Source organism: Poecile atricapillus, chromosome 2 (assembly GCF_030490865.1).
Source record: "Poecile atricapillus isolate bPoeAtr1 chromosome 2, bPoeAtr1.hap1, whole genome shotgun sequence".
In the NCBI taxonomy this organism is placed as follows: domain Eukaryota; kingdom Metazoa; phylum Chordata; class Aves; order Passeriformes; family Paridae; genus Poecile; species Poecile atricapillus.
Genome location: NC_081250.1, coordinates 93,883,005 through 94,165,422, shown reverse-complemented (window position 1 = coordinate 94,165,422; position 282,418 = coordinate 93,883,005). Strand labels below are relative to the sequence as shown.

At 41.2% G+C, this 282,418-nt stretch overlaps 2 protein-coding genes across 4 annotated transcripts; both read left to right on the top strand.

Annotated features, from left to right (window-relative positions):
- The first annotated feature begins 52,266 nt into the window (after nucleotides 1-52,266).
- On the top strand, nucleotides 52,267-244,779 carry CARMIL1 (capping protein regulator and myosin 1 linker 1). 3 transcript variants are annotated; one of them, XM_058831461.1, is made up of 38 exons: nucleotides 52,272-52,655; nucleotides 56,488-56,585; nucleotides 132,595-132,645; nucleotides 136,755-136,814; nucleotides 139,038-139,159; nucleotides 141,134-141,231; nucleotides 141,584-141,654; nucleotides 141,783-141,856; nucleotides 146,886-146,961; nucleotides 149,556-149,644; nucleotides 154,647-154,741; nucleotides 158,731-158,817; nucleotides 162,493-162,596; nucleotides 164,523-164,600; nucleotides 164,716-164,792; nucleotides 165,713-165,817; nucleotides 170,631-170,700; nucleotides 174,961-175,042; nucleotides 176,789-176,888; nucleotides 176,976-177,030; nucleotides 182,227-182,399; nucleotides 184,661-184,729; nucleotides 189,092-189,185; nucleotides 191,387-191,485; nucleotides 193,202-193,330; nucleotides 193,591-193,722; nucleotides 197,926-198,101; nucleotides 200,060-200,147; nucleotides 202,815-202,964; nucleotides 220,746-220,812; nucleotides 221,128-221,324; nucleotides 225,581-225,687; nucleotides 227,827-228,259; nucleotides 233,332-233,410; nucleotides 236,227-236,460; nucleotides 239,076-239,210; nucleotides 240,816-240,962; nucleotides 243,726-244,779. In XM_058831461.1, the coding sequence occupies exons 1-38, from the start codon at nucleotides 52,616-52,618 to the stop codon at nucleotides 243,860-243,862; spliced, it is 4,278 nt and encodes a 1,425-aa protein (XP_058687444.1). In that variant the 5' UTR covers nucleotides 52,272-52,615; the 3' UTR covers nucleotides 243,863-244,779. The 3 variants fall into 3 exon arrangements, with proteins under 3 accessions (XP_058687446.1, XP_058687445.1, XP_058687444.1); XM_058831463.1 differs by lacking the exon at nucleotides 236,227-236,460 and having other exon boundaries at nucleotides 52,267-52,655; XM_058831462.1 differs by lacking the exon at nucleotides 240,816-240,962 and having other exon boundaries at nucleotides 52,270-52,655.
- A 9,372-nt stretch (nucleotides 244,780-254,151) lies between these two features.
- SCGN (secretagogin, EF-hand calcium binding protein) lies at nucleotides 254,152-281,942 on the top strand. The gene is made up of 11 exons (XM_058831124.1): nucleotides 254,152-254,473; nucleotides 254,743-254,879; nucleotides 265,074-265,166; nucleotides 265,745-265,834; nucleotides 266,721-266,777; nucleotides 267,625-267,702; nucleotides 277,330-277,385; nucleotides 278,807-278,852; nucleotides 278,963-279,022; nucleotides 279,909-279,977; nucleotides 281,346-281,942. Exons 1-11 carry the CDS (start codon nucleotides 254,152-254,154, stop codon nucleotides 281,472-281,474), a joined length of 1,137 nt encoding a protein of 378 aa, XP_058687107.1. The 3' UTR covers nucleotides 281,475-281,942.
- Nucleotides 281,943-282,418: the final 476 nt, after the last annotated feature.

Here is a 282,418-nt window from a genome sequence, read left to right as displayed (position 1 = left end):
CTCCAAAACCGCCTGCTTTTGGTGACTGGCACTCTCTTGCTAGCTGATGCCCAGAAGGTCTCACATTTTCAAAGTAAGAAATCCCAGCCCCCATGGACTCCAGTGAAACTAGGTTGCTTAAAAACATCTGAGAAAGGTGGAAAAGGAAGGCTGCCTGTTTGAAGTAGACAGGCTGTCTTTTGGAGCAGAGCAGAGAAGAAAGGCAGCTGGTGACATATTCAGTGCAACGTTGGCTCCATCTGAGCCTTCTTTTGTCAGCCAGATTTTAAATTAATCTCAATCTGGTCTCTGAATCTTGCTGGCAAGTTTTCTGGTAAATTTAAGACTTAGGAGAGACTAAAGATGCTAGGCAGACAAATTTATGTTAGGGTTTCCAGGTGTGACCAGCATTGCCTGGAAAGTCACTTGTGAAAACAGAGGCTGCCATGGGAAACATGGGGGGGATCTCATCCAGAGCCACTCACCTCCTTGTGCAGGAGGAGCTGGCAAAGCCCCCTGGCTGAAATACAGTCAGGCCTATGCAGCTGGCTATGAACCAAATCTGGTTACTCTCACGAGCTGATATTCAGGGCTTGCACTTTGAATAAAGAGTTGAGTGAACCCAAGCCCATTGATTTTGCTGTGTTTTCCTTCCTAAAAGCAAATAATGATGGTTTTTTCCTCTTAGCATCTGAGCAATGTCATTTACACCCAAAAAGTATGCTGTTCCAGCCTGCAGGTGATGAATGGAGCAGGCAAGTTGCAGGGAGGATGTTGCTGGGGGCAGTAGGGAACTGGAGGTGGGATGGAAACTTCTCATACATGTACGAGCCTTCCCAAACATGAAACCTCCATAGAGTTTTAATCTCTGTTTCTTCATGTTTATTGAGATTTTCCCTCTGAGTGCCTTGTTAGAGTGATAGCCTAATTCTGACTCTCCTTGCACCACAAAGCTGGGGCACAGCCTAATGCCAACTCACCCAGACACCTCTTCCCAGAGCGCCCACTTGTTCTTGTGCCACACCTGGGGATTTGTGACTGATTAAAGCAAAGCAAAAGGCCTTCTCTTGAAGGTTTTAATGAAATCCCCTCTGGTCTCCAGTTGCTTCAGCATTCAGCATTGCTGTGTTTGCAGGCCCAGCCCTCTAATTGTGCCTGAATGTGGCTGTTTCCATTTTCTAGGCCAAAAGCAAACTTTTGAGGCAGGCGATAAACCTGCAATTAGGACTTCAGAGTAGATTGTGGCTTAGAAAATGCAGTAACTTGTGGAATGAATCACTGAATTTGAAGTTGCTAGATGATTTTTTTCCTTAGCGGTCAAGGTTAAGCATAAGAAGAAAGAAACTCAGCGTAGGAGGATCACAGAATATGTTAACAGCATAACAGCAACAGAAGGACTGACCCAGCCCTATGTGTTTCTGGATTTTACTTTTTTAATTGCTTTTTGAGAATGAGATCAAGCTACAAGAGCACCAATACACTGAGCTTTCAGCTCATGCTCTCCTGTTCCTTCATCTCTCACCTTCAGTCACAGTCACGTGACTCTGCCTGGCTCTAGTGAGTTCCACCAAGCGGGGGTGAGGAATCCTTGCTTGCTCAAGCCCTCTTTTCTGGAAACAGGGAAGGGAGAGCAAGGCTGTGCTGCACAGGATAGCCTCCATCTGTCAGACCTGACTGTGGGTGAGCTCTCACCCCTCAGTTGTTTGCTCCACAGCCCCATGAGCGAAGCAAAGCCACCTGAGACAGGGACACGTGGTCCTTAGTGGCTGGCTTGTGCTGGTGGAGAGGACTGCTACAAGAGCTGGTGAGCTTCTGTGATCCAGTCCCCAGCCCAGACTGCTCTTTGTTAGCTGTCCTTTCCTAACATATACATGACAGTGAAATTACATTCATTAAAAAAAACTTGCACAAGCTAGAAGCAAAAAGGTCACCAGAGCACTCCACTGCACATATTTGTCCCTTTGGGGATGGGGATGGGAAGCAAGAATAAGGGGGCTATGACAGCTGCTAGCCACAGTGCTTGCCATGCCTCTGGAAGGTGCACTTGCCATGGGTATTAGCCCAGATGGAAACCTCACCACAATATAGAATACAGCTCCTTGCAGGCTTGCAGGCTTCTCATTTAACCTGAATTTGAGGGGAACCCATTGAGCAAATCACTTTGCATAGGAGTCCTGAACATCAGGGTTCTCTTTATCTTCCAGTTCATAGCCAGTGCTCAGGAGCTGCAGGCACACCCACTGTGGGCACTGCCCACTGCCTGTGGATGGCATCACCTCCCAATCTGAGAAAAAAGGAAAGGCATCACAAAGCAGAGCTGGGCACTTCTCTTGCCTGAGCTGTGTTTAAGATGTTGCCTTCTTTGCTCTAACAGAAAGAGGTTCCCAAGAGCACATAAATATATTATAAAGCAGCAGAACACTCAATAATTAATTTTCAGCAAGGAGAGGGTTTTATTTCAACTGGAATGGCATAAAAAGCCTTTTGGATTCTCACAGTCTGTAAGTAAAAAGCTGAGGTGATTCAGTCCAAAGACTTATGCAGGAGGCTCAGACAACATGACCCAATCCCCATGCGTTGACACCCTGACTATATTTGGCAAAAATGAAATTTTATGTGCAGAAAATATAGAATACACCAAGCAGCAGATCCCTTTTCAGTCCTTTCCTCTTACTTTGCAACTAGGAATGGTCATTCCATTCCTTTCAGCCAGAGCTGCAGCATCCCAGTGGATAATACCACTCATTTCCAGCAACAGTGAGCGCACTGCTCATATGTAGTGTTGCTCCCTTTTCATATATAGTTGACTGGTAGTTGGGAAATTGAGTATTTAAAGTGTATTAAGGCAGGAATGGTTGATTTATGGTATTGCTGCTACTTTGCAAGTGTTGGGAACAGCTAAATAATTCCTTTGATTAATTACTCAAATACAAATGGAAGTTTATGAAGGATTCACTGTCTTGGTACAACTGACTCAACTCTAACTAGGGACAAATAACTCTTTTCACCAGCACTCTGTGGGGCAGAGAGCAGTGAAGCAACTCTGCTTGTGTTAGAAAGATGCCTACATGCCACAGTTAGTTTAAGAGAACCAACAAAAGACATATGAGATTTGCTGAAAATAAACAAAACCTTCATGATCAAGGGTAGTGTTACAAAGCTGGTTACTATGAGAACTTTTCTGTGTGCAAAGATACATGGGATTCTCACTGAATGACTTACAAACTACTTATACTAAATTTCACTCCTCATTTATTGTCTTTATTTGTTTCACTGCTCAAAACCCAACGTCAGATAAATGACTACCTCTACACAATGCACTAATTTTTTGACTGGGTTTTTTAGTGCTTCCTCTCTGTTAGTTTGTCTGTCATCCCTGCCAAGTCCTGCCACAGCAGTATAGCTCAGCATCAGGGTGATGGAGGAATGCACACAGCAACTCTTCGTTGCTCAGGCAGCATCTCCTTGCATCCCTCCTTCCTCGGCTCTGCCCCACCAGACCAGCTGCCAGCAGTATGTGCCACAGACAGACCCACTTGTCACCTAAGGGGCTGAGAGAGGCCCAAGAAAGCTGAAACAGCTATGTAGCCCCCAGATCACAACCTAAAAATTCCAGTAAAAACCAGCTGCATAGGCTCCTGGTGCCACTGTTGAGGCTAAAGCCAGGGAGTTTTCATGTGAGGTTGGCATTCCCTCACCAATTTATCCAGCAGGTGTGGAAATGAGGGATGGAGAAGTTATCTTTTTCTGAGCATGCTGTAATTAAAATTCAGTAATAAAAGCCTAACTATGGTGTGACTGTGGGCCAGCAGCTGGGCTAATGCCTCACAGCAAGGACTGAAGTAAGCTTGTTCCCTTTACATAGCAAATCCAGCAGCAGCACAGGGTGGGAGGTGATCCTGCAGTACCGGCTGGATCCCACTCCTGTTGTTTCTGTGTTTCAGTTAGCTTTTTTCCAGTTTGTCTTAGCCTGCTGATGCTTCTGGTAGGAAGAAGCCACCTCTATTTCATCCCAGCCTTCTGCTAATTTTTATGGCAGCTATTTTAGAACTCATTTCAGTGAGTTTCCTCAGATTTCTTGACTCTGAAATGCTATGTGTTCCTGTAATAAGGATGCCAGTCATAGCTAGAAGCATTTTTCCTACATTATTTATTCATTATTCTATGTGATGAATGTGGGATGCATTATGAATCCATGGTAGGAGATCTGGAGGTAAACTCATTTGCTTTTAGAACTATGTGATTAAAAAGAGACTCTCTGCTTGCGTAAGCAATGAAGGTATTGAATTTCTCTTATCACCAAGATGGTGAAAAACTTGGTTCCTTTAATTTCCTCCATCAAGGAAGCAATGACTGCCAGCACAAGCACATACAGTGTGATCTCTTCAAAAGATACAGAGTTGCTAGACTAGATACGTTCTCATCACTTGCAAAACGAAGAGCCAGGAAGTAGGCATTTAAAGGATAATATCAAATATTTAGGAGATAAAATCTGCACAGAGTGTAAAATGAAAGATTTAATCTGAGTCTTACCTTAAAGAGCTGGGTTTGTTTTCATGTCTACTATCTGCTGCTCAAATTCAAATGAAATGTTAGAAGATACTACATTTGCGTACAGGCAATAGAGAGTTCAAAATTTCCTGGTTCAGGATTGTTGTCACTCAGGGTTTTGCTTCTGCCTGTGACAGAAGTACAGGCCTTAACAACCACGTGAGATGGTCAGAAGCTTCATGCAGGTTTGAAAGGGGATAAATGAAGAGACACATCTTTCTGGTTTCTTTATAGTCCTACAGCTTCACCCTACCCTTCCAACAAAAACCCACAAACCCCAGCCCACTTGATTAAACAGCCTGCCCTTTCTGAAGGTGAGCATGTGGCTGGCATTCAGGAACTGCAGGGTGACAGACATGTAATAACAGGACTGGTGTTCTTTGTCAAGGAGGATATCAGTGTCTGCAGGCAGTATCAAGACTTTTGCCTGGCCATGGAATAGAGAACAAAAAAAAGAAGGTGCTGCTTGGAGCACTGCAGGACCTGCACAGTATCTCAGAACCATGGAGATGGGAGGAACAGTCAGATGGGCATGACCCAAATAGCAATGCTCTTAGGCAGAAGGCAGTTCTTTTCCAGATGGCCGATGCATTCATTCAATAGTCAGTCACAGTGGCCCTGGGAGGCACTGGAGGTATTGTGCACCAGTGGGGACAGACTGTAAATGTACTGCAGGGAGCACAGCTAGTGAGGGCCCTGCATGCCTTCGCTGTTTGCTCAGCCCTTCAGTGCTCAGCCCTGGGCTCCCCCTCTGCTCCTCACAATTCTGCCTGAGCCCCACAGCCCTGCTGTTACCTGCCCTGCGCAGAAATACACTCCCAGGGCCAAGGACTCAGTGGTAGTTGTTTTTGCCTAGAGCTTTCCTCTGCTTTGCTTGCATGGCTTCACTTCTGATTATGTTCACAATGTTCTCTTTAATGCATTGTGGCACTTTGTTTCTCAAAGTATTACTTGCACAGCTATTCTGCTGAATATCTTAGTGCTGAGGAAAGAACTGGTACAGGAAGATCCGAGAGTATAACATCCTTCATTCAGTTGTCCCTGGAGGTTAGGAAGCCTGCAAGCTTCACATCCCAAGCTGCACAGAAATACCTGCTTTTAATGGCCCGATGCACCAAAAATCCATGCAGGCTGCTGGAATTAAGGTGTCTCTTCTGCTCCCAAGCCATGGACAGGCCAAGGAACCATCAGACACAAAGCACTGCAGATCAAAACAGCAAACACTAGTCCCACTAAGAGTAATGCACCTTGCACACAGTTATCAGCAGTTTGATTTTGGGCTAGCCTCCTGGCTTTTCCTGAGGGTGAGGAAGAAGTCCTGGTCTCCCACACTCGGTTTTGCCCCAAGCCCATGCTGGCACTTGTGGACACTGTGCAGACCACAGACAGCAAACAAATCCCTCAGCCAGAGGCTTTCAACAAGGTGCCAGTGACATTCCTCAGGGCAGTCCAGCAGTGGTGACAGCTGAGACAGCCATCGTGTGAAGCTTCACACCTTACAGCAGGGAGAAGCAGGAGAGGCTGCCAAGGGTCACGGAAGGATGGTGGCTCCATCCATCTCAGCTGCTTCCAGAGTAGCTTGTGGAAAGCTACAGAATCACACCCCCGACTGCAGCATCCACAACCGCTGGGTACAAAGCAGCCTCATGGTTGCCAACAGACTGAAGGTGGGTGGAGAAACAACTTTTCCCCCTTTTTATGGCTTTCAATATGGTGGGGAGGGAAGGACAGCAGAAGGAGTTGGGATATGTGTCTCTTTTATCGCCGCAGAGTAACTGGGAATTGATGCCTGGGAATCAGCCCTATTAAAAGGAGCAAAATTTCAAACTGTATGAGAAATAAAAGTAAATTGGTATAGCTTTCTGAGCACAACTTCAACAGTGGAAGTTGTGCTCTCCTGCTAACAGATAGTGGGAGGTTTTTTTACTTTGGTGTCAGGAATTGAACTCTAAAGACAAATTTTCAATCGCGACATTTTGAAAGGATGCAAACAAAAGAAAATTCAACAAAAAAAGCCAACAAAAGAACCCCCCAAAACATCCATGGCGGGAATACAACATTTTGGTATACAGTTAATAAGCTTATGTAAAAATAGAAGACATAATTTTTCTTTTAAAAAGGTCAAGTTTAACTAACACAAATATACTATGCCGGAGAGCAAATGCAAATCCAACTAAATCACTGCTAGCCAAACACCAGCTCCTACTGGCTATGCAATCTCTTAATCTGGTTATGGTCTAAAAACATGGTTTTCAGGAAGACAATTTATAATTTGTAGAAAAATCATGGGATTATAGAACTGCAGAAGCAGAGTGAGAAAACCAACAGGTACCTCAGCTAAATCTGGATACATGTCTGCGAGATTTTTCTCTTGAAGGAGAGGATGAAGAGAAAAGGGACAAAGAAGGAAGGAGTTCGAAGAGCTGGTTGTGTAGAACCACCTAAATTAAGCCCCTGTCCAGGAAAGCCTCAGCAGATATGTAGGAGGCCTGAGAGAGATACCTCCTGACAAAACGAGATGCTGAAATCCTTAATGAAAGTTGTAGTTGACCAGAAAGTGAAAATCTCTTTCTCAGAAAAGATTCCAAATAACTTTCTGCCAGGACATTTTATACCATCTCAGTGAAGCTAAGCAATTTATCAGTAGAATCAGAAATCACCATCAGTCATAATTTCCTCTTAGTCTGAAAACTTCAGTCATGTGTGGAACTGGTAGGGCCCATCTCACCAGCAGAAGAAGCTACATAACTCTTTTGTGAATATTTGAGAGTTGAGAAAACTCAGGCACAGATGAGTAACAGGTTTACCCATAAAGGTTTGTCATCAGACAAATCCATGGCACTGAATGGAAGAGAGTTATTTCTTGCTGAAGCTACTTGGCAAAATGTCCTCTCAGGGCAGAAGCTGAGCATGGTGGTGCAATTGCCAGGAGGTCACTTCTTGACAAGTTCTTTGCCACATGTAAAACCCTTTACTTGTCCTGACAGTAAGTCAGTCTTTAAAGTGCAGGAAAAATGTTTCAAGATGACACAATAAAATAAATACAAATTACTCCAGTTTGTGCTCAGTCGTCTTATGCAAATCCCAGGGTGTGTTTTACATTGCATGCCCTCTTGTTACAGAATAAACCCTCAGCAATTTTCCTCATCAGCAGAATTTTGGCAATCCAGGAAGTGCACTAAAAGCTGAGAATCTCATTCACAGGGTACCTTAGGAGAAGAACACTTTGGCATTTTTGTTTATTTTTCTTTTAGCACAAAAGCCTGATCGTAGGAGATGCACAGCCAGGTGGTGAAAACATCATTTCGGGATGGAGTCCTGACCTGTGATGTGTGGTGTGAAGCAGCCAGATCTCCTCAGCAGGAGGTTGTGTTTCTGACTCATCCCCATTCCTTTGGCTCAGGGAGGAGATGCTCCCCTCCTGGCTCCTCCTGTATCCCACATGGCATCTATCTCCCACCTTGGCACCATACTGGGAGCCGTTCCTGGCTGCTACCCTACACTGAATGGGGACATTTGTTAGGGACAGAGGTACAAAGGAAAAGCCTAAAAGCCTAGAAAAATAAAGTGGGGTTGGAATAGACAGAATCACAAAATCACACAATGGTTAGGGTTGGAAGGTACCTCTGGAGTTCATCTACTCCAACCCCTCTGCCAAGGCAGGGTCACCTAGAGCAGGTGACACAGGAATGCATCCAGGTGGGTTTGGAATGTCTCCAAAGGAGACTCCATAACCTCCCTGGGCTGCTTATTCCAGTGCTCTGCCACCCTCAGTGTAGAGAAGCTCCTCCTCGTGTTGAGGTGAATCTTCTTGTATTTTAGTTTATGACCACTGCTTCCTATCCTGTCACTGGGCACCACTGTAAACAGTCTGGCACCATCCTCTTGGTACCTGCCTTGGAGATACTTACATGCATTAGTGAGAGCTCCTCTTCAGTCTTCTCTTTGCCAGACTAAACAGGCCCAGTCCCCACAGTCCCTCCTCATAAGAGAGATGCTCCACACCCAAATTACCTTTGTGGCCTCCACTGGACCCTCTCCGGTAGCTCCTAGTCTTTCTTGTACTGAGAAGCCCAGAACTGGCCACAGCCCTCACCAGGGCTGAGTAGACAGGGATGATCACCTCTCGACCTGCTGGCCACACTGGTCTCTATGCATCCTAGGATACCACTGTCTCTCCTGACCACAAGGACACATTGCCAACTCACAGCCTGCTTGTCACCTGCCAGGACTGCCAGGTCCTTCTCTGCTTTTTGGTAGGTCAGCCTCCAACCTGTGGTGGTACTTGGGGGTTGTTCCTCACCAGGTACAGGACTCTGCACTTTCTCTTGTTGAACCTCCTTAGAACATTTCTCTCTACCCAATTCTCCAGCCTACAGATTCTACTCCAGACCTGCAGAAGTTACTTCTTTTGCCCCAAGGTAAGAACACTCTGCACAGACATTTGCTAAATTGTTCCCTAACACCTTGGGTTATGGGGATCCTGACCTTTCTCAGCAGCCTGTCCCAGTGCTCCATGGTCTCCACCCTTAAAAATATTGTCTAAAATCTAAGCCAGCTCTGTCCTGCTGCAGTTGAAGACTAAACATCAATGCAATGTTTACTTTTATCCAATATGTTGAATTTATGCACATTTTAAAGGAAATATATTGATTAGGGATTTTTTTTCCTTATTTTTCTTGAGCAAGATATTTAGGAAGCCCTTACTTGCAATAATGTCATGCCTTCCCCTGAATTTTTTTGATAGTCACTTGTCAAAGGGACAACACAAGAGCAAAGATTCATTCAGGAAACAAAAATGTGTACTTGTCCAAATGTGTTTGTGCCAAGGGGTGGATGCAAAGTGTTGGTCAGACAGGTTAACTGCAGACTGGCTGGCTCTGAGACCAAGTAGGCAGTAGGATGATTGTCATCTGTGAGCAGCCCCCTTGATGAAATCAAGGCACAGCTGCTCCCAATCCCCCAGCCCAGTGCTGCCTGGTACCCCCACAAGCAGCTTTCTCCTATCCCCAATGCCCCTTGCTTGCTACCCCCACAAGCAGCTTTCTCCCTGTCCCCAATGCCCCTCTGTGCCCTGCCAGGGGCTCCTCCCTCATTGTCCTGTTCTGACCTCACAGCTGGGTATGCACAAAAAAAACAAAACCCAAATGAACCACACCTGATACTTGTTGCTGCCAGGAGGGGAAGTTTGGGATGCTTAAGTGTTGCTGCAGCCCCTGTGCTTGGCACTGGTCCAGCCCTGCTTGTAGCTGGCCACTCATGATAGTAAACATCTGATATCATGCTGTACATGAGCTGTAACAAGCACACAAGCTGCTGGGAGGTACAGGGCATGGCAGAGAGCAACCATGTTCGGATGAAGCAGTTTTGTGTGGGTCTTGGTGGGAAAACTCTGTTTGTACATGACAGAGGGGCAGAACACATGCTATTTTTGGTGGGAATGAATTGGTTAATTCAGCTGAGTAACATCACGAACATCAGCTGCTGCTGGTAGTTTTCATAAGAAAAGGAAATACTTTACATAAGTAAAGGCTTACTAAAACTAGTAATAAAGAAAATAGAAGACAGGGAGGTTCATGTGTAAGCCAGCCCACATTCTAGGATGTGCAGTGCCCAGATGCAAGTGCTAGGGCTCTCTAAGTAAGTGCAGAGAGATGATGCTATGTGGTATTGCTTTCGCTATTTGCTGCTTAGAAATGTCTCACTGAGAAATTCAAGGGGAGTCATAAAATAACAGTGAGTTGTTTATTTGCATGACTGTCCCAGCAGGAGAGTACTGGTTTGCATGCAATTTGAAATCCCAGGGAGCATAGGGTATAAACCAGGGAATGCTCATCCAAGATTGCAAAGTATGTTCCAGCAACCCTAGGAGTTCGCAGGGGAGAAAAACTCTCATAAATGAGTGTTTTACTTGTCTCACTAGTATCACATGGAGTTTTTGACACAGGGCTTTTCTGTGCATTATCAAGATTTTGGCTGATGTAAAATGTTTCTTAAAGCTTTTTGAAAGCCATTTTGCCATGGCAATAAGAGGTAGCATTCAAAATGACTGTTAGGACCCCTCTGCTGCTGGCTTGCTTCACAAGGGTGTGAAGCTCACTTTCTGTAGGAGATGGGATTGGTTATTCCTTACTAACACATGGTATGTATGCAGAGGTATTGTTGTCTAACTGTGTTTGAGTATTTTCTTTAGCCTCTCATTCATTCAGTGTCTGGTGGATCATGCAGTGCTCACCTTGCTATGGGATAGTGTCATCAGCACCCTGGAGAAGCAGCCATAGCTGCTCTCCAGGTAGGTAAATTAGGCACTCTGGGTTTACTCTCTGCTTTTGTCAGTGACCTTAGCACCTCATACTCCTGCCTGCTCCATGGGATGGTCAGAGTTGCCAAAGCTCTTATCCTAAAGCCAGTTTTCCATTTGTTTTTCAGTTAGTCTCTGCCTCCATCTTCCTTGGACATATCTACACAAGTACATTTTGTGCATAAAGCATCATTTTGGTGTGTGAAGTATTTCACCGATCCAAGATATACTATGGATGTTCAAAGAGTCATACTAGAAGTCCTTGAATTTAACTCAGGATGCAGAAGAAAGTCTCTGAGTGCAAATGAATCCATGGATTACAGTGCCTGAGTCTCACCAGGATGAATGTGTTTTCCATTGCCATGCAGTGTTCTGCTGTGAGAGCCTGGGTGTCCAAGAAAGAGGGCAGAACAGCAAGCAGTTAAGAAAAGGTGTTTAAAACCCAAAAATCATCAAATACGTAATCCTCCTAAAAGTACACAATGTTCTTCCCCATTAAGGAAGAAGAGCCCCAGGATCAGCATAAAGATTTGAGCTGTTACATGATGTTCTCCATCTTTGAATCAATCTGTGTGCCAGGAGCAAAGGCAGCACAGCTGTGCCGGAGCTGCTGCGGGTGTTTCCAAGCCCCGTGGCTGGCAGGCACCGAGCGGAGTCATTTTCAGCAGCACAGCTGAGGACCGAAGGCAAGTCTGTGTGAAGGTTTCGCAAACCATCGACGCCCTTGCTACGCACGGCAGGCATTTCAACAAGCAGTGAAAAGCAGCTGCTGGGGGAACTCCCTCAGGACACCCCAGCTCTACAGAGAGCTTTCAGAAATCAGGAGAGGACATTTACTACCTATTTGTGCTATTGCATCATTTAGGGACACTAGTCAAAACTCCTTCTCTTTTATACCCGTGTCAGCTTGGCTGGCTCTCTAGGCAGAACTTTGCAGCTTTCAGACAAGAAAATTCAAAGATTGTTTATTAAGATTTATACTCCAAACCAGATGAAGTTAGAGGGGTCACCTTTATGTGTAACATGTGGTATATTAAGGTTAGGGGCAGTTCAAACTGTAGCTACAAAATCTGTACCTCTCCTCAAACTGAATTTCTGGAGCAGCCCAGGTAACTTTTTGCTCAGTCTTCATTAAACAAGAGAGCTCTAGACTGCACAGCCCATGTTCACAGATCCTTTACACAGATTGTAATTGTATGTAATTTCTGACTGTGATAAAGAATCTTTAACGGTATAAATGCACTATGGAAACACAAGAGATAAGATCAAAATAACTTGAAATTGGAGCACTTGAAAACTTGGCAGAGAATCCGCATAGGAAGTTTACATGGCAGGGAAGAGTGTGATCCCCCAAACACTCAGGATTACATTTCCAAAATTACAGCAAGGATATGCAATAACAATTCCATAATATTTTGATTAGGAAGGAAGCAAATAACATACTGCAGAATGCTGCTGTCATAGCACACCCCCTTGGCAACACCCTCTTTAAAGAGAAAAAAAAAGGAAAAAAAAGGTGGGGAAAAAGGAAATCATCCCACTGCTTAAAGATAGATAGGGGTAGAAGTCAATGCTTGGAGAAGACATTTGCAGGCTTTCCATCCCTTACCACCATCTTCCTCTTTGAACCCATCAAACAGAAATCCATGTTTACAAAAATCCAGTTGCAACCAAGTAGAAAAATTCATTTCAGGTCTGCTGCAGCCAGTGACCCTTTCCTTGGGACCTAACTAGTCTAACAGGCTTTCCTCCCCTTTCATGGAAATTCTCAGTGTTCTTCGTTTCTAATCAATCTCATTAACTCGGCACACACCTTTCACTGGCTCCAGACTCTCACACAGGGATATGCAGAGAGGAGAACTCAGTTATAATGATCACTTGTGATAGTTTTGGGGTTGAGGACATTTGAGACTGAGGCTGAAGATGCAGCTGTAGCAGGAACTGTTCTGGCTTTGTGAGCTGGCTTTTTCTTGAAACTGGGGTGTTAAAATAGCACTATCAGTTCCTCTCTCATGAGAGCCCACCACATCATCTAAAATAGAAAAATGTCCCAAGGGTCACGTGTCTGCCTAGGGCACAGCAGGAAGTTGGCATGCTATTCTTTCCAGCACTGAAATATCAGCACTCTTTGCATCTGGATTTTGTTTTCATCCTGCAGAGCCTTTCTTGATGCATGTCATGACATACCTTAAACATCCCTAATGCAGGTCCACAAAATATTTCCAAATACTAGATTGGGAAATAGAAGTCATAGTTCTATTATTATTAAAAATAATAAATGCAGTTGAGACACGGATTTCATAGCAAGCAATAATTCTTCCATGACATATCCCAGTTAATTCCTTAATATGATAGTTATCTATTTCTTGTCTGTATGATGGGGGCTAATGACTTAATCACCCTTTTTCTGTCTAGCATTCCCCATTACACCATGGTTACAAGGCATGCTCTTATCTTGATATCTCTAAAGGATTAGTATTGTTAGGATAAACTCTGCAATATTACTCAACTCCCAGTACCCATGACTAGGTTTTAGTCTGATGCTTCCCACCCGAAAAAGAGCTTCTGTGCCCAAAAGCATGTGTTTTGCATTTTCAGTTATATCTGCAGGCTGAAAAGAGAAGGTCCCCTTCAGTCAAGTCTCACTGCAACTATTAATTTGATACTTCAAACTTATTAACTGGCATCATTGTTAGCTCTGAGGAGTTTTAATGTGGGAGTGAGAATATGTCCTTCTCTCCTGTGAGGAATCTTTTTTCAGATGGAGCAACTCTCTCACAGCGAGAGAAAATACTTGGAAGATGCTGAAATTACGTAGAGCTGGGTTATAGTCATGACCCCTCCATTACTGAGTTTATATAATTAGACATAATGACAAAGTTAGTACTTGGTATCTAGCATCCGGTCCTCCCACAGATTTCAGCAACACTGTGGATTCGTGGCTTTTCCAGGTTCTCCTCTCTAAGTATTCCTATTGCTAAATACTGAACATCAGAAGTTAGCAAGTAAAACCAGTCACAGATATCCAGCAGGAAGCCTTCCAATCCAAACCAAACATTTGGTCTTATTTTCAACACCTCAATACTGTCTTTTAGCTATAACTAATCTACTTGTAATTGATCACTAGATAATACACAAGTTAGCAATTACACTGTCTTTATATCATCCTCCAAAGTAAAAGAGGCTCCAAAGTTAATTTTACCAGTCCTGAATCCCTAATGATTATTGCTGCAATGCTGATGAAGTGGCAGAGGGAACAAAGGAGAAGGAATATTTTCAGAATCGCAGGAGTTGTTATAAACAGTAAGTTTAGGCACATCGAAAGGAAGTGTGAATGAAGTGGAAACCTATTGCAAAGATCTCAAAGAGTGTTGTGAAATCAGAAAATCACCTGCTTTCTTGTGCTGTCCTCTGCGCTTGTGCATAATGGAAAGGTTAAAAAAACCCCAAAGACTAAACCCAAACAAAAAAGAACAAAGGCTGTTCGACTTGCAGTGCAACTTCGGTGGAACCTGCCCTCCTCACTCCCTGGGCAGCATTGAAACTCAGATTAGCCAAAGCTCCTCAAGGGTTATAGGCACCAATACTTTCACCGATAAGCACAGCCCCACAAAGTTCATACTGACTTTCAGAGAGACTTCCAAAGATCTCACCACCTCTCAGACACAAGACCATTTTCAGTGCAGCAGCCTGGTGTCCCCAGGCAGTAGGAGGAGGCTCCTTCACAGGATAAACCCATTTATGTGGGCCTTATGGTGGTCCTGTCCACTCTGCTGTTGACACCAGCACTCATCTACTCCTGCAAAGAGCCCGTTGATAGAGCTCAATCAGGAAAACTTAAGCTACAGAACAATTTCCCTGAGCAGCTGGGTCCTCTGGGTGTGTTGTTGGACTTAAAACACACCAGCATATGCATATTGCACATGCACAAAGCAGCTGTGCTACTTTGTTATTCAACATTTACAATTGTCAGGAATGCTGGTCCCACCTAAATCCTCTTACAGCCCTGGGCTTTAATTAGCAACATGTCCAAAATACTTTGAGTGCTTCTGGAGGATAGCTACAGGTGCTTACAGACAATGCTGCATGGTGCCAGAAGCCTTGTTGTGTAAAGGGAAATGTGGCTGGGTGTTAATGAGTGTCACGGGGAATTCAGCTCACTCAAACAATCTAACAAATTAATTTCTATTGGCATCTCCATTTATAGCTTCTCTGTGTATTTAACAAAGGAACATCACTGTTAAAATGATGATAGAAAAACACAGGACTTGAATTAAACTATTGTGGTTAATGATCATGAAACCAGGAACTGAAGTAATGAGATCAAAGACAGCTTCCTCCAGATCGTGCCAACCCTTGACCACAGTAATAAGGAGGTACAAATTTCAAAAAAAGTGGAGGAGCACTAGTGTGAATAACTCCAGCTGCATATCCCAGTGCATTTATTTTCCACTTGTTCGTACAGCTCAGGCCAGTGCTAACAGAAAATCAGTGACCCTTTCCTGGAACCCAGTGCTGTTTACTGCTTGTTTTGCTTCCCTCATGCTTTTCATTCTTTTCTGCTTTCTGGAAATGGGTATTTCTAGGACATGAGCAGTCCCTGGGCAGTGGGTAGCTGCCTGGCTGCCTGCACAGGTACAGGGCCAGCACAGAGCATCCACACTGCAGCTACCAGCAGTAACCATGCTTCTGCTCTGTCGGGGAGCTTTGCTCTTGTAAAAATCACTGCTCTCAGAAAAACGTCACACAAGATGACAAATGTCTTGTTTATAGGCTGACACATTATCCGAACAAAAATATATTTATTTAGCCTATCTTGCACTTTAATTTGATGTACTGCAACATCCCAGCATGGCTTTTTTGGCTTCAGTTGATAATTGTGCTAATTTTTCCATCTAAATTAAGCTATGTAATGCTTAAGGACAAAAACAGTCTCATTATGATGTGTATTAGAGTCATGTTGTACAAACACTACAAGCAAATCCCATTGTGATGATCTTCAGCAGCCTTTCTTATAGCAAGCAAATAGGAAGGCATTGGAAACATGGCAGGAATTTTTTCTCTGCAGAATCAGGAAAGGGAGCTGGGATTGGTCCACCCAAGCACAGGAGCTTGGAGACTCATTTTTGCAAGGCTGCTGATGGCTCGTCCTCTTGTCTTCCCCAAAATGTTTCTCTAGACCCTATGTAATGGCTTGGAAAGAGTCTCGAAGAGACAAACTTGTCCCTCTGAATTAGTGGGCAGGAGGTCACATCATCTGTGAGGAGGTAGGCATGAGATTCGAGCCCAATAGGGGGTGAGCCTGCAATGAAAGTGGTCTCTGTAGGATCCAAACTTTGGTGATCCCCCTCAAGACCTACAGCTGAAAAAAGAGTCTGTGTAAGTTTTGAGAAGGACAGATACCTTTCAATTTCTTGTTTCATGTTTCATGAGATACACCCAACAGAGTGCACAAACCTTGGCAATAACTGCAGACAGAACGAGCAGGGTTTGGCTTCATCTGAGAGATCTGGATCCCCTGTCCAGCAGGCTTGAAACACAGGCTCCTGCAAAGGGGTCAACTGGGATTGTTACTAAGGAGGTCACAGCAAGTTTAACCTTTGGCAGACAGAGCAGGATGTTTTAGTCCTTTGTCCCTTTATAGCCTCATCTAAACCCAAGGATGGGAGAATTACACCACTCTCCCTCAGCTTCACAGGGTGGTTTGTTAGTTTTGGGTTCCTCCACATTCAAGGACATAAATGCCAGACAAATTGTACCTAATTCTACATAACATGGGAGTAACTGAGCATCAAATATATTACACTGAAAGTTCCAGCCCCTAGAATGTCTTCTTCTCTTCTTCCCGTCAAAGAGGGAAACATTCCTTTAGGAGACTTTAGGATTTTGTGTCTCATTTTTGATGAACCAATTGCAAGTCCACCAGTGGGGAAAATAAGCCGTCATGGCCTCTGGAGGGACTCTCAGGGACTGGAAGGAAAAGGTGGCAGGTTTATCTCACAAGTCAGGGATCACGGACTACTCAATCCTCAGATTGTTTGCTGTAGCAAAAATGTGCCACCAAAGAGCTGTGACCATCAGACTCTATACTGTGTAAGTAATTCAAGTGGATTTAGCAGCACATACAGGTTTATCATGCATGCAGTCAATTTGCATTTATTGAGCCTTATCTTGCTTCCAACTGGACACTTGCAATACCAACCTGCATATTTCTCTTCAGACATACTGTTTCTATATGACTGAATAATTGTCATGAAGTAACTAAAAAAATGGCCTTGTTTTTGGCACTTTATATGGAGAGCTTGATTAGAGAGGTCTAGCACAAACAACTCAGCATCTCTGCCCCAAAAACACTGTAATGTTTCCACACAAATGAAATCATAAATTTGACACATATTTTTGCCCTGAAGGAATAAATGCACCCCAAGTCCCATCTGCCACCACAGCAAGAGGGTTTTACGCTTCTGCTTTTCAGCAACAGCAAGAGCAAAACCTGCAAAATAAATGAAAAATCAGAGTAGAGAGCAATTTCAGGAGGAGGATTCTCCAGAGCTATGTGGAAAGGCAGCTCCCCCATTCCTCTCCAGGGGGAGGTACAGCACCCCCAGATACCCCCACTCTCATGGGTGTGCCCACCAGAGCACCCTGCCAGCCCTCAGTGCACACAGAGCACATGCACCTTGCTTATGTTACTGTCACATGCACACCCCGAGCCCATGCTGGAAAAAACTTAGGCTTACAAGAGCCTTGAAACCTGGTTTTACCACTGTTCATTTTTGCTAAAGTAAATTAAGTTTAATGAAAATACCTGGGATGCAAAATACCTTGTTTTCATCTTAATTAGCAATTATGGTTGCTAATTAAGGCAATACCAAAATAATTGTGTCATAGTACAAAGGTAATGCCCATGTTTCTCTGTGCCAGATAAACAAGATTATGACCTTCTGCCATAGTTCCAGAACAGATAATACTCTACTAATAGTTTTTGCAGGGCTTAATTTAATGCATGTATGAGAGAGAAAAACTATGTAGCTTTTGATATATGGTGAAGGCCACCATGTCATATAAAGATGGAGGGAGAGATCACAACAGTCCCTTGTCATAGAGTTGAAACACAATTAGCCAAATAAACATCTTCAAGTGATGTCACATTCTTCACTTCCTATAGGTTTTAGAATCTTCTTTGCACATTAAAATATATACACTATCTTGTATTTATATGTATTACATATAAAGTATAATCTGCAATTCTGTTGGTAGGAATTTTCTTCGCCTAGTGCCTTCACACAGACACATCTTTGACCATTTACCCAGGGAAGCACTCATTGAACAAGACTTATTTCCTGCAACCAACTAAATAGTCTTTTTAAGAAGTAAAGAAAGGCATATCCTCCACAAAAGCTAATTCATGCAGCATGACTCTTTGAATATATAGTCTAGCAATACACAAGCATTGGAAGTAGCACAAAAGATCCTTGAAAATGCTTCTAATTGATTCATTCAGCAGGGTAGCACCATGGAAATGATTGATTTTAGTCTACCAGACCTCCCTCTGGCCTTTTTAGAGCCTTTGTTGATGGGTACTTGAATGGAAAAAATTTAAATACAAATGGCAATATAACAGTAGCACCCAAATTCCCATCATTTTAATATATCAAATTGACTGCAATAGGTTTAAGATGCTACAAGGACCAAAGCTTTTTTTTCAAATGTATCTTTAAAATAGTGAGAACTTCAATGTCAGTAGTAATGACTGATTTCAAATGACTGATCTGACTCACAAATAATATGTGACTGTGTTCTTCTTAGCTAATGATGAGGTGTAACAAACCTGGTGATCATGACTATTAGAAAAGGCAGAAAAAAACACTGTGGTACATTTCTATGAGGTCATCAAAAAATTGAGGTCATCAGGTTAGTTTCCTGTATAATCATGATTTATTGCAGGGTTTGCAAACCAAACCAAGGGCAGGTACCTTACCAACACTTACTTAAACCAAAGCTGCCCTTATTTTGCCAATCAATGTAAAAAATGTAAATAAGGTGGGCTGATATTTGTGCCACTCATCTGGAGTTTGGGGACAGGTGATAGCTGCACTAAAGACATACAGTTATGAAATACCAAAATGAGAGGGACTATTTCTAAGTGTTTGAGCCTTCAGACCGAGTCAGGCAAACTCCCACTCCAGCTCCAGCTGACCTTTAGAAACCATGCAGACCTGCTGCAAAGGGAAGTGTTTTTCCTGCCCTTGCTTTGTCTGGATAATGTTTGAATGTAGTTTGTGGGTTTAGAAATAACCATGGTTTTTAGAAATAACTATTTCACTGTGCTTCCAGAGTACTCATGTGAAATACTGATATGCTGATGACACAGTGAAGGAGACCCTTCTCCATGGGAGAAGGATCACTGCTGTCTCCTACACTGAAGTAAACCTCTTCTCGATGAATTCATGTCTTTTTGGAAGCTCCCTAGCTTCCCTGCACCCCTGTCCTCAGCCCGGGATGTGGGGGTAACATGGATTGCCCGCCCATACGGATGTCTGCACAGACAGCTGAGCAGTTGAAGGCTCAGCAGGGCAAGCAGGACACTTCCCAGTCCCCCAGTTGAGAGAGAAAGCAACCTTTGTCCTTGCTGACAACCAAATCTGATGTTAAATACACATCATATGCTTGGTATGACCTGACTAAATTAGCAAGAGAAAGCATGCAAACTCATGCTCATCAAAGGTATGTAGTACCTTCCACAGATATTTGCAAAGGGGTTTTTTGTTGGTTTTTTTTTGTATCTCTTGAGGGTCTAAACCTGCTAATGTGATTTCTCTTCACAGCTTCCAATGGTGGTGGCTGGCTTTGACCAGCTCAGCTGTATTGTCAGACCCAACCTGTGCCATCAGGATCTGCAACTGTGGAAAATTTCACTAAACAAGTTACAATTGTGTTTTCAGATGTCATGGTTGGGTTTAGTAAGGCTGGCAGGGATTCAATTTTATATGCATGTGTTTCTTTCAAAATCTACTAACTTGTTTCCTGCAACCCCAGCTCTGATTGAGATACGTATTCAAAATCTCTTGCCCTTGTGACTGTAATGCAAACTGTGAAAATTATTCAGAGTGTAACCAAGCAACATCTGCCCAAGCTATGAGCTGTTTGAGGAAGTGTCAGTACTGATGTTCCCTGTCTCACAGAAAATGCATCGGGAAGAAGGGGAGAGTATTACCTCATGTGCACCTAAAAACATTTCCAAGCAAAATGACCTAAGCAGAAAGCATTTCAGTTCAGAATGAGGAGTGGCACCTGCTAGAGAAGTCCATCCTTCTCTTCTACTGACTGGCCCATCAGCTAGGAGGGAAGTACAGCATGGCTGGCTCACAGGATTGCCCTGGACTGCCAGCCAAGTATCTCCTGTGGAAATTCCTCCCTGCACATTTGCTGCCTTTCTCTGTGGCTGTCGGTCACTGTGCAGGGGGGATCCACTAGCTGGAAAAATGCTGTGATGCTTTTCTCCTTATTCTTTATCCCCTGACAATTTACAGCTTTCCAGCTGCAGGTCAGAGAGCTCTGCATCCCACCTGCATATTGCACAGAAATGGGATTTTTCTGTGATCCTTCTTTAGGTCCTTGCTGTTGAGGGCTATGGCACTACACTTCTCAATATTCAGCAGATAACCATCTTCTTGGGGCTGCAATAATTTAACTTTTTTTCCCCCAGTACATGTACATAGGAAGCACCATGAAAGTATGTGTCTCAGTCAAGCTCCCAAGTCAGTCCCTGTTAGCAGTCATGCTGGCTCATGAGATTGTATAAAGAGCAATCGGAAATGGCTTAATCAAGCTTACTACCACAAGCACAGTGTTAATGAGCAATAAATAGTTCACTCAAGAACTGTAGGCTTACCTCAGGACAGTTTTCAATACAGAGATATCATCAGCTAAAACTCAGCATCAAGAAGACAGCAGCGAGGTTGAAACTACATCCCTTCCAACCCAAACCATTCTGTGATTGAACCACATTCCATCAGGCACTGGAACAGGCTCCTCAGGGAAGTGGTCACAGCCCCAGCCTGACAGACTTACAGAAGGATTTAAACAATGCTCTCAGGCACATGGTGTGACCCCTGGCGCTGTCCTGTCAGGAGCTGGACTCAATTACCCTTATGGGTCCCTTCCAAATAAGGATATTCTATGATTCTCTAATAAAATGCGGTAGTTTCTCAATTCCAGATGAAAGATTTGATGCAATGCTTCAACGTTTCTAAAGAGCATCTGAGTATATTAAAACGCCCCCATGTGCACGTGTAGGTAAAATATTAATTAGTTAAGCTTTAAATTACACTAGATTTATCCAGCACTCTTGCACCAGAAAAGCAAAGGAAACGCAAGCAATTATAAGCAAACTGAATTTCTCTGTTCTACATTCTTCTTAGAAGTTTATTTTTTTCTGCTTCAAGGTGATTTGACATTTTTGGGTTAGATTTTAGGAACTCGGTGCGAAAGCCTGGCTTTGTACTGCCGCTCCAAACCAGAAATGATTCAATTATGCATCAGCCCATCCCTTCCCCAAAACTAAACCCTCTCAGATACTGAACTCCCTTCAGTACAGGTTTTAAATAGAAGGGGTAAGTAGGGTAAAGCTGGTTGTGGGAGTTACTTTATCTTCCATATTTTCCATAAGATGGTTCCTCTGACCTGGCCAGGTGAGTCCCTGTCTGTGTTTTCTGCTGCTGGGACAGGCCAATCTTCTTGCACTCTGGGATGATCAGGAGTGGGAAAGGGAGACACTTCTGCAATGCAGAGCTCTCCTCCCCAGCTGTGGGTCTATCTACTACTCTGCTGAGATTTGGTGAATGCAACAGAAGATGTTTTAATATAAGGGTTCAAATTTTGTCTCACATTTTATACTAAATTAAAGGGCCTAGTTTCGCTGAAGCATGTTTGTGTGAAAGCAGGTAACTGCAGTCATCACCTATTTCCTTGGAAATCTTAATATTGGTACCTGTGAATTATTGCATGTTATACAAAGTTATCAGCTACATTTTCATCACCTACCCTGCCAGGGGTCTGCTGTGGACTCACCACTAAGCTCTTAGGCTCCCCAGCTGTAATGAATAATGGCAAAAAGGTTCCACCTTTTCTGAAATGCACCAAAAAATGATTGGTGAGGGGCAACACTAAGAAAAACAAAACAAACCATGCAAATGGTTTTGAGATTGTTTTGAAAGACTTACTGATCTGAAATTCTCAATACTTTAATCATTATTCAAAATGTACCTTGAATCCCATTATGATTTTCCAGTCACAGAAGGATGGAGTCTAAGCATCGCACGAATACAGAATTAACAAAAGCTCTGGGGGAAGAGCTTTTTCACAGCCATGGGTGAATATTAGTCATACTTGCATATTCTTCCTTCCACACGTCAAAGGTCTGAGGAGACAAAGAGCTGTGCCTTGGATGGTTTTGAAATCCATAAATCTCCACTGGTCCTGAAAGGACCCCTCTGAGGAAACGTTTCTTGCCCACGCAAGAATCACAGCACTTCAATGGGCCCATGCCTTCAGGTACATAACATTGTGTTTCCAAAGAACATTTCCCTGAGGTAAGAAGAAAAGTACAGCTATCCCATATTGCATGAAATCTACTCCTTTGCAGGAGAACAATCTCCTTCTCTCTTTCCCAAAGAAAAGCATAATTTAAAATTATTACATTTTTACCAAGAATGAGTAGGATAAACAGCACGCTTTTTTTTTTTATTGCCATTTAAGTGTAGTTTAAATCCAGACTCGTCTATTAGCTTATAGATCATTTCCATTTATGAATATAAACAATATTCTAGCCTTCTTTCCCTAACACCAGTGACTCATATGTTGGGGTTTTTTTCTATAAACCAATTTCACATATCACAAAATAAGGTAAATTTTCATATTGTGAGGCAGTTCATGTACAAATTATGCTTTTGCCATTTTTCTTTTAAACATGACATTTTTTGCTCCTGGTTTCTTTATTTTCTTAGATTTTTCATGGCAATTGGTTTTTTTTCATCTGGAAACAAATTGAAATACAAAGCAGACCTTTTTCTTTCTAAATTACACAGCCAGTTTGGATCAGAAATAATAAAGGACTCTTCATAACATTACTTTAGTGGGCCTTGCTGGTGAGGAGAAAATGTGCCTAACCATGAATACTTAATGAGATTTGATTAAAGCTTGCCATCAATTCCCTGCCCTAAATGTTACAGGTTGTGAAAGTACATTAGAACCAGAGAATACAGATTCTAAGCCCCACCCTTGCACAATAAACGCTATGGCTGGATCCCAGATAGCTGGCAGCACTCCAGAATGAGTTTGTGCTGATGACAATCAGCACTGGCAATGGCTGGATCCAGACACAGACCTGGACCTGGACTCAGAACCAGAACCAGACCCACAGCAGCACCATGGGTGGCCAGTACTCATGGGGTGAGCATGTGGATAGACACCCTGTGTCTTGCCCCACAGCCCCACCTGGGGTTATGGCTCTAAACAAATCACTAAATATTTCTTCAGTGGCTTCCCCAGCTCTTGCCTTTTTACCAAATGCTTTCAGTGAAGCGGTACAGATAGGCCCAACCTGCAGAATTTCTGAGACCACTCATGGCCTTGCAGCCTCCGAGTATTGGGCTGGTAGGGCAAGACATTCTAAAGAGCCCTCAGCCACACAGGCAGCAGAATTTCCCTATTTGCTGACCTGCATCAGGGACATAAAATCCTTTTGCTTGGTGTAAACTCTTAATATTTTCTGTGCAAACCCCATCTGTTAAGGTTCAGGCAAACCCAGAGAAACCTCCTCCCCACAGATCCCCAGGGCTTTAACATGCACTGGTGGCCAGAAGCCAAGTACATTTTGGGGAATAGCAGCAAACAGCTGCTTTTCAGACTCTTCACAACACAGCTTTCAGACTTGCTTCATGCAGCATGATCCAAGCTCAGCTTCCTTGGCATGAGCAGGACTTATTAGCCTGTTTTCCTGAGGAACCATTACGCACAGTGATCATTAATATTTTTTAAACCCCTGGCCAATTTCAATCAAACCTAGCAGCCAGGCAGCAGTCTTGGAGACCCCAAGTTCCTACAAGGTTCATGAACCATATGTGTGGCTGGGACAGTAGAAATGGAAGGAAAAGCAGCCCAACCTGTATGAGACCTCAGAGAGTCCAGTGAGACTGAGATGCTGTGCATGACCCACTCCAGGAAAGCTTCACCATGTTTTTCCATCTGCATGGACACAGGAGTGTCCAGAAGAAAAGCAGATTTCAGTATTTCCAGTGTCATTTTTTTTTACAGCAGTATCATGAACTTACACTCTCTGTCCAATGTCTCTCTGTTGGAACCAGCCTTTGCTGCGAGGTGAAAACAGAGGATTAATTTTGTGAATGTCAGAAGCCTCTCAGAGGGTTTCTCTGGTGCCAGCTGCAGTTGCTTCCCCTTGGTCGAAGGGACAGCAACATCCAGCCAGGCAGTGAGGAAATGAGGAAACTATTGCTCTTCCATTTGAAAACGTGCCTTTGTTCAAAGCAGTGTTTTTGCCATGAGCACACGTGCCTGCAGGGAGCTTCCTTCAGGGACTCGGCTGTGAAATGAGGCCACAAGGGCAGGCACAGAAGGACTGCAAAGTCGCCTGGCTGTTTCTCTGAATGGCTGCCTCGACAAGGAGGTACAATGACAGCCTGTGCTCACAGAGACTTCAAAAAACAGCCAGCAGTAGCTTCCTCAGTAGATTTTTAAATTTTTTTTTAATTCTCAACTGCACATTTTTAAACAGAAGATTAGCATGTCTCCTGTAATTGCAGCAGTTTTGCTGCAGTGCCTCAGCAGGAGACAGCTAAAGAGGCCAAACTGAATCTGGACAGAAAGAATTTGCAAGGAGCAGTCCTTATTCCAGACTGGCCTCAGCACAGATCACAGAAAGCTGTGCTTCTTCACTGATCCAGACTAAAGCAACCTAATTAAAGATGCCAGAAGTTATTTCTAGTTACAAAGCAAACAAACACTTTTCTGAGTGATTAGCATTTTTCAGACTCATTAAGAAATAAAATAAAAAAATCTTTATTTTTTGTTCGGTGCTGCAGATTCCCTAAGGCAGAGGCCAGCTAAAAAGAGGGGCTCTGAGAGATGTGCAAAGATAGCACCATTGTCAACCAAAGAAACCTCCTTCAATTATTCAGAGCATCTGCTGTTCTCGAATTTCTCATTCTTAGAGCTCCAGCTAAGTAGTGCATTTGGCAGTAGTTCTTATTAACTCACAGGACAGCACAAGTAAGGGATATATATATTCACAAGATAATTAATGCTCAAAGTAAGTATTGTGGTAAGAAGTTTTCATAGACATTTGCAAACTACCTGCCAAAAACATATTCTTGAAGAATAGGGAACCTCAGATGGAAAAGGTGAATATAATCCTAAGTAGACAGAAAACAAAACTATTTCTATTTTTCTACTTCATTAACAGCCAGAAAATTGACCAAAATACTCACAAAGGTGCAAGCATTGAAAACCAGTGTGAACACAGCCCACAGTCAACTGACAACTCAGAAAATCAGTCTCTCTGACGTCTGTAACATTTTGCATCTGAAAGGCACACTGGAGCTGAATTCATGGCAAAACAATATTTAAGAAGGTAGCTGTGAGAGCTTTGTGTCTATACTGCAATAATATGAGTTAGAAAAATTCAGACTTTGTTATCTTCATGGCTAAACTAGAGTACTGAAATGACATGAGCTTGATGCAGAGTTGACAGACAGCATGCTCATTTTATCATATTAATGCTTCTGCAGTGTATTCCTAATGGCATTCCCATTCCAAGATCCCTTTTACAATATATCACCTTGATGGGAATAGAGGATGCTTCATTTGGCCGGCCAACCCAGCCCATCCTCCCAAGCCATTGCATAGCATCTCCTCAGGAGTGATTAGACACTACAGTTGACTGAACCAAAGAAATCCCCTCTGTTTCCTCAGTTGTCACAGATACATTACCCTTTGTGTGTCTCTGCAGAACTGCTGGCAGCATTTCTTTCCAAGGTGCCAGCTGAAAGGAAGCCTGAATAAATCAGCTAGAGTTGGCTGGATCTCCATGTATACGGTCTGTCAGGGAAGGCAAGCAAACTACCTCCAGTAAAACCACGGTGAAATGGTGAATAACATACCCCAGCAACTTGCAGTAAGACTATATATACATTTATATACAATGTATGTGTATGTGTGTATATATATGTATACACACACATATATACATCATTGATGTACATGGTTTCTAACCAGACAAAGGAGTGGGCAGGTTCAGTGTGTTGTCTGCACGGTGACTTTACAAACCACTGATCTGGTTATATTCCCATCAATCAAACTTTTTTGATTCCTTCAGCTGGCCAAAAAAAAGGAGCGGGTATTATTGTGCATTTTTCCTTATTCACCTTTCACCGCACAAACCATCCCGTCTTAAAACTCTCTTAGAAAAGTGAGAAGTGCTCAGCCGTGCTAGGCAGGGGCCTTTTCAAAGCACCCAGTCTCGAAGTCGATGCCCCAGTCGCAAGGCTCTGCTCAGCCGGGCCCTGGGACAGAGAGCCTGGGCCGTGCCCTCAGCAGCCGGGCCCTGGGGCAGAGAGCCTGGGCCGTGCCCTCAGCAGCCGGGCCCTGGGGCAGAGCGCCTGGGCCGTGCCCTCAGCAGCCGGGCCGTGGGGCAGAGAGCCCCGGCCGTGCCCTCAGCAGCCGGGCCCTGGGTTTGGGCCTGGCCGGGGCGGCCGAGCTCAGCCCCGCCGCGGGCTCTCGCATGGAGGGAGCTACGATGGGTGCCAGGCGCTGAGGGCAAAGCGGGTGGCAAGGGGTGCGCGGGGAGCTGGGACGCGACACTTACTGCAGAACTGTCTCCGCCTGACCCTGCAGCGCCAGAGCCGCGTCCGCACCCAGTGCAGGCACGGCGACAGGTCCATGGCTCGTCCCCGGGGCCACCGGGCACGGGCCGCTCCCCGCCGGGCGAACCTGCGGCAGCCCCCGGCCAGCCTCCGGGCCGCCGGCAGGATGCGGCGGGCGGCCACCGAGGCCCTGCCGTCCCTTTGTCGCCATGCCATGTTTTATGCATGAAGGTAATTTCATCCCGATTCTCCGCGCCTGGTGTCTACGTGAGCTCCTGCGACGTGGAGGAGGCACGGCATGGGTCCCCGGAGAGAGCGAGCTCAGGGGGAGGCAAGGAGCCAGCATCCCTCCCGGGACGGGGGAAGGTGCCCATGGCAGGAGCGCGGCCTTTCCCGGCCTCTGCGGGGTGGGCTGAAGTTTCCACGTGTAAGCCTGCAGGTGCTACGCTGCGGGAACCCTGGAGAGGTCCGAAGGTATTAGGGAGCCCTGCAGAAAGCCGTGTGCGCTCTCGTCACAAAATCATGGCCCCCGTTTGAAACCTCGGCTCCGCTACTGCTTCGTGAGGAAACAGGAGCATGTGAGAGCAATACAGCTGTAGCAAGTCCATGTCGGTGCTGCACTGGTAGGGGTGGTGAGCATTTCTCGCATTCTCATTTCACTTTTGCTATATACAGTAATTCCCAGAGTGACCCTTACAACACTGTCACTGCTGCCTGAGGCACTTTGTAACATAACTAAAAAGCTTCTTCTCCGATGAGTTCACACAACCACAGAATTTCACAGAATAATCTGAGTCAGAAGGGATCCACGAGGACCATGGAGTCCAACTCCTGGCCTTGCACAGGACCATCGCCAAGAGGAACACAATGTGCCTAAGCACTTCTTGAACTCTGTCAGCCTTCATGCTGTTACCACTTCCCTGGGGAGCCTGTTCCAGATGTGCAAGCACCATCAGGGTGAAAAATCTTTTCTTAATAGACTGCCTAAACCTACCATGACACAACTTCAGGCCATTCTCCCGCATTCTGTCACTGGTCCTGTCACAGAGAAGAGATCAGTGCCTGCCCCTCCTCTTCCCCTCATGAGGAAGTTTTGAGTGCAATGAGGTCTGTCCTCAATCCCTTCTTTAGGCTGAACACACCAAGTGACCTCAGCTGCTGCTCATATGGCTTCCCCTCAAGGACTTTCACCATCTTAATTTCCGTCCTTTGAACGCTCCCTAATAGTTTAATATTTTTTTTTTATCTTATGGCACCCCGAAATGCCCCCAGCACTGGAGGTGAGGCTGCCCCAGCTCAGATCAGAGCAGGACAATCCCCTCCCTTGCCCAGCTGGCCATGCTGTGCCTGATGTCCCCAGGACAGGGTTGGCCCTCCTGGCTGCCAGGGCACTGCTGACTCAAGATTCAACTTGCCATTGACCAGAAGCCCCAGGTCCCTTTCCACACCACTGCTTTCCAGCATCTCATTCCCCAGTCTTTTCATACATTTAGCAATTTAGGCCCTGCTCTCATACCTTTAAGCTTTACCTCAACAAGTACATTTGTAGGGTTTACTTTAAACGTTTCCTATATCACAAGAAAGAGGTTACCACACACACACTGTGCACCCTTTACCAGGCAAGAGCAAATCTAAGATGTGGGTCTGATGTACACAGGCTGTGTTGCAAATGTATAGTCTGTATCCTACCCAGAAGGATTCCTGAAGCTTTTCCCTTTCCACATGCAGCTGAGACCACTCAAGGCTTGACTGGAGGACAGCAAGCCCTGCCACATGTGCCAGTGTAACTGGAGAGTGGTGGATGGCCAGGTGTCAGGTTTCCTTGCCATTTGAATCTCACAGTAGGGTCATCCAAAGGGCCATCGTTGATTTTTTTGCTCTTGACATGGGCAGGTAAATCTTGTGGTGTCATTGTAATGATAGGTAAAACCCAGCAGATGCATTTGAGCTTCATTTTAAAGCTCTTTTGATTAATCCTGATCTGGACTAAATGTAGCATTTTGAATCCCTATTGGAATATAAAAAACTCGGTGTTACTTGCCCCTGAAGATTGCATTAAAGCCCAGGAATAGCTCATCCACACTGGGAATTCACACCAGATTTTGCATGAAAGCCCCAAGCAGCATAGAGATCTAAAACCAAACCTAGAAATCACTGTCAAATCAAGATATGAAATTCCACATGCACTCATTACATTTTGCCAAGCAACAGTCATGTCAGATTATTCATTTGGAGCTGATCAGAAATGAAAGCTATGGATGGTGCAGAAACACTGAAAAATATGAAGAATCCACACTGAGTCTTTGTCACTGTGCATTTGGAGACTGGTCAGAGTGAATTGGTCACATACTGTGGTGGGCAACACTGCTGGCATAACAGGGAGCAGCTGACCCAGGATATGTTCCCCACTGACTTGCTTCCAGTATTTCAGTGGGCAACATCACCTATTTCCATCAAGAAAGACTCATCCTATGATTCTTGGGTGTGCTGAAACCATGGCTGTACCAGAGTGAAAGGAATTCCTGGGTCACTATGCCCAGCTTCAGCTGCTTTGACAATCTCAGCATATTTCCAGGCCTTTAATAAATTATATCTCAGAATTAGGCTTTCTGTTCTCTTTTACTTGAGGAAGAAGGAAATAGGAGTGCAGGGGACTTTAGGTGGTGAAAATTCACTTCTTTATTAGAATTCAGCACAGCTGTGATCTCGGTGTCATCAGTTGCTTATGCTGATGCACATAATTTACAGGAATAAATGAGATATAACAGCAGGTATGTGTGGGCTGGAAATAGAAATTAGACCTGAAATGAGAAAGGTATGACAGCTTTGGTGTATTTTATGCTTTAACAGTGCTTATAATTGTCCTTTTAGAACCGTACAGACAAATAGAATAATGTAAGAGATGGGCTAAGTAGGATTCAATTTTGCTTGTTTAAGGAAAATACATTACAATGATGAGTATATTTGTGCTGATGATAGCTTGTTTTCTTCAGTATTTGATGTTTGTCCTCCTCCCTTTTTTTTTCTTTTTTAAACACAAACACACCTAAGCTTAGAACTAGGTATTTGTAGATGTATTTTTATCTTAGAGTAGGCAGAAATCATAATTTTTACACTTGGTTGGTTCCAATTCAGTATTATTTTTTCATAACATTCTGTGTGATTTGCGTGCCGTCCTCTGGCACCAGAGTGCAAAGGAGAGATTCAGAAAAGCTTAATTATGCACATCGTTTTTGACACCACCACCCCTTCAATTTTCCTCCTGTAAAAGAATGGTGACATGTCAGAGTCACAAGGCAGAGCACTCAGCACATGTGTCTTTCTGCATTTTCCTTTAAAACCTTGGTGGGGAAGAAGAGACATGCAGTTGCACAGAAGAAACAGGAACTGTTGAGCTGGTTCTCACCCAGTCATGGTGCTCCTGGAACTCCAAACTACAAGAAAAACCTTGGCAACAGCTAATGAAGGCATCAGCCAACAAAGGCAACATCTTTTAGTCATCACAGAGTTCCTAAGGTTAAATATAACTGCTCAGTCCATTGACCTCCTAGTGCAATGTGGTTGTCTAGCAGCTGCTGCTATTCCTCTGGAAAGACGGAGACCTCCTGCAGATCGTGACGACCACAAACTGCTGCTTCAAGCCCTGACATGTGTCTCTACTATTTTCTTCTTTAACATGCTGCTGGTAAACAAGCACAGTTCATGAAACCTTTTCCTCAGCAGAAGGGACCTGTTGTGGGGCTATATTTCCCCCAACACTCTAAAAGGCTTTGAGGTGCTCTGATTGCAATATAAGCAAGATCTTTTCAAGACAGCAAACCACAACCCTGCTAAATGTCAGAGCACTGTACTTTGGCATGTCAAATTTCTATTTTGTTGTGCATTGGTATTCAACCTTGTTTAATACTTGAAAGCAATTGATGTAGTGATGTGAGATGTCCAGAGTACACAGTGCACTCTGGGATGGAATAAGGAGCATTTCAGAGAAAGCTTCCACTTAAGCCCCTCACTCCGCGTGCTTCAGTGCAATGATTCAGTTAGTTAAATCACTGGCTAACAGGGTTTATAAATACTGCAAGGCAGAGGGGGAAAGGCAGGATTGCTGGCTCGGGATACAGCCCTGGCTGCTCAGATCCCGTACTGCAGTGCAGTGCTGTGCTCTTCTTGTGCCACCTACTGACCGGCTCCTCCTGGCTTTCAATTCGGAAACGGAACATTTTCCAGTTTATTTTTAAATGCAAGTATTTGATGTTGGATTTTGCCCAAGCAATTAATACCTGGTGAATTGTCAGTCTTCGTGCCTTGACAACATGCTCTAGCTCAGAGCTGAACCACCCTATCCTGCACTAGCTGGCCCAGTACAAGGAGGACGGGACGGGACGGGACGGGACGGGACGGGACGGGACGGGACGGGACGGGACGGGACGGGATGGGATGGGATGGGATGGGATGGGATGGGATGGGATGGGATGGGATGGGATGGGATGGGATGGGATGGGATGGGATGGGATGGGATGGGATGGGATGGGATGGGATGGGATGGGATGGGATGGGATAGTCTGTGTTATCCAGCACATCAGGTCCAACAGTGTTTTCTCTCTTGAAATATGTAATACTCTGCTGAAATCATTACCATTTCCCAGATGTTCAAAATCAGAAGCTACCTGGAGAGTTTGCCCTCAGTCCATAGGTGCTTTCTGGGACATGGCTAAACTGTGGCAAGGGCTTGACCTCTCAATCCTGTATCAGGGAGTGGTCTTGTAATTCAGTCTTCAGGTCCTCACCCATGCTCTGTGTTACTAGAAAAGCACTTTTCCTTCAGCTCTCCAACCATCTGAAATTTGGAACTACCCTACAGAATTAAGACAATTCTTTCAATTTTTTCTTTTTCATTAAAAGTCAAGGCAATGGCTAAATGGATGCGTGTGTTCACCCCGCCAGAATATTTCTGAAATGCTTAAAAGCAGAAATCATATTCTCTGTTCCTGTGTAGGTTTAGCTGTAAAGCTGCCTGTTTGCATTTATCTTGGGTAGATGGTGTTGGCCTAACACTGTGAGTTGCTCTGCCAGAGGGGGCTTAAACAATTGTAGTAGGCTCAGTACTGGTATTGCTCTGCAAATGTTTGTGATAACCACTGTCTTCCTCGCTCTGTCTTGTGGCAGCTAACCTTCTGAAGGCTTCAGGTTAAAAAGAGAGATTCCAGCCCTCATCAAGAGCTGACTGAAACCTGTAAGGAGTAGCAACATTGGTAGGACAAGGTTGGGACTGGGAATCTTGTGTGACTATGGCATCAATAAGTAATTTCTCCACAACAGTACATCAGAAGACTTTAGTATTTGCCCTGTCAGAGCAGGTGGTTGTTGTTCTAGAGCTTTTCACAATGAAAAGTGTGGTCATAATGACACTGTTTTCTACATATGATTTTAAATGACCACTTTGCTCTGGGCCCAAAGCAGCCTTGACTAGGCCAAGGCGTGATGCTGGAAAAATTGCTTCCAGCTGCAGTTTTTTCCTCCCCCTTGTGCTCTCCTCCAGCTGCACATTTCAGTGGGGCCGTGACCTCAATGTGTATTTTAAAAAATATGTGGAAAATAAGCTTTCAGTTTTCTTTGCTGCTAAATGGGCTGCCTCTTGCAACTCTTTATTAAATGGGAAGATATGGCAAGCTTATTCACCCTATTATAAAAGCATGATTTTTTCATGTTTTTTTTTCATTCATAAATTTTATATAATCTTTAAAGGGGATAACAAAGAGATCATGGATACATTTTGTATTTGGGGACACAATATTTTCTTCTAATTATTTAAAGTTCAGTATGTGATCTTAATTAATGCTTTCTTCTTGCATTTTACTTGTTGGCCTGCAGGCAATTTCTTCTAAAATTAATTGGATTAATCATTCCAGAATTCTCAACTGGATGATCACATATATACTAAATATTTTTAGAAACAATTTCAAAGATTGGAAAGCATTTAGATTTTGTTGCCAGTAAACTTGGCACACCACTGTACACAGAGAAGTTTTTTAGGTAGTTATGACACATTTCCTGTTCTGTGCTCAACTATCCTGCAGGACCTGCCACAAAGCATCAAACATGGAAGATTTAGAAATCATCTAATGCTTCCCATGTGCGTACATAGATTTGAGTCAGAAAAACTGCAGGAAGCTCACCTCTGAAAAAAAAAAGCTTTCAAAGTAGTTTGCTGGCCTAGAATAACGGCGGGAGACATGACAGTCATACCTCTCGAAATATTTATCTTAGCTTTTTCACATCAAACACTGAAAATACAGCTGCACCACTTAGGGGTCAATAAATAAATATTGTACTTCAGGCAAAATTCTGTTGTTTCCTTAATCTTTTCCTAAACTTCCTTTTTCCCCTTTCAGAGAGTTACCCAGTGCAGCTAAACCATTTATTAAACCAGGCTTTGAGGCTATCCAGCCTTTTACAGGTGTGAGAGCTAAATGAGCTGCTTAACCCTTTCAGATGGATAAACTCAGGGTCTATAGGACTGTGTTTCTGCAAAGGAGGATGCCTAAAATAGGAGTTGCTGTGAGAGTGGAGTTCAAATTGAAGCTTCCAGTGTGACTTTACTTAGTTTTCCCCCTTGAAAAGCTGCACCCAAGGAGAACACCAGAAAGTACACAGTAAATTTGTGTCTGTTGAGAACCTTTGAAACACTTTATTAGAATGCTTGTATTAGATAAGTAGGTGTCACTCTAAAGGCCTCTTAATTAAAAGTAAGTACGATTTTAAGTGATATCCATTCCTAAATTTATTGAGCCGCTTTCAGTCTTTTCCTTTGAAGCCTGCTCCCTTACTTACTCTTTTAAAGTATCATTTTTGATAGCCTTGTTAATCAACTCATCTGTTAATTTCATCTCAGATTTCCTGGGTTTAGCTGTACTCTTTATTCTTGTAACTACTTTTTCTCTTCATCCCTGATGAAGAGAATAATATTCTATTATTCTTCATTTTTCTCTTTAAAGTTACCTTTTGGAAATTATGACTCTAAACACAGCACTCCAGGAACTTCACAGGCCAGAAATTTGTCTTTCTTATTCAGAGTTATGCTTTTGCAAGCACCATGATGTATAGTCCTATATCAGAGACTATGAGGGAAGCTCACACCCTGTTTGCATTTCAGACTTCACAGCTGACTTTCTATAAGCAAATTTATTTCCTTGGATTCAGATTTCATATTTATCTAATGGTGATTATAACTATGCTTCCAGAATTTTAAATAATATTCCATAGAATAAGGAGTGGTTAATTATCTCCTATAGTTATAACATACTTGGTTACCTTAAAAGAGAGAAGGAGGTGGCACTTAGTCTTTTTAAAGATGAGTTATTATTTAGGTCCCACTATCCCTTAAGATAATTTGTCTGTTTTAATAATCCTGTCAGAATGTGCTGCTCACCTCTTGCAATGGACACGAACTAAGAATCACCACCTCTTGTGGCTAATATTATATGGAGTCCCAGTGCAGTCAGTTGCCTTCATGATTTCTGACTTTATAAATCTGATGGAGACCCTAATGGCATGACTCAAAGCCAAAGAAAAATCTAAACCTGTATTCTAACTGTGTATTCTCAAACTGAGGTTGCACAAGAGACCAGGTAGCAGACAAATGGGTTCAAACTTCTCTACAGTTTGACAAAAACTTTTACTTCCACTGGCTCATGACTCAGATGCTTTTACTAACCGACTGCCTTAGAAAAATTATGTCTAATGAAATATTTCTGGGCATTGTTTCTTCCCTGCCTTGCTCCCCTCTGAAGCAAATGACTGTATAAAAATAATCTTTTAGGCTTATTGCAGAGAATCAAAGACTTGAAGTCAGTGCACTGCTGTGAAGGCACATCAGTGGCCATCCAGAACATACAAACAAATCATCGAGTCTGAAAAATCATGTTTCAAAAGTAGTTTGCCTCAATCCCACAAGTACATTCTTTTCCGTCTGAAATTCTGAAACCTTCAGGCTTCAAAAGCTGAAACTTGAAAATTAAGTTCCAAATATTTGTAATAAAATTACAAAAAGGCATCCCATGTCTCCAGCAGAGTGATAGCACTTGCATTACAATGTAAATAAATTGTGAGTTAGGCTTGAGTTTCTCTTCAAAACAAAGGCCCTAATCACAGCTTTATTGACAGCTTTCTGGTCTGAGACTTGGTTTGACATGTCACACAACTTGCTTAGAGAATGATATAAAAATTAGGATTGGAAGGGGCTTCTGGAGGGCATTTGATGTAACTCCATGTTCAGATTGGGCTGAAATGACGTTCCTCAGGGCCCTTTCCAGCTGTGCTTTGAAAGGTTTGTGTATCTTGGAACGATATGTGATGTCCAGAAGGGCTCCTGCACAAGTTAAATGTTCATGCAAAACATACTAATCAAAACTGAGAAGTCCAGAACAGGCATTGCCCTTTGCTTAGGAGAGAGGTTTGGATGAGTCTTTCAGCTTTTAAGTTCATGAAGGTTCATTAAAAGGTGCTCTTAAAGCCCAAAAAGGATCAGAGCTCAAAAATCTGGGTTACTCTGACTTCATTTGTTGCATGGGTTAAAGTGTCTGATGTTGTCACTGTGGACAAATGGCCATTTACATCATTATAATGGTCACCCACAGAAAAGTCAGTGATTTTTTCCCCTGGGCATCTCTAGGAGATGACTGATGTACTTTGGGAGAAGTTACGCACTCTGCACAGGCAAAACAGACTGAGCTTGAGTCAGGTAACGCTTTCATTGCCAGCCTCCAGACTCACCCAGTGAACTTTTCAAGAGCAGGAAGATGATTTGCATTGTCTTCCTTATGCTCTTTCTTTTCCCTTGGGCAAAGTTTTCAGCCAATACCTGAAGAAGTTAGACCTACCCTCTCTGGCATCTCTGCTAAAAATTCACCTTTCCCATGATGAAGTACAAATCATTCTCATCTGACATCACCTAAACTCAGTGGATGAGCAGGAATATCTGTTTTTTCCTTCTTTCACTCTTGTCTTATCTTCCCAGTACACATCATCAGATTTAAACCATTTTGCCTACCTGATACTTCTTATCCACTATGTAGACACAGAGGGCATGAGGTGATGTCTAACTACCTTTGAATATTTTGTTAGTACAAACCCCCGAGTTCCTAGGAATTGGTGCAATTTAAACAATAAAAATGAATAACCACATAGGAAGAAATGCTAGGTTGGAGTGAGGGGTGTTTTAAGCCCGTTACACTCCCATTTCTTTGAGCTAAAAAGGTTTTGAGCCATGTTTTTTACTATAGGACAATTAAGAAACCAGCAATTTAAAGAGAATCTCAAAGGTTATTTGTTAAATTTTATGGTGGAAGCAGAAACAATATCGTGAAGCCAAAACTCATCCTGTCCCCAGATTATGATGGCACTCTCACACATTTCTTCTGCTCCCTAGGCCAAGGTCTGCCCTGCAAAGCCCTGACAAAGGGCAGGGCGACCAAGGCTAATAGTTTCAGCAAAGTCCACTGGGAGATCATCCTACTCCTGCTTGCAAATGGTTTTATGGAGAAATACTGTTCCTCAAATTCTGGCAAAGGGCTAGGAGTGAAGTCTCCCAGTGAGATGATCCTTGAGCTAACTTCTCCCTAAGGATAGTCTGGCAGGAGTAAAATAATTTTGTCTGGTTGCTAGGTGAGCAAAGCCTCAAAAACTATTTTCTTTCCCTGGGAGAAATTTAGTTGTTCTTAGCCATATAAAAACATAAACAAAAACCCCAAAACCCTTATTTATACTGAAATTTCTTTGTTTCCTCAAATAAATGAGAGTTAAAGAAAACTTTGCCCTATAAGCAATGGACAGATGGTTCAAAATGTTAATAGGATTATTTTTATTTTGGTGCTTTATGGCCACAAGGTGTCATTCCTTACTCACAAGAGCTAGTGGCTGGTATACAGCTCTCAAGCAGAGCAGAAGCAAAGTTTATGGCTCCTACAGGAGCAAGAGCAGTTAGGGAAAAAGAGGATGAAAAGGCAGTAAATGCAAGGACAAGCATAAAACTCAACTGCAAAATCTTCTCCTTTCACCTTGTAAGGAGATCACATTCATGCATTGTAGTATTAGATACACAGCTCTCCTGCATAGCTAATGGATTAAATCAAAACTCAATTCCATTGTTATTTTCCTGCAGTATTTCAGTTTTGGTGAGATATATTAAAAAGTTGCACTCTCCTCAATATGTTTCTATTTAATGAAGATGTGAAAAAGATCAGCAAAAAAAAACAAGAAAGCTTTAGAGACACATCCAGAAACACTTAACACTTCAGAATAACAAGTGACAGAAGAAAAAACAGTGACAAAAAAGGAAAAGTCAGGCTTTCAAAAAGCTCAGCATTTACACGTCTGTTAAACAGACAGATTTTTCAACTGTGTTTCAGTTATGAAACACCTTCTTGCCAAGTGATGCTTTATAAACAGCATTTCTGTCCTCAGAAATCCTAGCAGAGCACTAACAGTCCAGCTGAAATATAGCAGAGACATTTTTTCCTTTTTCCATAGCTAATGGACATTGAATTCCCTCTGGGTTCCCTGGGTGAACTCCGTGTGCTCTGAGTGGCGATTCAGCATTCAAGTACTGACACTGAGTGTTAGCAGGAGAGAATAGCACTGATTTGAGGAAATCAAAAAAAAGAGGAAAAATACAAATTGCATGGCACGTGTAATTTAGTGGCATTCTGAACTGTCTCTTTCAGTGCTGCTATATTTTTTTTCCCCATGAGTAAGATCTGAATGTGCATGAATTTATGTTCCATGGTGTCATATTAGGCAGGAGGAAGGCATTTTGTTCTTCCTTTAGGGATTTCTTACACATTTGGAAAAAGCTGTAAAGGGGAGAAATTTTTTTTCTGTCCAGTCCACAGCAAAATAGTCTCTTAGTGCACTCACACTCTGAAAATTGGTTAAAGTTGGTGTGTTTTCACTTGAGGAGGTATCTCCAGGCCTTAGTTAGTCGTGAGTGTTTTCCATGCACCCCTCAGCAGCACTGGCCGCCATCAGCTCTGCTGGCTCCATTGCAGTGCGTTCCCCCATGTGACGGTGCTAGAGCCACCAGAGAGCAAGCTGCCCCTTAGAGCATCAGCTGATGGCCACACAGCCACACAGGCACAGGTGGAGCCCGGAGCTTGTCAGCATGACCCTCGATTACTAGCGTCATTCCGGCTTAAGGTGGAAGAAAGCCAGCTCAGCTGCTGGAGACTTGAGTGAGCTGGCAGCTCAAGGAAACACTTTCTCTTTCAAATCAAGCCTGTTTCATGGGGAAATCATCGTTGCACAAGAAAACAGTGCAAAACACTGCTCTGTGAAAGGTCTCTAGGGAGAAGCTGCACTTCATAAGAGAATTAGCATAAACTAGGTAGGTCATCCAAGGGAATAAGAAGGAAATGATAATGTAATGCCTTGGAAAAAAAGGGAAGGAGGATGGTAGGTCTGGTGAGGTGGGAAGTTGCTTCAGGAGACATTACTTTGTGTAAGTACTACAGGGAACTGAAAAGACTTCACTGGGCAGCTTCCATCCCCTGGGGTGAGCATCTCCTGCTGTCTCACAGTTCTGCGGCTTTGGCACACTCTGCGCTCAGTGTGCTGGCATGTGTTGCATTAAATACATTGGCAGATATTGCATCTCCCCAACACTAACTGGTGTACACTGTGTGCTCGTCTCCAGGCTCGTCCCTTGTGCAGCAAGGACATCTGGCACATTTTTCCTAACACAAAAGCTAAAGTTTTATGGCTGAGCATCCTTGTTTTGGAAATAACAGTGTTGCGGGGGCCTAATTCCTTTGCTGGGAAAGGAAATGAGTCGATCGGGTGTGTGCAGCTGGGAAGAGTGAGGAGGAGTGAAGTCTTTGTGTTTTTTGCAGTTTTTTCCCTCCTTTTGCTGAATCACGGATAAATACTTAAATCCAACAATACAGGCCAGCATGGGACAAAACCTGAAGATCATCCTTAAGTGCAGGTAGAACATAAATAAGGTCTGCCAAAGGTCTTAATTTTATGTGTGTTCACCCAGAGATGATGACAACAAACATTTTGCTGTTTATTAAAGAACATCAATTTCAGATTTTGTCTGATGTAAAACTGGAAATAGATACAGTTATTCCCAAGGTAACAGTAATAAACTAAAGGTTCACAGAGCTCCTATTTTCCTGGGAAATGTGCCTACAACACTGGCCTTGGAAAGGAGCAGTCAGCCTGATTTGTGTCAGAGTGTTTGTGCTCAGCAAGGGGTGGAAGCGCCTACACCCCTCATCAGGAGCCCCTCAAAACTCCCTGGAGAGGCATGAAGCAATTGCGGCTGGCACATGGAGTAAAAGAAAACTGGATCTCCTCAACAGTTTCAAAATATTAGTGGGGTTTTTTTCTGTCGTCCACCTCTGCCCCAAAGGAACAGATTTCTCTTCCTCAAACACTGTCCTTTGGGTGTCCTGCTGTTGCAGCTGCAGATCTCAGGAGTCCTGCTGGTTTCTCTGCCAGGGCTCTGACACTCCTGAGGTGAATGCTGAATTAGCTCTTCAACTTCTATTTTCACCCAAACCCACAGCTTTCCACCTCTGCTTCCTCACAGCCCTATCTGCAAATATTGCAATGTGCATATTTTACTGCATAATCGCTGTATAGGATATTTTTAACCGCGTTGTTTCCATCTCCTCCTTATTTTGGTTTCATCTTATTCCAAGTGCTACAATTAAAAGAGGGGTAAGAAAACCCCTATATCCATATGTCTGCTTGCAGCACAAGAAGCGTCACTGCCAGCTTCATGTGTCCTTGAATTGAGCTGGTCAGCTGGGCTCTGCTCCAGTGCCTGGGGACGTTGGCAGGGTCAGCAGAGCCTCTCAGTCTCTACAGACCCCTCTGTCCGCTGCCAGGCTCATTTCAGGCCCTATCTGTAATCTGTCTGTACACCCAACAGAAACACAACCGTGCTCACTGAACAATTTAATTCAAGTTTTCTGACAAAGATTTTCAGCTTCTGTTACACTGAATGCAAATGAGTGTGTGTAACACTGACCAAGATTTCCTGTTAAGAAGCTGCCTGGGAATAAGGGAACTCACTACCCAGATAAGTTCAGCTATATGGGAGACTGAATAAAGCCATGCCATGTATACAGAAATAGATTACATCTTGTCTGGTTATACATAAACCCAGATACTTTTAACTTTCAAAAAGCCTACGGCAACATTTTGTTAAAAACTATTTTAAAGGTAGAAAAAACCATGCCAGGAGCCTCTGTGTGAATATCAAAATGAAGAGATTTTCTTAAGAGTAGGCAAAAAACAAACAAACAAACAAACAAAAAAACAAACAAAAAAAAGAAATAAAAAGAAAAAAAAGAAAAGCAAGCAAGTAACCAAAGTAATCAACCAGGCTGATGGTAGACTAGTCCTCTCTAGGAAAGAATTTTAGCTGCCTGTGTCACTTGACTCTCACAGCAAACCCTCTCTTCCCTCTGTGCCAACCGAGACAACAGCCTAGCTGTTTGAAATCAGAGAGCAATGGAATTTTCCAAAGCATGAAATCTAATGGGTTGTTACAAAACAAAAATAATTTTTGACCTCTTGCTGAAGAATGGGGGGCTAATACTTTCTATCAGCAGAGAGCTGTTAACGTGTTGAAAAGATGACGCTGATTCCTTGATGGCGGCACGAATGAATTAGAATGAGGGAAGGAAAATTGTCATCTTGTACTGAGCACCTCATAATTTTGCTGTCAGTTGAAGAGCTAAGATTACTGCCAGCAGCAGATAATACACAGTGAAAGGAACCAAAAGCATCAAGTTGCACGAAAAAAAAGAAAAGATGAGTGTGTGTGCAGTGAGGCAGGAAAGGAAGAAAGGGCAATAAAAACCTGTTCTGAACACTACATTAACCACTTAGGGGCAGACTGAAGGCTGCTAAATGGATCCTTTCTGTTGAAATGAAGATGGAAAAAAACTGAAGAAGAGCTCATCCCTGTCATTGCTTTGTTTTACTGCACATAATCATAATAATCTGATATATTTTTTTGTTTTGAGAAATGATGTTACAGAAAATGACAACCAAGTGGTAACTGGGGAAAATGCTTCCAAAAATCTCTGACAAAATTCATTATTCCACTGGGGAGATAACCCTTAATTGTTTTCAAAGATCATTTGAGCACTGGAACTTGATGAGAACTGGTGCTCCTATGCTAAAAGCAAACTTCAGGCTGATTGTGAAATAAGTTGTTCTTGTTGTACTAGTTTGTTATGTAAATTGTCCAGAGGGGAAACAAACAATACCATTTGACCTATACTGCTGACAGTTTACAAACTGTGAACATTACACAGTCATACAGTTTTCTATTTGCAATCTTTATGTCCTACCTTAAATAATGTGGTCTTGTTTCTGCTCCCCTGACTGGGAGGCATCTGTAATTGAGGTCCAAATACAGGCTGGAGATTAGAAACTGCAAATAGTTATTCATAAACTTGTGCTTTGCAGATCATTGATTACATTCTGAAGAACTATGTGGGTAATTTCTTCCTAACAGCAAATACATTCAGTTAGTGTGTGGTCTTTCCAATGGTGATTTGAGCTCAGAGAAATGGCAGAGTGGTCTTAAGCATTCACAGCAAGTTAAAAGATCATCTGTGATTTTTCTGGAGTGTCTGCTCTTTATGAGTGTGATTTCAATATCATGATATACTGATTTCTTTTTGATGTGGATCTTCTCACCTGGATTTCAGTACAGCCCTGCAAAGGGTTGAAACAGTCTGGTTTGTGTGTTAGCCCTGATGGGCAGCTCAGCCCCTCACAGCTGTTTGATCACTCCTACCATGGGCTGAGGGAGAGAATAGGAGGGGAAAAGTGAGAAAATGTATGGGTTGAGATAAACACAGTTTAATAAGTAAAAAGGGAAGGAAACTAAAAAAGAAACAAAAAAACCTCTCAGAAACAGACAAACACATGCAAGTCAATAACAGAAAAACCACTGAAGAAAGACAAATGATGCGAGAAATAGCAACTGCTGTCCTTGAGCCAACTGTGAGCATTGAGTGCCTGGCCAGACCTCAAACAACAGCAGCCCTGGTTAACTCCTCCACAGCTTTTTTTGCTGATCATTATGTTGTATGGGATGGGATGGCATATCCCTTTAGTCACAGAGGTCAGCTCTGCCCCATGTCTGTCCCCTCCAAACCTCCTGCCCAGACCACTCATTGGTGTATTGATGTGAGAAGTAAAGGCAGCTTTGACACTGTGTAAGCACTGCTCAGCAGTAGCTAACACATACCTGTGTTATTATCAAAAACCTTTTCATCAAAAGGTTTTGATTTTCATCAAAACCCTAAAAGACAACACCATATAGGCTGCTGCAAAGAAAATTAACTCTGCCACAGCCAAAACCAGTACACCCAGTCAAGTGACTATGAAATGTGGTAATAGGGTGAGCAGAAATGTCTTAAGCTGTTTTTGCTGATGGCATTCCATGGAACTTCAAGGCAGGCTTTTCATCTGCAACCTCCTCATATTTGTGGCTTATCTCAGGAATTTTACAAGTGATTTTCCTTCTACTGTTCTCAAAGTGTTCCTTTGGTCCTGCTGGCTTTAGGTCACTGCCTCTGCAGCAAAATGTCCAGTGATTTCACTGTATTGGAGAAGTTCTCTGAGCATCCTTCACCATGCAAGGGAGGAGAGACTGAGCATGCTTATGGTTAGTGTAAATTCCAGAAATAAGCTGCACCAGGAACCCCTCTCAGCCCTGGAAAGCAAACATTGCATTAAAAAGCTGCTCCTGGATTTGAGCTGCCTAGTGCCAGCTAGCAAACAACTCTCCATCACTGCATAGTGACTAAGGTGGTCCACAGACCCTTTGAAGGCTAAAGGAGCTCATTAGCACAGACACAAGCCCTGACATGCTCATCATTCTTATCACCCAGCAACACAATTATAGAATGGTTTGGGTTGGAAGAGACCTTAAAGGTCATCTAGTTCAACCCCTTGCTATGGGCAGAGATGCCACCCGCTAGACCAGGTTTCTCAAAGCCTCATCCAGTCTGCCCTTGGACACTTCCAGGCATGGGGCATCCACAGCTTCTCTGGGCAAGCTGTTCCAGTGCCTCACCACCCTCACAGTAAAGAATTTCTTCCTAATATCTGATCTAAACCTAGCCTCTTTCTGTTTAAAAACACTGCTCCTTATCCTACTACATGTCCACTACATGCCTCTGTAAAAGGTCCCTCCCTCTCTGGCTTTCCTCTGAGCTCCCTTTAGATACCAAAAGGTCACCCTGGAGCCTTCTCTTCTCCCAGCTGAACAGCCCCAACTTTCTCAGCCTGTCTTCATAGGAGAGATGCTCCAACATTCTAATCATCTCCATGGTCCTCCTCTGGACTCACTTCAACAGGTCCACACCTTTTCTGTGTTGGGGATCCCAGAGCTGGTCTCAGTTCTCCTCACCAGGCCATTCAATTTATTAATAGAAAAACAGTCTTTCTCTTCACATACATGTGGTGTGGCCATGTTTCTTCTGCTTTTTTTAAAGCTACTGATATAAATTTTACGTCTTTTTTTTTTTTTTTTTTTTTTTTTTTTTTTTCTGGTAGGCAGAACACCTAACTGGGATGTGAAGCGAAATTCTGTCATTGGTAGACTTCCTTGCAGTACTCTGAGGACCACAATAAATGGCAAGAACTGTTTCTTGCCCACTTAGCAAACCAAAACCTCTCAAAACATTTGTTTCAGTAGTGGCATTTGTGCCCAGATATCAGCCCTCTTATGAATTAAAAATATGGCTTGGAATTAATAGCCTAAAGATATCATTTTTCACGAGGACTGAAATTGCCATATGTGGAAGCAAACCTACTCAGATGAACATATGCGTGTATGCTGATGAAAGGAGGTTGTATGTATGTGGGTAAAAAATCCTATTGCACTGGATTTTTTTCAGGTCTGAAGAGTGATGATTTGAATATGAAAAATAGCACTTTTAAAAAATTATTTTCTCCAAGTCATTGATGAAGTATATCCATCCAGAAAACCTGATGTGACCTCAACTTTACTGTGTTAGTCAACTCCTATATTAATATCCTGTTATGGCCAGACCCGGAAATGGCAATCTCATTTTGCCAGTAAATTCCTATTACATTGCAATACCACATCTGATGCTGTTTTATATCAGGAACATGCAGCTAGGACATTCTTGCAGTTTGTTCACATTACTTTCCCTGCTTGCTAATTCCTCTCTATTTTATTTGTAAACCTTCCATAAGCTGTCCAGAGATGACCGGTGTTCCTTATTTTATTTTACAAAATATCTAGGACAACTCAAGGAGAGCTCTAGAAAGATCTCATCCTCATAGGGAGTTCTCATGAATATAGAGATAACTGTGGATTTGCAAGGTTGGTGCAAAGATGAGTGGAAAAAAAAAAAAAGAGTCCCCCCCCCCCCCCCCCCCCAGCACTGTACCAAGCTGAGAGATTCTCCAGTCTGTGAAAAAGACCAGCAGAATTTCAGTTTAGAACACCATTCTGCAAGTTTTGTAAATGGTTTACCAACATAAGTGTGCAGAGGTTCTCAGAATATACTGAGCAAGCTCCTCCACATGAAGAATCTTGTGCAAAGGGAGAAGTACCATACCAAATATTACTGCTACAGCACACATCAGAGTTCAGGTCTTGTGTGTGAAAGGAGACTCCTGCATGTTCTAGCTACATCCCAAACTTTTCCTAAAAGTGGCTGCAGTTCAAAAGGTTGATAGTTTGGTGTAGCTAGAAACCTTGCTTTGCACTTAAAATTCACATGTAATTGCTGCCAGTGTTCTCTTTAGTCATTATATATTCCACTTTTTCTGGTCCCAAAGCAGTATAGTCCAAGATAACTTTTCCCACACATTTCTCACCCTTTTCCCCCCTGTCTCTCAGGCTATCACAGTGTGAGCTGGAGAGTTATGTGTGTCACCATTTAGGCTTAGCATGCTCTCTTGAAGGCTCTTGACACACCATATGGTCAATGGCCTCTCCAGAATGTGCTGTTTCTAAGAATGCTTTTTGAGGTTTAAAGAACATATTTTTTGCAGCAGAGGTTGCTAGGTTGAATGGAAGGTATTGGTATTGATGGAAGGGCTATTTCTGCAGGGGAAGAAGTAAGAATAGTAAAGGCTGAGAGAGAAGTTCAAACTACTAAAAAGGAGAGAGAATCATGCTCACTTTGAAATTTAGGTCAGAATTACTTCAGATTCATTTTTATACAGGTTCATTTCACCCACTTCACTACTACAAAGGAAATTTCTTCTTCAGTAACCTCATCAGTACAAATAATGTCTGTAGAGTTTCACCACTTCGATTACAGGTACTAGTTAATATCACAGGGCTGGAAACCAATCAGGGAGTGTTGATGGGTTAAGTTGGAATCAATGGTGAGAAAAAGAGGCTTGCTAAGACATCTCACATGATCAAAGTCTCCAGTAGAGATTTCACATACCCTAAAGATGGTAGAGCTTGCCTTAGTCACAGGTGACCCAAGTAGCTGCAATCTCACATACCTTTTTTAAATGATTCAAAATGTAAAGTTTCCATTCGGTATCTTGCTCAGTGCCTTCCATATGTTGTTAAAAATGCCTTATACAGAACAGAGAAAAACAGGATACTGGGATAGACAGTTTGTTTAGGAATTATCTGCTTTTTCCCCTAGCTCAGCATCAGTTATACAGTTTCTAAATGTCTAAGTGTGATGGGATAGGTAAAGGGTTATGCTTTCATGAGTAAGCTAAGTAGCAGAAGCAAATGAGCTCTATAGCAGCAATGATCCTTGTTTTACACAAATATGCCTGCTAAAAATGTTTGAAGCAAGAGGAATATGGAAATAGATGACAAAATAATCACAGAATCATTTAGGTTGGAAAAGACCTCCAAGATCATCAAGTCCAACTGTTAATGCAGCACTGCCCAGTCCACCACTAAATTGTGTCCCTAAATGCCACAACTACATGTCTTTTAAATACCTCCAGGGAGAGTGACTCCATCACTTCCCTGGGCAGTCTATTCCAATGCTTGACAACCCTTTCAGTGAAGGAATTTTACCTAATATTCAACCTAAACCTCCCATCTGCCCAAGACAAGCTTCAGCTGTCACATCACCCACCAGTTCCTCCTCTGCTTAAAAACAATCTGCACAGCAGGTACATTCCCTAGTTGCCTCCCTTGTCAGCCGTGTCTTCCACACACTCCAGGACCCTCCTAGACTATTTTCTCATTGCTGTATTTCCAGCAGACCTCTGGTAAGTTGAAATCTGCCACAAGTACAAGGGCCAGTGATTGTGAGACTTCTTCCAGCTGCTTACAGAATATTTCATCTGCCTTTTCATCCTGATTGTATGGTCTATAACAGATTCCCACCAGGATATCTGCCTAGTTGATCTTCCCCCTGATTCTTACCCATAAACACTCGACCCTATCGTCACCAAGCTCCAGACAATCAAAACACTAATATATAGGGCTACCCCACCACCTCTCCTTCTTTGCCTATTCCTTCTGAAGAGTTTGTAGCCATCCACTGCAGCACTCCAGTTGTGCAAGTCATCCCACCATGTTTCTGTGGTGGAAATTTGTCATAGTTTTCTTGCTGCACTGTGACTTCCAGCTCCTCCTGTTTATAGCCTGTGCTGCATGCACTGGTGTAGATGTTCCTCAGCTGGGTAATTGGTCCTGCCACGTTCAAGACGAGACAAGCCCTATTTCTTACCTGACTATCTGCAGGCACCTTTGTGGTTTCTAACATATCAATGACCCTTGCATGGGTCTCCATCCTCTCTTTCCACTGAGATAGCAGACAAGGACCTTGATAGTGCTCTGTCCCTCAAACACTGGCATGCTTCTCCCAGACTTACCTCTAGGGAGCCTGTTTTTATCCCTTCCCCCCTCTGAACACTGTGGAGTAACCAGAATTTTTCTCAATAGATTTTTCCATTTTAAGATTTTCACAAAGCATCAACTGCTCTTCTTAATTCTCTTCTTAACGCTACTATCAAAGTATGCCTTATCAAAACATACATCTTTGCTGCTGCATTTACATTCACCCTATTTAAAATCAAGACAAAATGCTTTTTTTTGAGTGCAAGGTAGTGAAATACTCATAGAAGCATACAGAGGAAAGGGTTTGAAAAGACTCAGTCACAGACAACAACAGGAGACTACTGGCAAAGTCTGTAATTTCCTTTACCAAACTATGACTGATGTAGGACACACATTTTTCCCTATGAATTTTGTCTCAACTGGTGAAATTCAAGGAAGGCATACGATCATCCATCAACACAAGACATATTTATCATCATGCAATTAGCTAGGTAATTGTTTTCTGCTCTTTTCCTAACTAAAGATAATGTCAAAAGATCCCTAAGTCCTGGAATATCTAGATGTTTCCAAACATATGTGATCAATGTGAGGGGCCAAAATATCACATTTAATGTTATCACAACACATAAACAATAAACAGAAATATATATATATATAGATATATATATATATAGTAAAAATTTTAACAAACAAAAAACTGGAGAGATCCCAAAACTGGAAGTGCTTTAAATTATTTTTAGGCTGAGTGGAAATAAAGCTGGCATGGATGTGTAGATTTCAAGAACAACTGGGCTCAGAAATAATTGGAAGCATGTGTCTTAATTGCGCTTCATATACTTCCATAGAGTGGCAGAATAGCTGCCTCTTGCTCTTCAAAATGCCCATAAAAATTGCAGTGATTGAAAAGAAACACTTCCTTAAATGACACTGCTCTTGGAAATGCCTAGCTGGCTAGTACTGTGGTGCACGAGACAGTATGGCTCTGTTCTGTCTGCTTTCAATAAGGGCAGGAAACAGAATCTATGGGATTGCACAGGCATAGCTGGGAAAGAGTTCATCCCTTCAAATTTGTTAGAAATGCAACTGGCAAACCTGGGTCATTTATGCCTACAACTATTTTTTATGAGACGTTCTGTCTTTTATAGGATGTTCCAAGCTTGTATTCTAGGCTGCAAGGCAGCTTTGAAAATCAGATTGGATCACCAGTGGTTTCTCCCACCTTGATGCAGCAGGATGACTTCAGGGTGTAACTTGAATGTCAGTCTGACACCTGCTATTGGCACCTGAAATCTTTTCACTGTCTTCAGCAGGAACATTCAACTGATGAATGATCAATGTAGAATGATGATGTTGACAGCATCATTCTACTGCTTCTCAGGAAAAAAAATAAATTCTTCAGAGCTGAAGCCATTATACAAGGGCCAGAGGAGTTGCCAGGGAGGATATGCAACACCTGAGACTATAAATACCCTGACTTATGACAGTGTGCACGGCTTGGCAACAGCTCATATTGACACCTGCCTTATCGGCAGGAGATGACAGGATTTAGGCTGAGAAGAAGGACAAGGGCAGCAGACAGGCAGGGAAACAGGAATATGTTATACTGTATGCCAGTACAGCTTGTGAGGTGCCATGATAATAGAGACCTGTAAGAGGTGGAGTCAAAAGTCCACCAGAAGTTACTTCATGCAATTAATGGTTAATCTGATGCATAAAGGCTGCAGTTTTGAGTACATTTCCCCTCCACAGCCCTTTCTCTGTCAATGTCTGATCAATATCTTCTGAAGCTCTTAGTTCCTCCCTCCCTGTTCTGTTATTGTCAGTTAAACACAAGCTCTGGATGCTGCAACATCCCCTGCAGCCATCTAACTCATGATCCAGCCCACTACTCTCATCAGCATTTCTGTCATGCCAGGAACTACGACAACTTGAACAGCCTTTAGAGAAAAAGTATCTTCAACAAAACCACACACATCCCATTCTTTTGGTAGACAAATCAGTTATCCTTTGAAAGACTTTTAAAATTACTTCAAAGATCTTCTGCTCTGGCAGAAGACCATGTAGCCTCTTTCTATCTCCATGTGCCTGCTGCACGTGTGATGAGCAATGTTGCAGTGCTGCTGCACTGCTACAACCACCTTAAAGGAGATTGTGCTGAGGTGAGAGCCAGTCTCTTCTACTGTGCCTATAGTGAGAGTACCAAAGAAAAGGGTCTTAAGCTGAGAAGGGGGAGATTCAGATTAGATATTAGAACAAAAGTTTCATTGTTAAGATGGTCAGACTTCGGAATAGGCTGGCCAGGAATGTGGTGAAGCCACCATCCCTAGAGGTGTTTAAGAAGCATCTGGATCTGGTTCTGGGTGATGTGGTTTCTTGGCTTAGGGGTTTCAGTGGTAGTGCTGGGCTGACACATAAAGGTGGACTTTATGATCTTAAATGTCTCTTCCTACCCTGATGATTCTATGATTCTACTGGAGTGTGATCATAACTAGGGCACCTACATTGTGATCATTTGCACCAGTGCCCCTGAAGTGAGGTTACCAGGACTGCTTGGGAGCAGCCAGGGCATGAAGTGCACCTGAGAGTTAGGGGAATGCCACTGAAATCAGACAGGAAACCCATCTGCATCTGCTTCTGTTGTTGCAGTTTAAATTGGGCACCTCTGTTCTCCTCAGCTGTGCCAATGTGCCTCTATTGGTGGGCAAGGAGGGATAAAAGATAATTAAAATTCAGTTACTGAAATGACAAAAATCCCCTTTCTGCCCCCCTTCACTCATTCGGATTACAAGACAGTAAAGCAATGTTTCATGCTGGCACAAGATGGAAAGTGGTAAACAGCTACAAGTGGATATGGATGACTTGCTGTAGGGGGCTGAGCTTCTTCAAGCATCCTTGCCATTGGGAAAGATGCCAGTGACACCTGCATGCCTGCTGAGCTGACTGGTGGAGAGTAAGGGTCAACAGGAAAGGATGGAAATCACACCTTCTTACAAAGCCAGCGAACTCCCCATGGTGAGGCTTTGCCTGTAAACTGTGGAGGAGTCTCTGGAGACTCTGGGAGTTAGTTGTTTGGGGTCTCTGGAATGGTGGTCCAGTCCTCTCTGCACTGAGACATGGGCCCTTTGGGTTAGAAACACCCTTGTTTTGATAGGCCAGACTGACACTGTGATAGTGCCAATACCTGGGCATTACTGTGGCTGGAGGAGCAGGAGCAGCAGCCTGCCTGGGGCAATCATGTTCTGCCTCCTGACTAGGGAACAAAGAATGGGGAACTATGCATTCTGCTGATTGAATCTAGTCTTGGAAGCACTAATCCACCTGAATTTAGTTTGTATCTTCCCTACCTTGAACCAGGTTCAGTCTCCTAAGCACCAAAGCAGGAATTACACAGTAGCCTTGGCAGTGCTACTCCATTAACCCCTAGCGCTGATAATTAAAAAACACAAACCAAAACAAAAAAAAAAAAGCCCTGCCTGCTGCCGTCATTCATTCTTCTTTTTTTTCTTTACTCAACTTGGGCCCACCATATGTGTCAGCTCATGGTAGGAAACTGGGGTGGAGGAGGTGGTAGCAGTATTCCAGCAGAATACTACAGGCAGGCAGGCATGGAAGGAGTTCATCACTTTTACAGCTGATGCATACTGAGAGGCCTGTGGATGCCTGGCAGCAGCGAAAGAGGCAAGGTCCATGCTTCAAATACTGTGTCAGAAAACAAGACAGTGGTGTAGTAGCTGGCATGCTTAAGAGGACATAGATCCAAATATATATATATTTTTTGTAGAGCAGGTGAATAGTGATAGTTGAAGATAGGGAATTAAACTCAATACATAAGTGACTATATGAAATTATATGGCCTTTCTTATGTAGACTTGATGGTCTAACTTTTCCCTCCTGGGTATTAGAAAAGATATGAAATTCTCAATTTTATTTATTTTTTTTTCCTGCCAAAACAAAGAACCCAGGCCCAGTTTCATTGGTGGAAGTAAGTCTATGTATATCCAGTGAGCAAGAAATGCAGTTTTCTGCTGAGCCACAAGGAAAAATTGGCAGAAAAGGAAGGAAGAGGTCAGCAGGTATTCTATATCCATCATAAAAGGGTGCAGCTACAGTAAGGAAAAGAGACCAGAGGAGAAAAGGAATAAATATAGTGTATTTTATTGAGAGATATATATTCATATCCAGATAAGATTGATTGACTTTGCTGTATATTAAAAGCACATGGCTTACCTTATTCTTTTATTAATATAGTCACTTTCTGTTTATTTTCTTTAAAGGATGTGTTTATTCTTTACATGAAAATAGCAAACTGTAAAGACTGCAAATTGTATCCATCTCAGTAGTAACGGTATCTGTGTTGGTAAAATCAGCTGTGAGAGAATTTAGAGATCTGGTTGGTGCCAAGAGAAAACACGATACTTTTATTTGACAAGTGACATCAATTTCAAAGTGGTCATGTTTCTTCCAAAGACCGTGGTATACAGTAGCAGTGTGGAACTGTACCAGCAAAATAACTCTTACTGGATTCACATTGTTTCTCTCACTGAATGCATTTCAGATTTCTTAATTAGACATAAATGACATTGATCTCCCAGATCCACCACGCACTTGTAGAGTGCTTGAAATACGAGGTTTATGCAGTAATCCGCTCCTTTAGGATGGAGGGCGACCAATCACGGTCCTGCTGCAGTGAAAATGAGCCTTTCACTGAAGCCAGGCATCACTACCAGAACAAGCCAAAGAATTTCCAGGGCTGCCAAGCCTCTTCCTTCACTCTCACCCAATAAGCATCTTTCTGTGCTCATATTTATGAGTGCAATTAGGCAGCTTGTGTGCTGTGTTTCTATAATGTGGCTGTTAACGCATGACAAAAATCCTCAGTGGCAAAAGTGCAACAAGCAAAAATGCTGCAACGCGTGGATTTTCATTTGGTCCTGAGAAAGGAGGCATGTTTGGTTCCCTTCAACTTCCCTTCAGGCTCAGCAACACCGAGGCTCCCTGCACAAGGAGTTTGCTAAGCCGTCTCTAGCCATGGTGTTATCTCACAACAGGTGCCGAGGCAGCCGCCGTCCCCATGGAGATAAGGTGACGGAGCGACGGAGAGGGAGATGAGTGTTGGATCAAAGGTTAGCCTCTTCCAGGTCTCGAAGTGATCCAGCTTTTCTGGAGCGGGATTGGGCAATCCCATTCCCAGGTGGCAAGGACTGACCTGACGATGAAAACCACCCCCTTCGTAGCATAAGCCCGTTTGACTTAACCCAGCGGAGAACTCCCGCGGGGCAAAGGCTGCGGGTGTAGCTGGGAAGGCACGGTCTGTAGGGGAGGGCCGGGGTTGCTGCCTCCTCAGGTGGTCCCTCGCTGGCGGGGGCCGGGCCAGGCCGGTGCCGCCGCGGCGCCCGCGGTCGCCGGCAGATGGCCCCCGCCGCAGCGCCGATCGGCGGCATCGGCCGAAGGAGGGGCTGGCGTCGCCGCGCTAAATCTCCGAGCCCGCTGCCCTCCTCCTCCTCCTCCCTCGCCGCGATGGCTTCCTAAGGGCGATGCTCCCGGCCGCCAGCGCCAGCACCTCCCGCTCTGTGGCCGGGTGCTCGGTGGGCGCGGGCGGCTCCCGGCGGCTCCCGCGCGGTTCGAGGGCCGGGCCGGGCCGGGGTGCGGGCGCCAGCCCTCCCGGGGCGGGGGCAGCCGCCGCCTCCCGCCGGTGCCGGGCGGGGGAGCCGGGCGGCGCGCAGGCGGGAACGGGGGAGCCGGTGCGGGGGCCGCCGTGAGCGCGGAGCGCCGCGCCTGACGGCCGCCTGCGGGCCATCCATCCTTCCCTGGAAATGCCCCTCCTGGCCGCGCCGGCAGCCGGGGGCGGCATGTAGCGCGGGGGGAGCGGGCTCCGCGGGGGCGGGAGAAGCCCCTTCCCTCCGCCCGCGCTCGCAGCCGCACACACACCCGCGCTGCGCAGCGAGGCGCACGGCCGGCCCTCCTCCTTCCCCGCCCGCTGGGTGCATGCCCGCCTCGCCCGGCGCAGGGACGGCGCGCCGCTGAAGCAGCCCCGCCGCCGGGCACCCCCGGGCGCCGGGCAGCGCCGCCGCCATGGCCGAGGAGAGCTCCGACGTCCCCAAAGAGTTGATCGGTAAGGGACGGACGGGGCATGGCGGCGGGGATGGGGGTGCGAGGTCCCGGGGGAAGGTGCTGCGGGGGCAAGTTTGGAGGCCGCCGTGCGCGGGATGCAGCGCTGCCGGAGACGGGGGTCCGGGGGAATTCGAGGGTGGGTCTGTGGAGCCGGGGAAGCGCCGCGGGCGCTGGCCGAGAAGCCCGAGGGGCTCCGCGCGGGGCTGGAGGGACTCGGAGGAGCCGGCGGGGGGCGGCGAGGCCGCGTTGCTGCGTGCGGGGAATGGGCGGGCGGGGGCTGCGGTGGGCAGCGGGGAGGCGGCCGCGGGCAGGGACTGTGCCCTCGGGAGCCGCGGCGGGGCACGGTGTGTGTGTCCCTTCCGGAAGGGTCTGTCCGGGGTGCCGGCAGGCTACGAGCGCTGGCAGACGCGCGGTGGAGCTGCCCCGGCCCCCCGCACCGCCACCCGCCCGGGGCACGTCCTCGGAGCGCCTCTGCCTGGCAGCACGGGCTGCGGCTCCACTCGGTGCCTTTTTATTTATCCTCCCGGGTTTTACGTAGTTTAACACTCGTTTTCCTCTGTACGTAGGAGGGAGTGAGGGTATTTGTCATTAAAGTTTTATGGCCCCGTGCATTCGAGCCCTCATCCTGCATGGTATACGTTTAGGAACTCAGTCGCAGGTGATGGCGAGGACCCTGAAAATGCTGTCACCTCTTTTGGGGAGCTTCCAATAAATGGATCGTTGACGCAGCGTGTGTGTAACCGGTGTCATTTGGGGATAACAGGAATGATGCTCTAGGCCTTCAGCTACCTTGTTCAGCCCTTATTTCCTTCGGTTTTGCCTGTTGAAAAGCAATCTAAAGCTCTCACCAACATCAGAATAATTTAAATTGTTGTCTTAAGGACAGATGGAAACAGAGATTTGTCAAGCAACAAGGTGCGTGTTGTGTTGAATACAGCCCTTCAGCCCATGCCTAGGTAATTTACATTGTTGCATTTCCTTCAGTTTCGTCAGTCAGCAAGTGGTTTATTTATCAAATATTGGTAGAATCTGGATGGACATTTGCAGCTGCTGCAGATGTTTTTCTGTAGAATTAAAATAGCTCTATTTTGCAGTCCTCCAAACTATGTGGTTTGCAGAGAGACTGTAACATATAGCTTATTGCTAAGCAGTGATGAGCTGGGAAGTGTTCTAGGAGTACCTATGGTCAAAACCATGGAGTTTTTCTATTTTAAAGCGCCCAGGCATGTTTGAGGTGCTAACACACAGTATTTCTTACTCACAGTGAGTCTGCACTCCGGTGTTGTAGGTGAGGTGTGCTGTGTATTACAGGGAAGAATAAGGTGGGCATCTTCACTTGTCCCCTCCTCTGGTGGCTTTGAACAATCTTAAGAATTACTCCCTCCAGCCTTGGTGCCCTGCATGCATTCAACTTGATTTGTCAAGGGCTATTCTGGGGTGTGGGGATCTGTTAATGGAGATTGGTTTAATTTCTAGCAGTATTTTGGTGTCTGCATGTTAAAATTTAACCTTTAAATAAGCATTTTGTAATAACCATGTTTTGAGAGCAGGATGAAAGGATGTGCTTTAACACGGAGTGATTGGAGTGTGGAGATTAAACTGGGGTAGGAGTGTTTGAGCTGCAGTTTTTGTTCTGTTACTCACTTCCCGTGTGACCTTTGTCAGGTCTCGTAGGTCATAGTCTTCAAAGAAACCCTCTCTTACTGTTGGTTTGCCTGCATCCACTCCTCCCAGGTGTGGATGTCTGAAGTCTCCAGCATTAGAAATGGATGAACACTTTAAAATGTGAACCTTAATGTTATGTTTCCATCTCTCAAAGTCTGAAAATTTACTTTGTGAGTCCACTTTCCGCCCAATTGTCTTCAGTCCCATGGAGAGTATCTATGAAATCTGTATCTTGGCTCTTTGAAGTAGTGTTTCTAGCCCTTTCAGACAGATAGGTCCTTGTGAGGAGCTGACATCCTAATGATGCTTTGCACAGTTTGAGGTCCCAGGCCCCTTCTCTCACTGTGGTTTATTGGAGTAAGAGTGCTGGAGCTGAGGGCTTGCAGTCATTCCCACTTGTGCTGTGTGGGACCCGTGTGACAGCAAGGGGAAGCACGTCTCTCCAAGCAGGTGTGTCAGGAGGAAGTCCCTTGCTAGATGTAGGCACTTGGAGCTGTTTGTGGGAGAGGAGAGACCGAGAGGCACAGGCTGCAAGTGGAGGTAAAGTAGCAAAGGCAGCAGCAATACCTTCTGCATGGAGACAGGACTTGATGAAAAGACTCTGTGGTCAGCTTGCTTCTGGGTTCCCAAGCAGGGACAGAAAGACTAGAATTAGGCATTACCCATGGGAGAGGAAGCCTTGGGAGAGCAGTCCACATGGGGCTGGACTTTCCCCCGGGCTCCGCTTACCTGGCTGCTCCGGGCTCTGGCGGCCTGGCTCCGGCCCAAGCGGTTGCTCCGGGAGCCGGCCGCGCTGGCTGCCTGCCACCGGGGCTGCCGCGGCTTGGGACAGGCTTCTCGCGGGGCAAGCCGCTGCTACCGAGGAGCTTTTGTTTCCCGATAGGAAAATTAAAATTCCTGGGGAAAACATGCCGATTCTGCAGAAAGAGCTCTTTCTGGTGAAGAGTCTCTCCGACCATCCACGTTTCTGACTTGCATACCCTTCTGCCCTGCGGGCAGAACACTGTGGCCTGGGTTAAACATTCAGGCTTAATAAATGGTGTGTTGTTTGTGCTAACGTCTTCTGACTACCGGATGAAAATTGTGCAGAAAAGCGCTATACAGAGCACTATAATTAAAAGCCTTAGGAATAGCCTATTATCTTTTATTTTTGCCTTTAAACTTAAGCATGCCCCAGGGCAAAGTGTATGTGTCTGGGGAGGGTGGAGACTTGCCTTTTACAGATGCCTGTTGTTGGGTTGGAAATAGGTTAATGTGTTTAAAAGATTTCTTTCTCATTCCCTTTCCGTGGGGGCTGGGGAGTGAAACTTACGGAAGATGCCAAATTGGCTCTTCTCGATGAACTCCTCTGTTTATCTCTCAATTACATCAGTGTCAGTAGTTGTATAAGCTTTCTAGACACTGTTCCCTGTGTGTATGTTCCCTTCAGGCCAGGGTGCAAATGTTCAGGGGCAAAGCTGGTTCGTGTCCTACTTGGCAGAGACTGTGTATACATGTGTGTGCATGTACATATTAAAACATTCCAGCAACTGACGTAACTTCGGAGCTGGCACCGTGGAGTGGCTACACTGTCGCTGGGATTTGGACCAAGACCAATGTTGCCTCCATAGCATCCTCTGCATAGCTGCCAGGTGTTACTATCTGGAAGTCTGCTTAGTTTGCTTCGCTACTTCAATACATAGAGTACAAAATGTGTGAACAGTTGCTCTTCTATTGCCTGACCCACTTAGCCTCCCTGACACTAGCAAGAGGCTGAAATCTGTGCAATGCAAGGAGCTAATTTGCTTTAGTATGCTTTTCAGGTGCAAATAATAGCAGTGAGGAATTTGTTGTATTTTCCCAGAATGGAGCTAAGCAGTGCTGTGGCTTGTCTTGGGAATGCTTTTGGTATGTAAGTCGTGCTGGAAAAAAATATCAAATTGTGTTTAGAATCCTGGCATATGACATCAATAATCCTATCATAGTAGACACAAATTGTTGTGTAGATGGCATACTTAGGAAATTGTGCTTGTGCTAGGTTGTGTTTGGTACTGGTGCATGTGACTTCCATGAGTGCAAGCATTTGGACAACATAGCTTTGAGTCTTTCTGAAAACCCGACAGTGGCATCTGTTTCCTTCTTGTGTTGACACCGAAGGTATTTAATTAAGATACTTTCTTTTGTTGCAGAAAGTGTCAGGGATGTTATTGGGAGGAAAATCAAAATTTCTGTCAAGAAGAAAGTAAAGCTGGAAACCAAGGGAGATAAAGTGGATAACAAAATACTGGTAAGTACAGTAGAATGGCTCTGCTTCCATATGTGTAGGAAAAGCCAGTATCTTTTCAGAAGGCATTAATTCTCCTCTGGAAGTATTCTTTGAACTTTGTGTGTGCCATAAGATATCCATGTAATTTATTTTCTTACTTTTTCTTGCTTTCATGATAGCTTGCATAGGAAGTTGGTGTGCAACTGTGCATGTGTACACACATTGAGTTTTTTTTCAGAGTTTTGGGTACTGTGTTGTGGACTAATGATAAAGCTAGCTATTATCAGAACCTGTTCTAAAATATTTGCTGCCTTTGCTGGTTAGGTTTCCTGTTTACATCTATAAGAGTTTTATGTGCCAAGAAATGCAAAGTGAAGTGTGTGGAATTAATTGTGAGAATCTGTTTTAATTTTTTGTTTTTGTTTTAAACTTTAATTTTGAGAAGCTGTTATGCAGTGAAGAGCAACAGTAAAACTGTTGGGCTTTTTGAACTCAAATGACTGCTTGTGTTTTTTGGTATTTTCTGTTAAGTCATACATCTGCATTTAAAAAAAATGCTTAATGTGTGGGATTCTAAATTGCTCTTAAAACTGTAGGGAAGGAAAGTGTCAAATTAATCTCCTTAAGTATGCTTTCCTGTTTTCTCAAGAATAGTTTTGCTGGCCCCTCTTGATAGGAAGAAAGCTGTGGTAATGAGCTGCTACATTTGCATACTATCTTGAATACACAAAAAGACATGGAACTGTATTTCCTCACTCTTTTGATACATTTCTATCAGGAGAACTCTTAGAGTAACAAACACACAGAAGTACAATGCTGCCATAATATTTTGCAAGATATTTGAGGTTTGGTGTCTTGTGTTCATGCTGTTCCATATTTGAAAGTTTTGTTGCCAAAGCTGTTGTTACAGATAGTAGGTACATTCTCCATGAAGATGTGCTGTTTTGTCTTTCAAAACTGCAATTTTTTAATCACTTCTGAATTATCTTCTTAAAGTATGTGTTGCTATCCCTGGGCATTAAGACTGCAGATAATGGCTTACTTTTCTGTGACAGCCGCTGCTTCAGGAACTTGAAATATTTTCTGCTTAATATCTACCTGTGTTATATCTAGTTCCTCAATTTACAGTTTCTGTACTGGAAATAGATTGAATATGTGAATGTTGATTGTCTCTATTTATTTGAAAGCCATGTTTGTAGGGAAGGCTGACAGGTTTCACTGAAGTGGTTACACTTGATTGACTTTTTGACTTGCATGGAGTCATAATGATTATCAATAGTGAAATATATTGTGGAAATACTGAAATACTATTCTGAACTGATGGGACCAAGAGAATGTCAAGCTTTGAATGATCAGTGAGGTTTCTGAGGGATGTACTACTTGGAAGTAAAATACCTAAATGTGATGACTTGGGTGGTTTTTCTCTCTTTAATCTCCTAAACTCTCAGGTGGGGGGGGCGGGTCTTTCACCTTTCATGACTGAAGAGGTACTGAAAGGGAGAGAACCTTTCAGAGGTTCATTAGTTAGTGAGCACTACTTGAGTACATCAGGGGAATGATTTGCTGGATGTTGTCTGGTGTAACCATTTGTTCTTTGATGCAGAAATACAGGGGATTTTTATTGGTGGGGAAAAAAAAAAGTTTATTGTTAGAGAAATTGATTATTGATTGCTGGAGTTGGATTTTCTGTTTTCTTCTGCTCTAGAAGAAAACTACATTTTTGTGAAGCTCTACAAATCACTAAAGATGCTTTTTTTACAATGTTTGTCTGACTGTGTAGATCTTTGTCAGATTGTTTGGTTTGCTTTTTCTGTTTGTTTATTTGGGGTGTTTTTGTCATTTTTCTTTTTTGCAGATGTGCTGAATGTTGTCTGCTGTGGCAAAGGCCTGTAGAGACTGTGGTTCACTTTGGGGATGCCAAGTTCTATGAAATGCAGAATGATCTGAAAAAAATTAGACCAGAAACACCTTAAGTTTGATACCTCAAATTAACAGAGACTTTTTGGCCTTAGTATGTTGGCCCTGTCTCACTTCTTACCTGCATAGTAGAGGATGTGTACCCTTCTCTCATCAAAAGAGTGATGCTGAAAAAAAATAACCTTGCTTCAGAAATGAGTGCTTAATACTAAATGCTACAGGAAATCTATCAGCAAAATTGAGAATTTTTGTACTCTGAGCTGGAACTTCAGGGCATTCAGTAAATGACGTGTATGGCTGTGCTCTAACCGGAGCGGGTAAAGCCAAGTTGCTGGGTCATGGGTGAGCCTGTCAAACCTGGAATGCTGAATGAAGTTCTGGCAGCAAATGCAGTTCAGTAATTAAAGACTATACCCTTAAGTGAATGCACCAGAGGGCTCAAATGGGATTGTATGGGCAACCTTCATGCCAGCACTCCTTGACTCCTGAGAGTTTAGTTTTGAAACATTAATCTTCTAAGTGCTGTCTTTCGAGTTTACGCGTGGCAATGGATTGTTTTGAGATTTTGGGCATGTTGTATTAGTGGCTGGGTGTTTACAAGCAAATTAGGTGTCATGTTTTCAGTCCAGCACTTAATAGGAAGAAAATACCAGTTGCTCTCACCTAGCTAACCCCAGAACCGTTGTGAAATGTGCTCATGGCTTTAGAGGAGGTTTATCACAGAGGTTGGGCACTGAGCCCTGACACCCAAATCTGTGGTTAAATTAAATGATCTCTCATCCTTTCTTCCTAGGGAAATCCAGCAAAATTAATACCACTTTGAGAAAGGGAGATTATTTTAAAATGACTGCACTTGGCAGGTAGCTATAAAAACACTTGACCGCTGGCCCTGTTGTTCACAGTGCATTCAAGGTACAGTACTAGAATGTACTAGAGTACTAGAATGTGGAGGTCACCATCTGCTTAGATCACTCTGCTACAGGAAATTCCTCTGATAATTAAGATAGAAATTAGAATCTGAGACTACAGAAAAAACAGTGCAAAACCCCTGTTTTTGTTGATTGCAATAGGGTCCCAGTATTAAACTGGTAAATTTGGTGGATAAAGACCCTGCTTACCTTAAGATGCTTTGGGATCCCAGATCTGGGTGCCAGAGTTTGGAAATTATGTCTAGGAGTTTTGATATAAACCAGATTTTTTTTCAGTCTGCACAAGGAGTTTGATGCTTCAGTAACTTCAATCTGCAGTTATTTAGTTTTTCAGTTAGTCATAATGATGCAAAACAGTAAACATCATGAGCTGCTGAGCTGCCTCTGGTCTGCTGGCACCAAATCTCATGTGTTCAGGCAGAAAATGGGTCTCCAGCCCTGAAAAGGCAATAACCAGGTTGAACAGGCAGAAAAATCAGTCCTTAAGCAATTAGGGCTAAACCCCAGTCCCATCTGGGTGCTCTGGCAGAGTCAAGCTGCTGCTGGAGAAAGTGAGGAAACATGCAGGCACACAGGAGACCTTGAAAGGTGACAAGTTGCCCCACAGGGTGAGCAGAACAGGCATCCTGGGGCTCCCCAACGGGGCACAGGGGACACTGAGAGGAGTCCTCTCAGCAGGACTGGGGTGGCAGCTGGGAACCAGTGGTCACCAGCACTGCAGTGACCCAAGGCCAGGCCAGGCAGCTGGGTCTGTGGGGCGGCCTCGGCTGGGAAAGAGACCAAGTGCAGGTGTAGCTGTGGCATTGCTCAGGCCAGAGTTGAGTGCTAGAGCTCTGAAGCAAGGTGGGGAGCCCTGGACCTACTTTGGGGGTCCCATACCTGCGTCATGTTGGCTGCAGGCAGCCCAGCTGTGGCAGAGCCCTCGAGCAGGCTGCCCCAGCTGGCTCCAGGTGCCCTCAGCCAGAGGCAGAGTTCTCCTGCAGGAGTGGACCCAGCTGTGTTTGGCTTCAGTGTGATGCTCACAACAGTGTTCTTACTGGGTTAAAATCGATAAAGACGTCACTCTTTTCTAATCAGCGGAGGATTGCTTTGGTTTTGTGTGATTGTTTTGTTTAAACCTGGTTTCTTATGAGGACAAGGTTTAAGGCATCATGCTGAGTGCCTGTGGTGTTTTTCCTCACACTGACAACTTCTGACCTCTCCAGTTTCAGCTTAAGCTGATGGGTATGGAGAGGAATCATTTGTGATAACAAGAGGGAAGTGGGGGGAGACAGCCAGAAAAAGAAGAGAAACTTTACACCTACTCCCTCTTCTGAAGCCTCCACCTTTTGCCACCATAAGGGATCAGGCAAAATGCCCTGTCGGTGTCTGTGAGATACTTCAGTATTTTCTTCTTTTTTTTATATATTTTTTTAATTATTATTTATTTTTTTTTCATCCAGAGGCCTCAGTGATTATCAGATTATCACCTACAGGCAAATGCTGGTAGGGACTGGGCTTCTTAGCTTAGGTGTTTGTGGTGCTGCTTTTCCCTCCTCAAAATAGCCAAGATATCTGTACATAATTTTGCTGATTATTTCCTACAGCCTTTTCTTCCTCTCAGATTTACTGTAATTAGTAGAGAATATTGAAAAGTTAAAGTGTGAGCTAAAGCCAATATGTGAAATAAATGTGACCAACTCCTTATGAAATATTGATGTTTTTAGGAGTGGTTCATGACAGGCCAGAATTCAGGATTCATTTTATTTTTTGTTGTTACTATTAGAAAAAGAAAATATTCCTGCTCTAGTTGCCTTTGAGATTAGCTTTCCTTTTCAAAATAATACTATTTTAGATATAAAAAATATGGAAGTACTGCAAGTGGTCACGCTGTCTATATGTTTGGTCAGGTTTCTTTGCTTTGTTGTTGGGTTTATTTTGGTTTTGTTTTGTTTTTTTCCTAACCTTAAGGCTATAAAATAGTATGATGTGACATAGTGACCAAAAGCACTTAATTAGGAAATCCCATTGAGGATTTTTACACTTCTGCCCTCAGTCATTTACATTCTCTTTGTTAAAATATCACAGTGCTACTTCTGAAATTGAGACAGTTGCTTTGGCAGGTGGCTCTCCTTAAAATGTACTGTATGCCCAACATAAATTCACTGGGAGCAATTCATATGTCCTTGTCACTTTTTCTGGGACATATGTTTCCATGGGCTTTTAAAACAAAAAACTCCGTTGACTCCTGTCAAAGAAGTTTATATTTTTTCTGTGCACATGGCCTGAGATTTCATGTTCTGCTTCTAAAGACTCTCTTATAAAGACTGGAATGCTATCTAAAAAATAAAATCTATCTGTGTTTACTTTCAAAGGCGCAATTATGGCCATTTTGTGTGCTCTCCATGTGGTTCCTGAATGCTGCTTGAACGATGTGGCTGACTCTCGTGAAGCAACGGAGGAAAGCCTGAATGAGCTCCTGTGCCTGTTCAGCTATCAGGGAGGCAGTCTCTGGGTGGAGGCAGTAGTATTTTGCACTGCCAAAACTATTTTGGGATTAAAAGCTCTGGTGCTTGTTTTCTGTTGCTCATCTTTTGTCTTGATCCATCCATGATATTCAATTTGAATAAAGATGAATTTCATGTCCTACCTTAAAAAAAATGCACTTCTTTTAAACCACTAAGAGCATGAAGCTCATAGGGTTGTCTAAGGTTGGTTTTACATAAAATGTGTGCAATCTCACACATTATATCATGACAGCTGGTGTGTGATAATGATGTTAAATAGGGACATTCTTTAAAAATAATGGTGTTTCCTCTTCCCTGCCCAGAACATTGACTGTTATGACATATATCTTAAGTGTGTCTTTGTGAAGATGAAAGGAGGTAGGTGTTGGTACATCCCTCATGTCAGGAAATCTAAATGAAGTGAGGTAGAGTAATCAAAAAATACTTATGTGAAAATGTATTTTAATACATTTACAAGGTGCCTCTTAGGAAACAGCTGAACTGTGGCCTGTAAGATTGCTGCAAAAAACTGAGATAAGAAGAGTACTGCAGGAAATAAAAAAAAAAATTATTTATTCAGTCATGCGGTTGCATATGTTTCCAAAATAGGAAACATTTAAAAGAAATTACACATGTGCAGGTTTCACTGACATTTACATTTATGTTATTAATCCATGAGGTGTCTTTTAACTGGTGGGAAGATTTACAAACCTAGCATTCTGGAGTATTGTGTCCAGCTCTGGGACCCCCAACATAAGAAGGACATGGACCCATCTGCTGAAGTGAGTCTCCCTAGGGATTCTTCCCCTCTACTCCATGCTTGTGAGACCCCACCTGGAGTGCTGTGTCCAGCCCGGGAGCCTTCAATGTAAGGACATGGACCTTGAGTGAGTGTAGACAAGTACCATTAAGATGATCAGAGGACTGGAGCACATCTCTTAAGAAGGCAGGCTGGAAGAATGGGGATTTTGCAGCCTGGAGAAGAAAAGGCTCCAGGGAGACCCTGTTACAGTCTTCCTTAAGTGGTCTTCACTCAAAAGTGGTCTTAAAAGAAAAACAAGGTCAAATTTTTTATCAGAACCTGTTGTGATAGGAAAAGGGGGAATGTTTTTAAACTAAAAGAGGTTAGTTTAGACTCAATGTAAGGAAGAAATTTTTTATGATGAGTGTAGTGAGGCAGTGGAACAGGTTGCCTAGAGAAGTTGTGGATACCCCATCCCTGGATGTGTTCAAGGTCAGGTTGGATTTGGGGCTTTGAGCAACCTGGTCTAGTAGAAGGTGTCTCTGCTCATTGCAGGGGGTTGGAATGAGATGATCTTTAAGGTCTCTTCTGACCCAAACTGTTCTGTGGTTCAATGAATTGCTGTGATAGTGCATGCAAGTACAAAAATACAAGATGATTTCTTGCACCTTGAGTATAGTGTGCTCTTTCCGTGCTTTGGGATAACAGAAATGCTGCTTGCTTGTTCTCTCTTTCTTTAGTTTCAGGCAACTGGTACAGGCAGGGAAAAGAAAAAGGGACTCCTTTTTCAGTACCCTGAAAGCTGCTGAAGCCTGCTGTTGGCCTGGCTCATGTACTTTGCATTTGCACACCCACCTGCAGTGTTCTGGAAATGGAGGAAAAGGAGGAAATGTGAACATGATCTCACTCTTAGCAGATTCTGGTTTTCTGTACACAGCTCTAACCATTATTGGGGTAAAAAAAAGTGGTGGGAGGGAGGAATCCACTGTGGCTCTGAATTGATCATGGAATCTTTCCTCCTGTCAATTTTTTTGTAACCCCATTAGGAAGCATTTCCTTCTTAAATTGCCACACTCTTTCCACTTCTCTTGCTGAATATATAATGTACCAAAGTGGTTTGCTAATGTGCTTTTGCCTTGAGAGGGCCTGACTCCTTGCCACCATTATTTATGAAATGGATCCTTCCTAAGCAAGGATTTTCAATGAAATCTGTGCATAAAAGAGGCAGACTGATTATTACATGTAATTTCCCTAAAGCTGAAAATGAAAAAATAGAAGCTGAGCATTGGGGTCAACTTCTTGTCTCAGTCACTTTTTGCCATTGGTGGCTTTTTTCCCCAAGAAGGAGAAGATTTGGAGGGGAACAGAATGTGTTATTTGGTAGACAGATATCGGTGTGGGGTGTTTTTTGGGTTTTTTTGTGGGTTTTTTTTGTTTGTTTTTTTTTTTTTGGGGGGGGTTGCTTTTCTTTCTTTTTTTCCTCTAACAGCTTGTTTTATCTGCCTAACTTACTTTAAGGAAAGACTTACTATGCAGAGAATGTGGTTTACTGTGGTGTAAGTAGTGTGGAGGAGGACACAGTAAACTTGAAAAAGGCTGCAAGGGCTGCTAAGTGAAAAGTTAGTGCAGTGTACTGTGAAAAATGCCTCTTGTTGCACAAAGTCCCTCTCTTCAACCATTGTTGTGGTGGAAAAATGGTGAATGCCACTGATTTATTTGATTATTAAAATACTTACTTTAGCTCACCTACAGTTCTTAATTTTTTTCTCATGGTGGTGGTAATTTAATTCTGTGTAAAGTAATTACAGGTCCAGGATATAAAATTATTCTTTAAATTTAGCTGCTGCTAATGGTGCTCTGTACAGCTACCTGAGTCCCCAGGCTGATTCTGCACTTGGTCCTGTCTCATCTCTCCCCATTTCTGAAACATCAATTCTGTGTCAACTCATGAGTGATATCTTTGAGTTAGTGATAGCTTCCCTAATATGAGTATTTCAGATGTCAAACTGTTAGGATGCAAAATGTAATTATAAGAGCCAGATTCTTATAACCCTACACTTCTGAAACAGACTTAACCAGATTAATTGGCCTGCTGGATGAGGGAAGAGAGACCCTTGCTCAGGGAGTTTTGGTTGCAGAATAAGATCCAAATAGCTGTGGTATGTGAAATTTAAGGCTAGGACAACAAAACAAGTTTCTGCTATGAAGCTCAGAGTGTCACATTGTTGGTGGTGATACAAATTGAAAGGGTTGTGAGGCTATTGGAAAGGTGTTCACAGGGTAGAAACTGTTGTCAAGTGAGGAACAGCCCTTACTTGAACAGGTTACATTTCTGGATCTTCTTTGCAAAGTGACCTTTATTAAAAAAAAATTAAATCCAAGAATTGTGGTCCGGGCCTGTTGGTGTGGATGTCGCACAGCTTAGCCCCTTGGCTGACAAGTGACATTTGTGTCCCTGCGTACAGTAGAAGGCCTGTGTGACAGCAGGATGGGCCTCAAAATGTGCGTGTGGAAATGGAAAACAGAGGAGGAGATGCTGAGTCTATATTCCCCTTAAGATTTTCATCCTGCATTGCATTTTCAAGTGGTGTTTGTTTCCTGTGCTTTTTAGATTGGTCATTAACTAATCTTTTCCCCTTTCCACAGCTGAAGCAGTGGTTAGCAGTGCTTGGGAGGTAGACAGTGGTCTGTTTAGGATGTCTAGAAGCACTCTCTTAGCCAGGGCTTAGGAAGCTGAGGTCACTTGGAGCAAGCCATTTCCACTTTGTACCTCAAAGATACTTGCCAGAGCATGTCTTTATGGAGTAGCCACTTAAGGTACATGCCAATTGAACAACAGTCCTTGCCTTGTACCTAAGACTTGGTCAAACCACTGCTTTTGAAGAGCTCCGTGAAATGCTGAGCCATGTTATAGATACCTACTTCTTGGGGCCAGGGAGCAAAACCAGAGGGTGAGATAGCTACTGCAGAGCAGTTTCTACTCAGATTTGATTAGAGCAAGTGGATGGCTGTTGACCCCAATCTGAATTGGGAGACAGGGCACTGCTGTGTTTGTTCAGGGTCAGCCTTTGAGTGAAAAGGCTTCTGCCTTGCTGCCTTGAAGGCCATTAGCGAGACTGAAACTATTCACAAGACCTACTGATAAAGGGGAAGCCTTTCAGAGGCTCATCTCTTAACAAACACTAGAGGTTGACTCTTAAGAATGATACCTTTTATAGCCACGTATGTGAGCCTCTACTCCAGTGTGGAGCTGAGGAGCCTTAGGCAGGGAACAGCGAAGGTAGGTCAAAACAGATGTTTGGATTTTTAATGCAGCTGGCTTTAGATGGCAATCTCTTCTTTTGGTATTTACAATGTTGCAAGTAAACATTTGAAGAAATATCAGCTTTGCTAGGTACTGGTGCTTTGTTGAGTATGTAATTTCTGCCACCTTGGTAGGTTTATTCATATCCCAAAACGAAATTATTAATTTATTATTATAGCATGAAAAATAAATTTTACATATAACAAGCAGTTTTCTTGACTGTGCTATTCTTCACATCTTCACTTTGCAAGCAGCATAAAAGCAGAGGCTTTGGCCTTCCTCTTTTCTAATCTCAAGAAGGGGCTGAAATCCCTGCATTTTTGGTAGAGCATATTGATGTATTCTGTCTACAATTGTTTCATACACTATGGGTATCTTTATGCTCTCTTTCTTACCTTGTATCTTCCTTTTTACTGTCCTTCTTCCATATCCTCTGCTTCAAAAAGTCCCTGGAAACTTTCCCATGTGCAGACTGCTGTCAGGACTGGAGTTTGCTTTTTAGTCCAACTTTTCTCACACTAGTATGCTTAATTTTCTAACTGCCCATATTTCCCCACTTCTCTTTCCTTTCCTTACAAATTGCTCAGTATCCCTGCAAATACAGTAATAATGGACCGAACGTGATGCGGCTATGCTAGAAAATATTGTCAGCTGCCAAAAACTTACTCTGCATACACTTTTATCTTGTCTTGCTAACCAGGTTCTCTGCTTCCTTGTTCTACAGTTTAATCAAAATCTATGTTAGGTCTGTGTTATTTGTGTCATGGTGGCAGTTTGGTTCATTCTAAACATTATGGTGTTCTTTGTGTAATTTGGATTTAAGTTTTTTTCACCTTTCCCAAAGCAGCTCTCTTTGGTTAAACAAACCCAACATTAAAAAAAAAAACAACACAAAAGCAAAACAAGCGAAAACTCACCAACTAATTTGTGTTACTCAAAACCTCACCAATTAAACCCCAAACCAACTGCTAGCATCTCAACAAAGTGCTGTGCAAATTATGCTTGTCCTGAGGGTAGGCAAGGCAGTACAATGGACACAACTCACATGCATTGCTCTCCCCACATCTCTAGGTACAGGAGCAGTTGGGCTGAGAAAAGGGAGAAACTTAAAAGAACACAAGTAAAGAAATGTAGTATAACATGGCAATTTAAATGTAATTAGCTGATGTGAATGGTGCCAGAGCAGTGTAAAAGATTTGTAAAATAGCTTTAAAAAGGTTTCATCTGTGAATACAATGCTTTGTTACCCAAGTTTTATTGTTTTATCTTTATTTTGGGAAGACATCCTCTATGAGACTCGACTCTGGTGATGGAATTTAACTGCATTTTATGTAATCTGTACTATTTCCTTCACATGTGATTTCAAAGCAAGTTTTCTACCATTTATTTGCTTAGCTACGCCATGTTGGCAAACTCAGGAGAGGCTGACTGCTGATTCTCTTGGAGTTCTATGTAGGCATGTCAACTGAAGATGGGAAAAGCTGCTTATCTGGAGGAGTGTGTGTTTGGTCTTTAGCTAAATGCCAAGAAAAGTCTTCAGCACTGACCTAATACTGCAGGGACTTAGATATTTTTTTTTTTGTTTTCTTTGTTTGGCTTTTTTGGGTTTTTTGTTTGGGGTGGTTTTTTTCAAATTTAAACTGTTGCTTGTTTTTTTTTTGCCTACACTGAGTACTACTAAAAATAAAGCTAAGAGGTGCAGCTCTCAACTCTTGCAAGTTGCATATTCAAATTAGAAAGATTTTAGATGGTTGCAGGTTTAATGGTGACTCTGAAAATACATTGCCTTTTTGCCTTCTCATTGTTAAACTATGACCCTTTCCAGCTGACAAAAATTTCTGAAACTGTAAATGCTTATTGTAAGTTTTGGAAATACATCCCTCCATGTTAAGTATTTTGAAAACATTTAGCCAAAAATAGAAAACCTGAAAATACTAATTTCATGTGATATTTCCAGTGTGATGCAATCCTTTTAAATGTATTCCCTGTAACATTATTAGATTGTCCTTCTATTGTTTATATGTGTGTGAAATTGTGTGAAATTAAAATTCTGCAGGTTTTTATATGGTATTAGTTTATCACAATGTATCCTTAATGCAATTTCAGTAGGTTTTTGTTCAGCCTGAGGGCTTAAGTCTGCCCCAAATACATTATTCTTCTATTTTATTTTTTCCATCTTTCCTCAGTCTTATTTTTCTATTTTTATCTTCCATTGTTTATTTTAGAATATTCCTTATGCTGCTTTTCTGTTCAGAGTGTCTGTTTCCTTTCACCATAAAGACAATTGCAGACAATTCTTTGATATCAAGACTGGCCTTAAGGACATACTGATAATTGAAGGAAACATTGGCAAGTCAGCTTCTTGGCCTCTCCTTTCACCTCTTAAACTTAGTCTCCCACTGCTATCTGAGTTGTGGTTCCTACAATGTCCATGGAGCCTCTCTTCCTTAGCATGGAACAGTGTGAAGCTTGCATGGACGGGGCCAGGGAATGGTGCTTGACACAGAGTGTTAGGAACCAACTTTCCTCTGCCTTCCCTGGGAGCTAGAGCTGCCTGGTGCTGGTGCTCTGTGCCTCAGAGCAAAGGCGGGGTGGTGCCTGGGAGGAGGAATGCCATCATGAGTGTACTTTGGAGATGTGCTGCAAAGAAAGCTTTGCTGTGCAGTAGCTTCTCTGTTTCAAGTCCACAGTGTGGCTGTTCCTTGGGTAACTTAGTGGAGGGAAGCTGGAAGAGGTTGGACTGTACTGGGGGAGGAGGTGTCTCTGCTTGCACAATTTCTTCTGTAATGCTAGACCTCTCTCTTGCCAAGTGCAGGAATCTGCATGGCGCTGCTTGGCTCCAGAACATGATGAGAGGAAGGGATTCACTGGTTTCACTGCTTTGAGGGCACTGAAGAATTGGGAGTAAGGGAGTCTAACAGAAACACTACTTGCTTTCTCCAGTCTTTTTACCATACATGTTCTATGAAGGGCCAGCCTCAGAAATGTTTTCCCACGTCATCTTCCCATCCTTTCTTTTTTTTTTCTTCTTTATTTTATTGATAGTACTTCTGAAAAACCTCAGTTTATGCAAAAGGGAATATACAGTGTGACAGAACTACCAAAAAGAAGGGGAATAACTTTCTCCACCTCCCTGCATCACTGTTTTTGAAGTGGTAATAGCAGCTTTTCCTGGAACATAAAGAGGAAGAGCTGGCAGGGACATGGGGCTCTGTCAGAAGCCTAGCAGGATTTAAGCAAGTTTCCTTAGTTGTTCTTGTATTTTTGTGTTTTCTTCAAGTGTGCTTTCTATGGACCCAGCAAAAATACTGCACTGATCTCATTGGGCATTAGTTATTGGTAAAGTAATTAGAGAACCTTTGGGAAAACATGTTTTTCTCATATGTTAGTTTATTTATTTACTTATGCCATTGTAGTTACCTTTGAAAGAAAAGTTGTTGTGGTTTCACAACTTTTGAATAGGTTTTATTTCTATGGGAATACCCTTGTGGGAAATTTTGCAAATGGACAGAGGATTGCAGAAGTATTTTAAAACACAGTGCACAGACATTGCTCCTCACTCCCCCAAAACTGTTTCAAGCTGTACGTTAGCTTTTGGGTTCAGATCTCTGGCTTAATATCTGATGCAATAAAGTAGGCCAAAAAAATCCTTAAACATACAGAATCTAGATGCATTTTTGCAAAGTTGAGTTGTTTAGTACAGTGTGGCTCTTGCCACTTAGTATCTTGAAAGACACTGAGTAAGTCGGGTAATCGACTTCACATCCAATATGGATATTGGACGACCCTCCCTTGGGGAGCAGAGGAGTTTTCATAATTGACCTTTGGATAATCTGATGGCATTGTCTTAAGAGAAAAAACGAAAATACATGGTCAGGTGGAATTGGTCTTGCCATGTCATTTAAACTTCAGTGGTGAAAATCCATTAAACACCAATCTGTTATATTTTTGGCTTTCTGAATAATCCATCTGTTCACTTATCTTGAACTGTATCTGCTTCAGATGTGACCAAAATCTGATTTTGGTTTCTTCGCTGTAATCTCTGGTGGTGTAAGAGCGCTCTCAGGTGGCTTTTGGACCCCAGACACTTGTAAGATGAAGAGTGGATTGGGTTGCCCTGTCCAATGTTTCTTGCACAGTCCAAGGATTAGTGGATCTTTTGGTGTGTGATGAAGCCAGGTCAGTTGGACGAGGCATTAGGTTAATGCTTGGGGTGTTTTGGATGCATTGACATGAGGAAATTTAGTATCTGGGTTACAGTAGCCTCTGGCTGTAATATTTAGTTGATCTACTGTAAGAAAAATACTCCTTTTTTAATTCCCCCTGTGACTGAAAATCTGTCCTGAGCTGATTTTAGCATTACATGGAGGTAAAGATTCATAGTAGTTTGCAGTTATCACCGTGCCACAGAGTGATAAGGTTGCTTTCAAGCATCTGTAATGGAAATATTGATGTTTTTCCATTCCTGTAGGTAGAGTTAATGTGCAAAAGGAACGTTGAGCTTTTATGTGTGCATAGTAATCACCCCTCCCAGGAATGTATACCCATGCCTATAACATTGCACAAGTTGATGCTTTAGATGGGTTTGTGATGTAAAGAGCCACTTTGTTATATATTGCCGAATATATCACACATAGATTATGTAAATTTCAAATATTGTAATGTTATACTCTTATTTTAAGGTTAGCAGAGTAATTGAAATGAGGCAATAAAATCACATCTTCTGAGCCTAGCATGCTGCCTCTTTTATCAAGATGGTGTTCGGTTGCTAAATGTGTTTTTCCCCAGACAGGGAGTGCATCTGCAGATTCTGCAGGGCCCATTTGTTTCAGCCTGAGCACAGTCCTCTGTTGACACTTGCTGTGAAATACCATAGCCTGGTTCACCTTCTGTGCTGCCGAGTTCTTGTAGCTTTATCTTCTTCGTTTATTCATTATTAAATGCATGCTTTCTGCTTGACAAGTGCTATAAAATCCCTTTCACTGTGGCTGAACCCAAGAACCGCTGCTTGAGAGTCTAGAAGGGTTTTCAATTTTTTTTTTTTTTAATGCAAATAAATATATGCATTCTTACTTTCTGCTGAAGTGCTCTTCAGACCAGACTCCTTAACAGGCTGGTAGATACTCCCCATCTTTCTCTTTAAGCCACATAGTCATGGGAAGATAAATGCTTGATTTTTCCAGATTCCTACTGGAAACAGAAGCCAGACTATCTTGTGTGTTGGAAAAATGTCTCTAGAGGTCTGATAGTATATTAGTTTTACATGAAAATTAATGTTCATACTGTGTAGTTTGTGTGTCATTATTACATTCTTCTGTATTCATGTAGCTGATATGCAGCCCCCATTAAGAACAGAGAGTATAAAACTGAAAGATATGCTTTTCTAACATGGACCTCAAGAGTTCTAGATTTCTGAAGCTGTATTTTTAGATTAACTGAGTGTAGACAAGTAGTGTTGAAGGTTTTTAGGTTATTTGAAGTTTTATGATTATTTGAGAACAACAAACAAATCAGGGCTTTCGATTTCCTTCCTAAGCTGTATCTTATGTAAGCATTGTTTTGTCTTTCAGTTCTTATTAGGCATGTTCTGACTTGCTTTTATTACATTATATTTTATTTATCCTTTCTTAGATGAGCATTCCAGTATTTGGGAGCTATAGACATACCTGATACTAATCCAGGACGTCAGGTTTTCCTCCAAAGGGAGAACAACAGAGTTAAGTCAAGATTATCCTCTTGATCTTGGTTTGATAAGAAGGTAGCTTTCCAAATACAGGCTTTTTGCTTCTTTTTCTTCTCAGGAAATATAACCATTTTTAGCTCAGTTTTCACCTGTGTGCATTTAATTGCTTTAAAAATATTCAGTTTTAGACTGTAAGATTGCATTTCTGTCTGATTCAGCTCTTGAGTCAAGAGAGGTAGCCTCAAGATTTCTCCTGCAGTTGGACGTAATACCAGCAGTGACCTGGGACAGCAGTTTGGCTAACCAAGATAACGAGCAGTGGAAGAGCTGACTCTTTCCCTAGAAAAGAACAAAGAAGCAGATGGGACACTGTCTGAAGGATATTTGAAAGCAAGGCCAGGGAGAATGAGATCAGGGCCTGAGGAATTATTCAGACTGCTGAGTGAGCCTTCTTTTTGCTCTCTGTACTTGACACTGTGAACCTTGTCCTTCTCTGTGTTGCAGAAGACTTGTAAGCAAAGGCACAATTTTTTTTTTCTCAGAGCACAGGTCAATTAGGGTTTATCTAATTGGGTGAAGAGAAGCTGAGAAGAAAGCGAAGGAGGCTTTGAGGAATTTAGTCCACATGCTGTGAGTGTTTTTTATGACCATTGTAAGTAAAGAAGTCCAAGAAATTCAGCCTTCCCACACCTCAGACTTGTGGGTTTTATCTAGTCTCAACTGTGATCATCTTAGCAGTCCCACAGCTTCACTCTTACCGGGCCAAGGGACAGCTGTGTGTCTGCTCCAAGCCCTGCCACTGCTGAAATAACTGCAAGGTAGCCACAAGCATGGCTGGTGGTATGCAAGGCTCCTCAAAATGCTGCCTACCAGAAACCAGTTCTTCCTGACTCCTGGTCTCCCACTCATGTTGAAATGGTAGGACAGTTCCCTCTGGGTCATAGCATCTCCTCAGAGGAGAGATGCTGGATTCCAGGATCAGTGTGCTGCTGATGGTCATGGCCCTTGATAGATAGACCTGGAGTCAGAACTAGTTTGGTTTAGCTCCAGATGTACCACTACCCCTTTTTGCTAAGGAGTGCTGGTTCAGTGCCAAAAGTGTGGTTATCAGGTGAACACTCTTCAGTAACACTAGATCTGCTGAAATGCTTAAGTTTCCAAGGCATAGGCTCAAATTTTCCTTTCTTTATAGAGCCGCAAAAAGTGTGGAAGTTATGGGAGCACTAATTGGAACCAAGTGTGTCATCTGCAATGAATGAGTAATTGGATAAATTTGTATCCTTACCTCCTCCATGTAGTCATGTGTTTACAAAAATGCCATGGTGCTTGTTTTTAGGTGGATTTAACACCATTCCTTGAAAATCTCAGGCAGATGTGCAGAGCTCTTTCAGCATGCGCTGTTGAGAGGCTTGAGTGTTTGCCTTACTGGGTATTTAAATGTTTTTTCCACACCCAAACTTGCAGATGCTGGAAGCATTTATGTTGTGAATATTAATGTTTGTCTTCTGTGAATACTCGTGGGGCACAGCCCCACTATAATTTCTGTGGGTGCTTTTCCAGTAAACTTTGTTTCTCAAATGTTTTTGGAAGGAGTGAACACTTGTGTGAGAACAGTAACCTACATCTGCTGGTGCTTGCTGAGAACAGTGTGTGGTTGTTGGCTTAGCCTTGCCCTCCAAAAACAGTGCTTTACTGAGGTATCCACTGCTTTTGTTCTTTCTGCCTTTTGTCGTTTTTTTGAGAATGATTGTGAACAAATATATACTTGAAAATACCGCCCCACCCTTTTTTTTTTTTCTTTTTGGTGCTTCTGGTATCTGACAAGATAACATGGTATCAGAGTACACAAGGATGGCATTGACTCTGAATTGCACTGCATTTTAGATGCTGTGTTTATTGGTGAAGAGTCAAAAAATTGGGATATGGCAGCTTCTAGTCACAGAAAGCCAGAAGGAAAATCTGTTACCTCAGGGCCTATTGACAATCATGTCTGCTGCCACACTAGATTTACTGGTAATAAAAATCTGAACAGAAGCTCAAAGAAGTATATTGATAACTGAGTGAGTGTTAAGTATGATTATTTAATAGCATTAAATACTGAGGTGCAGATGTATGAAAACCTCTAAGCAGCAGCATCCAGTAATCGAGTGGAGCTGTCACCTATTACAGCCATCACATAAATCATCTCTCACGCATTCCTGCTGAGTCTGTACCTTGGGTCTTCCCCCCATGCCCCGAGAATAAGGCAAATTAAATCGTTGTTTATTTTTCCCCACCAAATTAAAAAGGTGATTATTTGCATGGAGTGAGGGGAATGGTTTAGTGACAGGAGAATAAGGTCTTGAATCCTGGACTTAAAAAGGTCAGGTTTCAGCAGCTGTCTGTTTTCATGAGAAGGCAGGCCCTTTTGGAAGAGTTCCCCTTTGCAGCTGGGAAAACACATTGAGCAAAAATACAGTCAGAGTCGGGCTTAACAAACCAGATATTTTCTAAAAAATTAGTTTTCTTCCAATATTTTCTCTGTCTTCTGATTATCTTAAGTTATTGCAGTGTAGTTTTGATGCTTTCCAGTTTGTGCTTTCCAGTGAATTCCATGTGACAAACTCTTCTGGACAAGTGTTTTCTTTGCAGGGAAAGTTAGTGTTCTTGAACACTAATAAGCTGTGGTATTCTGGGAACTTTGTGGCAGACATAGCCACTGACTTAGACAAATAAATAACAATCTTTAGTTAAAAATTTCGCTCTTACACTAGTATAGGCTACCCTTCTTTCAAAATGCTTATTTTTATGAGATTTATATATTTTGCTTGCACATTATAGCAAACTATTGCAATATATTATCAAAGGTGAAGCCTACCAGAAAGGAATTGTCTCAGAATCTCTGATTCTAGATAATATCACCTGTGAGATGTAAAGTTCTTCTCTGAAGGAAAACCTTATGCATGCAGATTTATTATATCATGAGGCATAAAAAGTAATTAACAGATTTAATAAATACATAGTATGCAAGGGCATGAGAAAATATTTATAGTATTACAGGTCTGCTAGTTTTCCAAATGACCTTGAAAATATGCCAGTGCAGCTGTTATTTTTGATGTGAAAGGATGCTGCTTAGGAAAGTGTGGGTCTGTTAGGGGGTGGGTCAGATCCTTGCAGCTAAAAATCTTGAAGATATTGACTGGTGAAATTAGTATCTGGGTCGATGGAGTTGGGTACAGATTTGAGATAGACTTTAAGAAGGTGGGCTAGGATTTGGGAACCATCCCTAATCTAAGTATTTATCTAGTTTTGATAGATGATGCTGAAAAACAGCTATCTTTGCTAAGAAACAAGCTTGTAAACAGTGTTGCAGTTTTTAAAGAACAGCTATTGCTCTTTAATAGTTAAACAGTGGATATGAGCTATATAAATTTCCAGAGAAACTGGAGGCTTTTAAACTTTTTATACCGAGTTTAATTTTGGGATTGATTCCTGTCACACAAAAGGTCTAGGATAGAGACTACGTCTCTGTGTAGTTCTGTAGAAAGAAGACACTACTTACATGGTCAGGATGGCCTTTGCTGTGGAGTGAGAACATTGAATGACCATGTCAAATGACAGCAATGAAAGACCACGCTGAGTGGTCTTCAAGTGATTAATTTCTTTACACTTCTCAGTTGTCTGGGTGTGTAGTGAATAAACTGACTGACCTTGATTCTTGATCTTGTATGAAAAGATTGTCTAGTTAGGACTTGCCACATGTAAGACAGGATCAAAGTTTGACTCACTCTGGAAACTTCCCTTATACAAAGGGGTATGTGCTATAATCCTTTCTCTAGAAGTTAACTAGTTTCCATTTAGAAAGTCATTGGTGTTTAAAACGTATTTGAAAAGTTTTCTAGTAACTTTGAGAAGTCATATACTATCAGAATTTTACTGCTAAGCTGAGTGACTTAAACCAAATTCCCTGGGCTCTGTGATAGTTTTATTTTTTCAGTGAAGGAAATGCTTCACTCAGTTTGTTTTCCTTTGTAGAGAAGTCCACTGATCCCTTGAAAACTTGATACCACTGTTGTTGTTTTCATCTCTAACGAACTATCCCCTTTCTGCTTTTAATTTTCTGAGTGCTCTGTTGCTTCAAGCAAGGCATTACACTCAGGTTTATGTTCCCTTTGTTAAAGCATCTTTCCTTTGACAAAGTATTTTATGGAAATGTGGATGGTTGTATGATTGCTAAGGAGAGACCTAATTTTTTGGCACACTTGGCTTTTGCAGCTTTTCTCTTACCTGTGTTTAAAAAAGATAACCACCACAGCTGATTCCTTTTAATGTCCCACCCTTAAGAGAGAGAGAGAGAGAGCGAGCAGCAATGACCTATGGATATTTTGAAGGAATAAACCCATAGCAATAACTTAAAACTTCCTCTCTGCCCTGGAATTTCCTTTATCATTTATTATGCTAGCTGTAGGCGAGACACCAAGCTCTTTGTAGTGGCTTTTCATATTTCACTGGAGAAGAGGAGGGGAAAAGGCTTTCCAGGTAGAGATCAGCTGCCCATTACTGTGGTCTGCTGTGCTTTCCTGAGTGAGCCGCTGTGATGAGTGGAGTGACAGCCAGTGAGTAAGCTGAGCAGACTCAGCTGCTGCAGGGCAGTTATACCTGTTAGTGCAGACAGAAGCCAGGTATCAAATCAAAGTGTGGTGTAATAGCTTGTTAGCTATAGCTAGCGGGCTTCGTGGTGCCAAGAAGGAAAAAGCAGATGGAAACGCTCAAATGCATTTCCTCCCTCCCCTTTCCTGTCTCTTGGATCTTTTATTTCAGTCAGTAATGGAAATCTGTGCTCTGAGTTTTGAATGAAGGGCTTACACTGCGCTAGTGTTAAGTACTTAATGAGCCTCATTTCTCAAAGATCTTGCAGTCTGCCTCAGTTAACCCAGCTGCTTTTTTTAGGAGTACTTGTTTTGGCAGAGGCTTTTCTATGTGTATGAAGAATGCACAAATAAACGGTTGTGCAATTTGCAATTAAAAATGAGGTTATAGGGAATGGAAGGTTTTTAAACTAGGAGATCAGAGGCTGCAGAGCCAAGGAAAACAATTGCCCAGCATCACTCTGTAAACCCCAGTCTCAACAAGATCTGTGTGTCTGCCTTGCCTGCTGAACAGAATAGAAATGTGAGTCCATGCTGGGGATGCCCTGCTGTGCTGTGAGGATCAGGCCCCAGCAAAGAGAGAAGTAACCTGAAGAGGCCCAGAACTCATTTGTGGCTTTTTTTTTTTTTTCTTTTCCCTCTCCAAGGAATAATTGCAATATGGCAAAATTCTGCAGAACATGTGCAGTGATAGTGGTTAGGATTATTGAGGTTAAAATGACTGACACTAGCAACTCGGGAAGTGTGTATTTTCAGAGAGTGTTTGAACGGATACAGAGACGTAATGTAGAGCTCATCCACAGCTGTGAAGTTGTTTCAATTCATAGACATCAGTGGGTAGCCATAAGAGTAGCTGTGCTGAGGTTTATCTTTATGCTAAACTCAGATTTCTGCATTGATTATGTTAGATTGAAGCAGGAGTAGTTTGGTCTGACGTAAATTTTATTTAGGATGGAAAGGGAAAGAGGGCTGTTGCCTGGGTAATTGCATCACATCAGCAGTTTCAGTGACAGCTTGGTATTGGCTAAAATTCCAATTATAAGTGTGGTTTTAAAGGTGGACCTGTTTTTTTCTTCTTTCTTTTGTCAGTGGGGTCTTGAACAGCTGTCTACTGGATGCAATGCTTTAAAATCCTTCACCTTTTAGAAGTACTCACTACATCAAAGCAGGCATAGCTAAAGAGGTTAAAAATGTTAGCTGGGGTTACACAAACAATTGCTTGAATTGCTGGAGTTCCAATATCTGACATATTTGTTACAGCGGGTATTTGCCTGCATGCCTGCTCTTAAGATGTGTGGAGTCCTGGGTAACCCACCTGCTCTTGTGTGGTGGTCAGCTCGTCACATGCGCTGCCAAGCTGCTGAGATGTGGTACCAACTGAGGAGTGAGCTCTGGACTAAGTTCTTCAGATGGTGTTTTAACCTTACATTTCCATCTTAAATGAGACCACATCTCCGTTCATCCCTACTCTTCTGGGCAAGACAGAAGCTGCTGCACATTTAGCAGGCTGAAAGCAATTTTATTTTAGCTAGTTAAGTAATTGAAGAACAGTTCTGGAATAGGAAGGTAAACCCCCCTCTGTGACTAGAGAAGGACCAAAGGGATCACCTAGGCTTCAGCTTAGGCTAAATGCCTAAGTCTTTTCAGATGGCTCACACTACACAAAGTTACTTTTCACCTTGCTTATTTGCACTTTGCTTTCATGTTTGTGGAGTGGAAGAGTGGCTTGGCACTGCCTTGGGTAACAACTATCCTTTTTCCTGAATGGTGCATCCCAGTGGCATGCAGGGTGCTCTTACTGTGATGGGTTTCCACAAGTGTGTGGTTCTCGGTGGTGCTGTTGATCTCTCCATCTGTGCTGCTGTGGCATGCTGTAATTGTAGCTTCTGGTTGTCTTCTGAAGCCTGTAATGGTTTATGGGGTTGCCTGCTGTGGGCTGTGGCAGTGTATTTAGCAGATGTTTTGTGGTATCTGCTAGGCACCTTTTCTACCTCCTTGTGATCTTTAAAGTGTCCAGTGCTGCTGTTCCTGTCTCAGGAAAAGGAGCTGTTGGGAGAAATCTTCAGAGGTGTAGAGCAACTGTGAATGACTGTGGATTTGGTCAAGAACAGGTTTCTTAAGTTACAGGTCTCTTGAGTTGCAAGGCTCTCCTTGACCATCTTAAGTGGAGACCTTTGATGCAATCCTGCTGCAGTAAATTTGGGAAATGAAACAAGTGCTTTAGCAGTCCCCTTCCTGTGGCCAGCATTGATGCCTCTTCTGTGGTCCAGGCATGGCTGGAGTCCCACCAAGTGCTGGAGGAAGGAGGTGTGCTTTTCCCTCTGAGATAAATGCCTCTCATCAGCTGTCTCCCAATGGCTTTGCTCTAACCGTGATACCAGAAATCTTCCCTTTCTTTCTAAAAACAGTTCTTCTAAACACCAAAGGCAAATGCTCTTAAATCAAAGATGTACAGAATAAAGTGTTGTCTAATCCATCACCAAAACCCAGCTGAACTAGGTAGCAACCGGGGAGCGTATCACAGGAGCATTGAAGACAGTTCAGGAAATAACATAAGCTTGTCTTCCTCTCCTTACACAGGAATTTCTTGTTACAGTGCTGCTAACAGGCCTCTCAAAAAGCAGCCTCTGAACTGGTGACTTGCTTTGCTCTGATTTAGTATCTTGGCAGTTTTAAAAAGTCCAGCTGTGAGTTTACTTTATTATACTAGCCAGGGGATCCTATTTTGTATTCACTGAATATTTGCTTAAACACAATATCCTGGGAAGGGTAATATTCCATGGTAAATATGATATAGCCACTGAATGCCTTATTTCATGGAGCTCTAGTCTTTCTCCCTTCCCTCGAGAACTCTTAATTATTTTTCTAGTCTCTCGATGCAGTTCTCTGTAAACATGTAGATTTATTTCCATCTTCCCTCCCTTCTTTCCTACTGCTGTTTGCTGCCCTGTGATGTCTGGTCTTAAATATTGAAAGTTTTTTGGGTAGAGCAATGTCTGTATTCAAGCAGGACAGTGGACTCTTACTTCTAAAACTGTTTGTAGATGCTGCTTGAATGGAGATAATAATGAAATGTGAACTGCTTGTGGTGCTGTTTGGCTTGTGTTACAAAAAAGGGACAAGTTTAATGACTAGCTATTAAAATGACCAAAGCTGCTCAGTAAAACCTCAAAATGTCTGGAATCCAAAGCATTTTCCCTTGTATGAACTTTTCTGGCTGATGTCATCAGCAACAAAAAATATTCCTTGAGCTTTGCTATTGCCTAAGGTGACACTAACAACCACAATGGCACAGTCTTCTGGAGAACAGGGGTAGCTGTGGATGTTTCAGATGATCAGAGTGTCTGGTAACTCGTTGTCCCTGCTCAGCCAAGTGAGCCGGGCTGTTAGGAATGTGCATGTTACCAAGGATGTTTATGCTGATCACAGTGATGGAGAAGAAGTGGAGAGAGTGTTGGTCCTGGGTTCTGCATGCAGGGTGTGAGAGGCATCTCAGCAAAGATACTTCTTTCTGTGACTGAACATGATCTACCAGGGTGCTGCATGCAGAGGCCATTCATGGAGCTGTTGATTCTCTTCAAATAGGTGCTTGTTCCTATGTTCCTTTTGTTTGCTTTTCCTTTGCACCCAAGTGCCAGATATTTTCTTTTTCAGCAATTTTACTTATGTCTCAAATATGACATCCCAGCAAACGATGTTTCTGTACCTCATCCCACTTTCCAGAGGATTTGGATTAGAGTTTCCAGATCCTGAAAAACCCCAAAATCCGTCAAAAAACCCTGAGCCCTCTAAACCCTTGCTGAAAAAAAAAGCATGCAGCGATTTGCGTGCAGGATTCTTGGGTACTTTTTCCTGGCCTCTGCCTTTACAGGACTGCAGTCCAGTGGAGAAGCTGTTGCTTATTTGCTTTCCTTTGTTTTGGAAAAATGACTTTCTGAGACTAGATTTGGAATGGCCTGTACATTCCTTCTCTTGAAGCCTCCTAGAGTGATTTGATCTTTTGATGCCGTTTTAACTGTGAGAAAAAAGCATTTGTTGTCTTTCTCAGTATTTCTTGTCTGTCTTGCATAGTTTTTAAGAGGTGCAAGCTGCAGGTCATGCTTGATGCAGTTTGGTAGAAGTGGTAGCCAGTTCCAAACTGAAGTAATGGCAAACTTTCTTTTATCCTCCAAATGTAACCATACCTGAGAAAATCAACCCCATAGGAATGATTCCTGAGGTATGTCCCCTCAATGTGAGTGCGGGTGTACCTGCCTCTGTGCTTATGGCAGGATAAGAGATAGTGGCTTTTTATTTTAACTGCTTTGATTCGGTGGATGATGTGGAAGGTAAAAATGAAACCAGGAAACTTGCTCCTTCTGTCCTTGACCACTGTTGTGTGGCCCTTGTCTCCTGCCCCTGCTCTGCAGTGGTGCTCTCTGAAGGGACAAGCTGGAGCTGCAGAGCACAGGATGATGCTGCTGGCTTCCTGTGGAAAGAGCTGCCAGGTGAGAAGCAAAACTGGAGAGAGCTTAGCTAAGCCTGCCTTGTGCTGTCACACACCAGGGCTGCAGATTAATGTGGGGGCAGGAGGCCAACCTGGCAGGCATGGGGGAAACAGAAGTGTTGCTCATCACAGCAAACTGGGAAAACAACAGGGGGGTTGCTAAAAATTCCACCAGTAACACTGAGTGTCCAGCAGCTCCATTACTGCTAGGCCTAATGTGGCCTGATCAGGTTGGGATTTATTGGTACAGGAGTGGAAATGAGAACATGGATTGAGGCTGTCACACGATACTAAGTTTACAAAAAAAACAAACTAACCAAATAAGAGAACATGTCTGGCCTCATGTCTGTTCCAGTGTCCAGTGATGTGTAGTCCCACTAATACTACTGGCCACATCCTGTTTTCTGTGATGGAAAAGTGTTGTGGCATTCCCTGGGTCAGAAAAGTTCATCTTTTAAAGCTTTTAAAGCTGGATACAAAAGTGTTGTTTTTAAACCTGACTTAGAAAAGTAGTACATGTCTCTCATTTTGTTTTAAATCTGGAATATCTCAAAGGAAGAGACCTGTCGGGAAGACAGTGCATCTGTGTCCTCAGAAAGACATATTTAGGAATAAATGAATGATGAACAAATGGTTTAATGTCCTATGTTCCATTAATTTATCAATGTTCACCCCACAGGAAGACCTTAAAATGTTTTCCTGTTTGTCACTTTACCTTTCTGAATGCTGGCTAAGTCCTGCTTTTTCTATTGACATATTATTTTTGAGAGGTAAATGCATTAAATTTACTCGGTGTACCCTAGCGGAGCAGAGAGGATCACTTTTTCTGTTAAAGTGTTTCCTGCAGAAAACAAAGAGCCACTAATTGAGCAGTGATATTAACTAGGTGTGGCAACATGTGTGGATAGAATTTTGATAGCAATTCCACATGTTTCTTGTGGCTTAAATTTTTCTTTTTAATGCAAGGGTAGAATTTTCTGTGAAAGCAAAGGGCATTCTGCAGCTAACCTGTCCAGACCTTTTAAAAACCAGCTTGTTCCATGGCTGCATTTATAAGCATACCTTCAAAGAACACCTCTGAAAACCTGCTTTATAACTGGTAACTGATGGAAAATTAGAGAAGAAATTCCATTAATTCGCATTCTTTGTGAGGATGAACAAAATGAAAGATTCTGTAGGGAAACAGAATTTTCTGAATTATTTTTACTGTGGAGGATTGTATGGAAGTAGCATGAAAGACTGTAGTGGTGATTTTGTAGCCAACATAGTGGAATCAAATCTTGCAAACCAGCACTTTTTATTGCCAGTTATTTGTTTATTGTTTCTTTGGCTTCTGAGGTATTTTAGAAAACTTGTAGATATTTTTGGCTATGTTCATATGACTGGGATAATTAAAAACCAGGTAAGAAAATTAATGTGTTTGTGATAGAAGGCTAGAGCAAAATGGGTAAGTGAAGCTATTCAATTTTTGTCAGTGAGGCTCCTTTCGTTATCAGTGTATGGATCCAAGGGCTTCTCCAAACAGTAATTAAGAGAACCCAGGTTAAGCTCCTCCTCTGAATCTCTTTGTGGAGACTGCTGTATCTTTCTGTTGATTTATTTAGCTCTTTTTGTTATTTAGCTCTGAATTAAAATAATTAGTTACTTGTCTACACCTAAGCAGTATGCATATCCTCTGCTGCTGTGCTCCTGAGGAACATGATTTGGAAGGGGTGAAGTTGGTTGGGAGGTAATAAAAAAAGGGAGTACTATGAAAGTTCAGAATTTCAGTATACACTAAGTGAGAAGAAAAAAAAAAAAAAAAGTCCTACACTGCCAAGTGCAGGGACTTTAAACTTCCCTTGGAAAGTTTTGCCTTGACAGTTCATTAGTTTTATTGCTCCAGTTTTGGCATAAACCCAGACACGTCAGTATAATGTCTGCATGGACAATGAAGACTCCATTTGTAATTGTTAGAATAAAAATCTCTCAGTGTGATTTAAATGTGCTATATTGGAAAGTGTAGTTCTCGGTCTCTGAAACTGCTCAGTGGTTCTATGTTCTCTTGCCCATCAAGTCCTCCTAGAAATTGTCTTTAGTGTATCATTCCATGTTGCTTCCTGCAGGTATCATTCTAAATATGTGCTACAGTGTATGCCCCCCTCTGGAAAATATTTTGAGGGGATATATGTGCTTGATTTTGGTCCTGGCTGCACAGTCAGTTGACAATGGTGACTTGTCAGTATATTGCTGGATGACCACATCAGGCAGGAATGCCACTGCAGGGGTGGGGGAAGGATGTTCACTAACTAACAGTTGCACAAGTATGGGGATTTCAGAACTGAAGAGAGCAGGACTAGGCCAATGCCCCCTTTTCATGTTTCCTGTATAAAGAATTGAAGTAGTAGCTTCCAAATATTGTAGAGCATATGACATTCCTTCCCCATATAATAAATGTTGTTTATCCCCCCTCCATTTTTTTCCTTCTTATTTTTTTTTATTTTTTAGTGATTAAAAAATGGAAATTGCATTGACTAGCTCAGTGGATATATAATGAAAAAAAATTAATAGCTAGGTAGGTCCTTATTTAATATTCATAGTATGGTGTCTTCTAGGAAATAAGATGAAGCTGTTGAAGCATCCAAAGAGGCACTTTTTTTTTTTACCTTGGGACTTGTGATTACATTTAATTATGTATTTTTATCCTTACAGCTAAGCATGTCATGCATCTTCAGCCTCAAACTGTATCACATGAAAGATTAGTTATTATTTCATGGCTGATGAAATCAGCAGAAGCAGATTGTCCTTGGCCGTAGAAAAGTGGTAATGCTCCCTGCTTTGTGTAGGCAGGGAAGCTGACTTAATGATGACCCATCAAGCCGTATCGTGATAAGGCGGTGTGTATCCCGAAATCTGACGTTTGCAGCTGGACTCTGACTCATGGAGCGTGCTGCAGGCTTCCTCTACTTTCCCAGGCTTTGCCCAGGAAAGCATCATACTGAGTTGCCACAGTGGATATGGTGGGGAAACATGCAGCTGAAATGTTTGTTTTTCTTGAGGTGTGGTAGCTGTTGTTTACATCTGATAAAGGCTCTCTGGAACTGAAGGGTTTTTGCAGCTTGTTGGAGCATGATGTTTTGAGGTATTTTTCTCTCCACATTTAGTTATAGGTAGGTCTTGAAACAGTGTATGCTTCTAGAGTAGGAAACTTAATAAAGATGGGGAAATAATAAAAGAGAACAACAACAAGGTGGTTTTAGAAGACGGAGGAGGTTGTCTCTAATGTCTGGGAGATAGCAGCAGGTTGTTTTCTTTTAGGCACAGTTGAAAACAGGAAGGATGATTGCAGTTATCCAAAAGGATTTTGTGTTGACAGGCACTCGGAAATCCTCTCATTGGGTTCCAGAGAGGGACAGGAGGGTACTAGGAAAGCAACCAGGTGTGCCATGTGTAGGAACAGGCAAAACAAAATTTTCCAGGAGAACACATTGTATGGTCTATGCCCATAACTATTTTATCTTCACAGGGAGAAGCAGCACAGTGCTTATTTAATTTTTTTTTTTTTTTTACCATTGAAATGTGTATTTATCTGACTTGGCTAGAGGTTGGATGATGCTCTCTGAAAGGAATATGATGCCGTTGCAACTGTTTCCTAAGGCTTTGCCTTTTCTAATTCATATGAATATCTGTTTAACCAGTCACCTTCCTGGCAGACCTTGTGTTCTGTATCTCTTGCTTTTAATAGCATTTTTCTGAGTTTACTGCAGTGAAGTAATAAAGATTTTAAGGCTTTGTTTACCACAGCTTTGCAGAAAAATTGTCCTACAAAAGCAATTCCATATGCTTGTGATTATAAAGCCAAGCTATACCAGTGAGGAATTGAATGGGTTTTCTCTGGATTTGAAGGCCAACACTGATTCTGAACACCGAACGCTTGCACATGACAGCCATCCCATGAAATGGGGGTGTTCCATGTGACGTTTCTCTTGCTCCATTTTGTAGAGTTACTGCCTTGTATTTATGGTGTGTGTGTGTGTGTGTGCATGTGGTGTTTTTGCATTACATTAGTTCGATGGGATAAAGATGTTTGTTCAAAAGTTGGTGTGGGCTGTGTTAGTACAGTGAGTCTGGGTCCCAGAGACCAGCTAGCAGCATGTTTACATTTAAGAGCAGGATGAAATAACACCCCAAATCCTATCTGCTCCTGGTTTGCCCCACCTCTCCTGGCAGTGGGGTGCAGAAGCAGTGCCCACGTCGCAGCAGCGGATGGACGGCAAGGAAGTGACGTGCACCGGTGAATAACACCACACAGCAAGAACAGGACGTTCAGATCGCTAAGGAACATGAACTTTCCTACTTTTTTTTTTTTTTTTTTTATTTTTTTAAATCTGCTATTGTTTAAAACTGACCTGCTGCTTTCTTAGCTGGTGTCATTTTCCTAGAGGAATGTAAATTCTGTGATTGTAACTTCAAAACAAAGAAACAAGTAGTAATTTCATAACGATGAGGAATCAAAACATGTTTGTTAATGTGAGAAATTTTTCCCCAACAAGGAGGCAAAATGTGTCAGTAAGGTGGACAGTGATAATGTACTCACTGTCAGGGAACTGAGCTGAAAGCAAGTCTCTGCTTATGCTTTGTTTTCATATTTCTGGCTTGGCTCCTGGTTTTCTACCTTTCACTTGCTGGCATGTTAAGCCAAGTGTATATACTCTTTGGCAGTTAGGTCCCTCTTTTCCATCACTTTGGAACATAGATGTTGGCAGTGCTCTTAGAAAAACCCTATTTCAAGGAAGGATTTCTCCATTCTTAGCTTTGTAGTGAGAAACACTACTTATTTGCTCATCAATAGATCTTGAGGGGTTTTTTTAGGAAAAAAAAAGGTGTATTTGTACAGCTTTTCACTTTGCATCTTTGCAGATGCCTCACTGTTAAATGCTTCTTTTGGAATGCATGTAAAACTCAGCATGAAAATAAACTTGTATTTGCTTTATAATGACCTCTGTCTTCACATTTAAAATGTGGCTCACACTGAGTAGTTAATTTGTAGTTAGTTTTGTCAGTATTAGGACAATTTTTATACAACGTTAAAACAACAGGACTGAAAATGATAGCATTGCTTTAGTTCCAAGATGTTTTGTCATTGGACAATAAATTTGTAAAGTGAAAGTAATGTGTTTATGAACTTTGTAGTGTCAGCTCTAAGTGATGGCATTATCCAAAGTAGTGTGAGCTACCCCTTTTTACCTTTACATGATAGGTGATTTCCCTGCCCCATTTTGCAGAGGAATCCCACCCACCCAGTGGTTGCTATATGGCTGTTGCTACTTCCTTATCAAATCGGTCAGTGCAGGGTATTGTTGGGAGGTAAACAAAGACACAAAGGTTGAATGACTTGCTCAGGAATGTGCTGGCTGGGGAGAATTCAGGCATCAGGGCCTGGCTGACAATAGAAGATGGGACTGGAAAACATCAGTTGTGCCTTGGGACTGCATAAACCATTATGAGATGAGAAAATGTGAGTGTCTATGCCTCTATGCCATAGGTGAGACTTGTGGCACAGGCATAAATGACTTGTGTGCAGTTACAAAGGAGGATATCTGAGGCAGTTCCATGTTTTGAACTGATGTCATAATCCTTGTTATCTGGAGCTCCTTATCTGGTTCCATGAAATAGGGCTTTACTTGGGGTTTTTTTGTTGTTTTGGGTTTTGTTTTTTGGGTTTTTTTTGTTTGTTTGGTTGGGGTTTTTTTTTTTCCTAGTAAGATAAAATTTCCCCTCTGTTTTCAGCTGTCAGGATACTATTTACTGGCAAGTATTGCAGGCGCAGAAACCAGTACCACAACTGCTTGCTAATGCTGGCTGTTGCAGGAAGAGAGGAGTCCTTTTAGTTACTGGAGGAAAGAAACTGTGTGTAGCAGCTGCCAGGGTCTGAGATGGGCTGGCTGAGGCCTCTCCTATTTCCATGGATCTGATGAGTGGCAAGCATCTCACCAAGGTGTCAACAGCCAGCTTGTCGCTGCTGCCAGGGTTTGGGATGCTGCTCCTTGGCTGCTCCAAGTGCCTGGGCTGGGCTGCAGCCGCCTTCCTGCAGGCTCCCTGTCTCCTCTTAGCCATGTGTTCTCGAGCACTCTGGGCTCAGCCAAAGCTCACCTTCAACCTTGCACGAGCTCTTTAGGGAAAAGCTTCCCAAGGAGGACAGCGCTTTCTCATTATTAACATAATCAAGTTGTATTTATTCAGTTGAGAGGCTGGATTGTAATAACTGCTTAGAATACTTCAGCAGAAATGCTGTCAACTCTGAAGCAATAGGAAGAGCTGATTGCCTATGGGCAACAACTATCTATGGCATAAATTATTTACAGTATGCTTAAATTGTCAGAGCTCTTGAGAGAGTGGGAGGTTAGCTGTGTCCTATGGCAGGGCTGGCTTGTTCAGCCCTGCAGGGAGAGAGGTAAAGATGAATGCAGAAAACATGATGTGTTTGAACAAAATGAGTGTGGGTGCTCACTCCTACTACACAGAGTTTCTGCTCTCCCACTGTGGTTGTTCATCCCCAGTTCACAGGTTGGTTGGTGGTTTTTGCTGGAGCAGCAGTGCTTGCTTCCCATCCTTGGCTCTGGTGATGAGCTGCTGTGAAAAGTGCTGCTTTTTCAGAGAAGACTGCTTGTCTTTGGAAAATATATGCTTTTATGTGCTTGGGTCCCAAATGTGTGCACACATGACAGCCTGGACTAAGAATACATTGAGACTGGAATTTTCTGTATGTGTATGTGCTATATGTAAAATAAAGCCTGCAATTCAAAGTAGTTAATCAGTTTGTAAAGCACTTGGTAAAGGTACAAAGCGTTGCAGTTTTGCAGAACACAAAATCAGAGTTGCTTAGTATCCTGTCCATGTGCTGTGTAACTGACTGTGGTGGAGGGCTTAGAAAATCAGTCATAGGTCTGTGAGATGGTTTGAAAATCTACAGCATTGGAGGGTTTAAAATCTGCACAGAAGATTTATATAAGCTAGCTTTAAATGGTTCCAAGATATTTGGGGAAAATACAGTGATTTTTTCACCCCGCCTCCCACCTCCATTCAACAAGTAATAGTTATAGAGCAATATTGCAGACTGATGTTTTCAAGTTGTTTTTTAGATGCTGGTATACTGTACTTTAGTGTCTGGAAAGCATAACTAAAGAGTTACATCATATATTCTGACGTGACCGGTACAGTACTTGTAACCACAACATCCCATTAATTGTTTATCTAACCTAGAGTTATTTCCTCCAGAGGAAAGCATTACATGCATAAATACTTTCCTTAAGACACAGACACATTTATAAAGAAAGAAATGCTATGGATGCATAGCCAAAAGTTGAAAGTGTATGCAAGTTACTTCAAGGTTAAGGCAGCCAAGTGCTCTCCAGGAATAGGGTTTATGTGAGAATTCTACAAAGCACCTCCTGCTTAAAGGGCTTTGGCTCTCAGAGGGTGCTGCTGCTTCTCTCTGGAGGGTCTGGAATTCTGTTACCTCTTCCCTCCTTTTTGAGAACATAACATCTTGTGGATTTAGGCAAGTGCACTCTTTGGATGCCTGTTCTGTAAAGTGTTTGAAGGTTTGATCCATAGCACAGAAGGCTCAGTATATCATAGGAGTAGGAGCAGGAGCAACGGATCCAAGGCTTTGGAGGATTATGTGACTGGTGGGTATTGCTCACCAAAACTTTAATCTCCTGTTTTGAAGCTGGAATAAAGCAACAGAACAAAAAGCTTACACTAATTACATAGTTTTTGTTTTTTTTGAGTTTTTTTTGGCATTGACAAGGTGCAAAATTATATGCAGCACTACAGTTGGGGTGTTTTTGGGCAAAAGGAAACATACACAGAGGTTAAACAAAGCTTGCTATAGAAATGACGCGATCGCAATATTACAACTTCATAGAAGAATTTGTGCTGTGATGAGTTACAATATAAATGTTTTTTATTCCTTAGGTTAATCTTTAACTTGTGTGACAAAACATTTGTCTTAGAATAATGAAATTTCTTCTGCAGCAGTAATGCCTCAGTCCAGGCAAATGGCAGTGAAGTATTGCTATAGAAGACAAGGATGTAAGAGGGAGCAATCCAAAAGCAAGGAAGAGTAGTTAATAGGACATGAAAGCCGCACATTCTTAACACAAGCTAAAACATAGGTTGGGGATGTCCTCCCAGTTCCATTCATGCACTAGCAGGCCTGATGCCTCAGTCTTCTTTTCTCTTTAGTCACAGAGAGTCTAAAGATTGACTGGAAGAAATGAGCACAACCTAGGAATCCAGCTCCAGGAGCCTGGGCTAAGAAGGGCAAAGGAGAGAAAAATGGCCTGTGCTCCAGCTGATATGGAGAAATTGGCTCTGGAGTTTCTACCAGGTTTACCATTTGAACTCCAGCCTTGTGTGTATGGTGACACCACTTCAGCAGGCTAGGGTGGCTGCCTGTGAAAGTCCCTGAACCACAGAAGTGTTTTGGGACTGAGTGGAGGAGCAGGGCAGGCACCAGCTCTTGCTGCCCCTCTGGAGCAGAGGAGACTGGGCAGCAAGGACTGTGCCTTGCAGGCAGTCTGTTCAGGCCTGCTAGTCTTGCTGCTGCTTTGTGCTTTGCACCTTCCCTGCTACCTGGGACTTGGAGATTTGCTCTGAGCTGGTCTAAATGCATTCTCTGTTGTTTAACTCAGCTCTTGTGCCTTGTCCCAGTAAACACCCTTACACAGTTCAGTGGGGAAAGGCTGGTCTCTGAGGTGGCCATCAGGCATTTTATGGGCTTCTGCAAAGTCTTTGAATACCTCTCTGAACAAACCCAAGATAAGCATTCCATAATGAGCTGAAATTCACTTAGTAACTCCTCCACTCATGTTTTCTGAAAGAGTAAAATAAACCTGGTAAAGATGTGCCATGTAAAACCCCAAACCCTTATTGCCTGTTATCTCTCCAGCAAACTCTCTGGTGCCTCTAATATTTGCTGGTACAAGCGGAAGGCTGTGAATGGCAGAGAAATGAGCTTTGAGTGGTTTGCTGTGAATGTTCCCAATCGTGAGATTTACTACTTAGAGTACTGCCATTCCTTATCTACTTTATCTTGTCTTTAGCAGTTCATTCACAAATCCGACAACAAGTTGTTAGTTTTGAGAACCAGCCTCTCTTCATTTATACATAATAAATCCACTGACACTTAGCATTCCTTAAAAATCCAAACCTAAATTCAGTGAAGTATTTCTGAGCTATGTGGGAAAGACATCTATGTTATATGCTCTACTGTCTTTTTCATAGTTTTTGCTACATTATTAGCCATTACTTTAGGTTTTTTTAAATATCACATGAATATCTTTGATAATAGAATCGTTTTCTCAAAGTTCCAATGAATTTATGCCATACAGAAGGCACAGTTATATTAGTGACTGTAAGTGTTAGTGTACCATAAAAATTTAAAATTTTAATCGGAGTAAAGTGTTTCTATAAGTCACAATTAAAGAATTTCTTGGAATTCAAAGTAGGATTCACATTAATTTGACAAAATTCAAATAAAATAGGCAGCCAGCAATAAAAGTTAAGAGAGAAGGATGTGGTCAAATTATTTGTAAGATAGAAGGAGAAGACAGTGTTCACAATGAAAAAGAAAAGTTCACAATGCCAGAGGTTTATGTCCAGAAAGGAGATAGAGGAGTCCAGTAACTTTATTTAAATAAGGGGCGAGGCCATGGGTCATTCTTCTGGCATCTCTCAGATTATTGGGGGGCACAGCTGTCTTTCTATCCTACGTTCCCTCTTCCTTTCCCCATTGGCTCAGAAGGTACTCAGAAGATACAGACTTCCTGAATCACCTACTCTATGCCCCTCTAATATGTACCCCTGCTTTTGTTATATAAGAGAAAGAAAAAACCTAGTCATAATTCTATGAAGTCTTTGGTCTTTTTCTCTAAGTTCAGGAATTTTACATGGCCTTCACTGAGCAGAAGTCTGTGTCAATTAGTAACATATTCCAGAACCGATAGTTTCTTCAGTTACTTCCTTGTCTATAAGTTCCTGGCTCTATCTACAAGCAGATTTTCATGGTCTGTTTTGTAAAGACACATTCATCTTATTCCTTTCAATATTATTCCACGTTTCATCAACTAATCATTGGCTTTAAAAATTGTTCTATAAAATGTTGATTGATGTATTAGGGGTTCAGTGAGCAATGCTGTATTAAATACTGGTGGCTTTTTGGTTCAAGGTTTGTGGTTGGGGGGTGTTTGGTTTGGGTTTTTTTATTCTTTCTGTAAATATGTGCCATTTGCTGAGAAAATAAAGTGATTTTGTTGCTTAAGTTTTCAGAGCCTTATCCAAGGCTTTTCTTGACAGACAAATTTTCTTGGAAGTGTCAGGCTTGTGCAGAGGTTGACGTCCATCTGTGTTTGGTAATTCTTATTCCTTGGCTCTGAAATAGCATTCATTCCTAATCCTTGGTTACCCTGGAATACTTTTTCCCTTTTGTAATTAACTATGCTGGTGATTTTTCTCCTACTCTTCGGGATAAAGATATAAACCTTTCTATTCTGTTTATGAAGAAACTTTATTGGATCATAAACTTTATTGGATCACTTTGACTTCACTGTGAGGAAGGAATATTTTGTAAATGGACCAATCACTTTTCTTGTATGTCAAAGAATGAGGCTCTTCTCAAACACAGTGAGTTGATTATGTCATCCAACCTTTCTTGGCAAACAGGCTCTATCACAATTTGCAGGACTGGGGCAGCAGTCATCCCTCTGTGTTTGGCACTGGTGAGGCCACACCACAAAGGCTGTTGTGAGGGGCCCAAAACTGAGCACAGGAAGGACATTGAGATGCTGGATCATGTCCAGAGACGGGGAAGGAGCCCAAGTCTGATGAGGTGCAGCTGAGGGAGCTGGGGGTGTTTATCCTGGAGAAGACAAAGCTTAGTGGGGAGCTCATCGCTCTCTAGTACTACCTGAATGGAGGTTGTGCCAAGGTGGGAGCTAGTCTCTTCTCCCAAGGGACGAGAGAAAATGACCTCAGATTGTGTCAGGGGAGGTTTGAATTGAATATTGGGAAAAATTTATTCATTGAAAAACTGGTCAGGTATTGGAACAGGCTGGCCAGGGAGGTGGTGAAGTCGCCATCCCCGGAGCTCTTTAAGAGAGGTGTGGATATGGTACATGGGTACTTGATTTAGTGGTGGACTTGGCAATGCTGGATTGACAGTTGGACTGGATGAACTTAAAGATCTTAAAGATTAAGCCAATGTAAATGATTCTATTATTATAATGCTTAATAGCTAAATGATAGTAACTTAAATTAATTTCATTGCCATCAGTAGTGAAAAAAATCCAGAAAGAATCCACAGCAATTGTGGATGTTTCCCCTTGCTCTTTCTTCTTTTGAGGTCTTTAGTCTTTCTAATGTAGTTACCCTGAACATGTTTAATCTGCAATAAAGGTTTCCTTCCAAAGTTCTTAGAGGCACACAGCTTAGAGGTGTCAATCTGCAGCAGATCCCAGGCTTGTGCTGCCTTCCAGCAGCCTCACCTTCCACCTAAAGCTGATGTGTCAGGAGGGAAATGCCTGATTTTTGAATTAGTTCTGCTACTGCACTTAGGGGCTTAGTTGAATTTGTGAATTAGTAGTTCTGTGATTTCTGTGGAGGAGGAAGGTCATATGTTGGCTGTCCAATGGGTTTATTAAAATGTTTATTTCTTGTAACTTTAGGTTACTGAGTGTGTGGCAGCAAAAGCACTGATATAAGTAAGTATTGTTTAATTATGATTATTTTCTGAATTAATTTGTTCCTTTTTTATAATAGAAGAGAAGAAGTCTTAGTCTTTGAGAGAAGTCTTTTAGTGAAGATCTGATTTATATGTTTTAATTTAGTTCAAAAATCTGAATTCAGTTGAAAAAACTTCAGTTCTGAGAAAAAAAGTATTTTTTTTCTTTCTATCCTGCTTCCTGTTATTTTTCATGTTCTTTACAGTAGCACCCAGTGTCTGCTATTTGAAAGCTGCAAGAACAGAGTGAAACAAGTAGGGCTGAGAACATTTTCGGCCTGGCAGGCTTTGGGGTGTCAGGGAGAGATGGAGAAAGTGTCAGGGGAAGGATAGGCTGTTGGGACAGCAGGCTCCTCGTTTCTGCAGCTCCTGGATGTTGCACTGGGCACAGGCATTCTTCCACTCTGGCCCCCTGTTTTCATGTTGTTTTGAAGGGAGAAATAGGTGCAAATGTAGGCTAGCAAATAGCAAAATCCTACTGCATATGCCTATACAGAATGCATAGTACAAAGCTAAGCAAACTAGGGAGCTTCTGTGAAGACCTCCAGTGTATAATTGTTGCAGTTTATTTTGGAAAGTGTATGTTTCTTACATGTTCTGTATAGCCATTTTAGACTCCTAAAGTAAGTTTTTCTTATATGTGCCATATTGTTTAATTCTTTAATTTGCGCAATCAAGTAGCCAGAGTGCTAAAAGAAGCACACCAAGTAGAATTTCAGTCAAGTTGATTTTATTATAAATGTCTCCCGTGCTTCTAGTTCCTAGCAAATTGCTCACTGTAGTAATAAGAGCAAATGACTTGCATTTGAATCCCTCAGAGTAAAGTCAGCCCTTACAAGTACATCTAAGTGACAGCTGCATTTGCTGAGGATGGCCGTACCTCCAGAAAGGCTTCGTTTTGAATCCCGAAGAAGAAATGATTGACTTTTATTTGTTCAGGTTTGGATAGCGTATCTTCTTTCCTGCCACTCATCTGACCTGGGGTGAACTGCCTGACTTTCTGTGGACATATTTTGTGGAGAGACCACAGTCTTCTGGATTAGATCTTTATTAGAGAGGTTTTATAGGGAGGACTTAATCCAAGAGGAAACCCTTGGTAACGCAGTGGAAAAAAAGATAATAAAGAAAGATACTTCTTTTTAAAGCAGGTGGTGAGTAGCAAGAATTACATAATCTCCCTGGCTGCACAGGACTGGGTGGAAATCACCTTGCCTCCCCATACTGCAGTTTCGTACACTTGGTGGCAAGCTGTTAGAGCTCATGAGCTAACCATGCTGCTAGGTTAAAAAGAATCAGGAAATATGTTGCTAAGTACATTGGGAGTTCATTGAAATACTAGTTTATTCAAATAGAAATTATTCATTAAATCAGTAATTCTTAAACTTGTTTTTCTGCTCTTTAGGTGCCTTTTTGGGGCAGGATTCCTGCTTTTTCAGGCTCAACATTCAGAGCATAAGTCTAATGTTGCATTTCTGCCAACTGTTGCAAGCTTTTCTTGGGAATGGTGGCATTGGATCAAAGTGTTCTTTCAATGACTGATGGTACACTTGCCCACATGGCCTAGGTTAACTTTTGATTTCTGGGGTTTTTTAAGCAAGCAATAGTGTTGAGGAATGATTTATGGGAGCTTGAAAACCAGGTGAACTGGCTGAATAGAAAATTGGACAGGACTTTTAAGACATTTCTTTGGTTTTCAGGCCTGCTGCCTGTTATTCCTGCCAACGGTACAATGGCCTTTAGTTGACCTCTTCAATTTCTTTGAAGGTTGTTTTTGACTGTTTTCTATGCTGATATAAGAGAAAGTTCCTGAACAAGTTTACATTGTGCTACATGTCCCTCCTTGTTTCTTTTCCTTAAACCTCAGACTAAAAGTATGTGACCACATGGGGTACAAATAACTCACAGATTTTGTAAATCGTTGGCAAGTTCAATGTATGCTAATGTTTCTTAAACAGATGCAGGTATCTCTTTGAGGGCTAAACATAGGAAGCCTGGGTGTCTAGTGAAGTACATAACTTTTATGTTAGATGGTTGTTTATATAATGCAGTATAAAACTTTTATAAGTTATCTGGGCACTGTTTCAGCAAAGTAGGTTAGCGCATGCTGAAATCCGGCTATTCAAGCAGTATCTGTATTTCAGCATAGAGTTACGTGTTCAAGGGGCTTCTCAGGCAAGAGTTAAAGAATTTACAGGGTTTTTTCCTTGATTTTTTTTTTTTTTAGTTGGAAAAATCTCTATGGCAGGAGACTTAGTTGTGGTGCATGAATTGTTTCAGATTAATTCTTGATGTCTTTACAAGTAATGTTTGCTTGGGGTAATTTTTTTCTTCATGGGCAGTTATTATCTGAACATTATAAGTTCTTAAGTCTTAGTTAATAATTGATAATGTGTCATTGAGCAAACTTTTTCCAGGGCAAGGAAGAAGGTTGGAAAGAAACCATTTGTTCTCTGAAGTGATAGAAACGTTTGGACGTGTCGTTTAGTTACTTTTGAATGGCTAATAAAGGTGTGTGAGGTGATCTGGCAGTGAGGTTCCTCCATGCCAGGAAGCATCAAACATTGCCTAAATTTTGCTTAAGTGTATTCTCCTCCATTTTGGGCTATTGATGGTGATAAAAAGCAGTATGTAATAATAGGGTGGTTTTTTGTTGTTTGTTTTCCTGACTGTTTTGGAGGATTTTGGTGGTTTTCAGAGCTGTGAATTTGCACAAAACTTCTTTGTCTCAGCAAAACTGTTTCTGAGGCATCAACCCAGAGAAAAGTGAGTGTCCTGGGGTTTCCCCAGGTGACTTCTAAAGAGACAGACTCCAGAGGACTTTGCCTGTTAGCTTTATGCTCTGGCAGGGGTCAGACAGCTTGAGGTGCCTTTTGACAAGCCTGGAAAAGAAACTCTCAGGAAAGAAAGAAATGTCCCAGCCTGGAGTATACTGATGGATATTTTATAGTTTCTTTTGAACATTTGTGTCTGGAGTAGTTTCATAGAGCCACTGAAGCTGTTGACAAACATTTAGCATCTGTGATGTCTGTCCTCATCCTGTTTGCTGAATGTCTGAGCAATAGGTCTGATGGAGCTGTGTTGCACCCTAAATGCCTGTGTGTCACATAGCTGCTTCACTAGCATGAAGTTTTTGTTTGCTGCCTGTGTGTAGCCATTGGCTTTGCACTGTTTTTTCCTGACATGTTGGTATCTCATTGTGTAAACAAGCTGTAGGAGGAAGGGAAGCTGTCACAAACCTTGGTGAGAGCTGCTGCCTTACAGAGACGTGTGCAGCAGGAATAGCAGCCTGATGGGGAAGTGCTGCAGGGTGGGAAAGGTAACTGTGGTTCCTAATGGCTTTATCCTGGCTGTAATATATGCCATGAGGCATTGGATCGCTCACCCTTCAGTAAAGCAGCTGCTCATATTCACCCATTTCTTGGCTGGCCAAGGATGAAGACTGTTAACAGCTGTTTCATATTAACCTCTTCAATTTCAAAACCAGTTGCTTTTATCCTCAGTGAGTTAGTTAAGATCTCTTGCACAGATGTATCTCCTGCATATGTTTTTTGGTGGCCAAGCCTGTAGAAGCACTATGTGAATCCTAACATGAAGAACTGCAGGCCTGTTTGTTAGCAAATATGCAAGGTACACCAGTTTCTTAGCCAGGGAATTCTTTACTTCTTGCATTTCACCAAATGGAAGACCTCCAGAATTTATTAAATAATTCCTAATAATTATTATTTGCAATTGTATTTTGAGTATTTCAGCTTCACTTATCATCTCTGTATGTGGAAATACTCTTTCTACACAGTAAGAGAGAATCCGGTCTCGCAAATTGCTTGTTGGCAATTTCTCGTAGAAACAGGGTAATAAAATATGAAGTAAATGACTTCTGGAAGAATACAGAACAGTAGCTGAATGAAGATCTGTATCAAGAACTTCTTGAGAATAAAATTTTGGCTGTGGGAGAAGTTTCTTTAAAATACTTTAGGAAAATCCCCCTCTTTTTAAAAGAAATTTAAATGGTAAATGTTTGGAGGAAGTCACATTGTCACACCAAAAACATATTTCAAAATGATCCAAGAACACATGGAGAGCTTTTTGTTCTATCTCTGTCTTACTAATGCTGAACTTTATAGGAGTAGGAGAAAAGTCATCAGAGGATAAAATGATTAATACCTATCATGGGTAATAATGAGTTATCGTTTTCATTTTGCTTCATCAAACAAGGCACTAATTACATTCTAAAAGTTTTGTGATTCTCTTATTCTCATGGTAGGTTTTTGTTTCTTGTTACACCAATTGTGTACCTCAGTTGATTACAGTAGAACAAGAACAACTAGAATAATTCCAATCATATCTTATTACTTTAAAACCCAGTGCCACTCATGCAACGGAATCCCTGTATTTTTTCAGTCTCCTTCATGAAGACTTAATTTGTTCTATGTTTACCCAGTGAAGTATGACAATGTGAAATATACAGTTCCAAAATAAAATTATATCCCCATAATCTCTTTTCATTACTCTGTACCTTTTGCTGATTTGCTATTACAGAATTCAGTAGGAAATAAATTATTTCAAATGGATATCTTGCAAAATCTCAGTGAATGGAGAAATGGGCTTCCTATAGGTTATGTAAAAATAATGACATTTGTAGTCTGTGGGTTTAAAAATATGTAGGTTCAAGACATTATGAAAATGTTAGATAGAAAAAAACAATGTACGAAAACAGAAAGTGAAAAAGGATTTTTTTTTTTTTTTTTAATTAAAAAACTTGAGTAGAGATTACTCTTAGTTTTTCTTCTAGTTCCCACTGCAGGAGAGCTTGGCTCACATGTCTGCATAAAATTAGTGATTGCCTTGTCCTAAACAGAACAAATTTTTGTCTGCTATTTTGTCTTTGCAGTAAATAAGCAATATCCTTAAAATTAAGTCATTGCTTTAGTGGGTAAAAGGGAAGACTAGGACATACAGTTTGAAAATACAATAAAAGATGGAAATTTTGAAAAGCGTGGGTGGATATTTTGAACGTTACTGAGTCCTTTGATTGGGAGTTACTTTGATGTTTGAAGTTAGCAATAGTGTCTCCAGGATGAGCAGGCTGGTTTTAAAAGGATTATCTTATGTGACAAGTACCAATGTTGAAGATGGATTCTATGCTGGATTTACACATTTGTTGACCTACTAATTCTGAGAACTCTTAAAACAAACACTAAGGAATTAGTAGGTTTTCATTTAAACTCACAAAGACTTTAGTGAAGTGGCTTTCTCAGACAGTAGCTGCACAATATGTGTTTAAAAAAGACTACCACTGACAATGGGCTAATAAACAAGGTATTTTTAATTCTAGCAGGAGAACCAAATATTAAAAAACCCAAACCAAAACTGCACAGCACTATTAAATTGTTGGAATGTAGGTCTGGCCACCCACAATCAAGTTTTAAATTCCTCAACTTAAAAAATTATTTATGATGAGCATATTAATGTACAACAAACTCAACAGCCCTTCTCTAGTGAGTGATAAATGGTAAATGCTGCAGGGTTTTTGTTGAGAAGGAGCTGAATTAGCCAAAAAAATACTTCCTCCCTCTTCTACAAGATAGGACTGCATAGATCCTGCCCTCTTAGTTTTTCAAACTGGGCAATTTTAATTTCAGCATGCATGCTGATGTTCAGCTGGTTACAAGTGTCTAATTATTGTGATTATATGCATGCAGACTTCATCAGTTTTTTTTTCCCCCAAATGTAGCTGGCAGTGCAAGATGAGCTTGGCATTTTATCTACTGTATAATTTGCTTGTTTTTATGCTTAGTGTAACAGCTTGCTGAATGAGCTGCCGTAGTGAGATGTAGATAAACAACAAGGGGAGGGTGGGCACCCAGGCTGGCAGGTTCCAAGTGGACATTACACGTATCTAAAAGACCTGTGAATCAGGCAAGGGAAGACCAAAAAAGTGAGAGCAAATTCAGAAGACATTCAGAATTCTGCTGCTTGGTCACCTGAGTCTTTGTTTTTTCCCCTCATGGGAGTGATTCCTCTGTAGGTGAATGACATCTGTTGATGAAGATGTCCTCACGGTGGCCAGGTGTGTGCTCAGCTGGTGTTTCCTTCTGGTGGTGGCTCCTCATCTGGCAGTGGCTGCTTGGAATACACAGGGGTGTCTGGGGAGGACATCCATTACCTTAAGTTATGTGCCCCACCATTTTTGGGATGGAGGCAGCCAAGGATGGTGGCATTATTCTGAGAGCAGACCTGGCTGCTGCCCTGCCACCAGGGCCACTGCAGGCTTGTTTACTGAGATGTGATTATAACCGACTCCCTGAAAATCTAAGATGACTTCAGTCAAGAAGAAGTATGTAAATAAAGGCAGAAGCACCTCAAGGGTCACCTGCTGTCAGGACATGGTGGTGGCTCCTTGCTCATGCTGCTGTTGCACTTGATGAGGGGGCTGCCCGTGTGCCTGGCCTGGCCCTCGCTGTGCGCTCTGCAGTTGCACAGCATCCCCCTCACCTTTACAGCCTGACTGTGTGTCACAGAGCATATGCTTGCCTTCAGTTCTGTGTTTGCTTCCTTGGTAGCTGCATGTGGTTGGCAGTTTACGTGGAAAAATTTATTGCAGGCTACTACCACGCTCATTTTAACAGCTTCCTTCGCCACAGATACCAGACAACAGGCTGTGACTGGATGCCAAAGGCTGATGATTTTGATTTCTAGGCTCACAGAGAGCTTATGACCAGTCCATATTCACAGATGGGGCTGTGCAACTTGAGTTAGACCAGGTGTTAGTCCTGGCCAGCATCCCAGATAGGGGTGAGGGCTCTCCACAGCCATACGTGCTGCAGCTGTGCTGGGTCTCATGTCAGGGAGCCTCCTTGCTGCTTCTCCACTGTTGGACTCCTCATCCACCTTCCCCCTGCTTTGCATGCACCAAGGTTGAAGGGTGATGCAATGAGATGACCCAATCTCAAGACTTGGCCAACTTGTTTCCAGCATGAATCACGGGACGTAAGAATTCTGTATGGATCAACTTACTCCTTGGGAAGGTGACTTTGTCACTTGGCATGGGGTCTGTGGCAGGCCAGGAGGCAACTTCCATGACCTGCACTAAATGCTTTTGTGTGCTGCTTGGGTGGCTCAGAACTGCTTGAGTGTTTCTGTGCAGGGCCATGCTCTAAAACAGCCTGCCAAGGGCTGTTACAATCAAGTGACAGGGAAGCATGTTACAAAATCAATGTGTTTTGCCTGCTTTTTTGGGCATGTCCCTTGACAGAGTACAGGAAACTGTGCTAGGACCCTTCTTTCTCTCACCTAAGAGATTTCAAATTTGTTCAGCAGCACCTCCTGAATTCTGTTTTTTCACTTGACCTCTCTCTGGGTTAGGAGATGAAAAATTTGTGATGTTTGTGGTTGTTCTTAAAGCGGTTGCTTGGTTTTGTTTGTGTTCCGATTTTATAGCTTTTGGAGCAAACTATGGTAATACATCCAAGGTCTTCTTGCAAGATTAAGACTGAAGTCTGTGTTCAGGTGGTTTTGGAGAACGAAATGAGTTCTTATACTCTGATACTAACATCAGGATGTGGGCTTTATGAAAACCACTGGATATTATGAGACTTGGCAGTAAAATGGTGAAAGGTATGTTAACATCCCTTCACAATTCTGCCTGAAGTGAGCTCATGGAAATTCTCAGTTACCTCTAAAAGGTCACTAGCTTGCAGTAGGAATCCTTGGCTTGTGGTAATACTGCAGTTTGTTCCTATTTTGTGTTTTTGAAATTTCTAGCATTGCAACAGGAAATTAGTGTTTTCTTATTTGAAATTAAAAAAAAGAAAAAAATATCCCTGACAAACCAAAATGGTATTTTGGGAAATATTCACAACTTGAGAATTCTGAAATACCATTGGGGGGTGAAATGTTGAATTTCAGTAATGGTGTTAAATTTTAAGAAAATGATTAATAGTTTAAGGTACTAAATAGAACTAAGATGTGTCTACTCTTGTCAATACAAAGATAGAGGGCAAAGCAATTGACATAGGAATGTCAATGTCATTTTTGTTTAAAATGCCTACACATCTCCACATCTTTCTGTGAAATGCTGAGCTCTTGACAAAGTGGTTTTGGTGGTGTTTGTTTGTGGTTTTTCCCATTTTTTAACTTTTTTTTTTTTCACTAAAGTAGTCATTTGAAGTATTTTTAACAGTCAGTCTCTTTCTCTCTCCTGCCCCCTCCCCTTTTCTGATTTTCTCATGTGCCATATGCTACGTGTCTTCCTGCAAGATCACTGGGGATAGATGATATCTAAATATACTTTTTCTCAGTTTTAGCAGAGTGTGGCTCTGTTCCTAATTAGGACTTGAATGCTCTTCAGGACAAACATGTTAAGAAATATGATGCCATTTGTGAAATGGCTTCTTTTATGAATATGGGAGGTGCTTCAAGCCTTCATCAGAATCAGCATTTCTCCAAACTGTCTCAGTATTTCAGCTGAATAATAGATCAGCCAAAACCATGGGATATTAAGTAATATGGTTATAAAACAAATGTTTCTGCTTTTTAATCAGATTCCATATGCACAGTATACTTATGTTCTTCTATGAGTTGTATATCCCCTGAATAAGGATTTCAAGACAGATGCATGTTTGGACTGCCTTTAAAAATCTAAAGTTGAATTAAGGAATGGAAATTTCAAACAAATATACTAAACACATCCAAACTGCCTGTTAAACTTTCTCTCATACTGATAAAAGCAGTTCTTCCAATTGTGTATGTTCTCTAACATGTGTTAATATTGACACATTGAAGGAGCCTTGTCTGGTGGAAGTGTCTGGTTTAATGGAGACCACCCCATGGGTTTGTGCTGTGTTGTCCTTTGATCTCCAGTAGGACCTGCTGCTAGTCCCTCAAAGCAGGTGAGCCAGAGCCATAAACTGAGGCAGCTGCTGGAATTGCTGGGTGCAATTGGCGAAGCACACGTACACCGCCTGAGCATTTCCTGGGTAGATAAGAACAGGACATTTGACTGTGTCCTGGCCTGGCCTGAAAAAAACATGAGTTTCCAGTGTGATCTGTTCTGTTATTTTTAATTATAATGGGGTCTAGAAATCCAAAAGCAATTTTCCACTGTGTTAAGTGTCATGGCTAGGGATTCTTGGGCAAGCCTAAACCTCTCTAGCTTGGATACTAGAAACTATAGTTCAGAAGGGAGGAGATGAAGCTTTGAACAGTAGCTTTTCATAGCAGTGTAGCTGGGCTGTTTTATCAGCTAGTTCATGTTCTGCTGTATGCTGCGGTTCATACCATCTAGGCACAACATTGCCCAAGGCACTGTCCCTTCCCAAGCTGTAAAATAGACAAAATAAGGAAGGATTATCATGATTCTCTGAAGTATGGGGACTTGTTTGGATTTACTGGCAAGGTCCTGAACAAACTGACTTGTATGGCTCCATCAGGCTCTGTTCTGTTAGATGATACAGCCTGTTTGTAGCTTGTTCCCATATCATTCAGTAGATGAAGAGCATGGGAGTAAGTAAAGGAATGCCAAAAACCATATGCCTCTTGATTGAGTTGTGTGTGTATAGTAAATTCAGGGGATGGCAAGTAACTTTCCTTTGCTCTCTTGGTTTTTGGGGTGTGCTGCAAGTCACAGACTTGGGAAAGAACAGATTTCTCTGTGAGATCCCAAACACAGCCAAAAATCGTATAAACTCTAGATTGCAATTATTGCAGCAGGCTGTAGGAACGTGCAGTATGTATCTTGTATGGCTAAATTTGTAGTATTTCTATGAATGCTGAAGCATTTCTATCTGTGTGCTGTTTGAAACACCAGGGTAATCTTTCTTTAGCAGAACTAATAAGAGATGGACTGATAAGAAATAGAAATCTGCTTCCACTTACTACATGAACTTGATTTTCTGCTTCTTTACCATCTTGCCATTTTACTTCCTGTGTTAGTGAATGTGAGCTATTTTTAGGGGATGTGAAATACTATGGATTTGTTTCATTTCATTATATTACAGTTTCTGGCAGCATTTTTTTTCTGCAACAGGGAAAACTAGAAGTGTAGTGGGTTTTTGTTTTAAATACTTGTAATGAATAAATAAATAAAAATTGCTCACTTTAAAGTGTATGTTATTTCAATGTAGATTTCTGGGCTTAGTGTTTATATAAAGTTAACAATAACTTCCAGTTTGGGAATGTTATTGTTCCTGTTACTGCAATTTACTGGAATGAATAAGATCAGATTTACTGACTCATTTTAAGGATATTTTGATTCTTTTTTTAATAAGTTGAGCAACTGTTCTGGGGTTTTTGTTGTTGTTGATTATATTCTATTACAGCTCACATCATCCTTGGCAGCTATTTCTGCCCACCTTACATACCATGCTGTTCTGGATCCGTGCATGTGCGTGGGTGTTTTTTGCTAGCCATTTTTTCAAGACTCATGTTAAATCTTTTTCCTATCAACTACCATTCTCCAGCTTCCTAATGAGATGCATTAGTGGGAATGTTCTTCTATAACTGAATTGGAATATAGATTTGTTTTTTATGTGTATCTGACTTGAATTCTGTAGATCCAGGAGGTAGTCTGTGAGAACTGAATGTGCTGCTGGACCTACCTGCATAGAGCTGGGTCTAGCTACACCTACAGACCTTCAGAGTCCCAGGTATCTAGTGAGACTGCACAAGAATTTAATAAAAATTTCACCAGGCTTCCACCAAAGACAGACAAACAGTAATAGCAAAGGCTAATCTGCGGGGAGTAAGAAATCTGGACACTGAAGTAGAATTTGGATGTGTAGAATATGTCTTTAATGAAAATCAAGATCTTACAGTGCCATTATTTAAATTCACTTTTTCTAATTCTTATTAGACCTCTCTTTTCCTCAGTGAGGTCATGGTTGCATTTCAGCTGTGTAATACATTAACTAGACTAGTGCTACATCCCCTTTATCCTCTGCCACTTTGAGGAGAAGGTGTGCTGGATGTTGCTGCCTTGAGCCGTCCCAGAACAGTCTTTGTTCTTGCAGAGGTTCTTGGTGCACTTGGGACTTGGTCTCAGCAAGGAAGCATAACACAATTTAAAACAAACAAACAAACAAAGCAACTCTCCTTCCCCTCCCCAGAAATGAAGCTCTTCTGGTATTGTCACACTGTAGGCATATTTAACTGAAAAGTTAGTGCAGGGTTAAAGTCTTCTGGCAAGTTTTGCTGTATGACCACCTGTTTGAATAAGCTCTTGTGGAAGAGGAAAGAGACACCTGCATCAGTATCTGTAAAATTATCGATCAATAAAAAAAAAAACAACTTTTCAAGAGAGGACTGGTTCATTGACCCTAGTTCCTGCTGTTACAGGCATATCACATCAACACACAGTACTCATATGTTAACCAACCTCTGTTTGTAAGGTTCTTGCCTCTGCTGTATCTCATCCCATGTCTTTGTTTCCTGGTGGTAAAGGAGCGTTCCAATTCCTGACACGTGTTGTCAGTAGGTTAACCATACTTGGTTCTAGTCCCAGATAAAATAAGGGAAAATTTAAGTAGTTCTTGTCTTTTTCAAGATTTACTGAATCAGTAAAAGAGACATTTACAGTCCCCTCATAATGCAAATATACTGAGCTTTTTCCTTTTTCTGGTGTCCTGTCACACGAGGAGTTGCCTTTCCCCTCAGCCATTTGCTGGTGAGGCCTTTAGACTTAATGCTGAGGATTTTTGTATCAGTGACTTAGGTGAAATATTGACTCATATAATAGTCTGGTCTCTAACCCTCATTTTGTCTCTCATAACAAGTTTCCTACCCACATTAAAATTACTCATTTTCACCTCCAGTGTCCTCAACAACACTGGTGCATGTTCTAGGGTACTCAGATATGTTAAAGCTAACATTTCTTTCACCTGAAGCTAATATTTCCCCCATCTAGAAAATGAGCCACAACACTGAGAAATAAAGTCATGTTGGTCTGATGTGATATTTTTCATTGGTGCTGGCAAGCTGATGTTGTGTCTTACTCTGCTTTCCTTTAGACTTCCTTTAATGGTGCCTGCCTTTGCAATGTGTTCCAATGCCCTGTGTTTCTACTGAGGTATTTTTTGTGAGCAGTAGTTACCTGGATGACTTAGCTTTGCTTGCCACTTCCTCTGCAATGTATTTTTTCAAATCTAGTTACTGTATTTACTGAATATTTTCAGATCATGTACCACCCTATATTTAATAGTTTCATTAAAGCCCTTGTGCCTAGTCCTGCAATTTCATGTGTCAGTTCTTTAAGAATTCACTGATGATGATTACTGAGGTTTCTCTAATTTTGAATGGATTAAGCTCTTTGAGTTTTGCTGCTGTTTTCATGTTCTTTGCCTTACAGGCATCTTGAATTTCCCAGGCTGTAAAATAAGAAAGTTAATTCCATTTTGAAACTGTTGAAAGTGAACTGTAGGGCATCTTGATGTTGGATGCTCTGCACAAATGTTTTGGGATGCCTGAGTGAAATGTTCATTTAATTGTTTAGAAGTAAGCATAGCAGTGCCATGGAAAATATAAAACTGTGTCTTCATTTCCCTTTTCACCCTAATGGAACATTTCTCCCTCTCCTCCCCTACATGGCTTTGTGTGCTCGTTCATGCTAAGCAGGAGTGGCAATAATTCCTCTTCCCAGTGCTCAGTGCACCATTCAGGGATGTACCATCCACCAGGTAACACTGTCAGCCACCTTGTCCTTTTGCCCGGAAGGAAAGCTGTGCTTGTGCTGCTGCTGTGCTGAACTCTTTCTATAAAAAAACCACCAAAACAGGTATCAATTTTTCTGCTATGTCTCAGGATTTTGCCAGGACAGAAGAGGCAAAGCCTCATCTGGATATTGAAATGTGGGATTTCGCAACAGATGATAAACCCCAGAAAATATTCTCTGAATGTGTGTAGTAAGGCTAGGAATGGGTTAGATGTGAATGATGAGGGGAGCCAGGCTGACTCACTCAGACAAATTTGAATTACTTGTGTAGTTTCTAGTTCACAGTATGGACAGTTAAAGTCCATTCAGATTCATAAACACCATTTTCCCAGCTAGTGAAGTGAGTGAAACCTGTTCGTTTCTGGTTCCCCTGGGGAATTACAGTGTGGGTAAGAATAGATAAGATAAAAAGGTCAAGCCAGCAGCAAAAACTGTATTTGAGGAAGAGTTGTGACTTTGCGTGGTGACAAGTTCTCTTAAAATAAAAACATTTTTAAAAACTGAACCTCAGCAGATGGCTACATAATCTGTTGTTGAGACTGTAAAGATGGAGGCTGAGGGGACTTCTGGAAGAACCTGACACACTGTGACAGAGGAGCAGTACAGTGTTTCTGCTTTCCTCAAGTCCTTCCCTGCCTTCAATCTGCCCGTCCCAAACCTTAGGGAGCAGACACAAACCCCAACAAATTCAGGCTGCTGTTTGTTAGTTAGCAGAGGGAAGCTGGAGGCCTGTAAGCAAGTACAATTTTTGGAGTTCCTGAAACATCAAATCCCTAGAAATTGTGGTTTTTTGCTCTTTTTTTCCCCCTGAATTCCTCAGGGGGGGACTAGGACTAAATCTTAAAATCTTTATAAAAAATATTTTAGAATCTTAGACTTTTAAAGATTTAAAATTATTTTTAGATTTCAGGACATAGAGTTTTAGAATCAGAATTGAGGAGGCAAGGATTGTCCTTCTGAACAGGAGAGTTTATGAAGTGAGGATGATGCTATTGCTTAAACAACTGCCTGCTTGGATTGCTGTTGGAGAGGCTTGTTGGACTCTAATGGTTTTTGTCATTGCCTAGCCAACTTCTTTTAGTCTTTCACAGAGCAGAAAAGGAAAGCCTCACTCCCATTTTGAGGAGTATTTGAAACCTACTGTTGCCTCAAGCTTTAGCTTCCTGTGCTGTGCAGTAGAGTGTCTGATAATGAAAGATGAAAGCTTTCTATTTTTGTCTTGTGAATGTAGCTCATGTTTCATGGGCCAGATTGGTTGGTTTTTGTTAGTTCCTTTTTGGTGCTGCCTTTATCGTGGGGAAGGGGGAAGGAGGGAATAGCAGCTTCACTGAGGCGCTAAATTTAGAGTGGTTAGAAGTGAGGATGTGTATCTGGGGTCTTTCCAGCTTTTCAGACTCAAGGTACCTGAGGAGGCTGAATTCTGACCAAGCACGGTTGAGTTGAAAGGACAGTTCCTGGGCACCAGAGACCCTCTTGTCCTTTACCCCAGTGAATATCACAAGTGGCAAATCTAAGCACCTTGTGAAAGCAAAGACAAGTTTTCTCTCTTTGTCATTTGAAGTGTACACTGCAGACATTGCTGTGGGTGGTGTGGTCTGATCTAGTCAAACTAGAATATGCATTAAAGAAATTACAGTTGATTCTGGGTGCTTTACTTCTGTATGCCTGGTACACTGAAGAACTTGATAGTTTTTTTTTTACATAGAAATATTCTCAGACATGAGAGACAGTGAATTTGTGGGTTTCTTTGCTATTTGTGCATAGTACGGAGAAGATGTTAAATGGGATGGGTGCAAAAAGAGGACATAGAGGAGAGTCCATGATGTTCTGTGCCTTGCATTTTGTTCACACATTTTTTGCCTAAATTTATTTTAGAAACTTGCTTATCTGAACTGTAGTTATCCAAGTGTTGTTAATGTATAAGTATAAAAGCAAAATATTATTTATGCTTTCTTTCTTTAAGACCTATAGCCTAGCTGTAGAATTACTATATTTTTCATTATAGTTGTTTATACTGTATTGTTCTCCTACCTCACTTTGCTCTCAGATTGGTATTTCCACTTTCTTTTTTAGGGTGATGGAGACCTTCAATAAAAACATTTCTGCACATGTGTTACAGAATGAAATGCCATATCTGTTCACAGTATGTTCCTGCCATAGGAATTTTTCTGTGGAGACAGAAGCCTGCATACTTGTGTGTGCAGTGTGAAGTGCTTCAGAGGAGAAGCTCTGTGCTTCAGCACCCATGCCGTAGTCCAGCTTGCAGTTCTGACTACAAGCCAAGGCCAACAAGTTCTGTTCCTCAGCTTTCCCTCTCTTTCTCCCTCAGCTGCTGACTTCCCAACCTGCAAGTGTGATCTGTGGGAGGGAATAGCAGCTTAAGCTGTTCTGGCGGAACTCAGGTTAAGTGAGTGCTACTGGATTTCTCCTCCTGAGCACTGGTGCACCTGGACAGCATTCCACACACAGCAAGGATGGCTAAGAAGCCCTGCAAAATAGTGCTGGTTTTCCTACAAGATAGTTAGGGTTGTTAGCGTTGATAGTAGGTGCTGCTTTTTGTGATGGTGTGCCCAAGCTACATCTTCAGAGTGTGAATGACTAAGATGTTCAGCACCACAGTGCTCCGTTCAAAATGAACTGGCTAACACCTTTAGCATATTGACAGTAGGTCCTACTTTTTGTGATGAAGTTATCCAAACTACCATCTTGTGGAGCCAGGTGTCAAGTTCTCTTTTGAAAAAACAACAAAAAAAAATTCATTCTGGTGCCTGACAGCAGGCAGCAGCTTCCAGGTAAATCTGCTGGTTTGCAGGTGAGTGTGAGGAGAGCTCAGCTTCTGAATGCTTTCATAGAGCATCCACAGCTCCTTGTCAGGCCCTCTGTGTGTAGTACAGAGAGAAGCACTCTGCTGCTTGGGCAGCCCTTCCTGCTGAGAGAGGTGGTGTTCTGTGGAAAAAGACATGGCTCACATGAAAGCCTCTGGGAAAGCTTCTCCTCTGGGAAGGCTTTGTTCGCCTTCTTGAGTGTACCTCACTTTCTGGAGAGCAGGAGCTGCACTAGGGCACGTGCAGCCATCAGAGGTTTCATTGCTTTGAGTAAGTGAAAAGGTTCCTCCAAGGCTAGGAAGATGAAAATAGAGCACAAATAATAGAAGGTGAGGCTTTGTAGAGGAGCTAACTTCATGTTTGTTCTACAATATGAGCTCAGTGCTTGTTTTTACCTGATCACGAAAATACAAAGGTTCCTAGGTTTTGCTGTTTCATACCTACAAGACAGCACAAAGGGTGACTTACAGTGATCTTTTTGGTCCTGTTTGCTATAATTCAAAGCACCGTATTCATGTTTATATGTCCAGAAGACATGAAAGTAAGTACATCTTCACCCCAGTCAAAATGACAGAAAGGAGTGTATTTTGGATATCTGCCTTGGGAGTATGCTTGAAGTGAGTTGCTTTGTTCTCCATGTGCTCTGAGACAGAACAGGTTGTTACACGGACCTTTGTACACTGACTCCCCACCTCTCCCAGCAGTTTAGGAAGCTCATGCTGCCTGGTCTGATACACGCTTGAACTTGCATCTTGGTAAACAGGGATAATTAAATGCAGCATTGATGGGGGCCAGAGAGGGAGAATCAAGTGTGGTTTGTGTGGAGGATGCAATTAAGGAGGCTCTCTGAGCTGCTGTGGAGGGACAGCATTTGAGGGTAACTGCGTGTGCGCAAGCACGCATGTGTGCACATTCCCAAGTAATTGTCTTCGGGAAAGGAATGGCAGAAAGCTGACCAGAGTTCTGGCTAAACAGTTGCTGAATCTGGTAAAGCTATTGCAGGTGGATGACTCACAAAAATAATGGTTTGTTTTCACAGTGTCAGTTATGTCTGCTCTGCTTCTTTAGCATGAGACAGGGAGTTGTTTTGAATAGCATTGCAGGCTGGTTTTGTTCAGCTTCGTACCTGCAGCTGTTGGTTTTCCACATGCACAGGTTTTTTCAACACTGATGGAACTAAATGTTTTTCTTCTTAAATTAAGTGTGTTCACAATTAAAAAGACAAAAAAGTCCTTGATAAGCCAGGTTCCTGGTGGTTACAGATTTGCTGGAGGAAGGCCAGTGGGGTTCTCTGACTGAACATAAGAATTGGAAAGCGTGAACACGTAAATCTAGAAATAGGAAATGCTGCTACTTGGCTACACACAGCTAGAACTGCTTTGTGAGCAGAGCCTGAGCACATAAATCAGCTGGTGACAGGTCTTTTTATGAAAAATGGTTTTGGCTTGTAATCCACTACTACTTTCCATGAGTTACAGAGCAAATTTCAATTAGTGCTTGCATTTGGTTTGGTTGGCGGCTCTTTTTTTGATGTTTGCTGGGTTAATTTGTGCTTTTCCCTTTTTCCTGTCTTCCTTCCATCTTACGTGGTCCAGCTATTTCTCTGCAGTCCTACTATTAGCTTTTTTGTGCTACTTGCTGCTCAGCCCCATAGGAAGGGGATTAGCCCCTCCACCTGCACACTGTGTTGGCAACTGAAGCCACTTCTCTGGAGCATGGCAAGGAAGGGAAATCAGTATGGGATCAGTAACGGTGTCTGTAAACTCAGAAGTCAGCAAGGTCTCATGCTGCACCAGTGTGACATTTCCATGGCTAAAAAGGGTTACCCAGAGTGGGCAAGAGCCCTTTTGGGCTCAGAAGAAAAGACATCTGTGTAAAATCACAATCTAGTTCTTCTCAATCAACACATGTTTATTAATGGTTCTGTCTTCATGACAAGTTAGGTTTGTGGAGAGAGAAATGACTGTAGGAATCAGCACAGAATTACTTTTAAGTGGTGTTACTGAAAATGCCTAGAATCATTAATGAGTTTAATGAATTTTCAGTGTAATGTGTTTATTAAAAAAAAGACATTTTTTCTTTGCTAAGAGACAATAAGAATGGACAGCAGTACCTCTAATGTTGGATAGACTCTTAATCAAAGGCAGAAAACATGTCAAGTAGAAAATAACTGCTTTGTTATTTTATTTTTTGGTTTGTTTGTTTAGCTTTTGGGGTTTTTTTTTGTGATACCCTGATCACATTTGGCATCAGAAATCTCAACTGCTGTTTAAAAGTTTCCCCATAGAACTCAGAGAAATCATGAGAGTTCAGCAAAAATGAATGTATGAAAATGTTGAAATGTGTATTTGATGTGAGAACATTGGAAGCACATCCAGAAAGGAGAGATGCTGCTGCCTGAAATACTTGTCTTTGTAGAAGGGAGGTTTTATTGCTGCCCTGTTTTTCTGAAGGTTCTCAAGGTTTTGAGATAAGTTTTGTGTTTTGTAATGCACAGTGGCAAAAAGCAGAGATGAACTATTCTGATGATAAAATTTGATAGTTCACAGAGGCACATTATTTAATATCTTTACTTAGCAAATTTAATTGTTGCTGATGAAAATTGGGAAGTTAATACTTACATGACCAAAGGCAAACAACTTTGAACAAGCCCATTCCTGAAGTTTTTGGTTTTAGCAGATACCTCAAGTCAGACAAAACTTCAAATGCATGGCTCGTGGCCGCCAGCTAGAAGTGTTTTGTTTTTCCTAAGGGTACAAAGCAATTTCTTTTATGGTTTGGGCAGTGAGTCATGGCTGAAAAGCAGTAGTGCTTCTAAGCAGTAGTCAGTAGTGCTTCTAGAGGTAAATTGGGAGACAGTGATTTTTTGGACAATGGATGGAGTTCACGCACCCTTAGCTATCTGTGGGGATGGACTCTGGTTTGATGTTGTGGATTTTCTCATAAAAGATGACTAAGCGGTTCATAAGGTTTATTTTGCTGATGTGTTTAACCTCCTCTGAAGTAATTGGTGACAAAGAGCTGTGAGTTTCCACAGCTTGATACTGGTTGCAGACAGATAAGACTATTGATGGATTTGATCTCATTGTAGGTAAGTCATGGGATTGTGCAATGAGCTGGTAAGGCCTGGTCTGGTTCAGCATGCTCTTCTGTTCCTCACTTGCAAAATGTGCACCTGCCTGGTCAGCCAGGTTGCAAGTGCTGCGTCCTACAGTTATGTGGGGTGTCCAGCCTCTCCATCAGACTAGTTCAGCATCTGTGCCATCAAGTTTGTGTCTGTGTGGTTTCTGATTTCTCGTTGCATTTAAGGTAAAATAAAAGTGCTTTGCCATCACTGCAAGCTCACCTGATAAAAACTCAGTGTCACAAAATTTTTTGCAATTGTTTTGTAAAACCCCAGGAAGGAAGGGAGGAAGGGAGGGGGTGTCAGCACATCCTGTAGTACAGTAGCTGTGGATCTGGAAGAGGAATCTAGTTCTCACCTGCTCTTCCAGGTGAAACACTTGTGCCTGCACATAGCTGGCAGCAGCAGCTATTGAGTCAAGCTGCTTGCCCTGCAGGTCTGAAGTTGTTTCTTCCTGTGTGGGAGGGAATTTTATGCTCTGGGATAAGCATTCTGGCTGCACACGTGTGACTGCCTCTCTGTGGCACCCTCAAGACAAGAGGTAAGGGGCATTTCAGCGTCTTAAGCTTCCACATGTGGGATTTCTCAGGTTGTGGTAACATCAAGATGCAAAGGCGTGGGGATTTGCACAGCTGATTTCAAGTCAGAGGTTGAAGAGTGTAGCGGATGTTTGGTGTGTCTTTGGAACTGCTCCCTCAGGGGGCACCAGACCAGGAAAAGCATGGAAGTGCAAGTATTTCACAGTTCATGGGGCAGCTGGGCAATGACAAAGTTCCCTGGTGTCTCCTTCTTCAGAGGCATGGATTTTATATTGTGAGGGGTGTGGACTGCAGCTGGCTTCCCCAGTGACTCTGCTTGTCTGCTGATAGTGTTGTAGATGGAAGGTAAATTGCTCATCATTGCAGTCTGACAGCTGCCTAGAGAGCAGAGTAGAATTAATTCCTGAACTTCTTCCTTAACTATTTCATTCACCTGGGTGGATGTTCACTACTGGATGTCTAACTCCTTTACAGGAATGAACAATAATAGAATCATCTGCCATGTTTGTTTCATATATGTTTAGCATCCTAAGATAACGCAGCATGTGTGCTGTTTATCTCTCTCAGGAAAAAAATGTAGGTCATTAAAATAAGCTGGAAATGTAGTCTTACTTTGTTTGGTAGAGGCTGTTACCTTGGACTGTGGCTTATCTCATTAACCAACCATGAAAACTGCAGTTTTGCATATTTGCTCTTCATCAGGTAGATTACCATTCATATTATTTATCTACAGTTGTTCAGGGCAACAGTGGATAGGGTATTCGTGTATTTCTGGTGTAGTTACACAGGGCTGCTCTCTGATGACTGCAGTTTCTGGAGTTGGGTCTTTAAATGCATGTGTTGATGGACAACTGCACTGTAATTAAATAAGAAAATGCCCTTTTCATTCGGCAGGGGGGTTTGCTTACCTTGTATTGTGCCATTCAGTTACCTATTGAGGTGTTTATGCTGTGAATGTGCTGCGGTAACAACAGGCTGTTAGAAAAGCTGCTAGCAAAACAATAGCCTGAAATAAAATACTTTCTGGGGGCCTTTCAAGGGTGGTTAGTAGACAGTTCCTGAGCTTTTAGCTGTTAAAAGTCTGCTCAGAGCTCCAGACAAGTTACAAAACATGTTTTGTCTGGCAGTTGCGTGGATCAGTGAGCCAAAGGGTTATGAACAGTTAAAAAAATCCTTTCTGACCGAGTTTGGGCTCTTGTTTTGGAAAAGCTGTTGAGAGAGTGTGAAGAAGGTAGGATTTTCCCCAAGTCTCTATCACAGGAGTTTGAGTCACCTAGGTGAGTCGGGTTCGGGAGATACGTATTTGTTGTTTCAAACCCATACTCCTGTATTTTGTTTTTCTACTGATAAGATTCATTAGTGGTTGGAAAAGGCATCTTGGCTACTAATTTAGTATGGCCATGACTTTGGAGTCTTACTCCAGAGTCCTGGGAGAGGGCTGGGGAACTGCAGGCACCCCAGGCTGGGACCAGGTCTGAGCAGGAGCAGGCAAGAACCCACTGATAAGCTTGGGATCTCAGAGAGGTGCTCTGGCAAGGGCTGGAGTGCAGCCCAAATGTGCAGACTCCAAACAATGACTCTGTGGCCACCTTTGCTGTGTTTAATAAAATTGTGGTGCTCTGTGAATGTATTAAAAGGAGACCCTGTAAAATGTTGTCACTTGAAACGTCTAATTTTAGGTTGTAATTTCTTAGAGCATTTTTCTGAAGATGAGACCAAATTTTTTTTTCTAGGTGTCATTTGTTTATTTAGTACCTTGAAAGAGAAGATTCTTTTATAAAGTGAAATGTTGTTGCTGTGTACGGTTCTGGGGCAGATGCTATATGTCGTCATGTTGCTCTCATTGGAAAGCAAACATAAAGATAGTTACAGCAATGTAAAATGCTGTGACTAACCTAACATACTCTATTACATACTGTTTAAGATATTATGCAGCCAAGCATGTTATCTTTCACTGAAAGATTGTTTACTACAATTTTATATTAGTAATCTCCAAGGGGTTGCTTAGTGTACATGGCAAATGGATTGCTTCTTGCAGTAATGTGGAAAAAATGGTAATAAATTCTTGACAAAGTCTCCTGCTTCTTCAGAAGCAGAAGTACTAAAGAAGTCCTGTGAAAATAAGTCTGTGTATCCTTCTTGTGTATTTTCTCCCTCCACTGTATGCTTGTATGGGGAGGAGGACCAATGGAGACAACACCCAATCTGAAAAACATGTTTATTTTGTTTTCCTCTATTTAATTGCTGATGGCATTACAAATAAGAGAACTGTCAGGTCTTATGTTTTCATGTTTTTCCCTTTCTATTTAACCAGCTGCTTAGCTGAGCTATATTTTCGTTTGTATTAGATAGAGGCTTTTTACTCTTCTGCTCCAAGTAGACACAATGTCTTCTTCCATGGTGCTGTGAAGTCGACCACGTAGGTGACCTCTGCTTTTTAATTTGATAGCAAAAAAATTTTGTGTGAGGATATTCAAGCACACATTTGTTTTCTGATTATGGTTTACTTTTTTAAAAAAGCAGCATGAGCCTTTTAGAAAACTATTTTAAGTATAAATGTTCTTGTCTTGGCTGATGCAATAGCTAAAGGGGAGCTGAAAGAGCTGTTTGGAAACCACCTGTGTATCTGTGGATAGCAGGAGTGCCAGATTTACAGACCAAAATGAGATACTTTGTGTATGTTAGGGCATATGAACAAAGCATGCGACCAAGTTAATTTCCCCAAACTGGAAGCTGATGTTACAGTGAACACATTTCTTTGCTTCAGCGTTCTTAGGTTTGCTTTTTAATTCTGTGAATTAGCATCAATACATGTGGGAGGACGTTTTCTTTGGATCCTGCATTAAATTATTCTGAAGAGGCCCTGACAGCGAGAGGAGTTGAATGTCTGTCTCCTCATCTATCCTCTTAATGGGCCTTGCACTGTGTATTTTTGCACCTATTTGAAGCAGTGATATTAGTTTTCCAATTACTGCTCGAGCTCTTTGACGGTGCCGATGAGCAGTTATGCAACATGTCTGAGTTGCTTCCTTTTTCCCAAGAGTGAGCAAGGACTGACAGAACAAGTATTGGCTTCTTTGTGCAAGTTAACTCTTAAACTGAAATTTGGAGCTCACGCTGTGGATACTTTGAACAAGTCCCTGATTAATAAAGATGAGACGTTACAGCTATTAAAGAAAGGATGGGTGCTAGCACAGTGTCAGGAGAGCTGGAGTTTGTTCTGGTTGTTCTGAAAAGTGGAGTACAAGTTCATGTAGCATTTTTGGCTTTTGTCCATGGTAGGAAGCAGTGACATTTTATTTATTTAAGGTTAATCAGCCCAAATGGTGCTGATTGTTCTAGTGTAGGGGTTAAACAAATACATAAACCCTTGTGTGGGCTTGTTACTCTGCTACTGTCTTACTGGCCTCCAGCGTTTGTTTTTCCTTCAGGGACGTCCACCATGCCTATGCTGCCCTTTCAACAGGGAGCAGCTTTGCCAGATTTATCAGCAGATGCATCTCCAAATGAGTTGTCTGTGTCTGGTAGGAGGCTGGGGGTGAACTGCCAGCAAAGAGCTGCCAGGGCTGGGTCTGTATACCGGGATCACAGGATAACTCAAAGCCATGCAGATGTGGTGCTTAATTACATTGTCCTTCCAACTATGCTCTTTCCTGCAATAATGATACCTGTCTTGTGGCTGGTCCTTTCTAAAGAAAAATTAGGCTAGGGTTCCCTTCTCTTCTCTCTTTGGGAGTTTGTCCTCTTGGGGAAAAGCAAAAGAGTGGTAATTAAAATCATGGAAGTTGTCCATCTCTTGAGGAAGGCTCTCTTTCCAATGCAAGTTGGCTAGCAAGCTCTGGCTGAGCCAGCTGTACCTGTTCTGGGAAATTTCCATTTCTGTCTGCCACCAGCCCCTTTGGCAGAGGTTGTGGCTCCCTTCTTGGTGGGTTGGTGGCACAGACGTGGCAATGACACATCAGGTGCTGGAGAACCGATCTGGTGTGTGTGCAGATGGTGGGAGCCCCTCAGCCTGGCTGGGCCACCTGAGCAGCTGGGTGGCTTTGGAAGTGCCCTGCAGTGTGATGGAACTGGGGGGGAGCGGGCTCAGCCTCTCTGGGTTAGCTGTGTTACACTGCATTAGGTGGGTTACACAGCTGCATTACAAGACTGTATTTTGGCACGTGCATGGAGGCTTTTCACTCGTAATTGATTTCCCTCACTTTCTTGCCTGTTTTGTGCAAGTGTGACCTAGAATGTGGAGTTCCAAGTCTGATGCAGTGCTCCTTGCTTAGCAAGCAGTTTTATGTATTATTTCAGGGTGTTAATTTAGTTACCTTTTTTTAAAATTAGGAGATTTTTCGTCTTGGATTAAACGATTTAAATTTTCTGCTGCTTACCAATGATATAGTGGATGTAGCTGGGTCTTGGAAGAGAGCAGTTTATATGCATAAAAGAGGAGGTAGATTCTGTTTCTAATGCTGGATCATGCTCAAATATTTCTGTGTGAATAGGTGGTTAGGAAAAAAAAGGCACCATGTATTTGTGTGACTGTTATAAAGCTTGATGTGTTCCTCTTTGGCTCCCAAATTGTGTGTAGCTATTACCACCCCCACTGCCATCTTTTTTAATTTATAACAAGGGTAAGACAGAGGTGACTGTTGAACTCTAGACTTCCTTTAGTGTGTGTATTATATAGATTTGCTGACTGTATTTTGATAACAAAATTGATTTCTGAAGGACTACCAGAAAGGTACCTGTTTTATGAATTCTGGATATAGCATTGATAATAATTTTTAGTTAGTTTGTTTGGATCTTTTAAGATTAACAGATTAAATCTTTTAAGATTTAACATTAGCTTTTAAGTCTTATCCTTTCCTTCATACTTTTCAGATGACTTCATTTGTTTGTAGTTTCAAAAGGTTTCTCTCTTCTCCAGGAATCAGCAAATTAAACACAAATCAGTATGATTTTTTTGCTTCTCTAAAACTAAAACTGCTGGTTACCTTGTATTTGTAGTCTCTCTGCATTAGTTTGTTGGAAAGGCCCAGAAAATACTTGAATCACTGCTCCATTATCATTATAAAAGCAGTACTAGCTGTACATACACAGGAGTAAATGCACTGCAAGGGATGGTATTTCAAACTAACAATCTGGAATAGAACACAGCGCTGTCTCATTTAAAGTGTGGTTCTGCAGCCATCTACACATTTGCTAATGAAAAGGGGTGGGTTTACTACGACTGAGTGAATTTAGAGAATGAAAGCATGTTCCACGGTAAAAGTGACCTGGAAAGAAATATTTTCACACAGTTTTATGTTACCACTGTTTTTCATTCATTACACATACACACATCCCCAACTAAGATGTTTTTTTGTCTTGTTTGTTGGTTTCAGAAGCTTCCTGGCTTTCACTAGGAATTATTTAGTGTCCCAGATCTGCCAATTATGAGCTTCTCAAGCTATGGGCAAAGGAGCAGAGGGACAGACCTCCAGGCAGAAACATGGTGCAAATAGCACTGAAGCAGCTGCAGACAAAAGGGCAGGCTGTGCATTTGATAAGAATTCAGTGTTCTAGAATTGCAACATAGGCATATGAAAGGTGACAAATTTAGCCCAGGGTAAACTTGCCTCTGGGAGAGAGCTCAGTCCCTAGTTGTTGTCAGGCAGTTCGAAGCTTTTAAATCAGGACTGCTTGACTTGGCACAGATTAACCCTTTTGTGAACCTCTGTCCTCGATTTTGGCACCCCCCATGCATCTGAGTTTCTCTGGTCATGTTATCTGATTGCACTTGCGGTATGGGGAAACCAGAGCTTGAAGGTAGGTATGGTGCGTTTCTCCTGGACTTCAAGCCTTTGGTGATCCAGGTGAGACCATGGATGCTGGATGTCTGGGGATAACAGACACTCTTTTAAGTTTACCTGAATTCAATAGCCAAAATCCAGCACATCTTGCATGAGGTGCATGTCAGGAAGCGTAGCATGTCCCAAGCATGTTGACTGAGCATGAACAGAGCTAGTAGAGCAGCCCAGGCTTTCCAGATGCATTCAGCTTGCTATGAGTGTAATCTGTCTTGTTTCTACATAGAACAAATCCACAGAAACATAACTGAAGAGGTTGCTCAGCCTCAGCCTAATTTTTCTTCTTACCAGTCCTCGCCCAGAATGTTGGCATGTTGCCAGCAAGTAACAACTTCAGAGAGTATAAATAAAAATCACTGTCCTTAACAATGAAGATTTTTGTGTGATACTGAAGTCTTTGGAAGGATTTTGCAGCCTGCTGGAAGCAGAAATGTGACAAAGACTAGAAATTGATTGAAGATGAAAATTATTATGTTAATCCTTAAACTGAATTACCTTGTCATTTGTCACTTCTCTAGTGTTTTTACTTTGTATTAAATCCTCTTCCTGGTTTGATTGCAGGGAAGTATCCATTTCATGTGCCCCTCCCCAGGAGTGATGCCCTCTTAGGAGAGCTGATGCTTTTCCCTGTGTGATTGTTTCTTACATCTGCATTTGGTGACCCCACATTTTTTTAGCTGTTGTTGCGCTGGCTCTCTGCAGGGCTCCTTGAAGCCTGTGGTCTATAGGCTTTGACCCCCTTGGAAAGGAGCATTATTGAGTACCAGTGTTTCCTGACAGCTGTGATTGCCTCAACATTTGTTTATAGTTATATGATTGCTACAGCCAGGGTCACATCACATATTGTGAACCCTGAGGAGCTTGTGTTTTTTCTAGTTAATTTAGCAGGCTCCAGAAACTTCATGGAATTGATTGATTTTTACCACAAGTGAGTCAATGATGTACTTTGAAAGCTGTTACATATCTTCATGTTGCTGCAGGAAGGTGAAACTGCCCCCTCTCTCCCACCCACTTTTGCATATTTGAAAGCAGAATTCCTCAGACTTTTTATTAGTAACGACAACAGGTGCGTAGCTTCTTGAAACTGCTCTGAGACATCAGATTGAGAGGAGCTGAGGTCACAGGCTTGAAGCTGATATTGTTGGAAACACTGTGGTCTTTATCATGCGAAGAGTGGGAATAGATATATTATTTTAAAACACTGGTATTTGGCATCTCTTCTTGTAAGAGTTGTATCTACTTGTTTCTGTCACCTGCATTTTTAGATTAGGGCCTTAACTACATGTCTGTGTACGTTAACAGCTTCTAGGGTAGGAGAGACCTCATTAAAAATGTTCTTTATGGTCATGATGATGTGATTGTTTGAGGCAAAAAGCCAGATTTTGCTTTTTCTGTTAAACCTATTAGGTACTGAGCACTCTTGCTTTTTTAGCTTGAGAAAAGCAGTGTCTCCTGGAGCTTCATTATTCAGCCTGGAGTAGATGTCAATGGAGCATTCCATTGTTTCCACTTCCCTTGGCTCTACTTTCGGAGATAGCTATACTTGAAGACAGAAAATCTCTTAAATTCACATCTAATTTATGAGCAAGCGGGAGGTAGTGGCCTTCTCAGAACTGGTGTGAGCTCTGCCATGCAACTGAATTTGAAAAGTCATTCCATCCACACATTGATGTGGATGCTTTCTGCTCCTTGTCTTCATTTCTTGGTCAGAAATGATAGGATTTAAGGAAGGGGAGGAGAAGGCATATGTATTTAGCCTGCAAGAACATGAGAAATGATGATCTAGACAAATTGAGTGATTACAGGACCCTGACACAGAAGACATGGAAGATATTTTTCAGAGTTGCATTTGTGGATGGGAGGTTTTGATTTTTGGTGGCTGTGCTTTACTGACGTCATTAATGTTCTCATCTGAATGATGAAGTTAATTATCTAGCAGTACAAGTGTTTGTGTGTGGGCAGGGGTCAAATCTTCCATATAACTGATAGTCTATTGGGTAAAATTTTGTGCAAACCTGCTAGCAAGAGACTGATCATTTGTTTATGGCATGTTTGGGAACTTAGCCGTGTAATTCAAAATCTTTACAGTGATTTCTTTAAAACTTCTAATTTTAGTTGTACAAAACTCCTGTGTTGATATAAGTATCAAAGCTCAACAAAAGGCGAAGAAAACAATTAGAACTTCAAGCAATGAAAGATCTTGAGAAGAGATGATAAACAAAAAGTGGGTAGAAAAATTGTGATGTCACACATTAATCAGCTATTTAGGCAGCACAACTGAATTACATTTTTCTTTCTGACTTCTGTGAGAATACCAGCAAAACTGACTGAATCCAGGTGAGTTAATTGAAGAAGTTGATTGATGTCTAACTCCAGCGATAGTTAATCAATGTTAATGTGAATTTATGCTAAGGATGATAATCACATTAGAAGCAAATTTAGCCAAACTGGTGTGTGTATATGAATGTCATACTTTATAACTGGCATAAACTTAAACTGGCACTTGCAAGCTTTGTTCTTACAAACTAAGCTTAGATGGACCATGGTGATTTAAAACCTAGCTGGAAAATTAAACCCACTCAAGCTGCTCTGTTTCCCTTGCCCTTCTGATAATGGTGGATCACTAGGAGAGATTATGAGTTGGAATAACAATTTACTGAAAATCGCAATAACCACAACAATATCAATAGCAGAGTGAGAGGGTATTTTGCACACAGAATGGTATTTTCACCAAGAAACACCCCCAGGTGGCACTTGCTGTGGTCTCCAGCAAAGGCTCAGCCCTGCTGTGGCTGTCCTGTGCGCTGGTGCCAACACAGTCCTGGTGTAGGGCGGCTCTCCAGCATGGAGGTGGCAGCACAATCCTGGCACAGGGCAGTGTGGTCCGGACCTTCTTCCCCAGAGCCGGGCAAAAACCACATGCTTCCACTTTCTGGCACCAGTGTCTTCCTGCCAAAACCACAGCCCCAGCAATAATGTCCATGCTATGGGATTAAAGCAGTGCTAGAAACTGCATCCCCCATTTTTCCTCTGTATGCAGGACACTGAATATAGCATCACTTACGAGATGTTATATGCCCTAAGTATTAGAAACCCCTCTGAAGTTAGAAGGTTACAAGAAAAGATAACAGTAGCAACTGCAAATACAATAACTAATGTTTGGTTTTGGTTTTACAGTTAAAAAAACCCCCAACACTTACAAAAAACCCATTCACCAACATAAAGAATCAAAGAAACCACAACTTCTTACAAGAAGGAAAAGAAATGGAAATAGCTTCTTGAGGTGGTTCAACATGATTGTAGCATGGGTTTTGTCTCACATTGGCTTTGAAGCTCTGATGATAACGTGTTTGGGTTAAAGTCTCTTTGTAGCAGACTACTAAAGGCCTTTGGGGCTTTGTTCTATTTAGGTACTGTCTAGCTTAAGATTTTTTTAAAAAAAAACACAAATGTGTGTGCAAACACTGTGTCAAGGGTCATAAGGGTAGAGCAATGATGAGATACAGCATGAAAAACTTCTGTGTTATGTTGCATTTCAGCTGAAGGCTTCCCTGTGGATCTCTAGGGGTAGGTGAGCAAGTAGGTTTTCAGCCATGCTATTGAACAGGTAGAGATAATAGTCGTGGAGGGTCCCATGCTTCGAAGGCATTCTGTTTTCTTAAAGCTCTATGTGTTTTCTCTCTGTTTTGATCATCAGCTGGGCTGTGTTGATGGCAAGAGCAGAATGGTGCTTGGGAAGATGGAAGCCCAGAAAAGGCATGCTGTAACCTGCATCCGTGCTGCAGTCAGGATACGTACTGACCTGTCTTAGTCAAGGGAGCTTTACACTTCCTTAAAGCAGGGTGACTTACAATAGTGTGGACTTGGGTCTAGCCTGAAGGACCTGCCAGTGGGCTGGGGAGGCTGTCAGGCTCTTGGCTCACCTGGAACACCATGTCCCTGTGCCCTGATGCTGCTGGTATCTGGGCCATATTGCTGCTAGGCTGACCTTGGTTTGTCACGGTCGCACATTCAGCTGCAGCTGCCTTGGGCTGTGCTCGACCCTGCCGGGGGTTCAGTGCTGGTGGCACTTGCAGCTTAGCCTGTGGGGACTGTGGTCTCCTCACAGTGCAAATTGTGGCCCTACACCAGCTTTTCCATGTTGGAAATTTCTTTAAAAACAAAACATTGATCTCAGTTATATGGTCTCAGTTATAGTTTTTGAATCTGTGTTCTGTCTATGGAGGATGATTCTTAGGGTGTGTAACAAGACTGATCACTTGGGATTGGAGCATGGCCTTCAGGAAGCAGGGTCTGTCAGCTCCTGAGGTTGGGGATTGTGGCACCAGCTGCCAGGGGCTGCCCAGCCTGGCCAGGGCTGCTGCAGCTCACGCTGCTCTGTGAGCTCCCTGGGCCTTGTGCACCCAAGCAAAGAGCTCTGGAGAGCAGGTTGGCTTGGCCAGTGGAAGAGCTTCACCTGTTCCAGAGCAGACTGGAGAAGGGCTTGTCTGAAGGAAGCAAAGGCTTGGCTGCCTGGAGAATGAGGAGAGAGTTGCCTGCAAACCTACCATCTGAAAAAGAGCAAAGGCCATATCATTGTCAGGGTTACTTTCCTTTTTGGCAGACTATGCTGTAGCTTCACAGAGAAAATCACGATAGCTCACACATCGAAGAGCTTGTAAATCATTACTCTAGATAAAATCATAAAGCCCAGGAGGATCTGGTTCACTCTACACTTGTGTAGCTTGCTCTGACAAGTAGAGAGTTGTAAGTTCACAACTTAGAGGTAGTAAAGTAGTGAAATAACCTTTTAAAAGCTCTCTTCCTCTCTCTAACACTTTTGTGTTCTGAAATGAGCAATAGTTAAGTAGCATCAAGCATGTGGATCAGTGCTTATAAAAGCAAAATTCACACACAAAATTGTTCTGAGAAAGTGTTTGACGTAGAAAACTTTTGCATCAGAATCTTGTGAAGGCATTCTGGGTAAGTACTATTTTTTGTTTTTCTCAAATTTTCAGAGGTATAGGTAGTTAAAAAACTACTGAAATATTTTGTATATCAAGGAGTTACTTGATACTGAATGTTGGATACCAAGTTGCAGCAGTTTTATACTTAACTCCTAATTTTGAAGAGCAGAATCATTTATTGGTTTTTGCATTCAGTGAATTGTAATTTCTTTCTTTTTAAGCGTGGTTTCTGACTTTGTTTTCCATTTGGCTGTTAGAAATTGGTGTTGTTCTCAGATAAATGGGGATGTTGATATTACATGCATTTTTCCAGGGTAATATATTCTATAAGAAGCTGCATAAGTAACACATATGCAATATTATAGTCGATATTAGTGTGATACACTCAAGAATCTTGATAAAGCCAGATATTATGAATTTTTTTTTTTTAACTGAATAGGAGCGTATTAATTTTTAATAATTAACAGCATTAGATAATTGACGTCATAAGACTTTTAAAAATCAGCAGAAAGAAAAATAGCCCTCCATCAATGGTTACTTTAGTGGGTTTTGCCCAGCTCATGGAGCCCGCACTTCTTAGGTAGACAAGATAGTGTGCATTTGGAGAGTGGGGGAGACTGCCAAGTACTTTTTTGCAGCATGTTGGAGGCAGAATTTCTTTCCTGGAATGTGGCAATTCCTGAATTTCTGACTAAGGGGAAGCCAGATGCAATCAGCTGTGCCACTGCCTGAAGCTGGCCTGGTTGCTGTATTTCCTGCCTGTTAGATACAGAGTGGGAGCAGGGAGGGGACTTAGGAAACTTTGTGCAGAGTTTCCTAAGAAAGAAACGCATCCAGCATCATGCACCACCTGCATGACATGACAAGAAAGTGGGAACAGCGTTCACACCTCACTTATTTAGCTGTCCTGGCTGTAAGAGTAAAGTGCATGACAGAGAACCTTTTGTGAGTTTTCTCCAGGAGATGGTAGTTACTCATCAGCTGAATGGGTGAGTGGGTGGTTGGCCCTGGGTAAGCCATCAAGGGATGCCTCAGTCATCTTCAGCTCCCACTACTTAAATAATAAAGTATATGGGAAAGCTCCATTCTGGGAGAAGCTTCCCTTTCACTGCCTGTTTCATGCAGGGATAGCAGTGGGCAAGGGGAAGTAAGTCCCTCTCAGCCCTGCTTTCTTGAGCAGGGACAGGGAATAGTTTGTTGCCGTTTTGCCATTTCTGGAAGGTGTTTTGAACTCTGAAAGAAAAGATTCTTTAGCAGAGGAGAAATGTGATACATTAGAAATAAAATAGCTGTTAAAGAGATCATATGAAACGTAACACATTATAACAAAATATCTGAGTTTGGGGGCTGTGAGTACAGTGGTGGCTTTTAAGGATTTTGAATGGCCAAGTAGCTGGTTTCAGCACTCAAGCACCATCCATCCCTCTCTTGAAAGATTGATGGTCTTAAGATGTCAACGTATATAAAGATTAAGTCTTGCAGTGTATCTCAGGTGATTAGGAATGAAGTGGCTGTCATAGTCTTGTTAGTTCCAGCAGATACTTCGTATTTTACAGATGATAGAGATGGAAAAGGGGGACTGGGGAAGCAGGAGGAAGAAAAGGAAATCAAGAGTGCATCTGAGGACAGCAATGAGGCTCCTGTAGTAGTGGTGTAGAGGAGAAGATCTTGCATCCCCTCTGGATCTAGCGGCAAAGAGGGTTTTGTCTTGCACTTACAACAATGGTTTCTTTGGGAAAGAACTTCCTTGGCTTGGGAGTTTTTATGATTCTCTGCCCATTGGTGTGTGTTTGTGTTTCAATTTGTGTATGCTGTGGAGAGTACACAAAAGACTTCATTCTACACATTTATTAAGCTAATTTCTTTCTCTGGCCCTCAGCTCTTGGGGCTATCCAAGGTCAGTTTTTTTTGAAACTGTGGTTTATGGCAGTGGCTATTGAGGAAAACTGTTGCACTGGGCTTATTTAATTTATTTGAATATTAAGTGTAGCTAAGTGCATTGCACTTTGATAATTGAATCTTTATTTAATTGTTAGTAGCTAAAAGCAAATAAGAATGTCTGTAGAAGAGTTTCTTATAAAGTGCTTGTGTTGTGGATCAAATTGTATTTCCTCTGAACCTGAAGTATTTGTTTTGTTTCCTGGTCTTTAAAGTTCTTCATTATGGTTGCTGTGACACACTTAGAAAGAGAGCAATCCCGTCACTAAGGATCACTGCAAAATGTTTAATCTGGCATTTCTAAGTGATGAAATTAAAGAAGATAAGAATAAAAGCACTGTAATAGCAAAATCTATTTACAGCTACTTCTGCATAGAGACAGTGTCATTTGCAGCACACCAGAATGCTTCCAGTTTTAACTGCTGTGTGTAAACACAGAAAGAAGCTGTGTAGGAAGAGGGAAGGTGTATGGATGTTCCTTATTATTAACACCACAGACAGGTAATGGGAGGGTTTTTTATAAAGGGTGCCTGTATGATCTTTTTGTGACGGAGAAAAGTAGTACAAGAATGTAAAAAATCGTTGCACAGAAAATGCTGGAGCTCAGGGTGTTTTGAATTACAAATCAGCAGGATGTTTTCAACCTGCTTTTTAACCATGTGTTGGGGGTCTAGAACATTGCAAAAGCCGAAAACTTGGGGAAGGCCCCTGCTGAGGCACATTGTAACCTGAATTTCAGCACTGAATCTGTGTAATGGCTATATACAGATAAGAGAAAAAGCAGGGGAAAAAAGTGAAATAAAGGTATATTAGCACTAATGTGCTAGTGACCTATTTTTGTGTAGGTAACAGAGAAGGAAAGCCCCAGTTGGGGTGTTACCCCTCATTGATGAGTTACAAGTGAAGGTATGTGGTTGAGCCTGCTCCCCTCCTCTGCCTCGGCTGGGATCAGCCCTGGCTGTGTCCAGTGCCATGCAGAGGACTTTGAATTGTTGGAATGCAGCTGCTGATTCCCATTTTTATGGCTCAAAGCAGACTTAAATAACATGGTAGGTGGGTCTTCTGGTATTTAGTGTTTTACAGCATTATGGCTTTTTGTTGTTGGGAATTGTGGTGTGGTGGTGAGCAGGATGACAAGGAAGCTTTGCACTGTGTTGGACATCTCTCACAATGCCATGAAACTCTGTTCCATGACTGATTGGTTGCTAGAATAAGGGGGCCCTGTATGCACAGGCAGTAGGTGGCTGCCCCTCCACAAGCAGCTCTGTGGTTAATAGCCTAAGATACAAAACTTTTGAATGTAAAATCTGTAAATCAGAGCAGTCCCAGACTGGTTTTGGTGTCCCAGTCACCACCACTGGTGACCACATTCCAAGCTACTTCAGAGACGGGGCTTAGCAGTTGGAGTGTCCGTGGGTCCTGTTGCTGCCATAGGTGAGGTCTGGCCAAAGGTGAGCATGTCTCAGTTTCTTCTGAAATCCCACCTTTACTAAAATAGCTGGGTGGTTTGCTTGCTGCAGATAGGGGTGTGCAGCAAGTGTTCATGTTTCTTTGTTCTTCACAGGTGTTAAAGACGAACAGCTTGATTCATGTGTCTTTTAGAAACAATTCACAGGGATAGGACACTGTCTGTAGGTGGGAGTGGTAGTGTTGCTAGAGCTGTTGGAACAAATTTAGTTATGTCTGGAAATTTTATCTTAATTTGCTGATAAACCTCCAAGCTATGTTGTTTCTTCTTAAAAATCAGAATTAGGACCCTTTTACTCCAAGCTCTTTCAAGCTTTACCACTTCGTCTTGCCTTTTTGTTTTAGGCAAACCCTTCAGTGTCCATGCCTTAGTTGTTACTAATTCTAAAACAAGGATACTTTTTTCTTACTTGTCTTCTAGGCAGGGTTTGTTCATTGCTGTCTCTGAAGTAGAAATTTCTCTGCAGATTTGAACAGCTTTCCAGGAGCTAAATAAGCACTTCTGTTAATGGGTCCCTTGACTCAGACTAAAAGGGAAATGTGTGTGAAGCACTCCGTTGTGCCATCTTGTGGTGTCCCCTGCCTTGTTCCCTACAGTAATGGGAAAGGTGCATCTCTTCTCTAAACACAGACAAGAATTCAAGCCTGCTCTCATAAGCAAGCCTCTCAGAGCAGGCTTAAGTTTTTGAAGTAGTGTGGTGGCAATAAGGACCAGTGGAAAGCTGTGATCTGCACAGCATTCCCGTGGCAGGCAGGCTCACTCTCTGTCCACGGCTCCAGTAAGGGAGCCTTGTTGAGGAAGCAGTGGTTAAGTTGAGGAATGATAATAGAAAAACATGCAGCAGAGCAGCCCTTCATGGGGATGGCTGAGGTGGTTACTTGTGCTGCAGAGCTTACCCCTGTCTTGGGCAGGAGAGAATTGTACTGATGCAAGCAGCTGCTCCCCTTACCGTGTTTCAGTCTTTGGCTGGCCGCACAGGCACCGGCGACTTAGGCGAGCCTGGGAATGTGTTCAACTTGGCTAAGGGTCAGCTCAGGGAGGGAGAAACTCTGTTTTTTGTGTGTGAACTGAAATGTGTGTGTGAGCCCTTTCCTAACAGTTTCCTTCTTTTTCTTCAGCAGCAAAAGACTTTAAAATGCTTTAGTATTGGTGTATAAATAAGGGGACATTTGGAATAGGAGTGAATAAGGGTCCGTCAGTAGTTTTATCATAGATGGTGCTTCAAAAGTTGAGACCACATGATCAGAGTCAAATTTAACAGCGAGGGCTGTGTGGGTGAAGGTGGTGCTGCTGCAAGCCCTCAGGTTGGGGCTGAGCTGGGCTTTTTCGCTGGTGTCAGTGCTCTGCAGAGAAACCCACCATATGCCAAGCGATGCCACCATCTCAGATGATGCTGCATACATGTTCCTGTTGTGCCTGAGCTAATCAGCCCTCCAAAAAGCCCTCTAGAATGTCAGCTGGCCTCTTTGTGCAGGGAGACTCAGTGCTTTTAGCAGGAACTGCCTCTCTCATACCCAGCTCTAATATCTCTGACATGGTGCTGAAAGGGGCCTTTTATCTAATCGAACTCCAGTTGCTTCAGGATGAAGCATTTACAACATCAGGCATGCAACCCAGGAAGTGAACGGTCGATCCTACAGGGACTGAGGGAGGCTGGATGCTCTAACATGTATTGATTCATCTGTGTTTCAACAAAACAAAAACTGTATTAGTGCTGCTGCTTTACCTCACATTATTGTGTGTACATTAGATATTGAGTCAGCAGTAGCAATGGAAAGCTTATCATAAAGAACTGATAGAGGTGGAAGCTCTAAAATGATGGTGTTTTGGATAATAATGGTAATGAATAATGAGAAAAATGGGGATGGTATAATGAAGGTGTATACAGAAAAGTGACTTCTGGATTCAAGGCATTCTCAAGATGGTGGCTGTCATAAGAATGTGATAAGAAAAAAGAACACTTTTTAAAAATGCTTCTTTCCTCAAGTAAATTATAATGGAATAGACTGAATCAATTTAGACGCTGACAAAATGGCAGATGCCAGGGGCTAAGGAAACTACGATGGAAGGAAAGGTATGGGGAGCATATGTTAAGAAGTAAAATTGCAACAGTTAATCAAAAAAAGTAACAGTTCATCAAAAAAAGTACGAAGTTTGTGGTTGTGTTTGATTTTGGGTTTTTTTAAAGTTTCTGTGTCTATCAGTTCCCAGCAAGGGAAAAATATTTGGTTAATCATCTTTCTTTTGAGATTTCAGCAGAAGGAAGTTTCAAAACATCTGTGGTAGTGAGTGGTGGGAGCATCATGCAACTTCCCAGGCCCATGATGTGCTGAAGTGGTTTCATTTTATTCATATCATGTCACATAGCCCAAGTATGCTTACTGTATTTTCCAGAACTCTTTATTCCTGAGCATTTTAAAAAGGGTAGTGGTGTTTTTTAGATTTTCATTTCCTTATGGATTTGAAACTGCTTTAAGTATAGATAAGGTAGCTTTGGTTGCTGTGGTTTGTCTGGCAAAATAGATGCAATTAGCAGGGAGCTTGTTTCTCTAGTGATCTTCCCAGGAGTGACTGCCAGGTAGGATGGCTGTGTTAACCCAGTACAGCCCTGTTAATTTAACTTACACTGCTAAAATGGGTAATAAAAGGCTAGAATTTGACAGTAAATGGCAAAATGCATCTTTATATTTGTTATATGGATATGCCTATGGAGGATCTATGTTATTTACTGAAACATATTATGTATTCTGGTAAACAGAAGATGACCTTGTAGGCCATGAGTCTTTGGAGATAATAATTTGCAGGATATGTTTTTGGTGAATGTTTCCAAATTTTGTTTCATGTACATTCTGAGCAGCGTAGGGAGCGTTACAGAATTTGGAATGATAAAAACATTAAGAAATCATCAACTTGGGTATCTGTGTGTGAGTAGGAGTCATTTAAAATTCAAATCATAATCCTATTTTATGCTTTAAAAAAGGCAAAGTAGCAAGACAGACCAAAGCCTCTGTTAACTAAATATAATTCCCTTTTATCGTCCTTTCCAGGGAGCAACAGCCAGGTTGTGTACCCTGTATAAAATTTGCCTGGATGTGCTCTCTGCCTTCACATCAGTCATTTGCAAATCTTTTGGCTTACAGGTGTGTTAAAGCATGAATTAACTCCTGAGCCACTTTCTTTACCCTGCATGTGTTTATCTTTTGATGGGATCTTTTAACTTTATTAATGATTGAGTGCTACTGGTGACCAAACAAAACGGTTATGGAGGGAGTGGGTTGTGATGCACTAAGCTGAACAAGTGAGATCATTTTGTTATCAAATGATAAGGTGGATTATACACTATGCTCAGCTGACATTCCTGACAGGTTGTGAGCCAGGGAGCTCTTTGTTCCAGGTTAACCCTGGAGTTAGGGTGTCTGCTGCTCTGAGCCTCTGGGCTTCCAAGTGACTTTGACCATGACACTTCTGTGCTCAAGGTTTACCTGGGTGCAAAATGAGTATAACAGGGGCAGAACTGTCTTGGTGAGATGCCTGAGGATTGCTTGAGAGTAAGGGTGGCTGCTTCTGCTTTTTAGTTTCTTTGTATGAGGAAATCAAACACCCCAGGAAATCTAGAATTTGCCTATTCATGAAAAACATCACTCCTGGGTGCTTCTGAAAGCCCTAGACGATTGTGCAATCACACACATTATTCTTGTCAGAGGAATGCACAGAGGCTTGGGTCTTCCTTCACAAAAATAACTTGTGTCTTAAGAGGGGGCTTGAACTGTCAGTGTGAAAACACCTCCAGTGCCTCTGCCTTTGGCGCCAGCATCACATTTCTCAAGGGAAGGACTGGAGTGGTACATGTTTTTGAGCAGACTGCAGTACATGTTCTGTTGCCCTTGCAAGCACTAACAACCATGCAGAACCCTATTGTCAGAGACATGGGCGAGCCGTACCCTAAGAGCCATTATTTGTTTATGCACTGCAGCCTTATCGAGGAAAAGGAAGTAATTGAAAACAAACCATTTGTGTTTCACAGCTCATCCAGCAAGTCTTGGGCTGAATTGGGGTACAGGCTACCCTGTTGCTAAATGTGAGCAAAAATGGTGATGTTATAATGCATATGTTGCAATAAAATTTTGGAAGTATTAGAAAAAAACAATCAGAAAGCAGTAAACTGAAGTGGATCCTTTCAAAGGTCACAATGTGTACTTGCGTATTTTAACAGCTAAATTGTGATAAATGGCAAGCCTCATCTCAGCCAATTCTGCCATTGTAAAAAAAAAACAAAAACTTTAAGAAATAATACATCTAGTCCTGTTGTTGTCAAGATGAGTCCATTAATTTTGTAGTAATAATTGACCTTCTCTTCAATTGATTTTATGTAAAAGTCAAACTCTTACTTGTTTGTGACAGTCTTAACTGTGAAAAGTGTAGAAATTTGTGTTACTGGATTAGAAACTTCAGGTGTTTTTGTTTGTTGTGTTTTGGTTTTTTTTATTTGGTTGGGTTTTTTTTGTTTTTTTTTTTTTTTTTGTACCATCTTATTGCTCAGGAGTAGTAGCCCTTTACCTGCTGAGTGGGGAGTATGATCTTACAGCAGGCCTCTTCTTTGTACATAAATGCATCTTAAGTTAAATGGGTTTTTCTTAAGCTCTGTTGGTTTTAGAAAGATCACTTCGGGAGCATTGATATGTCTGCCACAAGAATATGCACTGCCATGTGCTCTATTGGAACATTCTTTTCCAACATAATTTTGTTAGGGCCTTCTGGTTGCCTGGTTTACATTTAACTTTGTTGCTTGGACTGCTCATGTGTACTGTAGTCATGTTAAATTGACCCTTTCTAGGCTCATAAAGTAGCTCGAACCCTTATATGCCAGCAAATATTTCAAAGTAAGACGGTGACATGATTCTCCTGTAATGAGCTGTCCCACTGTGGTGACATACACAGAGCACTCATATCTCTAATGCTGTTGGCCACTACCTAGAAGGTAGATATGGGAAGCAGTTCTTCAGAAAGTTTCCCTTCCCCTGACTGTCTCCCTTGGGCATCTGTGGTGTAGTGACCAGAAGCTGCTCTGCCTGTGATACTGGAGAAGTTTCTTTGGTGTTGCCAGTGCAGGGAGGATGCCTGATCACCTGCCCCTCTTCAGACATGGGCATCTTGTGGATGAGTTCACAAGTAAGAGTGGCACTCCTGCTGGTGGTGTAGCTATTTTATGAGCATGGGGTGTGATCTTACCCAGAAGCTCCCAGGAGAGTGGTGTGCACCTACTGTGTGTGGCTGCCCTGAGGAGGTGGGTGAGGGAGGGAAGAGATTTAAGGTTTTATTACTGTGAGAGAAAGCTGCTGCTAGGCTGGGGAAACTATGGCTGAGCAGTGGAAAAACCCCTTGGGGTAGGCCCTGCCCCTTTCTCTTCATGGACTCTCTTCATTTCTCTTCTGGACTGTGGAAGAGATGCTTGGGCTAGGTGTAGCTGGGAGGGGAGCACAAGAGGCTGTCTCTCCCCTGTACGTGAGCAAGGAAATGAAGCAGCTTTGTGTGACAGGGCCAGCCTGTCATAAGGGGGCTTCAGTGAAGGGTTGAGCCTTAAGGAGGCACGAGTTATTCTGCAGCAGTATGGCTCTACACCAGTGGTAACCAGAGCACTGGGTCTTATGATATCAAGCCTGAAATAAGCTGCTAATATTCAACAGTGGTACAGTACTGGTGCTCTTAGGATTTAGCAAGATGTTACTCAGCTGAGGAGCTGAAGCTGAAATCCTGTCCCCAAAGTGTTCAAACAGTGTTCAGAGTTGGATGCTGGGTTACATTCTCAGCCTGCTTCCTCCTCTCCAAGCAAGGAAGACATTTTGTGCCAACCCCATCACTTGATCATGGATACCGAGCAGGGCTGAGTTCAGGAGGTGCTAGCTGTGTAAAGAGCTCTGTGTGCACCCTGGGATTTTGATGCAAGTGTCTTTCTTTTTATTTTTCTTTTTAATCTGGAAAAAGTTGCAGCCAAGAGCAGATAATTCTGTGGGTAAATCAACAAACAGTACTGTAGTTTTGCAAGATGAGTCATTCCTTTTGCAAAGAGTAAAATCTGTGAGTGGGATGTGCTACCAGAGATTGGAATGATATGATATAGAATCATTACATTTTGATTGGCAGTAGCTTCCAAAATATTAGTTTTGTTGTGCTTTCTCCCCAGAATCACTGGTCTCACTAGTCTAACTGCATTTTTTCCGTTGCCTTTGCTGGAGAAGAAATTCAGGTGCTATGAATGAGAAATCTTTGCATTCTTACTTTAGAAATGCCCCAAATGCATCCAAAACTCCCCCATTTGCTTACAGTCTCTTATACTGCAAATAATATCATGATAATCTTGTATAATCTTTTAAATACATCCTATGTTCCTGGTAGGGCTTCTCATCCTTGCTTCTTTTTAAAATATCACTAAGATTTATGTTATATGGTCTTGAGAGATTGGTTAAATAGATTTCTTCAGTTCACCGGTGTGTTAACTAGCTTGTAGCTGATCAGATTGCAGCAGTCTCTCCAGTGTGTTCTACTGGATCTGATCCCAGTTTTGCTTCCTTCAGTGTATGACAGCAGAGGGAATCTACACTCACTCTGCTAGAGGCTTTTCCCCTCTGGTTTCAGGATTTTCCTGGAAAATAGCCTTTTATAATATTAGATGTTTCTTACAAATTCTGTTCTTTTTTGTTTTTTCAATAGGTGTTGGCATCATGTCGGGCATTTCTTTTAACATCTCGGATTCCCACCAAGGTAAAATCACTGTTTCTGTAAATGCTCTGGGGTAACAAATGAAAGTTACAGAAACTAAGTAGCAAAAAATTAGCATATTTTAGTTATACTTGTTCATCTGTTAAAAAAAAAATAGGTAGTTGAAGAATGGTGTGTTGCATGATTTTGAGTTACAATGGTGCTTCTATTAGTATATGCCTTAAATTAATTTCTAAATACATATGTATATTTATTAATCCACACTCATTTTCAGAGGATTTTTAACTTCTAGAAATGCAGGTGGCTGAATTGTAAACTCCAACTTGTGAGACGAGCCTGATGAATTGTATAGAAGGACAGTTTATGTGCAAACAAGCTGATGGCATTATTCCCTCTAGTGTTTGTAGTGTCAATTAGGATTATGTTTGATTTGGAGGCAGAAACTGTGTTGAGTTTTATTAAATTCTGCTGTTTTCTAGTGATTTTTGCTGCTCATTTTGAAAAGCAGTTTGGCAACTTGCCTCACCAATGCCAGTGAATTATTTTTTCTGTGCCTGTGACAATTAGTAATGATTGTTGTAGAAGAGAAAGATGATTTCCACATGAATAAAAGTAACTGATGTGAAAGAACATCTCTTGTCCAGTTTGGAACCAGTGAATGGGAATTTGGCACATGTCCTGTTTTGTTGTATTTGGCATGTGTGTGCCTAAGTGTATGTGTATATATATATATATACACTGTATAGCAGAATCCATAAATGGAACTATTGATACCAAATTTTCAGTTATGGTCACTGGTAAGTGCAACCGTCCTTAGCCATAATTTGAAGATGCTGACAGGGAGGTAGGATGAACAGCAGCTTGAATTTTTGTTGATATTCATGTTCCTCACTCGATCACCCTGTCCCTGCAGCACAGATATCTCCAGCTGGTTGTCTGATGGTGTTTGAATCACTGCAGTTTTCAGCCAGGACTTTTTAAGACAGGGTTTGGTGACTGCTTGCGTGGAAAGATAGATCCAGTTGAACAGCTCAGACATCAGTGCAATGGCAATATGATAGACAGGTGGTAATCGTGATCTTGTTAAACAATAGCAAAGCCATTATAAATCATCAAAAAGCTCTTGAAGGCTGAGGCTTGGAGTACCAAGTGGTAACTCTGTTCAGCTGAGTGTTTCAGACAATTCTCAGAACTCATTAAATAGATTTGCATAGTTGAAAAACTTGGGTTTGTTTTCATTAAAATTTAAAATATGTATTCTGTACTAGTAGAAATGCAATTTTGGCGATAGCAAATAGAAGGAAGATGATGAGGAGCTGTGCTTAGGATTTATGTAAAAATTAAACTTTTTATGTCTGAACAATTATTATGATGGTTGTAAATGTATTTCTAGCAGGGTTAGTGAAACTTAGTAACTTTTCTAATGTCTGTAGTATTTTCAATAGCTGCTCAGAAGCTTTCTGAGCCTGAGAACTTCCCTGTAACTGTCAGGCAGTAACTCCTCCAAAGACAGCTGAGAATATTCAGTAAGGACACGTTATTTCTCTGAGGACATCTAACAAAACAGAGTATGCCTAGAGATGGCCGGCTCTGAGTAACTGCTGCATTCGAGTCCAAGATTTACTTTTGTTTGAGGTGCATCTACTAAACAAGGATCAAAGTTAAAAAGAATTAATGTTGGTTAACTACAGTACCAGCTCTTATCTATTATCCTTAGAGCAAAGATGTAGCAGTGGCCACCTCTAAACTTCACACTGGTCCAATCAGTTCATTCTCACTAATCGAGATGGACTGATTGGGACTGAAGGACAGTACTTAAAGCTTGCTGATTCTTGCTACGGTCTATATAAAATGTAATTGCAACATTAGTAAATGCTGGATGTGTCATCAAGCCCACAAATAAGCATATAAAATATTTGTAGGAATGTAGTTCAGATCTGTGAATGTATTTCTAGTGCAACTTTCATTAATTTTTGGTTGAAAAAATTGAAAACTGTGAAATTAGCTGTCTGGGTAACTGAAAGGTTCCTAAATGAGAGGCACACATAGTTTTTTAAGAGGATTTTAAAAACATATAATTTTGGACAATAAATGAGATTATGCCTTTTAAAACCTTGTAAAAATTATTCTTAGTTTGAGGTACATGATGTTTAGAATGTGTTTTATGTTTTTGCTGCAAAGCAAGGACTATAAATTCATATTTTTAACTAGAAAAATGAACCAAAGACAAGCTGCAGAGATAGTGCCATGTTTCCTGATATTTGTTAATTTAGTCTGCAAGAGGATTTGCAGACTAAATTCTTGAGTCTGGATCTGCGTGAACTTTTCAAATATTTTTGATTATGTATACATACATATATGTATGTATGTATTTGCACATATCTGAGCAAAAAAAGAACCTTCAAGTTGATATGTAAATAATTTTCAAAATATGGAGGATTTCAATCACAGAAACTCCACTCTAAAATTTCATTGTGATTTAGGTAAAGAAATATTTAATTAATACTGGAATAAGGAGCTTTTCCCTCTGTATGTGTAGTCCTGCTTAATCCAGTAGCTAACAATAGCTGCCATAGATTTTTTTAGTGGGTTTGGTTTTTTCCTTTTTTTTTTTCTTTCTGCCCTGAGTCAACTGCACTGGGCCATGTCATCACAGAAGACTTCCAGTCCTGGCTTAGAAATAAAGCACTGAAGAGAAGGGAATGCCTTGCACTTGGGAAAATGCAGGGTGTTGGTGTGAGCCCTGAGAAGAGGCTTGTGCTGGTTCTGTCTCTCCTGCCGCAGTTCCCTGCACTCACTGGGCTTTCTAACCAGATGTGGTGGCACCCCTGAAATTGCCTGTTTGCTGTGGTTGCTGCCCCTGTGGCACGTGAAAGCCAAAAACTGCAGAGTAAAGTTCGTTCACCAAGAAGGGCCTTTGGCAGAAGGTGAACTTTGCACAGAAAGTGGGAGGGGTGCTTTTATCTTCTGATTCTGCCAAATTGTGAGGGCAACTGAAGGGATAAAGATTCAGAAAATAGGCAACAAAGAACCCAGAGACAGTAACAACAAATGTTTCCTGGAAAGCTTTTTGGTGCTTGGAAGCTGGTACCTCTGTTCCTGACTTTCCAATGTGTTGTTCCAGCCTTTACAGGGAGGGAGTCTCGTTAGCTGTGTCTGGCTTCTGAGCACCCCAGCAGTCATTCAGGGTTGACTTTTTCACAAATACAGGAATAAAATGATATGGTGCTTGCCTGTCAGCCTAGGAGCACCCTGTGAACCTAGGATAAGATAAAGTACAGGAAACTTGATGCAGTTCAGGCAGGCTGCTCAGTGGCAATGGTTTCAATGGTAACTAAAAGGAAATGAGCTAATGTCTTGCCCTGTAGTTACAATTCAGTCCAAGAGGTTTGTTTCTTTCTTTGTATCTCAGCTGCCAAGATGATTGTCTACATAATTGTGAATTCAGATCTGAGCACAATCTCTGTAGCCCTAGATTTGTCCCTGGTGAAGAATTCCCTGCCACCTTCTGAGCTTCCATTTGGATTCAGGATGTTCTTCCCTACCTAGTCTGACTGTCATCCAAATAAACCACTCAGACAAAGCTTATGTATCACTTCCTGTCATACTTTTAGACAAGCTAAAGCAGTCCTTGGACATTTATGTTCATATCAGTATGTATCTATTTATATATGTTACTTTTATTCATATATATGTAATATGTACATGTCCCTTCAGCTTCTGTGCAGTAAAATTTTTCACATCTGTGATCAGTGTAACTAATGAAAATAATTTCAAAGCTGTAAGGATTGTAATAAATGATTAATCAGTCACAAGAGTACCCATTGGTAGGGTATTGTATTAATGATGTTTTTTATAGTAAAATTTTTTCACAAAATTGATTATAAGCTGATGTGCTTATAGCTTGCAGTAAAAGGTCTAATGTGGTATTCCTATAACCTCTAATAAACGTTTAAACCTGTAACAAACAAATGTAAGTATTTTTTTAATGAAAAATGCATCCAGGTATTAACAAATATTTAGTGCCAAGTACAGAAATGCTATCAAATATCAGTAGCCTGCTCAAGGTTTTCTTAACCTCATGGAGAAGTGTAAGTGCTCTTTAAAATAAGATGATGTTTGCACTAATGTGTTTTCTTTCCTAACTACAGTTAGAACTAACTTTCAGCTACTTGGAAATCCAAGGAGTAACTTCCAGTAAACCAGGCCAGGTGAGTGTAATCTGGATCAAAGATGCTTGTTTAGTCAGTGCTAAATTGTTCCAGTCAAGGAGGTAATGCTCTAACATGCAGATGTCCTTTTCCACTGAGCACACTGTACATTTGGATTCTTGCATTCATGCTGGTCTAACGCCTTAAAATTAGCATTAAGGATTTAAAGAGTCAGTTTTAGGAATGTTTTGTGCACTTGGAATAATGATAAGAAATAGATTGGGTTTTTTTCTAGATCAGTATGGTACAAGTTTCCATTTGTATCATAAGTGGATCTTTTTCTTAGTGATGGTAAAGCAGTGGTGACTGGTACACAATAATCACCACACAAGCTGCAGTGGCTTCTGTGGTGAATGCCTTTATGGGGAAGCCAAAAGCTACTGCTTACATTGCAGGCATAAATGCTTTGCTTTCAACTATTCTTCATGCCTTTACTATGTACAACACAAAATATATTTGACAGGAAGGTACGTGCCTGAAAACATAAATGTCAAAGAGAAGGTGCTGAAAAGAAGGATGCCTTTAGAGCGTTTTTAATTCATAAGATGAACAAGTTGACAAGGTTTGACACTTCAATTGTATCAAAGTCTTCATGTGTTTCATGTGTGTTTGGCTTTTAAAGAGCTTTTTTAAGAATAGGAGTGCCTGAGATACTTTGAACTCTGAAAAGCTCCCATTGTATTAACATGTCATCTTTTTAACCTGCCTTTTGAACCTTTCCTTTAAGGAGGGAAAAGAATAAAAAGGTCCAGGTGATTTAGGGGGGGAGACATTAACTAAATTCTAAGTTTTTGTGGCTTTCTTTTATTTAAGGTACTAAAATGCAAGGTAACTATTGCTAATTTTTCCTAGAGGCATAGACAATCAATGTTAATTCAGCATTTACACAAGATTTTCAGCAGCCTCAATTAGCAGATACTTTTCCTAAAGTATTTCTTAAGGTTTTTCATGTTACATTCATAAGTGTTTTAATTGTGTGAGGCTTATAACTGAAGGCAGAGAGAATCCTAGATTATTTCTGTGGAGCAAATGATTTTGTTGCATTTTTCCTGCAAACATCATATTATAGCTTTGATATCATAAGTGTGTAGTTTTGTCCTAGGCATCTTGCGAGAGAGCCATGAAGAGCTTCCTACTGTAAGATAAGTGAACAAATGAACATAGTAATATAAGGAAATGTTGTGCTAATATTGGTGATGATGAAAAACTGTGGTAAGCTGCCCACTCATTCATCATCAGGGAGTGGTGGCAAAAGGCTCAGAAAGGAGTTGAATTGAAGGTAAAAGGTGTGAATAGTCTCAGTGTGCTTTAGTGGTAATACAGGTAGGAAGCTCTTAGGTGACCTTAGGCATGAATTGGGAACCAAGAGAGCCCTGGGAACCAGCTTCAATTAGAAGCAATCCCCTGCATAGAGTCCCCTCTCCTACTGTCTGTCTTCACTTATTCATGCCTAATGTTACCTTCTCACTGTGTGTGCACAGCTTCTCATCGAAAAGAGATGATGACTTGGGCTGTGCTAACTATTCACACCAGAGTCAACAGAAACATTACACTGCTTCCTGTGATGCAGCCGAAAACAGCAGCAGAGCTGATGTGTCACTCATACCCTAATCTGATTTGGTTCTGAATGCTCATTATCTAAGAGAGGTGCATTGCAAAAGGCTTTATTTATCCCCCTCTCTGAAGCACATATTCCCCAGACAGCGGGACAGTTACGCTGAGTTACTGCTTCATCTGCACTGAGACAACACAGCACCACAGCATTTTCTTAAACAGCACAGAACAAAGCATTAGAGCTTTTCCAGAGGATCACAGCCATTAAAGACTTTTACTTTTTGCCGGAGGAAACAGGCACGCTGCTCATTCAATAGTTTCCTGTCAGGCTGTGCTTGCTTCTCCTGGTGTTCTGGGATGTGTTTCAAAAAGGGACAATGCTGTGAAAAGTTCTTGGTTTTCAAAATGTCAGCTGAGGTCAAGATCCTTTGAAAATTGCATTCCCGTGGGAAGCAGGGCACTGTTAGAAAAAGCAAAGTGTGAATACGGGGGTCTTGTACGTTCAAGAACAACTTTCAGAAACTTTTTACCTGGAGCGTTGCTGTGTTATGTCTTAAAGAATAACAGATCCCTATGAGCATTCAACTGGCATTCAAAATGCTTTCTTGTTTAATTCATCAACATGAATGATATGATATCCTTCTCAGCCTCTTGCACTTTTATTTGTAGTTGATTATGGAAACTGAGAAATGCAGCATCTCCATGAAGATGGCATCCTCAGAGGATGTGAACGAGGTGCTGGCACACATTGGGACCTGCCTCAGGAAGATATTCCCTGGACTTTCACCAGTGTGAGTATCCTTTAGGGCACCTCTAGTGGGAACAGATTGTATGGAAGCAGTGACAAGCCACCCCTTTTTGTCTGCTGGTCTTCCCAGCCTGATCTCAGAAATACACTGGGGATATAAAAATCATATCCATAAGCACTGAGCTTTTGTCCAGGTGTATGGCAGAACCAGGACACAGTGTAGAGCATAGGTAGACTGTGTGTGATCCTGTAGGGTCATAAGAGCCTTTGGTTTGAAGGGGGTTAAAGTTATTTGAGTTTTTATTTTACCTTGTTGCCTCTCCAGTCTCAGGTATAGCTTAGGTTCTGTCTTTTTTGTTGTAATTGGCTTTTTTTTCTGTTTTATTTTTTTCCCACCCCAGAAGTAAATCTGAATTGGGAAAGGAGGGAAACGTTCCATTTACTTTCAGTGTTTGTGAAACAATGCACATGATTGTGAGCCTTGTTCTTCAAAACTGAGCCCTGAGCAGTCTTTTCATATACTTCCCATGGTTTAACTGACTCCTTGAATTATTTGCCTCCTTTTCTGCCTTTTCTTTTCATTGCATTACTTGTGCCTTTGGTTTTCGCTCTTACCTGTGTCTCTAGATTCTATCATCTTGCAGCAATTCTCAGTAGGTTTTCTTCATTTTCTTTTCTTTCTTCTCAGTCATTGCCTCATCTTCATCACTCTACCAAGTCACACAGCTCTACTGTATTCTCTTCAGCTCCCGGTTTTCAGCATTATTAGAAAAAAATGGGCTGTGGAAAAGAGTTTTCCCAGACATGCTGATTTTTATAAGTGAACTTTAGTAACAGACACCAGATGTGAATGGTTAGGCTAAACTTACGTGTTTTATTTTGGGTGGATGTCTTGATTATTCACCTTTCCTGTAGGTGGAGTAGGAAATCAAGTTCATAAACTCTGTAGGGCAGTTTCTTTTTCTTGTTTTCATTTTTTTTTCCACTTCCAATTTTCCTCTCAGGCAGTGTTGTTAACTGCCTTAATGGAGATTGAGCTCTCCCTTCCAAGAACATGAATACAACGGAATATTTGTGAGCAGGGTTGCTATAAAACCTCAGTAATAGTGTGAGAAATGCAGACAAAAAGAATAAAGAGGGTTGCAAGACTGTTTGTTTCTTTGGTTGTTTATGAAGGCCTTGAACTCAGTATGTTTTTTCTGGTCTTTCTTGAGAACATTGCTGGAGCAGTTTGGGTAGCTGCATAGAGTGCTTGCTTCCCAGAAAAAAAAAAATCTAATTTCTTGCTCTCCTCTCAGATGGCAGAGTTTTCCAAAATGAAGGCATTAGAGTTGTGTAGATGATAGAGGGCCAGATCAGGCAAGAAAGGGGAGAAGAGGTTTCTCCAGTTATTGTTGGTTATTAAGTCTCTTCTGTTCCACCTCCCACCCTGTTAGACCCCTCATCAGTTCTGTAGTATATGAGGCAGTCTTGCCATTCAGAAAAACAGGCAATTTTATTTCTTAAAAGGCAGGAAGGTTTCTTATCTGTCTTGGGAAGGAAAGCACTACCAAATTACAAAGATTGGAGCTGGACATCAAGAGTGCAGCCTAGAGGCCACATGGAGCTGCTCCGCTCTTTGCACCATGGTGCTATTTCTGCATAAAAGCAGCGTATGTAGGGCAATGGTTTCAGGGTAACCATTAATACTGTGTCTCTTCATGATTTTGGGCATCCTGGTGTCAGATGAGGGCCACAAGTCTCCTTAGATGGAGAGATCCTGTAATACAAAAGGGTTTAGTTGCTCCAGTAGTCACAGGGTTAATCAAAAGAATGAGACAAAGAAAGAATGAATAAATGTTACTTCTCTTGTGCTGCAGAATGATTTGTGTGCTTCTTAGGTAGGAAAGTGGGTTGTATTAAAAATGGTAATTCTTCCTATATGCTCATTTAAAAATGCTTTTAAAATAAAAAGGTTTATGTGTTTAAAAATGCTTTCAAAGCCATGAATTATGTTTTTCCCCTCTTTTCCATCTAGGAGGATTATGAAAAAAGTAACTATGGAGCCTTCAGAAAGGCTGGCTAATCTCCAGGCCCTGTGGGACAGTCAGACAGTGGCAGAACTTGGACCTTGTGGTGAGAATGAATTTAAATGCTCAAATATAAAAGGACTGGAATTGCAGTGTCAGGAAGTTTAACTCTATTTCTGGCAGAAGCTTGAAAAGGTGTAATTAGTTTTAAGGTGTAATTAGTATGAAGCAGACTTCTGATTGGTAGGTGAAGGCACTATATTAAGCTTTCTTGCAACTTACCAAGTTGAAGATAGGATAGTCTCAGTTCCTTTCATAAGCACAATGAGCAGTGTTCTGAGAGTAAAAGGGAGTGAGTTTTGCAAGACTGGATCTTTAAGTATTGAAGTGTTCTTTTAGATGTACATTCGTTTGCTTGTTTGACTACGGTGTTAAATAGTCTCTCGGGTTGTTTGTAGGAGGCTTTTCGCAGATGTATGCTTGCGTTTGTGACTGGCTTGGATTCCCCTACAGAGAAGAAGTGCAGTGGGTAAGTGCTTGTCTTGTTCTGAAGCTCTTTTCAGCTATCTATGAAAGAACAGGTAAATCCACAGTGCTTGACAAAAAAAGCCCCGCTACAGTTCCATAAAGATGTTTTTGGTTATGTGTTTTTAACAGGACGTTGATACGATTTATCTGACGCAAGATACCAGAGAGTTGAATTTGCAAGACTTCAGCCACCTTGACCACAGGTAAACCACATGCTAATCATGCTAATGTTGATGAAGTGGGATGCCCCCACAGCTGTTATTGGAATGTGTAGCCCTGTGAAATGACCATCTGTAGCATTTTTAGTTTTCAGCACGAAGCTGCTGTTTTTGTACAAAAGCCCCATGGAAACCACATTTCATTCAGGAGCCTGAGAAGATAAATATATTTTCTTATTGGAAGCAATCCAAAAAGTTAGCAGATAGATACTTTTCCTGTGATGGTGGGTATAACAGCTCAAATTCAGCAGATAAAACATGCAGCTACATCTGGTGGGCAAAGCAAAAATGGAAATTATGAAGTCTTCTGCAGAATCTTTTTCTCGTGTGTACACAGTAAAGGAAATTAATTTTTGTCAGCAAGTCAGTAGAAGGTTTAAGTTGTTCAACTGAATTCCAGCCAGTTGTCTCTTCACTTATAATAGATGCTATCAAAAATATATACTTCCAGAAAGGAATTAATTGAGGGTAATTTTGCTGTGAGATGCTGAAACTTAGCTAAGTGTTGTATTTAGTTTACTGACTTTAGCTGGCTGAGAAAATTGGATTCTGAGAAAGTTGAATCTGGAGACATTACAAGTAGGAAGAAATGGGACTTAACTAAAATTCGTCATTATACAAAGGAAATTGCAAATTTAAGGAAGTGTAAATAAGATAGAGAAAGCATTTGTTTCTATGGGAGGACCCAGTGAAAGAATAAAGAACCTATCACAGATACCATGTGAGAATATCATAACAGAAGGGCTGAACCTGGAGGTAGGTAAATAAGAGTATTTTGCCACAGCATTCTTCACAGCTTTAAGCTATCTGGTATGTGAACTCACAGAATGCCCTATTCAAAGACTTAGCTCATTTTCTGTGGCACATTTTCACAGTCTGCAGTGCATCCCTTGGCAAAGTTACTGAGCAGTATCTGTGTTGACTAATTCAGAGGTAACTCAAGACTACAGGATGGCAACCGGTGTGTGACAGATGTAGCCAAAGACTCTTTCCTTGGTTAAGCCTTGCTGAAAGAGGATAAGGGGAGGAATACTATTAAGCACAAGCAAATTTGGGGCATGAACTTCGGGGCTTTAAACATTTATTGCAAGATGAAGTGGTGAGAAGACTGTGGGGCATTCTTGAGAAGGTGACCTGCAGATACCCATCCTCAATAGATATTAAATGTTTGAAAAATTTATTAGGAAAGAGTAGACGGAATTGTTTTAAATATTTAGACTATCTCTGCTGGTGCATATGAGTTTGGCTTCCAGAAAATGAAGTTTGTTGTTTTAGAAAAGCTTTTCATTAAAATACACCTTACAAAATTGATGTTGCTGAAGAAATGTATTTGTGTTGTTAAGAAAAGTCCTTATTAAGTGTTTCACGATTGTCTAAGTCCAAAGATTCAAATTTATTTCAGAGCAATTTACATGCTGTGGAATCCATCTTGTGATGAGAGCTTCTACATGTTGAGGACTGAACTGAGGAAAGTTTTGGAGTGAAATGTCAAGAAGATTAAAATTTTAAAAGAAATCCAAGCCCTTGTTATTCACTAAAAATACAAATTAGGAATTGAAATCCCAGTCAATCCAAGAATGTAATGTATGTAATGTAATGTATGTAAGCATTTTCCAATATATTTAAGACAGTGGGACTGCTATAAATTCACAGTCTGCCATTATACTTTGGATTTTGACAGACTGCTGTATATCTCATCCACCTAGTTTTTGGGATTGCCGAATCTCTAGACCGCATTTATGTTGTGTAGTAGCAAGGTAGGATAGGTACATCTGTTCTCTGAATATAGGGGCTGTGCGTTGCAAAAATAAACAATTTGTGTTTTTCCAAGTAAAACATTTCTGTTAAAGGTCAACGTAAGATGGCATGAATTATAGATTAATTTAAGTTCCCAGAGTATCACAGCATGCCTTGCTGCATGGGAAACATGACTTCCAAAGCTTTGCCTGAAGTTATGTTGTGTTGTGAACCATATAATTATATAATAATAATAATAATAAAAAGGACTCAAAGTGAAAAGAAGTTAAAAAGTTTGATACAGTATCATGATATTAATTTGTGTAGCATGTGTTTCAGCTTATTTGGACATTCAAAAAATTACAAGAAAAGTGTAATTGTTTAGATTTTTTCCTTCTGTTGAGATTTCTTGCCATCTGGAATACACTGGGGGACAGAGATGTTGAAAAAACATGAAGGCATTAGATAAACTGGAATCTTGTTGAGGCTTGGAGAGATTGTCTGCATTCCAGAAGAACAGAATCTGTTTTTTATTTTAAGATGGCACAGATTTATCTTTTATAAATATTACTTTATTCTGGGTGGTAATTTTAATCAGTATAAGCATCTCAATGAGGGAAAGTTATGATTAGGTCCTGCTTTTGGGACTGGTCCATAGCTTTCTTTCACACCACATTGGAAAATAATTCAGATTATTGTTAATACCACATTTAGACTGCAATAGAATAAAGTGAATAAAGCAATACGTAATTTTGAAAAGAAAAACTTGCTATCAAGAATATTTGGGTTAAATGAACTTTAAGAGAAGGAGTAGAGGTAATTCCTGAAGGGGACCCTTATTGGTCAGAAGTACCTTCAAAAATTGGAACAAAAAAAAAAAAAAAAAAGTCTTCCCTTAAAATCAGGTGGTAGAATCCGATAAAGCAAAGTTTCTAGACAGTAAGTGCATCTGCTTGCAGAACAGGCAGGGCTTCCATTGTCTGCAGGTGTGTTGGGAGTAGGGGGAAAAGGGGTGTGTGGAGGGGATTAGCAGTTGGTGTTTGTGAAAGTCCCAGGCAGTATCTGTGCTTGACTGGGATTTGAACAAACAGGCCTTGGATACTGCAGAAGAGTAAACTATTCAAGAAGCATTTTTGCAGCTGGACAGGAATATTTTAAAGCAAATCAGCTGAGCTGATTTGCAAGTTCTCATCTTTAAACATTTCTTGGAAGTGTCACAGCTCTGCCACTCAGACTGAGCACCCCTTGTCCTTCGGCCATTTCCCTCCTGAGCCAGAGAAGGAAAGGGGAGAAAGGCAGAGCCTCAGGCAAGTTATGTCTGCAGCCACTGTCCTGCTCAGAAGGTCCTGAGCCCTTGCCAGCCCTCTGAGCTGCCTTACCAGCTCCCTGGTAGTGTGAACCCTTGCAGCTGGTGATCCCCAGTCATTGTCCCTCTGTTCCTTGGAAGGGCCAGGCTGCTGCTGATGGCTGAACTACAAATGCTCATGATACCTCCTGCTGCTTTTGGAGGTGGTGGTCCCCAGCATGGACAACTCTGCTCCACCAGCATCAGCCTGTCCATTTTTTGCCCAGCTGTGCTGCCTGGTTACTGCTGCATGAACAAACCAAAACTTCACCTGAAAAATTGCTTTTATATTCACTCCACTTCCAAGGCAAAGGCAGTGGCAAGAGAGGCATCAAAGCTGCAAATTCATTACCACCTTGCTGATCTCGCCAGGGAACTGCAGAGGAGCAAACCTCACTGTCTGTGGGCATTCCATACTCCATGGAAAGATTCCTGCCTCCCCAGCCTAAGGGGGAAGTACCTCTGGGTTGTTATTTTTTCTCACCTAACATTTCACCTGTTAGATATTGCTTTACATGGAGATGAAGTGTGTGTGTGTGTAGGAACAAAAACAAAGTGGTGGGCAGAAATAAATCTATACACTCCATGAAGCTGCTAAGTCTGTGCTGTGCCTATAGAAACAAATTCACCACACAACGTGATGTGCCATGAGCAAGATGGAAAGATGGCTTAAATCCTCGAAGGGTACCTCACACTAGTTCCTCTGCAGGAGTGTGAAAATGGTCTATTTGCATGAGCTTCTCAGCTGGTGGGCTACAGTCTTTTGCTGCAGAATGCTGCACCTTCGATCTGTTACCTTAGTGATGCTTGTACTTCCAAATCCAGCAACTGCAGCTCCCAATATAGCCTACAGAATGCTTGTCCACGTGATGTCGCCTTGTCTCCTGGCTTCCCTGGGTGTTTAACAACCACCCTGAAGCGTCTGCGTGTTTGCAGAGGAAAACTGGAGGAGGGGGAGAATAAAAAGAAGATGGGAGAACGGTGCTGCCTGTTAATTGCAGATCTGTGCCTACCTGCACGTCCTGAATGAAGAGCTGCGGAGTGAAGGGGAGGGTTGGACTAGCCAGTACTTTTAAATTTCTCCCTAGAAAAACAGGCTTGATTGGCACTGTTTTGCTGGCTTGATAAGTTAGTTTGTGTATGTTACAGCTCTTTATTTCATTATAAAGACAAGGGCTTTCTAAGGAGCTGTTAAGCCTCTCTGTGTAGGTGTATATAAGTATTTAATATGCAGCACCAAACTGATGCAAGTGCCGCACTGCTAAATGGTGTGATAGTGCTTGATGAATGATTCTGCTCGGGGGTAGCGCACAGACGTGACATTTATCAACGTCTGCTACTGGAGAAACTTAGCAGAGGGAGAGCAGATCACGTTAAGAGGCTTGGAACGAAGAAAATGGGAATAATTTAGAATTTCATTTGTGAAATCCCTTTTACAATTAAGGAGGGTTTGTGCTGAATGTCGCATTATCCTGTTGCAGGTCTCCTGTTTCCTGGGGGAATTTAACTATAGAGATGAGACAAGGAGGTGTTCTCTAGAAGCATTCAGTCATGGAATTATATTAAATCGTCAGAGTGCCAAAAAGCTTTTTAGCGTCATGCTAAATTATAATTAGAGGTGATTAAGAAGCTTAAACATGTCACAGGCTGAAGAGAAAGTTATGCTAAAAGTAGGAATGGCAGCCCAGACAAATTCCTGATTTTAAAATTCATGCTATATATGCCAGTTGGCCAGTCAGAAATTTTTATTAAAATAGGAGGAAGACATGCAGCTGCTGCTGCTGTTTTTCAGAATACAGAGCTTTCTATAATGGGGATGGCAGGCAATTAGCATTGCAAAACTATGGGGAATGAGAGGTGGAAGAACACTTAGGAGATTGTTTTAAATGACAGTTATATGAAAAGTGTGTAAAAGTGTTTTTCTTTTTCTAGAGACTTAATACCTATAGTTGCTGCTCTGGAGTATAATCAGTGGTTTACAAAGCTGTCCTCCAAGGATCTGAAATTAGTAAGTAATAAATTGGAACAATATATCTGCTTTCTACCAGGCTGTGCTGTGTTTTAAAGGATGCTATTACATTTTCTGAAGTGAATTTTTTTAGGCAAGTACAACTGGGCAATCTATTGCCAACTTTTTTCCCCTGGAATCATATCAGGAAAATACAAACTGTTGGGTAGTCAATTAGGACAATAAAAACATTGCTGAGAGTCAAATATTGTGAAAATTTCAAATAATATAGTTTGAAAACTTCGTTGGTTGTTAGTAGTAGCCCATAAAACTTCATCAGGCATTGCTGACTCCCCCACACAATATTATGTGACTAATAGGAAACTAACTTTAAAGCAGCCGGAAATCTTAGTTGCATTTTGGAGGTGAAAAGAAAATGCCAAGATTCAGGGGATTTTTTTTCTTGCATAAAGCACTTTTTTTTCTGTGTAATTAGCATTGCAACTTGATGGTTTTCTCTCCCAGTTTTCCAAAGCTGATGTGTGGCAGCGGTATTTTTCCATATCAGTTTTTGCTCCTAAAAGCAAAAAGAGGGCATGTCTAAACAAGTTGGACTACTGAAAAAAAAGGCCAAGAAAAGCAGTAATTCAGTGACAATTTAAATATATCAAAATGTGCTATTTCTTCTAAATTTGAAAGTTTATAGTCACGGTTGGAGTTAGTGGTTTGCTTGAGAAATTGCTTTCATGGTTGCCTCCAGAAGCTTTTGCCTTTAAAAATTAATATTAAGTTTCATCTTGTATAAATTGATTCCATTTTATTGGTCTGTAAAGCTCTCATTATATTCCTAAGCTATCATTTTCAATGAAAATTCAATAGGAACTTATGTGTTTTTTGGCAAAAGAATAGGCAAAAAACTTCTTTCTTGCTGGGACATCTCTCTCAAAGTTATGCATGGAATGAGGCTGGTGGTATTTTTAGTGCTGTTGTAGTTTGCTGTTAAAATCAACATTATTAAAAGGTACAATGCAATTAATCAGTTTCTGCTTCAGTGAAATGAGATAGTTTGCTTAGTTAGAAGGTTGGCTGGTGTAGTCTGTGTAGAATAAAAACTTGGCCTATTATCTGTCTGAGATACATTTATGTGAATGTTTTGGGGGTTTCTCTTAGCAGCTTTCCTGTGGAAAACAAATAAACTTTTTCAGTCTAGAAAATGCATCAGTTACTTTAAAAAACCCAGCCTCTTACCTTCCACACATTCTATTTTAAAGTCAAAAATTAGGGAAATATGGATCATGAGACAGTAAATCCATGCCCTAAGAGCACTGCTAAGGATGTCAGACACATCCGGAGGCCATCGAGTGCGTTGTGTTTCACGAGTCCCACTCTGACCTTGTGTTTGATACACAGTACCCACGGTGGTTTTATAGTACAGGCATGAAACTTTCCACTTGCAGTCACAGTACTGTAGAAAGATCCTGACAATATTCTGAATTATTAAAACATGGATGGTAAAGAAATTATTGGGAAGATGGCTGAGTTAACAGTCTTCACTGAAAATGGTTAACCTTTTCTGTGTAAAGGATTAATAAGATTTTGTGTGTGTGGTAGAGCAGATTTATTTTGTTTAGGGGGAGTTTTCTGGACATTCAATTAGTTTGAAAGTAAAAAACCCAACCCTGCAAGATACACAAGCTACAAAATGTCAGACAGTCGTTAGAGACAAAGATGTCCCAGGTATGAATGTCATATTGTTGTTTTTAAAGGCAGGTAACAAAATAGTTTCGACACTTCATGATCATGACTGAAATTCAGCTTCAGCTATCACATGAACGCTGGTTAGTGTGAGCTGTGGGGAGAAAAATCCAGAAGCAAAATAAAAGTTTATAATAAAAGGTGATGAGGTACAGAGTTCATTGCATGGCTTTTGAATGATTATGGTTTTATCTCTCTATTTAAATGAGAAGAGCAAACAAACTCTTTTGTTGTCATGTTTTGTTCATGGGACTTGCAAAATACCCATGCAAATTCTAGAATTCAACAAAAGTAAGAACACGAGGTGGGCTTTGCTTCTGCATGGAAGAATCCATAATCAAATATAATGGCCCTTAACCACTAGTCTTTGGGAGTCTTTAGAGGACATCTTTAGCTAGGGTACTTTCGCTCCTGAGGTTTTTTTGTGGCTTGGGAGTGTTTTTTGTTTGTTTTTTATTTTTTTCCCCCTTTCCTTCTAACATCTTTCTTTGTATTAAGTTGTCATTCCTGGTCAGGCTTTATCCTCATTTGTACTAGTTACCACTTTTTTCTGCTGGAGTAGCAGGCGTATGAATAAGATTTCCTTAAAAATTAAGTGAGAGTTTTTTCTGAGCCACATGATTTAGGTTGTTTTCACTGTCATTACAAACATTCTGCCCCTTTTGGTTAGGTGGCATGGTTCATTAGTTACTTGCTTTTAGTCTGCCTCCTGCTTCTCTTGAGTCTTTTCCAGAAGTCTTTTGTTGACTCTCCTGGATGTTTCTGGTATTTTTACTTCCTATTTATGTATAACAAGAAGATGGTTGTGGCCTGGATCCCATTACGATGTACAGCTTAGCTCAATAACTGTCTGTTCTGTGTTTGTGTTCTTTAACACTGTTCTGTCTTTTCTGTGGCAGTCCACTGATCTCTGTGAGCAGATACTGCGAGTGGTGAGTAGGTCCAGTCGGTTGGAAGAGCTGGTATTAGAGAATGCCGGGCTTAGAACGTAAGTAATTCCTTTGAAATGTCGCTTGAGATGCTGCTTACTCCCACTAAAAGGGAAGTGTGATGTATGTGAGCCAGAATAAGCATTAAAAAAGCTGTGCTCAGTGTCTGTCTAGTTCTGATGAGCCTCTAGCCACAAGCTTTTCCAGAGGTTTTCCAGAGGGTCTGTATGTCCAAGAAATCCCTTTAAACTGGTGTTTTTTGAGATTCTACCTGGATAGTTGGGCTAAGTGGAGCAAAGTGATTGAAAGAGAGCATAAACCTTAAACTGGCTTGTACTGTTCCTCTCCAAATATGGCTCCAATAGAAGTATCAACACCTTTTTATCATTTAAAAAACAGTGGTTTAGGTTTTGTTAAAAAAAACATATTATTCCATCTTGCATAACACATTGTTGTTTCATTTCCAAATGCGCTGGTGTTGCCTTAATGTGGATTGCTGTCTGCTCAAATATAACGGGACTTCTACACTACGAACTTTTTTGAAGAAAGTAGATCAGTAAGTTTATTGGCTTGCCATAGACTTAGAAGATACACAGAAAGAAGCCATATAATTAAATCCTTGCATATGTTTTAAATACATTTTTTGCAATACGTTTTAAATTTAAATAAGTTGTAGCTACTACTAGGTATTTGCTTTTTTTTCCCCCTTCACAGGAAATAGAAGTAAAGTTCAGGTTACTTCCACCTGTGCTAGTTTGTTCTTGTAGTGCTTGTTTTAGTAGTGTTAGGGTAGTGTCCAAGACAATGTAAACAAAGTAAACTCCAGAACTAATGATTTTTTTAAAAGAAAAATTAAAAAAGCCATGTAAAGGTGGGAGAAGCAGAACACTATGCAGAATTACAAATAAAGGGAAACAAGCACAGGGGAGATATTTGGTGTGCCTTACATTGTCTCCTGTTCATTGCTGGAGTCTTTTTCTCGTTTTTAAAGTGCACTTTGCATTGAAATGAATTAAAACAAAATTGCCTACGTGACACAAGAAATTTGAGGTTGAATTGGAATAATAACATGAACTTTCTGATCACTAGTACACTGCCTTTAGCTGCCATTCAAACATAAGCCCCTGGTTTTAATCTCATTTTTCTTCCAGTATGTGCCATGAAATGGAGTGATAATCATTAATATAAAAGGATATGGTGACTACCTTTGCTCGTTGCCTACCTTAATTTATCACAGTTGGATTAACTGCTTTTCAGTTCTAACAGGACTTGACAGATAATCAACTTGTGACTTTGGTTTTCATGTCTCCATCTACATGCAGAGTGTTACGGCATTGTGCCTTGGTGTGTATCTGTTCTGATCAACACTGTCTGTTTTTGCCAAGGATGCATTTGTCAGTTTTGCCATTTTTCATGTCTGTTTGCTATGAGATCCTGTTGTTGCTGGGTATCTTCCTTCCCATGGCTTACAGACCAGTCATTTTTAATGAGCTGTGATAGAATGCCAAACCAGGGTAAAGAAAGAGCTACCAAGAGTAAAGCTGTAAGAAATAACCCGAGCAGCTGCAAGAGCATATTTCTTCCTGCAGCAGAGACAGTTTAAGATGATTCTGTTCTTTTCTATCTCCAGCCATTCATTTCTGTGATTTGGTTTGGTCACAGCCTCATAAACACTTGTCATCCTCCCAAATGATGAAACAGCAAACTATTGTGCAGTAGCAGTAATAAGGATGCAGAACTAGGGAAGTGTGAACTTCCTGTTGGGAAAAACAGGATGTCAAATGAAAACCCCTGTCTGATAAGATTTCTGCCAGTTTAGATGCCCTTGGAAATTTTATCCCCATTGCTGTAATGTTGGAAGGCTTCAATGCATATAGCAATCATGAGTGTTTTGGTGTTTTAATTAGCATACATGATATCCAGAATTCACAGAGAGCAGACTAATTCAGACTGGCCCAAAAAAATGAGCTTGAAAAGAGGGTTAATCCCTGAGGTATTTTAGAGGAATGAATATGTGATAACCAAAACACAGATTTCTGAGTGGGCAGCTCAGCCTATTGATTAGGCTGGGCTTTGGTGTCTACCAGGCTTTGCAGCTTGGCCTGACAGGAACAGGCTGTGTACGGTGGGACCTGCCCTTGGCCTGCACTGTTGGGAGATGCCAAATGGCAAGGACTAGGATATTAGGAAAAGGTTCTTCCTCCAGAGGGTGCTTGGGTGCTGAAACAGGCTCCCCATGGCACTGGTCATGGGGAGATGATGCCAGATGATGGGAGATGATGCCAATCCTGCCAGAGCTCAAGGAGCATTTGGACAATAATTTCAGGCACATGGTGGGGTTGTTGGGGTTTCATGTGGAGCACCGGGAGTTGGTCTCAATCACTGAGAGTCCCTTCCAACCCAGGATGTTCTGTGATTTTCATGGAACTGCAAGACAGACTTCCCAGTCTGCAAAGTCCTATTTGCAGGAGCTGGTGCAAGTGATTTATTTGTTGCACTTACATGGTCTCTAAAAGCTGGCAGGAAGAATGTCCCTGCCTCCTTTCACACTGTCCTGTGCAGCCCTGTTCCAAAGGGGGTGGCCAGCATGGGGAAGAGCAGAAGTGCCTCTTGCTGGTATCCAGAGAGCCTTTGACAGCCGTGTCTAGTCTTATCCTCCCCTTCTTGACAGAGTCTTAATGTCCTTAGACCTAACAGTGTTGCTTCCTCCCACACATCCTCTTTTTTTCTGTTACAGGGATGCTGTCTAGACAGATCTCAAGGAATTGTTTTGTCTGATGTTTCCAGATTGGTAGTATTCATTCCCTTGATGAACTATCCTTCATCTGTCATATGTATAATTAAATAGAACCTTTTTGGGGCTTTACCTACAAGCACGAATAAGCTTGTTTCAGGCAAGCATGGCTGTGTAATGCATACAGAGCAAGCTTGATGCTTTATAGCAAGTTTCAGACTTAGACCACATGCTCTGTTCATAAGTGTGCAGCCAAAAGAAGTAACAAATTTTATGACTTGAAACAAATAGTGAACAAAAGAGGGGAAGGGATGTTCCCCCATGAGCAGAGCCAAGGTATCTGTTGATGGCAGAGGCTGCACAGGGAGTGTGTGTTATTTGTTGTATTATTTTTTCCAAAATGAGCCTTGGGGCCCTGTGAGCCCAATATAGATAATCCAGTGCCTCCTGGTGGAAGTCAGTTTGCTGTGCCTTTGCTAAGTAGTTCACACACACTCTAATTGTCCAAAATGTTCTGGTAATCCTGCCTATATTGTTGGCAAAAGCTGGAGCAGAGTTTGTAAACAAGCCTGGAGGTATAGGCGAAGTATTGTAATGACAAGAATCTGTTAGGGATAAAGGAAGAGGAGGAAACTCCTCAAGAGGAAAGGGTTTGTTGCTTTTTAACTCAAAACCTCCTTTTTCTTGGCTGGACATAAGGAGCTTGATTCAGTTGCCTAAGGGCAGGCATCTAGCACCATTTGAAATGCTGGAGGATTTCCAGAGCGTTGGCAAATGTCACTGAGGACCTACAGGAGATCCATAATCTTCTGCAGCAGCAGCTGGTAGCAAAGCAGGAGACCCTGGAGCCTGTCAGGTGGCAAAGTTTCAAGTCCAGAAGTTCTTTTTATTGAGTGTTTGTATTCACATGCTGCTTGTATTTTAGGAAGAGAATATGTTTTTCCTAAAGGCAGCCCTTCATCTTGCATCTGCAGTGCTGGAACCAGTTCTAGCCCCAGAAGGACATAGGATTTTAAAGGGAAACTAAACTTCCCTGGAGCATCTCTGTACTCCAGGAAACTTTGCAACTGCAGATAACCAAAAGCTATTGAGGCTATTGCTGTTCAGTTTCCTTTCTTTTCCAAATACTGGAAGAAGATGCTACCTCCACTGTGGATCTCAGCACAGTTTGATAATAGGCAGGATCTGTTCCAAGGAAAGAGGGCAGTATTAATTAGCATTTTGGTAGCTCTGGCCTACAGGAGGAGAAATAATGTACTTCAAGGCAGAGAGAGAAAGAAGTTCAAGGCATAGTTTTGCTTTCTATCTTGGCATCTAACTTAGGTGAAGTAAGAACACTGAAGTTACAGCCTCACTTTATCAAAAGCCCACAGTAGGTCTAGTCCCTTATCACATCATAACTTCTCAGTTGGTATGAGAACAGATTTGAGGATTTGTTTTAGAGCTGATAAGACACCAGCCTTCTGACTTCATGCAAGGAATATTTCTCCACGAGAGTGTGACAGTGTGGTGTGCAAGAAGACCCAATCTATCTTCTGACTTAGTGCTGTGGGTGGTGGCAGTCCAGCTGCAGCAAAATGCTTTCAGGCAGGGCAGCACTCCCTTGCCTCTCTAAAGTGGCTTTGGGACAGAGGTCATGCTACGACATCTACCTACCATAGCTGGTTAAGGTTGCTTCAGAGCTCTCTGTGCTACCTGGCCTGGCTGTTGTCAGCATCCCAGAACTGATACTCCACATCTCTTTCGGATCCATTGCTGGGACTGTGATCAGCCAGTTATGACCTTTGATGCTTCTCTCTGTAAAATGAAGCAGATGACCAGCTCATCAGTGTGCTGCTGTTCTTTGAGAGAGCTATTCCTGCTGTTTCATAAGACTAGAAATACTTCTGGATATGCTGCAAAGCCCATCTGTTTGCGTGACTATTGGCAGAAAGCTGCTGCAAGTGAGTAGGATGGCTTGTTGAGTGCAAGTTGATGTGTATCTCCAAATCTTGTGGCGTGCAGAGAGATATAGAAGATGTGAAGTTTTGAGTTATTCTGTGTAACTCCTATTTTATATGTTCAGATCTCTGTCAAAAGCATTTTAGTCTTTGATTGTATACTCTTTGGCCACTTAGGTCACAGGATGGGGAAATTGATGAAGTAACTCACTGTGAAATATAGCGAATTAGCCAGATAAACATTGTTTGGAACCATGAGGAGTCAGTGCTCTGCAGTAGCAAAGTCCACTTGTATCTAGTAATTCCTTGACACTTTTAAGCCTTTGAGTGTGCTGTTGACAGAGGGGGTAACAGGATTCCTTCTCCCTCTCTGTTTTTTTGTTGCAGGGATTTTGCACAGAAACTAGCCAGTGCCCTAGCCCATAATCCCAACTCAGGACTTCATACGATCAACCTTGCCAGCAATCCACTTGAAGATAGAGGTATTGTAACATTTACATTTTTCTCTTTCTATAAATATAATAGGAGGGTTATTGCAGCTCTGTTCAGCTTTGCCTGAAAAATAGGCTATTGTTTTGTGCATAATGCTACTGTGAATTTCTGCTGTTCACAAATGACTGAGAATTGCCATTCTTTTTGACTTGTGCATATCCATTGGTGTGTTGAGAAATATTTAAATGTCTTAAACCAACCCTGAATTTTAATGGAAGATAGAACACAGTGATTGTTTAGGACTAGAAGGTAAAAAAAAACCCAAACTCTGGTTTTTAAGGGATGTGCATTTTTATAAGTAGTGTAATCAGTTGAAAGATGAAGCACAAGGCAACTTTGTTTCTTGGAATGTATTTTTCTGATGGTTTGTGTTTTTATTTCAGTTACAATGCTATATTTCTTTTCCGCATGAAAATTGCCCCTTTTTCTCAGCTCTGTGCTAGCCTGCCCTGTTGTGAGGTCTTGGTGATGTTCAATAATACTGGCATAACTAGAATTCCTATGGAGCAAAGTGCTGTTAACTCCACAAGATGGAAAGTCAAGCTGAACAGCTCAGCTTTTTTCAGACTAGGCACTGCTAGGCATGATTTCAGTACATATCAAGTCATTCCTCTCCCTTGTCTACTCTTTTTTCACCCAAGAGGCATTTATTTTTAAAATAAGGTTACATTCTTTCAGTGTGGAGTTGACCCTTCAGTGCTGCCCATGTGAGATTTCCATTTGCTTCACTTAATGCATTCCAGGCACACAGTGTTCTGGGATCAGACTATCTTGTGCTCATGTTGGGCCAGAAGAAAAACAAGATTTTTATACAGTGAACCTTTTCTTGTTTTATTTGGTTTGTTTGGGGGAAATTTTCTATTCTCTTTGCTGTCATGATTCAAAATAGAAAAGCTGTTCATTCTGATTACAACCTGATGGACTCAGAATGTTGTTAACACAGAATTTTGTAGGTGTCTCTTCTTTCTTGCTGGTTCAGTGAGGAGAAAAATAGCTGGGAAGGCATTTTTTCCTTTCTACATCTGTATCACTTTTCTTTTGACTAGAAGCAAGCACGATAATGTTTTTGTTTTTAACCTATTCTGAGCAGTTTTTTATTTGAAGTTGTTCACATGAATTGCTTTAACCCTTCTGATTACCTTTTGCCTGCTGATTATTGCTTATCCTCGTTAGGAATTCTTATCACATGAAAGGCAGCGCTTTGCTGAAGAACGTTATTCTTACAATGTGCCATAGGCATTTTACAGAAATTTCTGTTGTAAGCTGGAAAAAAGACTGCTACATTGTTGATTCTGCTTTTGAAGAAGTGTATTTAGGTTGTGTTATTTGAAAGGTTGTTTTCTTTTTTAAAGGAGCTCATTTTTATCCTGGAAGGAAAACAATTGACCAAACACTGGATACTCTACAGTACAGGGGATCTTTTTTCATTTTTTAAACATATCCATGGGGGTGCTTTATTTGCAACAAACTTATGGACTCAAGCCATTCCGTAGTATCCACCAAAGACAGAAATAAAATGCAGAAACTACAACTTGGAGAAATTAGTAGGGGTTTTTTCATCATCTCAGCCTCTCCTAACAAATGCGCAATTAAGCTTTGACCTTTTCATTAGAATTAGATAGGTTATAGAGTACTTAGAAATTAATTATAATTGCAGTGTGCAAATATTGCAGCTTTTCAGTTCAAGAAAATTCCCTGGGTTCAAGGTAGATTTGATTTTGGTAAACTGGAGCATTAAGAAGGATTTCACAAGTAAAAGTGGAGATTCATATGAACATAAGAGTTTTGGAAAAATACCTTTTGAAAAATCACCTGCAGGAGCTGGAACTAGATTATTTTGCAGTTATAAGGGAAATCACAGAGTTGTTTGTTTTCTGGAGAAGAACATATTGCACCCTGTATGAACACAAATGTGTACTAAGCTATTATATATTGTTAAGTACCAATAAGCAAAGATGTGATATTATTATGTATTAATGCAACTGTCTGTATTCCAACAGCATGGGAAGTGGGTTTAGTGTACCTAAAGCATAGGACCTGTCTTCAGTTCAAGTACAGTGCAGTGTTTATATGCAGTGATTTTTCTACTGAGACTAATCTCTCCATTTGTGTTTGGCTGTCCTTTATGATACTGCCAATATTTGTGAGACTAACACCTGGAAAGTTTGTTATCAATCTTGTCTGTAAAGATCTCGCCACATTGAAGTGGTGGTAGTTTTGCTTTTGGCTCTCCTAGGATCAGAATTCAATCTCATATTTTGTTAAAAATAATGCAAAACAAACTTATTGAAGCCTCGCAGTACTCAAATTCCAAACTGTGTGCCTGGATGCGGCTAACTCCATTTCTGCCATGTGAGCTCTCATCTCTGTTATGCCATTAGCAAAAATGAGTGACTTAAAAGGTGTTCAAGGGCCAGAGTAACCAGAAGTACTTTTTCTTTTCTGCACTTGATTCCTGTATCTTATAACTATAACTTAATCCCCTTAGTGCTAGTAAGATGTGAAAATTGTTCAGCTTGGCTAGAATGATAATTTGTCTGCAGATTGTTAGCTAAGTACAAAGATGGAGAGGTAAAACTATTTGCTGCATGTCTTAGTCAAAATGCTTAACAGCAAAAATTACATTTGTTGTATCCTTAGTGATACTGATTGTCCTTATAGAGCTATGAAAGAAAATCCTGTTGATATTATTTGATTCATTCTTGCTGAAAATTGGTGAAGATGTCTGGTTACCCTTGTGCTTTATAGTAAATGATTCCAAGGTCTCCTGGGTCTAATGTTTTAGCAATATAAATAAAAAATCAGGTCTTGTTTTGAGCTGCACAGGTGTTGCACGCAACGTGCTTTTACAGAGAACATTAAAAAGAACCCTACCACAGTATCTGCAAGGTAGCTGGCTCCTTCATTATCAATGACAAGTAAAACAGAATAAAACCAGAGTGAACACAGGTATGTGACCTACAGTTTCACAGACTGTTTCATGTCTGTGCACATGGAAAGGGTATCAGCTTTTTAATCTACTATGTTTTCAATCAAGTAAAAGGTTTTACCCTCTTTTTCTGTGCCCTTTTCTCTCCAAGTGAATTGCTGTATATCACTGTATTTCACACCTCAGGTTAAGCCTGGAGTTTCTATGTTGATTTATTCCTCTAATAAATATTTCACGGCTTAGTTGCACTGTTATTTAGGATGTGCCCTCTTAATCAAATTTCAATCTTTTGCTTAAAATGGAGCATTAAATTTGTGGAGTGGGGAACTTGGACACACTGTGTAAAGGCTTTAATGAAAAGTGCCTTCTTACAGTTTTCTTCTTTTGTTGAATTTGTGCTGAGGTAGTCGAGTCTGTGTCAGCGTCTTAATAGGTTTTTGCTGTTTAGGATTGCAAGCAGTTGTGGCATTTCCAAGCCTGTGTCCTGGCTGGTAGCCTGCAGGCTGCTGAATTAAATGGCTGTTATGACCTGGCTTTTAAGGTTTGTCTCAAAAAAGAGGGTGATATTAACTAATGTGTGCACCTCTCTTGCCTTGACAGCCCATCCTTTTAAAAGAAAGTACAAATAGTTTGAAGTTCCATGTGAAACAGCATTGTTGGGTTTTAGATCGATCATACCTAGATTTTTTAATTTTTTTTTTTTTCTGAAATATAAAGCTTCCAGATTTTCCAAATGGTGACTGCTTGGTGTGTGCAATAGCTTCACTTCAACTCCTTCTCAAAAGTATGTGTATATTATAAAGTTTTTAAACTAATTAAGGAGGATTGCTGATGGATAAAAACAAAGTTTCCTATCTGTGCAGTGGTTAGCAAAGCAGGTGTCTTGATTACATCAGTTAAAAGTTTGTAAAATGACAGCCCACCTGCACAGTGAGTACAGTTCCTCCTCAAGGGTCACTGGTGCAATTTGCCCCTGCTGATTTGCTGGGAAAACTCGAGGTCACAGAGCTCACCTGGAAACATCCATTTTTGTCTTTGCTCCCCCAACAGGTGTGTCATCTTTGAGCATCCAGTTCGCCAAACTTCCAAAGGGACTGAAGCATTTAAATTTATCTAAAACCTCCTTGTCACCTAAAGGTATGTTTTATAAATATTCCTCTTTTTCTTTTCTAAAACTTTCAGACTTAGATACAAAAGTACTTTTTCTTACTATATTATAAAATAATTAATTTTGTAAATGATTTACATGTGTTTTCTCAACAGTGTGTCTACTTTTTTTGCAGTCCTGGGTTGCTGAACCCTGGGCTGGATTCTGAGTACCCTTCAGCTCTTTGATAAACTCAGACTTGCTTCTGTAAGGGTTAAGTTTGAACCTGTATTATAAAAGAAGACTGAAATTAGGATTGACATGAAAGATACATTTCATATGCACTTCAAAAAAATGTCTGAAGCCAAAATGTGTAGGGAAATGTCCAAATGTTTTGTACACTGGTATTTTATGAAGCCAAGCATCGTGACAGCGGCTGGTGAGGGACTTGCTCTGACTAAAGACTTCTTTGTTTTATAATTTACAAATTTCTAATTTGATATTGTAATTGAAATGGTTGTATATTTTAAAAGCAATAGCAGCAGTGAAACACAAGTCAGAAGCTTTCAGGTTTTCTTGCATTTTTGTTTTACAAATAATAGAAGCAGTGACCTCTTACAGAGATTGCACAAATCCAGGGTCTCCTGTATTGGTAATGGGTGTTAAAAATAGAAAAACCACACTGACATTATTGCTGCTTTTTTGTAGATGTTGATGACCTGGAAAAGATGACTGAGTTAACAGTATGAAGGACATTAGCTGATAACAGATAGAAACTGTGCCCTTTTATCCTGTTTGCTATTGCTCTGTGAAGTGCAGATTCGGTATTCTGCTTAGCTTCAGGGCTTGACCTGGGGAAATATGGGTGGGGTAAAGGACTTTTTGTTGTTTTATTATGAGAACCTATGGCTCTTATTATGCTTAAGTAAACAGTAAATCCTAAGGTGAAATTATTAAATAATGATTTTCACTAAAAATACTTTTATTAAATTCTAGGGTTTTTGTTTTCTACTACTAACTCAGTTTTTGGTAACCGTTGATTAAGAATCTTTACTAATGCAACATGTACTCTTGAAATGGGATACTTGTGAATTTAACAGAAATTTATGCAGTTCTGGTATGTTCATTCATTCTCTACTTTTCTTCATGTGAACTGAATTATTTCAGCAAGTGATTGTGAAGTTTGAGTCAGGACAACACCCTAGCAACATTTCCTTCTTCATAAAGAATAAATGCCAACTTGATGAAGTGCACCCACGCAACTCTTCTCAGTGAAAGTGAATTCTGAGGTTATTAAAAGAATCTGAAGGTTTTTAAAATACTTTTTAAAGATGATCTTTAAGCAAAAGCTGAAAATATTTTCCAGTATGTCTAATATTGATGACCTTCAGAGTAACCATTAATGTTGTCAGTGTTACCATTGATGTTGTCCCATGGCAGATTCTGTGTTTCTTAAAAATAGTATATGCAATGTCTTTAAATGGGAATTCTTACAACCCTCAGGATCTGAAGCAACTCAGATTGCTGCAAAGCTGTCAGTTTCTCTCTGACCTAAGAAGACAGTAATGATTTGGTTTTAACTTGGAAGGCTATTTTTGAGCTTGAGGAATACTTTCTGTGGAAAAAGTCTAAACGAGTCCTTGGATCTTGGATTCAGTAGACTCCAAAATGCATGTATTTTTCCCTCAACCTTTATTTCTTTCTTTTAATTTTTTTTATTTTAAGCTTTTGTGAAATTTGAGAAATCGAACAATTCCTCTCAGGTTTTGACCTTATTTTAAAAGTGCTTTTTATGTGAGGTAAGTTTCTAAGATTGACAAATGAAGTTCAGGTGGAAACTTCCCAGCTGATCTTTCTTCAAATATTGTATCTCAAAGTTCCTAAGAGCTATTAACAGTCTGAGCCTCCTGAGAGTGGTAAAAGAGCATGAAAGATTGTCTGCAAATGAAAGTGAGATTACTGTTAGAGTATTGCATGAGGTAGTGTGAAGTTCAAACATAAATTTATTGATTTGAAGATTCTGGTTAAATGGAAAATTCTCGTATACTCTTTCAAAGATCAAGCTTGCTTTTCTGAGCCCAAGCCAGAGGCTAATTCAAAAAATCCCTCATTCACATTGTTTGCCTTCACTGCTGTGGATGATTTTGAGCAGTTGGTCCCTTTTAAGCATGAAACAAACAGCAACATTATGAATTGTTTGATAGCTCTTCTTCTCCCTCAAACTCAGATGCTGGTTCTGAATTCCCAGAATTGGTTCTTGGTTGTACATGCAAAATTGTTGATAGTTTAACCCAGCTGGAATCCCAGCTGATAACTAGGTACCATTGAGCAACCAGGACAAAATTGCATTTGTTCCTTCTTGTTGTTGCTTGTGGACGTTGTTGAGAAGCCTCACTAAAGTGAATCCAAAGCTGTAACATCAAGCATTTAAATGGAACTTTCAGATCTTCTGAAGTTTCACAAAGTATTAGTTTCCAGTTTACCTGTAGCAGTAAGGTGTAGATTCAACAACACCATCTCAAGCTAAAAGAAAAATGACACTAAGCAGAAAAGATTTGAGGCTTGACAAAGGTGTTGCTTTGCTTTGATACTTTCCAGTTTCAAAAGTCTCCTGAAACCAGAAGCCATACTACTAATATGGGAGACTTTCTTAATATTTGAAAGGTCAGAAAATGAAAGCACTGATGTAGGTATTTTTGTCTCCAGTAGCTTGCTAGCTGTTTCTTCCACATCCTCACTGGCAAATCAGTTTCATAATAGTTTTTAAATGAAAACTGGACATGTTTCATCCATTGAATGCCCATCCTGTTTCACTGACCAGCTTTGAGAAACTGTTGAGAGTTGTGTAATAGATCACTTACCTTCTTTGTAGCTTTGGCTGGGCACTTAGAAAAAAGCTGCTGCATCAACTAAAGGACATAGTGATGCTTATGCATGTAAGAACCACATGCATGTAGTGCTTGAAAGGCAGCAGAGACCATCTACGATGAATTGAGAAGTTGATGATAAGCTGCAGAGCCCTCAGATGAAAGTTAGATTTGAAGGAATCAGAAATAGCCATGTCCTAATTTGTATTCTGAAAAGCAGAAAAGTTTCAGTGGAAGAAAGCCCTGACTGGCTTTTTCCCAATGTGAGCTTTTTAACTTTAATGTGAAAAATATGTGTTTGTTCTGATAAGCAACTGAGAGTCTTTATGCATCTCTTGGTGCTTTTAATTAACTATTTTTATGAAATTGCAGGCAGATACATTAATTGAAATATTTTTAATTTCTAGGTCTCGTCAGCTGCTTTTGAAGTTCCGGCAATTATAATTGTTAATGTACTTGGTCTTCCACAGATGCTTTTATCTACTTCCACAAATAGTTTTATCTAAATACTATTGTTTGTAGAAAGATGCTGTCTTAAAATTATGGAGTAAACTGTGTTTTTAAAATCTGTTTGAAAATGGATCTGGATGCATCCTGGATCTGGGATGTATAACACACCTTGGCTGCATCAGGAAAGTTGGGAGAGCGTGGTCCAGGTGAAACTGGGCATGCTGTGTCAGGGAGAGGTCTCATATCTGCCTGGTGATCTGTATTCCTCAGCTGCAGTACAGTGATGGCAATAGGAAGTCATTAAACATTTGTGTGTGTGTCTGTGTTCACTGAAATTGTGCTCTTGTGGGCTGTGGGCCAGTTTTGTGTGGAGTCAGCTCAGCTGGGTTGTGACCTCTTTTTTGGCAGGGGTGAACAGCCTTTCCCAGTCACTGAGTGCCAACTCGCTGATCGCCAACACGCTCATCTATCTTGACCTCTCAGGGAACGCGCTCCGCGGAGATGATCTCTCAGTAAGCACTTTCCTCTCCCTGGGGAGATAATGGATGGATGTTTTCATTAGTGGTTGAGGGAAAGGCAAAAACCTTTTTGGCCTTTACTTCTGTACAGTTTTAGGAGGGATAGAAAATAACAATTTTATTTCTACTCTTTGGTATAAAGTTAGAGAACTACCCCACATAACTAAAAGAAAATCCACATAATTTTGGTCTATGCCTTTAGTCTTTGGCTTCTACTGATACATGAGAAAAGTGCAAGGGTACCAGTTTTTTTTCAGACTTACCATCCTTTCTGAGTTCTGTTTGAAAGTGACAAAATGCCATTAAAAAGGTCTCATCATCTTTATAATGATAGAGTATTACAAATTTTTTATTGGAAGCAAATTATTTCTTTTGACTTGTGAAGAATTAATTTCTGTTTTTCAGTAATTTTGTTTGTATAAATAAATTTGTGCACCTCCTTGACACGTGCTGTTGAAACCTATGGTTCTTTGAAGAATGTAATTACTTTTTTGACTCATTTGTTCAGTTTGTCAATTGCCGTGAAGGTGGAGCTCTATTTTCTCCTTAACAAGATCCACTTACTACTCAATTTGTACATATTCACTTTTTGACTGTTACATTTGCATTTCTCTTTCACATCAAAAGTTATGAGCGTGTAGCTGTCAGGTTTTGAATTCTAAGTATTGAACATCTAGAAGATGCAAAACTGTGGTCAACTAATCTTATCACTTAAAATCCAGTCAGATATGACTTTATGGCTTTTTCACACATCTTCCTTGCAGACTCATCAGCATATTGAGAGAACTGGACTTTTCAGACATGAGGTGAAAGGGTCAGTGGGACAACAGGGTTTTAAAGGTAGCAAATAAATAGTTAAATGTAAGTAAAGACACACAGTGGATTGCTCTGAGAGAATAACACAGTAAGGAATGTAAAAATGAAAGGTAAAATAAAATGTAATAAATAAATCTTTGGCAGGCAGTGTTTAAAAAAAACCTAAGGTCTACCTACAATAATTTAAGAAACAAATGTGGAAAGTGGGACTTTTCTTAGCCTGTCAGAGGGATGGTTCAAAGATAAAGATCATTAATACTGAGGCCTCTTAGTCTGTGGAATCAGTTTTCTAACAGGAGCAAGGAAATCCTGTAATTTAGCAATTAAAATAAACCCTAGGAAAGCATGGAAATTTTTAAAGTGGGGCCCTGTCTTTTATTGTAGGTATAGGGGCTAAATGACCTAATTTTTGGGAAGATGGATCTCTTTTAGAAATGTTAAGCGTGCACTGTTTGGCTGGATTTCATGTGGAGTTGCGCTTCCCACTTTTCTGTGAATTAGGTCACACTTTTATCTTTCTGTGTTGCTCTCTGAGACTAAAAAGAGCCCAAAATGAAACAGTGTATAGTAAGAAGTTTTACATATGTTAACATTTACATGAGATATTCTATACAGTACTGAACTATCAATGTTAAATCTTGTTACCTGTTCTGTATTCTCCCTTAAACCTGTAATGTGCAGCTGATATTAATAACTAACCATGGACTTCAGGTGCAAATTAGTTGCTTCCCTCATGCTTAAAGGGTCTGGTTTTAACTTACAAACCAATTAGCCTTTCTGAAATGTTACAGCAGTCTGAGTGACATCACAAATCTTTGTTTAATTATCATCTTAATTAGTTATCATCTGCTGTGAAAGTTTAATGCAATAACTCGAGACCTGTGCTTTAAGAGAAATGTTGGGTAAGTGTAGTCTGAGCTCCATTTTCCCACCATTTAAAAAAAAAATAGCCTGCAAAAGTAAAACAGGTTTTGTATTGATTAGGTTAAGTTTCAGGTGATTTTACAGTAAAAGCCTAAAATGCAGTGACAGATAGTGATCCAGTTACATGTTGTCATAATATAAAAATTAACATCTGTAATTCTTTCTGTCCAATAATTATAGAGCCTGTACAATTTTTTGGCCCAGCCAAATGCCCTTGTTCACCTGGATTTATCCAACACGGAATGTGCGCTAGATATGGTAAAGACCAATTTTGTGGCTATTTCAATACAGAGGAAACATTCCTCACTATCTATCCCTAGGTAGTTTTTTGGGTTAATACAAAGTAAAATGATTTGCCCTTATTTTGAACCAGGTGTGTGGAGCCCTCCTTCGTGGATGTCTTCAGCATCTAGCTGTCCTTAGCCTCTCAAGGACTCTGTTTTCTCACAGGTACAATTTAAATGTCATTACCCTCAACTCCTGCAGTATTTTGGTTTATAATTTTGTGCACCCATGTCTCACCCTTCTTTTCAGGAATGAATCTTAGACTTTTTTTAATAAAGCCTTAGAAGCCTTAGTGCTCGATGAAATAGGTACTATTTATTCCAAACAAAATATTTTCTTTCCCTTTCTGCTCTTTGCTAAAGGTCTGTAAAGTAAGCTACCTTGTCTAATATGTGTTTGTGTGATACTGATGCAGCAGGAAGTCTATATATATCTTTTGTCTCTAAAGGGCATAGCATCAGTCTTTGAAGTCTGACTTGATTCCTCTTTATATATGATCTTTAAAGTCTGTATTTTTCATGATTTCATGATGGTTAGAAATGGTTTTTTTCTTGTTTTGTCTTCTTCTGGGAGGAACTGCCTTTGCAGGTCTTCGATATTGAATGTTTACTTTTTAGAGTACTTGCGTTGTAGGAAATACTAGCTTCCATTCTCTTCATATTGAAGCTTTGGGTCCTTATCAGAGATGACAACTAATTGATGCTAATGTATTCTAGCATTGAGTAATTATTTCTAGTGGTGAAAAAGCAATTTCAGGGTTTTGTTCATGTCCTTTTTTGGTCTTTGGCTTGTGAGATATAAGTATGTTCATTGTTAACCAGACTTAAATGATCATTCTTTGTAGTCCACCATACAGGAGGTAGATAGTAATGTCTTCTGTGCAGCAGTTGTGAGGATTGTTTGTTGAATCAACATTTTGATGACATTATAATTCTAAGTTAATTGAGAGCCACTGATTACAGAACTGCCTAAGGTAGAGCAATTAAACTGTAAAAGATCATTACATTTCTGATGGCTTGCATTCACTATTTATTGGAATGAGGAGTGTCTAAATGCTACTTCTTAATGAATTTGTTTACTTACAGAAAAGGAAAAGAAGTCCCTCCCTCCTTCAAACAGTTTTTCAGCAGCTCACTTGCTTTGATGCAGATTAACCTTTCAGGAACTAAACTCCCTCCTGAGCCTCTAAAGTAAGAATTTAATTTCATTTTCTCCTGTGCCTAAAACCTAGTTTGCGTTGTTGTTATCCAAATGCCTCATATTAAAAAGGAAAGGGAAAGAATTTTGCTTTCTTCTTTTTTTTCCCCCATTGTACATTACTGATATTAGAAGAGTGAATTTTGTGATGGTCACACATTCATAAAATGTTCTTTCCATCTCACGGTTGAGACTATTAATCATATTTTTTGCTCTGGGAATGGCACAGTTGTTTAGCTCCTGTCAGCATTTTTTTCGGGATATATTTCTTTCTTTGTAGCTTACAAACAAAACTGCTCCACAGTGAAATGGGATTATAGGCTTGTGTGAGTGCCATTCCTTTGGGGACTGCATTATTGGAACAGCCATAATGAAATGGAACCTGTTGCAGTGTTTGGGAGGAGAAACATATTGCACAGAGCTATGTTCTCCTTTTGAGGGAGGAAACAATGGCAGCTGTTTCCAGGAATGCTAAGTGAAATGAGTCTTTTTGTTGTATGTCACCCAACCTGTGACTAACAGGTTGTGCAAGCTGAGGGAAATTGTGAAGCACTGCCACCCTTCTTGTGATGTGTGTGGATTTGAACTGTGTTGAAATATTCAGACATGAAATTTAAAAGTGTGTTTTAAAGTCAGGAAAGGCCTAGATAGATATCTAGTCTAGATAGACCATTCTGTAATTCTGGCAGAATACTGGTGTTTATTTGGCTTAATTAATGAAAGGGCTCTTTTCCAAGTGTCATCTCCCTAACTACTACATGTTAAGATGTCCATCACCTTATCTGTAGCAGACACCTAGAGACGTTCAGTACCTATTTTGCAATCCTAACATGGATATAGGTGCATGGATGTAGCCTTGTGTGGCTGGAAGCCTGCCTCCTGAGGGAGAACAGGGAAGGGGAATGGGGAGTGTCTAATGGATAGGAGTTGATGGCAAAATTGGAGATGTGGGCTGTAAAGAGTAGTTAGTGAGAATGGGAGGGAAAGCTTTTGGTACACTCTGGACGAAGCTAAGGGAGGGAAGAGTGGCAAGTGCAACAGCAGAAAGAGTAGTCTATGTACTTTTGGAGTATTTTTTCTTAATGCAATTCAGTATTGAAAAGGGCAGTACAATATCACAGAAACACAGAATGGGTCAAGTTGGGAGGGACCACAGTGGGTCATTTGGTTCAGCCTCCCTGCTCAAGTAGGGCCATTCTACAGAACGTGGCACAGGGTTGTGTCCATATGGTTCTTGAATATCTCCAGTGGGGAAGACTCCACAACATCTCTGGGCAACCTGTTCCAGTGCAGGGTCACCTGCAAAGTAAAGTTCTTCATGCTCAGGTGGAACATCAGTTTCTGCCTGTGGCCTCTTGTCTTGTTGCTTGGCACCTCCAAGAAGAGCCTGATGGTTAAGTTAGATGCGCTGGATTGAAATCCATATTCAACTGCAGGAGCCATTTTAGCTCTGATGTTTCACTTTGTTCTATGTGAAGCTCTTGGTTGTTTTCTTCTTACTCAGACTTTGCCAGTATTAGGAAGTGTTTAGAAGTATTAGATGTGCTTTCAAACAGAGGGCGATTTTTTTGAAACATGATTGATTCTGATTAGAGCTATTGATCCTATTGTGAAGGGCAAGCAGTGAAGAAGAAAAAGGATGATTGTGGCCAATACAGAAGAAGTATTGGTTTGACAGGAAAAAGAGAGCACTGTGGAACATTGAATGTATCCCCAGAGATTAGGAAAGGTGAGAAGCCCCAAACATTAAGGTTCATTAAGGTTCTCTTCTTGTCATGTTGAGTATCTCTTATGGTATGAGGAATTTTAGCGGGTGAGAGCTGTACAGTTGCCTGTGCTCACGAAAGGTGTTACTACACTAATATCCCAAAAACTTATAACCCTTTGCTGGCCAGCTGGGCAGCAAATGGTATCTTCCTTGTCCTTTTCAGTCAAAATATGCATTAGCAAAAAACTGCTTCTGATAATGTTTAAAATAATCTGACTCAATTTGATTGAATTGGGTGGGAGGGAGTTACTTGCCTGACTGGTGTTGGTGGAAGTAAAGTGGCAGTGATGGGGAGAGTAGGATGAGCTGAGAACAGAAAGCTCTTCCACTAGCACAAAAAGCTCCAGGGAGGGGCGTCTTTGCAAAGTCCAGCTGGATGTGAATGTTCTGTCTGGTGTTTCGGCATGGACTGCTTTTGTTCTGGTGACAGCATTCACCTCTGCCTAGGAGAAGTATTAACAGAAGCTGTTAATACTTTTTGGTAATTTCTGTGATGCTTCTTCTCTGACCTAAATTTTTCATTCAGTTTGAGCTGACTTGTGTCACAACACTAGAGAGGACTAAGATCTGCAGGACACCTTGCTTTACCTCTCAAACCCTACATGGCTTGACTAATCCACTTCAAAAATGTCCCGTGGAAGTTAATCTGGTGTTAAAAGGACTGAGGATGTGTATTGTGGGACAGCTGCATAGCCTTTTGTTCTTAACTGCAAGAAATGACGAAACTTCTCCAGAACCATCAAGATCACAGTGTTGGTTAAACACAAGATAGAAACACTTCTTTTCAGGCAGACTTATATGTAATTGCCAAGACTTCAAGAGCACATGAGAGATGGCTCCAGGAAGGAAAAATTCAAAAACTATGGTGTATCATAATAGCACTTTCCCAGCATCATTCATCAGCATATGTCAAAAAGCTTTTGGAGTTGGAACTGTCCAGTGACAAAGGAGAAGTTCCTGGTTTGTGTCCATGAACCAGAGGTCACCAAGTTGAATCTGGGATTCAAGATCAATCTCGCCTAGAGAAAAAAAGAGATAAAACCTGACATCCTGAGTTCCAAGTTCCCCTAATTAATTGTTATTTGATTTCTTTATAGGCTTCCTTTAGCTCTATAGTTGTGGTATATTTAATTGCATGTGCTAACTCAGTGAATTTAACGGTGTTGGTTAATCAGTGCAGTCTGTGAAGGACATGAACTTGCTTGGACAGTGTAAATCAAGCCTTCCCAGGGAATAGGTTTGCTGATAAAGCTGTACTACAAGGATGCCATGTGGTGGATGGGGAGAGGGTTTACCTTGTACATAGGTAATACAGTTAATGTTCCATTGCAGCTCGCTCATCTTTTTCACCATTTTTTGATGGAGGCAGTTAGTACTCTTGTCCTTGTTGAAGTGTAAGTTGGCATTTTTGTTGAATTTTACAGACATTGCCAAAAATTGTATTTTGATCTGTCAGTGCTGTAGCAAGTTTCTGATATGCTTTTAATGCAAATGCTTATTACAAGGCCAATTCTTGCTTTCTGCATCATGCACAGTTGATAAGACCTCTCCATGTGTTGCCATGTGTGTGATTTAAACATACTGGCCAAGTATAAGCATAATATGTCTGGCTTCAGGCCCTGTGAAGGCTGGTGATTTTTTCATGACAAAGAATTGAGAAATAAGGGGATTTTCTTAGGGTGAATTTATAGGGAAGAGATTAGGGAAAAAAACTGCTTTTTTTTTCTCTTCCTGTGAAAAGTGTACAACTGAAGCAGCACTGTCTCTCTTTTTTTAATCTGCATGTTTTTAAGCTTGCCCTGTAATTTTTTTATGTCCTGGAAAAATTTTTTATGTCCTTTTTTTATGTTCAGGAGGCTCTTTGCAAACTTACCATCAGCCAGACTGACTGAATAAAAAACATGTCTGGGTAAGAAAGATAGACAAGATCATGTAAAAATTGTGAGAACTGTTGCAGAACTTTCACTTCCCTCTCTCCCCCCCGCTGTATATTAATAGCTTAAGTAAATAAGCACAAGACATTTGCCTTTGTTAATAGGGAAGATCTGATTATACCTGCAGGACAGAAGATATTAATTGGTTTAAATGAAAAGCCTGCCCAAGGCACACACATTTCAAATGTAGCTTTGACACACTACTTGCATAGCAAGTGTGTAGACAAATGGCTCATCAGAAGGGGTTGGTTTTTATCTCCATGCATCACTTGGTTAGCTGCTTTTGGCTGAAATGAAGTTGGAGAAGGAAGTCCTCCTGTTTCTCTGTTGAATTATTAATTCAAAGCTGCATTTATTCTGAATATTATAAGGAATACACAGATTTTGTTTGTTCCTTCTCTATTACACATACTGTTGTGCTTTCTGATTTGACAGTATTAATATAAGTGTGATATTAACACTAACTTTTAGATGTGGAAACAAACTTCTGTAAGACTTGAAAAGTGGATTTATGAAAACCATAATTAGTCTTTACGTCATGTGTCTGCCAATCTGCCTAAAGGCAAAGGATACCATTGCATAGGAACATAATTTAAAAATCTGTAAATACTTGTTGGGTTGTGGAAGTGGAGAATTTTGTGATACTGGAACATGCTCCAGCCTTTGAGTGTCACAGGCATTGTGCCTGATTGAGATGGATGGCTGCATGGCATCTTGTGTATTTTAAAAACCTCATTTTTTCCTGGATTATTGGAAAATCAGAGAGTTTGTATGGTTGTATGACAGAACACTCCATTTATAATCATATGGTACTCTTTGAAAGCAAATGTTGAAGAAAATTAATCTCTGATGGACGTTATTAAATGTGGATGGTTCTTTAGAGTTTCTTCATTAGCCTTGCATCCCTGCAGTTTTTGAAGCTCCTGGAGTGTTCTGAGTGTGGCATGCTTGTGCTGCCATTGTCATTTAAGAAATAACTGCTCAGCTGGTGTTGCTTTGAAATGAGTCTTTGCATTATAGGTGTATTAATCTGTGATCACTTAGATGATGATGTAAATCTGCCCTTTATTTTTTTAAAATGGTTCTAAAATTGATCTTTTTCAGAGCGCTTTTATTAGGCCTGGCTTGCAATCACAATCTGAAGGAGGTGTCTTTAGACCTCAGTAGCTGTGAGGTAAGGAATATTTATCAGGATGTTTTCAAAATATGCAATGACTAGGCTTTAGAGTTCCTGTGAAATCCACTGGGTGAGATGTTCTTCCTCTAGTCAAAAATTCTGGGAAAGGTGGAACTCAGAGAAACAGTTATGGTAAAGTCAGGATGAGTCTTACAGCGTCATAAATAAGGAGCAAAGAGGTTCAAAGCACCTGATTAACAAAAGCCTCCTTGCAGTGCAGCTGTACTACACACTGAGCCAGCCTGTTGGATGCTTGGTAGCTTCTGCTCTCTGGTGGTGTGATTAGCAGCAGGATTTTCCAAGGTGCCTAAATTTGAACAGCTCAAAGGAAGCTGCATGCCCTGAAGGCATGTCTGTGGTTCGATTGTCTTCCTTCAGAACCAAAGACATGCCTCCTCTTCTGCAGGTTTGCTTTTTAACCTTGGCAGAGATTCCATTTTCCTGATCAATTAATCAAGTCAAGCCAATAAGGAACTTTGGTAGAAGTTATTAACATAAGAAGCAATGTAGAAGTGGCCTCAAGAATAAGTAAGAACAATTGTGGCAACTTATTTGCCTTGTTTGCTCTTGCTTTGCTGTGCACTCCTTTTTCCCAGGGTTGCCCATACTCTTGCAGGGTGATTCCTGTGTGGTTGTAACAGAAGGAGAAAAGATCAGACACAACCCTGGGGAGACACTTGAGGCAAAGTCATTTTATAGAGAGCTGTGTGGTGAACTCTTGCCAAAAGCAACATGAACCAGTTTGCGCTCAGGCCTTCTCTGACTATCCCATTTTTTAAGCTGCAAAGAAAGCCTCCCATTTGTTAGATATTTCCAAGGCCATCTGAGTATTAGCTGTTCTAGAAGTGCCTGCAAATACAGTGGTTTCCCTTTAAGTAGAAAACATGCAATATTGATAGCCATGTAGAAGTGCAGTAATCCTTGCCTTTAGGTTTGTGGTCAGTTGCTTTTGAAATGTGCACAGATTTCTTTATGAAGGAAAAAAACAAATAATTGTGAATGCATATCATAGTTTTTGATATTTTAGACTTTTTGAAAAATACTACTTTGAAGATCACTACATGTAAATTGCAAATACAAAAGCTTTCAAGACAAGTACGTATGCTTCTGACTTCTGAGGGATCAGACAGATGATAATTTATCTTTCAGAGGAAGGAAGGAAAAGGGAGGAGTAATTAATGTAATAAAAATTAAGTCCTATGATCATAGCCTTAAATGAATAAATCAATAAAACACAAATATAAGTAATGAGAGTATAAATTAGCATGTAAATCAACAAGGGCTGACAGGAGAGAAAATATTACCCTTTCATGAAATTACACCCAGGATGGGGTTTGAAAGAGCCCTTCAAGGGTCAGTGAGATTTATTGGACACCAAAGCACATGTGGTCATGGCTGACTCTCGTGGCAGAAAGGAACGAACCCTGCCCAACTCAGTGTTGCATTCCTGTAGCTGGTCCCTCCAAATTGACAGCACTTCCTTAGATCATTCCCTTAACATTTTTTCTCCCATCACTGAGCTTTATCCATTCTCATGTGCTTTGGAAAGAAGTTATGCTTCCACCAGCAGGGAAGTTGATGTGCCAGCAGCTGGGAGGGCTCTCAACAGGCCCAGCACTTCAGGATCCTGCTCCACCTCTCCCTGACCCTCTGGGATCTGGGCAGGGTAATCTACACCCAGAAAGAGAGCGGTGGGAAGCTTGGAGCCAGTCACCACTACTCCCAGTTCCTGCAAGCACACTCTGCTAGGGGGCTATAAAGCTGATGCTTCAGCTTTGCCCTCTTCTTTCCTACATCAGGCAAGCTGTACGCAAGTATGGAAGGATAAATCTGTGTTCCTTCCCTCTCCCACCATTTTTCATTTGCTCCCATAATTTTCTGGTATATTATCTCTAAGCTTAATCATTTTCTATTGCTTGTTTGGTTGTTTTTGTTTTTGTTTTTTAATTATTTTTACTATGAAAATTACATTTTTATTTCTACCTGCTCAGCACTGATGTATTTCACTCTTTTCCCTTCTGCTTCCCTTAGCTTGGTCACTGTGTAAGTACCCTCCATGCTTTACCTTAATTGTTAAATCAGTTAGCTTTGTTTGCCCTTCCCATATTGGTACCTCATAGCTTTGAACACACTTGGCATTTTTAATTGTAGAAGGGTTATTCTTCATTTTCTGAATAAGAGCTTTTCTCTGTAGTCTCAGAAGTATGTCATACGGAAGTGTTGCAGAGGGTCTTTTTGTCAGTATCACAATCCTCATTGATGAGCAGCACTTCAGTTAATCTCTGCTTTTATATATATACTTATGTGCATAATATTTTAACACAGTTGCAGCAAATTGTGATCCAGAAAGTGAAGTTTTTTGTCATCACTTTCACATTAAGTAGATATCACCATTTGTGCCTATGAAATGTTTATATATTTAAAATATTGAATGTAGAGTTATCTGGTACAAGATTGAAAGCTACTCCTGAAAAATTGTCCACTTCAGCCCTCAAAGTATATATAGTCATAAGCATTTGGATTCTGTTGTATAATTTTAGTGTATAGAACTTTACCCTACCAACGGCCAATCCAGTTCCACATATGATCTGCCACTTCTATAGATTCTGCAATAGTAGATGTGACACTGTGTAAAATGGTTGTCTTGTGGTGGGCCACACTGAGAGAGCAGAACAAAGCGAAACTGAATGATTTTGGCTTTCATACAGCAAGTGCTATAAATGCTTGGACCAAAATAAAGTTGAGTTAAATTTGCAGCACTTCTGGCCCAAATACAGCCTGTAATATGGCTACTTATTGAGAGGATGAGGTGAAAGATAGGCAAGCTTTTATGGAGAGGGGGACAGGTGCCTTATGTTCTGTACTTCTTGCACTCCAGATGTGATTTCTGATTTAGGTGTTACCTTTGTCCACCATCCTCCAAATATTCAGGTCAAGTTATTCAGCTGCTTGTTAGCTCATCACATATCTCAAACTTTCAAAAAAGTGCCAAATCAAGTCTTTTGAAAAATGCTTTTAGAAGGCATTTGTGGCTCTTTATAGCATGGATAAAAGTTGATGGTCCACAGAAGTATCAGCAGGTTGATTCAGGATATTTACCCAAGTCAACTAAGTAAAACATTAAGCAGTTTTTATGCATGGGAGGTGAAAAAGCTTTGAAGAAGTTTGAAAAAGCTTTCCATTATTTTTGAAGCAAATGACATGAAAGCAGAAAACGTAAAAATAAAATTTCCATAGAATTTTTTCCCACTTTAGCTAATGTCTTTTACTGGGGGATGTTTATAAAGTGAAATACACCTTACATTAATGTGCATAGCTGCAAAAAATAAGAAAATGCTTTTGCTCCTTTGGAAAAAAAGTTGTGTTAATTCAGTAATGTTAGTAAATAAGTGTTTAAGGTTTCCTAACTTTAGTTTTTAATGTTGATGTTTTCTCCTAGAACATCTCATTGTTTTTTAATTAAATCCTGACATTTCCTTTATAGTCATGTAATATTTCAGATTAATAATATCATAATTGATACTTTGCAGCCAGGCATTTTTGTTATCATTGCAATTTTTTTTCTTTCGTTGCTATTTCTTAAGAATAACTATATTACCATTTTCTCTTGTTTATGGTCTTTTATGGCTGTTTTACAATTTGAATATTTGAATTTTCTTTTCAGTGACAGGGAGGCATAATTTGATCATTTTTTAAAATTATTATTATTTATTATTATTATTTTTTTTTATGTCCCCCGCTTATCTTTGAAATGAGCACCTTAGCATTGTGCTGAGAGCTGGAAGAAGATGCTCACTGTGAGGCCTGAGTGTAGTGGAGTTCAGGGGTGCCAGTGTTGCAAGCCAATAAGCTGGTCTACGCTTGTTTTGGTGCTTTTTTTGATCACCAGACACTAGAAATGTCCTGGGCCGTTCATGTAGAGAATGCTCACCCCAGTCTTTCATGCACTGCCCAGCATGAGTGCTAAGGATTTTCTGTGTTTAACCATTTAGATATTTTCTTGATTTAAAGTCTGAGAGGTAGTTTCAAGAGAAAGGAAAGAATCTCTTTTCTCAATTGTATGCAAATACTGAGAGTAAGGATGAGAACAGTGGGAATGTGTGCCTAGGCTGTCATTTTGATGTCTATAACTTCTTCTGTTGCTGTTGTTTTTGCTGCTGCTAGTGCCTTCTGTATTCACAAAGCTCCTACCACTGTCTTCTGTGTGATCTTGAAACCATAACTAGTTTGCAAAAATGGATGATGTTTTGTCTCTAGTTAAGATCTGGAGGTGCACAAGTCTTGGAAGGATGCATAGCAGAAATACACAATATCACCAGCCTAGATATTTCAGACAATGGTAAGTACACAGAAGAGGAATGGAGGGTCTTGCAAGTCAAGAAATGCTTTTTGTTTCAGCTCACAGTGTAACCAAGGATGGTTGCTCTTGCTTTGTGATGATTTGCCATGTTGGTGATGGAAGTGTCTCACACCAAGACTTCTTATAAAGAAATGTTGAAAGATTAACTGTATCCTCAAAAGTTTGTTGTTTGAGATCAATGTAACACAGCAGAATAAAATAATGGCACCGAGTTCATTTTATATCCAGAGTAAATTTGGCTTAAGTACAAGAGGATTAGAAGCTGAATGAGAATTGGAAGTGTAATGAAAGAACAAAGGGAAAGGTCTGGTACAGAATGAAGCTGAGGGGAAAAAATTGGGGCAAAGAGCCAACAGCTTCAGGTCAGAAAAGGCCTGCTTGAATCTTTGGAAAAGTCTTTGTATATTTCTGCTTTGGTGTCTTTGTGCTTCCTAGCACAGATATTCCTGGGAATATGATCTAGCTTCTCATCTTGCAGATTCAAGGTGTAGATGTATGAACTGGAAGAATTCACCTGCTGTGTTTGCCCCTGTATCAGCCAAATGCAGAAGTATTTCAGAAACAGATCCCCAGTATAGTGGAATTGATGCCTTGAGAGGCAACCTGGAACAGAGGCTAGACAGAGTTAAAGGAATAAAGTAGGTATTTATTAGAAGGCCTTCAAAGGATTCACCTTGGGCAGTACAAGAGCCCAGAGGAGGCTACACTCAAGATGGATGCAAGATGGATGACCAGTTACAAGTTTTCACACTTTTATAACTTTTGGTCCATTTACGTATTTGGGTTAATTGTCCAATTACATCTTCAGGTTATGAAGTCCCGTCCTCCCAGATTGCTCTCCTCAATTTGCTGTTGTTTATACTTGTTGGGCCCGAAGCTGCAACGGTGTCAGCTTGAAAAAGATTGTTGTGTCTAACTACCCTGTGAGGAGAACTTGCTAACACTTTATATGAACTTCAGTCACACACTAGGGCAGTGCAGAATCTGGAAAGTATGTAAGCTAAAACTTAAGGCATCAGAATGCACAAGAAGGGTGGGATGGACAAGTAGAAAGCTCTGAGAGCTACTGATTCAGCTTAGTTATGCAAAAAGATTTATTTTTATAAATAAGGATAGATATTTGAAATCTAAATTATGCTGTGAATCTGAATTCTAAATAATTGTAATCTAGCTAGTGGACTCCTCAAATACATAATAACTTGGGAATACTAAAGTTATTTTTCTTTTGCTCAGGAGTAGAATAAAATCTGCCTTGTTTTTCAGGTCATTTTATTAATACTCTGTTATGTTAGCCTTTTTTGCTGAATTTTGAAGGCTTTGAAATATTGTTAGTACACAGCTCTACTAGGACTAGTAATTAGCATTGTTTCAGAGTTCTCCAAAGAACTTCAAACTCTGCCTGACAGTGCGAGGAACTACCCTTGGGTGATTGGACTGTGCATAAGGGACTAAATTCTCTTCTGTGTTTCTGAGAGGTGCCTTTAATAGCTGATTAGCATGGAGATTAAAAGGGTTTATTTTAGATAAAATGTTTATTCTCATAGAAAAGCAGAAGCACTAATGAGGAAAAGATTTAAAGATAAAGGAATGGAAATTTTTCTACACATTTTGGAAATTAGTACACTGATAAAATTACTTGAATGAATATAGCATCGATAATTAGCCCTGGTCTGGGTCTTTTGTGAAAATGTGTTTTAATTCCTAATCTAATCTGATTCTTTACAGGCCTAGAATCTGACCTCTCAACCCTTGTAGTCTGGCTTAGTAAAAACCGATCGATAAGACACTTGGCATTAGGCAAAAACTTTAACAACATGAAATCCAAGTAAGGATTTTCTTTCTTTTAAATAACAAGAGAGTGGATTAGGAGAAACTGCTGATTTCATCATCTTCCTAACTTTTCTTCCCTCAGAAATCTCACTCCAGTACTTGATAATTTAGTTCAGATGATTCAAGACGAGGATTCAGTGAGTATCTTTCTGCCTACTATCATCATGTGTATTTGTACCCTCACAGTCTATTTCTGATAATTTTCTTCGCTGTGTTAATTTACTGCATAAAATTTGATCACAGCCCTGCAACAGATACATCCAACATTTTGGGGTTTTTTGGTTTGGTTGTTTTTTTTTTCAGATTGTAATTTGGATTAATTTGTGGCATGTAGGTGAACATTTTCTAAGGATAGTCTTAGGATCTGTGATTGTTGGAAAATATTCATTTTAAATAGTTGGATGTGTGTAACCTAGTTATTTACAGCCCTTTTGGCAAAATTTCCAGAACTTTTGTGTCCTGATAAGAGATTACAATGTTAGTGTTCTCAATAACAATTTTTTTTTAAATTTATTGAATGCATTATTTCCTGATAGGTGTTCTTGGGTATTAACTTTTTTTTTCCCTTGACAAAATGCAAGGTCACTGCAGTGATCTCTCAGAACTCCTTCCTTCTTCAAAAGATGCAAATAAACCATGCACTGTGCTGCTTTTTACTTCTCTTAGTCATGGGAGCAATTTCATAAAACTTTTTCAGGGTAACTTGCTGGGATGCTTGCCCACTTTCTTAATTTCTTCACTCTTGTGGTTCTGAAAGACTTTTGTGGTTGGATTTGTGTTCTTGCCTGTTGTTGGCATCCTAGTTTTGGTTAGAAGAGGATCTTAAGATACTCAGTTAATCTCATGCTTGTCAATCTTTATGTATCTACTCTTAGTCCTTTCTTACTCCCTAATTTCCTGTGCAAGTAGCAAGCAAGCTTTCCTCATTCTCCAGAGACAGCTGACTGTAGACTCAAGTTGTCTGAACACCTGCTATTTCCTGTTGTCTTTATTGTCTCACCTCCAAGTTCACACTCTCCATGTTAACTGCTTGGCTATCTTCTCCTCCCATCTGTGCATGAATTCTGGCAGTTTTAACCAGGATTTCCAATGTCTCTTTCCTTGCAAGGTCATTAGACTCATATTCAGTGTTCCCTTTTTCTTAGTTCTTAATTGTATTTGAAGTGATTTATTAAATTGTCTATGCTCTTTCTGCCCTGCCCTCTTAAATGGGATTAGTGGTACTGGTGTTTTCTTGACTCTATGTCTTCCTCCACATTTTATTCTTTAAACCACAGAGTGTTGGTGTGGCGTGGTGAAGTTCTGCATACAGATACCAAAACTCATTCTAATTGAGGTAACACCTGAAATGAAGGCACCTTAATAAAAGGTTTGCACAAGTTAGATGTAGGGTTGTGCTAGATAACATATTGGTGGAACTCTGTGTTCCTTCTTGTACCAAACTGGCCTTTTTGTTTTATGCTGTGTGACCACGTCCTTCTTCTCTGCCCCTAAAGGGAATGCTGCAGGAGTGCCTTCCTCTTCTCTCCTTTTCCTTTTGATCCTATACTGAGGATTTAATCAGATAGCACCTGCTTCTTCTTTGTGGGCATTTGTCTCTGTCCTGCCCTGTTTCTCAAGCTTATCCTTTCGCAGCTGTCCTGAAAAACTGAATCACAAGGAAATGTAATTTAGTATGTTTTCTGTTTCCATTATTCCTTTGTTCTGTTGCAGGTGAACCTTTCTTCCCACTCAGACCATATCCTAAAACACATCATCAACACACTCTCTGTCCTTTCAGTACCTAAATCATCTTCTCAAACACAAATGCTATCTTTTCTTTAGAACAAAAATTTCAACTTTGACTGTATTATTTCTATATAAAGTGTTACAACCTCCTGTTTATCTTTCCTGGCTTCTGTTTTTGAAGCTTCCAGGTCATAGGAAAAAGTAACTGCTGAATTTTGTGTGTATCATTCCTGCAGCTCTCTCTCCTTTGTATCATTGGCTTCCACTTCTTGCATTCCTTTTCTTTTCAGCCTGTGGGTGACATCATTTGTTGTTCCACTTTCTGCCTTTTACACTATTCACTGGTCAGATGTGTTCCTGTATTTCTTACCCACCATGTTTTCCTGACCTGATCTACACAATGTACTCTCATCCTGTTTTCAAACAGTGTTATAATGAAATGATTCACCAAAAAGTTCTTTTATTTAGGTACTTAAAATAACTCTCTCCTTCATGTCACGCATTAACACTTGGGATATAGCATATGATCCTTTTGAGGTTACCCTGCCCCTGCCTCTTCTTTCCCCATGTTCTTTTCTCTTGCTAATCCTCTTCAGTGAAGGAATCTTGTTTTTTTTCTCTCTCATCAAGCACTAAAAGCAGCATGAACCATCTCCTAGCAGCAAAAGAGTTGAGGACAGACACTGTAGCACTGTGGGAAAAAATGTGTTGCAGAAAGCTGCCTAGGATTGTCCTTAACTGTATCTCAATGCTGGGAAAATTATTTTAAGTCTCTAGCTATTTCAATTTGGTTTTGAATCTTCTATGGGGTCATCCTCATTCTACCAATACTATGGATTTGCTGTGACAGGACATTAAAAAGTTAAGGTGCAGTTGGAGAGAGCCGGGTTGCCCAGAGCACACTGCCCGGCAAATTGTCTGCATGGAAAGCTGAAGGTTTCCATGAAGCTTTAATCTAAAATAATCCTTTCTAAATGCTTCTTCATGTATTTATGCACACTTTAAATAGCTCTGTTGCTGTGTTAATGTGAGTCATGAGTAAAATGATTTAAACAATCAGTGGCTTGGTTCTGTGACTGTTAAAATACAGCAATATACAAGCGTAATTCTGCACAATTCAAAAGCAGTAGTAGTAACCTACATAGCAGAACTTCACAGGTGTTTTATATAAACAAGAATGGAACATTTAGATTCATTTTTTTGTGTTCTTTTCATGTCTTTTCTATTTAAGTACGTGCTATACTGTGCAGACTATTATAATGTATTCTTACTGTGCCATTCCTTTTCTTGTTGCAAAAATTGATGTTACACTGCAGGTACACAGTGTTGTTACTCAGAGTGGCAATCACTCCTGCATAGGTGCATTGGATTTCTAGTGATGAGCATCTTTAGCTGTTAGTTCAGTGTTAGTCCAGAAATGGCTTTTTGAGGGTTTTTACAACATTCTTGTTCATAGGAAAAACAAATTTAGCTTGATTTAATTCTTAGGGTTTTTTTCCATCAGAAGTATGACTGAATCCATGACTAAAATAATACAATTTCTAATTGTATATTTGTAGTTCGAGAATTCCTCTTCCTTAAAAAGGTTGTGTTAAGGCATCTTCTCTGTATTGCCGAAGTACCTGTTTTCTGTAGCAGGGACATTGAAAGTGCTCCTTAGACTTCTGTTTTCTCAGTGTCTATCTAAAACTATGAAGTTGTTAAAAGAAGTAAGTGTTTGTAGAGAATTGCCCATATTTGTGGGGGATTTGGTTTTGGTGTTTCCTTTTTTGTTTGTTGGTTGTTGTTTTATTTGAGATTTTTGGTGTAATGATCAGATAATTTAAGGAATATTTAGATGGCGCATAGCTGTCAATCCTTAAAGAGCACAGTACAGAAGCATTTTCAGTCATATACTGTTTTGGCAAAGTGTTGGAATGCAAGAAGTTTTAGAAAAATTATGTGGGAGGGATCACCTGCAGCTCAGTTACTCCAATGCCCATTTCTAAAGTGACACAGGAGAAACAGAAGCAGTGTCACACAAGTTCATTGCTGATTTCTCCTAGTGCTGCGTGGTGCTGCTTTACCAGGAATCTGTCAGCAAAAGGGCTTCTCAGACTTCTGTCAAGAGCTCTTAAGTGCCATTCTAAATGTGATGTTAACATTTTTATGTTAATACTGATTTTAAATTCTTAATAATTCTTTACACTCTTCTTCGTGTCGTGCAATAAAATTGAAAAACAGACAGATTAAGGGCATTAGCATAGTAATTTAATAACTTCCATTTAAAATAAAACCAGCATGTGGCTTGTGTTATTGTTAGGCTTTTTAATTATAAACCTGCTGTGCCTCCAAATTTTTTTACTTTTCCTCACTAGTAAGTGCATTTCTTATTGTTGCAAGTTTTCTGGTTATCACTGTAATCCAGTGGTGTCTGGAAGGTAGGATCCCATTGCATAGCAGGTATGATGCAAGCACCTTGGACCCTGGAAAGTGTGCACAATTTGGTTGGTTTATTTTCATTAATCTAAACTTCAGGACCTAACAGGCTCACTGCTATGAGATGTTGATTTTCCTATACAGGCAATTTGGGGATTTTAGGCTCTGAAGGTTCATCTTCTAATATGTGCCTAAGTGGGTGCATAATGACAATACACTTCTCTGTATGGACTCACACGTGAGCAAGGGAAATGTTTTGTGGAGTCCTCATTCATCACCAAAGGCAAATTACACTTTTAGGAGCTGTAATGTCTATGCAAGGCATGGGGATAGATTGGCTGTGGTTCTTGAGCTCCTGCTCTTGAGTGGTGGGGGCACTGAGAGTGGAGGAAATATGGGCATTTAGGGAAAGGTTTTCTTAAGGCTTGGAGTGTGACTTGCTGGAGCCAAATAAGTTAGTTTCAGTTTAATATGCTGCATAAAAAAATAAAGTTACTGAAAGATATTATGGTTATGGATGTCTAAACACCATTGTTAATAATATTTATTGACTTACTTATTGCAGTAGATACTCAATACTGCTTTGAATTTCAGACCTGCTACAGTTTTATCTTTCCTCCGAAAGTCCATTTCCTTTGTTGAAGGAACAGATATGCAAAATCACTCCTGAAGTTGAAGTAACAATAATAAAACACTTAAAGGAAACTGTTTATGTTTTAACAATGCCTTGTACTGTAATTTGTCCTTGAGCAAATCTCAGCCTGAGGGAGAGAAAGGGAATGGTAGATACTTTTACTTCTCCCTGAAAACGTAAATGCTGGTTAAGCAAAACCCACTGGAAGTTGCCTTGTGAAGCTGTTTGTTGTTATTGTGCCTTTTTTGAGGTTTACACTGTATTCTGTACTTAGTAGGACTCAGGAAGTTTGAGGCACTGCCACTTGAAAATAATTTTTTTACAAGGTGTTACAGCTTAATCTGCTTGTGTGCATGTGTTTGACACCTGTGCTGTAAGTTATTGACTCCCAATTTATCATGTGTTGTAGGATCTGCAGCAAACACAGAAATAATTCTTTGATGTTCACTTCTGTCCCCAAGAGTTTGAGAAACTTGTAACTTGATTGAGTTGGTGTTTGAGGAACGAGTGCACTATCAGTTTCTGTTACCAGTGCCTTTTCTATGATCCACAGCCTCTACAGTCACTGTCCCTCGCAGATTCCAAGCTGAAGACTGAGGTCACCATCATTATTAATGCCTTGGGCAGCAATACTTCTCTCACAAAAGTAGATATTAGTGGAAATGCCATGGGAGATATGGGAGCAAAGATGCTGGCAAAAGCCCTACAGATAAACACCAAACTCAGGTAAGGGAAATGTATTTGCAGTAAACAGTAGAATGGCTTAATAACACTGAAGTTGTTGGCTCATTCTTAATCTGTTTCTCTTCAGAACCTTTCTACGTACAGCCATTTAAGAGTGTCTTTATTTGGAAATGTTCTCTTCTTTTTCTTAAGAGAAAGGAAAATTTCAACAGAAAAATGAGAGAAGCAAGTTGTCCTTCAAAAACACTGAAACTGGGGAAAAATTTCTACATTTGAACAGAAAGGCCTCTTGTTGGAATCAAAAGATCTTTAAATTTCTGTAGTGACAGAAAAGAATTACGTTGTTACAGAGCTCTCTATTAATTAAATCCAACCTTCTTTTCAAAGCTAGGCCAACTTTAAAGATATAGGAACTTGGGTAGGCAGGTTTTGAAGATCTGCAAGTACCAAGATTCCACAGTGTCCCTGGGAGCTCAATTCTAGTGCTCAGCTACTCTTTTCTGTTCTGCTCTCTCTTTCTTACTGGAGGCTTTCCCAGCAGAGAAAATTCCTATACTTGGGTAGGAAACTGAAGTAAATTATTCTTTGTCTTCTGAAGTGCCAATTTGTAGAACTAAGAGCATGTGGAATTCAGAATGGGGAGCAGCATGGACCATCCATCCTTCCTTTCTCCCCTTCCTCCCATGTTGATGGTCCTTGGCATATCTTCTCTGCAACTTCATCTGCCCAACAACTTCACTGCTTTTTAGCATGTCTGGCACTGATGGCTTGAGAATATCACTTTTTTTCTATCCAGCATGTGTTTCACAACAGTAAAACCTTCAATCAGTGTAAATCTGGATGGGGACCTCTAAATATGTCACCCTCATCAGGAAAGATAATCCTCTCTCCTCCTTGTCAGACTGTGCAGATGAACCTTCCTCGTGTATTGTCAATGTAACTTTTTATTTGGTCTCCAAGTATTTGTTCCCTGGATGAAATTCCCCCAGTCTTGGCTATTTTGTTCAGAGGCAGGGATCCTCTGGCCTTTGTGATGCTATGCCCAAGCTGAATATTAAAAATGTCAAGAAAACATTGGAGGGGTGGCTTAGGTTTACTGAATGTATTAACCTGAAATGACCACAATATCTGAAAAAATAAAGTCTTGATACATTTCAGGGTGGCAGACTGAAACGTTTCACAGTATGCTGAATGTTGCAGTTGACATAATGTCACCACAGTCTGTGGTGTGATTACAGGCTGAATAATGCAATGGTAACTGGCTCTGCCAAAAATGCTATAAAATGACACCCAGGTAGAAATATAAACACATTTTCCAGTGGCAAAAATATTCAAGATTTGACCCTTAGCATATATGATGTTTGCAGAGTGAGTGTAGAATCTGTCTTCCTCTCTTTCTTACCTTTCATCTAAAAAATGGAGGGATAATTCTGCAACAACAGAAGGATGTCAATACTTGTGAAAGCATGCCATCTATCTTTTTTTTTTTTTTTCTCTTTTAAACACCAGAAATCTTTGTTTGATTTTGTGCCTTTTTTTTTTTTTTTTTGAGAGCAGCTACAACTGGTGCTCTAGCAGAAGCAAGATTTATCTGCTTGTCTGTCTCTTCTGCCTACTAATGAGATCTTTGAACATGTGTTTGTAAATTGCCAGGCAGTCTGCTTGAGTGGTCTGAACTGGGGGAGGAGGGGAAGGCTTGATCACTCTTATCATTACTGTGTATTCAAAAGAGCTACAATTTATGCACCTAACCTAATGGTGAATATTGGCAGCTACTTGTGTTGCATGTGGAATCATATGAACAGTGTGATGAGCCCAGTGCAGGGTTGAATGTTTAATAGCCTGCAAATTTTGACCTCTGATCAGCATGAATTTTTAAAATACACATAGCCTATGTGGAACAGAGATTGACCAGTTACTGCAACTTTCTGTGTTTTTTCAGTATGGCCTTGCAAAGCAGATACTTGAACTTTGGTTTTGATGCTATTCCTCAAAAAATCAGGAATTCATGTCCAAATCTTTCTATTAATTGTGTTTTAGAAAAGTAAGGTGCTTATGTCAATGATGGAAAATATATTAGAATCCCCTTTAAAGTAAGGGAAATTGGATTTTGGATATTTGTCCATAATTTCTGTCATTTCAAGGATTTAGCATGTAAGTAAAGACAAGTTTTTAAAGTGCTGCCTTCTGCAATTTTGAATATTCAGCAGTGTGTTATTTCAATATGCAAAGTTTGATTATGGGTTTATTTGGTGGTTCTTGTTTAACTTACACTTTTCTTTCCTCTTTCCACCACCTCTCAGAACTGTAATATGGGACAAGAATAACATCACTGCACAGGGCTTCCAGGACATAGCTGTGGCACTGGAAAAGTAAGTCTGAAGTAACAGAATGTCTGATGAAGAGGCCAAAGATCCTGAATGATCTGAGCAGCTGCAGTTCTTACCGCAGTCAATATGATATTGAAGATGCTGAGTGTTCTCAATTTTAAGCAACGGGATGTTTAATCTAAAGGAAAATTCATGACTTCACATCCTTCAAAAGGATGGGAAGAGGCTCTGTGGCTCTTTCATCCATACTCTGCTCTCAGCACTAAGGTCCTTGAGTTCTGCTCTTAGTGTTAAAATTCTGAATTTGGTAATATTTTCCCTTTTCTTCATACTCTTTTGTTGATAGTGTTCAGAAATTCTATTCTAGTGAATGAAGCTGTACATAATAACAGAAAATTACTGAAGTGGGCCTTTTGGGTCTGAGTCCTTTTCTTTCCCCTAGCAAGTTGAAACTAATAGTGATGATCTCAGGAACTGCAATTTTTCTATGTAATTGCTGTGGTCTGGGTCATTTTGCTTCCATGAGTTTACTCACAGATGTTGCCATTAGTATCTTGCTGAGTTTATGCAGTGATAGATGTTAAATCACTCTAATCTCTCTCCATCTCCATCATATTTCTTTATATGTTATTATTACTTTTCTTAAGAGAGAAGAATTACAGATTTAAATTAAGCAGCAGTTGAGGTTTTTTCACATCATTAAATCCCTTAGACAGGGGCAAAGTCTCTCTTTGGAAAGTGAATGTAACCTACAATTGCTAGGTTCTCATCAAGTTACCTTGTAGAACTGTGTAACTACTTAAGGGAGCATCTTGACCCTTGTAGGGGTCATGAGGCTAGAGCTTATAAAGTTACTTGTTTTATGAAACTACTTTAGTTTATATACTTGGTTTTGAAATTAATTCAGTTGCACTGATGTGGGAAATTATATAAATGATGTATAATTAAGCAAATAGTCTTTCAGTGATTCCATCGATAGTAGCGAATTTGCAAAGGTTATTTGTCAACTTGCAGACATTTCTGTTAAAGGGCAATAGCATGGGGAAGTCTGGTAGAAGAAGAAATACACTTGTTTTCTGGTTAGCATTAGCTTTATTTCTCTGTTCTGAAGTGTTTGGATGAGTAAATAGAGAAGCGGGAGAAATCCTGAGGCAAAATCAGGTAATCTAAACAAAAACACCCCTGGAATGCTACAGTTAATTATGTGACACTGTACTTTTTCAGGGTGGCATCTCAATTATTTAACTTGGAAGGTGAGGTCATTTGATGTTGCCTGAAACATTTTCAAATTGTCAAGAACGTTGATAACATCACAAACTAAGCTGCAAGCAAGAAAGGTTTAAACATGGAGAGGGACTGTCCGTACTGGCTGAAAACAATTAGGCTGTAAACAATCCATCTTGAAGACATTTTGAGAACATGCTTCACCATATGTTTCCTAAAAATACATACCCATCAATATTCTGTAGGAAAGAACTATTGCTCAAAATGGAACAAAATATACTGAAGATGCTTGAGGATATGTGTTCTATGTGTTATTTCAATCTTAAGAAAAGTAGTCATCTACCAAACCACACAACAAAGAAGGAACGTAGACTTTAGCAGTATGGGCTGAGGGGATTTATAACAGACTTTAAAACAGGCTGAAGTAATTGGAAGATTCTTTTCTTTCCCCTTCTCCCAGCTTTTCTTCATCTGCTTATTGCTGTTTGAAAATATTATTCCTGCAAGGGAATTCCAGGAGCATGGCTGTTGGCAGATTTTGCCCTGTGGGTGTCCCAGGTGTGAGGTGCTGAGAAGATTTTCTGCAGAGTCCCTTACAGGTGTCAGTTCAGGAGAGCATTTGAGAACAGTAGGCATTTTATTCAGCTTGGCCATTGTATCTCTGTAATTTTAATATGAAGATAAATATGTGATTTTCAGCCTAGAGCCCCCTATGCCACAGGACTCTACAGCATTGTCTCATATTCATTTCTGAAAGATTTTTTTTTTTCTATCTGGACTGACTGAAAAAATATCTGAAGTTCTAGTATCTGAGGAGAAATGCTGGTGTTTGTTAGAGTGCTATAAATTCTTCCCTTAGCAGTGATATGAAATTCACACACCCTGACCTAAAAAACAGATGATCTTATTCCTGGTTTTTAATAAGTAAAATCTCCACTGCAGCAGAGAGCATATGTAGTGTGTGAATCAGAAGTTACTGCTGGGGAAATAATGTGATGAAATGTAGGACTGTTGTCACACATGTTGTATGTAGAAGAGGAGGTTTTTGGGACCTCTTTTGGGACATTCTTTACAATCTTTGAGCACCTCTCTGAAACTGAACATCCTTTAAATATAGGTATTTTGCAAAGTATATTGATGTGTTTGGAAATTATTGGATTATTTACTTTTTAGCAAAATGTATTCCTTTAAAAGAGACAAGTGGAGTGTTAATAAAAAGAAGAATGAAGGAGTATTTTAGGCTTCAAGGAAACAGAGAGAAAAACAAAGCGTAATGATGAAGTTGAAAAGTGAGCATTAAATTCTTGGTATTTTCCCCTAAGGGCTGGTTAATTCTGAGATGAAAATAATACTGTGTGTCTGAAACCAACCCAAGTAGAGAGGATTTCCTTCTTTCCTTCCTTCCTTAGGGTAGTGGTCTTCTAAAAGTTTTGCCTCTGTGATTGTGTGTCCATGAAATCTCTTCACCTTTCATTTGCCCTCCTCCCACTCTGTGTGTCCATATGTGTGAGGGAGGGTGCACTAAGCCTTTTACTAAATTTAATTTAGCATATAACTGCTAGCATGAGAGCTGGCAATTACAGATTTCAATGAATGGGATGTATTAAATGTCAAACAGCTGCAGAGATCCTTAGAAATCGACCTTCTTTTTTCTTTTTAAACTAAATAAATACTTCCACCTGTCAGGCAATCACCAAGTTCTGTAATTATCTGTCTTTGAGCTCAGTATCTTTGACATTTAAAAATTCTCCCCATGGTGGTGGACAGCCATTTATGCACAGGTTAGTGTTACATGAGGACACATAACAGGGTCTGTATAGTTTGCAGATGTTCTTTTGAAGGACAAGACAACTAGAAAGAAGAGTTAATTTTCTGACTGATGCAGTAGACAGTTGGGCACTGCGGAAGGACAGGGACCTCGACTGCCTGCCACTGACAGCTACACATCACCGTGTTTGCATTGGGGAAGAAACATGAAGGTCTTCCATTATCATTTCAAGTAAAATGTCGGGTAGTGTCAGTGAGGAATCGGCGTGTTTGCACTTCAGGAGGACACTGCCTTTCAGAGAGTGGTGTTGCATGTGTCCAAGCACCTGGTGGGAGAAGACGTGAAAGAAGCTTGGAGTTTCAGACTGTATAAGGTCTGCTGTTGGAATTAGTGTGTTCAGTGAGGAGTGAGTGGTCTACTGCCATCAATGGTGGTGACTCAGTTGAAATTGCCAATTTTAAAGTGCTCAAAAATAGAGGGTTCCAAACATATTTTTGTAACTCTGGATGGAATAGGAACAGATGGTTAGTGGGATGTTTGCAGAAGGAGGAGAAGGAGATGTTTGCAGGAAATAAAGGATTAATTGAAAATAGAAAGAATAATTTTCTTTCCAGGTTTTAAGAACTTCCTGCTCTTTTTTTTTTTTTTTTTCTTTCCCCCCATTTATTCAAATCTGAACTTGTGTGGACATACCACTCTAGGTAGCCTTTTAAGTATAACTGTGTCATGATAGTCAGTGTGAGTTCTCAGAGTAAAAATGTAATTTTGACTCAGGACCAAACCCCTGTCTTTAATCTCTTATTGCAGCAGATGGACAAAGCTGTAGAAATATTTTGCAAGCAAATAAGGAAGATGCAGGAAACAGTTGTTTGCATAAAGCAATGTGGAGATGCTATGCTTGTTTTGTCAGCTTTTTATTAAAAATTCAGCAAGTGTCTTCAAATTGTTGTAAACACAAAAAGTTATTAAATGGTACATTTCTAAAACTCAGTCTCATAGTTGCTACCTATTACTGAATATTTCCATTTAGTCTTAGATCTGATACAGTTGCCAGCAGCCACTGATGCTCCCTGTTCTGTTTAGATACATGAAATTAATCTAACCCTGTGCACAGAGGTACAGAGGGCAACTAGGCTCTTAATCAGCAGCCAGTGGGCATCAATTGTGTAACTGCTTTTCAAAGTCTACCCCTCTGTCTAGCATTAAAGAAGAATCAGCAGCAAAAAAGAGCATGTATGCTTCCAGCTATTCCACTTAAAAATGTGAAAAATACATTCTTAGTACCTTCCACAGACAAGCTGGATACACTTTATTTCTCCCTTCTAGGTTATTCTTCATAAAGAAGTACAGTGATTATAAAGAGATAGAATAATTAGATTAACTTTCACCATAATTTTTTTTGTTTTCATTAGGAATTACACATTGAGATTCATGCCTATACCGATGAATGACGCTTCCCAAGCACTCAAAACAAACCCTGAGAAAACAGAAGAGGCGCTGCAAAAGGTATTGCATATGCCACCAACAAACAGAAATAAAACCAGCAAAAATATAGTAATTTTAAGTGACTGAGGCTTCATGCTTGGCTGAATAAGAATTCTGTGCTGGATTGAAGGATTGTTTGGTTTGCATTGACATATATGTGGTAATCAAGTCCTGCAAGAGCATTTTATTCCACAGCGTGGTGGGAGTGAAGGCTAATGGAATGCAATGGTGGTGTAGTGTCAACATGTCATAAATAAAAAAATGCAAGCTAGACCTGGTATTGCTGTGTGCCTGTGAAAGGGAGAGGTAGAAACAGCATATTTGTTACATATCTGCCTGTGGGTATTACCAAATGCTTAGAATTACTGGTGCACACTTTTTATAATTGGCATAAAAAGTGCAGTCAGCTCTGTACAAGACAAAGGGTCTTGTACTTTAATTTGAGGGAGGATGAAAACATTTACTGCCTGTGTTTTATATTGTACATATAAAATTCACACACTATGTTGCCCTAAGTAAGCAACTGCACCAGCATGTTCTTTTGGATGAAAAGGTGTTGACAGTATCTGTGTCTGTTCCACTTGCATGAGTTATAAAACTCCCAGCTGAGTTTTAATATGATAAATCTTGTGAACTCCAAACAAACCTCCTGCTCAATCAGGAGGCACGCATTTCACATCTCCTTAATGAGTAGTTTTCCTTCAGCCAAGGTAAGGCCATAAAAACCTTATAAATAGTTCTTACAGATAACTGTGGTTAAAAAGCAAATGTCTATGATCCTTATTTTCAGTAATTTGAGTATCACTGGGATAAGTGCTGGTAGTTAGTATCTTTTTCTTTGATGCATGAAAATTATCTAAATTCTGCTTTTAAAAATTGGATTAATGGGGGATGGACATTTCTTCCATCTCATAGAAAGACTGTACTTGGCCAGGTTCATGTCTAGACTGGTAGGTGCATTTCTGAAAAAAAATACTGGGAAGTTGCTGCCCACAGGGATTTAAATTCTGTTAATTAGGTGCTATGTACAAAGAACTTTTCCTTTTATTCCTATCAAAGTTGCTACAACTGTTAGACCCTGAGTTTGTTTCAATGTGTGGTTCAAGCTTTCTTTGCACAACATGAGGAGGTTCCCTCCTAGAAAAGGTATCAGCGTCAGGAGCGGTGCTGTGAACACAACACAGGTGATTCCCTGCAGGTAGGGATCCAATCCTCCCTGCATGGAGTGAGCCTGGTGCTGGGACAATGGCACTGACTGACTGATGGACACAACAGCCACCCTCCTGAGCTCTGGTGTCTCTGCAGCACACAGGGCTTGGGGTGGGCAAACTGCATAAACCCAGGGATTTGCTTTGGGGCCTGGCCCAATGTTGCAATCCTTGCTGCTGCTGCCACCTTAGAGGTGACCATCCCCTCTGATCTCAGCCTCACAACCTGGTGGCCACTCCACTCATCCTTTCCTCCCCTCTCTCTTTCAGAACAGATCCATCCCCTTTGATGAACCTTGAGCACTTTGCCAATGGGTGCTTCTGCCTTCACTAAGTGTGATAGAGTAGGGTTAGGGGGTTACTCTGTGTGCCACAAAGCTGGCTGATGGTGGGTGCTTACTGCTGCTGACAATTGTGGTGGACTGGAAGTAGGGATCACTTGTCTCTAAAGAGCACTTCTGTACTGCTTAGCTTTAATAAACCAACATGTGATCTGAGGCTGCACTGTCACTTAAGATGCTTTTAAGCAGTTTATCTTCTCTTCAGACATACTGCTATTCAAATCTGTGTCTTTGCAGTGGGCCAAAGACATCCTAAAGAAATGAATCAAGTATCTTGAGTCATCATGATCTCTACAACACCTGTTGAGTCCCTTCAAATATTTCTCAAACCAGGATCTAGTCCTTTGTTAGCATAACCTGCTAAATTGTTCAAAATAGAATACTCTTTCAGAAAACACTGACAAAAGCACAATGTTTAACCATGTTTCACTGGTTTGTGAGTGAATTAGTATTTGTCGATGTTCAAATAAGCACCATGCCGATGTGGTGATTAAGCACCAAGGCACACAAAAGAAAGTTTGCAGATGATACACAAATAATTGGGCTGCTTTTCTTGTTAGTCCCCGGTTCTGACATGGCAGCAAAATTGAAAGCAAATTACAATGTGAGGAGTCAAATTGGTTTCCTAATCTGACTTTTTTTCTGTTTTTGTTTCTTTGTTTGTTTGTTTTAGATAGAAAACTACTTGCTTCGTAACCATGAGACCAGGAAGTACCTACAGGAGCAGGCATATCGGCTGCAGCAAGGCATTGTCACTAGCACCACACAGCAGGTGAGAATTTGTTACTTAATGGACATCTCAGTGCCAAAAATCTGCTTGGGGAGGAAGTTCTCTTTCATTCTGAGCACACTTTTAAGATGTGCCTCCTGGGTTATACTGTTTCCCAAGAAATAATAATTATCAATGGCAATGTATTTGAAAGCAAAGCATTTGTGAGATGAAGGTCTTCCATACAGCAGTACCGTGTAGAGAAAGACTCAAGATATTACCAAGTAAACTACTGTTGAAACCAGGAACAGTTTGGCTTGCTTGTGCTCTACCTGTGTTTTTAAAATTTATTGGGACAGTGTTTCAATACTGGAACCTGACATTGTGCTCTAACCTCTTGAGAGAGAAAATGGTATCTGGAGATATACTGGCACTACAACCTGCAAGAGCAGTTGTTTTATTCTAATGTTTTTTCCATTCCAATGCCACTTTTTCCCCCCAAGTTAATAATCTCTATATGAAATAAGTTTAGATTTTTTTTACAGCTTGTTGGTTTCAGTTGTGCTTTTCTCCAACAACCATGTACACATGAAGTTTCAGGAAATGTAATTTATTGTTATTTTGAAATAAAGTTACTGATTTCTGTATTAAATTGTGTACAATAAGGATGGATTTTAAAAACAGTTTTAAAAGACAGCTAAAAAAGACTGTCTAGTATGATAGAATTGCATTATTATTCCCAGAGTGTATTTTTTTCCTGTCCAGATGTCCCAATGAGACTTTCCACTGTCTAATAATTAATTAGCTTTTTGTACTTGTAAAAAAATACCCACCCAAAACCCTTTGAAGAGAAGGAATCATGTGGATCTGAAAAGAAGCCTGCTGTGAAATTATTTCAGTTCTCATTGCTAATGATGTAAGATGCTAGAACTGTAGACTTCATATGATGGTGTGTGCACTCAGATGTTGCTTCAAAATGTCAAATAGCTGGTTTTAATGTATGCTAAGTGGGCTGATAAAGACTTTTAACTATTATATCTCCCTGCCTCATATATCTTAATCAAAGCTGACTATGTGTCAGGCATTCTTAGTGGTTTGTCTTGTAAGATACACATATACCACCTGCCCTGCATTTGCAGCATATTGAATGAATTGTCTTGTGGGTACAGATTAAGTTCAATTTACCCCACTGTGAAATGTCTGATGGAAACTTCTGCTTTGATAGTTTTAATTCCCTTGCAACTAGGAATATTTACATTTTGAAAGAATACTGCAGAAGCCTGCGCAGTTGCATTTTGCTTAGACTGGAGAAATCGCTGTTAGTATTTGTTGAATGGGTAGTAACAGAGGTTTCTTTCATTGTCTGTATTCTTTAACAACTCAGAGACCTTCAGACCTTAGTCTTAGGTGCATCAACAGCATTTTTAGCATTAAATCTGAACCAAAAACCAGAGTAACACTTAAATAGTATAACTTGTTGATTATTTACAGTTATCCTGGAGGTTACTGTGGGGGAAATATTCCACAGCATTTATTTTTCCTGATGGTAAAGTTTTATTTATTTTTGCAATGCTTAGGGCTTTTAATGCTTTATGAGATGTAGTTCTTTCCTTCAATAGTATTGATATAGTTCCAAGGTCTTACCATGCCTTTTCAGGTTGGTATATTGTCACTGCAAATCTCATCATGCTACTATTCATTTTCTACCTGGACTGGATTAAGGTTGTGTTTGACCAACATTCTGATGTTTTATCTTTTGTATTTCTTTTGTTCAAGTAGATGATTGACAGAATATGTGTAAAAGTGCAAGATCATCTCAACTCTTTAAGAAACTGCGGTGTGGATGCTATACAGGAGGATGTCAAATGTGCAGAGCGGCTGATGCGAGATGCTAAGAACTCCAAAACAGTAAGCCTTTCCCAGCATGCTGGCAGTGCTGAGGGCAGTTCTGTGTGCTTTCAGCTTTTCTCTTTTTGGGCAGTAAAAATAATAATACGTGTCACAAAAGAATATTTTCTTCAGATGACCAGCTATAGGTAGTATTTAAAATTGTAAGATAATTCTAATTTATGAAGACTTTGATTTAGCCTAAGACATTTTGTGCTGTTTGTCCTGGTTTGAAGACAGAGATGAGCCTATTTTCTAAGGGTACTCTTCTTGTCTTACAGCTCTTACCAAACCTGTATCACCTCGGTGGAGCTTCTTGGGCGGGAGCAAATGGTTCACTCTCCAATCCAATCCAAGAGACACTTGAATCCATGGCTGGAGAAGTCACAAGGGTAGTGGACGAGCAACTTAAGGTCTGTGGATAGATGTGTTACCGTCTCTCCCATGCAGAAGTAACTAAATCTGAGGTTTTCTGTTGCTAAATGCAAATGTGCCACACTTCATTTTTCTTCTCAGTAGATTTGTATGTAAACTAGCTGTCTTCCCATTATTAGTTTCTTATAACTTTGGGCCTTGTTATTTGGAATTTTTCCCCAGTTGGAATAAAATAAAAAGTTGCTTTAGTGTTTTCAGTGGGCAGAAGGAGTATATACTGTTTATTATCATCTTTTTTCATCTGCTAGAAGGGGAAGACTAATCAATTGCTCCTTCAGCCTTTTATTAAGACATTTCTCAAGCACCCTAAGAAGCCTCATGCTCTTTAGAAAAGTGCTCAGTACTTAAGGAGTCCTAGTAGAGTGAAAGCTGCTTTTTTATTGACTCCATTGCAGATTTTTTTTCCTCAGTAGTCATTTGAACCTGATGCAGGATTTACACTTTACCATTTGATTTGGGTAACTTGTAGGTATTGAGAGTACCCAAAGAATTGGTACAGGCAGCTATACAGGAAATCTTCTCACAAGTTGTTTGTCAAACCTCAGTTCTCGAGGTAGATGTCATTGATGTGTAAATGTTCTCACCTGTGTGCTCAGCCAGCTCCTGCTCAGAAACTTGAACCTTCAGTTATGTTTGTGTACCTCTGCAACAGGCAAAGAGGAGCCATGCATACAGCATGTGCAAAGGTGTCAGTCCAGGAAGAAAACAAGGTGGAGAAATTTTAACAACAGTTGGGATCTCTGTGGAAGCGGATGAATTTAAAAATACAGCTCTGGGGCATCTCAGATCCAACTTCTGTTTATGACTAAGCTGCTTTGCCTGTGTTCTGCAGTATTTAAAGACCTTACAACCTTGATCTTCAGATTCTTTGATCTTTCAATTGAAACGTGAAAATGCTTCAGTCGGTGCAAATATAATGAAGAATGATAATAATGCCATATTACTAATTACTTTTTTGAAATTAAAAAGTTAATGAGGAGGAAAATGGTGCTCTATTTTTAGTATGTTTCTACTTTTCCCCATTATATGAAATAAGGTGAAGATTTTTGCAGACATGAAAGTGATTTATCCATAAGATTCTTCCCAGTGGAACTTCTAGGGTATTATTGGGACAGGAGTAGTCAGGTCAGCCCTTCATGCTGGGCTCATGCACTTAAATAAGTTGATCTTGGAGAGTCTTACAGAAGATGAAAAAAAAAGCTTTTTCACCATTTGAAATGTTCCTGAATTAATGTGTTTTCCATTTATACTTTTACGCATTTACAGCAGAAGGCCCTTTAGCTCAAGCATTCTGACTTTTACATTTATTTTGTTCTGTGTGGCATTCAAATTTAAGTGGCTTACAAGAAACTATAAAGTCATAATGCTCTTTATATACTCCAACACCTGTTTTTATTAATTTTCACTTAAGGTGGAAAGGTTTTCCATTAAGTTCTATGCATAGAGGAAGAAGTGTGTTGAACATGGATTGAAATTATTTTTTTCTCCCAGTTGCTTAGGTCAACTCAAAACTCAAAAAATAAATAGACAATTTATTATTTGTAAAAATAGATAAGGAAGCTCACATGAGGGCAGTTCTTTTTATAATTGTTGGGGGGAAAAATCCTGTGTGCTGTAAGAGGAGTTTTGATTTTTAGTTCCCATAGCAACCAGAGCATGATCCTAAAAAGAAGTTTGGAAATTGGTTAAAGCCAATGAACATTTTTTTAGGTAAATATTAGTTTGGTTTTGTTTATTAATTGTTTTTAATTTTTTTTTTTTAATTCAAGGGAAGGAAGAGGGGTGAAGAAAGGAGTTAGAGTAAGGAAAAACAATATATTGGTGTGAGTTGAGTTGAGCAGAAGACAAATTATAGCAAGACCTTTTTCTTCTCCTGCTGGTGTCACTGTGGACACACAGAACCTGGAGATGCTTTATTCAGTCAGCAAAGGCCCAAGCAAGACAAGTGGAACCTACACAAACATGATTGTTTTGTAATGACAGGAGTGCTCGAAATATTCTTCCTAAATTTTGTGCTAGAGCAAAGGGTTTGTTGGCTCCCATTTTTTATTTTTATATCATCATTCTTCAGTCCTTCTCCTCACTGTATCTTTCTCATGAATGTTAAGATTCTTTAACTGTGGGTAGTGCTTTGTTCTTTTCTTTCATCTGGTGACTGGTACTTGCAGCCTTGTGCCTGAAATGTGTGCACTTTCACAGTCAGTATTGGTAGCTATGGCTTTCCATCAGTGAAAGGTTTGGGCATGGAATTAGGAGATGAGGAAAGGTTTCTGTAGATAAGGCATGTAAAATCAACAGCTAAAATCCACCATTAAAGAAATTATGTTAACTTGCACAATTAAAGATAAGATCCAAACTCTATTTGACTTTTAAATTGCACGTTCTCTAAGTTTTTTGAGTAAAAATAGATTTTGGAAATTTCAGGAAAGGTCTTGTTTTTTTGCTACTTCCCAGTGATGCTTTAACAGAGCATTTTTTCACATGATCCATTTTGAAAGACCCTGCTAAAACTGCAATTGTAATTCAACATAGCAAGCCTATCACTTTTATGATTGTGATTCATCAGTAACTCTTGAGAGGCCAGGGAATTTCTTCCCAATAAACTACACAATTGCACCAGTGAATAAATGCTATGGAAAAAAATGGATGTGTCAGGAACTCCATTAGTAGTTTCCTTGGCTCAGTTTCCTCTAACATTTAAGTTCTTCATCCCCCATGGGGATATGGCCACAGAGGCTTGAAAGTCTCTTCGTTAGTCATGCTGGCCCAGAATCTGCTTGAGAATTGGAGGAGTAAGTGTGGGAAGAGTTCTTAAAGGGCATCTTGAGAACCCAGCAACAAGATATATTGTTAGCTATTATGGCAGTTGTCCCTTATAACTCTAAATCAAATGTTATAAAGATTGGACTTTCCTGTACACTGTGGCTGCTTCTTATTGCTCTGTTTTTTTCAGACTGTAAGAGCTACAGACTGAAAGATGCTGCTTTGAATCATTGAAATTTTTATGCAGCAATGGTGGTTTTTTCTTGTTCATTGTCTGCATAAGGAAATTACTAGTTATGGTAGGGCTGTGCAAAGAGAAAAAAGCTCTGATAAAATGGAGTTGAATCTGCAGTCACCTGTGGTATGGGATTGAGAAGAAAACGGAAATCAGTAGAGTTTTTAAGGGGTACAGTTCTTACTTTTCTACAGTTTGCAAATGCCTAGGTAAGATCTAGGCATTCCAAGGAATGCACCATTCCAAGGAAATCTTGTTTATTTATTTATTTATTTTAAATTTATTTGTAAGTACCTTTTTCTGTCTCAGTCTTATCAGAGACAAGGTGGCCCATTTCAGTAAAATGGGCTCTAGCCTGTTCATGGGGGTTTTTTCCACCCTCCTTTGGATTTTTTTCCTGTGTGGGTGACCATGCACTGGAACAGGCTGCCGTAAGAGGGTGGGAAGTCTGCCTCACTGGAGATACACGAAAACTGTGCACACAATTCTGTGCCATGTGCTGTTATGGAAACCTGGAGCAGGGAGATTGGACTAGATGACTTTCAGTGGTCCCTCCCAACCTTTCAGCCATTCTGTGATTCTGTGTGAATAAAAATAGTTGGCTACACCTAAAGTTTGCTGTAGATTTACATGTGTATAAATGAGATCCATATATTAAAGGTTTGCATGGCAACTGCAGATCACGCTTGTAGCTACTTCTTAATATTCAGCTGGTATATTGCAGCCTTCTACAGCATGCTGAGTTCCCAGGAATCTCTCTTCCTCATTTACTGGTGCTTACTACAAATTGCCAGGTCTGGAGCACTGATGACAATTGGTGATTCAGGGCACAGTTTAGAGGGAAGGCAGCTGCAGCAGAGCATCCACTGCAGTGGTGGGTGCACAAGGGAAGTTAATTTGTTCTGACAGTTCAACACACAGAGATGTAAATGTTTCATATTTGACAAGGCAAACAAGTACATTTGCAGGTCATTTTCAGAACAAGTGTGTTGATTCTCAAAGCTGTATTTTGTAAAATGTCTTATATTGCAGCTGGATGCAAAATGGATTGGAAAGCAGTAGAAAAATTGTAAAAACTACAAGTCTTAAAGTGTCCTAGTGCTATTCACCAGAATAATGCTGTCACCTCCCGGCTAAAGAAAATCCCAATATCTAATGTTATTTTTTGCCTGCTGTGCTGCAGACACTCCTTGAATCTATGGTGGATGCAGCAGAAAACCTTTGCCCAAATGTAATGAAGAAGGCTCGCATCCGTGAAGACCTCATTGAGGCCAGCACTGAGAAGATTTCCATCCCACGTACCTTTGTGAAAAATGTCCTCTTGGAGCAATCTGGAATTGATATCCTGAATAAAATTAGGTACTTTAAGAAACTAATCTAACAAAATTGACATTCGGATTTTGGGTTGCATGGATGAGTGTTTGTGTAGTAGAAGAATTTTGGAATGCTTTTGTGACTCACAAGAAACTATATTACAGCATTCAAAAGAGCCGGAAATTGTCTTACAGGTCTGGGAAACTTAGCTCAGGTGATTCATATATTTGGAATCTCTAGGGATGTTAACTTAGATCATTAATGCATGTTCTGTCTTATTTAGTGAAAGGTTTGGTTTGTGGTACACAAATAATGTTTTCACGACTGATACTTTTTTTAAAAAAAGCTTTATTTTCTCAGGTAGCACTGAATTAATGTAATAGAAGGAAATTGTACTTTTTGCTTTGAGTGGTCACAGTACTTTGTTGTTACATTTGGTCTTGTCCTATAGCTGTAGCAATCAAGACTTCGTGTGGAAGCTGGGCACAGCAGACAGACATACTTAAAAAATGGAAATTTGGATATTCAAACCACAAACCTGGAGCAAAAACCATTACCTTAAGTAACTCTTAGTTTGTCCTGTAAAAAAAAAAAGGAGTCTTTTACCCATCCTTTTACTGCTTTTTTTTTTTTAAATTTTCATATTGAATGTATACCAGAGAATATATTTATACAGTATAATGTGGCTGACCTGTACTTAAACCTTTTCACTTCCTTTCTGCCTGATGCTTGAAAAGCATGACAGTTTGCATTGAGATACTAGTATCTTTGAGGAGGAAGAAAACAGTAAGAGTTGGGAGTTAGTTTTGCAGAATGCAGCAAAATAGACAGAAAAAGGTGTTAATCACCTTCAGGGTATGTTCTGATAGGTCAAGGAGTAAGTTTTCTGCACTTCAGTCCTATAAATTAAATCTTGGCCCCAAGATGATAATACTACCTCTACAAGTTGGAACTGTCAGTGAGATGAGGGTGCCACACCATGATCTTTCCTGCCTCCTCCCTAGCTGAGGGAGATTCCTTCACTCTCATTCTCTTCCCACTGTGGCTTGGCCATCATTCTACCTCCCTATGAATTGCATTGCTTTTCCAAGGAGTTCCTTACCTTTTTCTGCAGCAGTAGTGCTAGCCCCAGACAGAAATAGCTTTGTTAATCCAATACAGCTCCAGTCCACATACAAAAACCATAAACCAGAATCATGTCACTTGCTGGCAGGTGTCAGTTGAAAGAGCTGGCATTGAAAGCAGAGGCAGCAGAGGGGGAGCTTTGGGCTGCAGCTCAGGCAGTCGTGTTTGTTGGCTCCACATCAGCTGCGCTCCACAGCCAGAGCATTTGGTGCTGTCACCAAAGATGGGACCCCAAGGGAGCAACTCAAGGTACACATTTCCTTGAGAAGGAGTTACTAGGGAAACCTAAGCTCAGTGTGCAGGTGTGGTGGTGTTCCACATATGTCTGTGCAGTGGAAAAATGGCTGACATGAAGTTCTTGAGACAGAAAGTGGTTACCTAGAGCAAGAGAGGAAGCAAAGTTGTGATTAGATTGGCTGAAGAACCAGCGTCGTACACTTGACCTTAGCTGCAGATCAACATAAAAAGGAATTGAGGAAATGAATGGATTGTAGTTGTTCAGTGGAGTAGTGTTACATAGGCAGTACTGTCCTAATCCCATTTGTCTGAGATCCGTGTTTGTCTGACTTCAGTGGTGGAGTGTTCAACTCTGAGTTTCACTTCTTATTTTTATTCAGCTCTCTTACCCAGATGTTTTCATTTCATCTCATGGAAAACTGTTAGAAGCAGGTTAAATATGGTACAGAGGCTCCTGTGTTTATTGTGTGATTCATGAGTTTATTTCTGAAACCTGCAGTCATGTATCCTGACACCCTCTTATGTTTTACCTCAAATAAAATGACAGCACTGTGGATAATCGTCACACTGTTGAATGTGTAATAAAGACGAAAATCTCCTGCATGAATTAAGAAGTTCTCTCATTTTTAATCCTCACACAGTGAAGTAAAGCTGACAGTGGCTTCTTTCCTGTCTGACCGAGTTGTGGATGAAATCCTGGATGCACTTTCCCATTGCCATCACAAACTGGTGAGTTTTTTCTTGGTTGATATCTAATATGCCAGATCTCAACAATGCCATTTATATTCATAACTTGTTCAGTTTCTCCTTTGACAGCTCTGTTTTGAAACTGCTTTTACTTTTGTTGACATCCTGACATCTTTTGAAATATGATGTTGGGGCTCTTGCCTCTGCTGTAAGAAAGATGGAACCTTGGAAGAGACTGTGGTACATAGTTGTCCTATTGTCTTTGGAGCTGTTGTCAGATCTAGAACTAAAAATGCCATCAGGATGCAGAATTCAGTCATTAGTTAAGAACAGTTCTTTATCAAGGTGAGAGTATAAGGTGTGGTTGCTCATGAAGTGAGAGGTAGGATTTCATTCTTTAGCATTCTTTAGGCACGGCTGAGACGGTGTTCCGTGAATGAGTGCATTTTGAGGTTACTGTGGAAATGTAGGTATCAAGTTTGAAAAGAAAGGAGTAAGAATGTAGCAAAGAAAGTGCTGTTACTTGAAGGTCCTGAGCTATTGGGAGGCACAGATATTTATTATAGAAGTACTTGCCTCATCAAGAGCATAAATAATAAACAACTGTATCCACAGAAAACTTTTTTGCTTCTAACGCAACAGGGCTTTGTAAGGACAATCCAGTACTCTTTTTTTAAAGTAACTTAGTGGATGGTCGTTCTGATTAAAGTTGCTCACCATTTCTAATTGCAACTTCTCTGGCTTCAACTTGCAGTCATGATTTTTTTTTTCAGATGCTTTCCTCCTCAAGATAAGGGAACTATATATATTTCTCTTTATTTCCTCTCTGTGAAAGTCCTCACACACATAAAACAAATCACTCTTTCTGTCCCCTCTCCCCCCTTTTTTTTTAATGGAAGACTGAGTTACTTGAGCACGTATCTTTGTAATACAGAGCAGCATTGTGTAAAGGTACAACCTCTGGTCTCTGGAGCACAGCACAGCACCAGTTCCCACTGTGGGAGAGACCACATGAATGTGCTCCAGTTTGTCCTGGAGGAGGCACAGCTGGAATGAGCAGTGACTGGGCTGTTTCTGTCCAGTGGTATTGCACAACCTGGACATACCCTGGCTCCTGCACAGTACGTCATTTTCTCCAGCCTTTGAGTCACTTCACTGAAAATTCCTCTGCATTTTTTCCAGCTGTTTAAGAAGTCGCTTTTAAAATCGTGGTTTCTAAAACCAGACAGGCTATTTAAGTGCTTTAACCAACACAGTACACAGGAGTGAAATTGTTTTTCTCCTGATGTACCTTATTCGTTGTATTTACATAGCCAAGAATATAAGAATTCCTTCCTTTTGTCAGAGTTTCAGTGGTAGCTAATTTTTAGGACAAGGTTTGCTAGACCTCCCTCCTACTAAAGGCTTCTGGACACTTGTTGCTTTTCAGGACTGTGAAATTGGCTAATTGCCAGTGCTCTTGGTTTCAAAGGAATGATTTTACATTTTGGGTTGGGTTGATTTGCTTTGTGGTCCATTTTGGCCTACGTGACTAACATATCCCTTTCATTTAACTCTCCCTTGTTTCTGTTAGCTGCAGGTTCTTTCAGATAGTATAGCACTGATGAAAACCTTGAGGAGTACTGATCTCAAAAATGCTTCTAGAGAAACTCCTGTCTAATCTGACACTGTTAATCTTCAACTGACAGCTGCAATCTGAGAGCTGGCAGCTAGTTCTTAGTACAACAAAGATTAAATGCACTGATGCAGTTCTCAGCCAGCTCCTTAAATTGGAGTGTCATGTTTTACTAATTCAACCACCCACAAATATCTCTTCTGTTGCATTGGCATAGTGTGTTTGAGGCAACTGAAAAATAAACCTTGTTTGACAAGACCTCAGTTTGCCTAATGAGATGACAATTGGCATTAATTATTATTGCAGCTATTTTAGTGTGCTTGAAGATAAATTCATAGCAGCTCTTCAGTTGCTTTTCCTAAATAGACACCAGACTAAATGAGCTGTAATTGATTCAGGTCATCTGTTTGCCTTTTTTGATGGTTAACAAAACAGCAATCTACTGGTTGTCCCGAGTTGTGCCAATGTGAAGCAGCGGACTACAGCTCTCCCTAGCTGCCTCTTTGAAGACTTCGTAACCAACTGATTTGGGACAGCTGATAGACAAATATTTGCTTTTAGCAGATATTTGTTTAATATTCTCTTCAGTTATCAAAAGAGCCAGAAAATATTTCATCATTTTCCTGACATCATAAGCCCACTCCATTCCAAATACAGTCCAGGGTAGTTTATATAACGTTCTCTGTGGTCCTAGTAGCAGTTTTTGTTGTGCAGGTCTAAAAATAGGCTTTACTGTTTTACAGTTTTTCCCTATCTATTTCTTCAGTGAAACAGAACTGAAGTATTTTAAATTGTGTTTTTTTTATGTGAGTACCAGATTGTAACATTTTGGCATTGAATAATTATAAAAATTATATTGGCTGAATGTGTACATATATCTTTGTTAATTAAAAAAAAAAAAAAAAGTTCAAGAAAAAGCTTCCACACTTTTCTCTGTAAGACAAACCCAGTGTGAGGACTAACCAACATAACTGAGCTTTCCTTTTGTACTTTGTCTTCTAGGATATCTGATCATTGAAATTCTGTAAACTTTCTGGTTGGGTTCTCTTTGTCTTTTTTAAGTTTGACTGGTGTGTTCCTGTTTTTATCTCCAGGCTGACCATTTGACCAGACGTGGCAAACCACTTCCACAGCAGGAATCACTGGAGATTGAGTTAGCTGAAGAAAAACCCACTAAACGCTCTATGATCACAGTTGAGGAGTTGACAGAGATAGAACGTTTGGAGGATCTGGACACTTGTATGGTAAGACACATTCCACAGCTCCTGTGGTTAAGCACACAGGTAATGAGGAAAGATGCTTTTCAGAATATCATTTAGCAAATTCTTGGTATCAGGAAACTGAAGTTAGGAATTAGCTTCTACAAGAAGTAAATGTTTGCTTGGAAGATTTTGCCTGAACTGCATCTTGTTCAGCAGAAGAAAAGCTTTTGCCTTTTCTTCACTTCTTTCCTCGTGCCTGTTCAAGGGCCTTTCCTTGGTAGTACAGTAAACACCTCTTCCACTTGTCACAGTTTCACAGAGGTTCAGCTGAGGTAATAAACTGGACCACACTATCCTTTGACAACATGCTGCTTCCTCCTTTGTCTTTCTTCTGCTTGGATTCCTTTCACCCGTGACAAAAAATATTTTTGCCTGAAAGTTATGTTGCTGACCATGAACAGAAGTTGATTTTTGTGTGGCTTTATTATGAAGATGGCTCTGTGCCACGTCATCATCCTTACAAGATGTGAACAAGATGTGAATGATTGCAAATACAACTGTTCTTAATTTCAAACTCCCCTCCACCCCAGCTCAGTCTGTTGGGGAACTTTACTGTGGACAGGGGCTTTAGGAAGTGCTTCTCTGTTACGAATTAGTCAGTCTAATAGGTGGTCACTCCTGCAAGGGATGAGCTTTCTGCTCTACCTCCCTACCTGATTCCTTAGCCATGTGCTTTCACCAGAAGCTAAAATGGCAGAAAAACTAATTGCAGCTTTTTGTAGAAGGTTTGATTCAGCTCCCTGAATAAATGTACTGCAGAGTCAGACAGCACAGGAGAAGGAGCAGCAGGGCTGCTGCTATCTCCAGCAGCTATCTGTTGGTCTCATTTATCTATAAAACAAAAGCACAGCTTCATTGCAAATACCAGCTTAAAATAGGTTCTCTCTCCCTTCCAAATCTCCTGTTTCACTGAGGGCTGATTTGATACAATATTTGTCTGAGCATCACAAATCCCTGTGAGGCTTGTGGTGTTGATTACATCATCTAGTTCATCACTGAAGCTTTCTGTGGCCAACATTCAGTAATCATTTTGAGCCCTAGCTCCTATGGGAGAGACATCCCAGTAAAATATGTGGCATCTGAACACTGTACCTGTAAGTTAGTTTTTGCATGCTGGCTTCATATATAGAAAACTAAGCTAATGGCTCTTTTTGACAACCCACACTCTGCCTTTAAATTTGTTCTAGCAGCCTGTTAAGGATAGTAATACTGGAAATGTAAAAAATAGCTCCTGTCTTTATCTCATATCACCATGGTTATATGAAAGCCTCACATCACTCTGCTGTTATCTTTCACTTTGGCCATATTAAAATAATGGAAATGTGATGCTGCTTACACTCCCTAAAAAATGCATTAGATACTAACCGTACTTATCTTCAGAAGTGTTTATATGTCTTCATTCTCTTCATTCACCCTCATCTTGCGCTGAGATTTAAATATGTTTCTGACCCAGATTCTCATCAATATCTAATTTTTGAAGAGAATGAAGCATCAAATAAACATGAGACAGTAATCTTAGTCAGTGCTAAAGAATCCATTTATTAAAAACTGTAATCTGTATTTGGGAGCTGCTTTTTGCATCCTGACTGCAAATGATGTTGGTCACTGCTGTAAAAATATAGAGATAAATAGATGAATTCATAGAATAGTTTGAGTTGGAAGGGACATGAAAGAACATGTTCTGTGGACAAGGACATCTTTCATTAGACTGGGTTGCTCAGAGCACAATCCAGTCAGCCTTGGACACTTCCAGGGACAGGGCATCCACAAGTTCTCTGGGCAGCCTGTTCCAATGCCTCATCACCCTCATAGTAAAGAATTTCTTCCAAATATTCTTATCAAAATTCACCCTCTTCCAGATGAAGCCATTTCTCCTTTTTCCTATCGCTACAAGCCCTTGTAAAAAGTCCTGCATTTTGTAGGTCCCCTTTAGGTACTGTTGTAAGGTCTCCCTGGAGCCTTCTCTTCTCCCGGCTGACCAGCCCCAGCTCCTTCAGCCTGTCTTCTTAGGAGAGGTGCTCCAGCCCTTTGATCATCCTCATGGCCTCACCTGGACTCATTCCAGCACATCCATGTCCTTAAACTGGGGGCCTCAGAACTGGAACACAGCACTTCAGGTGGGTTCTCACAAGATAGGAGTAGGAGGGGCTGAATCCCCTCCCTCACCCTGCTGGCCCTGCTCCTGATACAGCCCAGGATACAATTGGCTTTCCGGGATGTGAGTTCACGTTGTCAGGTCTTGTTGAGCTTCCCATCCATGAACACCCCCAAGTCCTGCTCCCCAGGGCTGCTCTCAGTCCAGTCTCTGACCAGCCTATGTTTGTGCTTGGGATTGCCCCAACCCAGGTGCAGGACTTAGCACTTGGCCTTGTTGAACTTTAGCACTGACATGATGACACAGCTCCAAAAGGCTGAGCAATACAGGGATTTTTACTGAGCTAGTGTTCTCACTGAGTTGTTTGCAACTGAAAGCACTTTCAGAATTTATCTTCTGTGTAGAGTTAGTAACTTCAAAGAAAGCAGTTTCAAAATTATTTATTTTAGCTATGGGGAAATCCTACAGAGTTCAGATATTCTCTTGATAAACATAACCTGATTTGTGGCAGCTTTTAAGTGTCACACATGTATTTGTGTGGAAATAAGGAACCCTCTGAAAGGGGCATCAGTGAATGCTTTATGAGCTGGTCAGTGCAGGACACAGATATGTTGCCAAGAGATTTTGCTAGAAAGAGAAGCATATGGTTTTATGAACTATAATTAGGAAACTTATTTATTTTAATTATTTTTAATCTTAAATGAGAAATATATATTTAGATATTACTTCCAAAGTGGCATTAATCTAGGACACTGCATTGGTTGGTCATTGGAAATCCTTAAGCAGATCTTAGCCTCTTGATTATATGCACCTGGCTGTGTGTTATGCAAACCTCAAACCTGAAAAGTTGAATTGCAGCCTGGCATTGTGCTTGTTTGGGAGCCTAATCTCCCACAGCCAAAAGTATTTGGAATGCAGGATGAGGCTCATTGTGTTGCTAGGATGCCAGACAAAACTCGCCTATTCTAAGCCCAGCCTTGCTCCAGCTGGCTGTCAAGATGCTTTGGGAAGAAGAGATTTTGGTCATGAACCTTGGTCCATGAGCTTGGACCACCATTTGGGGGAAGCTGTTTCCCATTTGCAAAAGAGAATTTGTTTTGCAAACCCCCATTATCTTCATCAATTCTTTGTTCTTGTTTTCTTCAGCAAGCCTATTCATGATCAGTATTTTGGCTGGGGTAAACCACACAGCCTCATGTTATTTACCAGCTTCCCTTGAAGCTGTATTTGAACAATGTGGGGGAAAACTGGATTTGGACTCACATTTGTATGTAGATAGTATATCGCTGAAGCTATATGAATGACAGGGAGTGGGGTGGATGTATTGGTAATAAAATGTTTATGAGCTATTTGTTTTTATGTGTGGATTGAAAGCCGAATTCAGAAAAGTTTGGAACACTTGGACTGGGCAGGAAAGGGATCTGAAATCTCCATTGCTGGTGGTAGAGGGAACAAATAGGCACTATTTCAACTATTCTCAAGCAGGGTACAGAGTGGCTGTGGTTGGGAGGATTTTCCTGACAGAGTAGAAATTTAGATATGTATAAACATCACAGACAAGACAGAATGAAATATCACAAATGGGCTCACAAAAAGCATCACTGAAAAATAGACTCTTACATGGTATTTCTAGTGTTTTCTGTGGTGGGAATTACAACTTCCTAAATACCAAACTCTTCATTTAACATTTATTAGCTTCAGCTTAGGATAAGTTTCCCATCCAGCCTTTAACAGCAGCCTGAGAGCCCATAATATGAAAGACTTGTCAGTCATACCAGAATTTGCCAGTCTGTTAAATGAGTTGTGAAGAACACTGGGAGCGATTGAGTGGTCCAGCGTAGGATGAGATTGCTGGAACATTACGCATCCGAGAGTTGCTGATCTCCCTGAGCTGCACTACAGTAAATTAATGCTTCCCTAATCTACAGCTGTCTTAGTTGTCTACATTTAATGAGAGCTGCATTGATGGTAATAAGTCATTAGACACAAGTTGTGTGCAACTAAGATGGAAGGAAAAATCTTTAAGCAGAAAATGACTTGCTCTTCTCAGATGAAAGGAAAAACCATGGCCTGCTTTTCAGAGCTTAGACTCAATCATGAATTAACTTCATAAAATAGTATCGTTTGTCTAAATTTTTATGTGTGTATATGATGAGCGTGACATGTATTCAAGTAACGCATTCATCTTAAAACTAATTTTAAATAATGCACCCTCTTTTACTGAGGATGAATATCATGTGGAATCATGTAGGTGGATACTATCTGATTCTAATTTGCATAATGCTTCCAGTTGTACTTTATTCTTTCATGTGCATTAGTACTTTGCAGAAGTGAAAAATACTAAATAATGCTCAATTCCCCACCAAAAGATAGTGGAGCATCTTTGTTAGATTGTGTTTAACAGTTATTTTCTAAAGTTTTTTTGGTCTTTTTTTTTTTTTTTTAGCTATTTGAATGTTACTTTGGCTTCTAGAATACTAAATAGAGCTCCATAGAGTCGAGACACTATCTAAAGATGTTTTGAGAGAAATAGCTTTTCTTTTACTAACAATCCATGTACCCATCTTTTTTTAAATATCTCTTTCAGCAGTATAACTTCATTGCTATAGATAGCAACAAACATACAACCAGGATTGTTTTTAGAGCAAAGTAGAGGTTGTGTTATGAAAAGGTATGGTAGGAAGTTAATTGAAATATGTAAAGGGATTGGAGGTTGCAATACAGAAGTTTGCATATAACTCCTCTTTAAAGCATTTCAGTGTAAGATTTAAATACTTGGATGGTAAATTGTGTTTGAAAAAGTGCTAGTGGCTAATAGGAAAGGATTGCCTGTGATGAATATCAAGTGTTAGTCATTTTTCATCTATTTCTAATTTTAACCACAGAAATTGTTCTGTGATTTCAATGGAGGGAAGTTTAAAAAATAAAAAAATCATGAGCAATATATTAAAGTTCTTTACTGAACAATAGATTTTGCCTGTAGAGTAGAGAAGAAAATTTACAGAAATAGCAGAACACTTGTAGGTTGGTGGTGTATGTTTTTCCCAGCTAGCCATTGTCAAAGATTAGCAGATTAATCCTGTATTCAGGTGAAAACCTATGACCTTGTGTGTTCTGAAGGACAAGGACTGTATGGACCTCATTGTTTCCAGAGAAAAGGAAGAAATGGCACTCATCAAAAATAAAATTATTGAAACAAATAAATAAACAAAAAAAACCACCCCAAACTCATAAAGCACCACCTGTAAGCTTTTCTCCCCCGACCCACCCCCAACCCCTGCTCCCCTTCCCCTCAACAGCCAGTTTGAATTAAAACAACAGAAACCTCTTCAGTTGCTTTCACTGGAAGAGGGAGATCATGGTGCACACTCAGCAACACGTGCACTGATGCTGTAGGAAGAAAAACCAAAGCACAGATTCTCTGGTATGCCCTGACTTACTACCACATCTGATTCTTGCTGCTCTCTATTTACCCGCCAAAGAATTGTCTCAGGCATAGAGACTCAGCTTTTTGGATGAGTGACTGAACATCTACTGTAATAAAAACCCTGTTTCCTGTTGGACTCTATGTTCTCCTGTGCTATAAATAAAGCTCCAGCTCTGTGACTGACTTAAGCCAGCAAAAACCATTTTTTTCTTTTTTTTTTTTTCTAAATGAGCATTTCCACTTTCCCCCATTGCACTTTTGCACTTTCCTGCCCACAGCCTCACAACAAACTGGGTGTGGGAATTGTTTCGACTGACAATTCAGCTTTTCACAGAGGATTTCTTTGCCAGGTTAATTTACAGACTAACTAGTCCCCTGGTTGAGTCCACAAAACAGATCCTGAGTGGCAGAAACAAGCAGACAGGGATGAGGGCAAAGGCAGCAGCCTGGGTGAATGCTGGATTAAATTGATTGTGACACTTGAGTTTCTCTCTTGTATGCATTAGCAGAAATGGGCCTTTGATGTGCAGTAAATACAGCGCTCTGTGGGAAGCTGGAAACCAGCATTATGGTATGTGAGAGAGTTCTTGGCTTCTGAAAAGGCTCAAAGGCATGCGAGCAAATCTACTTCAGTGGGAGTCCAGGCATATTTCTGACTCACCCGGAACTAGGACAGTTTATGGAAATATCGCCAGGAGGAGCAAAGCACCATGCCAGAGTCCTCCTTAAACCTTTACCCTACACATGCAGTGCCCTACAAAGGGAATCAGTGTGATCATTTTGCAGAATGTCTTGTTTATTTGCAATGTATGTGTTATCCTCATTAGAATTATGAATACATTAATTTTAATAGTGAATATTGATTACCCATCTTTTCCTGGTTTCTTCTATATATAGTTTTGCAGCATCCTCACTGCCCTTACCCATGTTTATTCAATAATTGTTACATGTATAAACTACAGAGTACAGGCTTGTGAGGGGTTACATGTTCCCAGCTGAAACACTGTAAAAGAAACGTGGCTTTCAATGTCTTTTCTTGGTCTCTAAATGGAAGGAGGTGATGGAAAATTTATAGATAGTTTGCTTTTCTTAAACCAGCTGAGATTTCATAAGAGTTCAAAGCTGTTTCTCATAATCTAGGGTGCATTACTGGCACAATATGAAGTGAATGAAGAATGTGATAAGCTGCAAAACAGCACTGCATGCTTGTTTAATGAAAAGAAAAAGTAGTATAAATTTGGAGATTGCTTTCTGCTTAGGTTATAGGAAGAACTGTGGAATGCAGCTGCTGGGTATTCTGTTTGGGTGGTGACACCTGTACCAGGCACTTGTCTTTCTGTAATATTGGCAGACCCAGATTTGTGTTGGGGGTGGAGAGGAGGGAATGTAGTTGTGATTTAATCTGGCAGGCAGCTGAACACCACTCTCACTCCCCCACAGTGGGATGCCTGAGAGAATCAGAAAAAAAGCAAAACTCGTGGTTTGAGAAAAAAAACACAACAGTTTAATAGAGCAGAAAAAGAAGGGGATTTAGTAATAATGATGAAAAAATGTACCAAACAAGTGATACATGGTGCAGTTGTATCATGCCGCTGACTGATGCCCAGCCAGTCCCCGAGGAGCAGCCACCAGCCCCTGTCCAATTACCCCCAGCTTTATAAGCTGAGCATGATGCCTGATGGTGTGGAATGTCCCTTTGGTCAGCTGAACTCAGCTCTCCTGGCTGCACCCCCTCACAATTTCTTTTGCACCCGCACTCTCCTTGCTGGCAGGGCTGTATGAGAAGCTGAAAAGTCCTTGATTTAGTGTAAGTACTGCTCAGCAATGTTTAAAAACACCAGCATGTTACCAACACTATTCTCATGCTAAATCCAAAACACAGCACTGTACCAGATACTAGGAAGAAAATTAACATGTTCCCAGCTGCAAAAAACAAGGCAGTTACATCCTTTGATACTGAGTTTCCATTGCTTTATTTCATGTATCATGAAAAAGCCACATTGAAAGGAGAGTTCAGTTACAAACCGCTGTCTGAAATACACTGGTCCTGAGAGCTGAACTTCCCAGCAGGGCTTTTAAGAGGGAATTGCTGCTAAGAAGTTGGTCTGTGGTGGACAGAAAGGTCTTGAACATGCAGGTGTGCAGTCTGTGGCTAGTGCCAGCCCTGGCTGTTCAATCCAACCATTTGCCATTCTACTGGCAAGAATTGGAATGCCCAGGCTGTCAGCACAGGTATCTCAGCAGGCACCAGCTAGCTGTCACAACCTGCTGATGGACACCCATCCACCAGCTGGCTGTCCCTAGCTGTGTTTGCTTGCCAGCAGCTGAATCACCCAAGAATTCACCTACCTGCTTCAGGTAGAGTTAACAGGTTATGAAAGCAAAGCCCTTTCCCACAGTGGGGTCAGGGGGCACTCATGGGATCCCTTTTGCCAGCAGAGCCATGGAGTCAGTTGGCATTCAGCATAATCAGATACAGAAACATCTTCCCACAGCCTCTGCTTATAAGAATCTTCTTGTTATTTCCCTGGTAGATCAGCAGGAGGTCCTTTGAAGTAGTTCTTGCCAAAATCTCTGCTCTGAAGCCTTTGGCAGAGGCACAACAGCAAGCAGCATGAGAATAACCTGTGATAATGCTATTTCTGTTGCACACATCTCTCTGCAGCCACGATGTGTCGCAATTTAATTCGTATCTGGCAACCTGACCTTCTCAAATGGTTGAGGAATTTTCTGTGTAGGTTGTATGGTCCTTTCTGCTGCTTTTTGATTCTTCCAGCATCTCAGATGAACAATTTGGCATGAGGTACTTAATCTGTGTTGTCTGCGGAAATCTTGTTTACTCGTGAAATCTGGAGAGCCTACTGAAAATAGCACAAGCGTGAGTCTGTCTCACTAAGAGTGCTTCATGCTTCTCACTTCACCCAGAAGAACATTAGGCTTGCCATTTTTTGCTCAGCAAAATTGATACTTCATATTGCAGGGATAAAGAATAGTTCCTCACAGGAGGAGGAGAGATGAAGTCTGTGTTAGAGCAGGCAGTTACAGAGTACAGTTAGACTTTGCTCTATTTTGTCATGGACAAGTAGGTTAGGATGAGCTGGGTTACCAGAATAAGAGCTAATAAATAAATAAAAATCAAACATACATACTGCCAAAAAGCCAGAAGACAGCTTCCAAGTCATCAAGTGCCATCACTGCTATCATTGACAACTGGATCACACAGCCTTATTCATAAATCTATCAGGCTTCCTCTCAAAACGTCTTTCTGTTAGACTAGAGGACAACTTAGAGGTAAACATACTTTCTTTGGATGTCATTCAGGTCAGCTAAGGCCTCATTACAAAGTGGTGGATGTATCTCTGCAGTGAGATTGTATCTCATGTTAGATCAAGTTACTGTTTTGAGAATTTTGAGAATAATGTTTGGGAATTTTTGAGGTCAGTAGTGGCAGGATTGGAATACTAATCTGAAACCAAAGGCACTTAAACAGGTGAAAGTATCTTCAAGTATGCAGATATTAAAGAAAACTAAGAGGAAAAAAATAAGAGATAAGAGAAAAGCGAAAGAAAACTCAGGCTGGTTTCGCTCAAAGCTGATCAGAACCTCATTTTATCTGGTATAGTTTAGCTGTGAATCATTTCCAATAGCATGGTATTTACATACACTGAGGAGTTTGTCTCCATACAATCAGCACTTAATTCCATGCTTATGGGTGAGCAGCCCTGATTTGCAGGGTAGGCATCTTCCAACCCTTTCATGGTGTTTCTGTCCTTCCGAGGCTCATGTGCTGCCCCATGACTGTCTGACCAAGCAGCATTACTTAAATCATGTGTCAGACTTCAGTGTCATTACTTCATAGGTAATTTTTGAGTTTTGTCATCCTCTCGGATAAATAATGATTGACATTTTCTGTCAGTTTGTTTTAGAGAAGAAACTCAAATACTCAAGTATTTCAGTTTCTCATACAGGGTCTTAGAATATTGGCTAGTTGCCTGTCAAGACCTTTCCTCTTCATTAGGAAGATATCTTGATATACTATAGACAGGACTTAAAATTCAGGAAATTGAGAGGTTTATTTTAATGTTTTAGTTCATAAAGTATATTTTGAAGTGTCCAAGGGGTATAAAGTTTACTGCACATGCTGGACAGGTGTCTGAAGCAATATTTTTCTATGAGAAAATAACAGTTCAAGTATGCCTGGGTTTTCAAGAGTAAAACTTCCCATCATAATTCTGAGCATAGAGTCCACTTGCCTCTCCAGGGTAAACTCAACTGTGATAAGTCTCCCTGTAGCATTTCCCCTATCAAATGTCACCACAAGCAATGCATCATCTGCCCCCACAATGGGTGTGACAAGGGTGGAAAGATGACTGGTTGTTTTTTGTCTGGATGACTGCTTATCCTTTTGGTAGCTGTTCATTCAGGTTTTCAGACAGAAGGAGAGATGCAGAAGTTGTGTTGGTTCTCAGTCCTAGGAAGTTGTAGGGCAGGCAGGTACAACAGTCTTTGTTCATGAAGTCATCAAATGGTTTAGGTTGGAAGAGACCTTTAAAGATTCACCAGTTCCAAGTTCCTGCCATGAACACCCATTCAGGAGTACATTGCCTCTGAGTTGCTTTAATGATATTCTTGCCCAGGGCACCTGATACGTATGGTAGCTATTAAAGAATTGCCTAAAGCTATCTTGAACAGCTGTCCACCCCTGCATGTTTGCCAAGTTTCACAGCTTTTTATTCTTACTGTATGGAAGATTAGGTCATAAAAAAAGTAATTTTTGGGTCAGCATTTGCCAGCTGAGGATAATAAACAATGACAAGCAAGCAGGTTGTGGTGATACAGTTAAAGATACAGTTTGTGCTAGCTGACCCACAGCAGCTCTCTGTTCTGCACTTAGTTTTTAACTAAAATAACTATAAAAGCAAAAGAACTGTAGTTGGAACCATCCTCTTAGGTCATCTTGAAGCTCAGGTACTGTAAAAGATGTTAATGTCTTTATGAGCAAATAGAAAGCAGAACTGATGGTATGGAGAATTGCTTTTTTTTTGCAGGTGATAATTGTAGGCATGAATTCCTTGCAGGATAGTAATTCAGAGCTTGGAATTAAACATTTGATTTAATAGTTCTAGGAACCACTTAGTTTAATTCATGTGTCTGATTTTTCACTCTTCATAGTGAAAGCTTTAGTTGCTTTTATGCAGGAATGTTTATTAGCAAGAATTTTACATGACTTGAAAGATGCAAGGGCAGAATTATTAATTAAAAGAAAATACTGAAATGTTTGATGAAATATCAGAGTACATGCAACACATCTCAGCAAGCAAAAAAGCAAAAGTTTCTTGGCTAGTAAAATATAACAAGCTCAAGGGCAAATCTACTGAGCTTATCTTACTGCAGTGTTACTCCGTTTCTTTCAGAAAACGTTTCTGTTTAAAGTAATTCTAAAGGGCAGGGTGGTTTATATGACACTAATTGAATTAATACTGAACCCCATAGCTCCTTCTAGAAATCCAGCTTTTCAAGGACGTAAGGAAATAAACATACTCCTGAAATTCACATACGGATTATTTGTATGCCATATTTATTTGCACTATTTACTCTATCTATCTAAACTATCTGTCGTATTTTCATATAGAGTACAGAGCTCTGAAATATGAAGGTAAGGACTAGATCTCTGCTGATATGAAAAAGCATAACCCCTTTATGCTTTAAGGGACTGTAAGGGGCTTTGCTCTCCTGTCTACTGAAAAACACTCCACTAGCTGTCATGGATTTTAGCATTGCATTTAACGTTCCAAGGACAATGGCACACAAGGGGCAGATTGTAGGGACAGTGGCTCAGGTTACTGTCACTGCTAGTGGGAAGTTCGTCACTGATTTTTGAAAGCAATGTGGGAGGTTTCACTCTGGAAATCACATCATAAAATCTTCTGTAGTTGAAGTAAGCAACAGCAACTTTCTGAGGTTTTCTATACAGATGGTGAGATACATGCATGCCCAAAGATTTCATGTGCAGAAACCAGAATTGGTCAATTTGCTGTTCTGCTTTATAAAGTATACCTGAAATTTTTGTCTTTTTTTTTTTTTTTTTTTTAATGAAACCAAATATGTGCAACACTGTCAGAGGTAGTTAGGAGACTAAAAGAAGTGTGGGAAACTGAACTTATTGACTAAACTGGTGTTGTGGCAGCTTTACAGGTCAGAATTCCTTACAGCAAAATAAAACAACAGGACTTGTGATAAAACGCCTTGTTTTCTTATGCCTCTTTCTTAAAAAGGCATACCCCACAAAATGCATACAGCTGAAATGGTATAGCACTGGATAAATATGTTCTGTAAAATTCCTTTGAAATATTTATATGACATCTCAAACCTCATTGGCACATTGTTAGAATTCCCTGATGCAGTTTCTGATTTTGTTTGGGTTTAATTTTCTTGGGATTTTTGTTTGTGGGTTGGTATTTCATCTGCAGGGATGGTATACACTGGGAGGCAAACCACTTCATATTGTAGTTATGCTGAGAGCAAACAGAGGGGGAAAGGCTGAGAGGCCTCACGGTCTGTAGCACTTCAGGAGTCTGAGGAGTGTCATTGGGTTTCCTGGAGAGCAGCCAGATTCCTTGGTGGCTTCAAGCATGTCCCTTGGTCTTTGCTTTGCTTAATGGTGATTCCTTGTGTAACCTGTTGCCTGCCTGTTGTGTGCCTCTTTCTCCATCCTTACTCACCACCCTCAAGGTGTTTAGCATCTTTTAAATGCCTCAGCAGTCGAGAGATCACTGAAATATGGAAGGTAGGAGTTTCCATAAGCCCTTGTTGGATCAGGACCATAGACTGTAAACTCACTCAAATCCTGGGATTGCTTCCATTTTTGTGTGTTACTTTGCACTTTGGTTCTAATCACATTTCCAGCTGCATATATATTACAAATAACTCTCCTGCTTATGCATTAAATACACAGAAAATGCTGGAGTACTGCCATGAATGCTGTCTGAAAGAGAGTCAGTGTTGCAGATTTATTTATTGAAGTGTGTAGGAGCACTTTTTTTTAAGATTGTTTCAGTTTTAGAGACGTTTGCCAATGGATTCTGCAGTCTCTCTGGCAATCTCAGAGCAGATGTAGTGATTGGTAGTGTAGAAGATGGGTAAGAGAAGAGAGAACATAGATTCTGACTGAGAAATTGAGTAAGAGTGTATGTGTGCATGGATAGCATATGAAGATGAGGTGGTTTGCCTGAATGAATCACTGCTAGCTGAGAACTCTTGCATAAAGCCAAAGTTTCTGATGGTAAAAGAAAATAAAGACAAAAAAAAAAACCAACCCAAAACCTTGAGGCAGAACCCCAACAAGTGAACAACTGACCCTGAGGACAGCAGGAAAATAAGGGAGAGGAGCTGGTGGAAGAACATGCGGCACTTTCTTGACAAGATGTTTAATCCAGACCATGACTACTTCTGCCACATCCTGCTAACACCTGCAGTGTTGTTATAGCAGCAGTTCCTATTCAACTTGAAAATAAAACCACACTTCTAATAGTTGCTTTTTCTAACCCTACATTTGGGAGGAGCACAGTTGATCATGAGCCATAGAAGAGATGGGATAGGGCATTTGGTGTTGCTTCGTTTCCTGTGATGGCTGTGCTGCTTCCTTTTTTTGCTTATAATTTTGAAGGGAAGAGAAAAGGTTGTGCTTTAGTCATGAAACAGCATCTTACTCATGTGCCAAAAGTGCTTGAAAGTCTGTGCCTCTAAGCCTCCTTATGGAAAGGAGAAATACTGTTGCTTGAGTTTAGGTTTATTTAAACTGCGGGAGAACAGATTTCCATCATTTTTCATTCCTTCAAGAGAAGCTTTGTTTTACTTTCCTTGCTTGCTTGCACACCACAACAAACTGGCAATTTTTAATTCAGAATCTTCCTTCAGACTAGGAAGTAATAGACTTACTTTTTTTTCTTGCTACTGGTGCCAGCAGAATGGAAAAGCACAGTACATTGGGACAGCAGGTGACAGGTTGGCACCATTGGCGAGTGCTGTGTGTTGGAAACAAATGTCAGAAAAACTTAATTTGTCCCAATATAGATCAAATGAGAGATCACATACTTCTCTGGTTATCCTCTGGAAATAAAAAATGTATAGCACTTCCAAATACAAGGGATTTTTACCTCATTCTTGCATGTCACCTTTCCTGCTAAGACTTCCAAGTGTTTTGGCTTTAGTTTTCTTTATTTTGGTGATTCCTGGTTTTGCCTCCTTTCCTGAGAACTGCTATTGCTTTGTCTTCCCCATTCATATTCTTTTTTCTTTCTTTTTTGCTGCATGGAGACTCTCTGCTGTACAAGTGTAAGTATTTTTTTAGCTCTGCTGTTTCTGGCCTATTTGTTTATGTTTTTGTGCTCCATTTGCCTCTGTACTACCTTGAGAGTCTCCTGGGAGACTGTAGTGCCATCCATCTGCACCGACAAATGAAATAGGCAGTGGTTCAGGAATGAGATTGGATTTACAAAAAGATTCAGCTAATATAGCTGAATGAATTTAAAGGACCCCTTGGTTTTGAGACCAAGCCAAAGCAGAGTGCTGATGTTGAAGGTATAAACACAAATACTACTGCTCAGAAGGAATCTGTTGATTTGCTTTTATATTCAAGAATCATACAGATTAATGAAGGAATAGTCCTTAACATGTTCTCAAAGCTGAAAACCTGCATGTTGAAGGGAGACTGGTTGGGCAGATAATTTTCAGGAGAGAGAGCAGCAAGTTGTTCATTAGTTTGCTTGAAATAATTTGAAAGGGAAGCAACAGGAGAGTCACAGAGCATCTTTGTATCTAATAGGATTGAATATCAATTACTTGGAAGTAGCAGGAGAAAAACATGAAACTAAGCATATCCTTCAGCACTGATAATTTCAATTATTTGTATAAACAAGAAGAGTATCTGAGATGCTGTTTCTAAAAGTACATTGTTTCCTAGCAATTTAAAAATCAGAACACAATTTCAGTTGTTTTTAATTCCCAAGGTACTAGTGTTCTTCCACAGCTGGTAATACAATTTCTCCAGAAACTGGAGAGAAAACTCCAGAGAGCTCAGATAGTTTTGTGAGGAAGGCAGTCAGAAGGGAGAAATCTGGGAAAGTGATCATGGGAAGAGATCCTGGGAGTCTGAAGTTAGCAAGGCCACGTGGCAGTGTGTGAACAAGCCCTTTATTGGAAGTGTGGTAGAGATTTGCTGGCTCGCATCTACTGCAGAAGGGTATGTTCATGGAGCCGTCTCCCGAGATCTCAGTGGCATAGGTGCATGCAGTCTTCCAAGAGGTCCTCTGAAATTTCAGAGATGCAGTTAATATTTCTTTCTGTTCTACCAAGCAGCCTACAATGTGCTCATGGAAAAGTAGGCAAAACAAGGAGGTGGCGTGCTAGAATGGAAAGTCTGTGGAAGATGTGTGTGAGAAGAGGTAATACTAACAGCTATTCCTCTGTAAAGGCCACAAGGGAAGCATAAGGCCGGAGAGCCACGTTGTGCTTGTGGGGCCAGAGGTGGTGAGAGTCAGAAAATGTACTTCTGCCAAAGCTGAACTGCTCCCATGAAATATAGGAAATGGGGCTCAGGCTGGGGAGTTGAGATATCTCCTCTAGCAATGACATGTGCCCTGCTGCTGTAGCAGACTGTGTGGTGGCTGAGATGTTAAGCAGAGATTAAGCCTAATATTTTGTAAAAGAGCACACTGGCCTATTTAAATTAATGGTTTGACCCATTTTGCTTTGTATGTGATCTAGAAAGTTCACTTGGCAAGAAGCCTTTCATCTGTGCACTCCCTAAACAGGCTAGAAAACAGAAGGTTTTCAAATAAAAGTGTGTGTGGAGCTGTTATTCATGCTGTTAAAGCAAATGGGAAGCATCTCTATCCCTCTGCCTTTATCCCCAGCAACCGAGCTGCTGATGGATCATGCCAAGCTGACAGTAAGTTATAGCAAAGACTGGCTTATGGTCGTCAGCACAAGCTCTGCAGGGCCATCTGGGGGCATTTTCTTGTCTGTGAAGGAAAATGAAATCATTCTGTTCCTGGCTGTTGGAGAAGTATTTGGAGCATTCCAGTCCTTGCACAGGAACCTCAAAACTTGCCCTGTGCTGTTTTGTGTTGTTGCCCTGGGCCGAGGCAGCTCTCAACTTGTCTGCGTTCATCCCCTCAGAGCACTGGCTGTGGCTGTGCAGCTGCTGAGTGACAGAGGTCTTCATCAGCTGTGTTTTCTGTCCTCCGTTCTGATCTTCTTTAGCACAGGAGTTGCTGTATATGCTAAGTGGAACTTCCAGTAACACCACCCAAAAAAATCAGGAAACAGACCAAAATGCATGTGAATATGTCTTAACAAGAGAAATGGGTTATGTCTGGAAATGAAACCAGAATGACTGATCTGCTGTCCCCCAAATGCTGAGCTGCTTCAACTCTTTCTTACGTGAGGTGTGAATGCTTTGGTTGTTTCAGGCTTGGGGGATGGATGGACAGCTGTTGAGGTGTGCAGTTCCAAGGCTGCCCAGCTGTCTACCTCTTGCACAGTCCACTGCAGTTTTGGCTGAAAAAATTCAGCACCTCCCCAGCCACTCGCCATCAAATCAGTTGCATTTAATTTATTGGTAACTCTGAAAGTAGTGTCTGACCTTTTGATGCAGCAACGCTTTGCCTGCTCATTAGTGTCAGAGTAAGTCTGCTCAGGTGGCAAACTACTTCCTGGCTGATCTAGAAACTATTGTGTCATTTACTGATGGTTGCCAAATGTGAAAGTGGAAACCTGCAATAGCTGGAGGTATCTTTTTTTCCCAACAATGTACATGTCAATAAAACCAGAGCTCTGTTGCCCAGGAAGTGCTATCACTGCCCACTCTGTGGTCTTCAAATCCTTTTCTGGTCTTGAGAGCATGGGTAATAGCTGTCATGTCACAAAAACCTGTCATAACCTTGAGCATGTAAGTAGTGGCGTAATGATCCTTGTGACTACTTTGAGAATATGAATTCAGCACATGCAAGTCTGTGCACTGAACTTTCCATACATAAAAACTAGCAAATGTTTGCCTTAAACAGTTCATGACTCGTCTGAAATGTTAATGCCAACGATTTCTTTTCTGGCTGGTATAAAATTGATACTACTAAACCTTATTAACAATTCTGTTAATGAGTGGCAATCCATAACAGCTTGCTGACTGACACTGCAGAATTTGAAGTCACTAGGCTACAAGACTAGCAAGTTAATGGAAGTATATGGGTATCACTAAAGCCAGCATGTACAACTCTACCAAAAAAGGAGCCCATCTTTATAGAAGCTTGGTGATTTTAAATTAACTTTTGAAAAAACCTGTGGGTCAACTTTAAAGCAAAAAGTGACAATGCTGAGCTATGTTAAGAGGTTTGGAATAGGTGATGCATCCATTTGCTGTAGCAAAACTGTCTTTCTCACTGTGCAAACTTTCAGAAGGCTTCAGTCAAGACAAGAAAGACAACTTTCTTCGAAAAAGAACAAACTTGAGTCCTGCGTCTGGGTGTTTGCACTCTTAAGGAAATGTACTCCTTTTTTTGTGAATGTGAAGATCGGAAAGCTAATATCACTTCACTTTCCACCTCTTCTCTCAGTGTGTCTAAAGTCCAGGGAAGTCATGCATTTGCTACAGATATGGCCAACACTGACATGATGTTTTTGTTTTTTGAAGAAGGGCTGTATTCTCCAAGGCTCATTTTCCTAGGGAAGTTTGGTGAGCTGTGTGGTAATGTCCAGAAGCATAGATTCCCAGTAACATGCCACTAACAAATGAACTGAGGAAGTGTATTTTATATAAAAAATAAAAGCCAGAACAAGGGGTAGACTATTCCTGGTGTTGTCATTAACTGTTCAGTGTTGGACAAAGTAATTGAGTCTTAAATGAGTCGCTCATGATCTCTGCAGAGGTGAGATTTTAGTAGTTCCCTTGTTTTGCAGCTGGGGATCGAAGAGTTAATGCTTGGACAATTTCAATAACCATCCTGTGTGCAGCCTGCACTTTTAGTGGGAAAAATTAATTACCTCCCTGGTTCTGTTCAAAATAATTTGAACAAAATCTAGATTTAGAAAAAGTTCTGAATGTATGAGAGAGGGACGGAAAAAAGCATTCCCTTCTCGTGTTAAATCAAATCAGATCTTTAAAGGATTCATAAGCTTGAAAAACTATTTTGTTGTGATTTCTTTTGTTCACTAAAGTAATTTTTGTTTTGTTTTGTGTTGATAGATGACTCCTAAATCAAAAAGGAAAAGCATACACAGTAGAATGCTCCGGCCAGTGTCCCGAGCTTTTGGTAAGTGAGAATTCCTTAAAACCATTTTGTATCTTTGCTTGCCTGAGGTGGTTCTAGATGGTTCTTGATTGAAAAGTACAGGTGATTCTCCCTCCCTCTGGATTGCATTCGTGGCCCACAGTGGCTGCTTTGTTTTGGGACTCTGCTAATGTGTTTGATAGTAAATAGTTGCTTGCGGTGCTCCGTCTGCTCACAGAGATGTAGCTAAGTTCCCTGAATGTGCTTATAATTATTTTCCACCAAAAAGAGGAATGGCATTGTCTTTTGTTCTAAGTGTCATGTAAAATCTAATTAGAAAGTTTTGATTTCTCTTAGAAATGGAATTTGATCTAGATAAAGCACTGGAAGAAGTACCTATCCATATAGAAGACCCACCATTTCCTTCCAGCAGGCCAGACAAACGAACTTCAGGATTCATTTCAGAGCTGCCATCAGAAGAAGGAAGGAAACTGGAACACTTTACAAAATTAAGGCCCAAAAGGAATAAAAAGCAGCAGCCCAGTCAAGCAGCAGTGAGTCTACATTTAAATATTGCTGGCAATGCCGTGTGTTGATTGCTTTTTGCCATGCGTCGAGTCTTGCAGTGTAATGAGGACAATGGTTGAAGGTGTAAAAGCCATAAGCAACTACTTAATTTTTCTTCTGGTATTCATGTCTTTCAGTGTGCTATCCTTATTGCAAGCTTTTTATCTTGTTTGACACAGCCTAAATCCAGGATATGTTTTATCCTTTTTTATTTTGCTTTTGTTCTTTTTTCATGGAAGCAGTTTCTGGAGGTGCTTGGAGCTTTCACAAGAAATGCACAGAATATCATGAGACTTTTCAATTGTATTGCAAGGGTTTGTTAAGTCTTAATCCTTTTTTCTGCCTGCATTAAGATGTGGTAACTTGGCATGAATTCTTCTTTCTATCAGCTCTCAGAGGAGCTGCTCTGTGACACCCAGCTTCCCACAGCTCCTAAACTGAAGATGGTGTTTAGGCCAGCAAATCTGCATAGTCACAGATCTGCTTTTCATGCTGGAGCCTGCCTTAGAAAGGCAAAACAGAAGAGCACTGTCTGTTCACGAAAGGCATTGGTGTGAACTCAATATACGTGCGTGGAGTTCCCACAGTTCCATTTCCTTGGCATACCGCATCAGTAAAGATTTATTTCTGTGATGGTGTGTCCTCGGGGTATGTAAGGACAGATCTGGAGGAGTTAGAGTTATCTCACAGCAACAGAGCACAGCTGATATGATAAGTAGCCCTATCAAGGGGCAGCCGCTGCCTCTCTGTGTTAGGCTGTCTCATAATAAGTGCCTGTGGCCTCTTCTGCTTCCTGAGGATTTCCAATTGAGAGGATCCTTGAAAATTTCCCTAATGCTGAGAAAGATATCAGGCAGTGGAACGCTTTTTGTACCACTTGGAAAGGGAGAAACATTTAGGCAAAGGGAATATTCAAGCCAACTTTCCATTCCCTTGTGCTTCACTGGGAAAGTTAGAGGTAGCAGAAGAATGGATTTGTCTCCCTGTAGTGAAAACACATCTGTGTTTACTTCTCCCAGTTCCATTGCTACAGAACACACATGTTTTCCCAGTTGCTTCCTAACTCAGTGCATCCTGTGCCATCAGCGCAGGGAGGTGGAAGGAGTGGGGGCGTGGGAGGGGCAAGTGGTTCCCTACCAGGCATGGAATTAAGGCATATGTTATCTGCTTTAACAGCAACAAAAAGGTCACTCTTTATAGAGGAGATGTCTTACTTCCCATGATAGTGCAGTGTTGTAGGAATGCTCATCCATATTGAATTAATTAGGAAACTGAGAGTTTATTTAGTTGCAGAAATTGAAAGGAGCTTTTTTTAAGCTAAACTCATTTGTCCCTGTCTTGTTTTTATGAACCATTTAGTTCCTTACTAGTTCTGACCTCAAAATGAGTCCGAAAAAACTTTTGAAAGACTTAAGATGTTTGTTTTGATGCTTCTGGAAATGAAACAGCCAGCTTTTGGAGGTCAGAGTCATGAGTGGACTGTGGCATTGCTTGCAGAGTTGATTTGCTGCTGGTTTTGCCACTTCAAGAGTACAGAAAGCAGTGCTTAGGGAAAGCGCTTGAAATGTGAGAAGCAAAGTCTTGACCTTTTCTGCTGCTTAAAGCAGCTCTGTTGGGTTGTTTGCTGTTCCCATTATTTGTATTTAGTAATTCAAGGGGTCTCAGATGGTCATAGTTGTACTTCTCTGGTTTTGCTGGAAAACAGATTTGTTCTTCAGTAGCTGAAAAATGTAAGAAAATAAAGGAGAAAACAGAGAAAAAAGAGAAACAAACTTTTGACTTGAGTTGGGTGGGCAGGCAGAAGAAAGATTTATAGTTTTGACAGAGTTTCTACTGGAATGAGTGTTTAGAGAGGGGGAAAGTGAGAGGGGAAAAAAAGAAAAACTCAAAACCATCCACTCCCAAGTAGCTTTAACTTTGAAGCAAAATGATAAAACAGTTGTTTATCATCTAGATTTTTGTGACATCTTAACCTCATGAATTCTTCCCTCATATGTGAAGATTTAGTACAGCAGAAGAGATGAATCTCTAATGTTTGTGATTCATCTTACTTATTTCTGCTTCAAAGACAGTTTTTTTCCTTAACAAAGAAACATGCTTACTTTTAGACTAAGTCAAAAAAGAGATACAAAGGACAAATGAAGACTTAACACTTATTTTTTTTAGAGTTAGGAGGGTAAAACACAAAATAAACCAGAGCTCAGTCTTACAGTAAATGTTAACACTAAAAAGTGTTACAATAAACAGCTATAAGAGTATCCTGTGCTGTCACCCTGAAAACTAAAGCCTTCTGATAATGTTTTCATAGTTTTAGTTACTTCCCCATGAAAGTTCTATAAACAGAAGTTGTTTATCACATCGCTTCTAAGAAGCGTCTTTTGATAGACATTTCACATGACCAGTGCGCTTGGGAAGGTGGTAACTGAATTATCCAATCCCTGGTCATTGTTGAGAATCCATAAATACTGGAGTCAGAGAAAAAAGACAGCTTTTCTGTTCTGACACTGAGAGGCCTTCGTGTGAATCATTTTGTGTCCTTTAGCGACACTGCACCTTGAGGATCTTATTAGACCCTCAATATTTCTGTACATCTTTCATTAATTTTTAGGAACTTTCTGCTGTTTCAGATGCAGATTGTTTTCTCTTTGTGAGGTAGATCTTCTCATTTGCTTTAGATCATTGGCTCTTAGAATTAGGTCCTCTTCAGGAAGTGCTCTTGCTTTTGATACTTTCATATTTGTCCCTACTATCTGGAGGACTCCAGTATCAATATGAAGTGGTTTCTCATTTCTGTTATGATGAGTCATTCACTTTTATTTTGTGTTTTGGTAGGGTTTGTGACTGAGACCAACCCAGGAGGTGGCATGTGCACCACTGCCTAGTGTCAGATGTTCCAGCTAAATGAGTTCTCTACAGAACATACCAAAGGTGGCAGAGTTAGAAATCTGATAAATCATTTTGCCAATTTAGAATAGAACTGTTCTTTATAGATAATCTGTTGCCAGTTTGACTGGCAACAAAGTGATTGTTACCAGGTGGGCTCCTTTCACATCAATATTACATTGCCGCAGCAGGTATCAATAAAATATTAACTATTATCTTTGATAGCAAAAATAACAGGGTTCAGGGGTGGAAAGTAAAAAGAGTTTCATGGCTCTGTCAAAGCATTGGTTCATATGAAGCCCATTTTCCTGACTTAATGAGACTAGGTTTGATATTAATAGCAGCTTTTAAGAGTATTGAAGCATAGAAAAGAGTTTGTATTCCACATCAGAAGAAAAGTTGGGATTACTCTTAAGTTGTGGTGGCAACTAGAAGATTCCTTGATTTGAATTGTTTCAAATTACAAACCCTGTTATGCTGTGTCCTGGTCCCTAGCACTACCCAGTATACAACTGGGTTGGGTCTTGGGGAGTCCTCTGTAGTCATCTAAAAGGCCTCCTTGTGGCATCTAAATTGAAGGAAATCTCTTTAGTGGTAATAGAGCTTTTCCACATCAAAGCCACATACAGGAGCTAGTCCACATGAGAACTCCTCCCAGGAGACTGCTTGTTTCATCTTGAGGAGGCTGCAGAGTCACCAGCTAATCTTCACAGGGCCTTTGTGGTTGGCAGGTATTTCAAAGCCAGCCTAGTTTATATGCCTGAGGTCACCCATATTCAAAATATTTTTGTGGGCATCAAGATGTGGAGCAGGCTTGCTGTTTTCAGACATTAAGGAAAAGTCTGTGTTTGGTTCCAAAAGTGGAACACCTGATTCTGTATTTAGAGTCTCTGCTTTTGGAAGTGCTAGACTGAATGAATTAGAAAAGGCTCTGTTAGTCTGCTGGAACTCTGTTTCTAAATTTCTTAAGTCCAAAATCCAAAACATAGGTTTTTCTTTAAGTAATGGCACAAGTGGCTGTTGAATACTTTTTCTTCAGGATTTACTCTGATCAGGATTTATTTTTTTCTGGGTTTTTTTTGCTTGTCTGACTGACCTAGTGCTCTATTCTCTTAAGCCCAAGGCATTTGATTCCTGGTCTCATGCATTGCAGCATCCAGTTTGTCACTGGGTTTACTTTGCATTTGATGTAATGAATCAGCAGGCTTGGCTAGAGGGGGAATTCCAGTGGTGATTCTGCTGTCTGCACTGAGTTTTGGTTGGCACACATAATCTTTATAATGTCTTAACTCTTAATTATTATCACTGGAGTAAACATGCTTAGATTGTTATGTAACAGGAGGGTTTTTCCTTCTGTCAGGTGTCTGCTGGAGTACCACCAGAAGGGGATCAGAATGGCCTCATGGGGAGAGTGGATGAAGGTGTGGATGAATTTTTCACTAAGAAAGTGACAAAAATGGATTCAAAGTAAGTAAAAAAAATTCTTTAGATGTTATTTGAGAAAAAAAGGCTATCCTGATAACTGGGCAAGCAACACTTTCAAGCTGTGTTTGACTCCTGTTCCCAATATCCAGGGTTGCTGTTGTCAAAGTCAGAAAATACGTTAGTAGTCAAGATACTGTGAATTCAATTACCTGCCCTTAAAAGTGATTACTTTGAAATAAATTGCTTTACTCCCATGTTGGAGGCATTCATGACTAGTGTGTATTTTTACAATTTAGTTGACTTCATTTTACCCTTCAGCTCATTAAAGCTGAAGCAGATCTTCGTATTGGTTGTGAGTCTCCCCAGTGCTCGTTGTACACATGGGTGTTTCTCTCTAGTGAGGAGTGCTGTTGGGTACAGTGTTTTCATAGATGACAGTAGACTTATGCTGGTTTTGAATATGTTACAGATGTGTTTCACCAATTTGTAGTATTCCAGGTTTAAGCAAAATATTAATCTGAAAGATTACTCCTTCTTTATATAAGGGTTATAGAGCTCATGCAGTTGCTTTGGAGCTGGCTGTATATTTACAGAACCACGCATGTAGATGTTCTTGAATTCATGCATGTTTGTGCACGTGCACACACGGAGTATTTCCATTAGTAAATAAGAAATCTAGGGTGATTTTCCAGGCAATTTGGAATGACTCTTTCTGTGCTGTATGTATCATCCGTTAAGGAAAACAGTAAGTGTTCACTGGTAGATAGTTATGCCAGGAAAAGCAAATGTTCTAGAGTCACTATGAGTTATAGATACCTATAGTGGCACATGAAGCCATGTGTGATATACTGTGTGGAGGCATGAAATTATGGTAGCTTTGAAAAATGCCCTAAGCAGGTTAAGTTCAGGGTGCTCCCAGGCATGCATTCTCCTGTGCTTCCCTTGGGTGCCTGCCAGCTGCTCATTTCAGATGTCCCTGTGAACTTGCCCCATCCCTGTTTACCCTTCCCTGGCCATGCTCTTTGCTGAGGATCTTTATTTGGAACATCAGTGGTTCTCTTTCCAGTTTGGGTGCTTTTGTGTGAATGTGTATGTGCTCAGCTTTGCCCTAAAGTGTGAATACTCTGCCCAGAAGATGCTTCTAGAAAATCATAGTGGCAGGTGGGTTCTTTAGGGATTGGTTTTGCTTATTTGTTCTTTTGGGTTTTGTGGCTTTTTTTTTTTTTTTTTTTTTTTTTTTAATGAGCATCTGCACTATAAAAGTGACCTCTGTATTCCTTACTGAGAAAAAGTGGCTGTGCTAGCTTGTTCCTATTTCAAACAGCATCCTTAAGGAACAAGCTCTCCCAAAAGCTGTGTTAAACATGTACCTAGATCAGTTCTTCTGCTTCTAGTAATGGGCAGATACAAACCACAGGCAGTATGCTCTGAAAACAGACCAGAGTGAAATTAGATGTTGTGTTGGGTTGACCCTGTGATCACCAAAGCTGCTTTATCACTCCCCTCCTGCTGGACAGAAGAGAAAAAATATAATAAGAGGCTTTTGGATTAAGATAAGGGAAGGGAGAGATGTCTTGCCAGTTACTGTTGTGGGCAAAACAGACCCAACTTGGGGGAAAATAAATTTAATATATTTCCATTCAAATCAGACTATGATAATGAGAAATAAACCAAATCTTAAAAAAAACTCTCCCCACCACTCCCTCTTTCCAGGGTTCAACTTTACTACTGATTTTCTCTACCTTCTCCTTCCCAGTGGCACACAGGGACAGGGAATTGTAGGTGCCATCACTTCATCACACATTCTCTGCTGCTCCTTCCTCTTCAGCAGGACTCCTTACACAGAAGGCACTCCTATAGACCCCCTGCTACCAAAACCTGGCCATGCAAACCCAATATACACATGCATAGACAGCTTGGTTAGACCTGTCCAGTGTTAGAAACAGCTGGATCTCCAGTGGAGATGAAACAACTGCACAAAGCAGCACAGGAATCCTCAAGATAGTATGATCAATGCTAGTTGCCCTGTTTTTAATATGGAGACACCAGGTAATGATTGGGCCTAGGGCAATATATGGGTCATGCAAAAGATTAGCTTTGCCTGGAAGCAGTCGTTCAATGCTATTTAAAAAAGGGAGGAGGGGAGTGGAGAAAAGTTTGAAATGTCTGTGTCTTTTTTAGGAGACCATCAACTAAAAGTTCAGATGGCAGCGAGCACAGTGAAGCAGGTGATGAGAAGAAGAAAAGGGACTCGAGGAAGAGTGGTTTCCTTAACTTAATCAAATCGAGAGGCTCCAAATCCGAACGCCCCCAGACTGTGTCGGTGGCAGAGGAGCCCTCCTCGCCCAAGGTTGCTGCAAAAAGTCCAGCTTTAGACACAAGCAAGAAGGAGGCAAAGCCTGCAGAGCAGAACGGTGGTGCAGAGCGATCTGAGGAATTAAAGACACCAGACTCACTGGAGGAGGTGCAGACAGATGATGTGGCAAAAGCTGAGAGGGGTGACAGCAAGGGAAGCCCCCAGGGGGGCCGGAGGTACGGTGTGCAAGTGATGGGCAGTGGACTTCTCGCAGAAATGAAAGCCAAGCAGGAGAAGAGAGCAGCCTCTGCTCAAAAGGTGAAGGCAATTTGATTTCTTTTGAGTTGTTAAAAAAAGGAGCAAAAACTGTGTGTCTTCAGGAGAGATGGGTTGGGCCTGCAAGGGTTGGCGGCTGGGGCTTGACACATCAGTCCTGCTTTCCAAAAGGGATTGTGGTGTTCCTGTAAGAGGTTTGCTCTCTGCTGTAGTTGTTGAACACAAACAGCCTGGCCAAGTCACAGACAGGTGGAGCAGGAGTTGCGCCCTTAAGCCTGTGCTTTCGCTGCCCTTGGGGAGGGCGTGACACCTGCCCTCACACTTGATGTCAGACCATCACTAACACAGGAGAGGACATGTAATTGTTTGCACATATCACAGAATAACTCGGGGCCAACTAGTAAGCCCAGCTCAGTATCTCCATTCTATATGATGTGTGGTTTGTTCACAGTGCATACTGGAATTGCTTCAGAAAAGGTAAAACTAGGGCAGGCTTCTTACTGTGTGCCCCTTGCATACCAGTACCTCAGGTGTGTGGCAGAGTTAACTACAGTAGTGGCTGGCTGTACTCTCCTCTTTCAGAAAACGATGTAGACAGATGGAGAGGTCTGCTGTATATTAAATTATATATTCCATGTAGAGAAGTAAATCTGGTACCAGTCACTGTTTACAATATTTGGCATGTACTTTTCTTCTTGCACTTCTTGATTTTTATGTCCTTTTGTACCACAGCTAATTACTTTTATGCCTTTGATTTATATATATATTTCGTATGCTAACAATGAAAGAAAATAACCTCTTAAATATTTCAGATGGTCTCTTCAGATTCCCTTTGCTCTCTGTAATATTCTCTTCTGTGATGTGCTGATCCTGGGCAGGAACTCTGCTTCACTCTGCAGATGTACAGAGTGGAATATCCTTGTATTCCTCCAAAGCATTCTGTGGTGGCCTATTTTGCCTGATGCCCATTTGCCCCTGGTCTTCCCATTATTATCCTCTGCTTCCTGCCAGCTGCAATTGGCATATTTCACAAGTACTAAAGAATCAGCCTTTTTTCACTTCTCTCCTTCTATTCCATGTGCAGGGCACTCAGATGTTCCCCATTTGCCATCACTGCCTCCTGTAATGTAAAAGGGGCTACCGTACAACAAAGTTCATCTCCTGCTTTGTTGTGTTTTCCTTCCTTCTTCCTTCCTTCTAACACATATAGAGTTGTCTTGCCATGGCCAAGCAAGGCACCCAGAGTCCATTTTTACCTTTCTTCATAGTCTTACAGTACTTCCCATGATGTGTGAGCTGTTCCTGCAGACACACCAGAGTCTTGTCATAAGCAGATTCATATTAATGCAGTTGTCTATGGATCATTAAAGGGATCCTCAGTGCAAAAACGATTTTTCTAAAGAATTACCAATTCCCTCCTTTCTCATTGGTATTAAGTAATGCCCATGAATAGTTTCATTGATTTCTAAAGCATCAAGTTTTCAAATAAAATGCCATATGAGTTTAAATAAGAGTATTATGCCCTGCCTGTAATTTATAAAATACCAAGGTATTCTAGATTATATGAATTTTTACAAGTGCATAATTGTGTATGCTTCGTGCTCTTTGGGTTCTTAACACTTGTTATCTACAGTGAGTCAAATCTGGAAGGACATGACTGGGGTAGAATATTAGCATATATAAATTCTTTTATGAGTGGGGAAAGTAAAAATCCTCTTCAATTGGTGAGCTTTCATAACATTTATTGGAAACTTTAATTTCATCCATCAGAAGCAAAAGTTCTTGTTGCCCATTTCAAGGTTCTGGGGTGGTTTTTTTACCACACTTAAACTTATTTATTGTCTGGAAAGGTTAGTCCTCTTATTTCAGGTTTAAATTACAAGAAAATAATATTCTTGATCTTATTTTTTGTACAATTTTATATGTATGGAATGCAAAACTATGTCTTTATACATATATAAAAGAGTGACAATAAAACTTAACTAAAATAGGAATCTGTACACAGCAGAGTACTGAGTTATCTATTCTTGATGTTGCTAAGAGGACATAAAATTGAACTGCTGTTCAAAAGCATTTTTCACATACTTCATCCATCACAACATCAAATAATTTAGGTTTTCACTTTTATTCGTGATACTCATGAAGGTGGAAATCATACAGTATCCTGACACTTGAGCTGCAGAAGACAGCATCCCACTGCTACACTGTTTAGGATGATTATGATATCAAGTTCTGTAACATCTTCAAATTTATCAGAATTTCAGTATGACAGAAAATTTTCCTGTAAGGTACAGATGGCTGCTTACATTCTGAGCTATTTTACGTGAAAACAAAGCCAGAAGGAATTTACTATTTCATTCATACCCTACCACAGTCTTGTTACAGATAAAAGTCATGAGCAGGTGCAGAGTAGATGGAAAGATGGTAAATGCATTTTTGTTTTCTCTTGCTTGGAATACAACGTGGGAATTGGCACTAATGGTAGAGTCAAGTATTTGCAGATCAATGTTGCCTCAGGGTAGAAATAAATAGATCTTCTAGCTCCATCTAGTGTTACACATTGGATTTTTAAATACCTGGAGCAAGGCCTACCATCGTTCATAGCCTGTTTATTCCCTCTCAGTGGCACCCAACTCTGCAGTGTTTCCCAGTCTTGCACAAATTCCTATTAAAAATACGGCCTATGCATTATTTATCTACATGATGAATTCACCTGCATTGATCTGACTTCTCACGGTAAATTTTTGCAGCCAGTGTTTAGTGTTGTCTGGGGGCCATAAGCTGTTTGCAATGTGTGTACAGTAGATAGCCAAAATGCTCACATCCTAATTTCATTTTTAAGTACTACACTAATAGGTGCCAGCACTGGCTTTTCTGCTTGTCTTGGTACACGGTCAGATTTCCCCAATAGTCCCATAACCAGAGAGGGAGGAAGGAACTACAGTGAAATTCATTTCATACAGTCATGCAGCTCTCCTAAGTCATTTACTGTAGCTAAGTGTTATGTGTCTTTCTTCAGTATTTAATAAGAAAATTAGTTTCTCAGTGAAAGTTCATGAGAATTCCCTGAAAAGATTGTTGCAAAAAAGGGTGTTTTTTCCAAGGTACAGGAGAAAAATCCAGCAAAAATAGAGTGGTATTCCCTTTAAAAATATGTAGCCAAGACAGTCTTATAGAAAAATGTGTAACTTTAGGAGGTGAATATTTGATAATTTACTCAAAATATCAATGTCAGTCAAGAAATGGGAATAAAAACTATATTTCTGCCCAGTGCCACAAAGTCCTAATATTTCTGCTATCTTTGGAGGTGACTTTGTTTTGTCTGTATGGACACCTTAGATAAATATTCTGGCCCTACAAGTCACAGCATTTCTAGAGTTCATCTGTCCAGAAGACATAATTGTATCAGGGTAGTTTTACAGTACAGGAAGCTTAATGATTATTTTAATAGCACCCTCCTTAATGCAGTGTGCCATTTTAAGTGTTCACCTGTTCATAGAGGAGAGGTTGGGTGATGATAGCATTACCCTGCCAGGTCTTATACAGGAATGGCAAACACTCAACATCTCCATTCTCTTTGTTGTATTAAACTGAGGCTTTCTTTTAGGAGCTGTGAAATTACTTGAGAAAAGTGGAGGTATCAGTAAATCTGTAAGGTCAGCTACACCGTCTTTTGCATCACTCCCCAAAATCATCTTCTCTTGAAATGCCTGGGAAAGGCACACGGCTGGCATGGATATTTAGAGATAATTTATTTATGCTTGTATTTGAAATACTATTTTCACTGTAAAAACATCAGTTTTTCTGTAGTAGGTATGTACTCCTGCTACTTGTAGCCATTTTCTTCCTTCTTACATTTCCCATTGTCCTATTTTTAACTACATGCTATACTTTGCTGTCTTTCAGATAATAACCCCCAAAGGACAGTGATCATGTTTGTATGCTGTGTGGCACATGGTGGAGTTTTCTGAATGCTATGGGAGGGACAGTCAAAATTGGTGTTGGAGTAGTAGCAGTGACCTGAACACATCAGTGTGACTTATACATGGGTATATAACCAAATGTAGGGATCATCAGAACAAATTATTTGCTTTAAGTTATTTGCCACACTAACTGTCTTGAAATAGCAAATAAAGATCAAGATTGAAGTTGCCTGCCTGCAGAAGTCTATCCCTACTTTTATACTTTAAAAAAAAAACCCTCACTTTTATCTCTAGTCTTATCTTTAAAAGGCTTTCTCTCTTAGTGTATCCTGCACCTACTTCTATGTGCTTTTTTGGAATCCTTTCATTTGTCCGTCTTCCTGAGCTTTGGTAGCAGGTAAGGCAGTGAACAGAGGCTGGTTATTTTACAAGTGCCGCATAACTAAGCTTCTCTTGATAAATACACAGGTTTCAAGGTCACTTATTTATGACATGACAAAACTCTCTGCAGTTGTTTTTTTGTTTTTGTTTTTTTTTTTTTTTGAGGCCAAGACTTTAGGAAACCTATTTTTGATAATAGAAGATGGGCAAAATATCAGCACATAAACCAGACGTTCTTTTTCTTTTGAGGTACTGAGTACCCAGAACTGCTTGTGGTGGGTAGCTTTAAATACTTTTCAGTAAGTAAGATCTGGTGGTTTTTAGAGGAATCCTGAAAATATGTAAGCACTGCTACTTGTGTAGTTGCAGTTTTATCTAAAATGAAAAGTTATTATTCCAGGTAGAAGAGCATAAGATAATTCACCAGTCATATTCAAAATCCAGGTCTTCAGAAAAAGAGTTTTATTTCAAACAAGAAGTTTTTAGATATAGAAATATCTTTGGAGAAAAAGGCTACTTCCACCTAGCACCTACAGTTTCAACTCCTGTGCATTAGGAGACCTGTCAGATAGGAGGCAGTGTGTCATTGCATCTCTGATAGGCATATGGCAGTATTAGCTACAAATCAGGGTAGTTTTCTTCCCACTTAGCTCTCCAAAATCTGAAGCAGAGAGAGATTGCACCATTTCTTGTTATCACTGATTTCTCTGCCTCGTGGCTTCCAAATTAGAGGGTTTTTCTTAACAGGACGACTGAGTAGTATTAATTGGAGATATATTACTAATCTGAGAGCTTTTCTCACTCTTCCAGAAACTTGGGAATGACACAACTCCCAGAGAGTCTTTTGACACAGCAATGAGCTCAGAACGACTGGATGGAAGTGGTACAGGTACAGTATAAGTTTTCTGATATAAACTTTCAAGAAAATGCAAAATGCCTGATGTCCAAAATCTGACTTCCCTCTTCAGATTGAATGTTTACAATTGGTTAGGCAAAGTAGGAGCTTACACTGTGTGAAGAGCATTAGAAACAAGCTCACTTTTTGTGATGGCACCTTTCATATACTCAGCTCTAGGGCTGAGTTTACAGTGCACATTTTACTCTTCTTGCACAGAAAGTACTTGGTGCAGGTGCCTGGGCATGCCTTTGAAAGAAAGCTGGCTTTTAATGGGATCAGCAAAGCTGAAGCTCAACCCAAGAGCCAGCAGAAATTCCTGTGCACAAAGAAATGGAAGTGTTCAATATATCTGAGGACTGAAATAGGACCAGTTTTCAAGGTCTAATTCTGCTCATACCAACTTGAGTAGTGCTGACTTTCAGCTGACTGTAGTGCTGTCTGTCTGTCAGCAGTCCTGACTCATGGTCAATGGCAGCTGGCTCTTCCCAGGATTTAACCAGTCTGATCAAAGCCAGGCCTGTTTGCAAAGCTGTGAAGGCCTCTGGATACTGCTCATGTGCACAAAGCAGCTCTCCATTGTGTACGAAATGGTGTTCAGCCATGCAGTGCTTACAGCACTGATTCCCTCTGCCCTTTGTCTCTTTCCATGCCCTTGTCAAGCCGCAGTCCTGGGCCCTGACATGGCAGTGCCACACTGCAGCCACCTGAGGACAAGGTTGACAGATTGGTTTCCATGCATACTTTGGGGACTGGTCAATGAAGGCTTCAAAGGGGATTCAGCTCTGGTGGTTTGAGTTTACTACATGAAAGGAGTGGTGTGAACTAGGAAATCCAGGTCTTATTTCTCAGCAGCAGTGGTACCCTGCAAGCCTGGCACACAGGATTGCTAAAACATACAGAAGCAAGGCTGGAAAAAATCACACTGCTGCCAAAATCAAAATCCAAATGTGGCCATCTTGATTGAATACTTCAAGTATCAATTTTGACATTTTATATCTTTCTAAAGCTTTTTTTGAAAAGCATATTCAAAGCATGCCATAATCTATAAATCAGTGCTTTTTAAGCCTGCTTGTCTTTTGAGGAGGACCTTGTGGACTGTATGTGTCCCCTAATGACAGCTCTTCTGAGGTCAGAGGAGGAAGGATAGTCTGCACTTTGGGCATTGGAGTAGCTGAGGGTATCTGACCTCAACTTTTCTCTGATCTTTGTCTCTGTATGTGACACATTCACTCCCACCGCACTGCACTGTGCTTGCCCCTTCCTTTTGGCCTCCAGCTGTCAGTTGCTTCCTTACCACTCTTGCTTGAGAGCTCCCCAAGGCTCCTTTTCATTGTTGCAACTACAGTTTGTCTTTGGCTTGGGCTAATTTATTTTAAATTACTGTGTTCTAATAATGTTAGAAGGCCTGAGGTCAGGAAGACAAGAAAGAAAGTTAATGGAAAATTGCTGAATGTGGTTACAGGAGAACTGTAGCTAGTGGTGCAGAAGGAGAATAAGTTTTGGGGGTTTTATTCCTTGCTTTGTGTCTGGATGTTGCCTGCTTTTTTTGTATGCACACATTCACAGGTGCAGGCAGTGTCCCACTGTTTCACTTGCAGCAAGAAAGTATTTCATGCATGCAGACACAAACTCTCCCTGTCACGCACTCACGCTCATCTATATGCGCCACACAGCTGTCTGCTTTGCCAGAGTTTAACTCCAGCTGGGCTGGAAAACAGCTACATAGGCTGGAAAAACATACTGGAGATTGGCTTGCAACAAACTGTATAAACACTCCCCCTCCCTCCCCCTGCCATTAAAATGTCTGTGCTCAGCACTTCCATGTTCAGTAGGCTTTCTGAATGGGAATAGCAGGTAGGTAGGTCAAGTCAGCATCTGTGAGCACACACTTGGTTTTGCCAAATACCAAAGCTACCAGTCTCCATTTCAGTTAGCCTGTAATTCTCTTCTGAGAACAAAGATGTAAAAACTGTTGAAAGTCCCAGGCTAACATAAGAGTTCCAAGATTATCATTGAAACTGCTAGATATAAGCCTTCAACCTCCTGAAAGCTGCGGAGTAGGAAAATAGAGCAGGCTTTTTGCTTGTTAGCAACCTGGAGTCCAGCAGGCTTTCTACCAGCTTGCACAGCTAGATGGGACTGACTTACTGCTTAGAAGTCACAGTAAATTGATCTCTAAATACCTTGGTCTTTGTTTGGGATAAACAGCATGTTGGTAACCCTACTAATGTGTGAAAACTGTAAGCCATGTACAGTGTTATTAGACAAATCAAAATACTATATAAAGAATACTTTGATCTGGGCTGAGTTTCAAAATCTCTTCTAGAGCTTGCTAAAAGCAACAAATAAAAAGATGTAGCCTGCTGGTCACACACTTGGGATTTATTTTCTGGGCCAGGATTTCTCTGTTGGTCTTGGAAACTCAACCTTTTGTCTATAGAGACACAAAAACAGTCAAGAGCTGCTTTTTCCACTGATCCATCACTGTTTTCTCAGCAGGTAGACTGAGCCATCTGCTCCTAGAAATATGAACAAAGAATAAGGTCCAGCTAGCCATCATCCCAAATATATTAAAAAGGGCAACATGCAATTGCTGTCTTGGGCAATTGAATCACAAATCTTAGCACATGTCAAAATTAGGAGGTTTAGATGCTTTGCTAGCAGTGATTTTGAATAAGACATTAGAGATCCTTTTACACGTAACAGTGCATTTGTTAGCTTGTGGTAGTGTTTTCCACACCACTATACCTGTGCATGCAGCCTTCTGTGCTGCACCAGACTTGATTTTATGTGTCTATTTATTTCAGTGCCTAAACAACAGCAGACCCTTCCAGAGAGTCGGTTTGCATCGAATAAAGGTGACTCCATCTCAGCATCATCAGAAAAAAATTCAAAAGCTGAACCAAAGGCAGAAGCTGGTGCAAAGGCAAGAAGTTCTTCCAATACACCAACTAGTCCAAAGCCCCCACTGCAATCAACAAAGCCCAGCCTGGCAGGACGACCCACAGTGCCACAGAAACCACGCTCTGCCTCTCGTACTGGTGAGAAGCTCTTCTGGGCAGTTATTATCACCACCTCTGGGTGCTGTTTGTGTGGGCTGTGGAGGAGACATCCATTGCTACATCCTGAACAGAAGTTAAATGGAGAGGGACAGGTTCTTCATTGTCTTGCTCTTGACTCACAGTCTTCTTTTCCACCTCCTTTTGCCCTAATTCAAATACACGTATTAAAATGGTCTAATCTGTGATCCTCAACAGTAAAGTTTGAGAAGCAATAGTGGCAGTGGCAGAGCTGTTTTGAGTTAGCCTGCTTTCACAGAAAAGGTGAGCACAGAAAGCTACTTCAGCATCAAAGCCCTGTTGTAATAGCACTGACAAAAATAAATGTGTTTTCTCTAAACACTTTGACTATATAATAAAGTCCTTGGGGTTTTGTGGCAGGCTGTTCTTAGCCCCTCAAGCAAGCGCCTGTTATTCTTAATAACTTGCACAAACCAGCTGTCTCTTACTTTTCCCTTGTTTAGCCTTTGTTTATTTCCTTTCCTTACTGCTTTTGACTGAAAATAATTATTACTGTGCTTTTATAACCCTGCAAGACTGCCTCCTGCCCAGATATTATCTTAAGGTTTCCAGTAGTGGTAAATGGTTCAGCAGATCTCCCATGTATATGTCTGTCTGCTGTTTGATAGGCCAGTGTCACGACCTCCTCTTCCCAAAGTACAGCCACTGCAATTGAGGGGAATTAAAAGCCAGTTAAAGATTTCCCAAGTATCTACAGCAAATACAGCTCATTAACTGACAGGGAGTGAAAAATATGAGCATGGCCATCTGTAAGAACTTGCAGCCCTCTTGACTTTTCCCATAATCACTGTTGACTTTAGAATGATGCAATTTCTGGTAAGGATGAGGAGTCAAAGGGATTTTTCAGCCTCCTCCCTGCCCTTCATGTGAAACCTGAGCATTCCTTAGTCTCTGCACTCCAGTGGGCAGAATGTCATTCACACACAAAATCACCGTCAGATTTTAGGTAGATTTACATTTATTTTATTGACCATCTTAGAAATGGTCATCAAAGTGAGGGACGTCAAGTAAGGTGCTCATGAAGATGAATGCAACAGGAAAGCATGGATTATTTAGTGGTGCTTAATCTGCAAAATAGGCAGTCAAAAAGACCTGAGCTGTCTGTTTCTGCCAGCCCCTATTTCCTGCAGAGAGAGCATACTATGGATTTAACATAAGGGAGTAATTAATACTTACCCATAATAAGCCAACTTTTTGGTCAATAGTAAAAGCAACACAGCTCTGTTGCAGTCTAACTTCTGTCATAGTACTTGTAGTAACCCACTGCCTAAGGATACCCAGGCAATGTGGTGAAGAAAATCAAGCAATCATCCTTTCTGTGCTCTTGCTCTTGCTTCCAGCAATGTGGCTACAGAAATAGTAGCAAATTTTTTGCTGAGTAATCTGGGTACAAAGGAGCAGAGCTCAGATATCTACAAATTGTCAAAGACTGAAAGTCTATATCTAGTTGTGTTTTGCCAATCACTATCCTTCTTCTGTGGTGGTATAGAGCTTCCCCCAGCAAGTGGCCTCACAGATGTATCAAATGCAATGGAGAAGGTCCAAGAATTATATCTGTTCATACCAAATTGCATTTGGGGAAGCTCATCACTTTCCTGTGCTGAAGGTGAAATAGTTGACTCTTTGTGGTGTCTCCTCAGCAGAAATAAATTTTGATGAATTTCTAGTATGTAACTGAATTAACTCTTTTTACAAATAGGGAACACAGATGATACTCTGAGTTCCTTTTGTTCCTCTGTTGATGCTAATGTATCTTCCTAGTTCCTCTGTTATGTACTTACGTCACTGTTTACTTCTTGATAAGCAAACTTAAAAGCAGTTTAAGTAATCCACTGTTGCTGCACTTCCCTACTAACAAAATGAGGCCTATCTACTGTAATAGAGAAAAGGTCTTCCTGTAAGGACTGTAAAGATGGTAGTCAACTTGCCTTACATAAGTCATATAAAGTCCAGCCTTTTAGAGAAACAAGATATGTAGATGGCTTTAAGCTATGGAGTTGAATTAAAGTTTCAGATTTTCTCACAGTCCAGAACATGGAAGTATTTTTTCTTTTTAGCAAATCTTTATGGATGCCCTTGTGTTATGCTCTGGGAAGTTATTCGTGGAAGTACAGAGTTCTGTAATGCTTTTTATGTCATTTGTTTCCTGGCTTCACTTTTAGACTTCAGTTGTGAAACAGGACACTAAATTTATCAGTTCATTATGTTTCAGGACAATAAAAAAATAACTAGAACAAATATTTCCAAAAATCCATCCAAATTTTTTTTCAGCTCTCCTTTGCAAGTAAATCACTTGGTCACATCAGATTTCTATTTATGCTACAATAGTAGCACACAAGAAAAAAGGCTGAAATTGAGATCTTCTCATTGACTGCTTAAAGTCTCTAACCTGGATTGAGGTCCATACAATTTGTTCTCTTGTTGTAATGTAAATTTCTGAATCCTTTTTCTGTTCTGGCTGTTTCTTGTTTGTGTATTGTGTTGAGGTTTTGCCCATCATAAAGAGCACTGTTTCTTTAATCTTCAGTGTAGATATATTTTTTCCTTCTCACCCTTTTGTTTGTGGTACTCCACAGAGGATGCTCCAGAGTCTCCCTCCGGCCCCAGTTCCCCAAAAGTTGCCCTGCTTCCACCAGTGCTGAAGAAAGTTCCTTCTGATAAAGAAAAGGATGGTCAGAGCAGCCCCTCAGTCAGATCATTTTCTCAAGAAGGTAGGAGTGTTTGTGTAACCTGGTGTCTTCTAGTGAAATCTGTTGTGTCATTGTCTCCTGATTTGTTTTCACTTGGAAGGGAAGAGGGTTATGCATTTGAAAGTACAAAACGCAAGACAAATGTATCTGGTCACCTATTCAGCATCTCATCCACCCATCTTCCTTTGATCAAACCAAATGAACAATTAATCCCTGGGTATTAATAATGCAACTGAACAATTAAGGGAGTCATGTGTTGTGTACCTTTATGGTTGGTTGGGTTTGAACTAAGATGCTGGTTGATATTGGTGATATTCACAATAATGTGAAATGCAGCTCTGTGGTTCAGCACATTTCCAGGGGAGCAGCCATAACTTTGTTCCTTGCAGCCAGCCCCTGCTCTCTTTGTTTTCCTTTCTGTGGGGTCTCTGTGTGTGACTGGTTTGTCTCCCCATCCTCAGGCAATGAGTCTCTGTGCCAAGTCTTGGTACCTTTTATCTTTTAGGCCACTCTCTTCACTTGGCTGATTTTCATGTGTGCACTGGATTTCTACTTCTGCTGATGCATTTTCTTGCCCTGACTTGACTCTTAGAAGAGCTAAAGCTTCCTCTGGTAGCATAGGATATGTGGAGAAATAGTCACAGGAATGTTGCTCACCGTTTGTGAAATTGTGAAGCTGGTGTTAGCTGGCACAAGTGATGATTGAAATCTGGGGGTGAGATGTCTTCCTTCCTGGGTCTCTCCTCAAGAAGGACATCTAAGGTGATTCCCATCACTTGAGCTGTGAAACAAAGGGGTGCCCTTTCACACTCAGACAGCAGATTTTTACAGCATATAATGGGGAAAAATGAGTTGAGGCAGCTACATAATGCTGGGTTGTGAAGACTGAGAAGTTGTGCTTCCTGCAGAGCCTACTGTCATTATTCAGATGATCCATATTGCTAAAAGGAATAGGAGTCAGGCACTGTGCTTCCTTACTCCTTGCTCCCTGAAACCTTTCCAGTCAAATTAGCCAAACACAGAATTTTCTGTTCACCCCTACATGGCACTGTACACATTTTACCAATAATAGTTTAGACTTACCAGGTCCTTAAGGAGCTGCTGGGCTTTGCATAAAGTTGTTTGGGAAAGAGTAAATTCTGTTTATTTATTTTTATCTTTTCATGTTTTCTTTTTTATTCATTACTTTCCTATTTCCTCATTCAGCCATTCCTGTCCTTGCTTTCTGCCTCTCTTCAGGCTAGCATGTTCAATTTATTTCTGCAACTGGTAAATCACTGCGAATCTGTCCGAGTTAGTAACAAAATCATATCTCCTGTGAAATAAAGCTACAAATTAGATGATACTTGATTTAAAATTGCTTAATGTCGATGATTTTAACTGTACTTCATGGGACAATCTGAAAATACAACTCTTTTCACTCTTTTCTTTGCACTGCGTGGCTGAGATTGGGCTGCGGTTACCAACACTCCAAAGATATTTGGGCTACATTTAAACTGGCATACTGATTACTGCTCTCTGAATAATTGATTAAATAGGTTGGATAAGTGAAATTCTTCATATTACCATCTGTATGTAGGCCTACAAAACAGCTTAGGAGTATAAATAAATCCTTTTCCTTGCTAGAGCAAACAGGAGATTGTCAAAAAAGAGATGCAGCTCTTGACTGTGCCAAGCCATCTGGCAGCGTGAAAACCACTCCGGGGCAGTGTTCTACCAGTGCAGAAGAGGAAGCTAATGTGCTTGGGCAGAGGATGGCACAGCCAACTTCTGGTTAGAAGTTTTCATTTTTCATCAAGGTGGCACTTGATAACTGGCACTAACAATTGTTAAGAAATGGTAATAGCAAAGAAGCCACGGAAGGGTGTGAGTTTGTCATTTGCCATTATGAAAAAGGTAAAAAGCTCATGGGGTTCTAATCCGATTCTGTGCCCATGGGATTTACATAGCATAAGAAAATTTGCAGATAAAACATGTGTCTGCATTTTTCCTTTGTGTCAACCTCACTGACCAGTCCCATTAAGCATGTGCAGCCCCTCTGCAGAAGAGCACTCACTACAATCTGTGACTGCTCAGTGCAGCAACACTGGCACGCTGCAGGGAGGCTGTCTGCTGCTTGCTGTGCTTGCACACGTCATTTCTAAGATCACGCACTTTAGCATTTAAAAAAACATTGCAGCTTGAATATTGTTAGTGCCAGTTTTAGTGCATCAGTCACAAAACCATTTGAGAACTGGGTAAATCAGATTATTTATTTTTACTTTGATTTTCAGTTGCAAAAGCAAACAAAACCACCACCTAAAGAACCCAAGCCCAGCACTGTTAGTCGAAGGAGCAGCTTTGACTCACAGTGGTCTCGTTCAGTAGGCTATAAAAATGTTTGTTTCCTTTATGTACTTTTAAAATATAAAAGCTCCTGTTCTCAAATGGTATATGTTTACATGTTTCTCTTTACCTCTTAACTGGTTGGTTTAAACAGTTGCTCAAAATTACTTTTTTTTCTGTAGTATTTTCACTGTATATTTGAACATCTTATGCAATTCCATTTACCCACAATTTTTCTTTTTATAAGACATCACATAACCCTTCCTCAGCCCAAAATTGTCATTTTTGTATTGTAGAATCAGTCTTAGTCCATCCAACCTGGGAATCTCCCCTCCCTATCTTAATCAAATGATTCTATTTTGCTTCATTCTGAGATACCTCTCTGACAAAGTAAGTTTTGCAAGCTGAGATCCTGTCATAGACCGCTGCAGGTCACCTGTGTACGGTTTCATCAAAGCAAGGGTAAGCTCTTCTGGCCAGAAACCTGCTTGCACTGTGTGGACTTAAGTGCCTGATACATCTTTCAGTTATTTATGAGGCAAACTACTTGCCTATATATATCAGGCCATAAACTACAATGGCCGCTGCAGGATGTGTTTTGGGTTTTGTTTGAAGAGTCAATGAAGGCCAGACAAAGGTCAGGTAATTATTAGGAGGTATTGGTGCCAAGGATGACTCAAAATATTTCCAGGCACCTGTTCCTTTGAAAAGCAATGGTGTTTTGGAAGGTAGAAATGCCTGAATATTTTTTACATGGTAATCCTCTCCAATTATATGAAATGGCTTTAAAAACGTTTCTCAAAATCCCTTCCTGTTTCCCAACTTGCAATGCCTGGACAAGAATGCAGTGAGTGTGTAGCTGTTGGCTCTTATTTCCTCACATGTTTCGGCTAGCACAAATGAGAAAACAAGTATTTTGGACTCAGGAGAACTGTTTGCCTGCCTTGGGATCCCTCTCTGTCCTTCCCACATTCCTGGCACTGTGACACAGCCTGCCACACTTAGAAATGGCTGCAGAGATGGTCAGTGGCAGGCTGCTGCTGTGGCTGGAGCTGCATGCTGATGACAGGGCAGGCTGTCCCTTGAAGTGGTGAGGCTGCAGGTGAGTGGTACATGGGGAAGGAGAGGTGGTGCTGCATGGCCACAGCAGCTCCTGGTGCCTTGTTAGGAGAGGGATTCAAAGCCGACCCTCCCTACCCAAAATGGTGGAGCAAAGAAGGTCTTGTAATGGCAACATTTCATTTTGTGGGAGTGAAGTTAGATGACTTGCAGCACACTGTGTGTTTGAAGTTTCACTTTAAGTGCAAGTAAGAGATTTGTAATGCAATCAGTCCTTGGGTAAGATCACCCTGGTTGATGTGTATAACCATCTTGTTCCCGTAGCAGTTGTAGGCCGCTGATTAGATCAGCAATCTCAAGAAGGTTTTACAACCTGCTTTTCCAATTTATTTTGAAGCGTATAGGTTTGGAGAAAGCCCTGGCTTTATGGAGATTTCAGAGTGCTGGGTGAGCAAAATGGGTACTGTTTGCATTTAGATCATGGGAAGTGGATATGGCCTCCTGCTTTCCCCATTGCTGAGCACAGCAAGGTGCAGAGCCCATGGTCTCATCTGGAAGAGATGATGGTTGGGCACAGAGCCATGGGTGTCAGGGGACAGGGAGGACATTGGGACCTGGCAGTGTAGTGGGGCAGGGATAAGCAGTTTGGGTAACTTGGATGCTGAGGTGAATGTCCTGATCAAAGCTGCTGAGTCCAAAAGAACACAGATGAGTCCTGCTAGGGAGACAGGCCTGCCTGAGATGTGCATCGCTGGTTTGAGGGGTGCCCAGCAGGCACGTCTGCCTGAGCAGTCAGGAGTGCACTGTCTGAGGTCCATCCCAGCTGGAGAAAAGAGTGCTGTTCTGGTTTGGAAGTGGTGTGATGAGAAGAAAATCTCCAGGCCATTTCTAACTAATGTTTATCCATGCCACAGTGTCATGTTTCAAGTTTGTCTGCTTGCCAACCAACAGTGGAATAAAGCTTGCTCAAACTCTCCTCACCTTTTTCTGGCTTGAAGAATTAATGGACCTATGCTACTCCTATTACTGCAACTTAATTCAGTGGGACCAGGAGCAGCGTCCTTGCGCATTAATGACTTTTTTAATTGTAATTTTTCCTTCTTTCTTTCTTCCTTTCTCTTCATTAGTAAGTCCTATTTCTGTTTTATGCAGCTGCAAAAAGAAGCCCTGGGCAGCAGTCTCATGAGTTCCAGGAACTGAAGCAGAGATCCTTAAGTAAAGACGGCCATCAGGGAAGCAAGTCCAGTGACTCTGGTGAAGAAGCAGATAAAGATTTTATTTTTGTTTAGCTATCACAACAAGTGCTTTGTAGCGCAAGAGCTTTTTATAACAATTGGGGTTCAGCAATCAAAAGCCCGTTTAGTCAGCTGCTCGTTCACCAGAGGTACATTTCCATGCAGAAAACCTGATCTTCCAATCGTGATTTACAGTACACCTGGCATTGATTTGGTCCTTAATTTCTGGTCTGTGCAGTGCAGGCATTCCTTTCCATGCCTTTGCCTAAAGCCAGCTATTCTTTCATGTATTCTACTTGAATTTCTCTGAAGCAGCTACAAAGAGTGCCCTGCATTAGGGCATTTAGAAAGCAAAGCAAATTAACTGGACACTGTCTTACACTAATACACTGTACAGCAGGTAATGTGTTGTACTGCTGAATGTAAATGTGTCAGATCTGCACGTGACTTACCTATAAATATATTCTTGCGGTATGCAATTGCACATTGTAATTATATTAAAAGAGCACACTAATAAAATAATTTGTATAGATTATATATATTAAATGCTTGGGTATGGTTTTTACATTCTCCCATAGGGAGCTTCTTTCTTCCTGTTCTCCTACTGTACATAAAGCTCCAATGCTTACATTTGTGTACCGTCAGAAAGCACAACAGAGAAGGATTTGGATTACGTATAACCATGGTATGCTTCCACATTCGTATATTAATGTATATAGTTGGTTGGAATGAGGGCAATTGAAATTTTATTAATATTGGTGTTTTCTGGAGGCCTTCCTCAGTTCTGTCTGCATATTAGCTTCCTTTCAATGTGTAATTCTATGAGAAACATAGTTCAACATCTGTAAAAACATTTCAGCTTTTGAGGGAGGGGATGCAAATTTCACAGCTACCCACTTACATTACAGGTTGAAGGGATTTTATTCATATGTATATTTGTAACAATAAAAAATGATTTTACAACTGAAATACTAGTCTTTGTTTTTACAGCACTGTTTGTGGTCTAATGGTCTCTAATCACTGAATGCTGGCATTGGGTTGGGTAGGTAAAGTGTGCAGTTAAGAAAAAAGCCTGTCTAATTTTTCTGCTTCTAGTAAAGTGCCTGTTCCAGCTGAAAGGAACACATACACGTAATAAAACTGCTGAAGGAAGATCTCTTTACTATTCTCCTCCCTTGGAACCTTCAGCAAAGTAGCCTTTGTGTGAGCCAGAAACACGTGCTATCTAAATGCTCAATTTTGGTCCAGTAGGACAGAATAAAGTTGGTTTGGTAACTGTCTCCCAAGAGCAATTTCTCTGGCCATTCTGTGGCTTCTTGACTGGACAGAAGTGCTCAGATACCTGCCTGTCTGATGACCACCTGTCTGATCCCAGTGCTCATGCCTGCTGTTGCCACTTCTCCTATTGCACTATAAAGGGCTGCTAAGTCAAAACAAAACCTCTTAGAAGCGCTTGGTAGAGGTTTACATCTCAAAAGTAGGTTACAAGGTGGTGGGAAAGAGGTCCTGAAGGCTGGGAGTTCCTTCTTGGGATTTGCCCTGGCTTGAAATGATGCACTTATCTAAAATTATTAAGAAAGAGTCTTCATATTCATATATATACTTTTAATTTATTTGCCATCTGTAAGAACAAAAGATAAATTGCAAAGGAAAACTGGAAATACCTGTATTATAAATGAAAATTAATTTATTAGTAAATAAACTGTAATTTTTATTCCTATAGGATATAGAAAAGACAACTGTCTGAGAAGCATAAGTATGCAAGAAGGGTTGTTCTAATTATTGGTTTTGTGAATTTAAGAAAAATAACAGCAATGATTGTAGTATTAAGACAAAAATTTAAAATAGTTTCTAACTTCCAGAGCAGTTAGCTGTTGAGGATTTCTTACTTGTGCTCGATGTTCTCCTCATCAGTCATCTGAGATGCCATTCTGGTCCTGCTCTGAGGAACCACAGCAGTAGTGTGTTCTCATCACCCTGGTATCAGTAAACCAAAGAAAGGGATGTGTCAAATGTTGTAGACAAAGCATGTGTTTGTGCTTTTAAGAAGAAAAGCTTCAGTGCTGTAACATTAGTTTGCTGGAGTAGAAGGATTTCATTAGACATCAGTGGTTTTCCATAATTTCCATTAGGAAGGTCATTCAGTCTGTTGTGGGCAGTCTGAGTGGTGGAGGAACAACTTCAAGGGAGTGCTAGTGAGAGCTCTTGAAGACCTGGGGTTTGGCTTTTTCTGTGTGTGGCTTGGGGGTGGGGAGGAGTGATGGTTTTCATTTACTTTCTGCCTGGCATGCCCAGCACTATCAAGCCTGACTGAAAAGAATTCATGTTGCATCCAGAGCACCCCTCTTGTACATCTTCTACACTTAAGAAATAATGACTTTTATTTTCAGTATCTTGAGCTCATAGAGGCCATGGGCAAGTCCCAGTGTGTTTCAGGAAAGGAACAACCACTGTCCCCTGGTGCCAAGCCAAGTCAGGAGGTTTAGGGGGGATCCTTGCAGAGCAGGGAAGGTGCTGCCTTTCCATGAGCTGCAGGCCCTCCAAGCAGGTGCGTCACTGGCAGAACCCTTATGTCTTGTTTCCTCCCTGCTGCCTGAGCTGCTCTGTGGGTGGCTTCTGTGATCCTTGCCTATCCTGGCCCATGTGCTTCTCTGGAAGGGTGAGGGGCAGAGCCCAGAAGCCACATGCAGCTGCTTTGATGAGCTGTCAATGGCAAGGATCCCTGGAGTTCCCGGGAGACTGAACAGAGATCAAGTAGAGGTACCACTGAAGGAAAGGGTTGCTAACTTGTTCTCCCAGGGCATCCGTAATATCTTTGAGAACCACCAATGTACTGTGTTCCTTCCTATCACATACTGGTGCTGCCTGAGCACCTCCAGCTGTGCTGGCAGTGGTGAGAGCAGTTTGGCATGGAAGAAGAGGCGCCCTGCCTCCCAGGCATGCTGCTGGCATTCCTTTTGCAGCTGAGGGCGTCTCCACAGTGCTGTGCTGCACAGTCTGGTCACACAGGGCTCAGAGGCTTCAGCTAGGGTTACATGTGACACCATGGCTTGGTCCCTGGGCCATGACTGCTGTCAGACAAGAGTGTAATTGCCTTCACCATATTTAGGGGTGACCGCAAAGGGGCAGCAGCGTCTAAGGTGACAGCAAGGCCCTCTGCTTCCCCACATGCACATAAGCATGTATACGTTCTGTATATGCAAACAAAAGGGAAGGAGCAGCAGCCCTGGTCACCCAGAAATGCTGCCCTGAAATGGGTCTTACTATGAGCATCTCAGTTCAGAGCTGCACCTAACTGGTCCACCTTTAGGAAAAGGGGAAAAAAAGCTCTCCTGCCGGGAGCTGGTCTGCTCTTTTCTGCTCTTAAATATGGTTGTCAGGTTTTGCTGTCAAGGATTTTCACCCCTGGTGTACATAGTGGGAGCACTTCCCCCTCTGAGAGGCCCTGAAGGGCTGTGGCTGGGTGCCAGGCTCCAGTGTGAACTGGGACAGCTCTGTACCACAGCTGCAAGACCTACGCCCCACTTCCTGCTAAAGGAGGTTAAAATCTGACTGACATATGTTGAGCTTTTTAAAGTATTCCCTGATGTGCAGTAACAACAGTAAATAGCTGCTTCCTAAGATGGGAATTGCAGTCATCCTAAATCTTCCCCTCTGCCAGAGCCAGCCATCCAGACTGAGATAATTTGGGAATTAATGTGGTCCATTAGTCATAAATCTGTGCAATCCACCACACTTAGCTGAGAGCTGCCACCAGCACGAGCTCTCACCACCACTGCTTATTGATTGATTAATGTGGAGATGCTTTCTCCCTTCTGTTGCAAACAAAAAAATGTACTGAGAATATTTTTTGGGAAAATAGCAGGAGGCTCTGCTCCTGTTTGAAATTCATGAGAGCTGTGCTGCTTTTCCTGTGCCCAGGAATGCTAATACTGGGTGGGTTGTGCCTGAATCCCACCTCTGGAGATTATCCTCTGCTTGTGCTGAAGCTTGGGGAAGGTTTCAGGTAGAAACACAGTACTTTCTCTCCAGGCTTCTCCGGGAGCCATGAGCCAGAGGAATAACAAACAGCGCAGGTTAAGTAACAGATTATCATTTAATGCCTGTCTCCTACTTATCAGGCCTGGAAAACAGTGCAGTCTTCCCCCATCCTAAGAAAATGGGGAGGATGAAAATCACAACATGAACACATGATGCCAACCTTCTCTTTCCTTCTAAAGTAGGAGCTCCCCATCCCAGAAATAAGGGATCATAGGAAGATCTGCCAGGCACCTTCACAGCTTTCCTACTTATGTCTGTGCCCATCCTCCTGCAGTTCCTCATGCCTCCTCCCAACAGGGACCTCTCTCGCCAGCACCACAGCAAGTGCCTTTGGAGCCAACTGAGCTATCCTCCACTAGTGTCCAACATTTCCAAAGCCTCCAGACCACAGGCAGGGCAGGACTTCACAGCAGCTGGGGTGTCTTCCCCAGGGGGCAGAGAGGGGTGCACTCATTTTTAGTTGAGAGCAATCAGCTTCACGAAACAGACAGTGCTCCTGGGAGTTCTTCAGGCCATGATAGGACCTTGTTTCAGCAAGCACTGCCAGTGACTGGCAGCTTAAAATGCTGCTCTTTTCATTGCACATGGAAGTCTTCTTTTCCCTTCCTGAAACTGAGGTTTCTCCAGCTCTGGAGGGCTGTTTTCCAGAGCTGCTGAGTTGGTGTATTCAGAGGCCTGGGGAACAGGCATCTGAAAGGGTGAAGAAATGGTGAAGTGAGGCCTCAGGGTGATCTGCAGGGCAGGAAAACAAATGAAATAGTGTAAAAGCTGATAGCAAGTCACTAGAAAGCAGCCTAGTGGGGGGTTGCATTCAAGTGCCCCTTGGGATTGTGAAATGCCCTAGGGGTTCCAGGGTCTCTCCAGGGAGAGGAGAAATCCCAGCTGATGGAGAAAGGCTAGTGCAGGGCAATGGCTGAGCTCCTGATAAAATTCCTTTTTCCTCTGAATCTGGAACAAAGCTGTCCATTCTCAGTCAGCAGCCAGAGACAAGGTGGTCCTCAGGATGAGGCACTTGCTTGGGCAGGTACAGGACCAGGATTCCACCTCACTGCCTCCCTGGGCCCTCTTACCTGTGGTTGCCCCTGCTGCATCAGGGAGATCCTGCAAGGGCAGGGGCTGTGAGTGTCCGAGGGGTGCAAATTCCCTCCATGCCAAGTACCAAAGAGAAATTGCTGTGAGAGCAACAATGCTCGTCAGCACCAAGAAGCTGAAGAGTGAGACACTGTATTTTTGAGTAGAGAGGAAACAATATCTGCACAGAAGATGGTGTCATTACGAGGGATCCATTATTACAGGACTTAATTTCTTATGCTATCTCACAGCAAACTGAAGAGGCTCCAGCAGATAGTCTCTTCCCAATTAGAAAGCTGCTCTGACTTTGACACCCCTGCATCAGCTGTCCTAGGGATTTATTACATGCAGGTTCCAAATGCTCGTGTTTGGGAAGCATGCACAGATATACTGCCATGGTCCCTCCCAGCTGTGTGTTGAGGTTTTTGCTCTGGTGCTGCTTTGGCAGTTTATGATGAGTTCTGCCAGCTGACCCTGAATCCAATCCTTCAGAACCTGTTCTTTCTGCTTTTCCGGTAAGTTGAACTGAGAAGAAAAAAGCTGCATGGGAGAAAGAGTATTTAATTAGATTTATACCAGCCAGGGAAGGCAGGAGAGGGGCCACTAGCTTGGCAAATCCAATTTGGTTTCACTGAATGGAGGAGTCAAGTTTAACTCTGTAATCTCTGTTTAGCATTGTTCCAGGAATGCCTCCTTCCCTTCCCATTTGCTTAGGTAGGTAAGACCCAGCAGAGGGTAGAGGAGAGTGCTCTGGAGGCTGTACAGCCCAGATGATTTGGACAACATTAAATTCTAGCCGAAGACTGAAATAATGAAAGTCATGAACTGTAACTGAGACTGCAGCCCCTGGGTAGCATTGAATAGCATGTAGCTGGGGGAAATACCAGCTTTTCTTCTGGGAAATCTCAGATCCCTTCAGATGGCCTGAGTCCTGACTCCGCATATCAGTGGAATCCTTGTGGAAAGAGGTTGTCTGCTTAACACTCAAGGGATCCCACTGCTGGTCCAAAATGAAGAAAACAACAGAGGACTGAAGCTTGGAGGGCTGGCTGGGAAGGTTGGAGAAACTTGGCCTTGATGGGAATCTGTGGATGAAAATGTCTGTGGGATGGTAGTCTTTGTGTCACACCACATCCATCAGTTCCTGACCTGAACTGTCATTACACTTATTTGCACCTTGAACCCACATACCCTGTACCACCTGAGCCAGAAAGATGGATCCAGGATCTAGCCCAGCACAGGAATGTGGGATTTTCTGGGTAGAGGGAGGGGGTGGGATGGAAGGAGGGGCAAGAGAAGGGCATCCTTGTTGGAAGGTGGGGGTCTACTGCTAATAAGCAGCTTGTACCCATCTGAGGGTAGGTTGGAAAGAAGAGTCTTTTCTGCAGCAGACAGCTTCATCTCTGACTTGATTTCCAAGAAATGGTAGGAATGGTAAGGGTCTTCACTGACTGTATTATTTCTGTTTCTGTTTCCTTTCAGTTTGCTTTTCATTGCTTTTGCAGAATTTTCCTTTGCTGGGATGTTCATAGACCCTTGCTGGGCAGGAGCTCATCATCCCACCCTTGGCAGCCCCAACTGTGCACAGCAGCTCAGCCAGCACACCCACCTCCCACTGCTCTGATGAAAATCTGGGTCTGAGGAAAATGGGGCACACCAGGGATCTGGGCTGGGGCTTTCTGCAGGACCCATGCAGGATCCAAACCACCAGTGAAACACCTTCTCAGTGAGGATGGCTGGTGTTGGCTTCCTCAGTGTCTGTGGTCAGTGAAAAGCTGAGGGAAGCTAAAGCCATTTGATGAGGAAAATTATTTCCATTTAACTGTGTCTGTATGTATTTGGAATTTTCTTCTGTAAAGGCGAGAAGCAAAGTCATACTACAAATCCAAATATTTCATTTGTTTTTTTGTTCTCTAGTCTATTCACAGGAACCCAAATGTTTCATTTCACATCAATACTTTGAGTCTGGCCCAAAGAATGAGGCATTTGTCAGCTGCCCCTTATTTTTGTTTCCAGATCAGCAATCTGCACTTTAATCCATGTTTTCCCATTTACAGTTGCTTGATTAAGCCTTTATACAAAGATAGCCAAGGTTGGGGTTTGGCCACAAGCTCCTTATTTTGCTGTTTACTTGGCAATAATTGCCATTTATTCATTTATTATCAATATCAATTAAATAAAGCAGCATTGCTGGTGTCCTCAACTGGAGGGTTCCTTGACTCACAGCAGGACCAGGCAATGGTTGTGCAAAAGTTTCCAGCCTCAAGGGTTCTACTGAAGCACATTCATTTAAGAGCCAAGTGCATCTCTGGTCAGGGTGAATACCTTTGCTTTTTTTTTTAAGCTTTTCAAAACACAGATTTGAGCTCTTCAGCCTTGAACTTTACTGCACAGTGCAAAGCTGAAGCCAAAGTCCTTCATCGAAAGTGTTCATTACCTTTTAAAATACTGCCTACCTCTAACTGTCATTTATTCCTCTGAGTAAATAAGCCAAGGCAGAGTGGTTGCTGAGTTTGGTACATGAGCTGGACACACAGCAGCTATCTTCAGTGTGTTGCTTTAATGCTAATGCCAATAGGTCCACAGTTCAGTATGCTCCTCAAACTTACAATGTTCCACAGAAAGTCCAGCTGGTTGAGTAAAAATTGTTCTGAGCTGTTTTTTGTTTAGTTTGTTTTTCTTCTCATCCAGGCTTTACTGAGTCACCTAAAGCAACTGGAGAAGCTGAACACTTTTCAGGCATGCAGCAGGATGGCCACATCCTCTCTGCAGGCTGGGATTTACCTGGTTCCAGTCACTTTGAGCTAAATTTTGCAATTCCACCCCTACATCCATTTTGTGCAATACTTGAGGCAGGGCAGAGCAGCTAAGCTGTGCATCTATGGGGTGGCCCCTGTATCTATAAGGTATTTCAGTAGAGGGTTTTTTGGGGAGAGGAAAGGCATAGCTGGTGCAAACAGAAGAGGAATCCATCATCTCTGCTCCTTTTTCCCCCTTTGCTTTGCATTTCACATAGTCTGCTGTGTGAAATCAAAATCTCACTCTGCCAACACTGAGAGTGCCCTGGGATGACAAGGATGCTCCGATGGACGGACATATCCTCATGCACCCTCATGCATATCCACATCCTCATGCACAAGTAACGTGTTGCTCTTGTGAGAGCCCTTTAAGCTTGAGGATCCTTTTTTTCTCTCCAGACAGGACCTGGCTTCACTGGAGTTGTGTGAGATGCTAGATAAATACAGGTAGTTTAAACAAGGTGTCACTTCTTGCCTGTTCTTCCTCCTGTGAAAACATGGGGGAGAACCAGCTATGAGAAGCTCTTCTCAATGTCCTGAGCTTTGCATACTATCCCATAAAATCTTGCTATTTCCATCCCTGCCAAATGGCAGGGTGCAAAATATTTCAAAACATAGGTAGTGTTTCCTCTTAAGTTAGTTTTGTTAAAGACATTTTTTAGAAAGAAACCAGTTGTCACAATCGTAATACCAGGGGACCTTGTTGGTTATCAGCCATGGTGGTGGTTTCCAAAGACAGGTTGCAAACCATGTCTTTGGAAAGAAGAAACTGATCATATTCATGTTCATCATTAAACTGATGAACATCTCTTTCCTAAAAATCCTGGATCAATATGCTCCCTTTCTGGGGCAGATAGGGTTTGGGTCCTGGGAAGAGAGATGGGGCTAAAAAGTGACCTTCATGCCATAGTGCAGCGCCAAGTGACTTCATCCCACACAGGAGATCAGGCAGCTCCCATGGGGCACATTAGGCCACCACTGCTAGGGAGCCACAGTGGGAAACACTGGGAAGAAGAGACTGAAGGAGGGGTTCCATGAGGGAGCCCTCAACCTAAGGCAAGGACTTTTGGCAATGAGGCAAAGACAGATGATAGAGAAACCTGTGGAGTGACTCTGGTCTTGCCTGCAAGGGACTTGGGCAGGCGTCCCCTACAAATTTAGACTTTGCCATGTCATTACCTAATGAGTTCCTCTCCCATGCTGGGGTTCCCCACCTGAGCATGGTCAGGGAGTGCTTGTGGCCTTGCTGTTGCATTAAAATCTTGATGATATTTTTCCTGAGGTCTAAAGATGATCCCAGGCTGCTGTCCAAGGAATCCCTGTACTGAGATGCTCCCATGCTGCTGTTCAAACACATTAGCTTTACAGTATCTCATTTTTCTTAGCACACTGGAAAAGCTGGATATTGCTGCATGATCTCTGTTGTGATCTCCCTGAAAGAAATTTCCTGAATAAAAAGAAGTCAGTTCTTCAGGGTTTTTTTTCCCCCCCTCAGATCAAATAGGAACCTTCTCATGGCAGGCATTAAATCCTTTCTAAGGGCCTTTTTTGCTGCTTCTGAGAGCCTCTCTAAAGCGATCATTATGTGAATAAAACAGAAATATGTATATATTGAATCAAAGGCAATCTAGAAAAAACTGTTTTTAAGGCTCCCACAGGAGATAATGATTCTGGCAGCACACATGGAGACCAGCTCAGTCCCAGGTGCCTGAAATCACTGCAGGTGAATGTCACATTGGTGACATTCAAATCAAATCTACTCCCAAGCAGGGCCATCATGAATATAATGCTCTATCAGCACAGAGACCTTTAACCCTATGGTTTCTCCGATTGATTAGTATGACAGGAGGAAGACGATGCAGGTTTCTGTCTGTCTTCGTCCTCTGGCATTTCATTCCGGTGATGGCTGTGAGGAATGAGAAGGTGAGAGGACTCTCCTTGCTGCTGCTCTGCTTTCATAAACCGAGCAGGAGAGTTACAAGTTTTAGAAAACTCCCTTTTTCTCCCCTTAAACTCCACTACTTCTCTGAAGCCTCACATTTCCCTTCAGCACTTCTGCCTTCGTTCGGAGAGGTTGGAACTTTAAAGGTTGTTTGCAAGCGGTGCACAGCTCTTCCGAAGCGAGGACTGTGGGGTCGGGCTGCTCCAGCCCACCTCGACGGCTGAGCTCCGTCCTGCCACAACTCACAGCCGAGAGGGACCCGGGAGGTCGGTGGGACGAGCCCTGGGAAGGGGGAGACTCCCCCCCGGGACCCCCGTGGGGCCGCCCCCGGGGCGGAGCCGCCGCCCTGAAACCCGGGCCCGGCGGCGGGGCCGGGGCAGAGGCTGCGCCGCCGAGTGAGGCTGAGGGCGAGGCTGAGGGCTTGGTCCGGCAGCAGCAGCAGCAGCAGCAGCAGCAGCAGCAGCATCACCACCACCACCACCACCAGCACCATGGAGAGCGGCGCCGACGGGCGCCTGGACGCCGCCGCCTTCCTCGGGGCCTGGCGGCGCTTCGACGCCGACGGCAAGTGGGGACACGCGTGGGGGGAGCCGGCTGAGGGGTGCGTGGGTGCCGGCCCCGCTGGGTGCCATGTAGGGCTCTGTCCGGGCAGAGGGGAGGCGGGACCGCCGGGGTGGGTGCCCGTCAGGATGTGTGGGTGGGTGGGAGCCTGGGATGCTGCACATGGGGCCGATGTGTCCGAGCTTTACCCCCGCGAGGTCCTGCAGGTGTTTTCAAGCCCCCCTCTTTCTCCTCACCATGAATATCATAGCTGTAAATCCCCCTTTTCACTCCAAAAGTTTTGCCTTTTCATCATTTCCCCGTTTCATATGCTGCCGTCTCTTTTGGTTCCAGTTTGGGGGTTTATTTTTGTTTCTGAAAAGTTTTCTGTAAGAAAAACCGTGAAGGCAGCACCGCAGCTGTGCCCAGCCCTCACCCAGAAGGGAACAGATGAAATTGTTGGATGTGGGGCTCCCCTGAGCGGGCAGGCAGGGCCCCCAGCTGAAATCCTGACCCTGAAGCCTTGAGCTACCTGCATGCAGCCCGTGACATAGTTCCTGGAACTCGGGCAGTACCCCTGACCATTAATACATTTGCTTTTTATTTAGACAATGGTTACATAGAAGGGAAGGAGCTTGACGATTTTTTTCATCATCTCCTGGAGAAACTGGGACCAGAAGTAAGTACTGTGCCATGTAAGTTGCGCATCAGGTCCAAGCAAAAAAGTTATGCTGAGAGATGGTTTGTGTTTGTTGTTCCCTGATTGCTGACTTCCTTAGCAATTCTGAGGTAAAGAGCTTTTCTCTTGGCAACAGGGTGGCATTTAAGCATGTACAACAAGTGCGCTCAGCTGAGCAGTTTGATCAGTTGTTTCCAGCACAACAGCTGCTGGTCAGGGGGAGATCGCAGTTGGCACCAGCTGAAGGGGCTGGTTGGCAGCATGGAGAGAAAGTCATTTACTGTTGTTGTGTAGAAACAAGTGAAAAAGCACCGGCACACAGCCTGGCTGGCTGAGCAGGAGGGCAATGTTTGAGGTTTATTTGTTCAAGCCTGTGCTGACGAGTTTTGTTAATATGATAGGTTTCTTTCCCAGGTCAATTTTTAACAAATACACTGTCATTAATTTTAAATGGTGCTTAGGAAGAAGGCTTATGTCTATATAGCCACAAATGGCTAAAAGCCAAATGAGAGTCAATTCTGTGGCTTCTAAGACCCAGACCTGGCTCTACAGTGTTTCTGGACTTCTCCCCAGTTTCCTTTCCTGGTTTTGGCAGCATTTCCCCTCTCTCATTGTCTGCATCTCCATACAAACAGAAGTTGCTCTACAATTTACAGGGGCTGCTTTCCTCGGCTCCAGGTCACACCTTGCCTATGACTGTCACCATCAGTGAAGGAGAAATCCTGCCAATCAGGCCAGCACTCAGAAATATACAAAGGATAGAGTAATATTTTCACTCCACAGCATGTGCCCAGATAGGAAAAGGAGGAAATGTCTTCCAAATGGAAGGAGAGGGCATGCCAAAAACCAGAGATTAAACAATTCCTTTAAGCAAAAAGTAATTAACAAAGACAGAAAAGGTAGCTGATAAAGGACATAAATTCATAAGTATCTAGTGTAAAATCGGAACTGTACTTATAAGCCAATTAGTATTGTTGGATCTTTAGGGGTACAATTGAAAAAAATAGAAACTGTGACTAATTTATTTCAAGCATATTTTTATTTAATTTGCAAGTAAATTTGGATTGAAATATTGGCAGTTTCTGCAGAAATGTCTTTCAGAGCACGGGTGGTTAGATTAACAGGAAGGCACATAGAAAGGCTTCAAATTAATCAAAAAAGATTCAGCAATAAGAATATTTAGGGACACAGAAAAGCTGATTAAAAGAGAAATCAGAAAGTTAATGGTTGTTTACCCAGGAACAAAAGATGAAATTGGTATCTGCTAGTCTTGGGGTATTGAAACAGCAACACAAAGCATGCTCAAACAAACTCAGTGACAGCAAACATGAGATGTTGAAGGAGACACTTAAAATGAGGGTGCAGAGCTCAACGCTGCAGTGGGACCTCCAAGTGGGGCTCTCTGGAGTGAGCTGATGGTGATAAAATCTAGAGTTAACCAGAGATCTCATGCTGAAGGCAGCTTCCTAAGGATATGAGTCAAGAGCAACTTCAAGCCCCACCCTAGCCTCTAGCTGCCCTTGTGCATCCCTCACATGAGGTCCTGGGACAGCATCACACCAGCTGAGTAGCAATCCCAGGGTGTTACAGCAGTTTTTGTGGTCTTGATGATACCAGTGTGAACTCCATTACATTGTGTCATTTATCAGCACACAGAACTTGCAAAATGAGGGTGTTCTAGCAATGAACTTCCTGCTTTAAGAGATCAGTAATAGTTTTATTGCTTGTGAGAAGTCCCTGCTTGGATGACTCCAGCTTAACTCAGCACCCTGATCCAGTTAGCATCTCCATTGCTTCTGCTATCTAAGTTCTGCCATTAAAAGAAATAATTTAATACAAATTGAATGGAGAAAGAACCAACTCCCTCTCCTCCTATTAAATAGAAGAAATAGCCTAATTCTGGGGGACAGTGCTCTCTAACTTTCAGGCTGCTCAGACAGGCTCTCAAGTGCTTTTGTGTTTTTCTCTCTAAACTTCTTGCCTATTTTTGGCAGTATTTCCACTCTGGTAATATTAGGGATAAAATTGCATGGCAGATTGCAGGCAGAGCAGGCTGTCTTTATGGCCAAAAACCCAAAGGGAGCTTTGTCCTGGGAGGCTGAGAGCAGTCCTCTGCCTACTCCCCTGGGTATGGGGGTCACTTGAGCACCAGGTTATAAAAAGGTCTTTACTGCATTTGTACAATGAGCTTCTCTAACAACATTGAGTTGCTTTTCTCCTTTCCACATGATTTATATTGTACAGGCTTGTTATTATGGCAGGAAGGGTAAAGGATCCCCTCTGCAGTGGTTTTACCATCCTACAGAAAGTGTCCTCTGTGATGAAACTGATGAGCTGGGACTAAGCATCTCTCTGCTGTACCACTCATCTTGACCTTTACTCCTTTGGGTTCTTAATGTCTTTGTTTCCTTGCACAGTAAAAGGTGGAGACAGCAATACACTGGCACAACTTACAGATGTGTCACAAGGATTAATTAGTGACTGCGCCTGAAGTGCTACACCAGTGGTAAATAATGTTATCAGCACTGGAAGTTGTCTTTGCTTGAATAGAAAACAGCTTCATAATTATATTTTTTCAGCCTGCATTCTCTAAGCTGTTATTTTTCTTAATGACCACTGTGGTCCTTCAGCTCTGTTTTTCTTCCCAGTTACTCTGCAGCATCCCTAGCTGACACTAAATGCCAGGGGATGGGAGCAGCTGGGAAAACAATGCAAAAATGAGCCTGTCGGGAAGATGAGAGACACAGCTCTTCCTGACAACTCCGAACAAGGAAAAAAATTTGAAATAGTATCCAATGATGGAGGCCAATTAATTGTCTTTTATTGAACCATCAATAATTGTGGGGGGAAAGGGAAAACTTTTCAAGAAAGGTAGACCTGTAGTAAACCAACCAAATCCCAGGTGCTGCTTCCTGTCCCATCTTTTCCAGCAATGGGTGATTGCATTTGGACCATACACTTAACAACACACTTAAATTTTTGTCCAGTCTCAAAGTGGTCAGACTGTTGGACTAGATGGTTGTTGTAGGTTCCTTCCAACTGGAATATTCTATTCTATTCTATTCTATTCTATTCTATTCTATTCTATTCTATTCTATTCTATTCTATTCTATTCTATTCTATTCTATTCTATTCTATTCTATTCTATTCTATTCTATTCTATTCTATTCTATTCTATTCTATTCTATTCTATTCTATTCTATTCTATTCTATTCCATTCTATTCTATTCCATTCCATTCCATTCCATTCCATTCCATTCCATTCCATTCCATTCCATTCCATTCCATTCCATTCCATTCCATTCCATTCCATTCCATTCCATTCTCCCCTCTCCTGTCCTATTCTATCCTATTCCAGTCCTAAGAAAGTCCCTTCAGTTTCCAGGTGTGTGTAAATTTATCCTCATGCCAGCATTACATTTTCAAGCTGCTGGCATTATCCACCTCTTTCTCTTATCATTGCAGTGACTTCTCTCTAACCATTTGAGCCTCCAGCTTCCAACCCGCTACTGCATGGTTACTATGAGCTGCCTGGGCTCTCCTCTGCTCTTTCATAAACCTCTTTCCTCTACATTATGGCACCTCTTTCCATGCATTTTCTGTAAGTTTTTATGCTGAGGTGAAAGCCCAGTAGAAAGGACATTTTCTTTCAGCATCAAGGAAGTAACTTTATTAGAACAGGAACTATACCTCCTGCATTTCTGTCTTATATTCCTGTACATCTTTCTTTCTGTATCAAGATCATTAAGGATCTTCCTTGCTTGCTCTTTTTTATGTTTTTAATGAAGCTCTCTATATATTCTCATAATAATTAGATACGAGTTTTATAGAGGAATGGCTATAAGTTTTGGGATTGGATTACTGAAAATTTCCATAAAACCAATGATTTCTGGGCAGATATGGAGAAAAATGCACATTGTTGGGCTTTCTCAGAAAGGTATTTCACTTCACTTAAATTATACTCAAATTAGATAGAAAACTTTTAGATAAAGGACGGTTGCCTTCATCTAACTGTGTGTAGGAGACCACAACAATTGTTGAAGTACAAATTTTATCAGACAAGACAGGTATTAGCCTTGTTTAAATCCCTCCTGCCTGAAACCCACATGGATAATTATGACTGGAAGGGGACAGAAGTTAATTCTCTGGAGCTCACTCTGAGCAGCCATTAAGGATTTGTCTTTGCTTTTTACTTCCAAAGAATAGAAGCACCCTCCAGGTACTCTTGAATTTCATCCTTGCCGTGCACACTGCATTGTCTGTCTAAATAATGCGTATAATTTAGCATGGTCAGGAATGCAACAGCTAGTCAAACAAAGTTTAATGGCCAAAATATCAGCCAGCCTCAAAGCCATCCAAGGCAGATTTCCCCTGTGTTTACCACCCCAAGAGAACTAAGGTCAATGGTAACCAGCAGGTTAATAGCAAGAAGACCCATAGCAGAAAGCAATCACTTTGCATCCACATCCAGAATATTTCAGAATTCTAACCCCTGGGTAATCCTGTCTCCTAAATATTAGGAAAGAATTCTTTCCTGTCAGGGTGGAGAGGCCCTGGAACAGGTTGTCCAGAGAAGCTGTGGATGCCCCATCCCTGGAAGTGTTCAGGTTGGATGGGGCTTTGAGCAACCTGGTCTCGGGGAAGATGTTTGGACTGGATGTTCTTTGAGGTTCCTTTCAACCCAAACCAGTCTATCATTCTGATTAATGCCAAATAGAATGATTTCTTTAGGTGTTTCATCAGCCTTGATTAGCCATGCCAGCTCCCAATCCTGTTCCTCGACATTAAGGCATGGAAGTGCCTCGAGGTATTTCTTAGTGAAAACTCAACATACCCATGGTAAAAATTACATGATATGTTTTAATCACCCAAATGCATGTCAAATTACTTTCAGTGTAGCAGAGAGGACAGAACAAAGAATCTATCCAAAACCTAACCACAAAACCATGATGGCACAGGGAAGGCTGCAGTAGCCTTTATTGGATGCTGGTGTCTGCTATGGGAAGAAAGCTTTCCCATTTTTGTGTTGATGAGAGATAAAAAAGGAATCAAAAACGAGATGCAGGATGACAGGGTAAGTGCTCATCTATTGTCACATGCAGGACTACAGTAATTCCTAATCGAAAATCCTAACCAAAATTCAGGGCCAAATTCTCAAATGATAGCACTGAAGTTAAATGAGCAAGTTTGGCCCAAAGGAGAAATTTGCCCTGGAGATGTAGGGTGATATCCCACAATAATGCAGGCAATCCAGCCTACAACTACATGGGGGTAACAAAGTCATTCATGAGATTAATTTTTACAATGAAGAAATGTCTGGCCCAAGAATGAAAGGTTCTTCTTCTAAAGTCAAAGTGTACATTACTGATGTCTCTCATCTAGTCCTTGCTGGCCTCATATCTGTACTGTGTAGCTTTTGGCACAATAATAGCTGTTGACTTTGTTTTCCAACTCTCCTTCTTGGCAGGCACAATTTATTTCCATAGATCTTGTAGGAACTTGATATCTGTGGGACCCTTGGCCTTTCTATCATATTTGGCTGAAACACTAGATGACACGTGTTCAAGCCAGCGTTTTTAGAAAATTCTCTAGGTTTTCTTCAAGAAACAGAGTATAACAGTCAATTAAATGGATTTTCATCTTTTTTTATACCCTGATCAATATAGCAGCTTGCTTCTAAAATCATGTCAAGAAGGAAAAATAAATCTGTTTATTACAGGATTTTTTTGATGAGCAGGAATTAAATGAGACATCCCATTTCATCAAGTTGGAAAGGCTCCACAGTGCTCCATACATTCACTTTTTGCCCCAAAACCAAGTGAATCATAGCTGTATTTTCATCAAGGCAAAATTCTGGCAAGCACATAAATCCCTTAAGGAGCAAAAATTTAATTAGTCAGCATGAGGCAAAGAGTGCAACAATATAAAAGGAATGGATTAACAAAGAAGACAGATTACAGCCAGGTTTCCAAACAATCATAATGAGCCATGACAAAGAAATTAAATGCTGCAGAAATTTTAAAAAAAATGTGACCGTGCCCTTTCTGTGATTACAAACACTGTTAAAAGCCAGATTACCTTTGTGATGCTACAAATAATTTTAAAGGGTTTTCACCCTTTTCATAAACCCTTTAGACGACATGGAAAGGAGAAACCAGGAAGCAGAAAATTAATTTGTTATGGCAACTTGAAGCACAGAAACTTTTCTCTGTAAAACTCTGCAGAAGAGCCTCTGTAGTAATAAATGCACTTGTTAACCCTAAAAAAATACGTGAACAAAGTTACGGCAATATTTTAAACTGTGTTCTTTTATGAGAATAAAAATGACATGGCTTTCTCCTCATGTTAAGTAGTAAAGATTTCTTTCCTGGCTGCAGTGAGAACATGAAGCAGCCCTAGGAAACCACACATCATCCACAAACTCAGGGAGGTGCATACACCAGGGTGAACAAGGAATTACAAGAAAGGCTTCTCTGTACAGAGTGACTGGAAAGGATGCAACAGCATTCACTTAAGCCCTCACAAAAGGGAAAGCTTTGCAAACCTCTGAAACTGGTTAAGGATCTGTTGCTTGAGATAGGCAGCATAATCAAGACAGCATTTTCTGATAAAGAAAGATATGCTCAGCTGAAGATGTTTACTTGCTGCAAAGCCATTTCCTCCTGTTCCATCTTATGAGACAAGAGGCACATTTTTCTGTGCTGCTATTTGTTATATCATGGTTTAACCCCACAGGCAGCCCCACAAAGCCACTCACTCACTCACTCACTCACTCACTCACTCACTCACTCACTCACTCACGCACTCCCCAGTGAAATGGGAAAGGAATCAGAAAAGTAAAGTGAGAAAACTCATGGGTTGAGATAAAGATGTTTTAATAGCTAAAACAAAACTCAAGGGCACAAGCCAAGGCAAAACAAATAATTCATTCACCATGGCTTGCCATGGGCAGGCAGCTGTTCAGCCATGTCCAGGAAAGCAAAGTTCCATCATGCTGACTTCAGTAGACAAACACCACTTTCCAAACATCTTTCTTTTCCCCTTCTTTCCCCAGCTCTATATGCTGAGCACCTGTCTTGGTTTGAAAAGACATGTGTCTGTTAAGGAAGGCAGAAACTTCTCTTGAAATGGAAATATGTAAACACAGCCCCTCTCCAAATTATTATCATTTGGAAATCAAGGGGCTCTCAGGCAAAGATATGGGAATAGGAATAACAGTTCTTTGCCAGGAAAATTAAGATAAAAATGCAGTAGTACAAAAAACCACTGACAGAGTCAGAATATAACCTTACGCCCTGTTGGTCAGGATGTTGGTTGCAATCAGATTAAATGGTGGCTGCAGTCCTCCTGCAGTGACAGATGTGGTTCTGTTGAAGCAGTGATCCTGTAGAAGGGTGTAGTTTTCCTCTGAAGGTCCAGTGGTGGTGTAGATGGGTCCAGTCTTACTCTGGGAATCCAGTGGAGAAAGGCTGCTGTGGTGTTCCAAGTCTCAGATTATATCCAGGTAGGAATGGTTGGCCCCGCCCCCTGGGTGAAGTATCTGGCTGATGTAGTTTCTGTCATCTGGAGCAACTGGTTGATGTAATTTTATCAGTCATGCAGTGAAACTCAATGGTCCATTAACAGAAGATACCCCCAGGAGTTATGAGGGATGAGTCATGGAAGAGATAAAGAGCACTGCTCCAGCTGCTTTTAACAGATGGTAACAGAACACATACTTTTGGTTACATCTCACATTGCAACCCAAGACAGGACCATGCCATATAGTATGGTATGTCTTTTGGGTCAGTTGGGGTTAGCTGTCCTGGCTGCATCCCTTCCCAACTTCTTGTGTAGCCCCAGCCTCCTTGCTAGTGGGGTGAGGTGAATCTTCAGATCATGTCCTTTCTTGGACAAAGAGAACAGATCAGGTAGATTATGGGGATTTTCCAGCCTTTTAAATGTTTTTGGAATAGAAAGGAAAATAGGCCAAGCTATTTGTTTGCAGCACCAGTAGGTCAATCTTGAAAACCAGGTCTCACCACTTTAGTTTCTTTTTGGAATGTCTTATTTGATCTGTTGGGACTTTTTTCAGTCTTCTGGGATTTTTTTTTTTTTTTGGTAAAGAGAAAGGTCCCCTTTGAAACCTAATGGTCATAACACGAGGTGTATTGTTCCTAGTCTAAACACTTTTAATATAGAAATAATTTTGTCTTGAACATGCATCTTCAGAAAGCCAGTTTGTGTTTTATTATTTTATTCTTTGTGAGTAAAGGCTGGGTTTTGGTAGAACTATTACCAGTTGTGTTTCATAGGTAGAATATTTATGAAGAGAGAAAGATTGTGCAAATTGAAAAGTCCACTGTAGTGTAACCCCTCTGACTAAAAGCTTTTTGAGATGTTTAAATATAATAAGTATTCCAGGAAATTATCCCATTGTTTAAATCAGTTTATAAAAAGATGGTCCTATTTTTACGCAGGTAACAGTGTCCCTGCCACAGAAAGCTCACTAAAGTGGTGGTTAATAGCTGACCAATAGCACCAAGTTGAGGAATAAGTGTTTTAACAAATGACTACTTTGAAATGCACAGCACAGTTTTCAAGTATCAGCTATGATTATAATTTTGGAATTATCTCATTTTACTGGGCTCCGAGGAGGATAGTTTCAGAGTACTTTGCACACCTATTGAAGGTGGCAAGTGATAGGCTCACCTAACTCCTGGGAGGTGTCTCAAAGTGTCAAGGTGCTGTCAGAAGGCAATTTAAATAGCACGAGGGTGAGTTATAATGCCAAGGGGAAAGAAAACCAATGTGTGTGTTCAGTGATGTGCTGTGCCCTCAATATCCAAGCCCATAGGACTTTCTGGACACCACCATGGGAAAGGAGGATCCTGCAGCCATGTCCTAGGACCCCCTCAGCCACTTCTCCTGGGGCCTGCAACCTTGGGTGCATCCTGGTGGGCTCACTGCTTGGTGTTTCATCCCCAAACTGGGAGCTGCCACACTTGGTGTTACACAGCAAGGATGCACTCCAAAGGCGGCACTGTGTGGAGCTGTGCATTGGGTAATCGCTCATGGTCTTGTGTCACAGTAACAAAAGAGAGTGTACAACCTAATGGAGCTTCAACAGCAGGTAGACAGAATGAGAAAATGTGCTAGAAGACCCAGGAAGGAATATCTGTAGTCCCACATCCACCTGGTTGTAGAGATGATAAAAACTTTGAAGGACTTTTATTCAGGGATTGGGAAGCTAATTTATTGTCTTGTAAAAATTTCTACAAAGGTATGCCACAATCCGGTGTGGGTTATACTTCTCCCTTCCCTCCCCTCCCAGGGAGGGCCAACTCCCATATGATTGGAAGAGAAGCCAGGTTCTGCTCAGTGTAGGTGCTAAGGGTAACATAGGATTTAATTGCTCAGGAAAGATTAACTAGGTGAGCTTCCCAGTCCAGCCACAAAACTCATATGACCAGAAGCCTTTTCACATGGTGAAGAAATTGTATTTTGTGTAGTCCAGTCAGAGTGGGTACCCTCATGGTTTCTGCTAAGGAAACCATGCCTGATGAACCTAAGCATTGTATTTCACCTGTCACAGCAATGCCTGTCAAAACACGTAACCTGACAAGTCTGGAGAATGCCTCACTGTGTATAAATCGATTACGGGGTTGAGCAGATACAAAGGGAATGTCAATTGCTTGAAATTCTGTGCTATTAACCCAGAAACACTGACAGGGCTTGGTGCCAGGTCTTAAATCAGCTGACAGGCAATAATAAGCAACAATCTAGTTCCACTGGTGCCTTTCAAGGCTGATGATCTAATGAACTGCAGACATGTCATTCAAGGATAAGGATATCTTCCTGAAAAGCACAAGCTGAAAACAAGCAGGATGGAAACTGCTGTAACATGCCCTTGAGCAAAACCAAACTCCAGTGATATAATGGGAACAGTTGGCTAAAAAAGCAGGTGTCATTGAAATATTTTGGGGTTTCCAAACACTGATCTCCCAATTGAAAGCTTAGTAGCTGCAAAGATATCCATAGGACTTATTTCCAAAAATTCATCCACAATGGTGTGTCTGTGGGCTTTTAAAAGCATTATCCCCTACTGTAAGAATGCAGTGATCCTGGTGATTATCTGTGAGTGAGGAGAGATTTCTTCCAGGAGGATCTTCTGGTGTCCTCAGCAATTTCATGCACTTGTTTTCCCCATGGCAGAGCACCATCACAGAAGAAAAAGTTCAGAGAATGAAGGAGCAATTCATGTCTGTCTACGATGTCACCACAGATGGACGCTTGCAAATCCAGGAGGTATCTCTGCACAACCCCAGCCCAGAATTTCTTTTATAGAAGGATGGAGAATTAGAACAGACATTTTATAGGGTCTGTAGGAATAGGACAAGGGGTAATGGTTTTAGACTGAAAGGGGGAAGATTAAGAGTAGATTAAGGAAGACATTTTTTAATGAGGGTGGTGAAGGACTGGAAGGGGTTGCCCAGGAAGTTGGTCAATGCCCCATCCCTAGAAACATCAAATGTCAGGTTGGATGGGGCTCTGAACAGCCTGATCTAGTAGAAGATGTGTCTGCCCATTGCAGGGGAGTTAGACTGGATGACCTTCAAAGGTCCCTTCCAACCCAAACCATTCTGTGATTAAGACCTGTAGCAGCAGACTTGGGAGATCTGGAAGACAGAGCCTAGATGCAGAGGATTTGACTTACAGAGTATTACATTGGCCAGATCCTTTGGTCTGGAATTTATTTCCAAGGGAGAAACATGCCAAACCAATCTTTTGCATACTGGATCAGCAGCTACCCAAGTTTTTTCTTTACTTTCATGGTGTGGGTTTGTTTTTTGTTGTGGGGACATTTTTTGATGTTTTTTATCCAGCTTGCAAATATGATCTTGCCGGATGATGAGAACTTCCTACTGCTTTTCCGACGGGAAACTCCCTTGGACAACAGCGTGGAATTCATGCGGGTCTGTATTTACACACTACCTCCTCCACCTTGCACACCACCAGCTTCTTCAATACCAACCCTTCTGCCCTCTGTAAAATACAACTTGGGAAATAGATGGCTGTTGTGGAAGCAAAACATGTTCTGACCTGTTCAAGAAGGTTTTACATTATTTACACAATCAAAACAGAGGAATGGTATCTAGGACTGGACTAAGGGTACCCAGAGAGCTCATTACACTTCACAAACACTCTTATCCACCTATCAGTCATGCTACTACAGACAAACATCTCCACTCATCAACTCACCCCTGCAGTCCTCATCTGCAGTACAGTATAGACCAAGACAGCAGAGCAGGCACATTTTTAAGCACCATTTTATCCTGAAATATTAGACTGTTAGGGCATGGGCAGGAAACCTCCATAAACTGGGTCAACAAGCCCATAGAACTTTGCCCAATCTTCCTCTGCTCTCTGCCCCTAAGTATCCCAACTTGGAATTTCAGTTTTTCCAAGACCACATGTGGTTACTTTTACTTCACACACAAGCTGGGGGCTTCTGCAGATCAATGTTTGTTGTTGTGTATGGCTTTGACTCAGAGCAATAAAAGAAGCTGCATGTACAAATTAGGTAAGAAATACGAAATAATTTCTTAGTATTGTCTTCCTTTTATAGACAGCGTGTCTGCATTAAACATGTGATAACAGCATGTAGCATGTACAGGATCCAAGTGTGAGTAAGACCTATTGTGTGAAAAGTTTATTTTATTTCATCTACTATTAATTAAATGTTGGATAATGCAACAACTTGCTCATTATGGAAGTTCTGCTTTGAATCTTTACAATCTATCACCAAGCAGATGAGTAAGTGCAATATTTATGTGCTCACATCAATCTATCCCCATTCAGATCTGGCGCAGTTACGATGCTGACAGCAGTGGATTTATTTCAGCTGGTGAACTCAAAGTAAGTTATTCTAATAAATCTCTTTGGGCTTGACCTACAGCTCACTGATGTCAATGGGAGCCCTTCCATCAGCTTTACCAATTTGCTGTCTTTTTGTGTGATTGACAAATGGTATTTCTGGGATGTTCATAGAGAGTTTAAGTGCCTTCTGGCATGGTCTCAGGGGCCCTGAAGGAGGGAGGATGGTTTGCTGTTGCCCTCGATGTCTTGCTTCCCCCATGCCATATCCCATGACCCCAGTTGTCTTGGTGACCTGAGGCATCTAGTGAGCCCCACAAGCACTGCCTCACCTTGGCTTTGCACATGTGCTTCTCCCAGCTAAACAGGGAAAAAGCCTGCAGGTTTTCTGAACACTGATTTCTCATTAAAGCTCAGGCTATTGAGGAAAGAGCCTATTCAGAAACCATAACTCAAATAATTTGAGTTGGCAATCACAAAAGTCCATCACTAGGCCGCACATCACGCACTGAAGTCTCAGTGTGTGGCTTCAGCCTGTGTCCCACCAAAGATGCAAGAGGAGGCTTGAGTGTGGTACTGAATGAAAAATATTTTGATTTTAGATCAATTAGCAAGTATTGCAGTACTTATGTTGTCTTTTGCTTATTTCATGAGTCTATTAGGATTCACTCCAGTATGCCTGTTCTGGGGAATTTTAGCTACTTTCTAATTTATTCAAAAAATATATTTCAGCAAAAAAAAAATTTAACTTTGTCCAACCAAAGACACTAGTACTAACCAGGAATGTGAAACTAGATCTTTGTAACCATGCTGAATTTGAATTGAATTTCCTACTGTAATTTCTTGACTTTACTCTAGAGAGTAAAATTTCCGTCTTTTCTTATTACAGGATTTCCTGCGAGATCTCTTTTTGCAGCATAACAAGATGGTTGCTGAAGTAAAGCTGGAAGAATATACTGATACTATGGTAAGAAAAGATAGAATTAATGTTGTTTAGATCAGAGTACAGCCTAAAATCTCCTACAGGATCAATGTCTGCATCAAAGCCCTCTTAAAAGATGTGTCAGAGATCCCTGGGGGGAGTTAGTGCAGACCGCTGTTAACAGTTCTTTGCACTGAATATCAGCTGCAAGTGCATTTCAAATAGTTTTTGCTGAGAGTTGAACTATTTCCTATGAGAAAAGAACTCAGCTTTACACCAAAGCTGTGTGAGCTCTAAACCCCTTTAAATATAGGTGAGGTGCATCCTTCTTCAGGGTATGTTCAGCCTCAGCCAGATCTCCAGCTCATTCACTTCCTCCTTTCCTCTCTTCCTCCTAGCAAATCCTTTTCTTCCCAAGAGATGCAGGTATCTGGCTTGTCTGCTCTGCAAAGCCCAGCAAGCCTTGCTGGCTCCCTGCTGCTTCCCTAAAAGACTGAGAGGTTGAAAGTTTCAGTTCTCTGCCTGACTTATCACAATATAGCTTTTATACTGCAATCAACAGTATAGTATTTGGTGTGGGTTTAGCATCAGTCGCCTGGATTTCAGAGCAACTTATATCTAAAGATCTAAAAACAAGAAAAGAAGGGGAAAAAAAATCTCATTTCTGGATGTCATTCTCAAGGGTATAATTTGAATTCCACTAGCATCTATCACTGCAATTTTCTAAATGGTTTTCAGATTGTCTTGCTTCTTGGCACAAAATCTGTGTTTGTACCTAAAAAACAGCTTGGTATGCAAGCAAACAAGGAGCTGCCCATATATTTTGCAATACCATATTATGTATGTGTGATGTGTGTATGCCTAGAGATGTGACCCTTTAGAGCAATGTGAGAAACTGTACTGTTACAGAAGAGTGTACATTTTGTTTTTCATATTTAAAAGACAGTGAAGAGAGAGGAATGCCAGCTGCAGAAATTATTTTCCAACTGGCAGAATTTGAAAACAAAAAAAGCCCAGAAGTTACAGCTAAGACAAAAATCTTTATGGTAGCATTTGCTGGTAGCAAATACCTTTCATTCTGCTCCATTAAGGTTTCCATCCCCTGTGCTTAATCTCTGATCAGGTGCTGGGGAATGGGTGTTCTGAAGCTTGTAGGCAGTGGGTGGTTGATTTCCTCCAGCTCCTTTCCCTTCCCTTTAATTTCACAAGAAAGATCTATGACTCCACTACCCAAAGCAGCTAGGTTGTGTAGATCAATGCAGCTGAGAGCTGAGAGCCAGGAGGTCTGGTTGCTACTCCCATGGTTTCTTGCAGAAGGGCTTTGCATCTCCAGAGAGGCAGTTTAAAATCTCTATGTTAGAGGATAAGATTTGATCTGGGAAAAGGGATGCTTTGTATATCTAGGGGAATGTATGATCTGAAATGCCAATCTGGCTCCTGAAGACAAAGGTTTGCCAAGCTGCAATGCCAAAAGAATCAGGGATGTTAATGGTAATCAGAAAATGAGAATATGGTAGATTATTATTTTATTCTTTGCAATTCTTTTCTCAGAGCTGAAGATCAAGGATGTTTATAAACACACCTGGTCCCCAAAGCTAAGGCAGGGAGTGAAATTACCACAGGCATAATCTTATCCTATGATATCCTGGAATAAAATAGAGGATATGAATTCCACAAGTAACAGCAAATTATCTGCATGGGCAGTATCCTATAGCATCAGATACACTCCACAAATGATTGTGCAGGAAGTTAACTGAAGTAAGAAGGCAAAATTCCAAGGAGGGAAGAAAGATTTAGCCTTGCATTTACAGGGCTGAGTTAAAGAGGGAAAAGTGACTCAAAGGTTTGATGTCAAGGCCCAGGGTAATGACAACCCTTTGCTTCTTCTCTCTCATTCCCCACATGGAGCGAGGAGCTGCTGGAGTGCAGAGCCCCACTGCCACTGGACTCTGCCACCATCACCACTGTTTAGGATAGAGGTCAGTGGCCCATCCATTCTTTTCCTAACAGACTTCCTGTTAGATCTTTGACAACCAGCAGCAGCGATTCATTTTCTGAAGATTGGACATACTTATATTTCTCTCCCTTATTGCTTTGCTCCCAGCCTTTCATCTTTTCAGAGCACAAATTCCTTGGGACCAGGACCGGTTTCTGCTGCACACAGCATCTCTCAGGGTGGCTCATCCATCCAGCTCAGGGCTTTCAGAGGCCAATGTAATTATTATTCAGTTGAAATAAGCTGTGTCCCAAGGAGCTGTAAGCCCCTCTGTCTCCCCAGGAATACACAGATCTCTGCCCTTTTTTCTGTACATGTACAGCTGGCTGCACACATCTTAAGCAGCTACTGATATCCTGAGTGGACCCTAGGGCCTTCTGGAGATAAAGAGGAAAAGGGAAAAACTATAATTTTAAAGAAGCTAGCCCAGGTTTGAGGGGAAAAAAACCCCAGCATTTTATGGTTCTATGCTGGGTATTTGTGAGCAGTGTGATCAGATATCTTATCAGCCAACTTGGGCATGCTAAATTCTTGCCCCTTGTGCTGCTATGAATGATCTCATACCACATTGAAAAAAAAAAAAAAAAGCTGAGAAGATGGAGAGAGTATTACTTTTGGAAGAGATTGGTCATCTCTGGAAAGGAACATCAATTTATCAGGTTGCTTAGCAGCCGCTTCTTAAGAGGCTATTCTGTTTCCTTGTGACCTTGGCGTCCTTTCTTCAGAAAGCACTGATATAGATCAGGGATTTGATGAACAAATGATGAGCTCCTATAAAGACAACAGGTAGTGAACACATTGGCATTGCACAAACTCTGTGAGTCTGCTGAATCAAATCTTAAAGAGCACTAAAATCACTGGGGAAAATCACAAAAGAACATTTGAGTTCTCAAGACTCTTCATGGGGGACTTTCAGTGATGATGCTGTGCTGAGGAAGCCCCTTTGTAGGCACTGTTGGTTTTTTTTCCATGCCTACATGGATACATATTTGTATTAATAGCCATTAAGTGTGTATTAATAATTATTTACATGCACCCACTTGCAGTTCTGAGTCTTTGAAAACAGTAATCTGTAGGTTTGTTGCCTTCCCATGGGCACTGACCAAGAGCACTGACCTGTTGGCAGGGAGCAAGTGCTTGGAGGTTGAAGTGAAGCCTGGTATAGCTCTGAGCCTCCTGAGAAGAACTCCCAGGGGTCCTGCAGTGTGTGCTTTGGGAGACAGAGTGACATAGATAGAGACATAGCTGAAAATGGTTGGAGGGTTTAAATAGCATGGTGAGAATTTTCTGCCTTCCTGAATTAACACAAGCTGGAGAAATGAAGACTGGCCCCATTGATGTTTCACGATGAGGACACTATGGATGATGACAGTAGAACAACTTTTCTCAATCCTTCCCACCTCCATTCGACCTCTGAGGTCAAGCTGTTAGGTTTCTGGATCCTGGTGAAGTTTCAGCTCAGGAATGCACATCTCACATATGAATTTGACAATTTTTATGAGTGACAGATTCCCTTACCTGTGTGTGCACACAGCTGTGCACTTAAGTGGAATATTGTAAATGCTGGGATATGAACTGGATTTAAGATATGGTTTCTGATAGTCCACAGCTTCCCAGATAGCAGCATGTTACTTCTGGTTTGTAATTCCAATGTCTTCAAGCTGCATGCAGGGCAAGCTCATTTCTGAATCAAAATTCAGCAATTTAAGTTGTTTATTCTGCTGAAACAGTCACACATGCAACACTGAAATTCACTTTTTTCATTGCCTTATGTTGATAATGTCAAATGGAGCATAAAAAGTTCCTTTTATCTGAGCATTATTATATGCCAGTAAAATGCAAAGGATAGTTTTTGTCCAGCCATCATGCCACCTTTGCCCACCACAGGTTAATATTCTAGAGAGGCAATAATGTAAGTGCAGTGACTAATAACTCAACAAGTATTCATCATGAACTACAGCATTTGAAAGCTTGTAGATGGTGATGACTGAGGATGAAATCTTAACCCCAGAGAAGTCAGAATATATATTTTTCCCAGCTGTAATGACACCAGGGTTTTGCTGGAGTTATTTGAGAAGATTCTCCTGGGCACTGAGGTATGTGCCCTGAGTGCACAAGCCTGCAGCTGAGGGCTCCTCATCTTCTCAGTGCAAAGGGAAAGATCCCTGAGGATGATCTATGTCCACATTATGCACTGTGGACTACCTTTATTGTATTTTGGGGGGATTTTGGGTGCTTTTGCAGCTGCTGCCTGCCCCCTCTGCAAGGATAATGCCTGAGTTTCAGCGTGGTCAGTTCCATGGCTGTGAAATTCTATCTTTGCCCAGTGCTGATGCCAATGTACTCATGCAGGTAAATAAAAAACAGAGCACAGAAAATTCAGGTGGTTTAGACCCTTAACATCTTACTAGTCAAGCTTGCATATCTTTGTTAACAAAGTCTCCTATGACTACCAAAAGAAAAGGTGTACTAATGGAAAGACAAATATTTATTGTATTGAAAAAAAACCTAAACAGAATTTTTTATGTTTGTGAGCACACCAAGTAAACTTCCCAAAGCTCTAGAAATACCATGGGAGTAGAGCGTAGCACACAAGATTGGTTCCTAAAGTGCAGTCTTTGCTTATCTCTTCTCCTTGTAGTGGTCCATGCTGGCCTCTCTCCCAGGTGCCTGAGAGGACCCACACAGCTGATGAACACAAATCTTCCTCCTGTGTCCCTTCTCAATTTAATGCCAGTGGTACTGTCACATTCAGGTTTGCACCACACTTGCTGTGGCATAAGCCAAGGGAAGCAGAAAATCCTATTTAAGCTCAAATTTAATTTCAGAAGATCAAAACCAATAGAACTCAGGAACCTGCAGGCTTTTGAACACCTCAACAGATAATGCCTTGGTCTCTTAGGAATCAAAACACTCTTAGAAATCCTGTGCTAAAGAACTTGTCTATGTGACACAGGTGATCTGGCTGAACAGGACACTGAGGGTAACTTGCTGGCCACTGGGCCCACCTGCCACTCTGTAAATGCCTTTGTGACCCCATCTTTCCTTGAAGAGAGGCCACAGGCAGTCCTGCAGCTTGGCCTGATGCCGGTCTTTATACAGCCTCAATAACCTCTCTATTCCATGGCCAACTTTTGTTTCAGCTGTTGGGCATAGATACCCATGATATATATATTAAAATATGTCTGTGGGAGTAGGAGGTCAAGTAACACTGACTCTCTCAGTGTCCCACTTTGTTACACACAAAGAAAGAGAACCAGAGAAGCATAAAAGCCGGTTTTAGTGAGTCTGCTGATCACAGAACTATTTATTTTGGGTTTGTTTACTTCTTTCCTTATCTCTGTCATGGAAAATAGTTGTATATTGCTCTCCAAAAAACGTGTGTGTTTGTCATATTGTGGTGTTTCAATGGCCTTTACAACACTGGACTGAGAAAGCAGAGATATTTCCTTTGCTGAATTAAAAGCTGATGGCAGATTTGATTTTGCACTTCAAAGAAATGGAGACATAACAACTTTTATTTGCAAACCAAGCTCTTATATATTCTCTGTCTGTCACAGAGTACCTCAGAGTACATTCAAACAGAGGGTGTGCCCTTGGTGCACTGCCATTAAAATGTCAGTGAATTAATTTGTGCAAACACTTTAAAATATGGGGTAGCTTGACAGTAAAGGAAATGCATCATCTTATAAAGCATACTGCTAGATGCAACAGAGCTTTTAGTAAAATTGAGTGCTATTTAAACATGCCAAACCTTGTCCTTAACCACACTGAGATGTTTCATATCAGCCTGGCAGCATAAATATACCTTTCAAGAGTGTAAACTGAAAATACATCAAATTTAACATATCAAGATGGGGTGTGAAGGCAAAAGTTTAAATTAGAAACAACCTCATAACCATTTCAATTATCTGCTTGTCCCGTGATGTATGCTTTGTCATATAGGGTGGGTACCCTCTGTCATTCCTTGTGTACTCATGCACACAATTAGCAGATCAGATCACACACTCACATGCATGAAACTTGAAAGTTTAATTAAAAAACATTTCCCCAGGCTGTTCCTTGAGTAATGCAGCCATGTAGTGGGTATGCATGAGCTCCACTTGTCCCAATAACAGGATTAGGTCTATCTTATTAGCTGTGGTACCTGAACTAATTCAGTGAACACTAGCCTTCCTTCCGTACATGTTTTCCATCTTTCAAGTATTAGCCACCGGGCAAGAGTTAGTTTGGCCTAGCTCTTCCAGCCAGACTTTTTTTCTTTTTGTTGACTGGTATGGATGATCAAAATATTGTATTTGTTTGAAAATTGTATTCAGGGTAGTTGTGGCAGAAAAAGGCCAAACAAATAGAAAACACAAAGGTTATCTCTTACAGAGCTGAGTGAAGGAGGTCAGGGAGGGGAACTGGTTATCTATAAGTAGACATGGTCACTCACTGGAAGTTTAATATCAAGCTGAAAGATAGTGTGCTAGAGAAGAATGTTTCCTTCCATTAAGCAATCCACCAAGGAATTTATTACCTCTCATTTAAATGTGTTTTAATGGGATCTGCCCTGCCACAGGAATATAGTAAAGGGTTCAGAAACAGGTAGGATTGGAAATCAAATGCTCACAAAATTGATAATGAAGCAGAAAGCCTTTCACATCTAAGCCACCATCTCTAATCTAGTCTGTTTCATTAAGAGTGCAGAAAACTCTTCAGCCTTCTGGTTATTTGCATCTTCTGAAACCATGAAAATATGCTGCACCCACAAAGTAGAGCAGATGCAGGGCAGACAGGACACATGAAGTTCCAAGGCAAGGACAGCCATGCTGGGATGCTTTATGTATTCCTTGGAAAAAGGACATAAGGCTGGAGATGTTTCACTGGAAAACAAACATAAGACTTGTCCCAGACAAGCCTATGTGAAATGAAAATTGTGCCCCAAGTCTGGTCTTGGACAGGAAGCCACCAGTTCTGTCCTGGTCCCATAAGCTTGTATGGAGATCAGGATATTATGATCACAGAGTCGAACTTCTCCCAGAAACTCAGTGTTTGTTTTTCTGAGGCATCACAGAGAGAAAAATACATCTGAACTTGAAGTCTAGGCTGAAGCACTGAATTTTAGTCTCAAGACAGTAATTCTGAAATGCAGCAGAAATGAGAGAAAATAAAACACACTTTCAGGAGCTCAGAAACGTGTAGAAGAAGTGAAGTACAAAGACTGCTAAAGGCAGTACGTTTTAGTGTGCTTTGGTAAGGATACTGTATTTTTGTATGAACCAAAGACCAGTGCCTTCAGACAGAGCTGCCCTGACCTGTCAGCAGAGTTCCTGAGATCTGGGCCTTGTGTTTCCCACCAAAAGCTGTCCTTTCCCAGCAAATGCTGTTCTGTCTCACCCCAGCATCTGCGCTGCTTTGAGGTGAGTTCCTACAGACCATGTGGGTAACTAATGCTCCTTGGTGGCCTAAACCAAGAGATTTAGAGTGACATTTTCAAAAGCACTGAAGTTACTGTAGAGCCCAAGGACTGTGCTATTCCCACTACCCACATGTTGGTACTTTCTCTAGCCATCTACACAGGGGTTGTCTCCATAATCTTCTTTTAGGCAGCATATTTTAGAGCAATGATGTAGGCTGGATGTAGCCAAGTCACCTGTGGTGAAGAGTGTATGAAAGTGAAGTAGTACTGGTATTTCTTCCTCTCCTCAAACAGCAGACAAAACCAGGTTAGGCACTGACATTCCATTTGAAGAGAGGCTTTTAAAATATTTGGGCTTATTTATGTCTAGAAAGAGCATCAATCATTTTCGGTGACTTGCAGAATAACTCCTTTATCAGCCAGGAACTGAAGGCTCAGGTTTATCTCTCTGATGGCAGTGGGAGGCTGTCATTGCAAGGACATTTCTCCCCTTGATGGCACCAGCAAAGGCAGCTTCTGCTCCCATCCCTTCCTCTAGCCTTGTCCCACTGCTGCTCCAGCAGAGACCAGGGAGAAGTGCCCTATTGCTGTGGGAGATCTAATGGGGAAGGAAGCAGCATGCAAGAAGTTAGATCAGCTGGAAGGGAACAACTTGGACTGATGCAACCAGAGGGAAGTCCTCAGGATGGCCTGGCAGCTTTATTTGTCTCCCCAGCTCTTCCCCAGCGAAGGAAGATTCAGAAGTCTTTCCTCTGTGGTTTTGCAGAGAGCACATTTGGCAGAGGCCAGTTAAATGGGAAAATAGCTTTCTTTGTGCCACTGAACACCCACATGGCTCTCATGATGCCATTTTTCCAAATATCTCAATATGGGCCTTCAATCATTCATAGGACTTTCATGCTGTCTTTCAATGGGAGAAAAAGTGAGCCCATACCAAATGCCACTTCAAAAATTCCACCCAAACCTCACAAATGTAAAATACTAAGAATAATTAATGGTATAGAGTCTGTTGCAGAATCTCAGTCTAAAGGTGGTACAACAAAGGGTTACCATGGACTTGCTGTCCTTGCTCCCCTTGAGCAATGGGCAGGGAAGAGGCAGCACTGACAAAACAGAAAAATTCTCCCTGAGAAATGGCAGCTCTCCAGATGCTACCTTTTCTCACATGATTATTAGGCTCTGCCCTGGCTCCACTGCTGGGAAGTGCTCAGGACATGCTACTGGCTCCCACACATTTAGGCTATGTCAGAGGGGATAATCCTGTCCCTCTGAGCTTTGCCAGATAGGGACTGGTCCGGGCCTTCTCCTGCAGGTGTGCAATACCCAAAAGATCTGTAGCAAACCAATTACTCTGCACAACCACTAAACAAGCAAATGTGATCTATCAAGGTAAGATTAATGCATATTCCTTAACTGAGTATTTGACAAAAAAAGATAGTCTATCATAATAAAATATTCGTCTTCCCCCAACACAATGTGGAATGTATTTTTTTCTAGAACTTTGAGCCATGAGTTAGTCATGTTTGCAACTCATTAAATATCCCCCCACCCCTTTCTTTGTAGCAGACTTTGTTTTGTGCCTTGAAGAGAAATGCAGAACCAAACACAACAAATAAAGAAATAATACCTTTTTTTTTTTTTTTTGTTTTTGTGATGGCTCATCAAAATGATGCTATTCAGGAAAAGAGAAGGATAAGTTTTGAATTCACATTTAACCTCTTGATGTTGGCAGCATGAACCTTCTTCCAAGTCTTAACGCATTCTAGCAGCAGGCCTTGAGCCAAGCAAGCCCCACAGCTTTAGTGGTACAAAATCCTGACCTGAGTGCTGATTAGAAGGTGGCATTTGCACCTCAGCTGCTCAGAAGTCACAGCAACAGTGAAAGGTAAGGTAGGAGCCCAGGTGGAAGTGTTTAGAAGTTTTTCCCTTTTTCTGGCATTTTTTTCCAGGGCCAAGGCAATGTCAGTATTTAATTTCTGAAGGTCTTTTCTGCAGACCTGCTTTATCCCAGTGTAAGGTGGGAAGGGAGTGGTAGTGGTATTTGATTGCTTTGGGTTGTTGCTGTCAGAAAGCTGGTGGGTTTTGCTGTTTCCTTGTGCCACCCTTACACCTGATGTTAGCACAGGATGCCATGCTGCCCAGGGTTTGGGCAAGCACCCTGAGCAAGCAGAGGGAAGGGCACAGGGCAGAGTAAAATGTATATTGGCTTTTTTTTGTATCTGTGTTCTCTTTGTGGCCTATCTATTTTATCTCTTGTCTTCTTGATTTATAGATGAAAATCTTTGACAAAAACAAAGATGGGCGACTGGACCTGAATGACCTGGCAAGGTAGGATTTAATAATATTGATGGGGTGTTTCAGCTCACAATGGTAGATCCACACGAGGTGATGCTCTCCCTCTGGGGACGTGCAGTTGAATTCCACCTCCTTTTAAATTAGAGCTGCTCTGATCCCACCTCTCCAACACATGGTCCCCATAGCAATAATTTGAGAATCTAGAGCCAGTGATACTAGCAATGCCAGGATCTGTCTGTACAACATCAATGTGCTCTGGCATAATCTAAGGTGCTTCCCAGGAGCAACCAGTGGCTCTGTTTCTCCATAAAAAGGATGTCAATCCTTTCAATAGGGTCACAGACAAGCATTTATTTTTCATCATTATGTGCAGCAGGGATTGCAAAGAATTTTTAATGCATTTTGAATAATGAAAGTCCCACCACAAAAGAGTTTGGCAGTGGCAGTAGGAAGAATTTGGAGAGCCAAGGTGAGATGCTTGTGAATGAAACTGGGGACTCATTCATGGGCCTGTCTCTTTTCTTGATACCTCAGAGGCCTTTAGGTGATTTTCACTACCTAGAGAGTATGCCTCTCTCTGTAAAATTATGTGCATTGGTTGGAAAGGACTAAATTTGAAGATAAAGTCTTAAAAGACTAGTTTAGGGGATGAGGGGACAGAGGTGATGGTTTGCCACTGTTACTCTCTGCTTTGGTTCCCAACAAATGCCAGCACGAATAACTGCAGTGCATACAGCAGTTCCTTTTAACCATGAAATATATGAAGAGAATCTGAGGCAGGATGGAGAATATCTAAAGGGAGTTGCTGTTACAGTTTTCTCTTAAAAACAATTCCATTTTGGGAATCATGACATCTGAGGCTTTCCTGTGGTCTGAGAATATTTCTCAGACTCCAGATCCCTCCATGTGCAGACACTGTTTAGCATGCCCTGTGCCATAGGCTCTAAAAACCTCAGGGTTAGTAAAGCAGTTGGAGAGAGAAAAGGGTTTATCAGTCTTGACAGGCTTTAGGAGATGAAAAGAGAGGAATTCTGCCAGTCTTGGTGCACAGGCCAGTATTACTTTTACAACCACTAAGTCTCCCTCCAAGAGAGAGCTATAAATCACTTTCTTTAATGCAGAACAGCAATCCAGTTACAAGGAATAATTGTCTGGTAGCTCTTGCTTTGGAAGCTGACACCCTCTGTTGTGCAGGACCACCAGAAATGCTCTGGGAGAAGCAATGGTACTAATAGGCACATTTGTGGTGAACCAAAGGGCACCCTCTTTGGCCATCAGACAGGGAGGAAGGCTTGTGTTCCCACAACAGCCCTCTGTAAATAACCCCACAGGCAATTTTCTCTTTTATAGGCCTTTAATCTAACATCCCTTTGCTTTGCAAACAAGGAGAGCACAGAATAGTTCGTGTGCAGATGATAAGGTGAAAAGATCATAATTTAAATCTCTCCATTCAGGATTCTGGCACTCCAGGAAAATTTCCTTCTACAATTTAAGATGGATGTAAGTAGCACTAGTTTTTGATACATTGATCCTGTCTCAGCTAAGATGACTGGGCCCAAACTTAAAATTTTTGCTTGAATTTTCCATTTGTTGATCCTTTCTGTACGCAGGCTTGCAGCACAGAAGAAAGGAGGAGAGATTTTGAGAAGATCTTTGCACACTACGATGTTGTGAGTCCCATGAATCAGTTCATTGCCTTGTGGTTTGTAAATGACAGATTTAGCATGTGCTGCTGTGCTGAGACTTCTTCCTCCTGATGGGTGCTACTGGAGTCACTGAGGAGTGCCAGCTGTGCCCAAGCCCATGGCCCATGAGCCCAGATGCCAGATTGGGAGGGGTAAAGTAGGGGCAGAGAGAAGCAATGCTCAGAGATCTTGTGTCAAGGACCCATTTCAACTTTCTCCATTGCCACGGCCAGTGCTGCTGCATTAACAGTTTTCCTGCAGGAGATGCAAAGGAGGCAGAGGAGGTGGTGGCTTTAGTGCTCACAGTCTCTGGCAGTTCAGGACCTGCATCACCACCATGCTGAAAAATAAACCCCATTCAGATATCAAACCCATGGTTGTTTAGGGAGTCTGGCTCAGAACAGACACAACCATTTAACTGCCTGTTAGACATCAGAAATTCAGTGCTGCTTCTGACAGTCACACAACTCCCTCAGGGTGGTGGGAGACATTGATCCCATTTGGTGGGAAGAGATGGTTTGTGAAAAACAAAGGGATCTTAGATACTAGATATTACGAAGAAATTCTTTATGTGAGGGTAGTGAAGCACTGGAACAGGTTTGCCCAGAGAAACTGTGGATTTCCCAAACCTGGAAGTGTTCAAGGCCAGGTTGAATGGGGTTTTGAGAAACTTTGGCTAGTGGAAGGTGTCCTTGGCCATGGTGGAATGGTTGGAATTGGATAATCTTTAATGTCCCTTCCAACCCAAAACATTTCATGGTTCTGTGAACTTTATGCTACAAAGTTCGGTGACCAGGTGGTGGTATTGACCAGTAAATGCTGTAGCAGTTTTGATTCACTGGGGAGTTTTGATGTTTATTCTTTCTTTCAGAGTAAAACAGGAGCACTTGAAGGCCCAGAAGTGGATGGGTTTGTCAAAGACATGATGGAACTGGTCAAGGTATCTTCATGGCTCTGTTTGTTACTACTCTTTATTTCTTTAAGATCAGTGCTTTAAAAATGTACACAGAGGCACTAGTAAGAACATGGAATCAAATTTTAGTTTGATCATCAGCAGAAGGGAATTCACCATCTCAGTATATATACTGTAGTGCATTTCATCGTATCACAGAAATTCTGCCTCACAAATTAATACAACTTCCCTCAGCAACTCTATTTTTAAAAGATCCATTCTAGTTCATACTTTGAATTAGGCAGATGTTACAGCATGACATGATATAGATGTAACATCTGCCTAATTCAAAGGCATCATAAGGATGGGTTATCACAATTTCTTTCTTCTCTTTTCCTTGTGGATGTGGTTCTCACCAGAATGACCTCATGGTTCATTAGTTCATCTCAGGACTACAAGTGAAAATTACTTGAGGTCTATCTATAATCAAGAATACTGTACCTGGTGTGTCTCTTCAGCTCCTGATGGACAGAAGTCTGTCTTCATTGGATTACCTTGAATTTCCAGATGCAGCCCAAGATAGACCTTTTGACCCAAACAGAATCTGATCTTTAGCTTCCTTTGAGCCTGAGCTGTTGCATTTCCACACAGTGTGAAATATCTGTGCTGCCACGTCCATTCAGGAGAGAGCAGAGAACGGCAGCTGTGTGCTGATGGCTGTGTGCGTGTGTTCTGGCCATGTAGTGTAGAGGGCAGGGTGTGGGGATGGGCAGGAGGCTGGATTTGTGCTGTGTGTGAGTGTACAGGAGCGAAATTTGTGCTTGACCTAAGGGCCTTCATCAGCATTGCCCTTGGGCACCACAAGCTGTGCATAAGAATTTGATCCCCTCCTGAGAATGTGGGAAGCAGAGAAGGCAGTACAGCATTAGGGACATACAGAGACAGTATGGCCTGTGAAATGTGTCTTCAACATGAACTTGATCCACGAAAGGTATTTTTACATTGCTGACTAGCCTGTAAAATAGCAGTATGCTGACAGAAATGTCACTTTAGTCCTTGCACAGCAGCTTTAAGAGAGGAAACCAGATGAAAGCACAGGTCTGGTAGAGCAGGGATCTGCATTGCACAACTTAGCAAAGTTTTCTTTTATATGGATCAGATACTGATGGCCTTGACTGAGCACAAAAGCCATGGTGCATTTCTATACAGTCACTTACAGTTCCATGCACCTTCTGCTTTTGCACGGCACTCTTTCCCCATCTTCTGTTTGCTTCCCCACAGCATATGAGATGATGTGGGGCCTTTTGGTCATTCTTCTTTGGGTGGATTTCCCAGTTGCTACATGGTGGGCTGCTTTACAAGCTGGGGAAATCCAGGACCATTTTCTCTCAGCATTCTTTTTCTCTTTGCCTGCAGCCCAGCATTAGCGGGGTGGACCTGGACAAGTTCCGCCAGATCCTGCTCAACCACTGTGATGTGAACAAGGATGGGAAAATTCAGAAATCTGAACTAGCTTTGTGTCTCGGGCTGAAAATTAACCCATAGCTGGGAAAGTGCTTGTGGTTGTGTTTTCCTTGAAAGATTTGCCTGCTGCTCCTCGTAGAAGTGTGTTCTCTGCTGCTATGGGAGTGGTGGGGAGCTGAGGCACCATGCTCCCAGGCTGGAGAGTGGGATGTGCACAGGGGCCTCCTCACTCCACCAACTCCTTTGTGATGTTCACTTGCTGTGCCTCTTGTGGGTCCCCTTAGCAATGTCTCTGCCCACCAGCAGATGAGCTGCTCAGAAGAGAGGTTGCTGCTTCTGCCCTCATGAAATGCTGCTCTGCCCATTCTCCTAGGATAGGAATAAGCATCTCCTCAAAAACATTCCCTCAGTGCTCTCAGAGTGCAGCTACTAGGTGTTTCCGATGGTCACTTTATATGTGTGAAGTCATTACTTTGGTGAACATTGTGCTTTGTGCATTTAAAATATTGGATGGAGGACATGTATTTGTGCAGAAATAAAATGGCAGTTACAGAAATTCAGTCACATGTTTATGTGTTATGTACAGAAAGCCATCTGCCACAGGCTGGCAGACTGTACATAGTAACCTTTTATGTAACATGCATCAAATGGCAAGAGGTTTTGTAATGCCTATCAGTTGTGGGGTTTAAATCTGCAATGAAACACAGTACATCCTTCCCATGTGGAAACAACACACACCATATGTTGTTTGTGTGTCACCTTCACACATGTCACCCTCTGGATGAAGCCACAGAGTAACACCACTCCTGAAGGACACTTCTCTTCTGATCCAAACTGAAATAACCTACAAGGTTTCAATAAAATGGAGAACTGGAAGGACAGAAGCCTGATGAGAGAAAACTCTCATGCTTGGTTTTTTTTTTTCAAATCTGTTAGAGTTGATAGATACTTGTAACCCTTTTTGAACTTAAAACTTCCTATCACTCCTGGACCATGAGTACAGTCCCAGAGCCCAACAGCAACAG

Coding starts and splice junctions, on each gene's coding strand:
- CARMIL1 (XM_058831461.1), top strand. CDS start 52,616: ATGGCCGAGGAGAGCTCCGACGTCCCCAAAGAGTTGATCG. Junction 184,730..189,091: donor ATAGCTGTGGCACTGGAAAA/GTAAGTCTGAAG, acceptor TGTTTTCATTAG/GAATTACACATTGAGATTCA. Junction 221,325..225,580: donor AGCAGCCCAGTCAAGCAGCA/GTGAGTCTACAT, acceptor TCCTTCTGTCAG/GTGTCTGCTGGAGTACCACC.
- SCGN (XM_058831124.1), top strand. CDS start 254,152: ATGGAGAGCGGCGCCGACGGGCGCCTGGACGCCGCCGCCTTCCTCGGG. Junction 267,703..277,329: donor AAGAATATACTGATACTATG/GTAAGAAAAGAT, acceptor CTTGATTTATAG/ATGAAAATCTTTGACAAAAA. Junction 279,978..281,345: donor ACATGATGGAACTGGTCAAG/GTATCTTCATGG, acceptor CTTTGCCTGCAG/CCCAGCATTAGCGGGGTGGA.